The sequence below is a fragment of the Cetorhinus maximus genome, chromosome 32, assembly GCF_964194155.1.
Source record: "Cetorhinus maximus chromosome 32, sCetMax3.hap1.1, whole genome shotgun sequence".
NCBI lineage: Eukaryota > Metazoa > Chordata > Chondrichthyes > Lamniformes > Cetorhinidae > Cetorhinus > Cetorhinus maximus.
In genome coordinates, this window is record NC_135910.1 from 12,734,317 (window position 1) to 13,022,674 (window position 288,358).

Consider the following 288,358-nt stretch of genomic DNA (forward strand, 5'->3'; position numbering starts at 1 on the left):
ACTGATCTGTATTGCACTTTATATCACGCCAAATTGTCATGTAGTTTTACAAATTGTATTAATAAAGTCTAATTAAAGTTTAATTAAAAAATAGGGTAGCCAACCCCTCCAGGATTGACCTGGAGCCTCCAGGAACTGCAGAATAATCTCCAGCACACGGGTGTGGACAAGGGGAAAAAAAGCACAAAGAAAGGGAATTTTTCCCCATTTTCTTTCTACACTTTTCTTTAATATTTGTAAACATAATGGAGAGTTTGGAAAAAGTTTGTTTGACTGGGGAGGGGGTGGAGGGGCTGGCAGCAGGCGTTTGTGTGACAAAACCACCATATGTCGGAACCCGAGTCCTGAATGAGCCATATTCATGGAGTACAGTAGAGACACTTCTCTCTGCACCCAACTGGGTCGTTCCCAATATTGCTATTAGTGGAATCGGGCTGTGCTCAACTTGACTGGCACTTTTCTTACACTACAACAGCGATTCCTCCTCCTCCAGCTACCAGGCCCTGAGACGGTGTTGGTGACCATGGACTTCCATTGGATTGGTCCATGATTACTCTCGGCAAAGTACGGCAGTGGTTTGCCGTGGCCTTCTGCAGTGCGGCTGACCGGGAAACTCTCCCGCTCTTACTGCCTGCCGTCAGGTGCGTTGGAAGGATTTACAGGCTGATAATCGACCTGTTTGGCCACATTAGGAACACACCTTCCGTGATCATCCAGTCCTGAAGTGGGACTTAAACCTGGAACTTCTGAGCCCAGAGGTAGGGGCATTACCAACAAGAGTGACTACACTTCAACAAGCACCTCATTGGCTGTAAAGCGCTTTGGGGCACCCTGAGTTCATGAAAGGTGCTATCTAAATGCAAGTTCTTTTTATTTGAACAATGAGCTATCCTGAATATACATGAATCACAGAAAGTTGGCGTGCAGGTACAGCAAGCAATTAAGAAGGCAGATGGTACGCTGGCCTTCATTACATTGGGCTTGGAGTAGGAGAGAAGAGAAGTCTTATATAGGGCCTTGGTGAGAACTTGGAGTGCTCCGTATAGATTGATTTCCTTACCTAAGGAAGGTCAGACTTGCCCCAGAGGGAGTGTGACAAAGGCTTGATTCCTGACTTGAGGAGATTGTCCCAAGAGGAGAGATTGAGTAGACTAGGCCTGTATTCCTTAGAATTTAGGAGAATGAGAGGTGAACCCGTGGTAACATATAGGGCGTAATTTTTACTGCCCCTCCTGCCGGTGGGATTTTCCGGTCCCGCCAGGGTCAATGGGCTTTTGAACCGCCCGCCGCATTTTACAGCCCCACCCCCGCCGTGACGGGGCCGTAAAATTCCGCCCATAAAATTCCCAAGGGGCTCGCGAGGGCAGATGCCGGAAGGATGTTTTCCTCGGAGCTGAGGTGCCTAGAACTAGAGGTCGCAGTCTCAGGCCGGGATTTTCCGGCCCTGTCCTGGGTGGGAAACCCTCCGCGGGGCGAGGCGGCGCCCCCAGCCTGAAGTCCATGACCTGCGGCGGGGACCGGAAGATCACGGCAGCGGGCGGGCGCGGGAAATCCTGCCCTTTAAAATAAGGGGTCGGCCATTTTGGACTGAGACGAGGAGAAATTTCTTCCCTCAGGGGGGTTGTGAATCTTGGGAATTCTCCACCCCAGAGAGCCGCGGATGGTCAGTCTTTGCGTACATTCAGGGCTGAGGTTTTTGGACACTGAGGGAGTCGAGGAATCTGGGGATAACGTGGGAAGGGGTACCTGAGAGAGAAGACCAGCCATGATCTTATTGAATGGCGGACCAGGCTCAAAGGGCCTACTCCTGCTCCTATTCCTTAAGCCCTTGGCCGGAATTTTCCCGCCTCTCACGCTGGCTGGATCCTCCAGTCCTGCCAACAGAAATTTCAATGGTTCACCGGGCCCTCGCCGCGGGGAGACCCACCGTGGGAGGGGCTGGAAAATTCCAGCCCTTAGGTTCTTATCCAAAGTCAAGATTAAGAGAGGAGTAGGAGTCGTTACTTCGAGACGGGACGAGAAAAAAAAAATTTGGAAGCATTTTTCAACAGGAAAAAAAAAAATTAGGTTTCGACCCAACGAGACTCCTCTCATTGTAGAACGGCTGGAATCTCAGTGGTTGTATTATATTAAAACGCATTCAGAAACGGAACAAATTGATGGAGATTAGGTTACAGGCACCACTTGAGGTTGTTTTATAAGGAACCCACCTAATTTTCCCAACCTCACACAGAACCTCGATCTAATTGTAACGACCAGTGTCAGGTACAACCCCAGCTGGGAAACAAATTAAAACGTAAGCGCGGGATTAAAATGAATTAACGATAGGCATTTTCTGTGTAGCACCAGTTTGTCGCAATCAATATTTCATGGAATGCCATGAAGACTTTATAAAATATCATAAATACTTCATATGCACCGTGACAGCCAGTATTGATGATCTCTTCCGTCTGAGAGAGAAGGATTATTGCTTCTTTTTCTGCTCCTTGGAGACTTTTCCACTTATGACTTTTTATGATTCTTCCACTTTCTGAAGACGTTTCCCCCTTCAGATTTTTTTTTTTTTTGAGTCTTTGCGCATCGCACCGTAGCAGAACGGTGACACAATCTAACCCACTCCCCACTGGCTGCTCCTTCTCTTGGCTTAGTTAGTGGGTGGATGACCCATACAGATGAGTGGGACGTCAGGGAGCAGTTATGTTACGAGACTTGTAATCTGGAGACACAGGCTAATGCGTTGGAGGCATGAGGTCAAATCTCAGCAGAAGGGGGGGGAAGCTAAATTCAATTAATTACATTTTTTTTGTTGTTCGTTCATGGGATGTGGGCTTCGTTGGCTGGGCCAGCATTTATTGTCCATCCCTAGTTGCCCCTTGAGAAGGTGGTGGTGAGCCGCCTTCTTGAACCGCTGCAGTCCGTGTGGTGTAGGTACATCCACAGTGCTGTTCGGGAGGGAGTTCCAGGATTTTGACCCAGTGACGGTGAAGGAACGGCCGATATATTTCCAAGTCAGGATGGTGAGTGGCTTGGAGGGGAACTTGCAGGTTGGTGGTGTTCCCATCTATCTGCTGCCCTTGTCCTTCTAGATGGTAGTGGTCGTGGGTTTGGAAGGTGCTACCTAAGTAGCCTTGGTGAATTCCTGCAGTGCATCTAAACCTGAAATGATAATTAAAAACCCACCTGGTTCACGAATGCCCCTTTAGGGAAGGAAATCTGCCGTCCTCACCTGGTCTGGCCTACATGTGAGTCCAGACCCACAATAATGTGGTTGACTCCTAACTGCCCTCTGAAGTGGCCTAGCAAGACTTTCAACCTGCTCAAGGGCGATTAGGGATGGGGAATATGTGCCAGCCTTTCCAACAACACCCACATCCTAAGAATTAATAAAACAGGAGGTCCAAGTTCAGTCCCCAATTCCCTTTTGTGAAGGACAAGATGGTTGCTGTCTCCTCCGAAACTATATTCCAGTGAGGATCCAAGCCTTCCGGAAAGAAGAAGGCAGTCATTGGAAAAGAGCTCTACCATTGCCTGTCCAAAACACGTGGTCAGGCTAGGGTACCCTTCTTCCAAACTCGGGTTGCCGACTCTGCTTGGACATATTCCTGGAGGCTTTGTGGCCTCCTGCTACCAACCAGCTCCTCTAAGTCAAACAACCTTTCTTCCCACATCTCCATTATTTTCACATCAAATTAAGTAGTGTTGAAAGATAGTGAAAAAGAACATTTCTTTAATGTCCCATCTTCCGGGTTTGCTTGCTGTTCCTGAAGGCTTGGCAACACTGTGGTTGGTTCTCTATCTGACCTTCCTTCCTTCTCCCAAAGGAATTGCTTGGCCTGTGTACAGCAACCTGCTGCCCTCAGGACCTTAGCACCATGGAGGATGGTGAGGCATGTGTACACAGAATCTGAGCACTTTTGAGGATAGTGCTATGAGACACACACACACACACACACACACGGTCCTGTGACACAGCAAGGCCCAGTTTCAAACTATAATGGCCTTTATCTCCCCAGGTTCTCCTCCTCTTTCCCTCTTGAAGGACCAACTCACTTGCTGGGAGCAGGCCCACGAAGGGGTGGGCGGAAGGTGGCGGGGGAAGGGTCTTTGCACCTTGCCTCAGCACCCATTCTCTAACTGCGCAATACGTTTCTGTAACTCCGACCTCAATTTGCCCCACCACAATGGGCAGCATTGGCACAGAACGTTGACTGGGTAAAGATGTTCCAACCCAGTTTCCTAGCAGAGGAGCACCAGCACTATAACAACAACTTACATTTGTATAGCGCATCTTAACACCGTAAAACATCCCAAGCCGCTGAACAAGAGCGACATTGATAAAAGCACCAATTTTGTTTTGATGCTATAGAGGGAGAAAGCTGACCAAAAGCTTGATCAAAGAGATAGGTTTTCAGGAACATGTTCAGAGAGAGGTAGCGAGGCGGCGAGGTTTAGGGAGGGAATTCCAGGGCTTGGGGCCCAGAAAGCTGAAAGTACGGCCGCCAATGGTGGAGCGATTAGAATCACGGATGTGCAGAAGGCCAGAATTGGAGGGGCGCAGAGATCTCAAAGGTTAGGCTTATTCTTCCCCACATGTGTGTCTACTCGATCAAAGCCTTTCTTAATTTTAAAGGCCTCTATTAGGTCATCCCTCAGCCTCCTCTTCTCACAAGGAAAGAGACCTAGGCTGTTCATCATTTCCTGATAGGTATAGCCTCACATTTCGATTATCATCCATGCAAATCTTTTTTGACCCCATTTTCCAGTGCCTCTATGTCCATTCCTGTGATATGATAACCAGAACGGTACACAGCATTCCAAGTGTGAGCTAACCGAGGTTCGGCACAAGTTTAGCATAATGCCCTGCTTTACCTGGGACTCAATTCAATCCTTGCACTTGAGTTGCTTTTGCTCTGGCCTTATCATTGGCCTGAACCAAACTTTAGTGATTTGCGTCAGAGGAGTAATCAACATGAGATCAACGCGCAAACAGGTATTAAAGACTTGGCTGGAAGTATCCCATCTTCTTGGGATGAGATGTTAAACAGAGTCCTCCGTTTACCCTCACGGCTGGATGCAAAAGATCCCCGCAGTACTACTTTGAAAAGAGCAGGGGGTACTCTCACCCTGCTGTCGTGTTCTATTAAAGGAAAGCAAGGCCTTCTCCCAGCATTTGAGTCACACCATTCTCCCTTAACCGACACCATCGAGAGCAGGCTGACCAACTGCCTCTATCACAGCTGTTTCGTGGGATCTTGCTGTGTGCAAAATGGCTACCACTGAAATGCTATGACTTGCGTTTGAGGCCCGGCGTGGTGCTGAAGAAACGCAAAATATTTCAGCGCTTACCTTTCCACGCACTGTAATCGTGGTTCTAACATGGAGGATGGTTTAAAGGTGGAGTAGATCAACCTGAGTGGAAAAACACAACAGCTCGACAACGAAATGAACAGGTTAATCAGTGAAATGAAAATCCCTGTTAGTTCTGACTGGCATTTTACATATTGCTGCACTCGGAGACTTATATTAGCCAGGATTTAATCTACAAAATGGAGAGGAAATGAGATTTTGTGGTAGGAAGCAGTTATGAAATCACTGTGCGTACTGTAATGTTAAGCAGCCTGAATAGTTCAACATGCAACTAATAACCAGGCTGGCCAACAAAATGCCACGGTCTGATCCTCCATAAACTCCCCCTTTGGTCTAAAGGCCATTCTAAAAATTGCTTTTAATCCCATCAAAAATGAAAGCCAATTTTATCCCATCCCCTCTCCTCTCAATTTTCCCCCCATCTCTCCAGGAGGTGTTGATCCTGGATGGGGTATGGCTCCACGGTTACCAGGTACCCGGCCCTGATCCTTTCTCTGGTTATTTATCCAGGGAGAGCATCAAAGCCTCACCCAATCCTTGGCGTCACTCAATGGTCATGCCTGAGCAGTGAACCCATGGGTGATTTTTTTTACCCCCTTTCACTTGTAGGTCAATTGTAGTGCCCCAACTAGCTCTTAGACTGCGAGCAGCCAACTCAGGACAGACCAAATGGCCAAATAGGGGTGCCCATTCATACGTCTCTTTCCCTGTATTCATATATTCTCGTCAAAATTTGATATAACATGTCTGGGTTCCGCAATGGACAGAAGACAGGAGATTATGCTATTCTATAAATCATCCTATAGCTTCACTCTATCTGATCTCCGCGACTGCCTCCAACCCCATGTCCCTCCTTGCTACCCAGGTTCTGCCAACTCTGGTCTGCCGTACAACTCCCACTGCACTACACCCTCCTCCCGAACTCTAACGTCAGTGGAGAGCCCTTCAGCTATCCTGTCCCAACCTGCTGAAGCCCAATATCTTGCTATGTTCCCCACACGTCTTCATGAAACCTTTAACCCTGCCTTCAGGTTGTGCTCATGTTCTGAGACCTAACTTTGAAACACCGTTAGACAGTGTGCTACGTTACAGGTGCTATACCAATGTAATTTATAGCTGTTGGTGCTGTTGACATAAGATCTGACAAAAAATGCCACAAAAACTGGAGCAGGGATAGAGCTCGCAATTCTTAAAGAGCGGTGAAGATTGAAGAATAAATATTGGTCAAAGCACTGGGGAGAATTCCCCCGCTCCTCTTAGTGTCATGGTACATTTATGATCACTGAGATGGCAGACAGGGCTATAGTTTAACAACTCATCCAGAGGCTGACGCCTCCAATTGTGTAGCAATCCCTGAGTACTGCACTGGGAGTACCAGCCTGGATTATGTGCTCAGGTCTCTGGCTTGGGACTTAAACCCATGACTTTTGGGCTTAGAGGTAAACAGGCTATCCACCAATCCACAGCTGACACCCACCTAGGACCACAATGTGAAAGTACAAAGCCTGTTTTAAAATCCTGTCACTGGATGTGGGCATCACTGACTAGGCCAGTGTTTATTGCCCGTCCCTAATTGCCCCTTGAATAAGGTGAGCCACCTTATTGAACCGCTGCAGTCCATGTGGTGTAGGTACACCCACAGTGCAGTTAGGGCGGGAGTTCCAGGACTTTGACCCAGTGACAGTGAAGGAACGGCCGATATATTTCCAAGTCAGGATGGTGTGTGTCTTGGAGGGGAACTTGCAGGTGGTGGTGTTCCCATGTGTCTGCTGCCCTTGTCCTTCTTGGTGGTAGAGGTTGCGGGCTCACAGTTAAACTTTGATGTTAAATATTCTGAGGCACCAAAATTGCCCAAAGCTGTCTACCCTTTGAGCTGGGAGGGCACAATTTTCTGGGTGCCAAGCACGGGCACTATAGAACCCCTTGACTCAAAAGTGCCTACCTGAAAAGATGCTGTGCAATAATATCGCACAAACACTCAATACCATTTTAATGGAGAGGTCCGTGTGTTTAAAATAGATGTAAATGGATTAACACCCTTCATTAAACAAAGGATGTAGCTTCACACGCAAGAGTTCACGCAATAACAATTTTAAGGTTTATTCTTGGGTTGTGGGCCTCGCTGGCAAGGCTAGCATTTATTTCCTAGTTACCCTCAAAAAAGTGGCAATGTGTGCCTCATTCTTGTTCCGATGCAGTCCATATGAGGAACCAGAAAATCTCTGCTACCTGTAGCTTAACTTGAAGCAAGTCCAATTCACCCATCACCTCTGCGCTTGCTGACCTTACACTGGCTCCTGGTCCAGTAATGCCATGAATTTAAAATTCTTAAGCTTGGTGTTCAAAGTTCCTTCTTGGCCTCACCCCTCCCTATCTCTCTAATCTCCTCCAGGCTTTCAGCTGGCTGGGAACTTTGCGTCTCTCCAATTCTGGCCTATTTAAGCTCGAATATGTTCAGAAACGAGCACTGAGACTGATCTGAGGTAACGCGTACCAAAGCTACTCCAGCACAATCAGACGACTGGATATACGCTCCTTGGCTGAAAGGCGGGGATAGCTGTGTCAGGACTTTGCTGGAAAACTCTCAAATCCCACTTCCCATTGCCACTATCTCTCGCCGGCAACCACAGGAAAGTAAACGTGCGATGGAATTAAGGAGAAAAGACACCATTCCACAAATAAGATACAGAACAAATAGACTTCGAGGCAGCTCAATCCCCTACTTTATAAAACTCATAAATAGTGTGTAAATGATTGAAAATTCAATGAATTCAACCTGGTAGTTTACAAACTGTGGACTTCAATATGAAATGCAGAGTTCGATAGATCTTTTATTTCTATTCTGTAAATTAAGGAGACCTGCATTTTGCCATGTATTGTAATTATTTGTATACTGAATTTACTATAATTGTGCAATTCTTTTATTATTTTATACTTAATTTCTATTTTTTAATGATTGTAACAATGTGATGAATTACGATTATTATGTTGCACTTGTATTATCATCACATTCGGTATCTGTGCCATGATGATGATGTCTGTCTATCTCTCTATCTATCTATCTATCTCCATTGCCTCACCTTTGGTGCCCATGCCTTCAGCTGCCTAGGCCCTGAGCTCTGAAATTACATCCCTAAACCTTTCTGCATCTCTATCTTCCTTTAGGGCCCTCTCCAAAAACATACTTCTTTGACCAAGCTTTTGTCCACCTGATCTAATATCTCCTTATGCTGCATCTGATAATTGCTCTTATGAAGCATCTTGGGACATTTTTCCTACATTAAAGGTGTTATGGAACTGTATACTGTTCACTCTAATGTAACGTACAGACTTCCAGGATTGTGAACTTTGGTTTGAACATTATGCGCTGTGAGATTCATGTATCCATTAGGTTAAGGTGCAATCTCCAGTAATTTAAGTTTTGGGCAGTCAGATTTGTTTCCTCGATTCTGTTCACCATTGGAGCTTTGTCAATCAATCTGTCTGCCTGACAGCAACCTGTGGGCAACTTACACCCACATGATTGAGTGCCTGACACTTCCGAACACAAACATATGGAACATAGTTTAGATTATTGTTGTAATATGCCTTTAAGGGATATCAGCATGACATGACTGGAAGGGAAATGTGTCATGTGATTCAGTCTTAGTTTCACTTTTGCTTTGAGCAGAGCACACACACACAGCTCTGACTTCAATCTTTATACCTATGTATAACTGTTCTCAAGTACCTAGTCTTAATTAATGAGCCCACAATGCGTTTATCCAATCCCTTATCAGCAATTGGTGCCTTGTGTCTTGTATAATGAATAAGTCCGAGTTATTGTATCATTATAAGAGCATGGCATGGTGATCAGCGGTGGTGAGGCATGTGGGCACCAAGATTAAGTATGGGTACAACATGGTGAACAGCCTTAGATTGTACTACGTGGCACAAGGAGACCCCTGACATTTTGGTCAGACTGCAAGTCGCAGCACTGGAGAGTGTTGAAAACTCCGCATCATGACTGTGAAGAAAAGCCGTGAAGACACAGCACTGAGCTAGTGCTCAAGTGTGTTGAGAGGACCAGCACCCGGTTAACTCGCTTGGGAAAGGCGAGTGACCAGGGTGTGGGCCAGATCGATAGCGAGAGTCAAACAAACAAACAAAATAAAAAAGTCATAAAAATCGGGCCAGAGAGGGTTGCAATTATAATGGGCGGCTTCAGGCGTTGCTGAACAATAAATTGAATAAAAAGCAAAGACGCCATTACTCCATGGTGCATTCCCGCCACAATTCGTCTTCATGGGCAGAGGTTTGGAAAAGCTCACAAAAGCGGCTACAGCGACACTCAGCCCAGGTACTACAGAAGAAGGAAGGTCAAAGGGATATGATCAGAATGTCCACAAAATTCCCCATTTTGAATTGAATGCAGCTGACCTACTATCCAATCCAAAATGTTTAAACAGCGTACAGATCTATGGTGTACAGATTCAGGTGTGTCTGAACCAGACGAGCAAGCCATAAAAATTTGCCTAGCAATTGAAAATGAAGGTCTACACAGGCTTTCACATCAGGATTAACAGCAGAAGACCATAAGACATAGGAGCAGAAATTAGGCCATTCGGCCCATCGAGTCTGCTCCACCATTCAATCATGGCTGATAAGTTTCTCAACCCCATTCTCCCGCCTTCTCCCTGTAACCTTTGAAGAACTAATGGACCCCCAAAAGATATGGACTACATTAGAAGACTGGTTCAGAATCAAGTTAAACTTCAGTATTCATCGATTAGAGTTCATGTAATTTTTGACAACAGTCTATGGAATCCATAGACCACTTCATGAGCAGATGCAGAGGAAAGGGCACGTACAGTGATTTTTCAAATGCAGCAGAGAGAATTGTTGAGTTGGTGATCCTATCCACTCCCATGGAAGCAATCCAGAAAGATCTGTGAGATAAACCCAAAACCTATAGCATCAAAGTGCTCCTCAAGATGGACGTAATTACGAAGCAACCTCACAGGCTGACAGAGCTTACAGGTTCTAAGTACAACCCCAATTGTTGACGCACTCACTAGTACACCCAAACCTAGCACGCCATGTGGAAGGTGTGGCCTTCTGCAGGCACCAAGGAAATGCCCAGCTCTTCACCAATTCTGCAAGGCTTGTGGCTCAAAGGACCATTGGCAGTGGCACTGGACTAGAGCAAAGGCTGATGCAACTATAGAGAGCTGTGCACTCATATAAACAGACTGTACACAACCGGTACCTTAAAGCAATAAGAATGACCATCGGGTATCGCGTCAGAAACATATACATGAGGTGATTGACAAACTAGAAAATGACAATGACGTGCATGATGCAATGAAGATTGGTGAACACGGGTTTCACACCATCAATCTCATGGATAACATAAATGCCGTCACACAGTCCAAAATGTTTGCCAAGATTCAAATTGCCCTAAGAAAGTTGGTAACTATTTGTTATTGACCAAGTTTGACACAGGGGCAAGTGCCTACATACTACCTCTGTAAATTCTGAAAGACATGTATCCACAGATGTGGAAGGCCATGGTGAAATCTACTACTGTGAAACTTTCAGTGTACAATAGTTGACTAATTCCATATGCAGGATCCATAGTCCTGGAATGTAAGTACAATAAATCCTCTTGGGTTTCACAGATGTGCTACATCGTGGAAACATCGTCAGTTCATCTCACGGAGAAGTCCCGAGAGTTTACTACATTTCATATCCCATTCGGACAGTTATGTTTTCAATGGCTTCCTTTTGGGCTATCCGTGAGCCAAGATCTCTTTCAAACTCAGGCCCCCTCCCACAACTCTGTCTCCAGTACATCGATGACTGTTTCATGCTCTTGTCTGGACCTGGAATAATTTTTTAATTTTGCTTTCAATTTCCACCCTTCCATCACCTTCACATGGTCCATCACTGACACTTCCCTTCCCTTCCTTGACCTCTCTGTCTCAATTTCTGGTGAAAGACTGTCCACCAATATTCATTACAAGCCTACCGACTCCCACAGCTACCTCGACTACAGCTCCTCACACCCCGCTTCCTGTAAGGACTCCATCCCATTCTCTCAGTTCCTTCGCCTCTGTTGCATCTATTCCAATGATACCACTTCCCAAAACAGTGCTTCTGACATGTCTTCCTTCTTCCTTAACCGAGGTTTCCTATCCACAGCGGTTGACAGGGCCCTCAACCATTTCCAACCCAACTCCCGCGCCTCTGCCCTCACACCTTCCTCTTCCTCCCAGAATCATGATAGGATCCACCTTGTCGTCACTTTTCACCCCACCAGCCTCCGCATTCAAAGGATCATCCTCCGCTATTTCCATCACCACCAAACACATCTTCCCTTCACCCCTCACCCCCCGTCGGCATTCCGTAGAAGGACCATTCCTTCCGGGACACCCTGGTCCACTCCTCCATCACCCCCTATACCTCAACCCCCTCCCACAGCACCTTCCCATGCAACCGCAGAAGGTGCAAGACCTGCCCCTTTACTTCCCCTCTGCTCACCGTCCAAGGGCCCAAACGCTCCTTTCAAGTGAAGCAGCATTTCACTTGCACTTCCCTCAATTTAGTCTACTGCATTCGCTGCCCCCAATGCGGTTTCCTCTACATTGGAGAGACCAAACGCAGACTGGGTGACCACTTTGTGGAACACCTTCGGTCTGTCCGCAAGCATGACCCAGACCTCCCTGTCGCTTGCCATTTCAACACTCCACCCTGCTCTCATGCCCACATGTCCGTCCTTGGCCTGCTGCATTGCTCCAGTGAAGCTCAACGCAAACTGGAGGAACAGCACCTCATCTTCTGACTAGGCACTTTACAGCCTTCCGGACTGAATATAGAGTTCAACAACTTCTGATCATGAACTCTCTCCTCCATCCTCACCCCTTTTTGATCCCCTTTTTAAAAATGTTTATTTTTTAATTTTTATATATATATATTTTTCCCACACATTTCTAGTATTATTTTTTAAATTTATTTCCATTCATTGTTTTATCCCCACCTTTCAGCCTATTTCAATCTTTTCTCCCACACCCTCCCTTCCCCCCACCCCACCCCCACTAGGGCCATCTGTCACTTGCTCGTCCTGCTTTCTACTCTTAATGTCACCATCAGCACCTCCTTTAGCCAGTATCACCACCATCAACACCCCTTTGACCATTTGTTTATGACATCTTTTGCAATGTCTCCTTTGCCTCCACCTATCACTGGCCTTCTATCCAGCTTCACCTGTCCCACTCCCCCTTAAACAGTGTATATTTCACCACATTTCTACTTCTTTTTATTTCTGAAGAAGAGTCATTCGGACTCGAAACGTTAACTCTGTCTTTCTCTCCACAGATGCTGTCAGACCTGCTGAGTTTTTCCAGCAATTTTTCGTTTTTGTCTCTTTCAAACTCAACTGGACGACATTACATGCACTGTACCAGGATGCATCTGTATAGCAGATGATATCGCTGTTGCAGGAAGAACACAATAAGAACATGACCATAATCTGCACTTATTGATGCAAGTGGCAGGTAATGAAGGGTTGGTGTTCAACAGTCTGAAATGCGACATCAACATGCAGCAGATCAATCTCTTCAGTTCTGTTCATTCCAATGCTGGCATATGTACTGATCCAAGTGAAACAGAGGATATTAAAGCCTTGCCAACTCCTCAAGATATGGACAATCTTCAAAGATGTCTCGGTCTCTTCAATTTCTTAAATCTTCATTGCTAAGGGGATTATTGACAAAGGATGTGCCTTTCCTGTGATACAAAGACTATCAATACCTCTTTGAAGCATTGAAACAGTCATTATCAGAAGCATTGACATGGCAATTTTATGATCCTAGGGAGACAACTGCCCTGGAGATAGATGCCTCACAGAAAGGGCTGGGAGCATGCATACTACAAAAAGGGAAATCGATTGCATTTGCTTTGAAATCTCTGTCCATTACACAATCCAACGACTCCAACATTGAATGGAATCGTGCGTTTTCATACCTATCCATTTGGTAAAAGATTTGTGGCAGATACCGACCACAAGCCACTGGAGATGACTTGGCAAAAACCAGTGACCTGTGCACTGCCAGAATCATAACGTCTCTTGATCAAGATTCAAGGTTGCGACTGTGAGATTCGGTACAAGGCAGGTAACTTAATGGTCATGCCGGATACACTTAGCAGGTTGCCTAACCCAGCGAAAACAGAAGATATATCCTTAGATCTACAAGTTGACTTCATTGACATTGTGCCTGATCAATTTGGAGAACATCTTCAAGTTCATTTTGTGCAATGCAAATGCCAGCAGCTGCAAGAAGAAACGATGAAAGATTTTACATTACAGAAACTGTGGAAAACCATCATTGACGGACGGCCTGATTCAATTCAGCATGTCTACCAGCACGTGAGACCATTTTGGCCTGATCGGGATGAGTTAGGCATTTCCCGGGGAGTCATTTTTAATGGCAGGCAGGAATATTTGAGACCTGATATTCTTCAACAACTTCACTCACAGGTGGGCTTAGATTGGACAAGACAACTCGCAAGAGAGACAGTCAATTGGCTGGGTATGAACAATGACATTGAAGTCGTTGTCAAGAAGCGCGAGGCATGTCAAGAGCATATGCCAAGTCAGCACAAGCCATTGATTCCACATGGAGTTCCTACCCAACCCTGGTCCGAAATCACATACGACCTCTTTCATGTCCATGGCTCTGACTTCATCGTCATTGTTGATTACTTTACCAAGTAGCCCATTATTCAGAATTGCACAATATGTCCAGCACAACTGTTGTGCGTGCTCTAAATGCTATTTTCAGTTTATTTAGTGTGCCTAGAGGACCATTATGGATAACAGTCCACAATTTATTGGTAAGCCATTTCAGGATATGAAGTGGAATATTGATCACACTACTTCTTCTCCTCAATTACCCTACATCCAACAGCCTAGCTGAATGAATGGTTCACACGGTGAAATCCCTAATTCTCAAATATAGACAGACCAAGCAAGATATACAAATTACAATGTTATATCTGAGAGCGACACCTTTAAGTGCAACTATTCCATCACTGGCAGAGCTCATGAGCGTATAACAACTTACATACTCTTTCCCATTCTACCGTCTCTCAGAAACTGGAGAGCAACTTTTAAAACTACAAGAGAAGATGACCAAAATGCATGATAAATATGCAGGTACAGAATTGCCAAGTTTACAGTTGGGACAACATGTTCGCATCCAGGATCCCACAGAAGGTACATGGCAACCACCCCAGGTGACAAGGATTTGTTCAGAACCAAGGTCGTATGAAGCCATTACACACAAAGGCACAAGGGTGAGGCATAACTGAGGACAAATCAGATCCATTCCAGCTCCTCAACTACCTATTGCATCTAGGACAAGATCCCAAACACAACCAGGAACAACATCCAAGAATGACAATCCCACAGATCACTGTGAGCAATTAAAAAAACCTCCAGACAAAGTTATCATCACAAAGTCTGGGCGTACCAGCAGATTACGTCTATGCTTTAGAATCTCATAGATTCATCAGTTCTATGCACTTATTTAATGATAACTAAGCATGAACATGCTTCTTTGGAAGGGGGCAAAGTATCTTTAAAAAGAAAGGGGATGTTGCAATATGCCTGTAAGGAGTATCAGCATGACATCACTTGAAAGGAAATGTGTCATGTGATCTAGTCTTAATTTCACTTTTGCTTTGAGCAGAGCACACACACACAACTCTGATATCTTCAAGCTTTATACCTATGTATAACTGTTCTCATGTGCCTAGTCTTAATAAATGAACCCACAACTTGTTTACCCAATTTCTTATGAATTGGTGCCTTGTGTCTTGTACAGTAAATGAGCCCAAGGTATTAGGTCATTATAATAACAGGACAATTGTTACACCTGGAAAGATTATTTATTGTTTTTAAAGCAGCTCTTTTCTACAGCAAATTGGGAAGTCTACAGATTAAAAACATTGCGTCACAACTTGTTTGTCGAGTTAGTTCCCTGATTTTTAAGTCCAAGCTAGTTTATGGCTGGTAGATATTTGGTTTCATTAGAAACTGGCACACTGCAAAACACAGCCAGATCCAAGAAAAAGCACAGGTATTTTAATCTCACTGGTTGACTCGACCCAGCTGGCCATCCACTGGCACTTATAGTGGGAATTGCTCCTCTAAATGCAAAGTTTAATTCCCTTGAGCTCGCAGTCCTTGACTGAACTCAAGGCAGACTTGGCATGTCCAGACCTGCAGAATCTAGGACTGAGGCTGTGCTCTACTCAGGCCGCACCTTAAAGACCACAGATGGAGCACTGTGCATAGTTCCAGCTCTATACACTTTGGTCAGACCACACTTGGAGGACTGTGCGCAGTTCTGGCCTCGACATACTTTGGTCAGACCGCACTTGAGAGCACAGTGCACAGGTCTGGTCTCCGTATTATTAAAAATGGATACCAAAGATTTACAAGGACCATACGAAAAGTGAGAGGTTACACTTATTTTAAAAAAGGATACTGAAGTAGGTGCAAAGATGATTTACAGCCAGAAGCGAGAGATTATACTTATCAGGATAGACTGAACTTCTCTATAGAGAGTGAGGGGTGACATGATTGAGGTCTTTAAGATTATGTAAGTGTTAGATAGGGTAGACGTAGAGAAGACGTTTCCACTTGTGGGGAGTCCAGAACTAGGGACCATCAAAATAGGTTATTCACGAACAAATCTGAGTGTTTTCAGGCGAAACTTCTTTTCTGAGAATGGTTGCGATATGGAACTCGCTACCGACTAGGAAAGATGCATTTAAAGGAAAGTTGGATCAACAGCAGATGGTGAATAGAGATGTTGGCATAGTGATAACATCACTGGATTAGTAATCCAGAGGCCCAGGCTAATGCTTTTTGGGAGGCAGGTTCAAATCCCACCACAGCAGCTAGTAGAACTTAAATTCAATTAGTAAAATCTGGAATTCAAAACAAGTCTCAGTAATGGTGACCATGGAACTATCATTGAGTGATGTAAGAACCCATCTGGTTCACTAATGCCCCTTTAGGGAAAGAAATCTACCGTCCTTACCCGGTCTGGTCTACATGTGACTCCAGGCCCACAGCAATGTGGTTGACTCTTAACTGCCCCCTGAAATACCCTAGCAAGCCATTCAGTTCAAGGGCAATTAGGGATGGGCAACAAATGCTGGTCTTGCCAGTTATGTCCACATTCCTTGTAAGAATAAAAAAAGAAAGACATATTGATGGAGGTAGGTGGTGAGGTGGGAGGAGAATACTGTGGAGCATAAACACCAGCATGAACTAGTAGGGCCGAGTGGCCTGTTTTGTGCTAAATGTCCCATCTAATTCCATGTAATGAACTCCTTCTGGATAGGAAAAAGCTCTGGAATCTTTCAGAAGCTGTTCAATGCTTTGACGCCAGGGACTATGGAGGATTGGGCTAGATGGGCCAAATGGCCCACCTTGAATATACTTGTGAAGGCAAATGGTGAGAATTCAGCTGATGTCGCTATCTGCTCGACTGACATCTACTCAGCAATGACACTTTTGATCAATGATTAAAGTTTGAGGCTGAGTCGTGGGAAAGAATGATTTTTGATTTTATGGTCTCAGTTCTTCGCAACACCCACGCTACTAGCCCACTCTCCCCTTCCCTCCGACTCTCCTCTTTTCCCCACTCTCCCCTTGCCCCCCACTCTCCCCTTCCCCCACACTCTCCCCTTTCCCCCCCACTGTCTCCTTGCCCCCCACTCTCCCCTTCCCCCCCAACTCTTCCCTTCCCCCCCCACTCTCCCCTTTCCCCCCCACTCTCCCCTTGCCCTCCACTCTCCCCTTGCCCCCCACTCTCCCCTTGCCCCCCACTCTCCCCTTCCCCCCCCACTCTTCCCTTTCCCCTCACTCTCTCCTTCCCCTCCACTCTCCCCTTGACCCCCACTCTCCCCTTTCCCCCCCACTCTCCCCTTCCCCCAACTCTCCCCTTGCCACCCCACTCTCCCTTTGCCCCCCCACTCTCCCCTTTCCCCCCCACTCTCCCCTTTCCCCCACTCTCCCCTTCATCCCCACACTCCCCTTAACCCCACTCTCTCCTTACCCACCACACTCCCCTTCCCCCAACTCTCCCCTTACTCCCCACTCTCCCCTTCCCCCAACTTTCCCCTTCCCTCCGACTCTCCCCTCCCCTCCACTCTCCCCTTACTCCCCACTCTCCCCTTCCCCCAACTCTCCCCTTCCCTCTGACTCTCCCCTCCCCTCCACTCTCCACTTCCCCCCTCTCTACCCTTCCCCTCCAACTCGCCCCTTACCTCCCATTCTCCCCTTCCCCCAACTCACCCCTTACCCACCCATTCTCCCCTTACCCCCACTCTCCCCTTCCCCCAACTTTCCCCTTCCCTCCGACTCTCCCCTCCCCTCCACTCTCCCCTTCCCCCCACTCTCCCCTTCCCCCAACTCACCCCTTACCCACCCACTCTCCCCTTAACCCCACTCTCCCCTTACTCCCCACACTCCCCTTCCTCATTCTCCTCTTCCCCCGACTCTCCCCTTCCCCTCCACTCTCCCCTCCCCTCCTTCCGATCCACCGCCTAGTTGGACTTTTCAGCTTATTAGGACCCACGGGCTCTATGTTACGGCCCCTTTTAAAACAAATCACTGCTCTGCCTCAACACGTTTCAGCCACTGGCCCATCTAGAAGCCAAATCAATGGGTTAAAACCACCACTTTGAGGCCGAGTCCGAGTCGTTTAAAGGAGGAGACTTGAATTCTGATGTTGGTGGGGCATTAATTTTAACTCAACCACCCCCACCCACCCCCTCTGCTCCTGATCAGTGAATGACTGGCTCCTGATTTGTCTGCCAAAATGCTAAGGGAAAATGATGAAAGGACTCACTTCACCCCAGAGAGAGAGACGAAGAGAAAAAAAAAAAGCTTTTTCTTTCTTCTCAATACATTAAGAACAAAAGGGAGCTGAATAGTTTTACAGACTCCCAACTTCCTCTCAATTCCAAATTTCATCCTGCATCCTAAGCCTCCGACTGATGAAATCTTTTCAAAACAGAAAAAAAAAGATAAAATTAGGCTCTTGATTAAGGGACAGTAAAAAGGCTGACTGCGTGCTGTGGATTGCGTCTTCTCTCCCTCTCTTTCTCTCCCTCTATCATCTCTCCTTTCCTAGCTAAAGGAGTAAAAACACGCATTATCCCACCGCGTTGAGGAATGCATAGCCGTAACCATGGCGACCAGGAGAATACGACAACTCTCCACTTGCACAAAAGCGCTTACTTTGGCCGACTTGGATGTTGAACACCCCCGCCTCCCTTGTCCAAGTGAAGGAAAGGAGAAAAAGAAGGGAATGGGAAAGAGAGAGAAAGAATACGAGCGAGGGAACGAGGCAGAGCAGGGATAAGAGGGAAGAGAAAGAAAGGGGGGTGACGGGGAGGCGAAGCAGCCAAGAGCAAGATAGAGAAAGGGATGAATGAAGGGCAGACGAGAGGTGCGGAGGAGTGACCAGAAAGAAGGGGTAAAAGAAAAGGAAACGGGAGAGGAGAAAGGAAAAAGCAGAACAAAGAAAGAGAGAGAGAAAGCAAAGAGAAAGAAGAAAAAGCGAGACAACAGAATAAGAGAACAGAGGAAGAACAAGAAAGTCTGAGAGGGAAGAGAAAGAAGGGGTGAGAAGGAGTTAGGAAGGGACAGAAAGAGGGATAGTGACAGACAGAGAGAAGAGCAGAAGGAGAACATTTTTTAAAAAATTTATTCTTTCTTGGGATGTGGGTGTCACTGGCTAGGCCAGCATTTGTTGCCCATCCCTAATTGCATCTTGAGAAGGTGGCGGTGAGCTGCCTTCTTGAACCGCTGCAGTCCCTGCGGTGTAGGTACACCCACAGTGCTGTTAGGGAGGGAGCTCCAGGATTTTAACCCAGCGACAGTGAAGTTGATCATAATTAACTGAGGAAGACAACAAGGGCTTTGGCCCCAGTTTCTCTTCAGGGGCTCTGCCCAACATGTCCAAGAATTGGCAATTCTTTCCAAACAATGATCGCACCTTGCTCCCTGACCACCAGGGGCCAATAGACCCCGTTTTACACAGCAACACATGAGAGAGGAAGGAACATCCAGAAGATTAATCAATGGAACAGCGAGGAACAGGAAAGGATTAGAAGGGATGAGAGAGAAAAATTGAGAAACATCAAAGGGTAAGAAAGGAAATGAGAAAGAAATGAAGAGAACAGATGGGAGAAAGAGGGAGCAAGATTGGATTAAAGTCTTGAGCCAAGTAATGAAGTAAAGGCCACAAGTTTCCATCTTCTATCAATTTCCCGTTCCACTATCACCCTTTGATCTGCAACAACTTGTATTTATATAGAGCCCTTAATGTAGCAAAACATCCCAAGGTGTTTCGTAGGAGCCAAATCTGACTCTAAGCTAAGAAAGGAGGGTCACCTCGAGGGATGAGGAGGAGACTCCTCTGGTTCTTCCTGACCGTACCTCTTGGAGTACTGACGAGGCATAACCATAGCTGGTCATCGTCTCACCTGACAATGACGCCCTCTCTCTCAAGGCCCTTAATCCAAACTCTAATGTCCCTGTGCAAATGTGGCACTGTCTGGTTCGCTGCCTTTTGCTGGGGGTGGAAGCCTGCTTCTGCCTGTAGGACGGTCCTCTGTCCTGGGCGCTTTGGTACCCTTTGGCTGCCAACCCTGGTATTAGCTTCTATGACAGGATGTGCACGGAGTTTTCTGCCCATCAGGAGTTTAGATGGGGCTAAGCTGCGTTGTAGTGGGGTGGACCTGTGGGTCAACAGCACTGTTGGGAAGTCGTCCTTCTTCCCCAGGAGAACTTTCATGGTGCAGACCCCATCTTCTGCCTCTCCGTTTGACTGTGGGTATCTTGGGGAGCTGGGTATGAGGTGTCAGGAAGCACTAAGTGAAGGCAAATTAGGTGAAGTATTTGTTTGCAAATCGTGGGCCATTATCCAACACTATCTGGTCTGGGATGACGCCCCTCTTGAACATCTTCAACACTCTCACCACCGCCTCTGAGGTTATCGTTTACAATTGCTTCACCTCAATCCATCGGGAGAAGTAGTCCATCACAATGAGGAAGGATCTGCCATTGAAGACAAAGAAATCAATTCCCAAACGCTCCCACAGCCTTGTTGGGAACTATGTGGGGATAAGGGGCTCCCTCTGATCCTGCTTGTGCACTGCACATGCCTGGCCGTTTGCCATCATGTTCTCAGTTGCCCTTTGACATGCCTGGCCACTGCGCTGTGGGTTGGCGCAGTGCCCTGCATTTGGTAATGCCCTGGTGTCCCTGGAGGATCTCTGGCTGAAGGGAGGCTGGAAGGATCAGTCGCTCGATGTATGCCAGCAAACTGTCAATGACGGTGAAGCGTTTCTGCTGTTTGTGCCCAGTCCTCACGGTACCACCGCTCAGCCACCCTTGTTGACAGTTATCGGCGGGTGCGGGCACACTCCTCATCTCACATTTGTCCCTGGTGGATTTGCTGGAATTTTCCTGTAGTCACCGGCAGGTGTGTCTCCTCACTAGTTGGAAGTACGGTACAAGATCCTCGATCAGGTTGACCTCATGTTTCATTGGAAGGTCCACTGTAGCCCTGGAAAGTGTGGCTGCCATTGTTTGGTTTTTTCAACGGTGACCTTCAGACCAACAATGCAGTCCGAAAATTTCTCATGTGCCCACGTGACTGTGAGTGCTTCTTTCTCGATCATGGTGTGCCTTACCTCCACGTCCTCTGGATGCGTAATACACTGGCCAGCATCTGCTGCTACGGTGCTGGGTAGGGATGGGTCACATTGGGCCAGGATGTCGGTGGACAGCAGCAAGGCTTTGATGCAACCGAATGCTTGCTCTTGGTGCGTGCCCCAGCACCATCCCTGGTCTTTCTGGAGAAGGTGCCGCTAGGGTTTTGTGACCTGTGCCAGCTTGGGTAAAAGTTTCGCCAACTGTTTCACTATCCCCAGGAATCTCTGGAAGTCTGGAATCGAGGATGGGGTTGAGAACTCGCTGATAGCTTTTGTTTTCTGTGGGACCGCTGTGATGTCTTTGTTGCTGATGATGTGCCCTTAGAACCCAATAGCAGTCCTGCAGAATTCCCATTCCTTATTCGGCGTCAGCCCTGCTTCCTGCAGAGCATTCCAGAGCTGCTGTGAGCCTGTTGTCATGTCATCCCCCTGTCGTGCCATGGACCGAAACGTCACCCACATGGCAGGTGACGCCCTCTGGGCCTCACAAAATGGCCGACACCTTTGCGTTGAAAGATTTCCGGCGCTGAGGTGATTCCGAACGGTAAGCGGTTGAAGCAGAATCTGCCAAAGGATGTGGTGGATGTGGTCAGAGATCAGGGCTTTTAACATAGAAACTAGGAGGAGTAGGCCATTCGGCCCTTCGAGCCTGCACCGCCATTTATGACAATCAAGGTTGATCATCCAACTCAATAGCCTGCTCACGCTTTCTCCCCATATCCTTTGATCCCTTTTGCCCCAAGAGCTATATCTAACTCCTTCTTGAAAACATACAATGTTTTGGCCTCAGCTACTTTCTGTGGTAGCGAATTCCACAGGCTCCCCACTCTCTGGGTGAAGAAATTTCTCCTCCTCTCAGTCCTAAATGGTCTACCCCGTATCCTCAGACTGTGATCCCTGGTTCTGGACTCCCCCACCATCGGGAACATCCTTCCCGCATCTACCCTGTCTAGTCCTGTTAGAATTTTAAGGGTTTCTGAATTCTGGAATTTCATCCAGTGGAAGTTGCCAAAAGCCGCTGTTAGCATCAAGCTTTGAAAACACTGTGCTTCTGGGGAGCTTGGTCAGTCTGTCGTCCACCAAGGACATTGGGTGGGCTTTTTCTGCCATAGCTTTATTGAGCTGTGTCAAGTCGACGCAGATATGCATGGATCTGTCCAGTTTTGGGACTGGGATCATCCTGGAACAGCTGGAAGTTTGTGTGTACTTCTGGTCACCACATTACAGGAAGGACATATTTGCTCTGGAGAGAGTACAGAGGAGATTTACAAGAATGTTGCCAGGGCTGGAAAATTGCAGGAAAGATAGGCTGGGGTTGTTTTCCTCAGAGCAGAGGAGGCTGAGGAGTGACTTGACTGAGGTGTACAAAATTATGAGGGGCCTAGATCGAGTAGACAGGGAAGACTTGTTCCCCCTAGCGGAGAGGTCAGTTACCAAGGGGCACAGATTGAAGGTGATCAGTAGAAGGGTTAGAGGGGATGTGAGGAAAAACCTTTCCACCCAGAGGGTGGTAGGTGTCTGGAATTCGCTGCCCAGATTGGTGGCTGAGGCACTGAGGCAGGAACCCTCAACTCATTTAAAAAGTTACCTGGACCTGCAGCTGAAGTGCTGTGACCTGCAAGGCTGCCGACCAGGTGCCGGAAGATGGCATTCGAATGGGTGGCTAGCTTTTTCAGCCCGGCGTAGACACGATGGGCTGAATGGCCTCTCTCTGCGCCGTAACTTTCCTACGGTTCTAACACCCATCCCATTTTAGTCATCCCATCCAGCTGTTGCTGCACTTGCTCCATGAGTGGGTGGGGTATTTTTTTGTGGCATGAGCAGGCACACGAGTTTAACATCCTCCCTCAGCCTAATCCCGTGTGTGGCTCCAATCCGGTAAAGAGTTGCGGGAACTCCTTTTTAAATTTGGAACCAGGCCCTTGCTGGTTAACCTTGCCCATTTTCTGTAGGAGGCTGAGGTCGGCACAGGCTTTTCGGCTTGAAAGGCAGCATTCTTGGTTGTGGGCCACGAACGGGGTCTCTCGTATTCTTTTGTCTTGGGTCACCAGCCATGGCTCCTTGTTCGAGAGGACTGTAACAGGTAATGTTTGCGAGGTGACCGTTAACTGAGATCTTGTTCCAGAACGAAAATCCCTGACCTTTGACCTCACCCAAGAAGCACGGTTGAGTTTGTCTTGTGCATCTGGTTGTTTTAGCTTTGCATAGCTTTCCAAAGTATCCTTTGGGGCTGCACTGAAAACGCTATGCTGAGACTGCCAGACATTGCTCACTATCCTGTGGAGTTGCTTGGTTCCATGGTCACCCACCCTCTGGTGGTCAATTAGGACATTGCTTCCCTTGGCCTGGAGTGTCCCAGCTCTGCTGCAGCTTTACTCGCTGGACAGTGGGGGTTGATCTGTACCATGGCTTGCTTTCAACCCTTAACATGGATCTGTGCTCTAAACGGATTTCGGATTGCCTGACAATCTGAATGACCTTTTCAAGGGTCAAATCTTCATTTGTTTGAAACATGTCTGAGAGTGCATCGTCTGCCACTCTGACAATAGTTCCGTCCCTGATTAGCTCTGATTTCAGGTCACTATAGCCACAGTCTTCAGCCATTCTATACAGCTCATTAATGAAGGAGTCAACAGGTTCACCTGGCTGTTGGACACGTTTGTCAAACTATGCTCTTTCAATGATCTTGTTACGGCTCAAATTAAAGTATGTGTCAAATGGTTTTAAAACTTTGTCAAATTTTTCTGAGGATTCATTGATTCCTTGACTTATATCATTGGCTATTGGACCTACCAAATATAGCAGTGTGTTAACCTGTTCAGCTTCTGTCTTTTCGTTTAGGCCTGAAGCAATCATGTATCTAAGGAATCTTTTTCTCCGAAGTCTCCAATTTTGTGACTGATCTGGGCTTCGGATGAGTCCAAAATGGTCTGATCAGGTAGATTTTTGAGCCATGGCCATTAAATTTTAAATCTGTGTACAGCTTTAAACGCTGTCAGGAAATCCAAGACTGCAGTAATGGCAGCTGCGATTTCTGTGTTTGCAATTTTCAGCGTCTCCCTGGATTGACCTTTCTGGATCTTCCTCGCGCTGAGGGTTCTTGGGTCTTGAAACCGTTGATTCCCGGCTTTTGCTGGGGTTTTAGACGCTGATTTTTAAAAACTTTAATTTAATTCTTTTCTCGTTCGGAGCGAGCTCGGCCGCCACGTGGTCAGGTGCCAACTCAGGACTGGGACTGTTCGCGGTGCCTTTTAAAATAGCAATTCTGGCCGACTTAAAAGCCTTTTAAAACTCATTCTGGCCAAGAACACAAGCCTTTTAGCTCACCTCTGCTAGGTCTTCTGACTCTGCACCCTTTGGGTATTGAAGTTGGACATCCACAGGATTCAATGGAGTCTTCTGTGGCAGCGTGGGGTTTTACTTCTGCCCCCTGCTTCCAATTCCACTTTGGAGCTTTTCTCTCACCACCTCCTTCTGCACTTTTGCCTCTGGTGCTTTTCGTCAGGTCATTTTTCAATCGTCCAGGTTTTAAATTTCTTCTCCAGTTTCGGTGAGGTTCTGGGTTGTTCCGATAGCTGCCACCATGTTGTAAGATGTTGTGTGTGATTCGGTCGGTCTCTCGAAGAGGTTCTGACTTTTATATAGTTTAACACAAAGTGTTTATTAACTGCTAGTAACTATGTACACGTATACAGTATAAGGTCTAAGCTAGGAGCTGTCTCCATGCTTAACTCTACACATGTCTCTGTCCAGCCCAAGGCTGCCCCCTAGACTCGGGTCATGTGCAATGCCTCAGGGCATATTTATCCATAAAAGGCAATTATGAATCCACAGTAGGAGGTCGTTTGATGCAGTAGGTAGCATCCCTGCCTCTAAGTCAGAAGCTCTGGGTTCCAGTCCCACTCCAGGACTTGATGGCCAAGAAATGTGCGTGCATACCGTGGCCAAACAGGTTGTGCGCTAATCTCCAAATCCTTCCAACACACGCCAATGGCAGGCAGTAAGAGTGGGGTAGATCCCTGGTCAGCCGTGTGATGGAATGAAAGCTGGAGCCTCTACAACATGCATGTAAAAGTGCGTGTTGCCACGGTAACTTGGACTCCTTGAGTGAACTGTAACACACCACCATACGTCGACAATATTGTTGTTTGTGTGATCCATCTGTAGATAATTTAAATAGCATTGCACTTTCTGTAATGACCATTTTGAAATGTCTGTAACGTTCTTTTTATTGCATCGTAGCACCTCAGAGCGCAACATGATCTATGTAGATAATTTGGATATCATGGCAATTTCAGTGATGGCCGGTTTGAAATGTTGTGTAATGTTCTTTGAGATATTTTATGAATAAAGTATACTTTTACGAAAAAAAAGTTAGTCCATCATCAGGGATACCGCACACAGCAAGCTTGATCCCAACAGGGATGGTGGCATAATGGTAAAATTATTGGACTAGTGTTTCAGAGGCCTGGACCAATGCTCAGGGGATGTGAGTTCAAATCCCCCCCATGACATCTGGGGAAATTTAAGTCTGATTAATCTGGAATAAAATTCCAGTCTCATTAATAATAAACCCAAAACTACTGGATTGTTCTAAAAACCAATCTGAGACTGTCTGATGGTGCAAGAAACCGTATAACTACAGCCAAAACGTTTTTAATTGCATGAGCCACATTCTGTGGCAAACCAAGAGCGATATACTTCACAGGATTCAACACACCAACCTGGAACCTCATGCACCCGAATCCATTTTGCTCACTGTTCTCAAGGTGTGGACAGTTTCTGTTTAATGTGAGGCAGCCCGTGTGTGCCTGTAACACAGAGAGCAACACAGCAACTCTCCAAGAACCCCACGATCATTTTATTTTATAATTTGTGAAATATCTTTGTTCTTTTTTATTGTATTGAAGCACCTCAGAGCACAACATGATCTGTGTGGACAACTTGAATCCCATTGCACTTTCTCTAGTGACCATTTTGAAAGCTTCTTTTAGATATTTGACAAATAAAGCCTATTTTTGTATAAAAAAAATTGTGGAAGGGCAGATAGTGGTTTAAGGGTTGTCCCACTCCATCCTGTGACACCACTACTGCCTATATTTTGGCCCAATAAACCATCACAAGGACAGGAGGCATCAAGCGAGGCAAGCTGAAGTGGGTTTCCCGGCTCCACAGTGGCATTAACCACTTCATCAGCATAAACCCATTCTGCAGGTACTGAGGGTGTCCTGGGGATAATCCTTTAACTTTAATTAAACATAAATTTCAGCTCATTCCTGTGCTCAGCATGCTGAGGGGGATGCGCGTGAGACTGGGACAGTGCTGTCAGTATTGGATCGCTTCAGATCAGCTACGGCCCGGGTCAGATCCTGTCACAGAAACCACAGCACAGAAACTGGCCATTCAACTCAACCAGTCCCCCCCATGCTCGTGTCTGTGTTCCACACAAGCCTGCTCCTGCCCTATTTCATTTAGTTCCATTAACCGTATCCTTCTCCTCCTTTTTCCCTCAAAATTGAGCACAAAATCTTGGTTGACACTCACAGCGCAGGGCTGAGGGAGTGCTGCACTGTCAGGGGTGCCCTCTTTTGGATAAGATGTTAAACCAAGGTCTGCCCTCTCAGGTGGACGTGAACAATCCCGAAGCACTATTTCAAAGAAACGGAAGTACGGACTTCCCACTGCCTAATCCCCCTTGGAATTTTGGAAAGGTTGGTGGCCTTCGGAATAGGATGGTTTGCATTAGAATCAGCAGAGAGTGCTCCACCGATAGTTCAAGACTTCATCCCTCCTCCTCCTGGTTCACAGACCTGGGAACCGATAAGCTACTGTCAAAGACATTCAGAAAGAAAGTCCCCGTCAGCCCTCTCAGGTGGATGGAGAAGATCCCACGGCCTTTTTGGAAGAAGAGCAAGGGAGTTCTCCCTGCTGCCCTGGCCCAATATTTATCCCTCGATCAACACTGCTATACCAGGTGATCTGACTATTATCACATTGCCGCGTGTGGGAGCTTGCTGTGCGCAAATTGGCTGCCACTTTTCCTACTGTGGCTACGCTTCAAAAGGTACTTCACTGGCTGCAAAATGCTTTAGGATGGCTTAAGGTCACAGCAGGCGCTATGGAAATGCAAACTTTCTTCCTCTCTCATATATTTATCTGGCTTCGGACGGTTAATAAAGCAGACAGGCCTTTGGGCTTTATATGTAGGGGCATAGAGTACAAAATTAAGGAAGTTATTACGAATCTGTATAAAACACTGGTTCATAAGACTATAAGACGTGGGAGCAGTAGTAGGCCATTCGGCCCATCGAGTCTACTCCACCATTCAGATGAAATCATGGCTGATCTGATAATCCTCACCTCACTTTCCTGCCTTTCCCCATAACCCTTGATTCCCTTACTAAATAAAAATCTGTCTATCTCAGCCTTGAATATACTTAACGACCCAGCCTCTACAGCCCCCTGCAGTAAAGAATTCCATAGATTCACTACCCTCTGAGAGAAGAAATTCCTCCTCATCTCTGTCTTAAATGGGTGACCCCTTACTCTGAGATTATACCCTCTGGTCCTAGACTCCCCCACAAGGGGACACAACCTCTCAGCATCGACCCTGTCAAGCCCCCTACAAATCTTATATGTTTCAAAGTGAGTATTACAGAGTGAGCTTTATCAGACAGTCCTAAGCAAATCAGTCTCAACTGAAGTATTGGGTCCAATTCTGGGTGCCGCACTTGAGGAAGGATGTGAAGGCTTTAGAGAGAGTGCAGAAGAAGATTCAAGTGATTGGCTCCAGAGTTGAGGAACTACAGTTACGTGGATAGATTGGAGAAGTTGGGGCTATTTCTCTTGGAGAAGAGAAGGTTGAGAGGAGATTCGATAGAGGTGTTGAAAATCATGAGCAGTTTGGATAGAGTCCGTAGGGAGAAACTGTTCCCATTGGCTGAAGGGTCAAAAAGCAGAGTGCACCAGTTTAAGGTGAAGCAATGGCGACATGAGGAAAATATTTTTTTTACACAGCAAGAGGGTAGGATCTGGATTGCACTGCCTGGGAGTGTGGTGGGAGCAGGTTAAATCGGGGCTTTCAAAAGGGAATCGGTGATTACCTGAGGGCTGTGGGAAAAGCGAAGGGGTTCATGGTGGTGGGGGGGGGTCAACGTGCGGGTGGAACTAGATAGGCTGCTCTTGCACGGACACAATGGGCCAAATGGCCTCCTTCCGCACTGTAGCCATTCTTTGATTCCTCTTAAATACATCTATGCTATTCGTCTCAATCACTCCTTGCGGTAGCGAGTTTGGCACTGTCACCACCCTCTGGGTAAAAAAGGTTTCTCCTAAATAATCTATTGGACTTACTAGTGACTGCGCTATTCTGCTGGCCCTGGTTTTGGAACTCGCGGACCACAGGAATAACATGAAATGAGAAATGTGCCAAACACATCAACCACTTTATACCTGAAACCAACCCCCTCCCCCTTCCCTCCTCCACCTCCTCATCCTCAGAGAGAAACCCACGCAGCCCAGGCAGGAAGGTGAGTGCTTAATCCAGGTGTCAATGAATCCTTGATTCCTGGAAGATGTGTGGGACAGCAGTGTCGTTTGAAATCACAAAGTGTCAGAGGATTAATCACATTGGCTTTCTTCCCCTGATTGAACCATTTCCAGCCATTGAGAATTCCATTATGCAGCCCATGCATTGTTAATTGGACATCGATTGCAAGAAGCAATCTCTTTTAAATATCTTTCTGTCTAATAATTGAATTGAAATTGCATGTCATTAGAAGGTCCATGCGGGACCTTGATGTCTTATTCGCCAGTGTTCTGTTCGAGCTGTGTTTAGGGGTACTGCCTTCTTTCACAGAAACGAATATTTTTTCCTTTCTCCATTCTGAGGAATGTGTAAAGTTTAAGTGAAACTGCTGCTGAGCTGGGCAAATGATTCGAGATGATTGCAATTTATTAACCACTGTTTCTGAAATGGCAGATTCCTCCTATAAAGCAAGTCTCGTACACACGCTGCAGACATCTTTAGTACTGAGGGTCCCTGATTACACACAGCTCTGCCCTTCTAGTCACCTTCATAGTCCATGCAGTATTTGTTTAGTCAGGAGCCTATTTTTTTTCACCTCCTCGCCCTTGCAAACCACAAATTCTGACAACAGATGCTGGTCAACTCCTTATTTTTCATGCCACCCACCCTCCCACCCCTTCTCTGGCACTCCAGTGCAGTACTGAGGGAGTGCTGCATTGCCAGAGGTGCTGTCTTTTAGATGAGACATTAAATCAAAGCCCTGTCTATGCTCTCCGCTGGTGGTAAAAGGACCCACGGTTACTATTTCGAAGAAAAGCCAAGTTCTCCCTGGTTTCCAGAGCTCATGTTTATCCGTCAAATTAATGTCACTGAAACAGATGATCCGGTCATTATCACATCGCTGTTTGTGGGAGCTTGCTGTGCACAGTTTGGTTGCTGTAGTTCCTACTTTGCAAGTGCAACCACATTTCAATTAAAGCACTTTGGGACACCCTGAGGCTATGAAAGTCACTACATAAATGCAAGTTCTTTCTTTCCAAGTAGTGTATTCATTGTGAAACCTTTTCAGACATTTCGGAGAGATGTGATTGCAAATTATACCATCTTTAATTTTGACACAGCCGGTTGCGGTGATGGGTGAATTAGGGAAGTGGAGGTTTGGGATTCGATGGATAAAGGATTAGAGTACCAGCAGGAAGGATTATAATTGGCTGCAAGTTAAATCAGAAGGATGAACTCTGATTGGCCAGGAGTTTGGGTATGAAGAGATGGGTTCCAATGATGAGGGCGTTAGGGTACTAGAGAAATTAGTTAAGAGTTAGGATTCTACACAGTGCTGGATGGTTTGTGATGGACGTGTGACTACAGGATACTAAAGTAATGGATTGGTAGTTAGAGTATTCCAGGAGTGGATTGAGAGTTAGGATAGGTTGTTAGGGTGATGTAATGGGGAAGACTAAACATTTCAGATCCAACTAGCACTACCCTTTCGAATGGCTGAATCAGGCAGAAAGAAAAATCTCATGAAACTCAGCAAGTATCTTAATTTGACTAAACTGGACCAGCCCATATAAATATAGCGGCTACAAGAGCAGGTAATTCTGGGAATTATGCAGAGAGTAGCTCACCTCCTGACTCCCCAAAGCCTGTCCACCATCTATAAGGCACAAGTCAGGAGTGTGATGGAATACTCCCCACTTGTCTGGGCAGGTGCGACTCCAAAAACATTTAAGAAGCTCACCACCATCCAGGCCAAAGCAGCCCGCTTGATTGGCACCCCATCCACCACCTTAAACATTCACTTCCACCACCACTGGCTCACAGTAGCAGCAGTGTTTACCATCTACAAAATGCACTGCAGCAATGCACCAAGGCTCCTTTGCTAGCACCTTCCAAACATTCAACTTCTACCACCTAGAAGGACGAGGGCAGCAGGAGCATGGGGAACACCACCACCTGCAAATTCCCCTCCAAGCCGCTCACCATCCTGGCTTGGAACTATATCGCCGTTCCTTCACTGTCGCTGGGTCAAAATCCTTGACTTAATGCCTCATCTGAAAGATGGCACCTCCAACAATGCAACACTCCCTCAGTGCTACACTGAAGTCTCAGCCTAGATTTTTGTGCTCCAGTCAAAGGGGTGGGTCTTGAACCCACAACCTTCTGATTTCAGCTTCATTTTTTCTCCTGTGTTTCCTTTCCCAGCCCCTCTCTCTCAGCACCCGCCTCCCAGTTTTCCAAGCCTAGATATCCCCCCCAAGTCTCTGTTGTTCACAAGAACAGTTTGTGGTGGAAGAATTAATCCAGGCTGGTCTTTGGTTTAAACTGGTTTATTTTCAAGATAACTCCTCAGTGCTAATGACTTCCAAGTAACTTCCACACAAAGTGTTCCAGCTGTGTCTTTTGATTATATTTAGATGGATAATGAATGCCCATCACCTGTTTGACTAGCAATTGGTTTTAACAAGGTGATTTCCATATTAACAATCTCACCCAATCTCCTGGACTCAACCTCCCTTCAACAAAAGCACATGACCTTAATTGACTCCCAGGAAGGGTAGGGTATATGTCCTTCTCAAACAACAGTTGGCGATCACCTAAGAAAAAGTTTCATTTATTTGTTCTTGGGATACTGGCTGGGCCAACATTTATTGCCCATCCTTAATTGCCCCTGGGGAAGGTGGGGGTGAGCCACCTTCTTGAACCACTGCAGTCCATGTGGTGTAGGTACAACCACAGTGCTGTAAGAAAGGGATTTTGATCCAACCACAACAAACGAATGGCGATACAGTTCCAAGTCAAGATGGTGAGTGACTTGGAGGGGAACTTAAAGGTGGTGGTGTTCCCATGTATCAACAGCCCTTGTCCTTCTAGATGGTAGAGGTCGTGGGTTTGAGAGGTGCTGCAAAAGCAGCCTTGGAGAGTGGCTGCAGTGCATCTTTGGAATGATACACACTGCTGCCACTGTGTGATTGTAATGCGGGAAACCGAATGCTTAAATCTGACTGAAGATGTTCTCTCAAACCATCATCCCAGAGCCAGGCTGTGAAGACAATGTTGCTCTAAAAGTGAATTAAGGTGCAGGGAATGGGAAGGTCCCTTTAAAAGCAACAGCTAGCTTTGTGCTGCAGTACGAGGATCCAGGTCTGGAACACACAGCGCAGATTAAAGTGTAGACACCAGAATCCCAATAGAGTATTATCTGATTGTTGGTGTAATATTGGGTTGACACTTCATATTGCTTTCACTGGCATTACTCCTAGGTAGCTGCAACTCTGTTTACCAGGTGCCCTCAGAGTGATTGGCTAGGCCCGGTGGTCTCGCCTTTATCACGACAATTTACATTGACCCTGACACCCACTTCATTAGAATAGAGATTGTCTGCTGTTTACAGACACAATGGCACTATTCATAACCGCGCTTTAATGCAAATCTCAGCACGGATTGAATGCTCTAAGACTATCAAGACTATTTAGCATAAACTGCTCCCGAGTAGCTTTTCTCTCCTCCCCCGTTATTCAATCCCCTGGGTGCGGAATTAAACAATTTTTCAACCAGGTTGGCACTCAACCACTTGGGGACAGACTAACGTTCGCCGAGGTTTCAACCTCTGGAAGGCCCTTTACTTCTTAACAAATTATACTTGCCAAAAGACTTCAAGTGGAGTGCTCCATTTGCAATTCCTTCATTAGAATAAGTGCCTTATATCAGACAATAAAACAGATAAGAAAGGTTTTGAACATAAATCATAACAGGGAAAGGAGGCCATTCAGCCCTTCAAGCCTGTTCCACCATTCAGTCAGATCATGGCTGACCTGTGACCTAACTCCACATCCCTGCCTTTTCCCCATATCCCTTAATATAATTGGTTAACAGAAGCCTATTAATCTCAGTTTTAAAATTAACAATTGGTCCAGCACCAATTTGCGGAAGAGAATTCATAAACGTCTATATGTTGAGAAGTGTTTTCTAATTTCACCTGTGAAAAGTCTGGCTCTAATTTTTAGATTATACCCCCTAGTCCCTGACCCCCCCCAACCAACAGGAATAACCTCTCTCTATCTCTATCTACCCTATCTGTTTCCCTTAATATCTTGAAAAATTCAATCAAATCACACCTTCACCGTTTAAATTCCAGGGAATACAACCCGGGTTTGTTTCATCTTTCCCTGTAATGAAGACATTCTGGTAAATCTGCATTGCACTCCCTCCACGGCTGATTTATCCTTCCAAAGTTGTCGGGCAAATCCCAGGCTGTTGTGGGCCCCCACCTTGACTTCATAACTATATTTTTAAAAAAATTCAACACAGAGATAAAAGCAAAGAACTGCGGATGCTGGAAATCCAAAACAAAAACAAAAACGGAAATACCTGGAAAAACTCAGCAGGTCTGGCAGCATTGGTGGAGAAGAGTACAGTTGACGTTTCGAGTCCTCATGACCCTTCAACAGAACAGTTTTTTTTTAATTTGTTGTGGGATGTGGGCATTACTAGTTAGGCCAACATTCCTCATTCAGGGGGCATTTAAGAGTCAACCACATTGCTGTATCACATGTAGACCTAGACCAGGTCCACAGCACAGCAGATTTCCTCCCTTAAAGGGGCATTAGATGGGTTTTTATGACAATCAGCAATGGTTTCCATTGGACTTTTAGTTCCAGACTTTTTATTGAATTCAAATTTCACCATCTGCTGTGGTGGGATTTGAACCCAGGCCCCCAGGGTATTACCCCAGGTCTCTAGAATACTAGTCAGTACCGCTATGCCACTGCTTCCCCCAGGGGCATTTGTTCAATGGAGAGGTGGTGTTGGTGGTGGGGGGTGGGGGGCTGATGGTGCTTTGATACGTTTCAGCTCATCCCTTGGAATTAATTTCGGATGGGTGCAGTCTCACTCAACATTTATGATCTCTTTATTTTAATCGGAGTGTTTAAAACGACGAAATGTTTTGACTTGTCAGTCACGGTGGAGAGACTGGAAGAGCTGGGATTGTTCTCCTCAGCGCAGAGAGATTTAAGGGGTGATTTAATGGAGGTGCGAGGGTTTTTGACCAAGTAAATGAAGTAGAGGGTGTTGGTAACCAATTGGCAAAAGAACCAGAGGGGGAGAATGAGGCATTAAATCTTTATGCAGCAAGTTGTGCTCTCGATGGCGCTGTCCGAAAGGGCGGTGGAAGCAGATTCAAGAGTAACTTTCAAAAGGGACTTGGATAAATACTTGAAGGAGACAAATTTGCAGAGCTGTGGGGAAAGGGCAGTGGGGCAAATTGGAAAGAGCCGACACAGACACAATGGGCCAAAAGGCCTCCTTTCATGCTGCAAGAGTCCAATCCTGATCTCTCAATGGAATTGGGGAGCAAAGAATCACCAAATGATCTCCCCTCGCTCTCACTGCTTACTAACTCATGAACAAATGATTGGGGGGTTCAACTTCCAGACGTCATCAGCTGAGCTCCTGAAGATGCTGAGTCTTCACTGGATCTCAGTACCTCAGGTCCTGTCGTCACTCTTCATGTGTGAGTCCGGAGAGTGCTCTTAATCACCATCTAGTGGTCAACTCCGGAAAATGCATGTTTACGGTGATGCCTCTGCCTCAAATGTGATTCCCTCACCAGTCGAATAAATGAAGAAGGGGTGCTTGGATGAGGACAGTCAGAGATCATGAAACTGTACCTCAGTGAGAGTCAGTGTGTATCTGTGTGAGAGTCGGTGTGCGTGGAACTGCACCCCAGTGAGAGTCAGTACAAGTGGAACTGTACCCCAGTGAGAACCAGAGTCTGTGGAATTGTATCCCAGTGAGAGACAGTGCCAGTGGAACTGTATCCCACTGAGAGTCAGTGCCGGGTGGAACTGTGTCCCAGTGAGAGTCAGTGCCACTGGAACCGTACCCCAGTGAGAGTCAGTGGCGGTGGAACTGTACCCTAGTGAAGGCCAGTGTGTATGTGGACCTTTGCCCCACTGAGAGACAGTGGTGGTGGAACTGTATCCCAGTGAGAGTCAATGTAATGTGGAACTGTATCCCAGTGAGTCTGTGCCAGTGGAACTGTACCCCAGTGAGAGTCAGTGTGTGTGGAACTGTACCCCAGTGAGGGTCAGTGTATGTGTGGAACTGTGTCCCAGTGAGATCAGTGTATTTGTGGAACCGTGTCCCAGTGAGAGTCAGTGTGTGTGAATCTGTACCCCAGAGAGAGTCAGTGTGTGTGGGGAACTGGATCCCAGTGAGAGTCAGTGTGTGTGGAACCCGTACCCCAGTGAGAGTCAGTGTGTGTGGATCTGTACCCCAATGAGAGTCAGTGTGTGTGTGGATCTGTACCCCAGAGAGAGTCACTGTGTGTGGGGAACTGGATCCCAGTGAGAGTCAGTGTGTGTGGAACTGTGTCCCATGAGAGTCAGTGTGTGTGGAACTGTGTCCCAGTGAGAGTCAGTGTGTGTGTGGAGCTGTACCCCAGTGTGAGTCAGTGTATGTGTGGAACTGTGTCCCAGTGAGATCAGTGTGTGTGGATCTGTACCCCAGTGAGAGTCAGTGTGTGTGGGGAACTGTGTCCCAGTGAGAGTCAGTGTGTGTGGGGAACTGTGTCCCAGTGAGAGTCAGTGTGTGTGTGGAACTGTGTCCCAGTGAGAGTCAGTGTGTGTGGAACTGTGTCCCAGTGAGAGTCAGTGTGTGTGGAACTGTATCCCAGTGAGTCTGTGCCAGTGGAACTGTACCCCAGTGAGAGTCAATGTGTGTGTGGAACTGTACCCCAGTGAGAGTCAGTGTGTTAGGATCTGTACCCCAGTGAGAGTCAGTGTCTGTGTGTGGAACTGTGTCCCAGTGAGAGTCAGTGTGTGTGGAACTGTGTCCCAGTGAGAGTCAGTGTGTATTTGGAACTGTGTCCCAGTGAGAGTCAGTGTGTGTGGAGCAGTTTTCCAGTGAGAGTCAGTCCTGTGGAACTGTACCCCAGTGAGGGTCAGTGTGTGTGAGAAACTGTGTCCCAGTGAGATTCAGTGTGTTAGGATCTGTACCCCAGTGAGAGTCAGTGTCTGTGTGTGGAACTGTGTCCCAGTGAGAGTCAGTGTGTGTGTGGAACTGTACCCCAGTGAGAGTCAGTGTGTGTGGAACTGTGTCCCAGTGAGAGTCAGTGTGTATTTGGAACTGTGTCCCAGTGAGAGTCAGTGTGTGTGGAGCAGTTTTCCAGTGAGAGTCAGTCCTGTGGAACTGTACCCCAGTGAGGGTCAGTGTGTGTGAGAAACTGTGTCCCAGTGAGATTCAGTGTGTTAGGATCTGTACCCCAGTGAGAGTCAGTGTGTGTGTGGAACTGTGTCCCAGTGAGAGTCAGTGTGTGTGTGGAACTGTGTCCCAGTGAGAGTCAGTGTGTTAGGATCTGTACCCCAGTGAGAGTCAGTGTCTTCAGGGGTAGATGGAGAAATGAATGGAAAACTAAAGCCCATAAAAACCATATATACTCCGACACCAGAAGCAAGGGGATTGGCGGACACTGTAATGTATTAATATCCTTACCTAGGGAGACCCATCAAAAGTTGTCCCTCAGTCTGAGCTGCCAAAGGGGGGAATCACTGCTGTTTTAGATTTACATCAGTGGCATGGATTGAACAAGTTGCATCTATGTAGCACCTTTAGCTTAATGAAACATGCCCAGGCACTTCACAGGAGCATTACAGGACAACATTTGACAGCAAGCCACAAGAGGGGGCGTTAGGCGAGGTGATGGGAAGCTTGGTCAAAGAGGCAGGTTTTAAGAGGCATCTTTGAGGAGAGGAAGGCAGAGAGGTGGAGAGCTTTAGGGAGCTAATTCCAGAGCTTAGTCCTCGACAACTGAAGGCACATTCACCGATAATGAGGTAAATGTGGGGTGTGCAAGAGGCCAGAGTTGGATCTTTTTTTCAGATCTGGCCCCTTCAGGCGTAAACCTTGCTGAGGGTGGGCCGGTTTTCTTGGGCAGCAGCGCAGCCTGGGTGTTGGGGCAGGACCCCACCCTGGGCTATGGCGACCCCTCCCAGCAGCTCGTTGAGCTCCTCTTCGCTGCGGACGGCGAGCTGCGGGTGGTGGGAGGGGTGGGTGGGGGATGGTGCGGGTCTTCTGGTCATCTCGGGCCGTGTTGCCGGCCAGCTGGAGGATCTCGGGCCGCTGGTCACTTGAGGGTGGTGGCCAGGTAGACAGGGGGGGTCACTCCGGCCCCGGTACCCTCGGTATTGTGACCCTCACCCAGCAGCTGGTGGATACGGCCGACGGGGAACTGGAGACCGGCTCTGGAGGAGCGAGTCTTGGCCTTGGCACGACCCCCTTTTGCCTCTGGTTTTACCGTGACCGGATATCTTTCAGGGTTAGCTCCCATTCAAAACTCAGGGTCTTCAGCTGTCACGGGGGCTCTGTGAACCCGCTGTGACCTCAACATGGAGCCTTCTGATCTGGAGCCAGATGCGCCACCACTTTATCCCGGCCAGAGGCCACAGTTGGAGGAGGGGGCGCAGTGATTTCGGAGGTTTGTGGGGCTGGAGGAGGTTACATGGATAGGGAGGGGAGGGGGGCGAGGCCACGCAGAGATTTGAAAACAAAGACTGAGGGTTTTAAAACTGATGCATCGCCGAACCGGGAGCCAATGTCGGTCAGCGAGCGCAGTCAGAACCAAGCTGTGCAGGATCCCAGTCAGCTCACACCTTCCGGTTGTGTTCGTTGAGGCACAAGGGTGGACAGTCAAGCGGATGGGGACAGCGCAGAGAAGAACCCCAAGGATCAGGGTTCGAGTTACCAGGGAAGACTGACGGGAGTTGGGCTTTTTGACTGGAGAAGGAAGAGGGGTAATCATACCCAGTCATACAGGAAAGCAAATGGCTCAGATAAATTCAATCCAAAATATTACTTTAACATAAAGAGCGGGAGTAGGACAAAAGGACATCGCTTCAACTTAGCAAAAGGTAAGGATCAGGAGGTTTTATCTGCAGGGATCAATAATAGACTTTGGGAGGTGGTGGGAAACCACCTGTAATTATTCAAGAAACAATTAGGAGTTACTAAGGGGTGAATTAAGACACTGAACACGCTTCCTCATCTGTAAGTGTCCTGTTCAGAATTGTTAAAATCAGCCAGGGCTTCCGCTCATGTTCACCAGTGAGTGACCCGAGTGGGAGTTGCCAGGCGGTAGCACGTTTGGGGTTGGCTGTGATGCCTCAACAGTCGAATTGCCCGGCGATCCAAGACTGATAATCCCACAGTGGCATTATCTAAATCAAACAACGGACCCCGAGGGTAAAGGGAAGGAGCTGTGAGGAAAGAATAAAGGCAAGTGACATACTAAAGCCAAGTTAAATCGAGGTACAGGGGGTATATAAAATATTTACCACTATAAGGGGTCTGGTAAATTTAGGTGGCAATTGAACTCAGAGACTTTAGAAACCTGCTCCAGCGAGCCACCTGGTGGCTGGAGTTCAAATCTACATTGCGGCAGCAAAATTGAATGAGAAATGATAATAGAGCAATTGGCCATGGTGAACATATCTACACAAACGCATATGAATTAGGAGCAGGAGTAGGCCACTTGGCCCCTCGAGCCTGCTCCTCCACTCAATAAGGTCGTGGCTGATCTGATTGTAACCTCAAGCCCACATTCCCGCCCACCCCCGATAGCCTTTCGCCCCCTTGTTAATCGAGAATCTATCCAACTCCACCTTAAAAATATTCAAAGGCTCTACTCTTCCACCGCCTTTCGAGGAAGAGAGTTCCAAAGACTCACGACCCTCCCAGAGAAAAGATTTCTCCTCATGTGTGTCGTAAACGAGCGACTCATTTTTAAAACAGTGAACCCTGGTTCTAGAGTCCCCCCCAACAAGAGGAAATGTCCTCTCCACATCCACCCTGTCAAGACCCCTCAGGATCTTGAAGGTTTCGGTCAAGTCGCCTCTCACTCTGGTGACTCGAACGAGTGACAGAGAATCATGGCAACATGAAGCGAGATTTGTGGGTAGGAAGTGCAGGATGTTTAAAAACAAATAGATATTTAACTGAGATTTTCTCCCGTCCTACCCAATGTTTACATTTCACCGCCTCGCCACCTCCAGATGCGCCAACTGCAGTCCGGAGCAGGCAACCAAACTGACTTTCCTCACCTCAGCCCCCTAACTGTGAATCTCTTGTTTTCCGTTTTTTTTTAGAAACCAGCTGAAAATGTTTCTCTTTACCTGGCTTCCTTCTGTCGTCTCACGCCAAGCACCTGAGAGCTGCCAGGAAGTATTGGAGAGACCGGCTCCTGAGGGGCTCCGTAGGCTGTCGCCTCGGTCAATCAAAGTGTAAAGCGTCAAATACTCCTGTCACCGCCTCTGGCAAAGTCTGGATCAATTACAGCGCGTCAACAACAACCTGCATTTATATAACACCCTGTCAAGTTGCCCCACGGCGCTCCAGGGGCACGGTTTGCAAACACAAAATTGAAACCGGGCCACGCAAGCCGATGTTGAGGTGGGCCGGGTTTTAAGGAGCATCTTAAAGGGGGGAGAGGGAAGCAGAGAGATTTAGGGCAGGAATTGCAGAGCTGAGGTGCTCTGGCAGGTGCCAACGGTGGTTGGGGGGGGTGTAAAATTGAGGATGCTCGAGAGGACAGAATTGGAGGGGGCACAGGGACCCTGTAGGGGTGGAGCAGGGAGTGGCGAGGTCATGGAGGGATTTGAACACTAGGATGCGATTAAATTAAAGTCAATTTTAAAAAGTTAATGAAATACTAGGATGAGGTAACCACGATAGTTTAATGAGGTTACACTAAGGGCTCCGGCAAACTCTCTGTGCAAGGGTTTTGCACAATGTTGGAGAGAACACAGTATGACTGTTTCCAAGTGTGAGAGAAACGTTCTTTGAGTTTATATAAGTTTTGCACAGGGCAGCCAGAGAGGCTGGTCAATAGGAGAGCTTATTGAAGTCTACATAAAATTGAAAAGCTTAACTTAGAATCGAACCATAGAATGGTTGCTGCATAGGAGGTCACTCAGCCCCCCTGAGCCTATGCCAGCTCTCTGCAACAGCAATTCAGCTAGTCCCGCTCCCCCAGCACCTTTCCCCATAGACCTGCAATCTTTCTCTCTTCAGGTATTTATCCAATTCCCCTTTGAAAGCCACGAGTGAATCTGCCTCCACTATACACTCAGGCAGTCCATTCCAGACCCCTAAACACTCACTGTGTTAAAAAAGGAAAAGGTTTTCCTTATGCTGCCTCTGGTCCTTTTGCCAATCACCTTATAAATATTAAAGTAAAATCCTAGATAGCACTTTAAAATTTTAAGAAGTGATAATAGGGCCAGAGATCATATCTGTAAACTGTTGAGGAGTGCATTCATCAGGTGCCTAGCAGAATGTGAAAAATACCTGCACTAATTTGTCAATCAGGGTCATGAGGATGTTAGGAGTGGGGTAGGGGGGTGGGGGTGAGGGACAGTGGTGGCAAGGGTGCATTAAAAATGCAGGTCAGAAGAGTGAGGATACTGGAAGGATTAGCTTCAATGAGTGGAGAGGCCATTATTAATCGTCCTTGACTTGTCCTGGTGTTTATGAAGAGACGTTCCTTTAAATTCTAGTCTTGCAATGTTGACTGCAATTTTGTCGTTTTAACTGGCTAGGGACCGGAGACAAGGAGCCTGTGTAATTACGACACCATCTCCTGCCTGCCCCTGTGCGAGCGACTGTGCCTGTAGCAGCCGTCTCACGCGCCTCTTTAAAATTGCCAGCGTGGTTCAGGAGTTGTCACCTGGACTCAGCAGCCCTCCTGCTTCACTCGATCGGTCGGGTCTGCAGCTCCCAGGGGGTGGCTGTGCAGAGCAGGGCTCCTGCTGCTCGTGCTGTCAATCATGCTGTGCAGTGACATGTCAAGTCCCATGTCAGCTCCCATCAGTGAAGGATGCAGCTGATATCGGAGAGCCTGTGTCTCCAACACTGCGCCAGCTCCGACCAGGCGATCAGACTTCTCCTGCAGTTTGAGAAGCAGCACCCTCTCAGTTAAAAAAAAAAACACGCAATCCTCCCCCTCAGACCGCCTGACTTATGTTGGGGGCATAGTTCCATATCTCACCCAAATGCCTGCCCTTCACATGCCAGCCTTAACAATGCACCAGATATTCAACTGTGGGGGGCATCACAGTGGGAGGTTCAGCCTGGTCTTTGCCAGCAGCAGTCACTAAATGGTGATCAGCAGTGGCACCCTCACCTGATTTCCCCCCTCCCCATCCTTAACCCACCTTTAAACCTTCATCCTCCTTTAACGGAGAGAATTTAACATAATGTTCATTTTGACAGTGTCATCTTCTCAAGTAGGGTTGCCAACTGTGATTAAACGTAGTCCTGGGGGTTTCATCACTTGATTTGCCCCCACGCTTCCGCCATTAGTCGGTCAACACGTCCATCCTTGTGACGTACAGCCTTCCTACGCCAATTGGAAAGCAAAAAGACTCATTACCCAATTGGATGATGCTTGACTGTCAATCAAACAGCCTTTCCCTCCCCCCCCCACTATTTTCAAGAACTTTATTTCTAGTTCAAAGTTCAAAAGATGTAGAAATGTTCAAAGAAAGTGACAAACAAACATCTTTTTTAATGTCCCAATGACTCTTCCCCAGGATTCCACACAGCAGTGTCCTGGAGATTGATCTCCAATTCTTGGAGACTCCAGGCCAGTCCCGGAGGGTCGGCGAGCCTCGTCTCGAAGATGTGTGACGCAAAGGTTAAGAGACAACTCTGTCTCTGTTATGATACTCTTTGTTTCTTCACTCTCCGCTTTCTCCCACTTGTGCTAAAGGACTATGAAACTTTGGGAGACACAATTCAAAATTAAAGGAAGAACTTGCATTTATATAGCGCCTTTCTCAACCTCAGGACACTTCACAGCCAATGAAACTTTTGAAGTGTAGTCGCCGTGGTATTGTAGGGGGAATGGGGCAGCCAATTGCACACTGCAAGATCCCAACAAACAGTCGAGATAAATGATCACGTCATCACTTACTCTGGTAATTTTGGCTGCAGGGATAATATTGGCCAGGAAGAACTTGACAGCTCTCCTCAAAGAGAAGGCCATGAGATCTTTAACGTCCTCATGAAGGGACCTTGGTTTAACGCCACATGTGAAAGGAGGCTTACCATACAGTGCAGCACTCCCTTGGCACTGCACTGAAGCGTCAACCTGCAATATGTACTCAACCCTCTGCACTGGCTTCTTCTGACTTAGAGAAAGAATGTTACCATGGTTGGCAGCTTAAATACTTTTCCTTCCTACAGGACTGAGAGGTGTCAAAGAAGAAATTGCAAAACCGATAATACCTCCGTCAAATAGTAAAATCTAAACTATCTACACCTTAAGCTTTAGTCCATGTCCTCTGGTTCCTGACATTGTGGCAGCCTTCAGCACATTTTAATGCCTTTCCACCTTTTATTTACCCTGCATAAAATATTTCACTCTTTTTGGTTTTGCTGTAGCGAAACCAATAATTTTTAAAAACCGTACATTTATACGCTTTAGTAATAGTGTGACGTGTTTACATTAGGTTTTGGTGGCAGTGGAGCGCCTTCACTGGCAGGAAACTGTAATTGCAGTGTGACTTGTTTACATGGGTTTTGATAGCACTGCAGCCCCTACACTGGCAGGAGGGTGGAATTACAGCATGATCTGTGTTCATAGGTTTTTATGGGGCTGGAGCGCCTTCACTGGCAGGAGGGTAGAATTACAGTGTGATTTGTTTACATAGGTTTTTAATAGGGCTGGAGTGCCTTCACTGGCAGGAGGGTAGAATTACACCGTGATTTGTTTACATAGGTTTTTAATAGGGCTGGAGCGCCTTCACTGGCAGGAGGGTAGAATTACAGCGTGACCTGTTCACATAGGTTTTTATGGAGCTGGAGTGCCTTCACTGGCAGGAGGGTGGAATTACAGCGTGATTTGTTTACATAGGTTTTTAATGGGGCTGGAGCATCTTCACTGGCAGGAGGGTAGAATTGCAGCATGACCTGTTCACATAGGGGGGCTGGAGGGCCTTCACTGGCAGGAGGGAGGAATTACAGTGTGATATATTTATATAAGCAGTTTCCATTGATGAATAAGTTTTCAGGAGGCACAGTTAGATGTAAGATTATTAACATATTATATAGAAGTATTTAGTTGTAGGACAGGGGCAGCATATATGTGCTATACAACGATACACCCATTTTACTTGTGATTAAACTAGCTGTGTCACAGAGTAACAGGACGCAGACCGACATCCTTAAATTTCCAAGCAATGTAAGACCATTTGGTCCATCGTGGGTATTCTGTGCATGACTGCAACAAAATCCACCCTAAACCATCCAACATAAACAGACTTCTTTTCTCAACCCCTTTCCAAATCAAACAGGTCTATTTAATTTTCAGTGAATCCCGATTCCTCCTTTCCCAACAGATGCAATTATAACAGAAGCTACACTTGCATGGATTTTAAAGTGCTTTGGAAGGTCCATAGGTTATGAAAGGCGCTATATAAATGCACATCCTTCTTTCAACATGTTCTGATCCAATTCAACTGATCTAGAATTGACTACGCGTTCTCTGCTGGTCAGTTCCAATCGTATTGGAAATTCTTCCAGTCTCTAATTCTGCCCCAGTTCTGATGAAGGGAGGGTGGAAAGGAGAAAGGGAGAATGATGGAGAGAGGAGGGGTTGAGGAAGAGAGCGAGGGAAAGAGAAAAAGTGAGATGAAGGGTGGGAGAGGAAGAGAGGGTAAGGGAGAGAGTGAGGGACAGACAGGGAAAGAGGGGGGGGGAGGGAAAGAGATGAGGAAGGAGAGAGGGAGAGAGGTATAAAATGGTTGGGAGAGTGGGAGGAAGAGGGAGAGGGGGAAGGTGAGAGCAAGGGAGAGGAGAGACAGAAGGAGGGATAGTGAGGTTGTAAGAGTGGGAGGGTGGGAAAGAGAGAGAGAGAGGTAGGGAGGAAGGTGGAGAGAGGAAATAGGAAGGGGGATCAAGAGAGAGAGAGAGAGACATGAAGGGAGAGAGAGGTAGGGGGTGGCAGGAGGGAGAGAGAGAGAGAGGGATTGAGGGAAGGATGGCAGAAAGGAGGGAGAAAGAGGGAAGGAAGGAGGGATGGAAAGAGGGAGAGAGTGAGAGAATGTCAGGAGGGAGGGGAGAGAGTGAGAGAGGGAGGGAGGGGAAGAGAGGGGGAAGGAAGGAAGGAGGGATGGAAAGAGGGAGGGAGTGAGAGAATGTCAGGAGGGAGGGGAGAGAGTGAGAGAGGGAGGGAGGGGAAGAGAGGGGGAAGGAAGGAAGGAGGGATGGAAAGAGGGAGAGAGTGAGAGAATGTCAGGAGGGAGGGGAGAGAGTGAGAGAGGGAGGGAGGGGAAGAGAGGGGGAAGGAAGGAAGGAGGGGTGGATGGAGGGTGAGAGGGAGGCTTTCAGCAGAAGTTTGTGCAACCCGGTTGTGCAAGAAAGTGAGCGTCAAACCCCCCCTGCTTTCTCCTGGCCGAACAAGGGTAACAGAAACAGAGTGTGCGGGAGCAATTACCCCGTGACTGTTCCTTGCTCTGCTCGTGCACTGGGGGAGATGGGGGAACGGATCAGGGAATTTGACATGGGGAAACAGATTCCCATCAACACAAGCCATGCGGTGGGGGGTGCAGGCTTTAAGGAGGATGAGTCTCGATCGCCATAAAGGCTCGCTCGAAAAATAATTTCTGAAGACTTTTCGCGGGGACAGAGTGAAGCGGTTTACAGGATTAGTCTCAACATATTTAATCATTCATTTGCCAAACTGAATTGAAATTAAAAACACACGCAAAAAGATTGACTACTATAATTAATTAAACTGAAATTATCTTTTACAAGGTGTTAATTTGGAAAATGATTAGATTTCCAACATGCGGCTGCCTGGGCTAGATTGATAACATGTAGGCGAGGCCTGGTGAGGGATGTGGAGGTGTTTGGAGCAGGGGGTTTGCAGTTTACAGGCCGACCGATCATTTGAAAAGGCTGAAAGCCCCTCAGCCTAAATCCTTCCTTCCTTCCTTCTCTCGATGTCCTTCTCTCTTCCCTCACTCCCTCTCTTTCTCTCTCCTGCCATCCCTCCCCCTCTCCTTTTCACTTCCTCTCTCCATCTCTCCCCCTCCTCCTCTCTTGTTTTTCCTTCCTCCCATCCACCCTCCCTTTTCCTCCTTCCATTTCACCCTCTCTTCTGCCCTCTCTTTATCTCACACTATCCCTCCCTCCCTCTTTGCGCCTGGATTATGGTTCTAGCAGGTGCTCAGTAGCACACCCAATTGGCCGTTCAGATGCAAGCCTGAGGGACAGTGAGGGCTGCCAGCTATTCAACTGAAGAGGCCATCACAGTTGGTGTCCTCATCTCACATTCCATGCACATGGGGATAGCGACATGGCCAGGAGCAGGAAGCCCTGGGCTAGATCTTCCCCTTTTTTTATGGCCCAGATAAGGCCACTTATAGCCAGCGTAGATAGGGCAATGTTTTCCCTGCCTCTGACCGCTATCTGCCAGCCCCAGCCCCACCGTAAAGTATGGGCTCTGCCAGCAAACCCCCAAACGTGGACAACCTATCTGCTGACGCTCTCTCTCAAAAGAGACTATTTATCACCCCTGATCATTGTTAATTCCTGTCAGTAACCCCTGCTGGATGGGGTAGGCATCTTTTTTTTTCATTCATTCATTCATGGGATGTGGGTGTCACTGGCTGGGTCAGCATTTATTGCCCATCCCCAATTACCTTTGTTCAGGGGGCATTTAAGAGTCAACCACATTGCTGTGGGTCTGGAGTCACATGTAGGCCTGACCGGGTAAGGATGGCAGATTTCCCTCCCTAAAGGGTCATGAGGGAACCAGATGGGTATTTACAACAATCGATAATGGTCTCATGGTCATTGATCCCAGGTTTTTATTGAATTCAAATTTCGCCATCTGCTATGATGGGATTTGAACCCAGAGCGTTACCCTGGGTCTCTGGAATACTAGTCAGTGACAATACCACTAAGCCACTGCCTCCCACTGCGGAGGTCAAGCTGAGGGGTGAGGCAGGGGGAGAGCATTCGGCCCTACCCTCCCCCCTCCACCCCACCCCCTCCGTCCCCTGCCGCTACTCAAGGTCAAGGGTCAAACTGGATAGATACCCGTTCCAGTGGCTGTGAATCCCATACCTCCACAACCTCAATCCAGAGGCCTGAGTCCCCATTCATGACCGAGGGAGTTCTGCACTATTGTGGAATCATAGAACGATACAGCACAGGAGGTGCTGCCGTTCAGCCCATCATGGCCGTGCCGGCTCGTCGAAGGAGCCATCCAATTGGTTCCACTCACCTGCTTTTTCCCCCCAACAGTCCTGCAATACTTTCTCGCCCAGGCCTAGTGTTTTTCCTGAGATAATGAACCGAGGCCCTGTTTTGCCCCCTCAGGTGGACGCAAAAGATCCAAGGGCACCATTTTCAAACCAGAGCAGGAGGCCAATGTTTTATCCCTCAGCCCACATCGCTACAGGAAAAAAAAAGGCAGATTAACCGGTCACTTGTCTCACCGACACTTGTGGGACAGGGCTTCAGGAGTTGGAAGGGTGACAGTGATGGAAGAACAACAAAAAAAAAAAGAATTATTGGTGGTTGAGAGAGAGAGAGAGGGGTAAACTCAAGGAACAAACTGTTCTTCAGTGATTTAATTGGAGAATTTTTGAACATTATCTACTTTACTCACTGCACTGAGACCCAGCTCATGACATTAGATTAATCATTTCAAAAAGGCACAATTATTGTCATCATAATTCACAATTATGCAAAACTCCAAACCCTGTCACTTGACCTTTAGTTCCTAATCTAGAGGAGACGCGCTGATAATTACGATCATTTTGCTCTCAGCTGAATACAAGAGGATGCAAATAAGGGGTTGGAAGGAGCAGAGAATTCTGACTGGGCCGCGGTGATTCAGTCGCAGAGTGACAGTGGGCCAGGCGAGAAGTCACCAGCCTGCCCGGGATCTGCGCGTGGGGACTAGGCCACGTCTTGACCCCGAGACTGAGGGGCTGCCCCTTTGACATCATCAAGTTGTAGCTGTCAATCATCAGGCAGCCGAACTGCAAGCTAGATCCCAGAGCCCCTCGGCGAGCTGCATCCATAATGCACAGCCACATCTAAATCAACTGATTTATTTTATCCCCCCTTTTCCCTCGACGGCTAACAGCAGGATTTGTGCACTCTACCTGACACATAACAAAGTAGGATCTTGTGTTAACTCTCAAAAGCCCAAAATAAAAGCATTTCTCCTGCCCAGGCCCTTTATTTCTCTTATCCGCTTCCCCTACAGGAGCCCACAACAACGGCTTGCATTTATATAGCACCTTCAACATAACCGAGCCACCCAAGGTGCTTCCCAGGAGCATTATAAATTAGACACCAACCCACGTAAGGCAATATTAGTCCAGATAGCCAAGAATTTGGTCAAAGAGGTGGGTTTTAAGGAGCGTCTTAAAATTGGAAAGAGAGATAGGGAGGTGGAGAGGTTTAAGGGAGGGACATACGAACATGCAAACATACATATGAGTTTGGAGCAGGAGTAGGCCATTCGAGCCTGCTCCGTCATTCAACAAGATCATAGCTGATCTGACTGTAGCCTCAACTCCACATTCCTGTCTACCCCCAATTACCTTTCACCGCCTCCCCCCCTTGCTTATCAAGAACCTTCAAGGGAATTCCAGAACTTCTAGCCTGGGCGACTGAAGACAAGGGCGCCAATCATGCACGTCGGGTGCAGAGTTCAGAGGCGTTGGCGTCCCATTTGCCCGTGTAAGCTAATGCAGGAGCTTGGAGGGTGAGTATGGGCAGGGCAATTTATCATGAGGGGCATCACAGTTGGGGTGATTCTGTCCTCATCCGATGTCCACCCCCATGGATTTTGAAGCAGGAGTCATTAGCTAATATTTTAGACGTTGGGAGAACCCCGGGCTATTCTCCGCTTAGCTCTTCTGGGGAACTCTTCTACCACCACAACCAAGGCCTGGATGGTGGGATTGAATTCTGCACAAGAGAATTACATAGAATCCAAAGCACAGAGAACAGGCCATTCAGCCCAACTGGTTTATGCCAGCGTTTAAGCTGCGTACCAGCCTCCACCCACCCTACTTCACCCAACCCAAAGGGGGAAGTGATTAAATTTTGAAGACTGAGGGCGACAGAGTTCTGTTGGGAAAGGGTATCAAGAGATACGGGGTCAAAAGCGGTTAAGTGGAGTTGAGGTATAAATCAGCCATGATCTAATTGAATGAACATTGCCCTAGGGGCTGGAGGGCCTCCTCCTGTTTCTTGGAATCTGTCACCATGTTGGGTCTTGTGGCCATTTCAAATGAAGCATTTAAACCGCGTCCAGGTGTTGCACCTAATCTCAAAATAAATCAAGCCGAATTGTGGGTGGGGATTTCGATTTGACAATACAGCCCTGTGCCTGAGGGAGTGGTCCAGAAATCTCTAAAACATGAACCGTGCGCTAACAGTCTGACTTTTAAGGCAAGAATCCTTTTGTCTCCATTTATTTCTGTGAATGTATATCAGAATGCATCAGAAGTAAGAAATAGGGAGTTGGATCAGAGCTTGGATTCTGAGGTTCGATTTACCACCAATTATAATTTGCTGAAACTGTCAATAACTAAAGCCTGCACAATTTTTTATTCTTTCAGGTATGGGCGCTGCACTAGTGTTTATTGCCCACTTGTTGCCTAACCCCTGTTTCAGAAGCAGCGTGTGGTTATGTTACTGAACTAGTAATCCAGAGGCAAAGACTAATGATCCTGAGTGCATAAGTTCAAATCCCACCACAGCAGCTCGGGGAATTTAAATTCAATTAATTAAAAGTGGGATATAAAGCCAGTGCTAGTAACAGTAACCATGCAACTACCGAGACTGTCATTAAAAATCCAACTGGTTCACTAGTGCCCTTTTGCGAGGGAAATCTGCTGTCCTTCCCCGGTCTGGCCTACATGCGATTCCAGACACAAAGCAATGTGGTTGACTCTTCCAACAGGACACTCAGTTGCTTCAAGGGCAGTTAGGGGCGGGCAATAAATGCTGGTGCAATGCTCATCTGTGAAAGAATAAAAAGCTGCGCAGGCTTTAGTTATTGACAATTTCAAAAAAATTATAATTGGCGGTAAATCGAATTTCAGGATCCAAGCTCTGATCCAACTCACTATTCCAAGAATTTGACCATAAGTCCCGATTCCAAAAAAAGGTTTCTATTTATAGAACGCCTTATCAAGACCCACAGGATTTCCATATATTCTCAAAGCTGAGGACTATTGTTACATCGGCGAATGTGACAGTCCTTTCAGACGCAGCATTGGCCTTTCTTTCTAGGGCAGCCAGCCCACCAGGATTTCCCTGGATTGTCCAGGAATTTAAGATTAATCCCCAGAATAATATAGGAGAAATATCCTCGGGGAACTACAAATGTTTGTGTGGAGTTTTCACTTTCCTCTATCGGTTACAAAAAGATTGGAGAAGGATCTTGCAAAACTGCTCTCTTCAACTGGGTGGGGAGGTTGGCGGCCAGAGGTCATGTGATGAAACCACCAGGAATTTGTCCTCCAAGAGTTGGCAACCCCTACTGGTGATGGTGGAAGAGGGATGAATGCTGGCTGGAATCCCTTGTTCTTTGTCAAAAGTCCCAATAATAACTTGCACTCATCTCTTGCAGGGAGCGATCTCAGAGCACCTTACAATCAAGGAGAAAGGTTCGTTGTAAACATAGGGTGACACCGGGGACTGCTGAGAGTGAGGAAATGGTTGAAGAGGAACGTGTTGAAGAGGCTTTTGAAAGGGGGGTGCGTTGAGGGGGGACAGACAGCTCAGGAGGCTGGGAGTGCAATGACTTGAACTTCCAACTGAGCAGGATACTACATCCCCCTTGATCAGGTTGAGATGGCAGACAGAAAGGCTGATTGACTCAAGGCCAGAGGCTGAGAAGGAGCTCAGTTTAAAATCTCATCCAAAGGATGGCATCGCTGAGTGTGCAGCTCCCCTTCAGTCCTGCACTGGGGTTTCAACCTGGTTTATGCATCCCCTAGATTAAGCCTCGCACCTCTTAATTCTGAGTTATTATGCTAGCAACTAGGAAATGCCTCAAATACTGAAGCAGTTCATCCCTGTATGCAGCAAGGCTTGGACAATATTCAGGTTTGGGCTGATAAGTGGCAAGTGACATTCGTGCCACACAAGTGCCAGGCAATGACCATCGCCAATAAGAGAGAATTTAACCAACTCTCCTTGACATTCAACACCATCATCATCGCTTAATCCCCCACCATCAATGTTCTGGGGGGATCACTATTGACCAGAGCGTTAACGAGACCAGCCATATAAATTCTAGGGCTACAAGAGCAGGTCACTGGATGGGAACTCCTCAGTAATTAGCTCACCTCCTGACTTCCCAGATCCTTTCTGACACCCATAAGGCACAAGTCAGGAGTGTGATGGAATTCTCTCCACTTGCCTGGATGAGTGCAGCTCCCACTACGTTCAAGAATCTCAACAACGTCTAGGAGAAAGCAGCCTACGTGATTGGTAGCGCATCCACCACCTTAAACATTCACTCCCTCTGCCCACAGGTACTCAGTGGCAGCAGTGTGTACCAGCTACAAGATGCGCTGCAGGTACTCACCAAGGTTCCTTCAACAGCATCTACTAAACCAGAGAACTCTATTGCATGGTCACAACAGGCCAAATGATTGTCTACTCTCCCATCATGACTCTATGGTAGCGGGCACATGGGAACACCACCATCTGCAAGATCCCCTCCAAGCCAAACACCATCCTGACTTGGGAATATATCAGCCGTTCCTTCACTGTCGCTGGGTCAAAATCCTGGAACACCCTCCCTAACAGCACTGTGAGTGTACCTACACCACATGGACTGCAGCGGTTCAAGAAGGCAGCTCACCACCACCTTCTCAAGGGGGCAACTAGGGATGACCTAGCCAGTGACGCTCTCATCCCATGAACGAATAAAGAACAGATAGAGCAACAGAGGGATATAGAGTTAGAGGGAGATAGAGAGATGGTTAGAGGGAGATAGAGACATATGGAGGCAGAGAGATAGACTTCAACAGATTGAGTTACAGAGAAATAAAGCAACATCAACATAGAGATGGAGAGAGAAGGGTTCAGATAAAAGAAATAAAGACTTGCATTTATATAGCACCTTTCATGACTGCAGGGTGTCTCAAAGTGTTTTAAAGCCAATGGAACACTTTTGACGTCATTGCCCATTTGTGCACAGCAAGCTCCCATAAACATCAATGTGATGATGACCAGATAATCTGTTTCTTTCAGTTTGTTTGTTTTTTCTCTCTGAGGGTTTTGAGTCTTTGGAACTCTCTTCGTCAAAAGGCGGTGGAAGCAGAGTCTTTGAATATTTTAAAGGCAGAGCTAGATGGATTCTTGATTAACAAGGTGGTGAAAGGTTATCAAGGGTCAGCAGGAATATGGGGTTAAGGTTACAATCAGATCAGCCATGATCCTATTGAATGGTGGAGCAGGCTCGAGGGGCCGAGTGGCCTACTCCTGCTCCTAATTCGTTTGTTTGTATGTTGTTGATTGAGGGATAATATTGCCCTAGACACAAGGGAGAATTCCCCTGGTTTTCTTCGAAATGGGGCCATGGAATCTTTTATGTCCACCTGACAGGAGTGACATGGCCTCAGTTCAACGTCTCATTGGGAAGGCTGCACCATCGACAATGCAGCATTCCCTCAGTACCGCACTGCAGTGTCAGATCCAGCAAACAAGACAAAGATATAAACAGAGATAGAGTCTTGAGTTGTTTATAAAGAGAGATACAGTTGTATGGGAATGAAGAAAGACAAAGATATATACACCCAGATAGCGACTTAGATAGTGTTAATAAACACAGATGTACAGAAAGATACAGAGAGATGGAGCAAGAGATACCAGGAGATGTAGATATGTAGAGAGAGAGAGAGAGAGAGTCAGAGATAGTGAGAGAACAGAAGGAGACACATAGACACACACATACAAATCCAAACACACACACACACATACAAACCCAAACACACACACACAAATACACAGAGAGATGCACGCAAACACATATACAGAGAATAAAGGAGAGACCAGAGAAACTCAGAGACAGACAGGGTGACACATAAGTGACAAACACACAGATTGTGATTTCTGCCCCTGCAGTCAATTCCCTCCGCCGACCCACCCAGCTCCTCCACTAGAAAGTCAAACACAAAGATTCTTCAGTCTGAATAACATAATGAAATGAGAATCATTCCGTTTAGAAATTGTATTTAAGGAACAACAATTAGACCAAGCAAAAGGGACGTCACATTTATTCATGCAGGGTGCTAGATCAGGAGGAGTGTCGACGGGAAAAGGGCGGATTTGAAAGGATGGTGTTGGACTCACTCGCCTGGTGTGGCTGTATTTTGGCAGCTGGGTTCATTATAAAGTAATTAACAATGTCTTTACAGAGAGTATTTCATTGAGACAACGACGTTATCAGTGAGAGGCAGCTGCTGAGCTAAAGGCAAATACAATTTAACTGCACTGCGTCAGATGCTGGGCAACCACAAGTGTGTCACAGCCTCCGAGGCATCTTCTCACCAACCCGAAATGCCCATGATCTCCATTCAATTGAGATATCCCTGGGTCAGCAAAGCATCTCAACATCGAGGAAATAACTTGCATTTATATAACGCCCTTCACAACCTCCCCAAAAGGGCTTCACAGCCAATGAATTATTTTTGAAGTGTAGTTCACCATTGTGAAGCATGAAACTCCGCAGCCAATTTGCTCACAGCAAGCTCCTACAGGCAGCAATGTGATTGTCCACCAGATAATCCGTTTTGTAATTGATATTAGTCGCAAGGTAACTTTTGGGCAGGACAAGAGGGAGAACTCCCCTTTAAAATAATGCCGTGGGATCTATTATTTCCATGTGGGAGGGCAGCCAGGGTGTCAGTTTTAACGGCACTCCAACTGTGCAGCACTCCCTCAGTGCTGCATTGGGTTATGCATTCAAGTCTCTGGAGTGGGACTTGAGCCCACAACCTTCTGACTCAGAAGCTAGCCACTAGGCCATGGCTGGCACCCAAAGCAACTGAGAACATATTGCTTTTGTTTCCAATACGCATCCTGCCTTCGTCTTGCTGGGGCCACTGATCCACGGGTACCGTCTGCATATCGCAAATTCTTGGTGCGCAGTTCCAACAGAGTGCGCATCAGTCGACTATCCAGTCTTGAGGAGGGCAACAAGAAAGAGAAAAAAGGAATGATTTGCATTTATATAGCGCCTTTCACAATGACAGGACGTCTCAAAGTGCTTTGCAGCCAATGAAATCATTTTTGAAGTGTAGTCACTGTTGTAACGTAGGAAACACGGCAGCCGATTTGTGCACAGCAAGATCCCACAAACAGCAATGTGACAATGACCCAGGTAATCTGTTTTTTTATTATTCTGATTGAGGGATGAACATTGGCCGGGACGCTGGGGATAACTCCCCTGCTCTTCTTCGAAATAGTGTCTTTCACATCCACCCAAGCAGGCAGATGGGGCCTCAGTTTAATATCTCATCCAAAAGATAGCACCTTCACCAGTGCAGCATTCCTTCAGCACTGCACCAGAATATCACCTTTGATTTTTGTGCTCAAGTTGGATTTGAACCCAGAATCTTGCGATTACAGAAGGAAGAGTGCTACCAACTAAGCCATGGCTGACTGACAAAAAAAAACACCCTCACTTTCCAGTTATGGGGGTGGGGTCAGGGGAGGGGGTGCATTGGATGGTAATCTGAGGTGGAATTCCTGACTGATTCTCCCCCTACCTAGTGCAGGGATGCTGAAGTTAACCCCAGACACCCCAAATACTGCATGAAGTGTGAGGGAAACTTGGAGAAACTCAAAACTCTGCAGTTGAGGAATGAATGGGAGTCAATGAAAGAACCTCATCAAGGAACAGCATAGATAAAGTGAACCCAGAAAATTATTGAATAGATCTCAAAGCCTTGGAGAGGGAGCAGAGGACATTTACGAGAATGGTTCCAGGGATGAGGGACTTCAGTTATGTGCAGGGGTTGCCAACCCTCCATGATTGGCCTGGATTCTCCAGGAATTGGAGTTCCATCTCCAGACACCGCTATGTGCAACCCTGGAGAAAAATCGAGACATTAAAAGAGATTGTTTTTTTTTTAATTTTCATTGGACATTTCTCTTTGCCAGATATAAAAATATTGAAAATGGAGGAACATAAGTCTGTTTGGCTGACAGTCAAGCATCATCCAATTGGGTAATGAGTCTTTTTGCTTTCCAATTGACGTACGTACGTCACAAGGATGGACGTGTTGGCCGACTAATGGCTGGAGCGTGGGGGCGAGTCATGAGATGAAACCTCCAGGACTACATTTAATCACAGTTGACAACTCTAGTCATGTGGCGAGACTGGAGAAGCTGGGGCTGTTCTCCCTAGAGCAGAGAAGATTAAGGGGGGAATTTAATAGAGGTGTTCAAAACTATAAAGGGTTTCAGGGAATAAAGAGGGAGAAACTGTTTCCAGTGGCGGGAGGGTCGGTAACCAGAGGACACGACTTTAAAATAAATGGCAAAAGGACCAGAGGGAGAGATGAGAAGAAATTTTTTGATCTGGAGTTGTTATGATCTGGAATGTGCTGCCTAAAAGATGGTGGAAGCAGGTTTAGCAGTAATAGTCGGACTTGGTGGTACAGAACTTGAGTATTGCTGAAAAAAGAGACATGTTGAAGCTTTCCATATTGCACTCATCAGGACTTGGTATTCTTGAGAATTGTCCTGATGAGTGCAAGAGGAAAAACTTCGACACATCTCTTTTTACAGCAACACTCAACAGGAACTTTCAAAGTACCTGAGAAGGAAAAGTTTATGGTGAAAGATAGAGTGGGAATAATTGGGTGGCTCTTTCAAAGAGCTAGCACAGGCACGATGGGCTGAACGGCCTCCTTCCGTGATGTGTGATTAAGAAAAGGGAAGTCGGGCCAGAAACCGTTGTTTTTTTTTTAATGACCTGCATTTTCTTTGCTCGATTTCGAGTCTGTGGAACTCACTACCTCAGAGCGCAGTGGATGCCGGGACGCTGAATAAATTTAAGGGAGGAGATAGACCGGTTTTTAATTAGTAAGGGGTTGAAAGGTTATGGGGAGAGGGCGGGAAATTGGAGTTGAGGCCGAAATGAGATCAGCCCTGATCGTATTGAATGGCGGGGCAGGCTCGAGGGGCTGAATGGCCTACTCCCTGCTCCTCGTTCTTATGTTCTAAATTACAAACAAGACAATAATCAACAGAGATATGAGCCGGCAGCCAGCTCAACATGAACGTAGGCATGAAGATAGGAAAAAGGACAGGTAAAAAACTAGCTGACCTATCGAGCCTGTCTCATATTGTCACAGTGCAATGGCCACAAACCACCTCCAACCCTTCCACGTGCATAAATCTCTAGCCAAGGCAAAAGTCGAGAAACAGCAAATTGCAGGCGCTCATGCTGATTGGATGGGACGTCCTGCGAACTCACAGACATTTAAACTACTTCAGTGCCGGCGTAACTTAAACTCCTGGAACCAAAGAGCCATACAAAAGTTACAGCGCAGAAAGAGGCCATTCAGCCCATCAAGTCTGGGCTGGCCAAAAAAAAGAAGAAACTAGCTGCTCATTTTAATCCCGCTTTCCAGCACCTGGTCCATAGCCCTTGCAGGTTACAGCACTTCAGATGCAAATCCAGGTACCTTTTTAAATGAGTTGAGCGTTTCAGCCAATTTAGGCAGCGGATTCCAGACACCCACCACCCTCTGGGTGAAAAAGATTTTCGTCATGTCCCCTCTAATCCTTCTACCAATCGCCTTAAATCTATGCCCCCTGGGAGAACCAGCGGGGTAGAAATAGAAGTTAAATATCACCATCCAGAAACGTGTTGCAAATATTCCGATGAGTTCTGATGACACCTTTTCTAATTAAACCAGATCCAGAGAAATGACAAAGAGGGAAAATAAGTATCGCCAGGTGTTCCGGCAATCCCAGGGCTTAAATTTAAATTAGTGAAGTTAATTTTAAACAAAGAGCAGGAGGCATTTCTTCCTTCAAAGGCAGAGAAGTGTTTTGAATAATCTCCCAGGGGGGAGACAAGGAAGCATTTGGAACTTTCAAAACGCGGCTGTACGTGGGGGTAAGAGTGCGGGAGGGATGGGCTTTGATTGGAGAGCGAGGGTACGGGGAGAGGTGGGATTGGTTAGAGAGTGAAGGTATGGAGAGGGATGGGCTTTCACAGGAGAGTGAGGGTATGGAGATTTAATTTGATTAAAGAGTGAGAGTACGAGAGGGGTGGGTTGAATTGGAAAGTGAGGTCCTGAGGGGGATGTACTGCGATTAGATAGTGAGGGTACATCTGGAATAATGTTTACAGTTTTGGTCTCCTTATTTGAAAAAACATAGAGTTGCGTTGGAAGCAGTTCAGAAAAGATTCACTCAACTCGGGTCTGGGATGAGGGGCACATCTTATGAAGAAAGGTTGAACAGGCTGGACCTATACCCATTAGACTTTAGAAGAATGAGAGGTGATCCTATTGAAACATATAAGATCCCAAGGGGATTTGATAGGGTGGATACCAGGAGGATATTTCCACTTGTGGGAGAGGCTAGAACCAGGGACACAGTTTAAGAATAAGAAATCTACCATGTAAGATGGAGGTGAGGAGAATTTGTTTTTCTCTCGAGTATGTGGCATTCTCTTCCCCAGAAAGTAGTGGAGGCTGGGTCATTGAATTTATTCGAGGTAGAGTTAGACAGATTTTTGATAGACAAGGGAGTCAAGGGTTATGGGGGAAAGATGGCAAGGTGGAGTTGAAACCATAACCAGGTCAGCCATGATCTTCCTGAATGGCAGAGCAGGCTCATAGGCCTGAATGGCCTCCTCCTGCTCCTAAGTCCTATGTTCCTGCAAGAGGTATGGAGGACTGAGGGAACAAACTAAATGGACTTCAGTGGGGGAATGAGGTTCTGAGAGAGATGGACTTCAACGAGAGAGTGAGGGAATAGAGAGGGATGGTTTTTGATGGGAGAGTGAGGGTTGACGGGTGAGTATGATTTGTAAGGGTGACAGGCTTCAATGGTCTAACGTTCACACCCATTTTTTATCTCAATACTAACCTAACAGTGACCTGATATTCTACATTACAGAGAAGGTCCGAGCTTGTTCAGCATTGATAGAAATTCTCATTAACCTAGGGGAGAGCTTTAATGATCTTTTGATTTCAACTGTCCTCTGTTACCTCAGTTGGGAGGACCAGCACCACCAGACACTATCGCCAGCCAGTGGCCTTGATAAATCATCAACTATTACATAACTAAATACCTCAATTTAACCATTGTAATACACCCAAATTTGCCTCAGGAGTGGATAAGTGGCTACACTACTGGACTAATAATCCATGAATGTGAACTCAAATCCTACAATAAAGTTTGAGAATTTTAATAGTTTGTGTTCCAATCTCCGTAGAGACCAATAACTTTTGAAAAGAGATTCAAACTTTCAGTTACTAGTAACTGAAAGTTTGAATCTCTTTTCAAAAGTTATTGGTCTCTACGGAGATTGGAACACAAACTATTAAAATTGGAATGACACAGCAAGATTTCACATTTTGAAACTTATACTGTAACAAGTGACGAAAAGCACTATTGACGAAACACTATTTTCTTTTCGTAGTCAACTTATACTTTAAACTACAGAGATGAACATTCACCTTTTATACTTATCACACATTACAATCCCCACAGAATTGCAGTCCTTATAGCAAACAGTCCACAGTTGCTCCCAGCTTCCAGTGGGTTCCTCTACCCCTGTTTCGCCAAGTAGTAACTTCGAGTGATCAATTCTAGGTGCTTTCCTCAGTTTCCAGAGAGCTCCTTAAATCCACCACCAGCAGCAAAGCCTGTTCCAATTATACTTCTTCCCCTGGCCATGCCAGGATGAATCTCCCAGAATTCTTAGGTGACTGCAGGATGCGTCTCTTTAACTAGAGACTGTCGCACTCCCGCATCTGGCTGTGGCAGTTTGCAAAGCCAAGCAGCCTTTTCTCTCTGCTGACCACGCAAAAAGCTGCTGTCTGTCTGTGATATTCATTGATTTGTAAGGAAGCCTGCAACCTGATCTCAAAAATGGTTCCCTCTGCCTCCTTCCCAGTGGCAACGTGAAACCCATTAACCTTGTATCCAGTTAGAAATGCTAATTAGTTATCCTTATTCTCAATTCCCTATCATCCTAGAAGTAAATGGACAGTTTGCAGCACAACTGTTTACAAGCTGATACCAACAACGCCTTTCTGGGACTTTGGGAGACTCGGAGTCTACTCATTGTAAACTCAAGAGACTGCTGCCATTGTCTCCAAGCATAAATACCTTGCACCTTCTTCTTAGTAAAACAATCCAAGCCTTCCTTTGATCTCTAACAATCAAATCTTACTGTCAGGTGGACTTCAGAACAGGTCACATGACCCCTTCATTCACCTTACATTTAAAGATACAGTTCCAAAATATATTAATCTTTTAAACCTCACAATTGTAACAGTTTAAAAAGTCTGGAAGTGAAAGAAAACAGTAAAAGTGAGCATGGCATAGTTCAACTTAAAACCTGTTGTCCTTACCTCGTCTGGGCCTATACCTGTCTCCAGTCTCAAACCAAAGTGGTTGACTCTTAACTATTCTCTGAAATGGTCGAGTGAGACCCTCAGTTATATCAAACCTTCCCACCACCACTTTCTCGGGGCAATTAGGAACGGGCAGTGAACATTGGCTTTACCAAAGAGGCTGATATCCTGAGTATGAATGAAAAAAGAGTTGGTATTAATGATACAATTAATTTATATTGCTCTCATTTTTTGCTTAAATTTATTATTTCAGAATTAGCTGTTAGCATATTGAGGTCAGTGTGTGAATGGTGCGGAAAGACATGATCAGCCATGATTGCATTGAATGGGCGGAACAGACCCAAAAGGGCCGAATGGCCTCCTCCTGCTCTTGTATCTTATGTTCTTGTGATTGTTTTTCTGAGGATTATCAGTAGAACTATCAAAGGTTGCAAAAGCAACATGCTGTGGACGTTGAAAATCTAGGGGGAAAAAGGGACACAGAAAATATTGGAAATAATCAGCAAGTCAGGCAGCATCCGCAGAGGGACAGAGTTAAATCACTGGCCTTTTGTCAGAACGGGTAAAGGTTAGCGATGTACCAGGTTTTAAGCTAGTACAGAGTCAGGGAAGTGGGATGCTGGTGGTGGACTGGAGAACAAAACGAAACGTCCGTGATGGAGTGGACGGCTGGAGAGATTAAACAGCAAGAGAGATGATGGTGGAAGGCAAAAGGAGGTGATAATGAGAAGAGTAAAGAAACAATAGACGAATCTAGAGGAAGTCTAAATAGGAACAGCAGAATCATCACCAAGAGCTGCTGTCCAAAAACAAGGCTGCAAAGGGTATGACCTGAAACTGTTCAACTCAAGTGTTTCTGAAGGCGCCTTGCTGAACTTTGTTGGGAGGCCGAGGATAGAGAGGTCAGAGTGAGAGCGGGATATGGAATTGGCAGCTTGCTTGCGGACTGAACAGAGGTGTTCATCAACGCCATCACCCAATCTGGCTTTAATCTGGCCAACGAAGTGGAGGCCGCACAATGTGGCTGAAAAACCATTTTGGATGGTTTTCGGGGGCTGGTGAGTCAAGGTCAACAATTATCAGGGAGCCTCCATCTCTTGGAACTCGATTGTCTTGCAGGGTCAGTGGTGGAATTTCAGTAATTTTCCTTGCCCTCCGCAGACGTCAGTGTCACTAAAGTCTGGGGCAGCATTGCAATGAGGTCGCACTGACCCCAGTAAAAATGTGAGGGACATCTCATATTCTCTGCTTTCACATATTTGGAATGTTTTCTAAACCTTTGGGGTTTGGGTTCGATCTGTGGGGTGCCTTTTCTCCATCGTTTGCATTGACCTATCTAGGAGCAGAAAGAGACAAAGTTCAGGAAAGCGGTCAGGTTGCCAACCCTCCAGGATTGCCCTGGAGTCTCCAGGAGCTAAAGATTAACCTCGTGGTTGCAAACAAATCCCAGGAGAAAGAAAAATTATGGGGGTGTTAACGAGTGGAGTGTCCTTTTTATTCTCTTTGAACATTTTCTGTCATTTATTCTAAAAATATTGGAGATGGGAGGGGTGGGAAAAGGGCTGTTTGGACAGTGAGTCTAGAGGGGTGATGGGACCTAACAGCAATGCGTCTAACCACAGTTGGCAACCCTAGGAAAGGGGTTTATTGGGAAAGGAGAAAGGGGGTCAAGAAGAGAAAGGAATGGGGAACAGGGGGTGTTAATTGCAGGACAGTTGAGGCACATTGAGGTGCACTCAGGGCTGAACTGCCCCATCTCCTGATTGAGAATGGCTGCGTGGGTGGGGACGGAGATGATGAGGTGCAGAGAGGCCCCTTTGAGTGGAAATTTACTAATAATTAATAGTGAATCATACCAACCCAGATTCCACCCCCTGCTCTATCCGAAGTTGGCTGACTGGAACGGGGGTACTACAATTGACCTCAGTAGCCCCATGTGGTAGTGTGGGTGGGTTCGGAAGAGAAATCTAGCCAGAGGACTTCCTCCTCGTAGAGTCACTATGGAGTCATTACAACACAGAGGTAGGCCATTCAGCCCATTGAGTCCATGCCAGCTCTCTTGATTCCTACTGCAGTGTGCAGGCATAGATACAAGTGAGTCCCACTGTGATGGCCCTCACGCTCAAATTGCACAGTAGCATTGCCATGGAGAACTGCAACGCTCAGTCAAAGCACTAAGAGGCACCCATGAAATCTTACTCTAGCAGAGTCGACTCTGTCAAGAGAGGAGTATAAAGGAGGGGAGAAAACTGAGCAACTGTTGAGTAGGGCATATGTTTTAGAAGCCAGAACCTTGACTTAGGTGTCAGCCGTGGCTCAGTGAGCAGCACTCACACCGGAGTCAGAAGGTTGTGGGTTCAAACCCCACTGTAGAGGCTTGTGAACAAAATCCAGGCTGTACCGTACTGTACTGCAGGAGTGCTGCACTGTCAGCGCTGCCGTCTTTTAGCTGAGATGCTAAATACTCTCGGGTGAACGTATAAAATCCCACAGCTACTATTTTGAAGAGTAGCCAGGGAGATCTCTCCGCATCCTGGCCAATATTTACCCTTCGACCGACACCTAAAAACAGGACGCACGTACATTATCACGTTGCTGTGTTGTGGGAGCTTGCTGTGCACAAATTGGCTTTTCCCTACACCACGCCGGTGACCACTCTTCAAAAACGCGGAGCGCTTGATTGGTCTTTAAAGTGCTCCGGGGAGCCCCGAGGTTGTGAAAGACACTATAGAAATGAAAGTCTTTTTTTACAAAACATCAAAACAATTTACAGATATGTGATAAAGAAAAATAGTTGAAACTCTTCCCTCACACAAAACAAATTGCTTCTACTAGCATTCGCCACGATCCTAATTGAGCCTTCAGAGCTCGTGACATCTTCCACTGATATTCCACACAAAACTCAATTTAACCTTCTGTGCCTTTGAACCACTCCATAAGTTAAAACAGAGATTTCAAAAAAAAAGAATCTTTTCAAATGCAAAGCACCCATGCCATCTCACGCTAATTAATTCAAGCAGTTTTGACAGGAGGGATTTCTGGAAAAATTATCACTCAGGGACTCAATCGATTGCTGCTATCTGAACTCCATCACTCTCCTCGGTATTAATCCAAATATTAGCCCAATTTTATCACAGAAAGAAAACAGTATAGGGGAGGTCGAAAATAAACAGAACACAGTAATCAGACCTGTTAGGGATTTTTATTCTAATACCTTTCACTGAAATGAATAGTGTGTGTGCGTCTGGGGTTTTTTTTTTTGTCGTATAAATTCTATTTTGTCAAAGCAGGAAATTGCTGTGATTCTTGCCGGTTGCTTCAGATGCAGCTCCGTCTCGATCTCTGCCCGAGATTAAATATAAATAAGAACCAGCTTCTTTGGAGAGGAAATCACAGAAATTATATTTGCTGGATTTTATTAGATGATCTCGGAATGATGCAGAGAGCGTGGAGAAATGATCTTGCATGTTTACGCTGTGCCCATCCTGGCGACCTGTGGGTCCAGAGCTCCCCCCGAAGGCTCAGTGGAGAACTGTGCCACCTGGCACGGCACTGAGTCAACACTCGGCCAACGTGGTCCCAATTTCAATCCCCAGTCTTCGCCGAGATCTAAAAGGTGGAAGGAAGCAGGCCTTTCTTTCATGATCTCAGGGAAGGATGGCCCCAGGCCAAGGGTGGTCCTCGACATTGACTCTAGGCCCCATAAAGTCTCATGGCTTCAGATCAAACCTGGGCTACTGTGTTTTGAACCTTGGAGAGATGCAGAGATAAATAACTCTCCATCAGGTTGTGTGTGAGAGAGAACAGGAGCTTCCATACAAATGCTTTTAAAATGTTTGCAGCCGCAAGCTAACAGCTTGGTTTCGGTTCCTTTGTAACCGCACCCGCAGGCTCGACTAACAGCACACAGCACATTGAGCAGCCAACAGGCAAACAATCAAGCATGGAACAATCAAACACAACATAGGCAACAAGGAGAATGCAATGAAATGTCCCAAGGTACTTCACAGGTGCATTATTATTTAAAGTATGACACTAAGCCACCTAAGGTGATATCAGGGCAGATGACCTAAAGCTTGGTCAAAGAGGTAGGTTCCAAAGAGCATTTTAAAAGAGGGAAAGTGAGGTAAAGAGGCGGAGAGGTTTAGGGAGGGAATTCCAGAGGTTGGGGCCCAGGCTGCCGATGGAGGAGCGATTAAAATGGGGGAATGGCGCAAGAGGCCAGAATTGGTGGAGCGCAGATATTTCGGAGGGTTGTGCGGCCAGAGGGAATTACAGAGATAGGGAGGGGGTGAGGACATGGAGGGATGCAAAAGCCAGGATGAGAATTTTAAAACCAGGATGTTGCTTGACCGGGAGCCGAATTAGATCAGCGAGCACAGGGAGTGATAGGGAAACGGGACTGTCACAGGGGTAAAAGGGGAAAGATACAGGCAGAAGGGTTTTGGATGACCTCAAGTTTACGGAGTGTGGGATGTGGGAGACCAATGAGGAGAGCATTGGAATAGTCAAGTCTAGAGGTGACAGAGGCATGAATGAGGCAAGGAAACCTCCTGCTTACTATCTCCTACCAGCCTCCAAAGGCTGTTGAATCAATACTTCTCCACATTGAGCAGCATTTGGAGAAAGCACTGGGAGTAGCAAGGGCAGAGGATGTACTCTGGATGGGGGACTTCAATGTCTATCACCAAGATTGACTCAGTGGCACCACTACTGACCGAGCTGGCCGAGTCCTGAGGGACATAGCTGCTAGACGGAGCATACAGCAGTTGGTCAAAGAGCCAACACAAAGGAATAACGCATCAGACCTCGTCCTCACCAGTGTACGTGCCACAGATGCATCTTTCATGAAATGATGACTGCACAGTCCTTATGGAGATGAAATCCAATCTTCACACTGAGGGCACCCTCCACCATGTTATGTGGCACTGCCACCATGCTAAATGGGTTGGATTAATAATAGGCCTTGGGATAGGACTGGTACTGGTCCGAACTGGTCTTGTATACCTTTAAATGGAATGCCAGTTTGGACCAGTACCAAGTTTGACTGGTTTTTCATCTGGTTCCCTAAACCTCTCCGCCTCCCTCCCCATCTCCTCTCCTTTCAAGACACTCAAGAGCCACCTCTTTGACCGAGCTTCCAGTTATCTGCCCCTACGTTTTCTTCTGTGACCTGGTGTCGAATTTTATCCGATGGCACTCCTGTTTCACTCGGTCGGAGGTGCTATACAAATGCCAGTTGCCGTTGTTGCGCTTATAATATCACAAACCGAGCTGTGCGCAGTGCTGTAATATCGCAACAAACTCAGCAGCAGGGCAAAGAGAAACAGAGAAAGGGGGGGGTAGAGAAAGGAGAAAGGTGAGGGCCGGCCCATAATTCTCATGCAGCAGCAAATGAAACCCAAATGGTTTGAATGTGTTCACTCAGCCCCTCTTCTGTGGCAGACGCAGAAACAATAAAACTAAGGAGGTTTATCCATTGCCTACTGTCAGCAAAGTAATCCTGCTGCCTCCCTGGACAGCTGTTACCGCTTGACATTCATGAGCTGTCCAGATTGCTGTGCAACCTGTTAAACTGGCGGCCCTCCGGCAGGTATCTTTATTTTCCCTTCCTTTTATTTCCTCTGTTGCCTCTCCTTACGCAACTAAATTGAAAACAATTTTTTGCCCACAGACGTCCCCTTGAAGATGGCTCGACCACATCAGTGGCCGCCCGCTGCATTTTAAAGCTGCAGTCAATTTATTGTATATTGGTTGGCAGGGTGGAGGGAAGCAGGAAATATTAATGACGTGACTGAGTCCAACAGGGCTTCCTGACGAGGTGCAGTGAGAACAAGAGTCCTGGTCTGTCGGCACTGAGGGTTCGAAGGGCTCTGTTGATTGCCACGTCACATCTGGTGCCCGACCACACCTGAGTGCTGGGTATATGTGGTTAGCTAAGCGTACAGGTTAACGGTGGCAAATTCCATGTACCCACACATCCCTCACAGCGAAAAGCAGGCTGTACTTGGCATTAAAATCCTCTCGGTTGTTTTGCACTCTTGCCTAAGAGTCAGGAGGTCATGGGTTCAAGTCTCACCCTAGAGACTGTAGGGGAGACAGCGGCATGTAACCCAGAGGCCCAGGCTAATGCTCTGGGGGACATGGGTTCAAATCCCACCACAGCAGCTAAATTCAGTGAAAAAAAAATCTGGAATTGAAAGCTAGACTCAGTAAGAGTTAAAAACCCATCTGGTTCATGATCCTCTTTAGGAAAGAATATCGGGCGTCCTTACCTGCTGTTCTGGACTATAATGTGACTCCAGACCCACAGCAAGGTGGCTGAATCTTAACTGCCCTCTGAAATGGCCTAGCGAGCCACTCAGTTCAAGGGCAATTAGGGGTGGGCAACAAATGCCAGCCTTGCCAGTGACATCCCACGAAATAATAAAATAACTTGGGAACATAATCTACACTGATGCTTCAGTGCAGCCCTGAGGGAGTGCTGCACCATTGGAGATGCCACCTTTTAGATCAGATATTAGATCTGATCGAACCTCTCAGACAGATATTAAAAGTCCCACAGCACTATTCAAAGAAGGTCAAGGGGTGATTCGATCAAAGATTTCAAGATATTAATCAGAATGGAGAGAGAGAAACTATTTCTACTAGTTGGAGAATCCGGGGGGCTAATATCTAAAAATTAGAACTAGACCTTTCAGGGGTGAAATTAGGAAACATTTATACACACAAAAGGGCGGGAGAAATTTGGAGCTCTCGTCCACAAATGACAATTGATGCTCGGTCAGTTGCTAACTTTATATCTGAGGTTGATAGGTTTTCGTTATCCAAAGGTATTGAGGGGTACAGAGGAAAGGGTCAGTCTGCAGGTCAACATGATCTCGATGAATGATGGAATGTTGGAACTATGTGGAAATTCTCTCCAGTGTCCAGTCCAATATTTTTCATTCAATCGACATTGCTCGACTAGATTATCTGGTCGTTCTCACACTCCGTGCAAATTGGCTGCCACGTTTCCGATGTTACACCAGTGACTACACTTCAAAAAGTACATCATTGGCTGTAAAGCGCTTTGGGACATCCTGGGGGTCATGAAAGGTGCTATAGAAATGCAAGTCTTTCTTTTGCACAACTGACCAGCTATGCTTCCAATTATAGTGATCCAGTAAGAGTTTTAAAAAAAAACACAGTAAAATCTATGGGACATGTACTTTGTCTCTTTCTTTTACTGTAGTTTGGTAATTGGAATAAGGTGGCTTGTCGTGTCTGCGCTGCACTATGCGAGGCAAGAGGTATATGAGAGAGAGAGAGAGAGAGAGAGAAAAAAGCAAAAGAATGTTAAGAGTGTGTGTGTGTGAGTGTACATGTGTGCCTGGAGTGAGCGTGCATGTTTGTAGGAGTGAGAGCATCCCCACATGTCTCTGTCTGCACATGTGTTTGTGAATGTGCATCTGTCTGGCAACCTAGGCTCCTGTTTGACCTGGCTCAGTATTGTCATGATTAATGAGATTGTCCTCATCATCTGCAAAGGCCTCCAGGCTATGGAGCTCAGTCCAGAGAGTTCCATTCAGCTCGTCTGCCCCTCTGGACAGCATGCCAGGTTTCACTGCTTGATGTTTGACTTCACATCATTCCCTTACGGAGTACAAAGAACAGGAGACAGCCAGGAGCGAGTTACAGGCTGGAATCTTGCCAAGAGCTTCAGATGATGCATAGCTGGATGAACAGACACCCAGGAATGAGCTACAGACTGAAATCTAATCAAGGGGTTCGGGAATTTTATATATAGGATAATAGATACCCGGGGAGCGGGTTACAGACTAGGATCTCATTGGGTCGTTTATATGTAGAATAACGGTACGCAGAAGTGAGTTACAGGCTGGAAACCAATCAAGGTGCTCAGGTGGTTTGTATGTAAAATAACAAATAACCGGGAGCGAGGTAGAGGCTGGAATTTAATTGAGGGGTTCTGGAATTTTATATATGGAATAACAGACAGCCCGGGAGTGAGTTACAGATTGGAACGAATCGAGAAGTTTGGGTGGTTTATATGTAGAATAACTGCACCTGGGAGTGAGTTACTGGCTGGAATCTAATCGAGGGGTTTAAGTGGGGTTTATACATAGAATAGCAGGTACCCAGGTGTCAGTTACAGGCTAGAATCTAATTGAGGGGTTCGGGTGGTTTATGGATCAACTGCTTCAAACTGAAATCAGACCCCTACTCTGTAATCACTGTCAAGTGTTAATCACTCTGTAATGTCGCCGTGAGGCTGCAGGAAACCCTGGTTTATTTTCTCTGTTCATTCCGGGATGAAAGCTATCAGTAGCCTGGGCACTGCCAAGCGCTCACCAACATTGTCACATTCAATAATGGTGAAACTGCTGTGGACCAGCCAGTTCTTTCCCAGGCCAGATGTTGCATCCCAGGAAGTGGGGGTGGAGAGGGCCAGTGGAACCACCAGGCAAACTAGGTAAACCGAAACTACATAAAACTTTAAAATGATAGCAGCAACTTTCCACAAGTGCTGAAAGTTTCCACACATGAATCCGACACTCTGGAACTTTCCGAAGCAGCTCTTTCCTGGCCCTGCCCAACTCTGCCCACGCCATCAAACCCTCTAATGACAGCAACCTCAACTCCTAGGTGCTCGTTGATCCACCAATCACAGCCCCCTCTTCCCCTCTGTGTTCGCTGATCCAATCACAGCCCCCTCTTCCCCTCTGTGCTCGCTGATCCACCAATCACAGCCCCCTCTTCCCCTCTGTGCTCGCTGATCCAATCACAGCCCCCTCTTCCCCTCTGTGCTCGCTGATCCAATCACAGCCCCCTCTTCCCCTCTGTGCTCGCTGATCCAATCACAGCCCCCACTTCCCCTCTGTGCTCGCTGATCCAATCACAGCTCCCTATTCCCCTCTGTGTTCGCTGATCCAATCACAGCCCCCTCTTCCCCTCTGTGCTCGCTGATCCAATCACAGCTCCCTCTTCCCCTCTGTGTTCGCTGATCCAATCACAGCCCCCACTTCCCCTCTGTGCTCGCTGATCCAATCACAGCTCCCTATTCCCCTCTGTGCTCACTGATCCAATCACAGCCCCCTCTTCCACTCTGTGTTCGCTGATCCAATCACAGCCCCCTCTTCCCCTCTGTGCTCGCTGATCCACCAATCACAGCCCCCTCTTCCCCTCTGTGCTCGCTGATCCAATCACAGCCCCCCTTCCCCTCTGTGCTCGCTGATCCAATCACAGCCCCCTCTTCCCCTCTGTGCTCGCTGATCCACCAATCACAGCCCCCCTTCCCCTCTGTGCTCGCTGATCCAATCACAGCCCCCTCTTCCCCTCTGTGCTCGCTGATCCACCAATCACAGCCCCCTCTTCCCCTCTGTGCTCGCTGATCCACCAATCACAGCCACCCTTCCCCTCTGTGCTCGCTGATCCAATCACAGCCCCCTCTTCCCCTCTGTGCTCGCTGATCCAATCACAGCCCCCCCTTCCCCTCTGTGCTCGCTGATCCAATCACAGCCCCCCCTTCCCCTCTGTGCTCGCTGGTCCAATCACAGCCCCCTCTTCCACTCTGTGCTCGCTGATCCAATCACAGCCCCCTCTTCCCCTCTGTGCTCGCTGATCCACCAATCACAGCCCCCTCTTCCCCTCTGTGCTCGCTGATCCAATCACAGCCGCCCCCTTCCCCTCTGTGCTCGCTGGTCCAATCACAGCCCCCTCTTCCACTCTGTGCTCGCTGATCCAATCACAGCCCCCTCTTTCTCTCCGTGCTCGCTGATCCACCAATCACAGCCCCCTCTTCCCCTCTGTGCTCGCTGATCCAATCACAGCCCCCTCTTCCCCTCTGTGCTCGCTGATCCACCAATCACAGCCCCCTCTTCCCCTCTGTGCTCACTGATCCACCAATCACAGCCCCCTCTTTCCCTCTGTGCTCGCTGATCCAATCACAGCCCCCTCTTCCCCTCTGTGCTCGCTGATCCACCAATCACAGCCCCCTCTTCCCCTCTGTGCTCGCTGATCCACCAATCACAGCCCCCCTTCCCCTCTGTGCTCGCTGATCCACCAATGACAGCCCCCTCTTCCCCTCTGTGCTCGCTGATCCACCAATCACAGCCCCCTCTTCCCCCCTGTGCTCGCTGATCCACCAATCACAGCATCTCGTTTCCCTCCACACACTCACTGAGTGCAAAGCGATACCTTTATTCAAGAAAGGGTGTGAGGACAGTCCTAGGAATGAAAGGCCAGTTAGTTTAACATCAGTGGTGGGTGAGACTTTAGAAACAATAATCAGGGGTTAAAAAAAAACAACTGTGGTTGCAGACAAATATAGATCCTGATGAATTCCCACTGTCAGCAGATAAGGGGGCAAAATAAGGTGACTTGAGGGCAAATAAAAGCAGCTGAGGAATTCCCCCCAGGGAAAGAGCTGTGTTCTGTCTGCGGGGCCAGCTCTTACTGGTTAAATAGTTAATGTGACTTTCTTTTTGAAAGACAGATTAATTTTTAATAACTGTTTAATGAGACCCTTCCCTAACCCTTCTCCAGAATGAGGGATGATGTGTGAACAGAGGCTGCCATTGTGCTTCTTCCAGCTCTCTGCAGAGATCGGGAAATGCAGCAAGCAGGCTGCAGGTGACAGTCTAGCATGTGGTGCATGCAGCAACCCCCCCTCCCTCCCTCTCTCTCTCCAAACCCTCGGCAGGAAGCACAAAGATAACAGCCGTCCGCAAGTCCATACCTGACTGATGTAGGTTGCTTGCTCATGAGGGAATACACCCCTCACCACCTGTTCCCTGATGGTGAATGAAGGATCAGCAAGCAAGGCTTTGATCTTTAAGTAGCGCCTCTCGGGAAACAACTCAATGCACGTAGCGGTAATGTCACTGAGCTAGCAATCCAGAGGCCAAGGCTAATGCTCTGTGACATTAGGTGAATTGCTCTTGTAGGGAGCTAGTACAGACGCGGGCTGAATGGCCTCCTTTGTTGCTGTAGCGTTCTGTGTTTGACTCTATAAGAGTCACTTCACTTCACAAAGTAACTTTTTTTTTTCAAAAGGATGCGTTTCAAGGTATTTGTCACCCATCCCTAATTGCCCTTGAATTGAGTGGCTTGGGTTCAAATCCTACCAGAGCAACTGGTATAATTTAAATTCAATTAATAAAGCTGGAATGGAAAGCTAGTCTCAGTAACGGTGACCATTAATGAAACTATCATCAATTGCCGTAAAAACCCATCTGGTTCACTAATGCCCCTTTAGGGAAGGAAATCTGCCGCCCTTACCCGGTCTGGCCTACATGTGACTCCAGATCTAAATAATGTGGTTGACTCTTAACTGTCCCTGAAATGGCCGAGCAAGACACTCAGTTCAAGGGCAATTAGGGATGGGCAACAAATACCTTGAAACGCATCTTTAAAAATTTTTTTTTAAAATAAGTAAGAATAATACAACAATAAAGGAGGCCATTCAGCCTGTCATGTCTGTACTAGCTCTCTACAAGAACAACGCACCTAATGTCACACGTGCCTTTTCCCTATGGCCTGCAGTTTTTTCCCTCTTCAGATAATTATCCAATTCTCTTTTGAAAGCCACGATTGAATCTGCCTCCACCCCATACTCAGGCAGCGCATTCCAGATCCTAACCACTCGCTGTGAAAAGAACATTCTCATGTCATCACTGCTTCTTTTGTCAATCGTCTTAAGTCGGTACCCTCTGGTTCTCGACCCTCCCGCCAACGGGAACAGTTTCTCCCTATCTGCTCCTGCTCAGCCCCCTCCCGATTCTGAGCACCTCTATCAATTCTCCTCGCAGCCTTCCCTTCTCCAAGGAAAGCTTCTCCAAACTGTGTAATTGGAAGTTTCTCATCCCTGACTCATTCTCACAAATCTTCACTGCACCCTCTCTGACGCCTTCAAATCCTTCCGAAAAAGTGTGGCGCTCGGAACGAGAAGCGGCGCCCCAGTTGAGGACAAACCCATATTTTACACAAACTTATCTGGGTGGGCGAAATGGCCAGTTCACATGCACAAGGGGCATCCACAGGGCACCACCAGACCCATACATCCAGAGCAGGGAGACCAGGCTTTCAATAACCACAATTTGCCCTCGGCCTTTGACACGGAGATACCCGGCGCTTTATTACAGGCAGGGTGGCCAGGTTGTCAGGTTTGTGCATCGGAACTGTCCAGATTTTCATGGCGTGGGGGCCTGCTCTGGTACCGACGACCTTTGGGCCCGGTATTCCAGAGGCCTGCAGCCGCGCCAGTTCACAGGGCCCGCGGGGGGTGGGGGCCCAGCCCGAGGGAGAGGCCCGTCCACCCCGCGGGCACGCGCCAAACCGGTGAGCGCCGAACGACGGCAAGACCGGCTCACGAGACAAGGCTCCAAAGGCCGCGGTACCAGCTAAATGCCAGCTCGTACGCCTGCACCCAAGAGCAAAGGTCCCATCCGAGCTGTCCGGCATCTGAATGGTGCCCTCCTCCAAGTGATCCCGCAGGCCTCACTGGCTCATATTGACATCAGTCGGTCAAAACCATTTCCAGGTTGGCAAGTGCCGAGGAAATAAGATTCCTCATAGCCAATTTTGCGTCTGCGAACACATGGGAGTTGGCAGGCTACAACAACACAGTTTAAAAAGCAAGATTTAAGTTACATCTATGTTAATCAGCAAAATCAACAAGTATTAGTTTCTCAGAAGATTACAGTGACGATTTTATATTAGAATGGTTCAGATAAATGCGTTCTCTTGTAGCACTAATGTTTATAATATGAAAAACGTCTACACTTCTGTTTCTGGTATGAATTAACAATTTACTTAGATATTTAATTTTCGTTTCTTAACAACGCACATAAATTTGTTACAATTAATAGCAAAAAACCAAAATATTTATAGTTTCCATGGGCCCCCATTAATTCTGATGAGTCTTTTTTGGCAGTAACAAGGGAAAGCGGGTGGGGTAGGACTGGTAGGTAGGTGGTCCATCAGGTCATCAGCCCAGCCTAAGTCCACGGCTGAAAAAACTCGAGACCGAATGCTTTGCTCCATCATAACCACAGTGCAACAGTTCCCCCCAGTGTATATAAAAGGAAGTGCGCCACTTCCTGCAACTGAAGAAATGCAACAATAACTTGCATTTATACAGCACCTTTAGCACGGTAAAATGGCCCAAAGCACTTCACAGGATTGTTATCAGTCCAAGTTTGACACTGATCCTCACAAGGAGGATATTAGGTTCCCAGAAGCTTGGTCAAAAGCATTGGTTTTAGAGAGAGGTTTAGGGAGAAAATTCTAGAACTTAGGGTCCAGGCAGCTGAAGGCATAGCTGCCAATGGTGGAGCGATGAAAATTAAGGATGTGCAAAGAGGTCAGAATTGGAGATCTGGGAGTGCTGCTGGGCTGGAGATAGTTACAGTGATAGGGGGGAGTGAGGCCATGGAGAGAACTGAACACAAGAACTTTAAGACCAAGGTGATGCTGACTGGGAGGGTCAGTGAAAACTGGGGAGAAGGGAGAGTGGGACTTGTTGCGAGTTAGGATACGGGTGTTAGAATTTGGGTCGAGCTGAAGGTTACCAAGGATGGAAGCCGGGAGAAGGGTGTTGCTTCCTGGAATAGTGGCGGAAAATTAAAAGGATTTGCATTAAACTGCTCGTCAGCAGGTTTCCTGCTTTTTTGCTCAGGATTCCTATCAGCCTCCCAATAAAAATTAACCAGTGATAGACCACTACTCTGTATTCCAGGAATAACAACAACTTTCATTTATATACCATCTTTTAAGGTTGAGAAACGTTCCAAAGCGCTTCACAGATATGAGGAAAGGTGACTAAAAGCTAGGTGGGTTTTTAAGGAAAGGGGGGAAGGCGGAGATGTTTAAAGAGGGAACTTAAAACATGGGAGCCGGAACACCAACGGAGGCGAAAAGGGAGGGAAGGATACACAAGAGACAAGTTATAGTGTTCACAAATGGGTGTAGAGCTGGAGAAGAATTACAGAAATAGGGAGGGGTGAAGATATGCAGGGAGTTAATTTTAATTTAGCCAGGTCGGGTGCCAATGTAGGTCGGTGGGTATGAGGGTGATGAGTGGACAGAGCTTCGTAATGGGTAGGGTATGGGCAGTGGAAGGTTGAATGATTTGCAGGTCAGAAGGAGAGCATTGGGTGGTAGGATCGGAGGCAGGAGTAGGCAGCTTCATGATGGAGAGGATATGGGGTTGAAAGTTCATCACAGGGGTCGGTTAGGACGTCAAGACTGCAAATGGACTGCTCAGAAAGAGGTCTGGAATCAACAGTGACGGTACGGATTCTGCAATGGAGGCTGAAAACAATAGCTTTGATCTTCCCAATGTTTAACCAGTGGAAATTGTGGCTCACCCAAGGCTGTATGTTGGACAAGGTATCTGAATACAAGAGCAGTGGAGGGGTCAAGAAAGGTTGTGGAGGAGTTGTCAGAAAACATGTGAAGGCTGGTCATGTCTTCAGATTTCATCGCCAAGTGCCAGCAGGTAAATGAGGAAGAGGAGAGGGGCTCATGGATAGTCCGTTGGAGGATTCCAGGGGTAGTCGTGCAGGAGCAGGAAGAGTCACAGAGATAATATGGCAACAGGCAGCGGCCATTTGGTCCATGCCGTCTCTCTGTAGAAAGCCACCCATTACCATTTGTGATGGCACGCTGGCTGCAATCGATTAGGGAAACGTGGAGGCAGGTCACATGGACCAGATGAGTTTGGAGAGGGCACGATGGGAGATGGGAAACTACAGAAGGTCGTGGATCAGGCCGAGGGAAAAGGGAGAGCTTGTGGGGAGGTACGGCATGCTGGGCAAGGGAAAGATGCAGGCAGCTGAACAGATGTTCTCAGTCTTAGCTGCAAAGATTGTCACACAGAGTCCTCACACCTCTTTTTGGAAATGAGGATGGAAGGTGCAGGGGAGAAGGGCTTATGGACACCAGTTGGCAGTGGAAAAAAGAAGCTGGGTTATTTCTGCTCTCCAGGATATTGTAGCAAGTGGTTTTGACGTCAGTGAAGGCAGATCTGCAACAGTTCACTAAACTAGGTACAATCAGGGCTGCATCCCTAGATTTGAGGGAGGGAAAATGGGGGCTGGACCAGAAGAACGAAACAGGATGTGATTGTCCCAAGAAAAGTTCCAAGGACATTAAAAAACGTGGATGAGGGTTGAAGGAATTCAGATATGTGGAGACTGGAGAAGCTGGGGTTGTTCATCTTACAGCAGAGAATGTTAAGAGAATGATAGAGGTGCTCTCAATCATGAACGATTTTGAAAAATAAATAAAGAAAACTTAGTTCCAGTGACAGAGGAGTCAGTAGCCAGAGGACAAGGACTTAGGTTATTAACAAAAGAACCAGAGGCGATGTAGAGAAACGTTTTTTTACACAGCAAGTTACAATGTTCTGGAATGCAATACCCGAATGGGCGGTGGAAGCAGATTCAATAGTAACTTTCAAAAGGGAGTTAGATAAATTCTTGAAAGGAAAAATAGTACAAGGTTTTGAGAAACTGAAATAATTTGGCTACCTCTACCAGAGAGCATGCACAGGCATGATGGGCTGAATGGCCTCTTTCTGTGCTGGGCCATCCTAGGATACTATGAGGGAGTGTCTGAACAGATCGACAGCTACAGAAGTAACGTGGTGAATAGTAAGAGAAGTCTAGACAGTTCAGCACTTGAAAGTGTAGTTTTTAAAATTTATTCACAGGACACTGGCTTCGCTGGCTGGGCCAGCATTTATTGCCCATCCCTAGTTGCCCTTGAGAAAGTGATGGTGAGCTGCCTTCTTGAACCGCTGCAGTCCATGTGGTGTAGGTACACCCATAGTGCTATTAGGGAGGGAGTTCCAGGATTTTGACCCAGCGACAGTGAAGGAACGGCGATATATTTCCAAGTCAAGATGGTGAGTGGCTTGGAGGGGAATTTCCAGGTGGTGGTGTTCCCATCCATCTGCGGCCCTTGTCCTTCTAGATGGTAGTGGCTGTGGGTTTGGAAGGAGCTGTCGAAGGAGCCTTGGTGAATTTCTGCAGTGCATCTTGAAGATGGTACACACACTGCCGCTACTGTGTATCGGTGGTGGAGTGAGTGAATGTTTGTGGATGGGGTGCCAATCAAGCGGACTGCTTTGGCCTGGATGATGTTGAGCTTCTTGAATGTTGTGGGAGCTGCACTCGTCCAGGCGAGTGGGGAGTATTCCATCACACTCCTGATTTGTGCTTTGCAGTTGGTGGGCAGGCTTCGGGGAGTCAGGTGGTGAGTTACTTGTCGCAGGATTTCTAGCCTCTGACCTGCTCTTGTAGCCACAGTATTTATATGGCTAGTCCAGTTCAGTTTTGGGTCAATGGTAACCCCCAGGATGTTGATAGTGGGGGATTCAGTGATGGTGATGCCATTGAACGTCAAAGGGTGATGGTTAGATTCTCTCTTTTTGGAGATGGTCATTGCCTGGCACTTGTGTGGCGCGAATGTTACTTGCCACTTGTCAGCCCAAGCCTGGATATTGTCCGGGTCTTGCTGAATTTGGACATGGACTGCTTCAGTGTCTAAGTTGCCATGAATTGTGCTGAACATTGTGCAATCGAACATCCCGACTTCTGACCTTATGACGGAAAGAAGGTCATTGATGAAGCAGCTGAAGATGATTGGGCCGAGGACACTGCCCTGAAAAACTCCTGCAATGATGTCCTGGAGCTGAGATGACTGACCTCCAACAACCACAACCATCTTCCTTTGTGCTAGGTATGACTCTAGCCAGCAGAGAGTTTTCCCCGATTCCCATCGACTCCAGTTTTGATCGGGCTCCTCGATGCCACACTCAGTCAAATGCGGCCTTGATGTCAAGGGTAGTGACTCTCACCTCATTTTGGGGGTTCAGCTCTTTTGTCCATGTTTGAACCAAGGCTGTAATAAGATCAGGAGATGAGTGGCCCTGGTGGAACCCAAACTGGGCGTCAGTGAGCAGGTCCTTGCTAAGCAAGTACTGGTGATAGCACTGTTGATGACTCCTTCCATTACTTTATTGATGACCGAGAGTAGACTGATGGGGTGATAATTAGCTGGGTTGGATTTGCCCTGCTTTGTGTACAGGACATACCTGGGCAATTTTTCACCAAGTGTTGTAGCTATACTGGAACAGCTTGGGTAGGGGCGCGGCAAATTCTGGGGCACAAGTCTTCAGTATTATTGCCAGAATATTTTCAGGGCCCATAGCCTTTGCATTATCCAGTGCCTTCAGCCGTTTCTTGATATCATGTGAAATGCATCGAATTGGCTGAAGACTGGCATCTGTGATGGAGGCTGTCCTCAATGTGAAGACGGGACTTCGCCTCCACAATGACTGTGCGGTGGTCACTCCTACCAATACTGCCATGGACAGATGCATCTGCGGAAGACAGGTTGGCGAGGATGAGGTCAAGTATGATTTTCCCTCTTGTTGGTTCCCTCGCTATTTGCTGCAGATCCAGTCTAGCAGCTATGTCCTTTAGGAATCAGGCAGTTTGGTCAGTAGTGCAGAGTACATTCTGCGCTCTGGTCACCCTCAGTGCTTCCTCCAAGTGGTGTTCAACATGGGGGAGCATGGGTTCATCGGCTGAAGGAGGGCTGTACGTGGTAATCAGCAGGTGGTTTCCTTGCCTGTATTTGACCTGATGCCATGAGACTTCATGGGGTCCGAAGTTGATGTTGAGGACTCCCAGGGCAACTCCCTCCCGAGTGTATACTACTGTGCCGCCGCCTCTGCTGAGTCTGTCCTGCTTGTGGGACAGGACATATCCAGGGATGGTGCTGGTGGTGTCTGGGACATTGGCTGTAAGGTATGATTCTGCGAGGATGACTGTGTCGGGTCGCAGCTTGACTAGTCTGTGAGACAGCTCTCCCAATTTTGGCACTAGCCCCCAGATAGTAATAAGGAGGACTGAGTTTGCCGTTGCTGTTTCTGGTGCCTACATCAATGCAGGGTGGTCCGTCTGGTTTCATTCCGTCTTTGAGACTCTGTAATGGTTTGATACAACCGAGTGGCTTGCTAGGCCATTTCAGAGGGCATTTAAGAGTTAACCAGTGAGTTAAGTGGGTTTTTTCTAGGAACAGACAGAGGAATGTAGATGGTGAGCGATACAAGCTGATCAACACATGGGGGTAGAGGGACCTTGGGAGATAGCACGCTTGACAGGGTGGCTGAGAATGTGTACAGGAGCGTTTTCAAGGTTGAGAGGTCAGGTGTTGTGAATTCAGAGGTTGGAAGGCAAAGGGAGCCAAATTGACAGAAAGGGTATGGGGTGAGCTGAATAGGGCATCAAGTCAGCTCAGAAGGGCAGAAAGCAATGGTGGCAAGTGCTGAAGACAATGACTTCAGTCTTAATGTTCAGTTGGAGGAATTTTCTATCCAAGACTGGAATTCAGACAAGAAATGTGACGACAATGAGGCAATGGAGAAATGGGTGATGGTGGAAAGGGAGGGCAGAAGGTTATTTGTACACGTGCAAAACTGACCCAATGTCCTTAGATGATCTCGTCACCAACGTGAGAGAAGATGAGAAAAAGGCAGGTAACCTCCGATAGATCCTTGGGGGGACTCTAGGTGTAATGATATGGGAGCAGAAATAGAAGTAATTTTTAAAATTATTCTTTCACAGGATGTGTACATCGCCAGCTAGGCCAGCATTAATTACCCATGCCTAATTTCCCCTCGAAAGGGTGATGGTACGCTGCCTTCTTGAACTGCTGCAGTCTATGTAGTGGAGGTACACCCACAGTGCTGTTAGGAAGGGGGCGCCAGGATTCTGACCCAGCAGCAGTGAAGAGGAACGGCGAAATAATTCCAAGTCAGGATGATGTGTGCTTAGAGGGGAACTTGCACGCGGTGGTGTTCCCATGTGTCTGCTGCCCTTGTCCTTCTAAGTGGTCGAGGTCATGGGTTTGGAAGGTGCTTTCAAAGGAGCCTTGGCGAGCTCCTGCAGGGCATCTTGTAGATGGTACACACTGCTAGCACTGTATTTCAGTGGTTGAGGGAGTGAATGTTAAAGGTGGTGGATGGGGTGCCAATCAAGCTGACTGCTTTGTCCTGTATGGTGTCAAGCTTCTCGAGTGTTGTTGGAGCTGCACTCATCCTGGCAAGTGGAGTGTATTCCATCACACTCCTGACTTGTGCCTTGTAGATGTTGGGCAGGCTTTGGAAAATCAGGTGGTGAGTTACTCACTGCGGAATTCCTAGCCTCTGACCTGCTTTTGCAGCCACAGTACTTCTATGGCTGGTCCAGGTCAGTTTCTAGTTAATGGTAACCCCCCAGGATGTTGATAGTGAAGGGTTTGGTGATGGTATTTGAATGTCATGGGGAGATGGTTAGACTCTCTGTTGGAGATGGCCATTGCTTAGCACTTAAGCAGCAAGTATGTTGTCCAGGTCTTGCTGCATATGGACATGGACTGCTTCAGTATCGGAGGAGTTGGAAAGGTGAACATTAAACAAAATGTTTAGAAATCTTTGACTATGATTAGATAGGTAAGATTGGAACCAAACAATGGCAGTTCCACTGAGCTAGAAACAGAGACTTGCATTTCTATAGCACCTTTCGCAACCTCAATGTGCCGAAGCAGTTTATAGCCAACTTTTGTGTAGTTATTGTTGCAATGTAGGAAACATAGCAGGCAATTTGCACACAGCAAGCTTCCACAAACAGCAACATGCTAATGCCTAGATCATTTGCTTTAGTGACAATGGTTGGAAAATAAAAAGTTTATAATGAGTTGGGGGGGAAATCTCCTTGCTCTTCTTTGTAGTGCCATGGAATCTTTTATGTCTTTTTGAGAGGAGAGATAGGCCTTAGCTTAATGCCTTATTTGAAAGATACCACCTCCAACAGTGCAGCACTCCCTCAGTATTACATTAGAAAGTCATCCTAGATTTCTGGGTAGTGGGAGAGGTGGATCTCTCCCAAGAAAAAGTCTTTGCTATGCAGTAGAAAAGCAGACAGGGAGAAGGAAAAATCTCTCTGCTGAGGGCAGTTTTAGTAGAGTTGTCTGGACTGCTTGAGAGTTTATCCGAGGGTTCAGAGAAAGGAGTCTCTGGATATCTGTGATGCCAGAACGGAGGTGACCAAAGAGAGAGAGAGAGAGAGAGAGAGAGAGGGTTCATTGAAGTGTGCCTTGATGATAATTGTATTCAGAAGGCTTGGACTGAATGGAGTGGTTGGCAAAGGTTCTTGGGGAAATTCAACCTGGGATGACGAGGAGTAGTGAAACTCTGCCAGAGAGATGGGAGAAACTTTGGAACTACTCAATGCTACATATGTGGTATCAGTTTAAAGTGAAACTTACCTGTTTGAAGTGTCATTTGCCTGTTAATTGATGTTTGAATTATGTTAATTTTGGTTTTGTTACAGTAAAAATTTTAAAACGTAAAATCTTGTTCATTGGTTTCTTCTATTTGCTAATTTTTTTTTAAGTTATTGGTTTCTACAGGGATCATAATCCCTTTTGTCATTTAATCTCTCCTGCCTGCCACTCTATCACAGACTTTCCCTCTTGTTCTTCCTCTAACCCACCACCCTTTCTCTGCCTCTGCACTTCTGTAAAACCTATTGCATCCCATTTTCCAGTCCTGACGAAAGATCACCGACCTGAAACGTTGATCTGGTTCTCTCTCCGCAGGTGCTGCCTGATCTGCTGCATATTTCCAGAATTCTCGGTTTTTATTTCAGATTTCCAGTATCTGCACGATTTTGCTTTTGTACTGACAGTTTGACCCTGGCTTAAAAGCAATGACTCCTTCCTGCATGCAAATGCATCCACCTGCTTGATGACACTTCACATCCCTTGCTCTGTCAAAATCAGTGTAGAGGTGATGCAACTTTCTCTGCTTTCACCTTTGCTTCTCCCTCCCACTCCTTTGAAACCTTCTCCTCCTTTGAGCATCACAGCCTCTTCCATCCTGTTCTGCCTCTCACTTAAAATCCACATGGTACATGGTCGTCCTCCCAAGCCTCGTGTCAAACTCCTTATTGGGATCTTCTCCCTTAATCTCTGCATTGAGTGACATCCCAACCGCAGGGAGTTTGAGCATCCCTGGACACTCTACTTTCCTTCGTCTTTGCACAGTCCAACTGCGTGACCAAGGTTTTGGTCATCTCTCCTAAATGTCCCACCATCCTTTCAGTATTGAGATATATTTATACGTTAATGATACTATACAAATGAAAGCTGTTATGATCACAGCAGGATTCCCATTATACACTACTGATTTCCTTTCACATCATTTCCGACAACCCACTGGACCCAAGTTGAATGCACAAGTGACATGGACAAACACTGGCTTTCCTTGTGTCTGCTGACCTAGGTTGGCTCCTGGGTCTAGCAATGCCTCAGATTTAAAATTCTCATCCTTATTTTGCAATCGGTCTATGGCCTCTCGTCACTATCTCCAACATCCTCCAACCCCAGACCCGAGTTCTCTATATTCCTCCAATTCTGGCCTCTTGAGCATCCCCGGTTTCCACTGTCCCACAATTAACGGCCTACATCTGCCAAAGCTCTGGGACTCCCTCCCTAAACCTCACTTTCCTCCTTTTAAGGCGTTCCTTAAGATCTACCTCTTCAACAAAGCAATTGGCCAGTTACCCCAATGTCACCTCATGTGGCTCGGTGTCAAACTTTTGTTTTGTAATGTTCCTGTGAACATGAAGGGGTGCTTGATTGCAATAAAGGCGCTACATAAATACAAGTTGCTCTTGTTGTCCTTCTCTCTGTTAATCATAGTTGAGAGCCAACTGCAATTTTCCAAATGGCCAAAAGATGTCACCTGAAGCATAGACGTGCAGTTATGGTACAGCCCTGATTTGTCTCACACTGGAGCTGGTCCAGTGCAAAGACCCATCTGTTGTCTGTCTGATTGCCTGCAAAAAGAAAATAGATTTTCGGTGCTTATGCAAGATATGTAGCATGGGACTGGCTGTGATTGCACAATGAACAAAATCTTCCACCTAAATGGAACAGTATTCCCAGGATGGTCGCCCTTAGGAGTAGACTGTCTGTATTTTTTTTTGTAAACTGCTTACCTTGTGCTTATTTTTTAAAAACAGGGTTCCATTAATATACATCTTTATTTCTTTATCTCATGTAGCAGCAAAATTATTGAATCTTCAGCAGCAGCAGCAGAGCACAAATTCTGATCCAACTCCCTGCCCCACCTTTATAACTGTGGATGGGTTAAGAATTCCATCATGAATGGCATCGCGATTCTCAATTCTAAAATTGTGACCTCAACAAATATAGGTTTAAGGAGCATTACCAAAACTCAGAGTCACTCCCTTCTTTCTTAGCATTTTGTCATTAATATGCACAAGTATGACTCGAGTACACAAGCTGAGTGAGAAGGATTTGGGTTGAATTCCCAGGAGAGACTTGGGCATAAAATCTAGCCTGACACTCCAGTGCACTATTGGGGGAGAACTGCACTGTTGAAGGTGCTGTCTTTTGGATGAACTAGAGGACAGAGATTTAAAGGTGATGGGAAAACATTTTTTTAAAAAAAAAATGCAGCGGGTGATTAGGAACTGGAATGCACTGCGCAGTGGAAGCTAATTTAATTGTGGCTTTGGAAAAGGAGTTGGGCCAGAACCAGAAAATTTTTTTAAAAGCAGTGTTATAGGGGAAGTGGGGGAATGGGACTAGCTGGAATTGCTCTGCCAGAGAGCCGGTACTGGTTAAATGGCTTCCTCCTGTGCTGTGGCCATTCCATGATGTTAAAGCTGTTTGCCCCCTTCAGTGGATTTGAAAGATCCCATGGCACTGTTTCAAAGAGGAACCAGGGAGTTATCCCCGGTGTCTTGGACAATATTTATTCTTCAAGCAACGTCACTAAAAACATTTGGTCATTATCACATTGCTGTTTTGTGGGAACTCTGTATCAACTAGCTGCTGCTTTTCCTACATTACAACAATGATGACACTTCAAGAAGTACTTAATTGCCTCCAAAACTCTCTGGTGCGGCCTGAGGCTGTGAAAGGAGAACTTCTCTATTCTTTGTTTGGAGAGGGCAAGAGAGGAGACTCAAGCAGTGGACTAAGGCAATGCTGCCCCTTTTTAAAGAAGCTTAGCAAAGTTCAATCTGTTGCTCACAATCAAGAACCAGAGGGCACAGATTTAAGGTAATTAGTACAAGCAGCAAAAAAGTGATATGAGGAGAAACACAACGAGCGGCTAGGATTCGGAACGCACTGCTTGACAGCATGGTGGAGGCAGGTTCAGTTGAAGCATTCAATAGGGAATTAGACTGTTATCTGAAAAGGAAGGTGGCAAGGGGACGATACTAGGTGAGTCGCTTATTCGGAGAGCCGGTACAGACACAATGGACCAAATCGCCTCCTTCTGCACCATAATAATTGAGATTCTGTTCCTGGCCACGCACAAACTGCCCTGTGGAGATCATTGAAGAGCAGTCAGTCACGGGAGCCTGCGCTTGCAATCACACCTCCCTAAGACCAGGGTATCGAGGTGCACTCCTACTGCTGTCTAAATAATGATCGGCCTAGTATAGATCAGCGATGGGATGGAAGTGAGGAAGCTCCCTGCTGTGTACAGCGCCAACCCTCCCCTTGCCCACCAAAAAAACCATCAGGTCACTAAGAGCAGACAGTGTTCGTAAATCATTACTGGTGACAGGCACAATGCGGCATTAACGGCAGCATTTGCTGTTTTGCAGCAACGAGAATAAATATCAAAAGGTGGAGTTACAGAGCAACATGGAACTGGGTGTTGCTACATGGGTTAATAGATTCTCAAGCAATGAGTCTGTAACCGTCACTGCAACTGCAATTAGAGATGCTGAGCAAAGGTCAGCCACCGCCTAAAGGGATGGCCAAAAACATATCAGTTTCCCCAAACTTGGACACACCCTACAAGTGGTTACGCAGCAATACAGGCAGGGATGTCTATACAAACTCAACTTAACTTAGAAGGGGGAGGAAACAAGAGCCTGAGAAACAGGTCAACCCAGGCTGCTTTCGTGAAATCTCCGACTGAACGGCCAAATTGGCGTAGGCTGGAAGCTGGAGACTCACCCATCCTTCTCTGGTTTGTAGATGATTAATGACGTTGAGATGGGGAGGCAGTGTAAGGGAATGGGGCGGGGGGAAAAACACCAAATAGAAAAGGGAGAAGCAAATCACATTTGAACAACAGAATCAGAAAAGCTTTTTATCCACGGTCGCAACATTTATGGAACCAATACTGTACACTTTGTACACTAGGGGAGTTAGTTGTCACCCGTTTTCTGGTCAAGACACAACTTTAAATACAAAGCATTTTCACACAGTTCTCTAGGCAAAAGGAAATTTTAATGTGCACTGACCATCTCGCCTACCGTCATGCAGAGATGGAGTAGCAGTCCAATGATGGGGGAAACAAGGGAAACCGGATCCTGGGAGGCAGACAGCCAGAACATAAACAGGCGGTGGCCATTTAGCCCCTCAAACCTGCTCTGTGACTGAACTGTACCTCAATTCCATTTACTCATCTTTGCTCCATATTCCCTGATACACTTACCTAACAAAAACTCAGTTCCAACTGACCCCACAGCATCCACAGCCTTTTGGGGGGTGGGGGGTGGGCTGAGAAAAGAGAACTCCAAATTTCCTCTACCCTTTGATTGAAGGTATGCTTCCTGATTTTGCTCCTGAACTGACAAGCTCTTATTTTGTTAATTTTTCAACCAGAGGGAAAAAAAAAAATCAACATAATCAAATCCTCTTGATACTTTAGACACCCCGATTAGATCATCCATCAATCTCCTGCACTCAAGGGAGTACAAGTTTATGCAATGGTATAAAGTAGCATGGTGGTTACATAACTGGACTAGTAATCCAAATGCCAGGGCTAATGATTCAAAGTCATGAGTTCAAATTGCACCACAACAGCCAGGGAATTTAAATTCAGTTAAATACAGAATAAAAAGCCAGTATCGTTAGTGATGATCATGAAGCTACAGGATTGACTAACGTCCTTTAGGGAAGGAAATTTGCCGTTCTTATGCTGTCTGGCCTGTATATGACTCTGGACCCACATCAATGTGGTTGACTCTTAACAGGCCTCTGAAAATGGCTGAGCAAGCCACTGTTGTACTCAAGGGAGTGGCTCACCAACAACTGCTCAAGGGCAATAAATGTTGGCCTTACCAATAACGTCCACATACTACAAGGGAATAAAAACAAACCTGCCCTGATAACTGAGTCCTCTTAACTATAGTATCAATCTGGCAAATCTGCACTCCAGCTCCTTCCAAGGCCAAAATATCTTGCCTGAGGTGAGGTGCCCAAAACTGAATGCAGTACTCCAAGGATGCCAGAAGCCAGAGAGAAAGCATTAGTACAACAGTAGTACACAGGAAAGTACTTCATTGGATACTGATTTGGGGTATTTAATTTGTTCTTAGTGCTGGAGCCAGGGAGCCAGTAGCAAGGGAGCGTATCTCCCAGAGCAAGCTACAGTATCATCCACCTCAGAATCCAGACAAGCCTCCTTCAATTAGTTACTCAAATTTCCAACCTTGAGTGAAGAGATTAGTTTGTATAGGAAAGAGGGGGGACAGAAAGTGCATCTAACACTTTGAATAAATTGGCTTATAAAATTCAGGCGTATGGTTATTTTTAATCAGTTATATTGCCAATTGTAAACAAACTTGAGTTGCAAAGTCCCCCGCAAAATGAACAAGTAACAGGTGGAAAAATGTCATTACAATACCTAACTGCTTTAATCATGAGGGTTGGTCTGCAGAAACATTAACAAAGCTTTGGAGACATCAGAGTTATTCACAAATCACAGAACAAATTACATTTCCTTTTGTTCCTTTATCATACTGGATTGAAAATGCTGCTCCAACAGGCACACTATTCTGGGAGGGGCAAGGTGAGGGTGGCAGAGACAGCAAGAGATGTGGATGGAAATTTCCCCTTCCTCATGTTTGGCATTGTGACTGGGATTTTGGTGGGTGATCCTTTTTGTTGAAGGTCTAAGGTAGCGAGCGAAATTCAGTCTGCTACAAGTGTCTCAGAAGTGATCTTAGATAGAGATAGATAGATATATATATATATATATATATATAAAGGATATAGATGGTGCCAAATCCTGAATATACAGCTAAAATTAACTGTGTATGGATGACACCAATTTCAGAACTAATTTCAGGGAGTTCTGCATGCCAAGAGTAATTAATTAACACATGGGAATAGAATTCCAAATGGACTACTGCAGGCAAAAACCTTGGAATAATTTAAGAAACAACTGGATGCTGCAATGGAAGGTTACTTTCTGAATTAATTAATTAATTAAAACAGCCTGAATAGCCTCCTTCATGCATATTTGTGCCAATTCTTTTTATACTGTGCACGCTTGAATTCCCCAAAACATCTAGCATTACAATTAGACTCCTTCCAAAATTGAGTTGTAACAAGAGAATTTTGAACTTAGCAAGACTGGGTACAATATTGGTAGGTACAGGTCTGTCATTTGTATAACAACATTGATGGGTAGAAGTAAAAATGTTTGCATTTACACTGCGGCATTCACAACCTCAGGATGTCCTGCTCCCACAAACAGCAAAGTGATGACCAGGTAGTCTGCTTTTAGTGATGTTAAGTGATATTGCTGAGACACTGGGATAACTCCTGTGCTTCTTCAAAATAGTTCCACGGGATCTTTTAGCTTTTTCAGAACACCAATGGGTTAGTCTCATCTGAAAGACAGCACCTCTGACAGTGCAGCTCTCTTTCAGTAATGCAGTGGATTTTTGTACTCAAGTGTTTGAAGTGGGACTTGAACCCTCAACCTTCTGACTCAAGGGGTGAGGGTGCTACCAACTGAGCCAACGCTGACACAGTACATGGTCATTATATTAACACCAGGGTACAGGTCTATCACAACAGTGGAGTACAGAAATAATGGGCACATGTCTATTAATTCCAGATAGGGCAATGCATATATGACACATCAGGTTTAGTGTGATTTAGTACAAGTACTAAACCAGGACAGAATGGAACAATACTTTGCTTAAAGTCTCAATCTCCTTATCTATGTTACACCACTTGAACCATTTTTATCACGTTTATCTTCACTCTACACTACTTCTTCCAAGTAGGATAAGTACCCCGCTATCCAGCTAACTAAACTGCATTGTTTATTTCACTGTTCCACAAAAACTTCCTCTTCCTGGTGTCAACATTCAAGCACACTGTTCCCTACTCAACTCATTTGCTCCTCAGGACCTCAAAACATTTGGCACTAACCACCTCCCTCAGGTCTTCTGTGATCTGCAAACTTTTAAAAACCAAATATCGTGCTACTTAACCCACAATCTACATTCTCAAAGGCAATTAGGGATGGGCAATAAATTCTGGCCTTGCCAGTGATGCTCACTTCCTAAGAATGAATCAAAAAAAAACTTCCACATCTCCTGCTCTTAACCTTTGCAACATCCTGCTCTACAGAACCTAGAGCCTTCCAAGTTTCTTGAAAAGAAAAAGTAGTGTATACTTCAGTTAAGAAACTAAGCCAAGGCTGTACAAAAAGGAGAGAAGTAATAATTTCAATGAAGACATTTTTCTTTAAAAGAATGATTTATTAACTATGATACATAGCACATATGGCTGTAAAGTTTTTACAACATTCCCATTAAGACAAATTACTTCAGCAAATACATGATTTTATGCAGGAGAGGAGACACTAGCTCACCCTCATAGCTTAATCACATGCACTCTGGGTTGAATTGGTCCTGACCACCATTCACAAACTGTTTTGTAAAAGAAAAAAACTTTAGTTTTAAAAATATTTGTTCCATTTTCTCTAAAATGATTTTAGCCCATCATAAGTTCTAAGTCTCTACTGGAAAGGAGAAAGCATTTCTCTGAATCAATCCTGCTTGAATAATTTTTTTTTAGTGTTTTATATATGTATATATTGTGTGTAATATATATATATATAAAATGACCTCCACTTCAAAGCTCCTCACTGCGCACAGTCTGGAAATAAAGGTTCAGTGGCTGCGGTGTAGGGGGAGTGAGAGAGATGTTTCAATCTAAGGGTCTCAATCCCCCAACATCTTCAATGAAGTCCGCCAGCATGCCCTTTGAAAAAGTGTACAAATGTAAATGCCAAAATGGCCATCACACAATACATTAAGACTGATTAAACCAACTTCAGCCCTCTTCCAGATCATGATTCATATTCACATGCATACGTGAGCATACCTGCAATGCTCCCAAATTTCTAAGTCTGTGGCAGTCTGAAGAGAGGGTGGAGGGAAATCACAGGTCAGTGGCTTGAGAATTGCTGATTTTTAATTGCAGGGTTGTACTTCTTTCTTCATTTGGCTGCTAGAGGTTGTTGTGTTTGGAATGAAGTGCCAGTCTCCGCAGTCGACATTGACAAAGCCCTAAAACACTGGGAATGTTTGAAGCTCGGTGTGTCTATGTTAGAGGACAAGGCCAACAAGTAGCACAGTGTTCATATGGCCCCTTTACTTCATCCATCAACACGGCTTGAGCTTCCATATGTCAGTCGTGTAGTGCTGTGGGGTTGAAGCTGTCAAAAATCTTCCAGGGCAACTGAAAGCCGAGGAAGTACTGTGACGCGGAGGAGGAAGAGGCTGTACATTGCAAGTTTCCAAAAGGAACAAAGTTTTCTGGCGCAGGACTCAACACAGTTAAAACAACCATTTAACTTTTAATAAAATGAGGACTTGTAGTACAAATCGATCCAAATGGGAACTATTTTAATAAATGCAACAAAAAGAGGTTCTAGACACCAGTAATAAAGGATGCGAACCATTAGCCTCTTAAGAATACAACCAACCATTCTTTACATACACAGTTACTATTTTTGTAAAAAGTAACACCTACCCAAATTGTCAGACCAATATCACATTATATATTCAATACTCGGTTTATTTTTAATTCAAATAAGTGTTAATTATCATATTGAAAACATTTTACAAGTGTAACGTACCAAATAAGGAGTCAGGGTTGCAGCATTGTTCCCATTTTTTCCAGCTTACTCAGTACAAACGTCAAGGAGTAACTCATTAGAGTTTGAGATAGGGGATAAGCCTTGTACAGCATTGATTGTACAAATGCCTTTCAAACTTAAACTTCAGCAACAAGCTCTCTGCTTTAGAGTTCTAGGTTACACATTTAAACAGGCTTTAAAAGAAAAATACACAGAGCAGCGATACAAATGAAACCAGGATAAATTTATGGCGAGAACACTGCGGTAAAAGTGTGAAGTTATGTTATGAAGCAGTCTGCTTGGCAATATCACCAGGTACACGTCATTACTGCATTTTAATGCAAATAAGCCCACATCTTTTATAAATTAATAAAATTGACCGTTTCAGTATATTTATAAACTGATGTCAAATACATTTGAGTTTGGAGGAGGATGAAAAAATGTTAAAATACTGAATTGAGTCAATTTGTACATAATTTGATGTTTAAAAAAACTACTGTGGTGCTTTTGAGACAGCAGTCCATCACCACATTCCCATCCTTGCCCTGCTCACTTGTACACCCACTACTGCTCACAGGCTGGAAGCAGCTTTGGCAAATCTGGTGAAGTTCACAAGACCTCTAGCCACAGTTTATTGGATCTACGCCAAGAAATAGTATCGTCACGGCAAATCACTGCACTCAGCAGCCCGACAGAAACTAACATTAGGAAGAACTGATGTATTCAACAAGCTAATTGGTACTTCGGGACAGATAGTACGACTCGAGTTTGTTGCAAGTTTTTAAATCTAATTGTGGCAAGTGATAGGAAAATAAAAAAAGGATGCATATTTGCATACTGTAGAGGGCACGAATCCAGAGGAGGGTGATGGGTCATTCATATACTTCAGTATGCTCATTACCTCCTTGTGCTCTACCTACAGAAAAATTTAAGAAATCTTGACAAGGCAGTCAGGGATTCAACAGCCGATGGACTTCTCCATTCAAATCCAATGAACACAAGGAGCAATAACTAAGGTATACATTCAATAGTCCATCGTTCCAGTTCAAATTACAATTGGAGATGGTAGGGGAGGGGAGATTACCAGCATAAAACACAGATTAAAGGATAATAACTTTACATTGGGCAGGGGAGGGGCCTTTTTTAAAAAAAGGAAAGGTTTGAAATATTCTGCTCAAAGGTTCAAATTCAATCTTCGGAGTTGGAACTACTACGCTTTTTAAAAAAATACATGGGTGATTAACTTACGCTAGTGCATGCATTACCTTAAAACACATGCACTGTTTATTTAAATTTTCTCTATAGCCATCAGTGCTACATAGAAAGCAAAGATGAAATATGAAGCAGCTTACAGGCCTCATGCTAGATTGTAGGGTGGAGTTGGTGATGCTGATTTCATCTGAATGGACCAGTTCAACGAACAGTAAAAAGGTTGGAATTATAGTGCGACTGGAAAGAGGGAGAGAAGAGAGAGCAAAAGACAGAGGGACAGAGACACAGAGGCAATGGACGGAATTTTACGGCCTCGTCACGGAGGGGGGCAGAGCCGTAAAACATGGCGAGCCTTTCAAAAGTCCATAGACTTCGGCAAGACTGGAAAATCCCGCCGGTGGGAGGTGCTGTGAAATTCTGCCCTTTGTAAGTGGAACTCAAGTAGGAATGTGAACTACCTGCAGAGAAATGGAATGGACAACAATTGACCGCATGCATTAAATTTAAAACAACCAATTTGCTTGGGGGGGCAGAAGCAAGTCTGGATAGTGAATGGAGTGTCCAATTTCTATTTTTAGAAAACTCTGCTGAAAAACCAAACACCGCAGTTCTGCTTTATTTTCTTCCTCAAACACCTCATTACAGCCCTGGTGACGACAACTACCACATTATAGCTTTACCACATAGACACAAGGCAGTTTATTTCAGGCCATGACTAAACATAGGAAGAAACTAATTTCCCCACCAACCACATCTGCTTTGGTTATTTAATACATGGTGGAGGACATGAGATTTCATCCAATTGGGTATGCACTTGGGAAGGGTTCAAACAAAATAAAACAAAACTTAGGCAGAACATCTTTCACACTTTCCCGGAGGCATTACAAGCTCTGCAAATTTTTGATTTGAGGAATTAATTAACTTGCTATTTAAATAAACATATTCCTTTGATAAATGAAGTAATTTAGATTTTTGCTCACTCTCCTCTCCTGAATCTTGCTGCACTCGAGTCCTAAGGCATCAGTTGTCCCTGGTACTCCACCCAAATGGCACACACTTTGCAAGTGAGCAGATAAATGAATGTTGACAGGCTATATGCCATGAGTGGTATTACAGCTGATCTTGTTTCTGTCCTTCTCCCACTAGTTACACATGCAGCTTCCAGCTAGGGAAAGGGGTAGAGATGTTTCTTTACCCTAACCTCTGGGGTGCTTGATTTCAGCACCCATTGTATCACCTCGATTGAATCAGTTCATGCCTTGGTCTACGTGGATCAGGACGTTCACACTCGATGACCAATTTATCAACTGAGCCATTTGGTGAGGTTTCATTTAATTGCCTTTGCCAGAAAGGGACAACACTCTTAGTCTGTCACCAAGTATTAAACTCCCTTTTCCTCGATCCTAATGCAGCACCATTGCTATAGCTATGCTCTGCGCACTCATTTCCTAATCATTAAAGTACACCAAATCAACATCCAAAGAAAGAATCATTTTGGGGAATAGCTGGATCTTAAAGCTGCACCAAGTAAAGGGCAAACTGCAGCAGTGTGAACAAATTCCCAGAACAAACTGGGTCACAAACTGGCTCAAATAAATCCTCCAGGCACACAGATCAAGATGAGAAATTGATATTTTTCGTGCATGACCTGCTTTCAAGGAGAGGTGAGATGAAGAAATTAAAATTAGACTGTATTTCCCAAGTGCAAATGAAGAACCAGAGGTACCACAAAGAAGATGGGGGGGTTTCCATTGGTCTTGCTAACATCGCTTCTTACCAAATGTGGACCGACTGGTCCAGAGGCTTGGTGCAAGTTGCATGTGTCTCTGGGTAAGTAACAAGCAAAGGCTGAAAGGCTGCAAGACAGTCCCAACACAAAGCCACAGAATAGGAAGATACATTTTCTATTTCCCCTAATCCTTCTGGCTTCCCAAAAAGTGAGATTACCAATTTAGTACATAATTGGAAGTAGTGTTCTATTGTAGGCTCATGAAACCAGAAACTGGGTTGAAACTATCCTAAAGTGAGATTCTTAGGGCCTGGATAGGCACTGCCATCAATCTGGCCTGGCAAAACCACATAACAGATGAGAGGGCAGTGTGCAATCCATCGCACCACCTAGCTCTCCACACATATTTATATTAACTTCTGTAGTGACAGCAAACAGAACTTACTCATACAAGAGGCAAAATACTGTGAATGCTGGAAAATCTTTTATGGAACTTACTTCATCTTTTCTGTTGGTAAGGGTTTGAGGATGAAGGAGTTTGATAATGTACCATTCCTGATGTTTAGACAGAGGAAATGAACACAAAATTTGGAGAACGGATGGAGAAGAGACAGATATTGTCCAAAGTCTGCATGCCCTTAAAACTTCCATTAAAAGGAAGCAAGACATTTTTGTGTCTCTCAGGTAATAAAGTGAACATGATATGCATTTTACAATTGCATGCGCTGGGTTCCAAGTTATCTTCATATTTACACAAAACATGGTCGACAAGCCATACAAACGTCCCAGCGCAATACAATGCATTGAGGTACTTTCTAAGACCAATAGTCTGCATTTAAATGAGGCAGAGCTCTCTTTCCCCATGTCCCTCCCAAAGATAAACACTTGCTAATTTGGCGTAAGCTTCACTTCCCATTCACAATCTTTTAGGCTCATATCTTGGAATCATTTGCCTTCAAGTTATGGTGTCAGCACATTGGTATGAAATTCCTCTGCCTGCACTTCCTTTCTAACATCAACCCAGTTAAAATCAAATGGTTTAATGCCTCGGTAATGTAACAAGCAAAGGAATTTTGGATAAATTCGCTGAGCATTTGTACACAAAAACAGTAATTTTAAGATCATTAAATGCTGACTTTTAAAGAGGGGAGGGAACAATTAAAAACATTAAGTTACTTTAGTAATTAGCCACATTTGTCATCATTTTGAACAACAGCCTTCAGGAGGGGCTAACACCACCACAAACTGAGGTTAAAGTGCAAACTGACGGAACAGGAAATTGTGCAAAATCCCCCAACTGAAGTTTAAAACAGCTCAGATATGATTTATTTTGACAATTACTGCAGAAAGCTGAATGCATTGATAAACAAGGCATTGGGTGTACCTTTTGCAACTGCAAACTAAGCTTGTTTGCTCAGAAAGGTAGTCTTAATCTAAAATTGCCATGATCGTACAAATCTAGGCTCTGTTTGAATTTCAATTTATGCCTTTCCACGAAGTCCAGTGGTTTACAACATCCTGGACATATCTGTAAAAACTGACTTGGTTTGCCTTGACCTTCCTCCTAGAAAAAGTCTCAAAGCTGCACACATCACGTTCTGTCTTCTCATCTATCCAAATGGCATCAGGTAAACTCAGGAAACTCGCTATGTTGTAAAGCCCAGGTTTATTCCACAATTCAGGACACAAGAACATGAGCTACCTCACAACAGCAGAGAGAGAGAAATTTCTATAGTGCGACTAATTTAGGATGAGGAAAAACAGGCACGATGATTATCATAGCTTTTAACATGGTGCCAGAATACTGGCACCGTCACAAAGTGATTTCATCATGTCTATATAGCACAAGTTAGTAAGATGCAGGTCACTGGCCAAGCAATGCTCCATATAAATGGATGTTTGCAGCATTTTGGCAAGAAGTGAGAGAGACACCGATAATGTTAGCAGCTCTCCTCAGAGCAAGTATCTGCTGAGGACCAGAGATTCCCATCTCCAAGAGGCTCTTTCTCCATAATGATCCATTTCTGAAGTTGCAGCAAGGTGAGAGGTGGCTGGAGCATATTTAGGATTCAGTTTAAAGGGCAATTTCCCATTCCCACTTGAAGACAGATCTGTAAAAGAATCCTGCACCACCAGAGGCCTTCTAATTTTTGGGTCGAAATTGGATTAATCCTAATTATTTTTTGGGTACAGTTAACTGATAAAACCCAGTAATGCCAATGTGTTTTTAGTTCTGGTTTGACACTTACAACTGTTTCCTTGTGCTTTGCACACAGACACGGCACCATTTCTCTAGGCGGAAAGGTGGGCGGGTGGGGGGAGAAAGTTAATGATACAGCAAACCATCAGCCTTTTTCTTCACTGATGTACAGGTGAGTGAATTGCTATGTGGGCAAAAGGAGAAAGAGACAAGGAACCAGAGACTGCACGTGAGCTCCTTCTGGTGTGATTTGAATTCTGAAGACAGTTGCAACAGTTCACTGCATATTCTGTTTTTGCCTTCCAAACTGATTTGACTGGCAAAATCCTCAGATTATAAAATTGGTTTAACATTCGACCCACAGAAGCACAATTCTGCTTGGAGCAGGTTTCACCCAATTTCTGATCCAAATTCAGAAGGAGCTAAACATGGAACATTAGATGGGCTGATCACCCTCAGAAGATAGCTTGTACTTCCTTTCTACTTTAAGGACCACCCACCTAGAAAAGGAATTAATGTCAAGTGTTGCCTAAAAAGATGCAATACAAGACTGGCCAGCTCTTCAACAGGAATTCAAATTTGTCAAAAAAAAAAATCAATTTTCAGCAGGTACTTCTCCACCTAATGGTGTACATCAGCTGGCCTGGTTTCTGCTGCTAAAGAATTTGCCGGTTGTCAGTTATGTGAAGTGCTGCAATTTTAGATATGACTGACCCAATTGATTTTATTAGTAGCCCATAGTTAACAAACATTAGGCTGCAGCCCCTGTTATTCATCTGCGACCCAAGCTTCTAATTCAGAAATGGATGAGTTAGGGATAGAGACTCTCATGTGAACAATTACCGCCTTTTTTAAAAGCATGATTTCAAAGCTAAGCCAGGCCTTACTGATGAAACTGTATTTCATTAACTTGGAAAATCTGGGATCGTTAATCAATCAGCAAGTCTCGATGGCTATACGACTCAACCCTCCCCGATATCCACCAGCCATAACGATCATGCCTGGGAGACAAGGACTGTGCCAACACATTGTAAAAGTTTTTGACATTGAATCAGAACAATCTATTCTCAAACATTCAGAGATATACATTTTCAAAAAAAAAAATCTAAAGTTGAATGATAGATCAGCATCTCATACGGAAACAATGGATCACTGGGTTTCCACTTCACATTTTGCCCAGTCAATACGCACAACACTGACTCGTTACACAAAGAATCACACACACAAACACGTAACATTTTAGTGTTTGCTCAGTCATTGGAGAGATCATAATTGTACGTACCATACCCAAACTGGTAGAGCTCGATACTTAGATCGACTAAGTGTTTTAAAATAGATTCGCTGGCACAGCCCTATGGGGGAAAACAGAGATGCTGAGAACACACTGGCCAGGTAATGAAGAATTTGCCTCCTGACCTTAAAGCACATGATTTGCTACTAACTCTAGACAGGTGCTTAACAGTTCAAAGAACAAATGACTAAAAATTATGGTAGTGCTAACGATCAATGGCATACTTGATAACTACTGCTGTTCAGTTCATTAAATTATGAATTTTTTGCATTTGCAGTGTCATGTGTAGTGTAGGTTCTAGCACACGAAGCTGTGGAATTTGAATTTTAGAATTAAAAAAACCTCAAAATATATCTATATTTTTGACCCCCTTATGCAGCCTTCACACTGAGCCTTGAAAAGTGAACTGGTTCAGGACTGGCATTGCTCAGGCATCTAGTTGCACATGTTCATGTTTTTGATTCTCTTGCAGCCCCTGCTCCCCCTCCTTTAGGCACTGACTGGTGCTGAGGTATGATTTCATGGGCAGTGGCCACCCTCCAATATCTCACCAAATTGGCCAGACTTCAAGTTTCAGCCCAGTGAGGCTTTTCAAGCACAGGGGTTATCACAGCCATGCCCAATGGAGTCCATGTATACTTCCTTTTCAGGGGTCAGTGGGTAGATGTGGCTTTGTGACACCACATCAAAAGTGCCACGCCTAGGATGGTGATAAAACATTAAGTAAAAACCATGCATGTGCTAACATGCCTCACAAGCATTTTGATTATTTTATTAAAAGCCATTTAAGAGGAAGCCACATCCTAAACCACCTTAACTATTCCCAGGACGGATGTGAGGCACCAGCCAAGATATGTTTATTTGCTGTGCAACTTCACCGTGGGGGGGGAGGGGGTGTGTGGCAGACATGACACTCCAAGCATTTAAAGTGACGGGGAAGTTTGACATGAAGTTGACTGACATTTTTAATTGGCAACAGGCTTTCCTTGTGCGTCAAGAGGTTCCCACTTGGCACTATGCACCAAAGAGCAAGTCTGGACAGTAAGTCATGAAGAGTAAGGGGGCAGGGTGGGGGGCAATAAATGTGGTCCTGAAGACAGGACAGGCATAGAAGGAAAATGAATGTTCCTCCTCTCCGTCCAGCCCCACCCCACCCCACAAAAAAAGGGCATAATGATCCAGAACAGCTTCAATCAGGTTCTGAAGGGGACTGAATTAGGCATTTGCTAAACAGAACAGATCAAGCTAGTGAGAACGAAACAAAAGAGGCTCAAAAGTTCCACAGACGTCAGCCACAGAAGCTGCATCGATATTGGGAAAACCAGCATTAAATCTCCTTTTGCACAAAGTATTTCCATGCAGCTGCTCACATCATTGTTATACAGACAAACCTCTTTACTACAAGCTCTACAGAACCTTAGGACACACAGATTTTATCATAACATATTCATTTAGTGTTTTCCTTAAACAAAAGCCCCATGGTTAGAATGGCTTCCCAATGAACCATCTTTACAGATGCACATCTACATGCTGGGCTTGGTCATTCCACCTAGGATAACTGTTTGTGCTCACATCCCGCATTCACAAATATTGGTGCGAGGCTGTGCCCACTCTGAATTCACACAGTCTGCGTGAAATTTGTGTTTATTTTTAATAAAGGTTAAAATAGCAGCACGTGACCTCAAAAACAATTTTCTAAGCAAGAGTTGGCACTGCCCAAAAATAAAACAGCAACTTTCTATATTGGCTTAGAAGGGAATAAGGTTTAAATTAAATAAGCGGCAGAGTTTGTCTGTATAATTAATTGTTTAAACGTTGTGCATTTTGAGAAACCACTTTGTTGCGGAACCTGTGCTATTTGTGTGTTCACAGAGCCCACTGTGAAGTCATGAGCTGCTTCTTTTGCAGTCAGTATTTTCTTTTAAACTGCAGCGTTTGGTATATAACCAATTTCCTTAGTGCCATGTCATCTGTTATAACTATGATTACACTGCTCTGTACAACAGAAAGGGGTTCCATAACCCAAGGCAGTTTTGAAAGGAACCTAGTTACGATATCTGGCATGTTTATAACCCAATTCACAGTTTACTTGGCTGTTCCGTCTGCAGCTATGTTCACAGATGTTGCTGAAGTGGCCTCTAAGGTGTCGGGGGAGGCGACTGTGGCGGTGAGGGGATCATTGTTACTGGCGACGGGCACTGAAAGGCAGTGTTCGACGTGGGGGAGCTGGGAACGGCACTGATCAGTTCCACGATTGGTTTGTCATAAAAGAAGAAAGGGCACTGCTGGATGAAGAGCTCGATGATAGTCTGGTACGTCCTGGTAGCTGTCAGCGCATCCATGGTCTGAAAGTCGGGCCTCATAAGCGTGGGCCAGAAACAGATGGAGAGGTTCTCACTGTTCATCAGATTCAACTTGCAGTTCTGACTGACTCTGAAATGAAATAGAATCCGGTTATCTAGACAATACTTTGAGTACAGATAGCAGAAAAATAAATCTTCAAAATGTTTAGCTGCTCCCCGAAAGCAGCTTTCCTCTCGTGTCACAACCTGCTTTTTAAAAAATATTCTTTCATGGGATGCGGGCATCGCAAGGCCAGCATTTATTGCCCATCCCTACCTGCCCTTGAACTGAGGGTAGTTAAGAATCAACCACATCGTTGTGGGTCTGGAGTCACATGTAGGCCAGACCAGGTAAGGATGGCAGATTTACTAGCGAGAACTTAGTGAACCAAGATGCGTTTTTACACAATGATAGTTTCATGGTCACCATTACTGAGACTGGCCTGCAATTCCAGATTATTTTTATTAATCAAGTGAATGTATTACTTAATTGAATTCGAATTCCACCAGCTGCCATGGCGGGATTTGAACCCATATGCCCAGAGTTTTAGCCTGGGCCTCTGTCCAGTGACGTTACCACAATGCCATTGTCTCCCCTTAATGGTGAAGGAGGGCTCTCCCCCCTCCAACATCTCATCTCTTGCTGCTAAAAACATACGTCTCCCATCTCCCAAGACCATTTGGAACAGAAATGCACCCATCCACACCACTAGAAATTTAACACGAAATGTTAAAAATATGCAGCAGGTTAACCAGCATCTAAAACATATGGGTTAACATTTCAGGGTAAGCCTTCATCAGAGAATGAAAAGCAAGCCTGTACCCTTTCATCACTGGCTGGTCAGCATTGCCGAGCAGTTATGACATTTCCTTCTCTTTCAAAAAAAAAACAAAATCACCTCTGTAACAAAAAGGCTCTCTTTATCCTCCCTACTGAAAACTGCCAATTAAAATAAATATTGCTGTGCTGTGATTAAGGCAGAAATCACAGCCCAACCTTTATCATGCCAAGGTTCACACAAACTGATTTGTTTTTAGAATGCAGCCACTTGCTGTACCAATGTGAAACTATAGTCCTGTCACCCTGAAAGTAGGCTGGGGAGGGGGGGAAAAGGGTAGATGATAGACAAAATCCAGCCTGGATCCCACTCTTGATTGCTATGTAGTGACCCTGGGGGAAAGTGCATGCACCTGGGCACAGGTCAGCGAAAGTAATAAGTGTTTGAACAGAAGGGTCCTAGTGGGCGATTCCTCTCGAGTGAATTTATTGCTTGAAAAATTCTTGGAGTGACACTGCAAACCTTATTGTCAGAAAAATAACTACATTTCCCAGCTATGCATTCAGCTAAATGGGTATTTTAAAGCAACAAACACCAAATAAAGGAAGAGAGAATGATTCTACATACCTGGTTTGTTGTGTGTGGTTATAATCAAACTTTTTCCCAAAACTTTCACACAATGGAATCTCCATTATGGAGGGTGTGGTTGCCTGGTGTTTTTGCTCCTAATTGATTGCGAGTTGAAGCCATACAATGGCAAATTATCTGAAGTGAATTCAACAAATCTAGCACCAAAAGAAATGGCCACTAAAGCTGCCAGATTGTTGTAAGAACCTAACTGGTTCATTAACATCCTGCAGAACAGGGAACCTGCCGGCCCTACCCCGGCCTACACATGATGGCTTGGCATTTGCCAAAACAGCACGGCCAAGGAATTATCTGACCACCTTAACTAGGGCAGAATAACATGGCGTTTCCAGCATCACCCACATCCCACGAACAAAATCACCTCTTTCCATCTCAGAAACCAAGGGTCCTCAGATTTTGGGTCCACACAAATTATACAGTAATACTTTGGCACAGAAATGAGGACAAAGATGATTCAAAATATCAAGACAAATTTAATTTTTCTTGGACCATTAGGTTGGCTTACATCAGTCATGAGAATGTGCTGCTGTATCGCTGTATCAGGTGGTATCATACCAGGTTTTATCCTGCAAAAATTCTGATTGATAATCAAGAGCACACTTATTTGTAGTGCAGATAATGGGGGTTCCACTGAGTTTAAGCATATGTAAGATTTAAAACAAAGCTTTAACAAAGGTTCAACCCCTTTGGACAGCTCATGCTACACAGCAGCGCAGGGATCTCAGGACAAATGCTGTTTCTGTCCTGGTGCTTAATTAATAAATTCCTATGTGCATGCTGTCAATGCATTAATACTTATTTTTAAAGAGGTTAATGCCTGCATTGAAGTGAAGGGATTTATTCCGACCTTGTTAAGAACATACAGAGTACAGGAATAGCATGTTAGGAAGGCATATCCTGATAACTCCAGGAGGAATATCAAAAACAGTGTCTTTAATTTCATCTCTGCTGTGCTTTAGCTGTGTTAGGTTGGAGTGGCAGCACAGGCAAGCCTATGCAGTAAGGGTGATTTTACATCACATATGTGAGGGGTCAAATGCTTTAAATTCCTACAGAGATCTATTATTTTCTTTGCCTTAAAATGATTGATTGGAGACAAACCATGCCTCACAGCTATTTGAGGTACTGGTTTATGATATTTTCTGCACGATTAATTAGCCAGGCCAATTAATAATCATAATCTTAATGTATAATGGTCTGACTGCATGCACCAAGCAATTACTTACCTGTTTAAGTGGGTGATGACATATTTGAAGACCTCATAATTCTCTTTAGGAAACTTCTTCAACACATCCTTAAGTGCATTCAGCTTCAGCTCCTTATCAGGCTGTTCTGAAGGAAGAAAAATGAGTAATTTAATGCAGACAGCATGCAGCTCATCACACTGATTCAGTAATGTGCTGCATCAGAGTGGCAGCAGCTGAATTCATGCCCACCGCACAACAGAGATGCCAGTCCCTACAGCAGAGTGGTAGCACATAAAGGCCAGCTTATTTTCCATATAAGGGTGTAAGGATGAAAGGCAGAGGGAGAAATGAAACAGTGAAGTTTTGAGGAGAATCTTATCTCACCCAATTTTTCATGGGTTAAAGACCACCACCTGATACAGTACAAGTTACAGGGAACAGATGATATTAAGTTAGATTCCTGGTGTGAGTTGAATTGGTGGTTTTCAACGGAATAGTGATTGGTGCTTGAAAAGCTGTCCTTCAGCATATATGTGCGGTGGCAGGGGTGGGGTGGGGTGGGGGGTTGTGGAGTGGAGCAGAAGCACACTGAGAAGCAGCATTAGCAAGGTTTTCCACTCCTCTATGCCATCCAGTGACTCTGCTGGAAAATAGATGTGGGCAGATATCAGCTGGCGGTAGGAATGGATCAAAAAAGGTGACTGACCCTGGGTACCATCTCACAGGATAAATGCACATTTCAGTGAGGTACTGGAGGGTTGCCAAAACTGCATCAGCTGCGCAAGCTCAGCCTTCTACAAATCACAGCAGCATGCGTTTGGCAACAGAGACCTCTGCAAGTCAAAAGTTCTAGTCTACACAACAGTTGTCATCACCACACTCCTGTCACATTGCAGTGCAAGAGAAATTCCATCAGCAATGCCTCCAACACATACTCTGGATTCAACGGGAGGACCGTCAAACAAACGCTAGTGTCCTACTTGAAGCCAGCACCAGAAGCATTCAGGCAAAATTGGTGCAAAATCCACTTCAATGGACTGAACACTGTTTGGATGGCTGAAAAGCATCTCTCCACCACCACCACTGCATCCCCCTCATCCCCAAACAATCAGATCCCGTTTTCTCAACTCTCAGCGTTCTGGGAGAACAAAGAAAATACTTCAAACACACTCTAAAGCTCTTTTTGAATTGTGGTAGCAATTACATTAATGACAAAATGGCAACAACTTGTCCATCAAGCTGCATCATGCTTTGAATCATAACGTCTTAATGATAAGGCAATGAAGGAAAGAAAAAGAAATAAATCCGGCACTCCAGATCGTACTACTTTATGGAGCATCTTGCTCCATACGCCCAAGATTTATGGGAAGAGAATTGGCCTATTCAGTCACATGAAGACCTATGGCAGTCCTAAAAAGATGTCATCCTCGAATTGAGGGACAGCTGACAATGACTACGGAGGTTGCCAATGGCTGCAGGACATCTAGTTTGCTTTATGGGATGCTGCGTGTGAAAATTGGTGGTCATATTTGCTTACTTAACAATAGCGACTGCTGTTCAAAAATAACCCATTAGCTGGATCTTTGGAATGTTCTGAAAGATGCTTATATAAAGACATTTTCTTTCCCCCATAGATTTCACTCTAGTCTGGTACTTACTGCTAACATCCACCAGTTCAACTTGGGTAATGTACGGGACCAGTGGCTCAGGAAGTTCCGAGAAGAAGCTTTTCATTGCTCCAGCTATAGTATTAACTGCAAAATCCTTCTCCTGTAGAATAATGCTGTGGTCTGTAAATAGAAACAAGATATTTCAATCAGAAAATGAGGACGATATGCTTAATATGGCCCTGATATATGAAACTTTCAAACAAAAGTCCCCCTACAATCTGAATCAATAACTCATGGGGACTGATAATGGCAGCCCACTTTTACTCAAAAACAAAACCCAACTCAGTCTTCCAGATTTGCTGAGCCTGTGCACCTTAATCAAAAAGCCAAGCTAGGCTTGGGTTTAACCTTGCTCATTGCTGAGCGAACTGTCATCCAGGGCAGCAATTGGAAAGACACAAGGAAAGCATCAAAGAAAGTGGCCATTTGAACTTCAGGCATGGACAGTATTGAGCTTGGTTGTGTATCCCCGCCATCCCCAACACCATCATCATCATCATCATCATCAAGCTCAGAAAGCCTGCCAACAAGGACTCAACGGTCCTGGCAAATGCATGAATAGCTACATGGAACAGATTTCAGAGGGCTAGTAGCATCTATGTACCCATCAGCCACCAGAAGAGGGGGTGAAATGGGGCTGCAGGAGTGCGGTTTACTATAAATAATTTTGATCCGGCACATAAACACCCACACCCTCCTCACCGATCTTCAGAAAGGGATGATGCACAACTATGTCCCATATCTCTCAATCACCTGGAGACAGACAATGGCCCCCTCCCCCCTCCAAAACAGAGTAACACACGCGCGCACCCCAAGACAGCTTGATAAGCAATTATAGTATTAACTAATAACAGTCAATAGTTCACCCAACATTCTTTTCCCCCTTCTGCTTACCTTGATCAAATTGCCTCTGGAGACTTTCCATCTCAGACTTGTTCCCACTAACACGATAAATTCCCTCTGTGCCCAGACCTTGAAAGAGAGAGTGAGAAGTTTATTCTTTCTGCTCAGGCTCCAGATACTGAATTCATTGCACAGATTCTACAATCTCCTCTAAGGGGAGCAAACCACAGATATCTAATTAAAATCTTGAATCTGGTCAACGATTTAAATAGAAACACTGAATAATCACAGGGACTAGGTCTCAACTGCTCAAGTCAGTATTTCTGCTTCTGTACTCAGAGACCTTGCTTTTCGGGGCAAAAATTTGGCAGATGGCATATAATCTGGGAAAGTGAGAGGTTGTCCAGTTTGGCAGAAAGCATAGAAAAGCAGAATAATATTTAAATGGAGAGACACTGCAGAATGCTCTGGTACAGAGGGATCTGGATGCCCTTGAACATGAATCACAAGTTATCATGCAGGTACAGCAAGTAATTGGGAAGGCAAGTGGATGTTGGCCTTTATTGCAAGGGGGATGGAGAAGTAGGGAAGTCTTGCTACAGCTGTACGGGGCAATGGTAAGACCACATCAAGGACTACATAGAGTTTTGGTCCCCTTCCTTCAGGAAGGATATATCTGGATTGGAGGCAGTTCAGAGAAGATTAGTTCCTGAGACAAAGGGACAATGTTATGAGGAAGGGTCAAGCAGGCTGGGCCTATATTCAATCGAGTTAAGAATGACAGGTGATCTTATTTAAATATATAAGATTCTGAGCGGGTTTGACAGGGTAAATGCGGAGAGGATATTTCCCCTCATGGGGGAATCTAGAACTAGGGGGCACAGTTTAAAGATAAGGGGTCTCCCATTTAAGATGGGGATGAGGAGGAATTTCTCCTGAGGATCATTAATCATTGGAATTCTCTACTGCAGAGAGCAGTGGAGGGTGGGTCATTAAATATATTCAAGGCTGAGTTGGACAGGTTTTTTAATCAACATGAGTCAACGGTTATGTGGGGCAGGCTGGAACGTAGAGTTATGGCCACAATCAGATCAGCCATGATCTTAGTGAAATTCGAAGCAGGCTCGAGGGTCCAAATGGCCTACCCCTGCTCCTATTTTTTGTGTTTTCACATTGCTGGAAATTGCACATGTATATGGATAGAAGTGACAGCAGAATCAGATTTGCTGGTAGTGGCACCCTGCCTGTCAATGCTCACAGGTGGCGAGGAATGGGCTGAAGTATTAGGCAACACCTGATGTCCAGGAGGAAAGAAAAATTAATAAAAATAAATCTCCAGCTCAAATTAACAGCCGGCAGAAAAGGATGCTTAGTAGAAAGGTTCATAAACTTAATTCAGTACTAGATAGATATATTCATTTTATTAGCCATTTGAGAAATTACAACAGTTGAAACCACTGTCTGCTGAAAGAATGGAAAGTGCACAATTTTGAAAATATATTCAGGTCTTATTTTAGTGCACATTAAAAAGAGACAAAGATTAGTGCTGGGAAAGTAAAACATGTTTTTACTAATGAAATTGTAGATTTGCTATTAATCCACACACAAAATAATGAATATCCATCTCCCAATCAACACCAGTGTTCCATCAGGTGCAGAACAGCTTTAAACAGACAGCAAATTCTTCTATACCAGTAGTACTCATTAGAGTCCATAGGAAATAGCCGCAATAGGTTCCCTCTTCAGCTGCTGCTCCAACTCTCCATGTTTCTATTCATGCTATGCCCAGCTCTGAGACAGCACCAGAACACAATTCAGCACTGCTCGACCTTTCCAAAGAAATAAAACGGGGAACTCTCATCACATGGGGCTATTCCTGTACCCAGGCAAAATGTAAATGACTATTAAGACTACAGGACCCATTGTCCAAATGATTCAGTAGCCCACTTCTTCTTAGCTGAAGTGTCTGATTGCTCCATTATAGGATTCTTGACTGTGGTCTCAAGCAAAACACTGTTTTGCTTCAACAAGTTAGTGAACTAACTTTTGTTCTACAATGTTCCATAAAGCACTCCCAAAGCCTGGTACAGAAGAAACTGCTTTAACACTGTTATGCTAATTTGAACTTGAAACTTAAATCAGCCTTCTGGGAGCCTCTGCAGGGAAGGTGGGCGGGGGGTGGCATGGGTGCAGGCTAGGTCTATGGTAAATGGAATTAACGCCAGCTCGGTCCAAGAAGCCAGGCTTCCAAAATCCTAACTAGATTATAAAAGCGGTTTGACACCAACTGAATCTACACTGAACAGCAATGTGCAATAGCCCCTTTACCTCAAAAGATCTGTTAGGGCAATTCTATCTCCCACACTAGACATCTGGTGGCCTCTGCAAGAGACTGCCAATTTAGTAAACAATTACGTGTAATTTTGTGCTCGAGGATCCCACCCATGAGGTACTATGGTTGAATGTACCTCAAACTCATTATATGTAGGACCATTACCGCTAAGCATTTTTTAAAACATCAGACTGAGTTTAACGAAAAGATCCCACAATTACATTGGTACATAAAAAATGCAGTTAGGCTAACTTTATTATCCTGGAAATCAGGTCAGGCTTTGGTTCACTTGAGGCTATTAGCTCCAGAAGTGCATTCCTAGTCCCACTTGTTTTGCAACCTTGGGTCATCTTGATCGGTCATTTCTGAAAGCTCACGCAGCTTTGATGGGAGGCACTTGCAAAGCCCAAGGATGATAAATGGCTCCTTTCGGAAGGCCTGTACCAAACAGCACTAACAAGTATGCAGTTCATAAAATAGAAGAAATTTGTATTTCTTCAGAACAAATTATTTCACTTAGAATGCATTTCTCAAGAAGTGAATTAGGATACAGGAGGGTAAAACTAAATAAAGGGATCTTGGAGTTTAAGGTGTTTAAGAGTTTAAGTATGTACTGGTCAGGGTACAAATTTGCACTAAATTGAGAAGCAAATACAGGTTTTAGTTTTTTGTATTTTAAATCTTGATCTTGAAACTGAGTACTTAGCAGTACAGTGCTGGCAATTTACAGATCAAGCAAGTATACAAAAACAGAAATACCCTGGTGTAATTAATTGCAAGCTAGTGTCCTAGGTCCAACTATCTTTAGCTGCTTCATCAATGACCTTCCTTCCATCATAAGGTAAGAAGTGGGGATGTTTGCTGATGATTACATGATGTGCGGCACCATTCACGATTCCTCAGGCATTGAAGCAGTCCATGTCCAAATACAGTAAGACCTGGACAACATCCAGGCTTGGGCTGACAAGTGGCAAGTAACATTCGTGCCACACAAGTGCCAGGGAATGACCATTTCCAACAAGAGAGAACCCAACCACCCCTTGACATCCAATGGCATTACCAGTGCTGAATCCCCCACTATCAACATCCTGGAGGTTACAGTTGACCTGAAGCTAAACTGGACAAGCCACATAAATACTGTGGCTACAAGAGCAGGTCAGAGGCTAGGAATCCTGTGACAAGTAACTCACCACCCGATTCCCCAAAGCCTGTCCACCATCTACAAGGCACAAGTCAGGACTGTGATGGAATACTCTCTCTCTATCTCAAGGAGTGCAGCTCCAACAAGGCAGCATGCTTGATTGGCACCACATCCACAAACATTCACTCCCTCCACCATCGATGCACAGTGGCAGCAGTGTGTACCATCTACAAGATGCACTACAGCAACTCACCAAGGCTCCTTCGACAGCACCTTTCAAACCCACGACTACTACCATCTAGAAGGACAAGGGCAGCAGATAGATGGGAACACCACCACCTGCAAATTCTCCTCCAAACCACTTATCATCCTGATTTGGAAATATATCGCCGTTCCTTCACTGTCGCTGGGTGAAAATCCCAGAACTCCTTTGCTTAAAAGCACTGTGGGTGTAGCTACACCACATGGACAGCAGCAGTTCAAGGCAGGTGCTCAACACCAACTTCTTATGGGCAATTAGGGATGGGCAACAAACGCTGGCCTAGCCAGCACTACCCACATCCCATGAGTAAATTTTTTTAAAAACTGATTGCAAACCTGGGCTGAAAATTACTTAACTGAGCTGAATTCTTATTTAAGAGAAGATGAAAAGGAGAGCAAGATAAGAAACAAATTTCTAAGACATGACAAATAGCTCCTTCATTAGAAAGGTTACTTCTGTAGCCTTCTTCAATGACTCAGATGCCAAGTCCAGCATGCTAGTAAGCCATAAAAACCGAAGGTCCCAAATTTCATCCCTGGTATCTGAGATTTCTTCTTCATAGGCAGTCCCTAGCGATCAGGGATAATTAGCTTCCACTTTGGTTTGATGAGTTCAGAGATGGCCGACGGAGTCCAACGTGCAATCTGCAGACTCAACAACATATGGGGCAGGAAGCGCTTGAAGGGATGGGTAGATAGGTTGTTTGGAGGTTTGTATGCTCCCTCCCGATGCCTCGGCATTGCCTCTGCACCTTCCTGATGAAATCTCTTGACGGGTTTGGTGCCTTCCTGGATGAGACTTCTCCATTTTGATCTAATCTCAAGGTGGACAACAGAAGGGGCACAACAATTCAACCCTCTGACCTAGAGAACCCAAGGAGAATGCCAGTTCTAACTTCTGTTACTGATCATTTACCAGTGCATTTATAGGCTTGGCAGAATTGGGTTAATTTTCTCCATGATCAAATAATCTGCTGACATTGTATGGCTCACAGAACAAGTGACCACTAGGGTATGATATTGATAGGCTACAGACATCTGGAGAACTTTATCCTAATAAATCATTACCTTTGGGAGCAGAATGCAGAAAGTCAGAAGAGCAATTTCCCCCTGACAATCACCAAAAAAAAATTAAACCCCTGCATATATGTTACCCAAACTAGATGCAGGTAAAGAAAGAATTCAACATAAACAGACTAGCGCATTACAAAGCTGCAACACAATCGAAGGCTTTATATCAAGGAGGTCATAAACAGAGAAACACTCAAGCTCTGAAGATCATATTACAGCCTCCAAACGCTATCCAAACTAGCTATTACTTTTTTCCCTAATGATGCAAATGAACAAACTTCTCGGGCTGGTTTCCTTCAGCGCAGCTGCCAAGTAGTGCAGTTGTTCTGCAGGGGCTGCGACATAAACACTCGCAGTGGGACAACATCACATGGCATGGGGAAAAAGGGACATTACCCCCTCCCCCATCCCTGAATTATGTTCCCAGGATATTTTTCTGCATCAAAATCAGCTTGTAGCAGGATTAAAAACAGAAATGTGACTGTATGACGGATTTGCTTCTCTGTTGTGATTGCAACAAAACTAGAAATGCTTCTCTGACCCACATCTCCCACTTTGCATAAGTGAAAACATACTTTTTACTTGGCTTCTGGCCACAACAGGAAGAGATGGAAAAAAACCCAACCACAAGTTGGCCGGTTAGATTTTACATAACAAAGTAGAAGCCTGTACAATACAAACCTCAAGACGCATTTCACATTTCAAATATCTATGCAGCATAAAATTTACAAAACCAACACCCAGCTAAAAGTTGTGATTCAGAAAAAAAAAGCTGAAGCAGAATGGTATTTTCTCTATGTCCCTATTCCCCAAGATAATGCAGGGAGTTCTTTCATCAGTGTTGAACACTTCTGATCAGCTTTCAGATACACTGGAAAAGAGAAACATTTGGATTTTTTCTTTTAACATGTTGTTGCCTCCAAACCCATGCATCTTTCCTGCAATTCCACGGTTAAATCTCGGCATTCAGGTTTCTATCCTTACCACTAAAACTAATCAAAGTCATAAATGGAATCCTCTTCTGACTGAAATGCATCATTTCCCCATCCCCAATTCCTCTGTAATCTGTTAACTGGTAAACAACATGATCCTCCTCAAATGCCCTTTCCCCATTGGCCAGTTCAATGGAATTGTCCTCACTGATTAATTACCTAACTAATTGTTAATAGAGCATTCCCAGCAATGGTTTCTGCTCTTGCCCCTGCATCTTTACTTTGAGGAATTAAGGATTTGCAGAGACCTTTCTCATCTTCGCTGTTGACAAAATTTGAAGACATGGGTCAGCTTTGACATTACACACTGAACACCCAGCAGCTGTAGGTACTGCTACTAATAGTGGAGCCATGGATGGAGGAGGGAAGGCATGAGACCAAGCCAAGAAACAGGAGATGAGAATCAAAGCTGGAGAAGATCGCAGATGTTGAGCACATTGCTGCTGTTGAGGGATTTGTTGATAGGGACAAGCATTGTGAAACTGTTGGAAAAATAAAGTCAATGCAGTTCAGTGGGGTTTCATGTGAGTCTGCATGCAGGTGGCAGAATGAGGGATAATTTGGTGTACATGAATGGTGGTGTTCAGGTGTATAGCAAGGAGGATGTTTGAAGTAAAGTCTGAGGTGACAACATCAATAATGGTTCCAGTCACATGTAGAGTTGAAGGCAGGTAATGTTCCTAAGGTGGAAACAAGTAGCCTTGTGATGGATAAAATATGGGATTTGAAGCTCAGCTCTGGGTCAAACAAAACATTGAGAGGTACAGCTTACTTCTGTTGAGACAAGCAGCCAAAGATGGAGACAGTGGCAGAACTGCAGAAAATTTTGGCAGGGGTGAAAGACAATGGCCTTGGTCTTTCCGAAGGAAATTCTGACTCACCCATAACTTGTCAGACAGACAGTCTGCTAGAACAGAAACACTGGTGGCGTCAGGGGAAGTCAAAGAGGCAAATCCGGCACTCATGTCTGTACGCTATATCATTAAGGGGCAGTACATAGATAAGGAGGAGGAGAAGGTCAAACATGGAAAAGAAGCTATTGAAGTCACTGGAAAAGGCAGGAGTGCAAACATAGATATCATAGTTGGCTGTATCAAACTCCACGAAGGAGTTATGAAAGGATAATGTCTCTGAGTCACAGAGAATGTCACTGGTATCTGGCTTTCCTCATTGGGCCTTTGGATAGTCAAGAACACTTGCATCTCTCTAAGTAGCATTCTGAGGTCACTTAAAGAGAGGCAGGAAATAATGGACATTGGTGAGTCACTGTAATGCAGTACGAGATATTAAACTTACAGGGCTGGATTCAGTAAGTCATATTGTTGGAATGAATTTTTATTCCAACTCACTCGGAGACTGGATGGTGCAATGAATTGGCACAGCGGTCAGTTATTACTCAGCTCAGGGACCCGAGTTTGAAACAAGCCGATAGAGAAGAGTAGAATGTCTCAGTGGTGACTTAAGGGTCCCACATGAAAGGAGTTAGCTTCAGTGCAATGCCCTGTTGGCTTGGATCTACAACACCAAACTTACAATAGTTAACATCAATCTTACTCAGAGTCCACAAGGATAGCAAAGAGAAAAGTGGGCATTGATGCAACAGGCTGTTTGGGCAAGGTTGAAGAAACTTAATTCTGTATCTAACCCCATTATACCTGATCTAGCTGAGAACCGATACCAAGTACATTGTAATTTAAATCGCCAAGCATATTTCACCTCAAAATTCAGGACACAAACATACTGGCTGTCATCTGTATTTAAGGATAATGCTCGAAAGGGCAGGATTATCAAAATGCAATCCTCTAAAAACAAGGTTTTCTTTGTAACGGTGATGACTACAAACAAATGCTCATAAATACAACTGTTGTTTAAAAGGTAAAGGCATATTTAACAATACATCCAAAAGTGAGAGACTTTTTTTGAAAAAAAATGTACTATTTAGTACATTTTAGTACTGCTCCATCATAAGGGTATCCAAACAACGTCCATGGGCCACATATACTAAAGTCCCAGCAATCTGGCCTTCAGAACTATCCTATTTGTTCTGATAATTCTTATTTGCTGATTTATTCCTTTTGAATGTCAGAGACCTGATATTTGGAAAGCACAGTTCTTAGCACTGCTATCCCTGGGGAACAATATCTCAATCCACCAGAGGAAGGAGACGGTGAGGTAGTGGTAGTGTCAATGGACGAGTAATCCAGAGGCCTAGGCTAATGATCTGGAGACATAGGTTCGATTCCCACCATGGCAGATGGTAGAATTTAAATTCAATTAATAAAAACCGGAATTGAAAGCTGGTCTCAATAATGGTGACCATGAAACTATCATTGTTGTAAAGAAAAATCCATCTGGTTCATTAATATCTTTCAGGGAAGGAAATCTGTCATCCTTACCTGATCTGGCCTACATGTGACTCCAGACCCACAGCAATGTGGTTGACTCTTAACTGCCCTCTGAAATGGTCTAGCAAGCCATTCAGTTCAAGGGTAATTAGAAATGGGTAACAAATACTGGCCTTTCCAGTGGCGCCCACTTCCCTTGAAAGAATAAATTTTAAAAATCAGAACATCAAGATATATTAGTATCAGGAACATGAGACATATGGGAACGAATGAAAACAGATCTTTAAATTGACACACCACAGGTATGTATTTTTGAGCAAAAATAAAAATACCTGGAAAAACTCAGGTCTGGCAGCATCTGCGGAGAGGAACACAGTTAACGTTTCGAGTCCGTATGGCTCTTCAACAGAACTAAGTAAAAATAGAAGAGAGGTGAAATATAAGCTGGTTAAAGGGAGGTTGGGACAAGTAGAGCTGGATAGAGGGCGAGTGATAGGTGGAGATAGCCAAAAGAAGTCATAGACAAAAGGACAAAGAGGTGTTGAAGGTGGTGATATGATCTAAGGAATGTGCTAATTAAGGGTAGAAAGCAGGACAAGCAAGGTACAGATAGCCCTGGTGGGGGTGGGGTGAAGGAATCGAAATAGGCTAAAAGGTAGAGATAAAACATTGGACGGAAATACATTTAAAAATAATGGAAATAGGTGGGAAAAGAAAAATCTATATAAATTATTGGAATAAAAAAAGGGAGGGGGATCGGAAAGGGGGTGGGGATGGAGGAGAGAGTTCATGATCTAAAATTGTTGAACTCAATATTCAGTCCGGAAGGCTGTAAAGTGCCTAGTCGGAAGATGAGGTGCTGTTCTTCCAGTTTGCGTTGAGCTTCACTAGAGCAATGCAGCAGGCCAAGGACAGAAATGTGGGCATGAGAGCAGGGTGGTGTTGAAAAGGCAAGCGACAGGGAGGTCTGGGTCATGCTTGCTGACAGACCGAAGGTGTTCTGCAAAGCAGTCACCTAGTCTGCGTTTGGTCTCTCCAATGTAGAGGAAACCGCATTGGGAGCAACGAATGCAGTAGACTAAATTGAGGGAAGTGCAAATGAAATGCTGCTTCACTTGAAAGGAGTGTTTGGGCCCTTGGACGGTGAGGAGAGGGGAAGTAAAGGGGCAGGTGTTGCACCTTCTGCGGTTGCATAGGAAGGTGCCGTGGGAGGGGGTTGAGGTGTAGGGGGTGATGGAGGAGTGGACCAGGGTGTCCCGGAGGGAACGATCCCTGCAGAATGCCGCCGAGGGGGGGGTGAAGGGAAGATATGTTTGGTGGTGGCATCATGCAGGAGTTGGCGGAAGTGGCAGAGGATGATCCTCTGAATGCGGAGGCTGGTGGGGTGATAAGTGAGGACAAGGGGGACCCTATCATGTTTCTGGGAGGGAGAGGAAGGTGTGAGGGCAGATGCGGGGGAGATGGGCCGGACACGGTTGAGGGCCCTGTCAACCACCGTGGGTGGAAAACCTCGGTTAAGGAAGACATGTCAGAGGAACTGTTTTTGAAAGTGGCATCATCAGAACAGATGCGACGGAGGCGAAGGAACTGAGAGAATGGGATGGAGTCCTTACAGGAAGCGGGGTGTGAGGAGCTGTAGTCGAGGTAGCTGTGGGAGTCGGTAGGCTTGTAATGGATATTGGTGGACAGTCCGTCACCAGAAATTGAGACAGAGAGGTCAAGGAAGGGAAGTGTCAGAGTTGGACCATGTGAAAATGATGGAGGGGTGGAAATTGGAAGCAAAATTAATAAATTTTTCCAGATCCAGACGAGAGGATGAAGCAGCACCGAAGCAATCATCGATGTACTGGAGAAAGAGTTGTGGGAGGGGGCCGGAGTAGACTGGAACAAGGAATGTTCCACATACCCCATAAAGAGACAGGCATAACTGGGGCCCATGCGGGTACCCATAGCCACACCTTTTATTTGGAGGAAGTGAAAGGAGTTTAAGGAGAAATTGTTCAGTGTGAGAACAAGTTCAGCCAGATGGAGGAGAGTAGTGGTGGATGGGGATTGTTCGGGCCTCTGTCCGAGGAAGAAGCGGAGAGGGATGGTCTGATGGCTCTCTTCTTCTTCCTCGAACAGAGGCCCGTACAATCCCCATCCACCACTACTCACCTCCATCTGGCTGAACTTGTTCTCTCACTTAACAATTTCTCCTCAAACTTCTCTCACTTCCTCCAAATAAAAGGTGTGGCTATGGGTACCAGCATGGGCCCCAGTTATGCCTGTCTCTTTATGGGGTATGTGGAACATTCCTTGTTCCAGTCTACTCCGGCCCCCTCCCACAACTCTTTCTCCGGTACATCGATGATTGCTTCGGTGCTGCTTCATCCTCTCGTCTGGACCTGGAAAAATTTATTAATTTTGCTTCCAATTTCCACCCCTCCATCATTTTCACATGGTCCAACTCTGACACTTCCCTTCCTTGACCTCTCTGTCTCAATTTCTGGTGACAGACTGTCCACCAATATCCATTACAAGCCTACCGACTCCCACAGCTACCTCGACTACAGCTCCTCACACTCCGCTTCCTGTAAGGACTCCATCCCATTCTCTCAGTTCCTTCGCCTCCGTCGCATCTGTTCTGATGATGCCACTTTCAAAAACAGTTCCTCTGACATGTCCTCCTTCTTCCTTAACCGAGGTTTTCCACCCACGGTGGTTTACAGGGCCCTCAACCGTATCAGGCCCATCTCCCGCGCATCCGCCCTCACACCTTCCTCTCCCTCCCAGAAACATAACAGGGTCCCCCTTGTCCTCACTTATCACCCCACCAGCCTCCGCATTCAGAGGATCATCCTCCGCCATTTCCGCCAACTCCAGCATGATGCCACCACCAAACACATCTTCCCTTCACCCCCTCTGGCGGCATTCCGCAGGGATCGTTCCCTCCGGGACACCCTGGTCCACTCCTCCATCACCCCCTACACCTCAACCCCCTCCCACGGCACCTTCCTATGCAACTGCAGAAGGTGCAACACCTGCTCCTTTACTTCCCCTCTCCTCACCGTCCAAGGGCCCAAACACTCCTTTCAAGTGAAGCAGCATTTCATTTGCACTTCCCTCAATTTAGTCTACTGTATTCGTTGCTCCCAATGCGGTTTCCTCTACACTGGAGACCAAACGCAGACTGGGTGACTGCTTTGCAGAACACCTTCAGTCTGTCAGCAAGCATGACCCAGACCTCCCTGTCGCTTGCCATTTCAACACTCCACTCTGCTCTCATGCCCACATGTCCGTCCTTGGCCTGCTGCATTGCTCCAGTGAAGCTCAACGCAAACTGGAAGAACAGCACCTCATCTTCCGACAAGGCACTTTACAGCCTTCCGGACTGAATATTAAGTTCAACAATTTTAGATCATGAACTCTCTCCTCCATCCCCACCCCCTTTCCGATCCCCCTCCCTTTTTTTTCCAATAATTTATATAGATTTTTCTTTTCCCACCTATTTCCATTATTTTTAAATGTATTTCCATCCATTGTTTTATCTCTTACCTTTTAGCCTATTTCGATTCCTTCATCCCACCCCTGTCAGGGCTATCTGTACCTTGCTTGTGCTGCTTTCTACCCTTAATTAGCACATTCCTCTTTGTCCTTTTGTCTATGACATCTTTTGGCTATCTCCACCTATCACTTGCCCTCTATCCAGCTCTACTTGTCCCACCCCCCCTTAAACCAGCTTATATTTCACCTCTCTTCCATTTTTACTTAGTTCTGTTGAAGTCATACGGACTCGAAACATTAACTGTGTTCCTCTCCACAGATGCTGCCAGACCTGCTGAGTTTTTCCAGGTATTTTTATTTTTGTTTTGGATTTCCCGCATCCACAGTTTTTTGCTTTTATCTATGTATTTTTGGGGCTTGGATGAACCAATTTTATTAAACATCTAACTTATCTTGCACTACCCCAGTCCATTGTTGTTGGATGATATGCAGAACTAACAGACTCAACAATGTTGTCTACTTAGTCTTTCACATTGGTCTCACTAATGACCTGGAAAATAGAAGGCAACTGCAGATGAACAAGTGACTGAATCTGAAAAGTAAGAGTTGAGGCAGGACAATCGGCACATTGGTGCAAGACAACATTTTTAATTACTAGGAAGGAGTGCTCCTGACACGGGTTAACCTAGGTTGTTGAATAAAGCTACTCTTCTATTGCACTTAGGGTGTCAGAGGTACCAGTTCTTGGCTTATGGATCTAGAGCGCCCAGTTGCAACTCAAGTAAACATGCTAGATTGACCGTAGAACAATTTGAGAAAGTTTGAGAAAAAAAACTAGTCTTCTCTGTAGCTAGTAAATTTAGCAAGTTTACTTTATGTTTAGTGTTAGCTGAGACCCCCGCATCAGGAACTGGCAGCCGTAGGATCCCCAGTACAAAAGAACAGAAAGGAAGTATACCAATGTAACCGGGAATCTCCAGCTTCAAGAGCCTTGAAGATGTATAGCATTGTGTAAAGTATTATCCAGCACATTCTACATATTTTAATTGTCTTTTCTTTTGTTGGTGAGACAACGTCAGCTTCAATTTATCTGAAATCACTTAGTCTGTTAAACACAAGCTATTTACAGAAGGCATCAAGGGAGATTACAGGGAAAAATAATATTCACCTAACCCTAATTGCTTGCATGCTGTGACTGAAATCACAACTTTGCAATGGTAACTGTATTCAATCTCCTTAATTAATTCAAGGTAAGAGCTATTCAGGCTATTTCTTTTAATTTCATGCGCTAAACAAATGTCAGAGGGTCATTAAAATTAACCTCTCAAACAGCTGGACTGTAATATGTAAATTCTCACAACCCAAGTGTTTAAAAATCAAACCACATGTCTTCTTACCCGAGGTTGCTGAATCATGCTGGGATATTGCTAAAGAGGCACCAACAGCACTCTGCGGCCTCAACCAAGTAGTCATCCTTCATCAAAACTCCATGGACGCTCAACACAGATGCACTTTACAGCAGGGGTCACTGGACAGGAGTGGAAATTAGACTGAATCCCATCACTCCTTCATTCACACACCCCAGCTCAATTTTCTCCCAACAGACATCAGCTAACTCAATACAGATAGAAGGCTGAACCTTGAACCTTCTGGTTGGCACAACTGAATAGCATGCAATGCCACTCGCTTACCAAGTTCATTGCAGAGTCCAAGGATTTTTTTTGATATATTTCTAAACCTCTTCATCCGCTTCCAGGATGATCCCTGTTTTCCAATTGAGCATTTTTTCCAGGTTCTGTCAACACCTTAGGAACAAAGCTTTCCTCTGTGCTGCAAACCCCTTTTAAGGGAGCAAGCCTAAATGGAGCAGGCGGGAATTGCTTTGAAGAAATGCCTCAGCCCAACCATCTGACAGGATTAGACTAACATCAGTGGAAAGATAGAGAACAAGGAAAAGTGCGGGCTGGGAGGAGTCACTGAGTTTGACAGTGTAATGGGCCTGGATTAATAATCAGCAGTATTTTGGTTACTTTCAGTTGTGCAATGCAAATGATCTTACTTGCACCGTCAAGATTAATTACTTTTCTGTTCCAGTTCTTTCTTCCCGTACTATTCAAACAAACAGACAAAGAAACCAAAAGAATGCAGCCAATCTTCAGTAAATACAATTGGACAGATTGTCTCAACGTGACTGTCACTCTCCTCCAAGGTTCCTCCTCTGGGCAACTGCTGCATAAGTAAAGTATGCCTCTTCAGAAGCTTCACTAACTCCTGAGATTCTTCACGCACAAATCCAAAGAATAAAAGCACTTCCAAGAAATGATCAGGACCTAATGAATGGAGGTACAGAAGTGGAATCACAATCAAGGTCAGGGTTTGAACTTGCAAACTGTGGCTGAGAGTTCATCCCTCGACCACTGTAGCTACTTGGCTGCCTTACAAGAGCTGCAATCGTCCCTCATAACTTCTCCTCCACTAAAAGAACAAATCGTTCAGACAAAACACAAGATTCTTATTTCACAATAGTGATTGTCAAGCCTGGAAAGCTATTCGAGTCCTGACATCTGTACTGGGGCTTGGATGGAACATGCAGGAAATTAAAGTGGTCTATATCTGCCGACCTAATCATTTCTGCACTAATGCTTCTCAAAAAAAGTAGAAACCTTTTTATGGTCTGACTGCATATTTATTTACATACTGCAGTCCATCTCCGAAGCTAAGGGCTGTGTAAACAGCAACGTTTATAGATGGGGTGAATGATTAAACTCTGCCAAAAGCCTGGGCTTCCTGCAGGACCGTCTCAAAAAAAACAGCTGGGGTGAACAATTTACATCTACAAGCTTGGAAAGGGTCACAAAAAAAAAAATAGGCAACTGGGATTTCTTCTAAAGTATCTGTGCCAATCAGGTTTTCACATTAAAATTATTTTCTAAAAGGAAGTTAAATGGGAAATATTTTTATGGCAATAAGCTCACCTAGATCATTTCTCTTTCCAGAGACTGGAGAGCATGATTAAAGCCTGATGCTTTCACAGAATATCAAGACTCAAAAGTGGCTGAGGATCAATGGATGGATCACCAAAAGTCACTCATCTCGTTTGCATTTCACTGAACGTCTGCATGCACAGGTTAGCTCAGAAATCCATTGGAAACACATCATGCAAGTCACGCTTGATATAAATTAATTGCCCCACCCCTTTATACTAATTATCGGAGCTTTGGGTAGTTTAAAGCACTTCTTGAAGGTGTGAACTCAGTGCAGAGCTCCCTTTAATTCTTGTACTCTCAATGAGTAAGGTCTCAAGGACAGCTGGGAAGGAAACGTACTTCAGCAGGAAGTTCTCGTTTTGAGTGGTGTCAAAGGACAAAGTAGAGACACCTTTGTACCTCGTATCCAACACAGGCTGAATCTGGCATGACACAGGCTGGTACCAAAAAAGAAAGCATTCCTGATCAATATCCAGCAACTGCTGTTTTAATTCGATATTATCAGCTGGTAGCACTCTCACCTCAAATCTCAAGATTATAAATTCATGAAAATCAGCTCCTAGTCTGAGTGCAACATTGCGAGACTACTTCAACTGGACATCCCAATCCACGCATTGCAGTCCCTTGATTGCATTCCTGTGTACCATCCTCTTTCAGCGTTCCTCATTTTCTGTCAGGTATTTGTTTCTGGCCTCACCTACCAGGAATCCTTTCCCAAGTCTCTTTGCCTTGTAACTTTCTCTGCCACCAATATTATAGCCCACCTTATGATCATGAACATAACAGGAGCATGAGTCAGCCATTTGGCCCTTTGAGCTTGCTCCACCACTCAAGATCTAGGTTGATCTTCTACCTCAACTGCACCCTCCAGCACTATCCCATTTCCTTTAATTTCCTTAGATTTTTGGGTGCTCTCGATCTTGAATATGCTTAACAGCTGAGCATCTAAATTCAAGCACCACATCCTCTACTGCTTGGTCTGTTGCAGTCCAGTGAGAAGCGCCTTGCAATGTTTTGTCATGTTTTAAGACACTATATGCAAATTCATCTCTAATTCAATTAAATATGGTTACACTCAAACTTTTCCTAAATATAAAGAATACTTTTTTGCTGGGAATTCAGTAATGGATATCCAGATTACTGCTGAGCCAGAATTAGCCTATACTAATGCATCTCAAATAAATGAAAGTCTACATCCTTATTTTCATGCCACAACTGAAACTGAGCATATCAGAAGTCGATTGAGCAGCCATAAAGATGCTTGGGAAGCCATCAGGTGAAACCATTTGAACACTTTCTGGATAGGAATTGGAATTTGAAATGAATGTGCTCAACCATACAAGCTGAACAGTGAAGAAATTAAAGCTGTAACTACTTTAGACATTGCTGTACAATTCCTCACTAAAGGCTGCTTTATGGCCTCAAAGATGCATAGTGTAATGTAGGTTTTTTGTGTTATCTTGCAACTGGTAAAGTTCAGATGGAAAGGGACACTGGCAATTACCACTATGAGTATTACCAAATGGGCTGAGTTCAGGACCTCGTGTCTTTACGAAGTTGTTGAAACCACCATTTGTAACGGTGAAGAGCAAAGGCCACTGTAGTGGTATGTATAGACAATACCTTACTGGCTCCCAAAATGAAACAGGGAACAATGGCTGCAATCATAGAAACTGCCCAAATACTATCTGAATATGGTTTTGCCATGCGATCATGTAAACTGCACTTTCACAGTGCCAAACAATGAAGAAAACTCAATTTTTAAATCAGATTTCAGCTTCCGATCATCTACAATACACTGGGAAGCTGAACTGCACATGCTGTTCTTCAAACCCAGAGTCTCACTGGTGGATTGTATCAGGAGATCAGCTCTGCACACAAAAAAAATTAGAAAAAACCTCTTTCCTTGTCCTCCCTCAACTTCAAGAGAGCAATTCTTGTTTTGCTAGACACAGAACAATTCAGGAAAACCTTAACAACAAAAGTCTCAAAATGGAAGCTGTGAAGAGAGGAGCTAAGCAATGTGCCACTTCAGGGAAGGAATGCAGAAGTTCTATGTACGACACACTACTCATTTATGGATGCAATAAAATTGGGCCAAACTAATTTCAGTCTGCAATGTGATTTTTTATGAACTCTATTGGTGAAGGGTTTTCAGCCAAAATTTTAAAATGTTAAATTAATAAAAATTTAATTAATGCAACAACTTGAATGGACTGATTATTGCACTTAAAAATTTTGCAGGATTCTGTTTTATCAAAATGTAGTGAAATATGATACTAGAAAAATGCACATACAAATCATTATGCTTCAACACTGTGCTCATATACTTCTGGCATGATCTTGCTAATTTGCCACATCAAATTAATCCTATTGCTATCATCAGTGGCAAACGTGTAACCATCAAAACTTCAAAGGAAGGGCTGTGTAAGGCCAGTGAACAACACAAATTTAGAAGAACGAGAGATTAAAAAGAACAAAAGAGAACTGCCCATGCTGTCAATATCTGCAAAATGACAGTTTAACACTTCAGGTGTACCCTTATCCAGTCCAAAATTGTATTGCTGGGTGCTTAAGTTAGAAAGGTTTAAGTGGACAAGGTTTAAAAACTTCAGAGTGTAAGGGTGACGACATTGCAGGAAGACATATTTCATGCATATTAGAGAATCACATTCATACGTAGAGGACACACAAGATACCTCTGGCAATGACATGTGCTCATATATACCTATGGGCCTACAGAATAAAGATTGAGGCAAAGGATGGGTTGCAAGTCCAAGAATTCAAAGCAGCTCTTCTGTGATCTACATAAATTCATTCATAATGTGCTTATCAACACATCTTACTGATTACTTTGCACAGCCAGTGGTCTGACTGCGACTAAAATAATACCTGCTTATCAGACACTTAGCATTTCAAGTATGGCCCATCATCAGAATCACCACTGTTTCAATGTGAAAAATAAATGAATGTTTCTCTTTCAGATATGGACTGATCAACTATGCATTCTTTCAGCTCAAAATTCATGATTTTTTTCCTGTTGCTCTTTCGAAGTCAAGAATAGCATGTAAAATGACTTTAGAATGAACTGATCAACAGAAGCAAAGGGGAAGGGGGCAAGGGGAAGGAAACCAGCTTGGGATGTTCTATTTACGATGCTTAATTTCAGGCTTGAGAAGTATTTATTGATTTAATGGTGATGATTTAAAATGTGAGATGTGTACCCTGTATACCTTCAGGCTGCAAGCTGGGGGAAAAGAATCCAGTATAGAGCATAGTATAAAAGTGTTAAGCAGGTTCTAAGTGTTTAATTAACCTGGTGTCAGAAATTTCCAGCTTCCATGGGCCTTATTTCAGAAAATGTTAAACATGCATCAGAATCCGATGGCAACTCTGGGATTCTCCAATCTACTGGATTTGTAAGCAAAAAAACAGAAGAGATGAAGAGGAGTAACTAACACAAGAGATAGTTTAATAAGCAATTTCACCTGTCCCACAAGCTGAAGATCCTTCAAGATTCAACAATTCTAGATATTGCATGTTTTATTCCTTCCTTTTCTGATCGTGCCAACTCTGCTTGGTGTACAGTTTCTCAAGTGCCGGTAACCCTCTGGCTTCTTAACCAATGGCAATTTTTCATGTGTTGAACGTACTTAAGAGTATTGGTATACTATTTGACTTAGGGGGCTTCACAGCCAAGGTGAGTCCATTCACTCAACACCTTTATAGGGAACTTTCCAGCAGAGGATACTGATTAAAAGTACAAACATTGATTTTCTCCCTTAACTAGCCCAGACAGCAACAGTTCCATCCTACCTGCTGCCTCAGAGAGGTCTTCTGGAGCACAGCTTGGTGGTGTTGAATATGGGACCAATCTTTATGACTTAGTGCTATGTGACACAGGGGATTTTCTGCTAAGCCACCAAGGGGATGGCAGAATCGCTTTTGAACATGCTTTACAAAGAGGTGTGCACTCTCCCTCACGCATCAGTGCTGATAGGGCTCATTTCCAGAAGAATTCTGAATTTCAATTTCACAGCCGTTGTTCAGGTTTGGTGTCAACCATTGTGAGCAGCAGGAAAAACCAGTTTACTTGACACTAACAAACAAGACGACTGAGAGAAAAATATAAGCACAAGCCCTATACTGATGGAATTTGATTCTAGAACAGATTTTATGTTCATAAAATGAACAATAAGTCCCTAACTGCCTGCATGCTGCTGACCATGCTTCATGCCTCAGGTGCAGCAGACTTTAAGTGCAGCATACTCGAACTATAAGCAATATTTTCAAATAACTCATTTGAACCTCATGCAACTTGGGCACAAAACAGCTTATTACATTACATGAACACTATTATTTTGCAATTCATGCTGCAATTGCAATAATGAAGAGGTGCAAGTTTGTTGTGAGCAGCGGCCAATTAACCAGAGACGAGGGGGAGCAGTTGGGTGTCATGCAATTGATAGTTCTAAGTATAAGTACAAGTGAGAAGGCAAGTCGCCAGCCTGAGTTTCAGGAGAACAGGTAATACAGTATTTTAGCAACGGAGCTGGAAAAGCAGAGGTTAGTTGGTCTTGCTGTATTAACATGGCGGCTGGGCAATTTGAAGCAGTGAAGAAATATAATCAAGCTCACAATGTGCCAGTGCCTGCAACCAGAAAACATTTAGCGTGGCAAACTGGCACTCATTTCATGCAGGGTTGACCTACTTTACAAGAATTCCCTGGATAACTTTTTGGAACAAGATCTTCCTTTTCTCCTCAGCCCCTCCCCTACTGCCCATTATTTTTTTCTCATCCTCTCTCAAAGCTGGTATTTGTTCCAAGAGTGCTGAGCACATCTAGCACCATGCTTCAAGTATCATTCCTACAGAATAACATTCTCCGATTTATTACTCTTCTCTCTCCTCCCAAATATCTATCCTTTCTCATGTCAGCTTGGCTAAGTTAGTTGGACACTCACCTCCAAGTCAAAAGGATTCAGCCCCACTCCAGGACTTGAACTCAAAATCTAAGGTGACAGTCTTGAGTGGCATTGAAGGAATGCTGCATTATTGGAGAGATGATGGTTTCAATCATGGATATAACATTCTGGTTCTGACAAGGATTCCAGCTGCAGTATCATATTAAAACTGTGGAACTAATTGGTCCAACATACTGGTAACTTTGGTTGTCATGATATCACGCCATTGCAGCAGAAACATACACATTTCTTTACACATGACTGCTAAACGTTGGTGAAGACGACATTACTCTCTAACCAAACCCAAACTAAGTCTAGTCTACCCCACTCCCTAAAGCAAGCACAGCCATGTAATTGTTACATACAGCACTCTACACCTTCAGAATGGTGGACAGAGTGACAATTCACTCAGGGCTAGGTTGCAAGTGGGAACTCAGAGTGCACACATCAGAAATGTAACCAAAGCACAGGTAATCTTTAATTACAACCACTTTTTGGATTTAAAATGTAGAACAGGCCATTGTTGTGGCAACATGTAATGGATGAAGACATTTGCAACTGCAGTTCATGTAACGCCTTCACTAGGGTGCTCAACAAGATTTCAGCTGCAAGCCATTATGCAAACAATAGCAATTGGACTCCAGTATCAGGATCACAGTGAAGGTCCTGGTCGCTCTAGCTCCAATGTAAGCAAGCTTTTTCTTGTTACCAACCCACTCTGCACCACCCCCCCCACCCCACCCCAGTACTGTTACTTTACAAAACAGGCAATGTTCAAGAATGTACAGCTTTTAATCAAAGGTTACATCAGCATTTCTGTCCAACTGGAATGTAAATCAGGTCCACATTCCTCAATTTCACAACAGTATCATATACCAGTAGAACAAAGTCCAATCCTGCTCTATATTCACAACTCTATTGCAAAGCATTTTAAATGCAGCTATACCCAATAAATCTGGAGCTAGTCTGACATGGTTCAATGTTACCTTTACTCACCACATAAATGCATTTGGGGAAGTGCTCAAACCCTATAACTATACAACTGGGTGTTTCCCTACAGTTCAAGTGGGCATAGTATGAAATTATACACCCAACACTGTTGAAACACTAGTGACAAGAAAGCAATATTGTTAGAGCTTGAAGAACCTTCATTTTGGTGGGAATAGGAGAAGGGAAGAAACAACTAGAAAATAAAAGGGGGCAATAGAGAAGTGGTCAGCAAGGCCCTAGTACAAATCAGACATGGAACTAAAAACTCAGGAGGAAGGAGAAAGCATTAACACCCAAATTAATCCTGTAACATTCAGTATGTTACAATTTTAATTTGTAAACTTACATAACGAATGATGAATGATGGACTGAAACAGACATGTAAACTTGTTTTACAGGCAACTGCTTGTCCAAGGCGGAAATCACAAAAAGGTAGCAAAATTAACATACTATACACACTCGCTCTGCAGGAGGTGGGAGGGATGACAGACAAACAAGAACTCTCATGTACTGGTGACTGTTCAAGCCTAAAGCAAGTACAGGTTGCAGAGTGAGGACAATGACCCAACTCAACACTGCTGCACAACTGCAAGTTGTTTCACGTATCAACAGTTCACTTCCTCTCAGCCATCAACGACAGCAGTGGCATCTTTGTTAGAGGCAAGGAGTGTTTTGGGGCACAAACGAAAGAGATAAATGTGTTTATTACATGTTTATTCATCATTTAGAAAGCAACTTCTAAGCAATCACTACATGTCATAAAGGCATTATATAAATGCAAGTTGTTAACCTAATAAATTGTCCCAAACAACATTTGACATCGAGGTATTGGGACAGATAACCAACAGATTAAGAGGTAGTTTTTAAAGGGTGTCTTAAAGGTGGAGACATGTATTGGGCTTCAGAGCTTAAGGCATAGGCAGGAGACATTACAGCTCAATTTTGTAAAATAAAGTTTTTTTTAAGCTTAAAATATATTAAGACTCATGCACAGTCATATTCCACAGTTTAAAAAAAAACTTACTCTAAAGTCATAACAAATCCCAGCGCAAACAAAAGGTTTGGGGAAAATCCAAAAGTGTTGCATTCATACAAACCTCTTTTTGTTCTGCTCTGAAATCACCTAGAGAAGTGTAACATTAGAACTGGAGAACGCATAATAACAAAGCAAGTGAATATTTTTAATGTACGTGCAGGAATATGAAACAATAGCATTAGATTGCAAAGAAGAAAATTTTTATGCAACAATATAGGCTGGTGTTATTGCAAGTTTGAATTAAATTTGGGCTACAGTATGTAGCACTATAGCATGGGAAAGAGACACGGATAATAGATAGCATCAACAAGAGGGGCAGTCGGAGGAGGCAGCCCAGCAAACAATAGTTGGACAAAATATATATAAAATAGAGAACACAGTGCGTACATGAAATTAAATATGGACATATGTAAAAAGGGGCAATACATGTACCCCACAAATGGTGAAATAGCACGGATGAAACTAAAAGGAATCTAGGAGTCTGTAGTACACAAACATATGACGGGACACATAGAGAAAGACAGGTTGGCTCAAGTCTGTCCCATCCTGTAACTTAGGCACACAATCTCCCCATTCATCCATCCCTCCACCAGTCAGGCATGTAATCCGAGGCAAGCAAGGAAAATTCCTCGGCCAGTCTAGGAGGCAAAATCTCTACAACTTCCTCTCTAACCCTTTAGGCAATCACACAAGTTCCAGAAGACCACAGTAACAGTGACAGGCATATTCACCAATACCTGCACCTAGCCTTGCTCACACATTATGTCAGTGGTGGCCATAGTTGAAAACTCCCTCAGCTACTTTTGAACGGTTGCAGCCAATCTGCATTCACTGCACAAGCCAGAAACTTGTTCCATTGGTCAATGACACTGTGAAAAGAACCTCCTGACGTTTAACCAGTTCGATGCTTATCTAACTTGTGCTCATGTCCCTACATCCTCCACAATAACTCAATTAGTCTTTCGTACATGGACTGAATTTAACCTTCATTACCTTAAAGCTCTGTGTATGCTTGACCTGTCCAATTGTTGCTTTGTTGATGCCATCTCTGCAAACCCAGTGCTGAGCAATATAGTCAACACAGTACAGCACAATCCTTTGCTGGTCAAACCCCAATTTGAATACACATAATAAACGTTTCATTTTTGTTACTTAGCAGGTTAATAATGAGGAATTTTTAAGCTCTATCCATCATTCAGTTTACTCTCCTCTCCTGAAAATACCAGCTCTCAGGTCCAACTGTTCAGCTGAGCCATTAGGGAGCTCCAGTTCTTAAACTGTGATATATGTTGCGTTGTATATAATGTCAACTCTCACCCAGAATTGCAAAGATTGGCTGTTCCTTTTACACATGAACATCTACACTCTAAGGTAAAATGAGTGTACAGTCTAGGCACTTTCTCGGAGACTGTCCATATCACTCTACTTGGTAACCTGAAGGCAATGGAGGCGTAGCAGATATGTCAAAGGCTAAATAACTCACTGAAGTCACGCATCTGAATCTTAACATGGGGGCCAGACCAAACTGCATCATATGAACGTATGATAGCTCACTGTAGTCACGTATCTGAAAGCTACAATAACTGAAGAGTTCCTGCTAATAAGTGGTCATCTTAGCTGGTAGCGACATTACTAAAACCACTGATACTGTCATACTAAGTCATTAAACACTGGCAAGGTGGAAACTCTAACCTCAATCATCTCCGTGCCAAAATAAAACTGACCAAAGATAAACACGATCTACAGCTAGCAAATGGTTGTAGCGTTGTTGCCTACTCTGCACTAGATCTGCAAGTCAGTCTCGATCTCTTTAATTCTGCATACAAGAAACTCAGCCTGTCCTTGAATGTTGGTAAAACAAAACTCATAACAACACAGACCTGGTCAGCCAAAACATTCCACCTGCCATTTATGTTGGAGACAACACTCTGGAGTATGTTTAGAACTTCCTGTGCTTTGGCAGCCAACCTTCTCAAAAGGACATCATGGCAAAGAGATCCAACACCAGATCAACTGCGCCAGTTCAGCCTTCTACAAACTATGAGTGTGTTTGAAAACAAAAACCTCTGCAAGCCAATAAAAGTCCTAATGTACAGAGCAGCTGTCGTCACCACACTCCTGGTACTGCAGTGAGGCATAGACTGTGCATCAGTGACACATAAGAGCGCTAAATTCCATCAGCAATGCCTCCACTGCATTCTCCAGGTTCAACAGAAGGAACATCGAACTAATGATAGTGTCTTTCTTGAAGCCAGCTCCACATGCTTTCAAGCAAAACTCGTGCAAAATCAACTTCAATGGACTGGGCACACTGTCTAGATGGCTGTAAAGGGTCACCTGAACCAGGTCCTGTTTTCTCAACTCTCAAATGGCAACGTTCCAGGGAAGGGCAAGGAAAATGCTTCAAAGACACTCTGAAGTTTTCCTTGAAGCGCAGCAACATTGACATTAATGGCTGGGAGGAGCTTTCCACCCATTGTTCAAAATAGCAACAACTTGTCCATCAAGCTGCATCATGCTTTGAGTCACAACATCTTCATGATGAGGCAGAGTGGCAGTAGAGGAGGAAAGAAACGGAATTAAATCCTGCACTCCGGATCCCACTACCTCCTTTCCTCCACACCCAAAGATCTATAGGTTGAGAACCAGCATGTTCAGTCACAAAGACCCATGACGGAAACTTGCGAACGAGTAGCTGTCATCCTCGAATCGAAGGACTACCGGTTATCAAATATAGGAAATGATCTGAACTTAGTATGCTTTAATGTTGTGCAAATTCACACGATGATGCTCTTAATAAAATCTCCAACTGCTTTCGTTATCAACCTGTAACAAACAGTAACTCGTCTTAAATACCCTGCAGTTCAAAATGACCTTTCCAGGCAGAAGCCAAGTTTGGAAGAAAAGAATCAATAATTATAGCGCCGGGTATTTTTCCCCAGTTCAACTGGACATTGCACAGAAGTTTCACATGCTCATTCGCAGTGCTTCTCTAAAATCATGGTGACATACTGCCGAAGTACACTGCGCTGTTGGGGGAGGGGAGCAGATAATTGGTGGGGGGGAGAAACAGGCTAAACAGCAACATGACTACTAGGGGAATAAAGGCAAAAGGGAGGAGGAATAGCAGAGTTTAAACTTCAGCTATTAGATTTCACTAAATTCCATTCCAACTCTCATACGGAAACATCATCACCCTGACTAAGGTTTTCAAAAAACAAAACCCTGGAGTCCCAACACTGCAACAGTCCTACATAGGTTTACTTTTTAAAAACAACATGCTTGTGAATTATTGCGTTTTAGCTTCCTTTGCCATTTGCACATTCATAGTGAACTCCTTCACTGGTGACATATGGTAATGTCATAGTTAAAAACAGCCACTGAACGCAAAAGAGAAGGGGCTTCATAAAGACAGAACTTGGATCTCATAAATCAAACTAATAGAAAGAATTCATTGTTTCCATCCTGGTATCTTCAATCTGCCCGAGTGATAAAAAGCCCCATGACACTTCGAGTACATTCCCAAACCAATCATCTTCACCTCTACTATATAATTTCAGCTAATATGCAAGGAACATTGTGCTTCTCCTTAATTACCAGACTGTTAACGGAATTCAAGAACTACTCTAGGGGCTTGAACACAGATCTAGGCTGACACTCCAGTGCAGTAATGAGGGAGTGCTGCATCGTCAGAGGTGCCATCTTTTGGATGAGATGTGAAACTGAGGCCTCAGTTGCTCTCAGATGAACGCAAAAGATTCCATGGTACTATTTCAAAGAACAGCAGGGGAGTTATTTCCAATGTCCTGGTCAGTATTAATTCCCCCAGTCAACATCACAAAAAACAGATGATCAGGCCATTATCACGCTGCTTTGATGGGAGCCTGAAGTGTGCAAATTGGCTGCCTTGTTTCTTACCACTGTGACATTTCAAAAGTACTTCTTAGGCTGTGAAGTGTTTTTGGGATATCTCGAGGTCATGAAAGGTGTCATATAAATGCAAGTCTGTCTTTAATACCGTTTTATGTAAACTCAAGTCAGTCTTTTCCAAAGCTAAGTTAGCAATTTGTCTTTAAGGATGATTCTCATTATTAGCAATTTAAGTAACACAGGGATATGGAACAGTAATTAGTCAGCGTAGCAGCAAGTGTGGCATAATAGAGTAAAGCATTCTTACTCTACCATGTTTGTGCCTTAACCCAGAACTCAGAAAAACATCCCTACTTGATATTAGGTATATACAAGGTCTTCAGTTTTTGCCGTTTCAGATATATTTTGTTCAAACTTAACAAGCAGGGCAGTGGGTTTCATTCACAATCTGTTCTCACCCCTAATCTTAGTACTGGGGGTTCCAGCCAGATAATTATCAAAAGGCAATTACACAGTCCGACAGGGCAAAGTACATTCACAGAGTGAGTATGGATCTTACGACTTAAAAAAGCTCATTAGGTGCTGTTGTTTCATTTTCACTACGTTCTATTTGGCAGCAAGGCAGATGTGGAAATTTCATAATTTTTATATTAAAAAAACTCAACTCCCAGCACTCTGCCAAAGTTGACTTCAGACTAAGAAAATTTAATGAGATTTGGCTCAGGCTTTTCTTTATTTTTTTCCTGTTTTAGCCATCAACAATAATGTTAAGGTATGCTGTTTTGGATGGAATGCATTAGAGGCCAGTACATGTTACAGACTGGAGATGAGCTTCTACGTAGCTCCTATAGTTTGTTCAGCCTAAAGGTTACACTCTTAAAAGGAACAATCTTACACATGTTGGGGATGGGAAGAGGAGGAAAATAAGAAAACAGGTCATTTCTATGGATGAACGCATAGCATTCAACTTGCCCTGATGATTCAGACATGGTAAATTGCTGTGCAGACCTGATAACCAAGATTTGATTCCTGGCTGAGTAAACTTGCTGATCTGTCAGGACAGATATTCTGTTACTATTAGCCTCAGCATCATTAAGCTAGCAAGAGGGCAAAAATCAAATAGGGTTCCTGATCACTATCCAATGACTTCTGTTCAACACAGCACGAGCGCACAAGAGGACTACAGTGTGGTGCCCTCAATGGCCGAATAGGCTGCCAGCATTCACTGCATACGAAAAGAAGACCTCTGAGCACGGGACTGTGAAGTTAATAATGCACGCAGTACTGTACCCCAGCAAGAATTGATACCTATGGAAAGCTGAAAACAGAACAATGGGCTCTCTCAGCAATGCACTTAAACGTCATACCATTGTTTGTGCATTCTACAAGAACCTAGTACACTACATTAAGGCTGCACTTTTACTTTCAGATTTGCCTTGATACAAGGTAGCTTTGGGTAAGAACTGAGGAAAAGCTGGCAGCACAACTCAAAATTGTAAAGCACACTATAGCTCCGAGATGGAGATTTCTTGCAGGAGACTGCCTCACCCCAAAGCAGGGAAGGTACTATGCCCCAAGCCTTGTTCACTGGCATGTCAGAAATGTTAGAATAAGCATGGGTTATTTTTTCCCTCACGCAATGGGAACAACCTGATTTCTGAGACTACAGCTTAGGAATTTGCCATGTAGACAACTGTGTATAAATACTAATCACTTTTCTTAAACTCTGGGCTAATGGGGGTAATTAAAAAAACATACAGCACCTACTTGTATATCAAATATAGAGTGCAGGTGTAGTGAGTGAAAACAATGTTAGCATTCCACATGCAAAATGTGTAAATCTTGGCCAACTCATTAGATGTGGAAAGGTATTTGCAGCTCAAGTAATTTGCTGTTCTTGTCCCTTTCAGTGACTGGTTAGGAAACCGCCTTGACAGAAACAGAGGAGCAGCTTGCTTGGCTGCCTTTTTCAGTCAGAGGTAGAGGACTAAATAAAACAAATGGTTGGACTCTTCGGCCAACCATATTTCACGCATGGTTCTTTATGATATTGGAATTTTTCCCAAGAAAATTGCTGCCAGCAATATTAATGTGTTCATTACAGACGCAGTAAGTGTATGAGCAGACCTTGCAGTTCATCATTAAGTACTGCCGCTCAACCATATGGTTAATCCTGACAGACCTGGTGCAACAGACATAGGGTGAATAAGCAATTCCCTACAGGGCCATCGTGCGTGGTTTGTGGGGGCTGTGGTTGGACAGATTATGAAGTACTTGAATTTTTCTTACACTGTCAAAGTACTGTATGAGTAAGATTTAGAAACAACATTTTTGTTCCCCAAAAAAACATTTATTGGGAACTGATGTGTTGCAGAAAAGTAGTCTGTGAACAGAAACCTCTTTTACCGTGTTTTACTTACAATCTGAGCAAAAGTGTCAAATTTTGAATGTATTGGCGTATATCCTGATATTTAATTGGTGGTGACTATAATATTGTGATTGAGTGGGGGATTTAGTGACACAGAGCAGAAAAAGGAAAAAACGCAGTGCACACAAACATCCAGGCATTGGCCCTGTCAGTCTCAGTCTCTCAACAGAACAAGTAAGCTGAAGAACCACGGATTAACACACATCAGAACAAAGAGAATTTTAGTTTAATAGAAGCTTTCCTTATTCATACACTTTAAAACTGAGGGAATTAAGGACTTGAATGGGAAATAAATCCCTGCAGTGAAGTCACTCCAGTCATTCTTCTCTAAATTTTGTATTTGAGCCTCTTTAAAATTCCTGTAATCACAGTATTTTGTGCTCAAAAAGCAAATGAGTGCCATTAATTATAGGTAACACTATTCAACTCCTATCTCCTGCATAAAACCCCGCGCTCCTCCACTTCCAATGAAAGGTATCCTCTGATAAAGCCATGGGCTGGTGGGTGGGAATTAAAAGATTAAAAGGTGCTTTTCAAATCAAATCATCATAGTGAACACACAGATTAATTATATAGTTTACACAGAATAAAACTGTTTGTTTGTCAGACCCACAATCTCAAAATTGCAAAATAATATGCTGCCATTCAAGACCACATCCACCCAGATGGGTAGTAAAGTATGCTTTCAAAGTGCAATAAATCATTGGTTTTAACTGCTGCATAATCATGAATACAGCACTTTAAACAACTACAAAACCAAGATTCCACTTGCACTGAATTAAGGGTGGAGCCCCTTTCACTCTTCGTTTGACAAGATAGGCTTGTCCATCACATCCTAGAAATGCCTGGTGCGCAAGGTACAGCACCAGGGTGTAATTCATGTAGAGGCCAATAGTCCACACCATCAGGCTCCTGAAAACCATGTCTAGCCAACCTAACCAACGAACTGGGAGCGTAGTAGATCTGTTTAAATTGAAGACACCACCATGAGACTTTTGGGAGAAACAAATTGTTAGAAATCATACAAAGAATTATAATCTCCTCCAACAGCCTTTTGCTTTATCCCTGTGTGATACATTTAAATCACAGACAGCAAGTGCAAATTCAGCCTGTGGGATAAATAAAAGAAAAGGTCAATGGGGAACATGCTTTATTTCAAAGGGCTCCACCATCCATTTAGAAATATACCCATCTACAAGCATCGTCCTGGACTCTATTTTTTTTTTTAAAAAGTCCTCCAATAACATAACTTTGGACCTGCTGAGGAGTAGATTTGGAGTTTCTCATCCTAAAGAATCATGAACCTCTATGGATATGGTCAACAAAAATTGCATGAAATATCATGGTTATTTTTATTGATTTTCCATGCCTTTCCCACTCTCTTGAAGGTCGTAACTTTTATGTGAGTTCCAAGAGGTCACCCCCTCCAATCCCTCACCTAAGTGAACATTCTTCAAATATGGTTTGAACATAGTGATTCTTGATAAGCTATTCCATCTTGGATAGCATCACAGTAAGACCCAATCCGGTCTTTACCAGATGGCTATATATGGGCGCACACTTGCCAGAAACAGTCATTGGACTATTATCAAAATCAACACACTGGCTTGATATTTTTTCCCTTCGTCAGCCCAGCGAGGCCAACTGCGGCATCCTAAACTGCAGATCGAAACTTCCTGGTGCAAGTGACTCAGCCACTCACTGCAATAACTGGTCGAGGCATCAAGGGAGCTTCAAAAAAACAGGAAGGGGTGGTTTTGGTGTGACTTGGGAAAAAAATAATGCTCCCTCTGGGTTTCCTATTCCCATTCAAGTACTTTGTTTGAAATAGTGAGTTTATTGATCAGGATTTGAACTCAATTCACGAGTCAAAAATCTAGGAACACGAATACAAGATACTGTTCTAATCATCACAACATAGTAAAGAGTGAGTGTAAGAGTCCTGTAAATCACAGGTGCCACAGGGACCAGTGACTTACATCGCTTTGCTGCCCAAGCAAAAGAATCTTTATGAATATAAAAGTTTTCATTAAATTACACTGACAATATGTCAATATTACTCAGGAATTATTAGAAATATACTCTGGAATGCCATGCAGTTACAGTCATTAAGTGATAAATGCCTGCAGTTAGATATCAATTTTTATCACTGCTGTTTAAGCAATTCCTTGATAGTGAAATGGGTTGGGGTTGCTGGAGCTGGGTAAAGGGAACAGATAGCTAGATACTACATTTCAGATGTAACTGCTGTATTTAGTCAATGCCTCATTAAATGTGAAATAACATAAGAAATTAGGAGGAGTACGCCATTTGGCCCCCTCAAGCCTACTCTACCACTCAATAAGATCACAGCTGATGTGATTGCGGCCTTTACTCCGCTTTCCTGGCTGCCCTCCATAACCTTGAATTCCCTTATACATCAAAAATCTAACTCAGCCTTGAATACATTCAATGACATAACTTCCACTGCTCTCTGGGGAAGAGAATTCCAAAGATTAACCACTCAGAAGAAATTCCTCCTCGTCTCCATCTTAAATAGGAAATCCTGATTTTGAAACTGTGCCCCCTAGTTCTAGATTCCCGCACAAGGGAAATTATCCTTTCCATCCAACTTATTAAGAAAGGTATCAGATGGCAACCAGTACAAGGTTTTAAAATGTTTGATTGGCAGGAACTTAAAACAAAGTAGCAAAGAGAAAACATCAATGCGATTTCCTTTCCAACCTCATACCATTAAAGAGAAAATACAAAGCTTATAATATATTTTTCTTAGCCGAACACAGTCAATGCTATAAATATGAAACTCAATATCAATTAACGAAACTGAATAGAATGCAGAATGATGTGGGCTATGCACAATGTTTAGCTTAATTCAAAAACTGGATGCTAGTTGGTCAAATAGCTCAATCATATCAAACAATCACTTCTAATGGAGGCTTGACCCAGTTCATGCTGCAACACTTCCAGAAAATTTATAGTATGGGGCAGATTTGGTAACATCAAAACAATTACAGATGTACAACACTTTTACTATGAGGACATCTGTGCACCATTGATGAGTTAGCCATGAATTTGCCCAGCTAGTTAAGGCTCGCACAGGTAGTGACCCATTTTTGGTCTGTCCAGCTGGCTGAGTACTTAAGCTAGAAGTCAACACCAGTAAAATACTCAAATCAAACGCCTGACTGCAATTTTTAGCGGAGCGTACACAGCACTTTGAATGAAATAACGATTAATGATACCACCTGAACAGACAGCCCAACAATTGAAAACAAGACGTGACCCAATACCATTACTCCCATTGGTCTAGTTCATAGATAATCATAAATGTGGATAATAGCAGTTGGAATAATGATGACTTTACAGTTTAATTTCTTTTTTTCAATCAAGGTAAAAAACTTTAAATAATGCTAAGAACTTGAAAACTAATCATAATACTGTCTAAATTATTCTTTTCTCAGGGAGTTGCCATTTTGAAATTAAGGATCGCTTTCAAAAGCTGTGATGCTTAATGTTTAATTTAAAATGCCTAAATGAGAGAAATGAAAGCCAGTATGTTTCAACTCTTATTTTACTGTACTAACTACCATTCCTCAGTACCTTAGTTTAATTGAAAAGGAGGAAAATTAACAGAATTGTAGCTGGAGTCAAAGGCCCTCCTGAAGTGAAGGTTTCAGGTTACCCAGGTTAAGCAAATTGTAAATAGAGATTTCCTTTCTAATCCATCACTTCCTGCATCAAGCAAGGACTGGATCAGATTTCATTCATGTTTCTCAATGGAGTTTAATACCAACTGATTTTGAGCCATAACAAGGGAAAAATAAAATTTGCAGTGAATGAAGTCAAAACAGCCCAACAGACAGAGCTGGATAGGGAGGCAGGCGCACACACAAAAACCAACGGTTCGATATGCCATTCTAAGAATACTACGCAGGAGAACGGTTATAAAAATGAAGTGCAAGACTCTTCCATCAGGAAGAAACAAATCAATTGAGAGATGGGAAGTACCCAATGCCAGCTTGGAAGATTTTTGAATGAGGCTTTCCAGCAAGATGGAACAAAAAGAATGCCAGCCGGGAGGCAACATCCTCCTGTGCTATTAGATCGAAAAGATTAGATGGTTTAACAGAAAATGCCAGAGAGGAGCAAGCCCTCGAGCATTTTACTTCTGGCTGATCTATCTTGCCTGTAGCTGGTGGAGAATATCAGACAAAATGCTTTTGTTAAATATAAACCGAAAATGCTAATTTGAAATAGCATAGACTGCAATTTGACTGAATACTGTCCTAACTTATAATAAAATTCCCTGGAAATAACTATCAATTTTTCTTATTTCTTCAACACTAGTGATTTCAACCGAGTCGAGTATCATCGTGCATCAACGCCAACCAAACAGAGAGTTGGTAGCCTGTACAACCATCGATTCCTGACACAGAAAACCCAACTCTCAAATAGGGAAACAGCACACACTGCAAGCCAATAACAATGCAGAAAATCTTACCTCAGAGCCAAGAGAATTCGGATCCTCTAGCTTTGCTTTTAGAACTAATGAGATCACCTGAATTCCCAATTAGGTGAAGGCCTTGTTATCACACCCAAAGAGTAATTTACTCTGTGCACAATACATCGCACATAACAAAGACTTCGGATTTCATTTTTCTTTTTCCCACCTCTCCCCAAAAGTGAAGCTTTATTTTTGCCCAAATTTGTTTTTTTTAAAAAACAATTTTGCTGAGTAAGGATTGAAACAATTAGCATATTACATGGAGTTTGCAGTTATTTTTATTAAATATTAAAAGATGCTGTTGTTAACTTGTTTATACAACCTTTCATTGCACGATTCATGTCTTATAAGCCAGATCACGCACTAATTTACGACAAATGGTATTCAAAACACCTTAGGCAATTTAAGACATTTTGCTTAGTGGGGGAATAGGGAGAAGCAGGGGTGGGGTGGGGGGCCATGCCAGGGTGGCACAAGGAAGAGCACACCAGGGAGAGGAGAGCAAGAGAGAGAAAGTGAGATGAGTTAAAAAGACTGACACCCTGTTAATTGGTGTAGGATTGAAAAATAAAAAGAGCAGGAAACACTGTTTTGGATGTCAGGCAAGGATGTCTGGCTCTGGTGAAAGTGGGAAGAAATTGCTGTTTTTGGGATTAGTACATTGTGGAACACGGCACTTAGCCTCTGATTTACCATCACCAACTGGCATCACAGGAGATCCACCACTACAGATCTAAAAACCAGGTGACTCTACAGCAAGATTCTCTTCTGTAATTCATGACAGCACTCAAACCCCTTGATGGGATTACCAGGTTTTAATCACTCCCCAGTATCCATTATTGCCTATCCATTGCATTGAATGTCATCTAGTAGTGTTGTTGTTAATTCAATTCAACATAATGGCAGACATGCTCAAAATATTTATGCTACATCCACTTAATTGTGGAAAATTTCCCATAATACAACCGCAGAGGTTTTTGCCAAATTTGAGGCACATCTGGTGATACCATTTAAGCCACACACAGCAGAGAACAGCTGTTTATGGATCTATAACTAACCTGGCAGCAACTTGTGACGAATTAAGCATCATACTGCACAGTATTAAAAAGCGGCAAATTTATTGCAACATGTATAGTTATAACATTGATCTCATACATATAAATTAATACCAAAATTCAGACCAGAGGCCAAAATTCAGAAATTTGCATTATCTAATAGCAAAAGCCAACCCAAAATTCTGCACAAACTATTTCCTGAAGGATTAACCTCTCCACCAGCAGAAACCTATTAGGTTTTAACAAAATAAACTCAAAGGCAGTAAGCCACATTTCAGTTTGTATTGCTACTTTAATCTTTTTAAATTTATGGGTGAAACAATCCACAATGAAGCATCATTCTAAGAGATGAATGGATACTTTCCAATAAGAATATTAGCTGAAGGAAAATATTCTCTGTCAGCGTCCCTGGTGGTTTGGTTGGCAGTGTGTAAAGAAGCTATATGAGCAGTGAGGTGCCAGGTTCAATACATGATCTGTTTTGGTCTGTTACATTTGGAATGTTATAACTGGCCTCAGCACCCGGAGGCCGTCTTCACTAAGATGTGACTTGGACAAGGAACATGAGCAAACTTGCACGATTGTAATCTGAGCAAAAGTCAATATATTTGGGGAGAACAAAAAGAAAGGAAAATAAGGAGCAAAAATCCAAACTATTAGCAAAGAATGCAAATATAAGGGCTTATACAACGCTAAGAACACTTAAATGATCTGAACTGGTCAGTGAAACATGCCAATTGCAATCACAGCTTTTATACGTCAACACCTTCCAGGCTGATCAGGACATGTACAGACAATGAACAAAAAGATTGAAAGCAATCTGTACTATGCAGCCATTTCTCCCGTAATTACCCTAACAACTCCTCCATTAGAAAGATGCAACGCTAATGCCAATCCTTCTCTTACCTTAATTGTACAGGAAATAAAAATTGCCATTTTCTCAAAAGGAAAGAGTATGCAAAGCGAAGCAGGCTGGTCAAAGGCTGTAGCAAGAGAAGCCAAACCAGCATGTCCAACACTGGATGACGGTTACTTCCATTACAAGAAGTGTATGCCGTAGTGTCAAAAATAGGTCAAGTGTGAAAAGCTTCTTGGGCAAATGAAAGCAGTTACGCTTGTAACCACCCAAAAAGTACTAAAAACTACTTTCACCCTTCTCATTAGTGTCAATGGTTTTCCAATAAGTTGCGACAAAGAATAATTTTCTTTCAGATTGCTGCTTTACCTTAAGACAGGTTGTCAGTGGTCAATCTTGGGAAACACATCTAGAAACAACATCCTCAAAGTTCAGAAAATTCTCCCCAAAAACTCAGTTTTCAACCCAAACAATACTTTATTAAAAATTAACAGAATTTATGGAACAGCAGCCTAATTTGTATTAGTCTAAAGCTTACAGCATGTGTGAAATAACAGCAGCTGGATTTCACAATTATGGAGTGACCCAGCAGGATAAAATAATTCACAAATTGACATTTTACAAGTTCATAGTCCTTTTCTTGTATCTGGCAGTGTAATTTAATGCAGATTAGAGACATCACTCATACAGGAGGTGCAGGCACTAATATGCAGAATTGAAACAGTAGGTGTGTAGCATGGCTCACATCCATCTACCTACCCCCTCAAATATCACTGCACCTAGCATATCTGGTAATATTCAACTCTTAAGCAAATGATAAGCATCAAATAAAAGCTGAGATACTCAAAACTGCAGAAATAAATCCTTATTTTTATTATCTGCCTCACAATTGCTGGTTCCAGTTTACAAAACAAGTTATACCTGCTTAAATCCTACCTTCTCTGATCAGTTTTGCATGTTCCATTTAAGATTCTGTGACAAGCTGCACAGTAGGGCACTTGGCTGCTTTCAATCCAGTGGACTCTATTGTGGATCCTCTAATTACAGACCTCATTGTGTAGACTCATTAAATAAATAACCACTGCTCCGTTATTCTCTCCCAAAGCCCTGAGTTCACAGTGCTGCTTACATAGAACAGAGTACTTATGGACTAAATGCAGGGATCGTTTTAAAAACAGGAAAGTCTTTCATTCTCTGCCACCCAGCCCCCCACATTTCCTCCAGTTCCTTTCTCTACCACCACCCCACTCCTAGCCTTATTGCCTTGCTGTCTGAGAATGAAAACTGGCACCTTACAGTTGAGGCCTTTGCCAATGTTGCTCAGGATCCAGCTGCTTGTGTCTAGGGATGAGGCAAGAACACAAAGCTCACCCTCTAATCTACTAATCCCTCCCTTTGGGGGAAGTTCATGTTTACTTGCTTTCTGTCGCAACAGCACAACCAAGATAATTGGTCTAACACCTGTATCCTACTACCGTTGCATAGCACCAGCATCCCACAGGGAAAGGATGGCTTATAATAAAACAAATACTAAATCCAAGAGTTTACACAAATAAATTTATACCACTAATGCTCCAACAGCAGTCAAGTGCTGGTAAGGCTTCTCCTATTGGGTGTTGGAGTCCACAGGTATACCGCGAAGGTGGTGAAGAAATCTTTACAGTCAACGTTTTGAAAGAATTAGTGAAGAAATTAGGATTCTTGTTGCATCAAATGAACCACCTGTACATTCCATTCCTAACTAATCTGATTTAACCTCAAAGCAAAAGTGGGAACTATATGTCATTTTACTCCAGATGCCTCTGTTGAAACAATGCAGGTCTTTTGCAGTTCTTTAAAAACATACTCTGCAGACTTTGCTTTTTTCAAGTGCTTATTTTTATATCCCTTGAGATTTAACTTGCAAAATTTGCTAAGAATCAAGAGAATGAATTCAGTTATGGTGCACAAAAGCAGTTTTTGATTCATGAGCAAAACTTGTCCCGACAAAGTCGATCAGATACAAGATTGGTGCATGTGCTGACACCCACATGTTACATTAGTTGAAGGAATCAGATGCATGATATCATCAGAAATGTGGTCTTACCATTAGAATCAATAAATTCTATGCATTTCTCGATGAAGACAGGAATAGGCTTCTCCACTGTCACTACAGAAGTCAGAGGCACTCCAAAATAATTGCTTTCCCAAGTACTCTTTGAAATGGAAGGTCGAGATCTGGGCTTGGGCTTCTGTGAATGAAGGAAATATGCAAAAGATTTAATAACATAAGAATCTACATTCATAGCACATTTAACAAAAACAGTGTTGATAAATTCTCAGATTAAACTTCAGGGATATGATAGTGGAACAGGACAACATTACGCTTGCTCTCATGCTCAAGATCCATCATAGCTCTCTGCTATCATGTGAAATGAATTGCTCATATTTAGGATTTCAGTCAATAATGGCAGTTTGCATTAGAACATTGACTATAGTTCAAAAAGTATTTCACTGGCTGTAAAATGCTTTGAGACAGACCCAGGTTGTGAAAAGCACAATGTAAATGCAAGTCTTGTTTTTACATTTAGCAAATAAAGCATTAACTGCAATGCAGCATATTTTTTCTTCAGGTCCACCTCACGCACCATTGTTAAAAAGGTAACACTTCCACAAACTGACTCAAGAGACCTTCTCACTACACCACTGCAAATTAAACATGACTCATGTATAATTAGCTGGGTGGTAACAATTGCCAAATGCAAAGACAAACTAAACATAGCAAAATAAATCCAAGTTTATAGACAAGCTCTGGTTAGGCCACAATTTAAGTATTGCTCCAGTTCTAGTCACCACACTTCAGGAAGGATGCAAAGGTCTTTGAGAGGGAGGAAAGATTTACCAGACTAGTTTCAGGGATGAGGAATTTTAGTTACAAGGTTAGGTTGAACAAGCTGGAATTGTTCTTGAAGTGAAGGAGGTTGAGGGGAAATCAAAGAGGTCTACAAGATTATGACAGGTTTAGATAAGATAGACGAAGAAAAGCTTTTTCCATTTGCTGATTGGGACATAGGTTTAAGGTTTTGGGCAAGAGATACAGGAGGATGCAAGGAAAAACTTTTTTTTAAACACATAGCAAGTGGTCATGGCCTGGAACTTGCTGAGGGAGGTGGTAGAAGTGGAGATAATTAATGATGTCGAAAGGAAACGCATGGGCACTTGTGGGAAGTAAACCTGCAGAGCTACAGGGATAGAGTGGGAGAATGGGGCTGACTGGATTGCATTAGAGTGAGTTAGCATGGCCTTGATGGGCCAAATTGCCTCCTTCAGTGCTGTAATGACTCTAGGGCTCTGTAGAATCCGAGTTTAGACAATGGCAACATGTATCACACTAACATAAATCTATGAACACCAAGAATGGTTCAGAAACAGATGAAACTTCCAACTGAAAACAAGAGATTTCTAAAACAGCAGCCTTAGATTTTTTTTCTTCCATTCTGACACCACATCACTTCAGAGGAGAAAATTAATTCTGGTTAACAGGACTTAGCATGGGAATGCTACTCCAGCCTGCACAGAATTTTGAGGAATTCAAGATGGAATCTAATAGTTAAAGAGGAGGGAAAGTTGCTGCAGTAATGCTGATGTTTTTCACATGTTTTGCAAGCATAGTATTGGCTAACATGGCACTGAACAGTCCTTCCAATTCAGACAGCTTGTGTCCATAAAAGTCTGAGCAACAAATGTCAACTGGATTGTAGCACATAGCCTTCAATTGAATTTTGGGCTTGAAGCAAAAGAAACAGCAAACAACATTGGCGTAACCTGACAAACAGCACCATTTTACAGGCCAAAGGAATGCTAAACATATATGAAGGTTTCAAGTGCTAAGAGCAATATGTAAATTTGTAGAGATGCAATTTTGCAAATGTCGACTCAAGATTATTTTGAAAAGAAACAAATCCATTAGAACCATAACTTAATAGGAGATCCATCTGAACAGCCTATGACAAAGCTGTGATTGATCATGTCAATAACTTTTGTTATTGGCTGCTGAACAACACAGCACTCTGCTTATATCAGAGAAGCACCAAGATATTTGTCTAAAAAAAAACTGTAACTACAATTTGGTTTGAGGCCAATGTTGTACATTACACTTAACAGCACACAAGATCGAGTGCAACTGTTAAGTATTTTCAAAGTGGCCTGGAGACTGGTGCTGGAATTATGATGTTGGTTATGTGCATTGCTATGATTATTCACTTAAGGGACATTTTTTCTTCATTCATGGGATGTGGGCTTCGCTGGCTGGGCCAGCATTTATTGCCCATCCCTCTTTGCCCTTGAGGTAGTGATGGCGAGCTGCCTTCTTGAAACTTATTGAACATTAGATGTATAGCATTACATCAGCGAAAAGAGTAAAATTAGCACAAAAAAACAAAAATTGCCTCCTTTCCACTTCAGCTCACATTAAACCAATCTCCCTCTCCCTGGTCTGTAAAATTAAAAATGTTAGTCTAATTATAAAGAAAATCCAGCATTCATCTTCCTCAATGTCTAAAGAATACATAGCTGTATTCTCAGAGTCAAATTCTTACAGCATACCATTTAAGAATATAACTTTATTAGACTTCCAAGCCAATCTCCTGTGACACAGCGCATGAGGAATCACGGCCAAGCATAGCCTTTAAGTGAAGTAGGCTTAATGGTTAGGGATAATTAGACTACCGTTGTATAGTACACAGAGGAAAATAAAAGTGTTGGTAGCAAGACTTTGTCAGGATTTTTCAACTTTCACTTTTAAAGACGTGTAATTTAAAAACTTGTGTTTCTATAGCACCTTTAACTTAATAAACGCTTACCAGGAGCATTATCAAACCAACTTTGACACTGAGTCACATCCCGAGCTACCAGGACAGAAGATGCTTGGTCAAAGAGGTAGGTTTTAAGGTACGTTTTGAAGGAGGGAGAGGTTTAGAGAAGGAATTCCAGAGCTCAAGGCCTTGGTTGATGGGGCCACAGCTGCCAATGGTAGAGTGAAGGAAATCTTGTTCAAGCGGTTAGAATTGTAGGAGCATAGCCATCTTGTAGGTTTGTAGGGCCGGTGGAGATGAGAGAGATAGATAAGAAGGGGTGACAGCATGGAATTTTAGAATTCAGGCATTGCTTAACTGGAAGCCAACTTAAGTCAATGAGCACAGGGGTGACATGCTAACCGGTCTGGGTGAATTAGGGTATGGAGAACAGTTTTAGGTGACTTCAAGGTTACAGAGTGTAGAAATGGGTGGCCAGCCAAGCGTATGCTGGAATAGTTAAGTATTGTCTAATGCAAAGAGAGGTGAAGCTACTCATTTTTACATAAAGTTTTTTGCTAGATTACTTCAACAACCAGCAATGATTTCCTCTGTGCAACTGTAGAAAAATATCAAACCAATATTCTTTATATAAAAAGTGCCTATGGTTTCACTACAAAAGGCACACTGAAGTAGCATTCCTTGCCTTTGCCATTTTTGTCTTTCTGCAACTGAGGTGAAAAGGGCCAAGTGGCCTACTCTTGCTCCTAGTTTGTTTGTTTGAATGTATGCAAGTTGAATAGTAAGAATAAATATTTTGGATTTAGTTTAATTACCTTTCAAGCTTAGGAGATATTTTACAGGACTTTGTCTTAGGTGATGAAATAACTAGGGTAAATTCCACAAGAGTGTACATGACCTGTGGAAGGAGTGGGGTTTACAGACTGAAAGGCCTTTTCTCATTTCACAATTTATATTTTTTCTTAAAAGGTTACGTGGATGAATTCACATGGAAAGTGAAGCAACCCCAATAAAGTCAAGGATTTGAGAAATTTTCAAACAGTCTCATAATCAATGCTTCTTAGAAGAGCGGAAAACATATTCTAACCAAAATTAATTATCTTTGCACAAAGTGAAATTGCTAGGAAACTAGCTCAGAAGAGCTACTGAATTAGACACTAATACACACCATTAAAACAAGTAATGACTATATGCTAAATTCATCTAAATACTAAATTCATCTCCCTCATTATTAGGAACTCTTCCAGTCAATGCACAATGAGGCCACTATTTACCAGAATACTCAATAATCCTTTGACAGAAACAGACATGAATGGATGCTAAATTTGAACATAAACACCACTACCATAATTGGATATTACCACTTAACATCTGAAGTATGCAAGGTGATGCTCTCTCATTAACATTTCAGTTTGATAAATTTACATCCCTGAAAGATATTTCAGAACTATACACCAATCAGCTCAGTGAATCCTGCCTCAATGTGATGTCACATGGAGGTGAACTTATGCCTCATCCATCTCAAATATACCATTACCCCTCAAGGAGCTTTAAAATACAGTAATATTTAACACAGTTTTTACTTTTCAGAATTCCTCTCTATTCTCCATGTAGCATATCTTCCACAAAGTAGAAATAAGACATTTCCACACCTCACCCTCCAAAAAAATGGTCTAGTTCAGTGATTCCTTTCATACATTTTAAGGGAAGAAGAATGGATAGCAATGGAAGTAGTGATAAAAACCTTTGCCTGCCAGTTGACCTACAGCCAAATATACCATTACCCCAAGGAGTTTAAATACAGTAATATTTATTAAATATGAAGGCTTAAATATAAAATTTAAATAAAACACTCCTAGAAAACCACAACTGCAATCATCATCATGAAATATGGCTTAACCTTTTACTTCTGAAACTCTCAAAATTGTTACTTGATCAAAAAAGTACTTCTAAGATAATTTGAGATAATTCCTGCAAAAATCCATTTCCAACAGCAAAATACTCCGTCTTGACTTGCCTTTCAAAAGCGAGTCAGATAAGATCACTTTCCTCCAAAGTCAACTTTTTCCTTTGCAATTTCAAACCATGTTTATCATGGTTGAGTTTTATGAGAAATGACAAGGCCTGGTTAACATTACTGCCATGATAATTTATTACTACAGAAATTGTGACTTGCCAATACAAAACTATGTTAACCCACCATAAAGCTGGAATCTGTAGATTTTTGAGCATAATTGGCCTGCAAAGAATGCAGGGACAGTGAAGAGAGTTCAAGAAACAGAAAGAGAAAAACAACAATTTGCATACGGTGGGTCTGTCGAGCGCTCCTTGTGGCAGTCAAGCAGGGTACTAAGTTTTGCAATGAGGCATCAGCCAAATGACTTTCACAGTCTGCTCAGGGAAGTATGACAGGATTCATCTCCTCCTTTTCATGCAGGGCCTTGGGGGCATTATATGTGGACCACTGGCTGATAGGCTTATGGTCAAAGGTGCTCCTCTGCACAAACTTTTCCACAAGAAACAGGTGGTGCAGCACTATCCAACTGAATGGAGCTTTCCTCAGCATCACGGCCAGCACTATCCTTCGCAATCATGCAGCGACACTTGGCATATGCACATCAAGGATCTATGCACAGCTTAATGCAGCACACACAAAGGATGAGGGTGACGTTGGATATATTTCTCTCCCCATGTCTAGAGATTTGAATGCAACATCCCTGTAGACACATTTTCAACCGGCAAACAAAGCAGAAGATGGCTCAGAGACCACCACGGCACAGGAGTAGGGTACAGGCCAGACTTGCGCCATATAGATCAATCTGGAGTACCTTGCATCTCAGGTTCTCACCTACAATGAAGAGAGAGCATTGCTTCCATATGTCCAAGCTGTTGTGCCATGGCAACATGCTCCTTTCAGTTTTTGGTGCAAACCCTGGCCCCTCAACCACATTCTCAGTACTTCAGCTAGTCTGGCCTGACGAAGGGGACGAAGGATCAGTTGGCCCAGTTCTCAAAGAATACGGCCTCGCTCTTGAAGTGATTTACTTTGGCTTGCAAGGCTAGTTTGAACTGGTCACAGATGCTCATCATTCTGCAAGCCAACGTGTTGTCAATGTTTTTTTTTAATTCATTCACGGGATGTGGGCATTGCTGGCTAGGCCAGCAATCTTTTAATTGCCCATCCCTAATTGCCCTTGAGAAGGTGGTGAGCTGCCTTCTTGCACTTCTGTCGTCCAGATGGTGTAGGTACACCCAGAGTGCTGTTAGGGAGGACGTTCCAAGATTTTAACTGTGGAGGAACGGCAATATAGTTCAAATCAGGATGGTGCGTGGCTTAGAGGGGAACTTGCAGGTAATGGTGTTCCCATGCATCTGTTGCCCTTATTCTTCTAGGTGGTAGAGGTTGTGAGTGCTGTTGAAGGAGCCTTGGTGAGTTGCTACTGTGCACTCTGTAGATCGTACATACTGCTGCCACTGGCGCCAGTGGTGGATGAAATGGATGTTGAAAGTCATGGATGGATTGCCAACCTCCATTGCTTTGTTCTGGATGATGTCCTTCTAGGTGGTAGAGATCATGAGTGCTGTTGAAGGAGCCTTGATGAGTTGCTGCAGTGCATTCTATAGACCGTACATACTGCTGCCACTGGCGCCGGTGGTGGATGCAATGGATGTTGAAGGTGATGGATGGGGTGCCAACCTCCACTGCTCTATTCTGGATGATGTCAAGCTTCTTGAGTGTTGTTGCAGCTGCACTCATCCAGCCAAATGGAGGGTATTTCCATCGCACTCCTGACTTGTGCCTTGTAGATAGTGGACAGGCTTTGGGAAATCAGCATGAGACTTACTCTTGGCAAAATTCCCACCCTCTGACCTGCTCTTGTAGCCAAAGCATTTATATGGCTAGTCTCGTTCAGTTTATGATCGATGGTAGCCCCCAGGATGTTGATAATTAGGGATTCACCAATGGTAACGCCCTTGAAATGTCATGGGGAGATTGTTAGATTCTAAAACAAAAACAAAAATACCTGGAAAAACTCAGCAGGTCTGGCAGCATCTGTGGAGAGGAGCACAGTTAACGTTTCGAGTCCGAATGACCCTTCAACAGAACTAAGTAAAAATAGAGGAGAGATGAAATATAAGCTGGTTTGGGGGTGGAGGGGGGGGGGGCACAAGTAGAGCTGGATAGAGGGCCAGTGATAGGTGGAGAAAACCAAAAGATGTCACAGACACAAGGCCAAAGAGGTGTTGAAGGTGGTGATATTATCTAAGGAATGTGCTAATTAAGGGTAGAAAGCAGGACAAGCAAGGTACAGAGAGCCCTAGTGGGGGTGGGGTGGGGTGAAGGAATCAAAAAAGGTTAAAAGGTAGAGATAAAACAATGGATGGAAATACATTGAAAAATAATGGAAATAGGTGGGAAAAGAAAAATCTATATAAATTATTGGGAAAAAAAATTTCAGATCATGAACTCTCTCCTCCATCCCCACCCCCTTTCCGATCCCTCCCCCTCCTTTTTTTCCAATAATTTATATAGATTTTTCTTTTCCCATCTATTTCCATTATTTTTAAATGTATTTCCATCCATTGTTTTAACTCTACCTTTTAGCCCTTTTTTGATTCCTTCACCCCACCCCACCCCCACTAGGGCTATGTGTACCTTGCTTGTCCTGCTTTCTACCCTTAATTAGCACATTCTTTAGATAATATCACCACCTTCAACACCTCTTTGGCCTTGTGTCTGTGACATCTTTTGGTTTTCTCCACCTATCACTGGCCCTCTATCCAGCTCTACTTGTCCCAACACCCCCCCCCCCCACCCCAACCAGCTTATATTTCATCTCTCTTCTATTTTTACTTAGTTCTGTTGAAGGGTCATTCGGACTCGAAACGTTAACTGTGTTCCTCTCCACAGATGCTGCCAGACCTGCTGAGTTTTTCCAGGTATTTTTGTTTTTGTTTTGGATTTCCAGCATCCGCAGTTTTTTGCTTTTATTTTTGTTAGATTCTACCTTGTTGTAGATGATCATTGACTGGCACTTATGTGGCACGAATGTTACTTATCACTTATCAGCCCAAGCCTGAGAATTGTCCAGGTCTTGCTGCATATGGGCACACACTACTTCAGTATCAGGGGAATTGCAAATGGTGAAATTTGTGCAATCATGAGCAAACATCCCCATTTCTGGCCTTATGGTGGAAGGAAGATTAATGATGAAGCAGCTGAAGATGGTTGTGCTGAGAACACTACCCTGAGGAACTCCTGCAGTGATGTCCTGGGACTGAAATGATTGACTGCCCACAACCCTTTTCTTTAGTACTAGGTATGACTCCAACTAGAGGAGAGTTTTCCCCCAGAATACAAGAATGATTCCAGGGATAAACAATTGTAGCTATGAGGATAGATTGGAGGGGTTGGGACTGTTTTCCTTGGAGAAAAGAAGGCTGAGAGGAGACTGGGGAGAAATATTCAAGACCCTGAGGGGTTTGGACAGGGTAAATAGTGAGAACAAAAACAGAATTACCTGGAAAAACTCAGCAGGTCTGGCAGCATCGGCGGAGAAGAAAAGAGTCTTCTCCGCCGATGCTGCCAGACCTGCTGAGTTTTTCCAGGTAATTCTGTTTTTGTTTTGGATTTCCAGCATCCACAGTAGTTTTTTGTTTTTATTAAATAGTGAGAAACTGTCCCCACTCAAGAGAGCGTCAAGAACTAGAGGACACATTCAAAATAACGGGCAAAAGGAGCAAGTGATGAGGAAAAAAATTTTTACCCAGAGGGTGGTTGGAGTCTGGAAAGACTTCCTGAAAGGGTGCTGGAGACAGGTTCAATTGAGGTACTGAAAAGGGAATTGGATTGCTATCTGAAAGGAAAGAATGTGAAAAGTTACAGGGATAAAGCAGGGGAGTGAGATTAGGTAGAATGCTCTTTCAGAGAGCCAGTACAGGCTCGATGGGCCGAATGGCCTCCTCCTGCATGGTAACGATTGCGATTCTGGGAGTTTGAGATTCCCAGTGACTCCAGTTTTGCTCGGGCTCCCTGATGCCACAAGGGCACTCCCCCTCAGATCCTTCTTGCCTGTCCGGAGTCTCATTGCCTCTGCACTCTGCCCTCAACCCTCAAGGTGGGGAAGAGACTGGTCACCTACCTCCTGCAGGAGTGTGCCTCTGCAAAACAGGTCTGCAAAGAGTTGCGGTAGTTTCTGCCAAGTTTCATGCTGAGCAATCCAGGACTCTGGTCTATAGCCTCATCCCTGGAGGACAGACAGATGAGCATAAACTGCTGGAGGAGCATCAACTTGGTGTAAGATGCTCTTTGGTCTGTCCAAAACTTGCTGGTCTTCCAATGCAAAGAGTTGTCGTTGGCTAAATGTTGTAGACTGGCGCATTCCACATTGCATTTTGAGGGACACGCGAAAGCTTGTGTAGCTGCTGGAAAGGCTCAATGGGGGAAAGACCATTATCCTGACACAATAAACCAACGTGTTGAAAACGGTGTAAAACCCCTTGGACGGTATGTTCGACATGAAATAACTATAAATATAACATGTAATTATAAGTGTAAGGCATCTGAGTACCACATACAGTATTCAAAGAAACTGATCTGGTTTGCATTGTGCAACGTCCAATATGAACTGTTACATAATGTACCTTTATAAATCTGATGAAGTATATTTTTGGAAAAGAAACACCAAGTTTTGCATTACAGTAGGAGCATTAAAATCTAAAAGAAATCTAGCATAGCATTCTTCTAGATATTGTTAAACATTCAGCACAGTCATCTCCTCAAAGAATTAACAACTCTGATAATTCACCTCACACATCATAGCATAACTACATTTATGCAGTATCGATAGCATAGTAATATGTCCCGAGGCTCTTCAGAGGAGCACATGCAAAACAACTCTGATGCCATGCCACAAAGGGAGGTATTAGGGCAGGTGACAAACATCTTTGATCAAATATGCATGTTTTCAAGGATTCCCTTAAAAGGGGAGTCAGAGGTATAGAATAGAGAGGAGAGGTTTAGGGAGGGTATTCCAGAGTTTATGGTGGGTAACGACAGAGCAATGAAAACTGGGGATGTGCACGAGGCTCAAAATTGGAGAAACGCAGTGACTGGAGGGTTGTAAGGTTGGAAGAGGTTAACTAGAACATACAACAGAAAAACAGGCAAGACTTAGGGATGGGCGAGGTGGTGGAAGGGTTTGTGAGCAAGGATAAGGAATGTTTTAAATCATGGATTTGCCAGACCAGAAGCCAATGTAGGTAAACAAGCACAGGAGTGATGGGTGATACGGGCAGATTTTTAAATAAGCCGAATTTTCAGAGGGTGCCAGAGGCTGGCTCGGAAAGCACTGGAGAAACAGATAAAACGTCAAAAAGATTTATCAGTTATCACTTTCTATTTTTGTTTTATTTTATTTCCTTCCAATGAATCTCTTTCTTCCTCACTGGATTCTGCTGATTCATAATGCTGGGGATACATCCCCATGGACCAGGAAACCCACCACTACCTCATTCAAGTGGCGCAGGTGTCAGTCTAGACAGAGTGTGTTGCCAGCCTTTCGAAAACAACCAATCCAAATTCAACATGTGCCCAATATCCACACAGTTGCTAATAAAGTACAATTGTCATCTGCCTCCTTCCAGCTAATCAAAGAATATCTATCCTGACCTAGAAGGATCATGTAAGCAGCCGTTTATTTTTAAGACCCAATTGTGACAACATTCAACGTAAGTTTAGGTATGATTTTAAGTCCTCCAAACTAGTAAATTCAGTGGAATGCTGTGTCTAAATTTTCCAGAAAGCAATTTAATCAATTTAGAGGTTGCAAATGAAGTACTTCACCATCAAATTACTGAAGCTGTAATGATTTTAGTAATACTGCAGCTTCATTAAGATACTAAATGCATTCTGCAGTAGAATACACAAACCTCATTTAATGGCATTCAATCACTCTGTCGACAGTATGTAGAGGTAGCCAGATTCCTCAGTATACCAGGCAGATAACCAACAAAACCAATAACTGCGCACTGTAGAATCTGAGTGCCCAAAGCAGACCACAGAATTATTGCATTGATTTCCACAAGGTCTCAAAGCCCTAACTACGTGACACCTCCTGATCCTTTTAATTAATGCCAATGGGCAAATACTTTGTTTAAAGTAGTCTAAATTGTTATTCTTCAATGTGAAATTTAAAAATCTCAAACCTTGTTATAGACAAGCAGAAGGGAGCATGAGAGCAGGAATACACACGAGGAAGACAAAGGGAAGGTGAGCATGCGATACATATAAATGAGCTGGGTCACATTTTGGGGAACAAGATGGAAGACACTGTAACCTATGTCTAAATAAAGATGGGCAATATTTTTCTGGCGCAGAAAACAATAACAACAGGTTCATCATCAAACCTTCTTCACTTCCCCTACGCCATCTTCCCATTACATACACTACTCGTCAAAAGGCGACATGGAATTAACCTCAAGGTTATTCGGCACCTTACTTTAACATAAAACATTCTCCAGAAGGAAGACTAATCATTCAACTATCCAGAATCTAGTGACAACAAAAATGGCCATGAATCGAAAGTTCCGTCTGGTCTTTGGAATTCTCTACCCTAGGGGGCTATGAATGCTCAGCCGTTGAATATATTCAAGGCTGAGATCAATAGATTTTTGGATACTTAAGGGATATGGGGACAGGGTGGGAAAGTGGAGCTGAGGTCGAGGATCAGCCATGATTTTACTAAATGGCAGAGTAAGCTCAAGGGGCCATATGGCCACTCCTGCCCCTACTCCTTTTGATATGGTGATTGCATTTAAAAACAAGATTTTTGATGCCTCTCTCTAAATGAAGATAACTCCCACAAACATGTAGTCAAAGAGTAATATGATCTTGAGGTCATGTCACTGGATGAAAGGATCTTGTTCTAAATTTTCCTGACAGTTAGTGTTTTGTAAGTAATTTCTTTGCTACAGACCATCATTTTTGGGGAAAGATTCCACAGATGTCATGCAGCCTCCAGTAGCTCACCAAAGGTAGTCACTTTTCACATATAATCCCAGATGAACATTTAACTGTGGAAGGTGTGGATGCCCATGGTTTACTTTAGCATTCACACACACGTACCTTTTAGCACGTGTCATTGAATTTCCCCATTACTACCCAGGATTATTATGGACAATTGCCACACCCATATTGTTGTTCCAGTTATAAAGCAGTAACTGATTTTGAATTAAAGCAATTATTCTGAACTGAGTGGAAAAACTAACTCGTGTACTCTTGTTCACCCATAAATCTAGATATTACTGCATAATTAGGTGCAGTTAAAGTCTGAGCTATGCGAAACCTAAAATCTGATCGCAAACAGATTTGGTTAATGAGACTCCTTAATTTCCACATATTGGCAAAATGAACGACAAGGTGCAAAAATGAGGAAAAGACTTAATGTACAAACTACTGTAGCTGCCTGGTTTAGAAGTCCTCTATTTATTCGTATATTGCCTTTAAGAATAGATGGGTGTTGTCACAGACTTCCCATTTCTTCCCCTCTCTGGGTTAAACACTGTGGTCACCCGTTGGAATTGATCAGCATGCTCCCATTTCCGAAGAAAATAATTCACTCCTCCACAAACCTGGTTTATCAAATTCTACCCCAGCTGTCTAATCTGCAGCTGTCTTGACAAAGCCGCATGAAACTCATTAAAGCACCATTAGGATTTCACTCATTAAAGTAATGCAATTCAAGCCTCTGTCCCCAACAGTTAATAGGGATACAAAACTTAAAAATTTTCCTTCTGCTTTGTTTGGTGATCATTTTGTTTTTCTCCTCAATTTTTCTCCTCCCAAGTACACACAATCAGGAAGTCCGGCAGAAAGCTGACCCGCATGCAGGTCAAATAGCAAAGTCAAACATCAGTTGGTGCAATGTGCAACATTGTCATCAGAAGTAACTGAAGGCAGTCAAGACCGTAATGGATTTCAAATTAGATTACCCGTACGAAGTGGTCTAAAAACTAGTCACCATTAGCAATTACAGCACTCCTGTGATCTCATCTTTTAATAAAATCGTCTCTAATTTTCTATCTCTGTTCTGAAAGCACTTACTAATGGTGAGGTTAAGTTCCTCAGGCACTGGCCATCCTTCACTCCTGGACACGTGGTCTTGGCTCCATGTTGAGGGGATTAATGTACTCAAATTCAATGTTGCTCACACCTAAGTAAAACCTGGCCAATTCTTCTATCGCCACAAAATCCTTCTTAAAAGGCAAAGGGGACTAAGACCAACACCAGCAACCTGCTGGCGCAGGGTTTGAGATCATCAAAATCAGCACAGGCTAAGGATTAAACTCGGGACCAAGTAATTATGACTCAGCACCAGAAGAGGAAAAGGAGCAGACTCCTATTCTGCAGAAAGCCACTGTATAAATAAAGATGTAGAGGGTCAAAATTTCACCAATAAAGCTTGTGAAAATGAAACAGATTAAATAAATTACTTTTATAATTAGCCTCATTTCTTTTGTCAAATTAAACAATACTTTTATGCAAACAGTGAGTGATGACATTAGGGAGATGGGGAAATTAATTTAGTTAGATGAATCTAAGAACCACCTCATCGATAATGACGATTGATTCAGTTCGGCTGCACTCAGTAATTCTTCCCAATCAGGTCGTTACGCCTGAACAATACTTCAGTAATCACACCATTCCCCCACGCGCACATGATTTTTTTAAAAAAAGAGATGAAACCTTTCCAGCCAATCAAGAGAAACAGACCAAGCAAGTAATAAAGTAACCACTGAGATCTGAATTACTTTGCTTTTTACTAAAGAAACAGCAGTTATGGAGAGTCCACTCCTTTAAGAGTAGGCTTTGGGGCGGTGGGGCGGTGGGGGGGGGTGGGTGGAGGAGAGAAGAGAGAGAGAGAGAGAGAGAGACAGGCTGAGACAGAGAGAAGGGGGCAGACAGAGACACACAGATGGACAGAGAGGTAGAGAGACAGCATCTAACCCCAAAGACAGTATATAGGGTTCTCATTACACAGCCACGCTATTCTCTGTATACACACTGAAGTGTATTTACACTGTTTGCACACCATGGACATTAGATTGCACCTAGGCTCATTTTACAAATTTATGGTACATTAGTGCAAAGCCTCTGCACATATCATGTTAAAAGGCATAAGAAAACTATTTTATAAGCATAGGTGCACTCTACCAAATGCCACATCATACACTATTCTGCATCTGTAATTCAATGTGTCCTTTTAATTCTGAAAGGCGCAATTGATGTGCCTTCCTAGGTCAGTTAGAGGGTAATTATTCCTAAGCAGATTCATGCAGGTTAGAGATCATGCTGGCATTTTATAGAGAAACACAAGTGCATAGAGAAATTTCATCCCTCATGCTAAGTCAGAAGATTCATCGTCTTATTCCATGCAACATGTCAGCGTCACCAATTTACATTAACTGTGTAATTGAAACAGTTTTTAGAAAATTGTAGGAGTGTCAGTAATATGATCAGGTTCAAACTCCAAAACTGTGTACATATTTGCACATATTGCATTTGATCTCACCCCAGAACCACACAAACGTAATCTAGGTTGAGGGAGTGTTACACTGTTGGAAGTACCATCTTTTAGGTGAGACTTGATACAGATGCGAAAAATCTCAGGTCACTATTTTAAAAAGGAGAGCTCTCCTTAGTGTCCTGAACAGTAGTCATCCCTCAACAATTCATCACAAACAGATTACTCGATCAGTTTCCCCTGGTTGGGGAGTCTAGAACCAAGGGCCACAGTCTCAGGATACGGGGCAGGCCATTTAGGACTGAGTAGAGGAAAGATTTCTTCACTGAGAGGGTGGTCAACCTGTGGAATTCTCTACCACAGAAGGCTATGGAGGCTGGTTCACTGAGTATATTCAAGAAAGAAATTGATAAATTTTTGGATATTAGGGGCATCAAGGTGAGAAAGCGGGAAAATGGCGTTGAGATAGAGGATCGGCCATGATCATATTGAATGGGAGAACAGCCTCTAAGGGCTGAATGGCCTACTCCTGCTCCTAGTTTCTATTGCTGTTCATGGGAACTTGCTGCATGCAAATTGACTTCCAACATTTCCTACGTTATCACACCAGTGACGACATTTCAAAAGTGCTTCATTGGCTGTAAACTGCAATCGAAGGTCATGAAGTCACGGCAAGGGTTTTCTTTGAAAAGCAGTGGAGGATCAGGTAATATCGGTTTTGTCGGGAATAAAAGAATTGCTGCTTAAAAGTAAATTTGGAGGTGGGACGGCTGAACCCAACACTGAACATCAAGTACCATTGAGAAAACTGGGAAGCTGCAACGGAAGGCAAGTTTAAAAAGACAAAAAAGAATTGGAAAGAACAGAAAAAGCATGATAACCAGACATGATGAAAATAACATGACAGAAGAGCATGTTATGCACAGTGGGCTGCAGCGCCACACCAGTCTCCAAGATAATGGCCCAGATCTGCTGCTCAGCATTGGAACAGAGTGTGCCAGCCACTGTTTGCGATTTAAATTGTCAGTTTGCCACTTTACATTGGAACCTTTGCTCCTTCTGGTCTTGGCTCAACCTCTTCCCTCACCCGACAGTGCTCACTCCGCACCCCTCCCCCTGACAGTGCTCACCCACTTCCCACCAAGAAATGCAAAATGCTCATTTCCCTCCCCACACACTCCCCTACAATGCTGACTCTCCTGACATCAGCTGAACAGGAGATTCGAGATAAAAACAAAAAACTACTGCGGATGCTGGAAATCCAAAACAAAAACAGAATTACCTGGAAAAACTCAGCAGGTCTGGCAGCATTGGCAGAGAAGAAAAGAGTTGACGTTTCGAGTCCTCATGACCCTTCAGCAGAACTGAGTAAAGTTAGGAGAGGGGTGAAATATAAGCTGGTTTAAGGTGGGGGGTGGGGTGGGGTGGGGGGAGAGAAGTTGGAGGGGGGTGGTTGTAGGGACAAGCAAGCAGTGATAGGAGCAGATAACCAAAAGATGTCACAGACAAAAGAACAAAGAGGTATTGAAGGTGGTGATATTATCTAAGAGAATGTGCTAATTAAGAATGGATGGCAGGATACTCAAGGTACAGCTCTAGTGGGGGTGGGGTGGAAAGACTGACAGGGCATTACATTTATAGATTTAAAAATAATGGAAATAGGTGGGAAAAGAAAAATCTATATAAATTATTAGAAAAAACAAAAGGGGGGGGGAAGAAACAGAAAGGGGGTGGGGATAGGGGAGGGAGTTCAAGATCTAAAGTTGTTGAATTCAATATTCAGTCCGGAAGGCTGTAAAGTGCCTAATTGGAAGATGAGGTGCTGTTCCTCCAGTTTGCGTTGGGCTTCGCTGGAACAATGCAGCAAGCCAAGGACGGACATGTGGGCAAGAGAGCAGGGTGGAGTGTTAAAATGGCAAGCGACAGGGAGGTTTGGGTCTTTCTTGCGGACAGACCGCAGGTGTTCTGCAAAGCGGTCGCCCAGTTTGCGTTTGGTCTCTCCAATGTAGAGGAGACCGCATTGGGAGCAACGAATGCAGTAGACTAAGTTAGGGGAAATGCAAGTGAAATGCTGCTTCACTTGAAAGGAGTGTTTGGGCCCTTGGACGGTGAGGAGAGAGGAAATGAAGGGGCAGGTGTTGCATCTTCTGCGTGGGCATGGGGAGGTACCATAGGTGGGGGTTGAGGAGTAGGGGGTGCTTCCTTGACCTCTCTGTCTCAATTTCTGGTGATAGACTGCCCACCAATATCCATTACAAGCCTACCGACTCCCACAGCTACTTCGACTACAGCTCCTCACACCCCACTTCCTGTAAGGACTCCATCCCATTCTCTCAGTTCCTTCGCCTCCGTCGCATCTGTTCTGATGATGCTACCTTCAAAAACAGGTCCTCTGACATGTCCTCCTTCTTCCTTAACCGAGGTTTTCCACCCACGGTCGTTGACAGGGCCCTCAACCGTGTCCGGCCCATCTCCCGCGCATCCGCCCTCACGCCTTCTCCTCCCTCCCAGAAACATGATAGGGTCCCCCTTGTCCTCACTTATCACCCCATCAGCCTCCGCATTCAAAGGATCATCCTCCGCCATTTCCGCCAACTCCAGCATGATGCCACCACCAAACACATCTTCCCTTCACCCCCCCTGGCGGCATTCCGTAGGGATCGTTCCTTCCGGGACACCCTGGTCCACTCCTCCATCACCCCCTACTCCTCAACCACCCCACTAGAGCTGTACCTTGAGTGCCCTGCCATCCATTCTTAATTAGCACATTCTCTTAGATAATATCACCACCTTCAACACCTCTTTGTTCGTTTGTCTGTGACATCTTTTGATTATCTGCTCCTATCACTGCTTGCTTGTCCCTGCAACCACACCCCCCCCGCCCACCTTAAACCAGCTTATATTTCACCCCTCTCCTAACTTTACTCAGTTCTGCTGAAGGGTCACGAGGACTCGAAACGTCAACTCTTTTCTTCTCCGCCGATGCTGCCAGACCTGCTGAGTTTTTCCAGGTAATTCTGTTTTTGTTTTGGAGATTCAAGAGCTGAGTCCAGAGAGAGGGTGAGAATTGCCAGAAGGCAGGGGGAGGGGAGGGATTGAGCATTGCTGGGCTTGTTACTGTGTTGGAGTGCTTTGACACTCCAGTTGATTTACTTTGAGCTGTACTCCTCAGCAAGCTTTACACCTGCTAGGAAAAGCTCTAAGTAAATTTGAGTAAAAACAGGTTAAATATAGTGCAAATAGCCAGACTCTATAGCCCACTGTCATCGGGAATCAAGGAACAATCTGGGGAGGATAAAACCAGCAATTGCAAGTTTAAACTCCCCACGTAGGTACCACGCATGAGCACGCATCAGGACTTCCTCAGGGTCCTGAGGCACATCAGCAAGTTGAGTGGGGTCATTCACCATTCTCCATATTGGAAGATTCAGGCCAATGTCTGACAAGGTTCCCATTTTAAAGAGAATATTAATATTCTAAAATTGAGTTTTAAAAATGCTCAGTTAAGTCCCAAATTTGACTGCCAATCATTAGCATGTACCATGTCCAGTTTCATAATGGCGCACAACACGTTCCAAATAATAGAAGGCCATCTAAATCTGACTGGGACTATTGGCCAGTTGTGGCAAAACTGCACCAGGCACTGCACATTAGAAAGCAATATAAAATAGAATCCTAAATGGAACAATTTATTATTCCTAGGAATGTGGAGCTTTGAAACTTGAGAGCTATTGCATCATACGCAGGTTTAATCATTACCCACTAGAGAACTGGGACACAGTTGTTGACGACACTGGCCTTCGACCTTTGGGACCTAGGTTTAAAACAAGCCCAGGCTAATTGAATCAGAATCTCCTCTTAGCACAGCTGCAATGTCTTAACTAGAATGGGTTTGAGCTACTTCAATCTTGTGTGCAATGGGTACATGTCCACACTATAAAATGGCATAAACTTGGCAGTTATGTTCAGACACAAGCGTATGTCCAGCGTCACCCAGTATCAGGAATGGGAAGTTAACCTGAAATTCAAGATCACAGCATTAATGGGGAAAGGGTGCCAAAAACTTAACTCTGTATCTACCCTCTACTACACTGGAACTAGGAGTGTTTGATTCTCTCAAAGTGGAAAATATTCACTCTTCTTGAATATCTTTCAGAGGACAAAAATTAAAACAAAATTACATTAAAACAAAGACCTCACACCACACCATTGCATCGCATCTGTTAGTTCTTAAAAGCTTATAGTAAATTTTGAATAACCCACTGCTTATAGCCTGGTCTGTCAAAAAATGATTGAGTGCAAGTGTCAACTGACTCGAAAAAGAAAGCTTTAAATGCCAAACAGATGCTTGGAATGTTCCTGTAATCACAGCACCAGCATTAATTCACTCTTATTTCCAGCGTTTTTGATTTCTACACGGAGAACAACAAAACAGAATCCTACCATGTGATGAGATACAGCTTGATGTCTGCTGAAGCTTCTTACCTCACCCAGGGGCAGGATAGCCACTAACCCAAGATATCACCAGCTTGTCAATACGTGAATCGTGGGTACCACCAGATGATAGCATTAGGCTCCATGCAGGAGTAACATCCAAATACTCACTATCTTGATTTATAAATGAAGAATGACTAGTCGTGCCTAGTGCTGCTAGGAGTCACCAAACCATTATCTTGAGAGGAGAGAATGGGATAATTTGATGGCAGAAGAGGGAAATTTCTTTTATATTTTCTTTCTTACATGGGAGTCTCTGCACCTCATTCCCTTCTGAATCAAAGTAACCAATAACTTCATTCAAAATCCCACTATGACCTGCTAGTAATACTGATGAGGGAAAGCTAGCGTGCATTCCAGCATAATTTTTTGCTCCCTCTAATCCGTGCCCCAGTCCAATTTCCATCCCCAGAGACTGATATAACTGAGAAAGCTGTGTGGAACCTCGAGCAGAAACTTGTATAACTGCTGTTAAAAAGTAGACCAAGTAATTTTTGGGGGGAACTTAGAGCCTGCAAGGAAGTCATAGACCCATAATCAATGTGTTCCAATTTAAGCAATGATGCTTTTCAAAGGGAAACTAACTTCAGTCTCATGTTCAAAATGGAGTTTCCTTTCAATCATTCCTGTATTATTCCTGCACCCAAGTACAGGTTGCTGCTCAGCATTAATGGAATCTGGTAAACGACTGCCAACTTGGTTGGAAATAGGACTCACTAAATCATGAGACTCTGTGGATTGTGCTCCAAAGATTTGGGTGCCCGAGAAACTTCTTCACAATCCTGCAACCATTTTATGATATGACTTCAACTGTCTTGATTGAGAGATCTGAAATAGATGTCTTCAAAATCTCCACTGGGGTCAAGCAAGGCTGTATGATAGCCCTCATACTACTTACAATCTACCTGACAGCAGCTAATGACCTCAAAGATCAACTGCCCTCTGGTGTCAGTGCTAAATACCACCTATATGAAAAACTCTATCAATCACCCCTGTGCCTAAACTAAACTGACCGGCGACACACATTATCTAGTTTGCAGATGAGTGCAGTGTTGTTGCTCATTCTGCACCAGATTTGCAAGCCACTCTCTCTCAGACTCCGACGTCTACAACACAGGAGGCCACTCAGCCCATTGTGTCCGCACTGGTCAAAGGTCTGACTGCACTAATCCCATTTTCCATCACTTGGCCCATAGCCCTGGAGGCTATGGCAACACAAGTAAATATCTAAATACTTCTTAAATATTACGAGTGTGTGTGATTCAATCACCCTTTTAGGCAGAGTGTTCCAGACTCCTACCACCCTCTGGGAGAAAAAAAACTCTCAACTCCTCTTAGCCTTCTACCTCTTACCTTAAATCTATGCCCCCTGGTTATTGACCCCTCCACTAATGGGAAAAGTGCCTTCCTATCCACCCTATGCCCCTCAATCTTATACACCTCTATCAGGTTCCCTCTTAACCTTTGTTGCTCCAAGGAAAACAACCCCAGCCTATCCAATCTTTCCTCATAGCTCAAACCCTCCAGCCCAGGCAGCATCCTGGTAAATCTCCTCCGCGCCCTCTCCAGTGCAATCACATCCTTCCTATAATGTGGTGACCAGAACTGCACTCCGTACTCCAGTTGTGGCCTAACCAGCATTTAATACAGTTCCAGCAAAACCTCCCTGCTCTTACATTCTTTGCCTCGGCTAATAAAGACAAGTATCCCATGTGACTTCTTAACAACCTTATCTACCTGCACTGCTACCTTCAGGGATCTATGGATATGTACACCAAGGTCTCTCTGTTCAATTCTGCACACAAAAACTCAGCCTGTCCTTGAATGTTGTCAAAACAAAAACTATATCTACCCACACCTGGTCAGCCAATAATCTACCTCACATGTATGTAGGAGACACTCCGGAATTGAGCACTTCCGATACCTTGGCAGCCACCTCCCTCAAAGGCCACCATTAACCAAGATGGCAATCAGAGCATGTGCTGCCTATGATTACAGGGCCAGAAACAGCAAACTAAGTCAGGCAGAGAACATCAAAAAATGGAGTATATAATTTAAAATTTTCTTTAATTGGCTAGGATGCCAAAACTAAAAGTTTACTCAATGCTTTTGTAAAACTACTCATGCACCACTCAAGTGAAATTCAAAATCTTCTGAAGAAGTCTTTTGTACCTTCAAGTTGGGCTATTATTCTATTTGTGCAGTATCTTTTCAAAGTTGAAGCTTAGTATTAAGCAGTTGGCAATCACAGAAGAACTTTCAAATTTTCTTTCAACAAAAGCAGCTGTTACTAAACACTTGAGATGTTGTTGAGCACAGCAGATCTCAGATGGTGTACAAATATAACTGAATATTAGCTTAGCTCAACAGACAGCACTCCTGCCTCCAAATTAAAAGGTCGAGAGTTTCACCATCACATCAGGACTTCAACACAATCTCGGCTTTGTGCAATACTGAGAGATGAGATGCTAAACTGAAGATCCATCTGCCTCTGCTGCTGGATAGTAAACTCCATGGTAATACTCACAAAACAGCAGGGTGTCCTTCCAATGTGCTGGCTAACAGCCCTTCCCTCAAACCAGGGCAAAAAGGAAAACTGACTGCTTTTGAAACACTGGTGCTCTTCAAGCAATTCATCACATGAAGACGACATTTTACCAAATACATTACTCAACAGCATGTGCTATTCACCACAGTTGGGATTTGAGAGCAATTAAACCAGAATTGCTGGAAAATTAAATTCTCATCCTCATGCTAAAATCCCTCTATGGCCTTGCTCCTCCCAATCTCCAAACAACCCTCCAAGAATTCTGTTCCTCCAACTCTGGCCTCTTGTGCATCCCTTACTCCTTTTTGCTCTACCCATTTGTGGCAGTTCCTTCAGCCATCTCTCCATAAACTGCTCCATCCCCCTATTCTTTTAAGACCCTCTTTAAAACCTCTCTCTTCAACCAAGCTTTTAGTCATCCATCCCAACATCCCATTATCTACTCCATTGGCTCGGTCAACGTTTGTCCGATTGCGGAATGCCTTGGGGCTTTTTCCGACGTTAGTGGTGCTGAGAAATGTAAGTTGGCATCCTACTGTATCCATTTTCTACAAGAGATATAGCACTTAAGCTAATAAGTTCTATTGTATTTACAGATCTCCCCTTGGGTGATATTCAATTAATTGCCATAAACTATTCCTGCCAACAGCAAGATTTGTCGCCACCAGTATTTGAGCTAGTTATGCAGCACAAAACATTCTCCAGGTACCCATGATAATGTCGGAATTGTATGACAGAGTCTGTACAGGTCAAATGTACATCGGACAAAAAAATTCATGTGCAAAATCACATTTTACTGAAAGTCTTTGAAAACACTAAACCAACATCATACTTTTTGTTCATTTATGGGAAGTGGGTAATGCTGGCAAGCAAGAATTTACAGCCCATCCCTAATTATTCTTAAGATGGTGCTGAGCTGTCTTCTTCACAATTGAGTTGCTTGCTGGGTCATTGGAAGGGAAGTTAAGAGTCAACTACATGGCTGGTGGGTCTGAAGTCACATTTAGGCAAGACAGGGCAAGGACAGTAGATTTCCTTTACTAAAATTGCCATCTGGTTCACAGATCTTATGACAGCTATGGTCACTATTACTGGCACAGTACTAACTTTTTGTAATTGCAGATTTATTGAAGTTAAATTTCCCACATGTCACAGTGGGGCTTGAAGTTGTTTCCAGGCCTCTGGAATACTGGTCCCATAATATGACATTTTGGTGAACAGTAGCATAGTGGTTATGCCCAGTATATTTTACAAAAAGCAACATGCTAATTATTCAAAGAGTTCAAATTTTATTTCTACCAATCAATTTCTGATGTTTTAAATGATAACAGGGGAGCGCAGTGTATTTTGGCTCACAATTACTGTTAGGAAGAATTCTGTAATGGAGTCTAGACTCTTACCCTTGATGCTGGCCTTCTCAAGCTACGTAGAAGCTTCCCTCGCTTTGACTCATCTCCATCTGGTTCATACGTATTGGTGGTATTATCTCCCTTAGGGAATGAAGAATCAGCCTCTGCTTTTTTCTGTGATGATAGAGACCCAAGTTCATCATCACTGCCAACACTGAAACTTGTTCGATAACTTGCAAACTTGCCTAGCCTTTTGGATCGATCTCTATACAACGCTGGTTTGCTGACAGAGGAAAGTTTCCTCTGGCGCTCCAAAGAACTGATGTCCATTTCACTGTCTGACCCATTACCACTTCCATTCGACTGGGATTTTGCAGAAATAGAATTCCGAATTGTGATAATTTTGCCCTGGGTGCTGTCATGTGGTACTGAGTAGATATTCTCTTCATCCCCTCTTGGTCTCACCAAGGTGTCTACTGGTTCTGCGTAATCAGAGGTGTATGATCCATCGTCAGAAGGTGCCCAACTTACAGTTGAAGGCTTTCTTGGCATTTCTTTGTTCGCTGGTTCTTTCTCAGAGGGATCCATTTTCTTCATCAGTTTGTCAAAATGTACCATTGGCTTTGGTTTTACAGGAGGAGGTACTTTGTTATTTAGCCTCTCAAAAGAGCTGAATGTGCTGTACAGTGAGTAGTTGTCATTCCCTTCAAGGTCCATTAAGAGCTTGGATTGCTCTTTAGTCACTGGAGTCCCGGAGGTTTCATCTCGAAGTGCAACATAGGGTGGTGGGCCTTCAATATCCTCATCATAGTCAAAGCAGTTCGAATTGTTGAGGGGTGAGCTAGGCCTGGGAGAAAAGTTAAACACTTCTTCTGGGTTGCTGCATGCTTCTGCTGCATTGTCATACATGTGTGAAGCTTCAACGAAGATTTTCTTTTCAGCCGCATCTCTGAAAAATGGAGCAAAAATCTCCACATTGTGCTGAAACAGCTGTCCGCTAGGTATTACAGTAAACCTGCCAGAGATCTCGTGAGCAATTTCCCGGCCTTCTTCAAGCTGGTCCCGTGAGACATCACTCTCTGACACTTCAGCTCCTTCAGTGATTGCTACTAACTGAATCGGTATGATGTCTTGCACATCTGACAAAAAGGCACGGAGCATTGCTAAAGAAGCCTTGCGCCTAGCCAAATAAAAAACAATGTATCCATGGACTAACTGGTTTTTCCTTATGTTGAAAGAGGAATGGTAGGAAAGAATTGATAGTTCAACACTCTTACGCACTGCTCCAATTGCTAATTCAAGCATTACCGAATTGCTGTTCCCAGGCTGCAATGAGCTACAAAAATGAGGTTGAATGATGGAGAAGAGAACTTCATCCACGCTAAATAAATCACCACACATCAAACACATTACTATTCGAAGATCTGCATCAGTTAAGTCTTTAATGCTGGGGGATGCGCTTACTAGGTTCAAATTGCGTTTCATGGTATCCAACAAGCCTTTCAAAGCCTGATTGATTTGCAATTCACTAAAGTTTCGCCCTGAACCTACACTGAGAGAAGTTACATCAACAAAAGGACACTGCAATTTGTTGGCAAGTTGTTGGCCATGGTTCCTCAAAGTCTGTAGTGTTTCTCCACCGCTCTCCCTTTTGTTTGCTAGAACTAGTGTTAGAGGCAACTGTGCTAAATGATTGTCCCTTCGGTCTAAAGTAGACTCTTTCAGTTTCTCTAAGCTCTCCTTTATGTAGTACAGCGATTCTTTGGAGTTGTAGAGGCAAAGGCAACCATGAGGTTGAAAGGTCGGTGTCTGAAAAGAATTAACCCGGTGTTTCACATTTCCTTCTATCGGTCTCAATGATAGCTCATACATTTTGCCTTCAAGCACATACTTGTCATCAGTACATAGCACTCGAATCTCATTAGCTAGTTCATGTGCAAGTCCATCCTTGCCAAGAAGTACAAGGTTGAGTTTGTCAGCACTGGAGTCCAAATGAGAATTCACATGGCTCCGGTCAGAAGATCGATAAAATCTAGCAGCCAACGACTGTTCAACTTTACTGTCCATACATTTCTGACTGTTTGGACAAGTCTCTTTTGTCGGATGGTATACAAAATGAATGTGCTTCAAGACAAGAGCATCCCGCTCAGCTTGCAGCTTTTGAAGTGCCTTAAATCGTTGTTCTTCTCCCAAAACATCCTGGATGAGACCCATTTTCTTATTGCTGGGCTTCGCATCCAACTCCAATTCATAAAACAACTCGGAATACTCTAAAAGCAATTCCTGAAACTGATCCTTGGCCTTATCTATGATCTCACGTTGGTGTCTACTGTAAATATCTTGGTATTCATGCTCTTGGAGCCACTGATAGAATTCCTCATTCATAACAAAACTTCTAGCCTCTTCCCATGGTTTTCCAGGGGTTATAAAAGGTGAAGATGCCAGGTTTTCCTTAAAAGCTTTCCTCATCTCAGCTTTCTTTCTTTCATTCTTCAATTTCTCCAAATGCTTTTTGAATTGATCTTCTGCACATTTCCCAGCCAACAAGTCAAATGGAATCCTGTCGTCGTCCACTTTGTCAATATGATCAGTTTTATCCCATGGTGTCTCACTAAGGACAACAAACCAGGCTAAGAAATCCTGCTTGGTCTTCAATCTCTGCTGTGCTGTGGGCCAATTCAAGTTTTCAATCTCATTCAGATCTGGAAAAAGGGCATCAAGGGCGAGCACAAGTCTATTGAGGTACTTGTTCTTTAAGTGGTCAATGTGCTTGTCCTTGAGCATCAGGACATGCTGAGAGAACAGTTTTTTGGCCTTCAGAGTTCCTTCTAGATACACATACTCCTGGAATTCAGGTTTCATCTGCATTTTCCTAGTGGCATTCATCCAACTTTCATTATGATGTGTGACACAGTGGCTAATGATAAATTCATACTTATCTTTTCCATGAGCTATTAGTTGACTTTGTTGTTTCAACGCTTCATAGTATGGAGTTATTTTGGGTCTTGCCCTGCTTTTATCTATTAGCTGTGCTAAAGTACTAAAGGCCAGTTCCACATTGACATTTGATCGAGCTGATGTCTCCACCACTTGGAGGTTCTTTCTCGTCATGGCGAAGGAGTGTGCCTCACGTATGTACCGTTCCACGCCTTCGTCACATTTTGTCAGCACCACCACAATAGGTTTTTTTGTTTTTATTATTTGGTTATACAGATTTGTGACAAACTTAAGCTGCTCCTCAAAATTCCTGTTCATACCCCGGCTGACATCTACGCAGAGAAGGAAACCATCGATCAGTAGTTTCCCTTCTGGCATCTGCTTCTGTTCAAAGTCTTGTTCCAGACCCAACTGGTCAGTGCAAATATACATCAGCTTTTCAGCGGATGCCAATTTGGTTGCTGCAGCACGTTTAATATAGGGTTGCAGGGCAGTGCTCCGATGTGGCTGAAAAGTCTGATCATCAATGAACTCAGTTTGTTCCACCACATGAATTCGACATTCCACTCCTTCCTCCACTGTTCTACCAACCTCACCCCAATACAAAAAATGGTCATTGTTAACAACACGGCCCCCAAAGTCACTGGTGCTGAGGACAGACGTGTGGTCAAGATGAAATTCATCGGCTTTAGGGCGCACAAATCGATTGCAGAAACATGACTTCCCAACTCCGCACTGGCCCTTCTCTTTTTCCGTCCCAGATAATCCCACGACACTGATACTGTAGTTTGGGATCCGCACATCCTGTTTCTTTGCCATCATAATTATCCGATCATCCTGACAGGGTCAATAGCAGTACCACCATAGAACTCGGATTGCTCGCAGTACAATTATAGACTGACACCTTTTGCAGCACGAGCTTCAGATCCCATGTTTTTGTGGTCCTCAGTATTACTATCCTTCTGTCCCAGGCAGCTAAAAGTCGACGGTCCCAGTAACTCCCTGTAAAAGAAGAAAATGAAAAATTAATTAGGGTTGGAAAATGAAACTGCAACAGTGACGGTATCCTACGTCCAATTGAACTTTTAACAAAAATCTGCAAATGTACATTGTCTTTTCAAAATTGTTGCTCTCAACATTGAAGGTGAAGGTTATAGGGCTGTTGCCAGTGATGGCAGCAATGGGAGGTGATGAACTAACACAAGATTGAAATGTAATTTTTAGTTAACATTTAGTATTTCCAACAGTGCATTTGATTACTTCAAACAAGCCAAAAAAAACAACTGTGCAACCTAATCTCAAATCAACTGAACAGCACCCAAACTTGAAAGTGAAACAAGATAATAAGTCTCCAAAGCTACAACAGTAATTTTATCTGCTGAGTGATGCTGCCATGCAAATAATGGTGGGCTATGGGACAAAGAACTATCTAAAGTGTTTGCCACTCTTCTTTTTATCGCCAAAACATCGCATACCTAAGTTAGCTGCAGGTCCAAAATTCAAGTTTCAAATTTATCATTTTGCTCACCAAGTGCAGCATATACTTGAGGAAAAGCCTCCTTCAGTAATTCCTTCCATTCCTTTCCATATTGGTGCTAACTCATGGTTGTAGACACTGGCCAGTTCTACACTACTTCACCCAAATGACCATGACTAATGTCTCAACCCTAATTGTCAGCAGGATATTTGACCGCAGCAGATAACACAATCAAGTCAAAATCAGTCAACTTAATACACGCACACTTACAGTAAGAGTCACGAGATAGCAATCAGGAGCAGGAAATCCTGGACAATTTTCCTTTCCTTAATCCAGAGGCACTGATACCAACTGCAGGAACAGTAGTGTGCCCAAAGGCTAATGCACAAATCACAGACTGAATTTGGGATCTTCCTGGTCTGTATGGCTTAGCAACTCACTGATTAAATCGGAGACAATGGAAATATTTTGCACTGAAATCTCTATCAAAATCAATTATTTCTTACTGCTGACTTAATGAGAGTTTGTGTTGATACAAACCATTAGTTTTATTTAATCTACGACAACCTTGCTGTGCTATATTAGTTGAGTAAAATAACTTCTGAGAATGCTGCAGTATCACATAACCACCATTGAGGAATTGAGCACAATGTTATGGTCATTCAACAATGTAAAATTATTCCATTGAATACACACACACTTAGGGTATTTACCTCCACTTTCAACTTGTGGGTGAGCTTTTGTCTCAATATCACTTCCATTCACCAATTATTCTCTGCTCATTCCAGTGAATTTCATGCTGGGGAAAAAAAAAGAGAAAGATGATTAAAGTAGAGATAAAACTCTAAGTTTCCTACCTCACCATTACAGAATTAATTTTTTTTAGTGACATGAATTTGATGTACAGATTCAAAAAGCATCAGAAATAGCTTAACGTTCAAGTTTCTGGATATGATATAAATCCTAAGATTTAAAATTATATTTTTATTTAATCTCTGCCTCTTAAATTTATTCTTTATTGTTTCATATTGAAATCACATTGAAGAATTAGAAAAGGCTGCAGGATCACGACAGGAAAATACATTGAGAAGCCTGAGGTATAATGTATATCGTGCACTCAGTAAACTGAATGGCCTGTTTCTGTGCTGGAATATCGAGAGTTCTGATTCTTCATTCATCTCATATTGCTCCATCCCTAATCCACCAGCACTACCTATTGTTACATAGCTTAAAACATGGATCAGGCAAGCTTGAAAGGACAAAATCTATAACCTAATTGTACTGCTTGGTACTTTTCATACAGAGTTCATAGAATTACTGGAATTTTACAGCACAGACAGGTAATTTGGCCCAACTGCTCAACACGAACATCCTCCCATTTTTCTTCATGTAACTCCATAAAAATATCCTTTTTATTCACTTTTCCTGCATTACTTAGCTAATTTCCCCTTAAATGCATCTACCCTATTCATCTTGATCACTTCTTGTAGTAGCAAGTCCCGCATTCTCACCACTCTCGGATTAAAGAAGTTTCACCAGAATTTCTTATTTGATTTTTGGTGGTTATATTTATTATGCCTAGCTTTGGTCTTCCCCACAAGTGGAAGCATCTTCTCTATGTCAACTCTGACAAACCTATTCAGAATTTTAAGGCCTGTATCAGGTCAGCCCTCTACTCTGGAAAAAATAGCCCTAGCCAGTTCAGCCTTTCCTGTTAGCTGCACCCTCTCAGATCTGGTATCATCTTTTTCAATTATTTTTGCAACTTCTCCAATGCCTCCATATCATTTTTATAATGGGGAGGTCAACAGTTGGTTACAGTCTAACCAAGGTTCTATTTAAGTCAACATAACTCCTACTTTTGAATGGTATTTCTCTAGGAATGAACCCAGTGCTTCGCTAACCTACATTGTGCATCTATACCAATCGTTCCCGTTGCACATCTATCCCAACTAGCCTATTATATATCTCCTGCAGTAAGGATACCACTAGCCTCTGCTCTATGCCATTGCCGCTGCCGCGAGAAAGGCAACTCAGGTGGAGTTTTGATTTGCTATCACTAAAAAAAAACTGGGACAAATAAATAGTGATTGTTACCCCAAATCAATGAGCTGCCACTTGTCAAGCGGTCACATAGCCAATGGGTCAGAACAAGGCTCTGTCAAGTCCTGCCACATCCAGTTGCGAATGGTGGTGGATAATTAAATAACTATCTACAGGTGGCGGCTCCACCCATCCCAGTGATGGGGGAGCCAGTACATCAGTGCAAAAGACACCACAGAAGCATTTGCAACCATCTTCAGCGTTAAGTGCAGAGTGGATGATCAATCTCTACGTCCTTCTGAGGTCTGCAGCATCACAGATGCCAGTCTTCAGCCAAATCTTGATATCACGTGGAGTGAACAGAAACAGTTGAAGGCATGGGATACACCACTCTCAAGATCCTGACATGCTCCAGAACTAACCATGTCCCTATCCAAGCTGTTGCAGTATAGCTACAACACCGGCATCTACCTGAATGTTGGAAGTTGCCCAGGTCCACAAAAAGGACAAACCCGACCCATCCAATTATTTCCCCATCAGCCTATTCTCAATCATAAGCAATGGAAGGAGTCAACAACAGTGCCATCAAGCAGCACTTACACAGAATAACCTGTTCAACAATGCTCAGTTTGGTTTCTGCCAGAGCCACTTGGCTCCTGACCTCATCACAGCCTTGGACCAAGCATAGCCAAAAGAGCTGAAATCAAGAGGCAAGAGGAGAGTGACTGCCCTTGACATTAAGGCAGCATTTGAACAAGTGTGGCATCAAGGAGCTCAAGAAAATTGAAGTCAATGGGAAGCAGAGGGATAATTCTCCACTGGTCGGAGTCATGCCAAGCACAAAGGAAGATGGCTGCAGTTGTTCGAGGTCAATCATCTCAGGCCCAGGACCCCCCTGTAAGAATTCCTCAGGGTAGTGTCCTAGGCCCAACCATCTTCAACAACCTCATAAATGAACTTCACTCCATCATAAGGTGGGGATGTTCACTGATGATTGCAGTGTTCAGTACCATGCGCAAGTCCTCAGACACTGAAGCACTCAGTGTCCAAATGCTGCAAAACCTTGACAACTTTCAGAGTTGGACTGAAAAGTGGCAAGTAACAATTGCACCACACAATTTCTGAGCAATGAACATTTCCAACAAGAGAGTCTAACCATCTTACCTTAACATTCAACAACATGACTACCGCTGAATCACAACTATCAAAATACTGTGGGTTACCACTGACTAGAAACTTAACTGGACCAGCCATATAAATACGGTGGCTACCAGAACAGGTCAGAGGCCGGGAATCCTGTGGTGAGTAACTCACCTCCTGACACACCAAAGCTGGTCCACCATCTACAAGGAACAAGTCAGGAGAGTGATGGAATACTCTCCACTTGCCTGGGTGAGTGCAGCTTCAACAATACTCAAGAACCTTCACACCATCTAGGACAAAGCAGTCTGTTTCATCAGCACCCCATCCATCACCTTAAACATTCCCTCTCCCCACAGTGGCATCAGTGTGTACCATCTACAAAATGCACTGCAGCAACTCAACAAGCTCTTTCGACAGCATCTTCCAACGTGTACCTCCTGGAAGGACAAGGGCAGCAGACAGATGGAAACATCACCACCAGCAAGTTTTTTTTCTCCAAGCCACACACCACCTGACTTAAAATTCTATTGCCATTTCCTCACTGTTAATGGGTCAAAATCATGAACCACCTTCCCAGCAGCACTATGGGTGTACCAATGACACAGATGACACCAAAAAGTCTACAGAGGTATTATAGAGAGGTAAAAGTGAGTGGGCAACAACTTGGCAGATGGACTGTAATGTGGGAAAATGTGAAGATATGCATTTTGGCAGGAAGAATAGAGGAGCTGAATATTATTTACAAGGAGAAAGGCTGTAGAAAGCTACAGCACAGAGGGATTTGGGAGTCCTCGTACATGAATCCCAAAAAGCTAACATACAAGTTCAGCAGGTAATAGGGAAGGCAAATGAATGTTGGCCTTTATTTCAAAAGGAAGAGTATAAAAATAGGGAAGCCTTGCTAAAACTATACAAGACACTAGCTAGACCACACCTAGAATATTGTGAACACTTTTGGTCCCCTTATCTAAGGAAAGATATACAGGCATTGGAGGCAGTCCAGAGAAGGTTCACTAGGTTGATCCAGGGTATGGAGGGATTTTCTTATGAGAAGTTGAGTAGATTGGGCCTGTACTCATTGGGAGTTTAGAAGAATGAGGTTACCTTATTGAAACATATAAGATTCTTAGGGGGCTCAACAGGGTAGATGCTGAGAGGTTGTTTCCCCTTGGGGGAGAGTCTATGACCAGAGGGCATAATCTCAAAGTAAGGGGGCTCCCATTTAAAACAGAGATGAAGAAGAATTTCTTCTCTGAGGGTAGTGAATCTGTGAAACTATTTACCACAGAGGGCTGTAGAGGCTGGGTTGTTAAGTGTATTCAAGGCTGAGATAGACAGATTTTAATCAGTAAGAGAATCAAAGGTTATGGGGAGAAGACAGGAAAGTGGAGTTGAGGATTATCAGATCAGCCATGATCTCATTGAATGGCAGAGCAGACTCGATGGGCCGAATGACTTATTTCTTCAGGTCTTAAAGCCAGATGGATTACAGTAATTCAAGGCGATGTCTCAAAAACAACTTCTCAAGGGCAATCAGGGATAGGTAACAAGTGCTAGCTCATATCCCATGAAAGAATATTTTAAAAGATTCTCTGCACCGAAGGGCTTCTCCATCAAAGCGCCATGACCTTGCTGTTCAATCAGCACAAGATTTTATTGGTTCCTACTGCTCTTGCAAATGAAATTGCTTTTACAGAGATCTGTCTGAAACAGACCAAAACATGATAAACTAAGATGTCTGAGACTAGAGAAAGCAATATTTTAAACTCTACTGTTCCACATGGCTCTGATCAGACATGAGTTACATTTGGGATGGGCATTCTGTTGAATGCCATGTTTATAAGGAGAACAGTCTGCAATAGAACAACTGGCAATTTGTATTTGGTTTGAAAATTGCTCTTCCCTTATTGGGATCAATACCATTCATTCTATCACAGTATCTGCAAAAGGGGCAGCACAGCAACTCTGGAGCTGGTTGCTTAAAGATATGTGCTTTATGCGCTCATGGGATGTGGGTGTCTCTGTCAAGGCCAGCATTTATTACCCATTTCTAACTGCCTTTAAGAGCAGGGAAGAGTCAACCATATTGCTTGAATCTGGAGTCACATGTAGGCCAGACCAGGTATGGATGGCAAATTTCCTTCCCTAAAGGACATTAGTGAACCAGATGGGTTTTTACAACAATTGATAATTGCATCATGGTCACCATTACTGAGTCTAACTTTCAATTAGATTTTTTCTTAATTAATTGAATTTAAATTCCACCCTCGACTGGGATTTGAACCCATGAAAATTAACTGAGTCCCTGGTTTATTAGTCCAGTGATAATGCGAATATGCCACCATCTCCATGCACCAGTAATGTGGACCTGATGTGATGTTAATTGTAGCACCACCACAAACTGCTGGCAGAGGCCAGATTTCTCAGCACACACTACCAGTTCAACCAAGGATCTCTTTGCCTGCATGGTTTATTACACAGGACAATGCCTTTTATTATCATCCAATCTGAGGATAGGGGAACCGAGTTTAATTTTGGCAATTTCAGGAAATTCATTCAACAGACCAGCAATCAAGCAGCATGTACAGAGTACATGTAACATAAATATTAAATATTTCAGTAATACAAAGACTAATTACGGTCAGATTAATCCTGTGGGCCTTATTGCCTCTAAGAGAAAACACCACTGCTAACAATGGGAGGTTACTTGCAAAAAAGCTAATGCACCATCAAGGCCATCACCAACCATCACAGCAGAAAAATTACATCAGAGTAGCATTAATTCTTTCAGGGATCAATATAAAGAACTCAATTATGCCATGCAAGTGTTCAAACAGCCTGTATACATGATAAATTACTACTGGCTACACAGTCTCATAACCGACAGGGGAACTGCACTTACTCCAATTCCAGGGAATGAAACAGCTTGATATTGCAAACAGCAGCTAGACAACAAAAAAAACTTGCAAAAAATTTTAAATAGCAAAAAATAAACTAGATAAGATAATGCACTCAGAATTACTAAGGATTACTGAGCTCCAGCTTAATGCAAGTGGAAGAGGTATCGAGTACATTTTTTTTTAAATGGGAAAAGCAGGACAAGAGACAAAACTGTTTTTATGCACTTCCCAATGACTGCAGTTAGGCAGAACAGGATAGTCCAAAATTCTTTTTTTTTTAAAAAATGTATTTAAACTTTGGAGCATGGAAGCAAGGGAAAGAAAATTTGACAGAACCATAGCTCCTACTGATAATATTATGCTGTGTACATATGATCATAAGCAGAGCAGCTGACCTGTGTAAAAAAAGGCATGTTAACCAAAAGGTCTCAACTCCAGACCTAATGCAGTGCTTTAATAAAAGAATTTTTAAAAGGATTTAATAATGTCGAATTCAACTTAACTAATTGATCCTGTGGCAATCCTACTTCTTGCTCAAGCAGATCAGCTGATCATGTATTTAATATAACCGTAGGTCCATTTAAATATTCAGCAATCACCGTTACTGGATAAAATCCATTTGTAGGCTTTTAAAACCTCTAGATAGATATCTATAGGAGCTAAACTCTGGTCATTTAGTTTTATTTTTGGAAATTTATACAGAGCGTCTAGTAGGATATTGTGTTATATTTTTACAGTTCTACTGACAGATCCACAATCAAGGAAACGACGCTTCCCTTCAGTCCAGAACAGTGGTAACAACTGACATATCACACAATGCCTTAGAATTAAGGTCAGCTGCAGAGGACAAAAACAATTGGAAAAGATAAGTCCACAAGTAAAAACAACTAAGAAAAAGCCATTTATTCCAGACAAAGTTCAACCTTACAGTGCTTTCCCATGATAATTTCCAATTGTACTTTCAACAACCTGCAGAATCCCTGAAACAAAAACAGAAAATACTGGACATTCTCAGCAAGACAGGTGGCATCTATAAAGAGAAAATCAACGGTAATGTTTCAGGTCAATAAACCTTCATCAGATCCTGGCAAAAAAAAAAATCATCAAATAGAGGAGGGGAAGAAAGACACGGCCCCTTAAAGGAGTAGAGGGGTCAGGCTGGCAGCCCGGTAGTTGCAGGGGGGGTAAACGAGCCAGCCGGCGCAGGGGGAACGAGCCAGCCGTCTCGAGGAGAGTAGTAAGCGAGTGAACGCGAGAAAAAGAATGTGTGGGTGAGTGAAATTCATGTTTAGCGTTTGCCAAACTTTATCTTTCTGAAATTTGTTCATCAGTCCTGGAGTGAAAAACAAATTTGTGAAGTGGCCCCTCCACACAAATAGGTTGGGCAACCCGAGTATAAATGCATTTTTGGGGAGGCTAGGCAAGCAAATGATGGAAAAGAAAATGGAGAGCTGACAGAGTTAGATGGGTAAAGACAGGAGGCTTGCATGGAGCACAAATACTGGCGTGCCGAATGGCTTGTTTCTGTATTTTAAATTTTCTTGTAGGAAGAATAGAAAAGCAGTATATTATTTAAATGGAGAACGAGTGCAGAATAGGTGGTACAGAAGGATCTGGGTGTCCTGGTACATGGATCAAAGTTAGTATGCAGGTACAGCGAGTGATTAGGAAGCCAAATGGAATCTTGGGATTTACTGCAAGAGGAATGGAATATAAGAGTAGGGAAATTTTACTGCAACTGTACAGGGCCTTGGTGAGAACACATTTGGAGTACTCTGTACAGTCTTGGTCTCCTTATTTGAAAAAAAGATATAACTGTTCAAGCAGTTCAAGGAAGGTTTTTTCAACTCATTCCTGGGATGAAGGGTTTATCCTATGAGGAAAGGTTGAATGGGTTGGGCCTATGCTCATTGGAGTTTAGAAGAATGAGAGGTTATCTTATTGGAACATAAGCACTTGAGGGGATTTGATAGGGTCCAGAGGATGTTTCCTCTGGTAGGGGAGACTTAAACTAGGGGTTTATAGTTTAAGAGTAAGAGGTCTACCTCTTGAGACAGAGATGAGGATAATTTTTTTCTGATGGTTGTTAGCCTGTGGAAATCTCACCCCCAGAAAGTAGAGAAAGCTGGGTCTTTAAATTTATTCAAGGCTGAGTTAGACAGATTTTTGCTAGACAAGGGAGTCAAGGGTTATGGGATGCGGACAGAAAGTGGAGCTGAGACCACAACCAGATCAGCTGTGATCATGTTGAATGGCAGAGCAGGCTCAAAGGGCCAAATGGCCTACTCCTGCTCCAGGTTCTATGTTTCCATGTTCCTATATCCCACGTAAATTTACCTTTAACTGATCTGTTTTTTTTGTTCCCTGGTCCCATTTCCTCACCTTCCTTTGAAGCGGAAATAATGAATACTCAGTAGCCCCAACCAACAAACACAAATGAATAAATTACTGAAATTTGTTGATGTCTCAATGAGTAGATGGGTGGTACTGAGTCAAACTGACTACAAGTGTGCTTGGTTTGACTCTAGCCTATGATAAGTCAGGTAATTTAGTTGGAACATCAGTGGTGCAATCTAACTGACTTCACTGTCACTAGAATGGGTGAAGAGGCAAAATGTCAGCCAGACCTTATTTTTTTCTGCAATCTTTCTGGAAAGTGTACACTATTCAAGGTACTCGACCCGCAAGCCAGAGGCTGCAAGTTAAAATGCCACCATGGCAAGTTGCAAGACAGAGTTCAATAAACCTGATAACTTGCAGCTATCATAAAAATTGCTGGATTGTCATTAAAAACCTAAGTAACTTTTAATGCCCTCTGAAGCATCTTGGCAGGCTATTCAGTTGTAAAACAATTGCTACAAAAGGAAAATCAAGGGCGAGCAGTGAGTGGGACCTTCCCAGCATTGCCCACATTCCAAGAACAAACTAAAGCAAAAATGGATGTGAGCCAAGAACAAGGTCAGGCTCCCCACAGTAAAATAACCTGCTGACACTGTCAAAATTCCCAAATGAGAAACTGCCTTTTGGTAAATTGGCAGAGGTGTTGGGTTGGCTGGGGGCAGAGGCGGTAAAGGACTCTAGCCAGATGAGTCATACACATTCCAAACTCATGGATAAAGTAAAACAGCACACAAGTACTGTGACAAGTTGCAGTACTTTAACATATTAGCACTAGGGCACACATTCGTGCGCACAATTCCCCACATGACAAGTGCGGTATAACAAAAAGATGGAACAAGGTTTTGAGAAATGTCTAACAACATTACCACTAATCAATTCAAGAACTGCACATAAAGGTGCTGGAACCAGGTTGCAAACTTGACCTTTCAGTCAAGGGCCAAAAGGTGGTTTGATAAGGAATGGCATGTAAGCCTTGAATCAATGACAAATAAAGTCATAGTGCAGAATATGGAATATAACTGACGGTACGACAGTTCTTTGGTACCTTGTTAAGCAGAAAGGGTCAAACAGCTGTATTCACACTGTGAATGCACGCTGCTGACTTGAGTATTTGGAGGTCTTTCAGATGATCAATCACAAGGTACTCAGGTGGTAAAACAATCCATAGAGGCATTATCCATGACATTAAAATGCTGGCCTGATGGGTAGTTTGAGTAAGTGTGCTTCTCAATTGAAATCTAACAGCCTTGGCTGCCCTCTGGATTGATCTTCTTGATGTCTTCATTGAGGGCGCTAAATACTGCCAGAGACACCGGAACAGCCCCACGGCAGCAGAAGTACACATCGAGAGGCCACATTTTAGCTTTGCTCATGTTCAAAATAAAGATTCATTTGGAGGTCTTTGTTTTGTTCAGTGTGATGTGACAGAATATAGACTCTCAAGGTTTTATCAGCAAATCCACAGAATTGGCACATGCTCTTTTTTAAAAAGTGGGTAACTTACCTTGTACTTTCCAACATTTGAGAGTTACAGTACTCAGACTCTTAGGGTCTACTTGAGAATAAAGAAAATATGATCAAGTACACGCCCCTTTCCAGTTAATAGTGCAACGACCCAATCCCCAATTTTAGCAGATTGCATCAGCCTGGTTCAGTTGAAAGCACTCTTGCTATGAGAGATTATAGATTTAAGCCTCCATGCAGTCGTTCAGATGAGACATCGAGGCCCTGTTCACAGCTCCTATGATTCAAATGGATGCTCAAAGCAGGCATAGTGCTATGTAAAACATAGATAGCTCCCAATTTCTAGCTTTTTGCACCAAGATAGATAATTAGGAAACATGGAACTTTGAATTAAGAGTAGACTTTCATAAAATACAAGAATGTTGTTCCTTGAAAATATATTTTTAAAAAATGAACATGGCACTGTTGCATGAGGAGCACAAGTTCCACTTACGCTGGGGTCTTGCTGTGTGTAAGCTGGCTACCACATTTGCTTAAATAAAATCGGAATACGTCAAGGTGATCCAATTCATGGAATACAGTTTGGGAAATTAGCAACGAGATAAGACCTTAAAGAAATCCAAGCCATTCCTTCATGCCCATAAGTTAGACAGACAGAAGGGGAATGACAAGAAGCAACAGAAGGGTTCAAATCATTGATAGGTGTCACGATAGCCATAACTAGAACCTTTTGTTCTGGAAAAGGGACTTGAACAATGGAATAAGCAGGCCAAAAGCATTCAATTCAATGACATATCAGATGACCTCCAAAGAGCAAGCCTAACAAATTGGTACAATGGAATGCACCACAGTATAACAAAACACAAAACAAAAAGCCTCAACTTCTTTACTTGAAGCAAATAAACCATCCAAGTGTTGAGTTTTCACATTGTGGTTAACAGCTTAGAACTACCCCAATCACACCCAAGAGTAGCTGCTATACCTCGCACAACAGTGGACTGCAAACCTTTTCAACAGTCCCAATGAAACAATTTCATTATTGGGTCAGGTGGAAAATGGCAAGTGCAGCATTTTAATAATGACCCATGCTGCACCTTTGCACAATTTATTTTGGCAAAATATGGAATGAAGTAAAGACAACATGGGAACATCACCACCTACAAGTTCCCCAAGTCTCACACCATCCTGGCTTGGAACTACATTGCTGCTCCTTCAATGCCACTGCGTTAAAATCCTGGACCTCCCTCCCAAACAGCACAGAATGCATCTACACCACATGGATTCAAGGCAGTGGCTCAACACCAACTTCTCAAAGGTAATTAGGGATAAGTAACAAATGCTGGCTGGCCTTGTCAATGATTCTCACAATAAAAACAGTTCAGCCTATCCTGCATGTTTATTGATATCTCCAGAGGAACTATCTTAGATTTCCTGCTGTTTCCCAGTACCTAATAATATTTTCGTCAAGCATTGAATTCCCACTGATTAATCAGCTTTTGGTGACTTCCGTATTCTAATAACTTTGCATCGAAAAATCCTAAATCTCCCAATATAGGTTTTTCTTTAGTATTAAGCCTGAAGTTATTCCCTTTTGCTACTGATCCACTAACAATTTGAAATTAAAACGTACAACCGTTTACCTTCTCAAACTTACATAATTTGAAAACTTCTAATAATAGCCCATCATGCTCCGCTGAATACAGCCCTAGCTTTACCCACATTTCTCATCATAACTCTATTCCTTCCCTGGTATCACCCGAGTATATCTAAGCTGCATGATTTCTGTTTTTAATAAGTTTCCCAAAACTGCGTACACGCCATATCCTAACCAATACCTTTTATAGGTTCAACACCATTCTTCCTTTTATATTTAATGCCATGATTAAAAAATGGAAAACCTGCATTTTGTGTATCCCCACCTAGAATCCTGCTTATAAAGATCAGTGTAACCATACTCCCAGTAAGACAGCTTTCTAATGTTATCCTCATGTATTACCAGTGTTACTCATTACTAATTTCAGATTAATTACCTACAGTTAACTAAATTAACCCTTTCCTTTATTAAATGATGTAACCTCTGCCATTCCTTTAAGCCCAACTTTATGTTTTAAATTACCTGTGCTTATACATACAAGGGCTGTGCCAAACAGTTTCTAAACAACTGAATGGTTCCTGAGATGACTAGTCAGGGACTGGACTTTCAATACCCTTCAAGACATTATCTTTACATCAAAGCAGGAGACTGTATGAGTTCAATCCTAATCTTGTGCTACAATTTATCACCCACTGCATCTTGGTCAATCACCATCAAAAGAAAACCACTCCATACGTGTGGTTTGGAAAAGGGTAGTTTCATTTGTCTGCATGGGCAATTTTAACCAAGTTCAAGCAGCACAAATATAATAGCTAGGCTCATTTTGGCTTAAATTAAGAGCACAATTGTATTAACTGTCACCAAATGAATGCAGCACCTGTCGAGAATGACCTGAAATTTGAAGACTTTAAATACTATAAATGCATTTATATAGCACCATTAAAATAGAAGCGATTTCAATGAGCAGAGTTACAGAAACATGGGGAGAAAATATGCCAAGTCATGAAAGAAATTAGGAGAAATGGTCAAAAACTTGTTGGAAAAAGGTTTTGAGAAGGTTTCTCAAGTTGAAGTGAAGAATAAACAAAAAGGATATTTATGAGGCAGTTCCAGAGAGTACACTCTAGGCAACCAAAGGCTCTACCACCAATACAGGACAAAGGAAGAAGTGTGCATGAATAAATAAATAGAGCCTGAGTTCCTATGTGTATGTTCTTCACACATTCTGACAAGTCCCAATATTGTGTAGATCAGGAACTAAATTAAATTCTCCGCGCAGTGCACAATCTCCATAATTTGGAAAAACTATTTTTTTAAAAATCAGTTCACTGGAACTAAGTTTAATGTTCACATTTTTAAAACTATTAGTGTTTTGTAAGACTTATGAAATAAAATTAACAAAACAATTACCATCACTGTCTCAAATTTATTGCTCACAATGAGGACATGCTGACCACAAAGGCGGACAGGTAGTTCTCAACCCAGATGAGCTCAAAAAGCCGGTTCCTCACTCTGATTTTACCAGCTTTCTGGGTTTGAGAGAAGAAAATTTGCCCACATTTGGTGCATCTTCAAGATGACAAAGCTAAGCTGGAATGACCTCATGAAGGGCAGCAGCAGCAAAGCTGTGTGCTGTGTCATTCTTGCCTAAAGCAGTTACACAGAAGTTATTTGGCAATTTCTGTTCAAGTTTTTAGGCAGGTGAACTTTGCGGTTTTTAAAAGCAGTTCCAAACAAAAGCCAAAAACACTGGGATGTTTACATAGGCACAATGACTTAAATTACAATCTCTAAATTTTTGATATTATCTATCAGCGTTGCAGAATAGTTCCCACCAAAATGCCATCATGCTGCTCAATTTAACTTTCTGTAATCAAGGAAATGAGTTCTTAAAAATATTTATAGCTATACTTCCAAATCATTAGTCAAACATAGGGCAGGAAACAGTAGAGAAAGTATTAAACAAGGCCACACTGCTGTAGTTCCAAAGCGTGTGCAAGAAACTGGGGTTTCCTCACACAGGCTGGATCTAGACCACGACCAGTCCTCCTCCTCTTTCTATAAGCTGCAAGTGAAGTTAGACTATATTCTCCACATAGAAAATAAATATTGATCCGTTTCACAAGTATTGCATGTTCAAAGCAAAGACTGATTTTTCCCCCTCCTTTCCAGTTCTTTGCCCCTATTCTGAAGTTTCAATGACACCTTTAACCAAAGCACCTCATCCAAATTAGTACATTTTTACTTGTAGTTCTACATAGTGGCTGTTAGCAGACCATTTACCCAATAGGAAGGGGGAATGAAAATGATGTTTTCCACCATAAATCCCAAGGTGCACATTTGTAGTGCAGTGAACAGTTGAGGAAGTCGAAGGTACAAATAAAGTCAGAGTCAATTACAATGCAAAGTTCTTTGTAGAAATAATTCTACATTTATAATGATCCTACATGTTTTGGTAAATATAAATGGTATGTACTAAAATTGAATTCAGAACAATACAAAATTATTTAAATACTTGTGTAGTACACGTGCAGTCTCCTGAGTATTGTGATAAAAAAGGGCCAGAACTGGAAATAGTGTCAACTGCAGCGGTTGCATGAGCTTAATTGTCCACACTATAGGCAAAGTCTCAACACTAACTACCCACTTAAAAGTGTATCCCATACAAAATTATATTTTTTCCTATTCATTAAGTATTTGTTTGGTCAGCAAAAGTGACTTTGAAAGGCCACACATCAACACATACAACTTGCTAAGTTTGCCTTAGGCTTATGATTGGATGTGTCAATTCAACTCCCTCTAACTGTTCAATCAAAGAATTCATCAGCAATTTACACATCCATCTGTTTTAATTTTTAAAATGCTGAAGAGTGAGGATGTCAATCATATTACTATTAACTTTTTTAAAATTGTAGCTCAAGAGTGACTATCCCTCTTCAACACTCAAACAGAAAAACCCATTCAAGCCAATGGAACACCAGAAAAAACGTTCTGTTTGATTATACAGTAACCCAGCTCATCCAACTTTTTTCTTCACTGCTGCCAACCAAGGCCTCATTTGATATTCTTCATTATCCACCATAGAGTCATAGAGGTTTACAGCACAGAAAAAGGCCCTTCAGCCCATCAGGTCTGCACCAGTCAAACAAATACCTAACTATTCTAATCCCATTTTCCAGCACTAGGCCCATAGCCTTGTATGCCATGGCATTGCAAGTGCACATCCAAATACTTCTTAAATGTTATGAGGGTTTCTGCCTCTACCACCCTTTCAGGCAGGGAGTTCCAGATTCCCACCATCCTCTGGGTGAAAAAATTCTTCCTCACATCCCCTCTTAAGCCTCCTGCCTCTTACCTTAAATCTATGCCCCCTGGTTATTGATCCCTCCACCAAGGGGAAAAGTTCCTTCTTGTCTACCCTATCTATGTCCCTCAATTTCATATACCTCAATCATGTCCCCCCTCTATCCGACTACCATCATGTGTCTATAGATGATTAGTCCATGGTCGTCAATTTGGAATCCTTTAGTGAGATCATCAAACTGTTTGGTGACTGGCATTAAAACCTGTTTAAAATAAATGCCACTTTACTACAGTTCCCGCTCACAAAAGGCACCGTCCATTAAAAACAGTACTGTTTCATTGGTGCCTCTTATGGCAATCACCTAAACGACCCTAATGTGTGGAGTGGTCAAAGGCTACTCGACCACAGAGAATATTGTAGCGAACCCAATCTGGCCCTCAACCAATGTCTATATCAACCAATGTCTATACACACATATATATTCAACTGGAAGTAACGAGACAAGTAGGATCACAAACTATACCTAGTTTTTTCACAGCCTGAGGGGTTGCAGATACCAATTGTACCACCTCATCTCCAGCTTCAATTGAAACCAACCAACTCAGCTTAGTCTAGGAATCAAACTCAAGGCCTGCGTTTCTGGCTTGCTGGTGCGTCACTAGGCAAACCAATTCACAGTTTATACACCAGTTATGGCATGGCTCACAGCAAGTTGGTAAATACACCAATTTAAAACTGGTCTGTACAAATAAGGAATTGTCTCATCCCTGGAAAAACCCATTAGCAGAAATAGCCGGTCTGTTGCTGGGTAATGCTCGGTCCATAATGACCAGTTGAAAGGGTAGTGAACGCTGATTCCAGAACAAATTCACAAAAGCACATGGCTTGTAATAATAGATTGTGTTTTGCGCAAGGTTTGCCAGTAAATAATTAAAATGTGCCCCTTTCAAGTAGGCAAGTTTGTCTCATGCTATTGAGCTTTAAAACATGTAAGGATATGAATAAGTTATTAAATAAGCTTCGTACCCAGCCAAGGGAATGAAAGTGACCCTGTGCTTGTACTTCATTACAAAGGATACAGTGCTTTTCTGAAATTACACATTTGCAGTTGGCCAAATGGGGAATTTTTAATCACATGTTGACTTCTAAACCATTTAAATATAAAATCAGTAACGTTTCTTCCAGCCAAAAACATGACACTGAAAAATAATTCCCTTCTTTTCATATTTCCTCATTTCACACCTAAGCCTAGAGACATCACTGCTGCCAATAGTGATACATTACTTAGTAAAGATGATTAGGAAACAAAGAGAGAGAACTGGCTCTAAAAAGACAGGCTTAGAATACAAAACAAGGAAGTTATGCTAAACCTTTATAAATCTCCAATTTGGCCTCAGCTAGAGCAGAGTAATGTCCCCAACTCTGGGCACCACATTTCAGAAAGGAAGAAATCAAGGCCTTTAGAGAAGATTTACCAGATCTATGCCAGAGAGGAGAGACTTCAGTTAGTTGAAGAGCTGAGAGAACACAGAGGGAAGATTTAACAGCAGTATTAAAATTAAAGAATGGTTTTGATACAATAAATAAGGAAAAGCTGATTCCACCAGAATGTTGGTAACCAGAGAAAACAAATTTAAGATAGTTGGCCAAAGAATCACAGGGGAATTGAGGAAAAGTGCATACTTTCAAAAACACATTATCTGAAATGCACTGCCTGAAAAAGGTGCTGGGTGCAGATTCAACAACAACTTCTAACAGGGAATTGTAAACATATGGGATTTTCAGGGTGATTGGGTAAAGAACAGGGACAAATTGAATAGCTGTTTCCAAGATGAGCCAGATGGCATCCTTCTCTGCTGTATGATTCTGTGAACTGCTCAAAATCACAACATTTCTTGCAAGTAAAATGCCTAGGCTCCCATCAACTAAGCCTAGCTGCTAACCTCTCCAAATTCAGGACTTCTGAAATTTTAGTATTAAGATTTTTAAAATTTAGTTTGATGACAAACTGGAGAGATGATGTAACAACACCCATCGGGTCATTTGATCCACTGCTCAGTTCTGTTCCAAAGGAGCTTTAAATGTTATCTTGAAACGTCTCTGAATTGGATGTTATATTAAATTCACATGTGTATCAGCCTCAAATTACTGTCCCTGTGCAAGGTCTGGGGCACAAATTTAAACACTTTGGCTCGATATAAAATAAAATATTCTGCTATATAGTCAAAACGCAGAGCTTCAATTCTGTGCAAACTATATTTATGTGACTGCTTCGATTAACTGTCCACCAAACTGCCATACATTTCATCATCAGCAGACTGGCTAATTACTAAATGGGTCAGAATGAACTGCCTCAGTGACTTTGTGGGTACATACAATGTTGGATGTGGTACTGGATTATGCAGACCACAAGTGCCAGATTCCTTGGCCTGCACTTAAGTCAGCTCTTCTGTGCCAGGTTAGGGGGAAGAGTCCGACAAACTGGCCTCAGTACTCGGAGTTATTGAGCAGTCACAGCTGAAAAACGTTTGAGTGGGCATCCGATAAGGATAGGTCTCCATTGTGCCAATTTTCATTATGGAATAACCTGCAGATACTCACCAAGTCTGTAGTGTGAAAAATAGTTGACACAAGTCTAAACCTACCCCAAGACAATTCAGTAACTTCAGAAAGGGAGAGAAAGGGGATTAAAAATTGACACAGGGTAGTGGAAGATTGGACAAAAGGAACAGTCATGTTAAAAAAAAACAACACTGTCATAAAAGAAATTTGCAATGAAGAATTTCAACCAAAAACATCTGCCCGGTTTTGTTGCTTCAGAAACAAATCCAGCAGTTCCTAAGACTTTACAACCACCCGGGCTGCTTTCTCATAGCTTCCATCATCAGAAACTCTCAAGTTTTCTGGCCTCATAATAGACTTTGACTGATAAAAACAGATGCTAGACAAAAAAAGAAACATTCTAATGTTGTTCCTGTTGTCTCGCGGTTTGTTTGTAATGGACTCTGGTATAATAGTTTAAATTGCTCTCACTCCTACCACCAGTGAGACATACAGCCAGCAATAAATCATTTTGGAATTACAGCTCAAGATGGTCTCACTAGATACAATGCAAATGAAAGCAACCATCTATAATTTTATTGCTAGGTGTGCTGCACAGTTTATGTAGATTTATACGTGACTCAAAAAATGACAATAACTTCCTTGATGGCCATAAGTTCCAACCTATATGAACTTCAATGCAACCAGAAGTCAGTCAGCTACATCACATCCCATGAAAAGTCCTGCTCACCTATTATACCTGTCCTCACCAACCTCAAGGGGCTTTCCATTCCTCAATGTGTCAACTTCAAAACTTCATTTATAAATCCATCTTAAGGCAACCCTTTGTCCCAACTCTGCAACCTCCTCTTCCAGCCTAATATCCCTGACCACATCCTTTCGTCTTCCAACTTCATCTACAATTCATTCCTTCTTTTTCCCTATACTCCACAACTAATAGTAGTGCCTTAATATTTTCTCTCTCACTCTGATTCTAAGTCTAAGTCTTTCTGCTTTGCTGTACCTCTCCTCACCTTCAAAAGATTCTTTAAAGATTCTGTCCCCAGTTTCTCTCCCAACCCTGCCTTGGTTTAGTCTCCAACTACGAAGTCCCTTGCTACATTAAATGCACTCTGTAAAGCAGCTCAGATCCTGAGAGTCCAGTCTGCACATACCAATTCCTCACACTTACGTTATTAAATAATTTCAATAGAATGGCTGCAGACCATCAGGTTTTCTAGCAGTGTACAAAAAACATACTTGACAATATCAGCTCCAGACACCAGGATTTCAGACTTAAGAAGCATCTTTAAATGTGAGGAGTAATTGTTGAAATCTTACTGACAAAACAAATTATTATAATATGGATAAAACTAATCACAATATAAGATAATGTACTACAATATGCTGGAAAGGTACCAATCCCATTTCTTCTCCTACCACACAAGTTATTAAATCACAATGTCTTCTAGGGCACAAATATCCCACTTTCACCCAGAGCAAGACATCAATAATAGCAGAAAAAAAGCAGGAAGAAAAATGCTGTTAGATGCAAATATTAAGCAGATCATTTACTTGAATTGCTTCAGCCTTGTAACGCGTCATCTCAAGGTTCGACTGGAGCAGAAATTGTGTTAGCACCTAGCACGCTACAGGATGACAGAAGTATAAAAAAGTAGTTGCATTTTCATTAACAGCATACTGCCTCCATCCCCCCTCAAACTTGCAAGATCAATTCCATGGGCAATATCCACTCTCAAATACCTCACCTATGGTTATTCTCAATAAGTGAGCCTAAAAAGTGACAGTTTGTCCAGAAGGGTGATCTAAGCCAAACTTGTTCTTGACTGTCCATAATGCACACTTTCCAGCAGCAACAATATGCAAGAAGTCTATTAGACATTAAAATTACACTAGCTATATAATCTGGCGATACTGTTACTGGCGATAAAAGCAATTAGAGAAACTGAACTACAACTACAGGAGGCCTATGGGGAGGGCACCAGCCCAGGTCAAAGAAACAAGATTTATCATGGTTCCTGCTACTGATGGCCATCTGATGTTCCATGGAAATGGATATGTGTGTGCGCATCAGCAAAGGACAGGATTATACTCCAGCAGCATGCACCACTGTTGAAGAGCACATGTTATCTAGGTGAACACTGTCTAGATGAACACATGAATAATGGTCACTTGGACAAGGTTCAGCATGATATTCAGTCTCTTATGATACCATGCCACAGACAGAAGTCAACATCTTGAAGATAACTGGGGACAGGAATAAAACAGAATATTGGCTGGAACATAATTTTCAATAGCACATTAAATACTTCTTGTGACAACACCTTGATTTAAACTGATTTACTTCTTCCACTACTGAAGACACCAACTGGCATCATTTCCTCGTTCAGAAATACCCTGACAGAGATACCAACTGTTAACTGCTGTATAATCCCTGAATGATCATTATTACTTTTCTTATAATTTATACCTCTAAGGCAAGCAATGTAAAAAAAAAGTTTGTTTCAGGATAATCCCCGCCTTTAAAAACAACGTTTTGAAGCTATCTTCTCAAACCTTGGCTTGGAAGTCAGTGCATGCAAGGTGATCTTTCTTTTTAAGAGGACAGTAATTTTATGGATAATGGGGAGGTGAGGATATTTGCCTTCAACATGTCCCATGCCGAAACATTAAATAGTCATTATTGCATCAGCTTCTTCAATGAACAAACAACTCTGGTGACATCAGCAAATAGGGCTTGCACACTGCATCATCGTATCTTCAAACATTAAGTCAATTGCTAGGCTGATGGGGAGAGGAAAGGTGATGCCCAATTTAACCTTGCCACATCAAGGCAGTGTTATTGCATTGGTTATATCTAATCTTGAAGATTTGCGTAACAAAGTCAAGAGTTACTGCAACAAGAATGGTTTTGCCATGACTTTGTCCTGCAATGTAGCCTGGTCAAATCAAAATAGAGATTTTACAGTATTTAATACTTATAGATGTAACAACTTAAACCTCATGTCAGGTCATATCTTCCTTTCTTAAAAAGGTTCCCACAACTAATGGAACAGCAAGAAGAGTAGACACAGGACAGAAATTAAAACAGAAAATGCTGAAATACAATATGGGCCAATCAACATCTGAAAAAGAGCACATACCAATTCTGATGTCTCAGATATATACCCTCAACACACACCAAAACTTAAGCCGTAAAGCAATAAGGAACTAACTCAATTTGTCATCTTGTATTTAAATTCATTTACATACATGTCACACATCCGTTCACGTAGGTATCCACTGAAGGCAATTAATAAAGGCTTGAACAGGAACCAAGGGAAGGATCAGCAACATACCAATAAATTCACAGACCTATTCCAACAGTTATAGTTCAGCTTTTGTCAATCTACTGGTAAAGGCATTGTCAGTCCAGCCGATTAAAGTTAATTTCATTCCAGTGATTCGTGAAAACAATTTCCAGATCAAAATGGTTTAGGAAGTGAACACATCATCTGTTGTGGTACTGAGCCAGAAACACAAGATTCAATTGTAAGTCTACATGAGGTTAGCTTATCTTTCTGCTTGGCATTTGAAATGCAATAATTAATTTACTGCCCAGGGCAAGGTGGCAGGAGTTTAAATAGTCAGGACTGTTATCAGTCACAAGTGGCCTGGAGAGTGCGGCTGGCCCTCACTGAAGTATAACTTCAGAAGAGATGGGAACTTTTTCTATGTTTTCTAAATATCTGAAAACAAAAGGAGTGTGCAGGGGATGTGGGGAGAGGCAGTATGTGAAAGCAATGCAGCAAGCACAGGCATGGGCCGAATGGCCATCTTCTGTGCTCTAACGGTTCTAACGAATAATAAAATGGAAAGTTCACAATAAGCCCCATCCATCATGAAGTAACTGTGCTACCCATCTCATCCACAATGTTGGGAGGCAGGGGAAACAAAAGTTTGAAATCATCACCGGATACATTCAATAGACCTTTCAATGAGCAGCTCCACTCCTACCTCTTCGACCTTCCAGTGCATAGAAGGCCTTACAAGACAGGGGGCGGTCCTGGGCTTAATTTTAGGGAATGAAACCAGGCAAGTGGTAGAGGTGTCAGTGGGGGAGCATTTTGCAGATAGTGATCATAACTCCGTTAGATTCAAGGTCGTTATGGAAAAGGACAAGGACGGGCCAGTAATCAGAGTTCCATATTGGGGGAAGGCCGATTTTAATAAGATCAGATATGGTTTGGCCAGAGTGGGCTGGGAGCAGCTACTTTTAGGTTAATCTGCATCAGAGCAGTGGGACTCATTCAAGGACGAAATAGAGAGAGTACAGCCAACATATTCCAATAAAGACAAAGGGCGGGACCAACAAATCCAGGGAACCCTGGACATCGACGGATATACAGGATTGGATAAAGAAAAAAAGGGAGGCTAATGGCAGATACCGAGGGCTCAAAACAAGCGGAAGCCCTAGAGGAGTATAGAATGTGTAGGGGGGAAACTTAAAAAGGAAATTAGGAGAGCAAAAAGGGAACATTAAAAAACATTGGCAGGTTAAAATAAAGGAAAATCCAAAGTTGTTTTACAGGTACATTAAGAGTAAGAGGATAACTTGGGAAAGAATAGGGCCCATCAAGGACCATAGTGGTAATATGAGTGTGGAGCCAGAAGACGTAGGGAGGGTTCTAAATGAATACTTTGTGTCGGTGTTCACAAGTGAGAGGGATGACGTGGTATGGAAATCAGGCAGCAGAAGGGCTGTGATATAATTAAAGAAATTAGCATAGAAAGGGAGGATATTCTAAGTGGTCTGGCAGGCTTAAAAGTAGATAAATCTCCAGGCCCGGATGAAGTGTATCCCAGGCTGTTGAGTGAGGCAAGGGAAGAGATAGCAGGGGCACTGGCAATAATTTTCAATATCTCTCTGACCACAGGAGAGGTGCGAGAGGACTGGAGGACAGCCAATGTGGTACCGTTATTCAAGAAGGGAGGAAGGGGTAAACCAGGGAACTACAGGCCACTCAGTCTGATCTCAGTGGTGGGGAAACTATTGGAAGCAATTCTGAGGGACAGAATTAATCTACACTTGGAGAGGCAGGGATTAATCAAAGACAGTCAGCAGGGCTTTGTTAAGGGGAGGTCATGTCTGACCAATTTGATTGAATTTTTTGAAGAGGTGACCAGGTGTGTAGATGAGGGCAATCAATGTGACGTAGTCTACTTGGACTTCAGCAAGGCTTTTGATAAGGTCCCGCATGAGAGACTGATAATGAAGGTAAGAACTCATGGGATCCAAAGCAATTTGGCAAATTGGATCCAGAATTGGCTGAGTGGCAGGAAGCAGAGGGTGATGGTCAATTGGTGCTTTTGTGACTGGATACCTGTGTCCAATGAGGTTCCACAGGGATCGGTGTTGGGTCCCTTGCTGTTTGTGGTGTATATAAACGATTTAGACTTGAATATATAAACGATTTAGACTTGAATGTAGGAGGGTTGATCAGTAAGTTCACAGATGACACAAAAATTGGTGGGGTGGTAAATAGTGAGGAGGATATAGACGGGCTGGTCAGATGGGCTGATCAGTGGCAAATGGAATTTAATCCGGATAAGTGTGAGGTGATGTTCTTGGGCAGGACAAACAAGGACCGGGAATACACGATGAATGGTAGGACTCTGGGAAGTGCCGAGGATCAGAGGGACCTTGGTGTGCATATCCACCGGTCCCTTAAGGTAGTGGGACAGGTAGATAAGGTGATTAAGAAGGCATATGGGATACTTGCCTTTATTAACCGAGACATAGAATATAAGAGCAGGGAGGTTATGCTGGAACTGTATAAAACACTGGTTAGGCCACAGCTAGAGTATTGCATGCAGTTCTGGAATCCGCATTATAGGAAGGATGTGATTTCACTAGAGTGCAGAGATTTACCAGGATGTTGCCTGGGCTGGAGAGTTTTAGTTATGAGGAGAGATTGGATAGACTGGGGTTATTTTCCCTGGAGCAGAAGAGATTGAGGGGGGTCATGTTTGAGGTGTATAAAATTGAGGGGTATAGATAGGGTAGACAGAAGGAACTTTTCCCCTTGGTGGAGGGATCAATAATCAGGGGGCATAGATTTAAGGTAAGGGGCAGGAGGCTTAGAGGGGATGTGAGGAAGAATTTTTTCACCCAGAGGGTTTTGTGAATCTAGAACTCCCTGCCTGAATGAGTGGTAGAGGTAGAAATCCTCATAACATTTAAGAAGGATTTGGATGTGCACTTGCGATGCCATGGCATACAAGGCAATGGGCCTAATGCTGGAAAATGGGATTAGAATAGTTAGGTACTTATTTGACAGGCGCAGACTCGATGGGCTGAAGGGCCTTTTTCTGGACTCTATGACTCTGCAAAATTAAAACTATGGAGCCCTACAACTTCTCTGCATTCGTTTAAATTAGCAGCTGCTATTCAATATTTGATAATTATTTTAATACAATTCAGTCAAACCAGATCCAATAATATTCTTTTCTCTAACGACAGAGAAATCCCGATGTGTCGAATTCCAGGGAGTCTGCTGAGAAACGTGTTGCGCGGAGCTTCACAATAGCCGAGGAGGCCCCATTCCCACATGACTGTCTATATGTAACCCGATCTGCCCATAAACACAATCTATGTCAAAAACAACTGATTCATATGCCAAATGAAAACACAATAAAGCAGTAAATGTAAGAGTCTTTATTCAATTCACTCACACTTTACGATGGCCTGACCTTGTAAAACACCAGAGCTTTGCATTGAAGAATGTCAGGAATTAGCCTGGAAAAACTGATTTTTTTTTCTGCTCAGGTGAGTGGGTGAGCATTCATCAAGCCCTTCAGGGACAACCACCTCCTCAGGCTCCTGAACTGGAGAACGTACCACATCTACGATTGCATCATCTGTTGGTTCCATCATGCAGCGTACAGCACCGTCCACCTCCATGGTCGACTCTGCTGGAACTTCCATGCCAACCTCCCACAGGCGAGCCAAAAGTGCCTCCTCCTGCTCCTCGTTCTTGATGTCTTGTGCAGTCATAGCCTGTTTGAACACTTTGAATTTTCTCTCAGGTTTAGCCATACTCTCAGGTTTTACATATCCTTTCACAGGCAGACCTCAATGTCAAATGATGGCTTGCCCAGTGTTCCATGATTTCACACTCTTATGTGGTCTAACTCTGCTCTGATTAGTTGGCACAGTCATTTTTCTAATTCCTTCATGGGATGTTGGCATCGCTGGCTAGGCCAGCAATTATTGCCCATCCCTAACTGCCCTTGTTCAGAGTGCATTTTTAAGAATCAACCACATTGCTGTGGGTCTGGAGTCACATGTGGGCCAGACCAGGTAATGGTGGCAGATTTCCTTCCCTAAAGGACATTAGTGAACCACATGGGTCAGACAAGTTTGGCTAATCCGGACCTGTGACCGGTGTGGAATTCTGGCTTATCACAGGCATCATTCCTTGGGGTTTGCCATTCTGCTGGCATGAATGGTTGACGACTTGGACATAACCAGAATTGCGTGTCGTTCGATTTGACCCATCGTGATTTGGCTATCTCATTTCATTCTCTTAAAAGTGTGACTAGTTCTGGGATTGTGATAGCTCAGCCAAACAGTCAGCCGCACGACATTGAGTGTCTAAACATTAAGCATCTGCCAAGACCAAGGTGGAGGGGCATTATAACCAAACCCAAACCTCATTTACCTCATGTCCACATCTGCTCATTTTCCAGCAGGACTCTCAGATTCACAAGCAGTAGCAAGAACACAGGGGAATTTCCTGAGCCCAAGGGTGCTGAAACTCTTTGCAGCACCCCTTCATTATCCGGTACAGAGCAGGAATGGAGCCTAGTATGCATCTTGGTCAGTGTACTACACTGCCCAGCCACTGAAACATCAGGTCCTAAAATCAATAGCCGAAGATGCAATACTTTCTGGAACTGCATAAATTAGTGTTCCAGATTCAAATAGATGAATTGGTAGAAGATAACTTTTAAGATAATAAAACCTATTTTCCACACACACTGAAAATGGGGAAAAAAAATCTACACTCTAATTTACTTCTTGCCTATCCAAACAATAAAACACTGTTGCAGTAGAGCAATTACTACTCACTCATGGAGAAACTTTCCAAGTATAAATCTTGCATTCATTTACCAATAATTTCCAAGACACATACATTACAGATCAATGAAAATGCTGTGTCTCTCATAAAACACCCAATTAATCTGTCTGCTCTTAATAAACTACAATTAATCAAAGCGCTGATTTTAACCAGGGGAGGGGAAGGAGACCAGGGTTTAGAATTTTTAAATGCACCTCTCGTCACCTTGCCCATAAAAGATTTGAAATATTTGAGTCTATTATATCTCTGTTTTTAAAATAAAATGACTTGTTATGCAAGCCATTTTGTCCTTAAGAAAACCCGACATGCAGCTTTGAGACAATTGGCACTACATCCATATTGGTGGTGCAATGATTAGTGGACCACCATTCAGGAGGACACACCAAAGAGCTCCTTGCTCCTCTTCAAATAGTGTCTTCGATGTCAGTGCTGACAGGGAGTGGTTACTATACCAATAGTTAAACACCAGACCTGTGAAACTTTCGGTGTGTTTTTGACTATATATGGATATACTGATGATTATGGATACAAAGTTGGCTGATTGACAGGAAACAGCAGTGGTGAACTACTTTTTCAGATTGGAAGAATAAACACAGTGAGGTTCCCCAGGAGTCAGTGTTAGGACCACTGCTTTTCTTGATCTATATTAACAACCTAGACTTAGGTGCACAGGGCACAATTTCAAAAATTGTGGGTGCCACAAAAGTTGGAAGTATTGTGAACAAGTGATAAACTTCAAGAGAGCTCAAGATAGGCTGGCGGAATGGGCGGGCAAGTCACAGATGAAATTTAATGCACAAAAGTGTGAAGTGATTTATTTTGGTAGGAAGAACAAGGAGAAGCAATATAAAATAAAGGGTACAACTCGAAAGGGGTGAAGGAACAAACAGGTCTGGCGTCATATGTGCACAAAGTGGCAAGGCAGGTGGAGAAAGTGGCTAATAAAGCATATGGGATCCTGGGCTTTAAAAATAGCAGCATAGAGCACAAAAGCAAGGGAGTTATGATGAGCCAGTATAAAATACTGCTATGGACTCGAATGGAGCACTACCTAATTCTGACCAACACACTTTAAGAAGGATGTGCAGGCAGTAGGGAGGATGCAAAAAAGATTCATGAGAATGATTCCAGGAATGAGAAACTTCAGTTACATAGGTAGATTGGAAAAGCTGAGGTTGTTCTCCTTCGACAAGTGAAGTTGAAAGACGATCAAAATCATGGGGGCTCTGGACAGGTCAGCAAAGATCGAGAACCAGAGGGCAAAGAATTAAATGTGATCGGCAAATGCAACTGTGACATGAGGAATAACCTTTTTATGCAAGGTATCAGTGCTCTAACTGATAGTAGGTAGGTTCAATTCTCTTGAAAGTCTCAATTGGATAATTATCTGAAGCAAAACAATTTGCAAGGCTCTGCAGAAAAGGCAGGGGAGAGAGATTAGGTGAGTTGCTATTTTTAATTCATTCACAGGATGCAGGTCAGTGGTGAGCCGCCTTCTTGAACCACTGCAGTCCGTGTGGTGCAGGTACACGCATAATGCTGTTAGGAAGGAAGTTCCAGGATTTTGACCCAGCAAGAGTTAAGGAACAACGACATAGTTCCAGGTCAGGATGATGTGTGGCTTGGAGGGGAACTTGCAGGTGGTGGTGTTCCCATGCATCTCCTGCCCTTGCTCTTCTAGGCGGTAGAGGTTGTGCACTTGGATGCTGTGCCTAAGGAGTCTTGGCGAGTTCCTGCAGTGCAGCTTGTAGATGGTGCACACTGCTGCCACTGTGCATTGGTGGTGATGGTGGAAGTGAATGGTGTGGATCGGGTGCCAATCAAGCAGGCTGATTTGTCCTGGATGGTGTTGAGCTCCTTGAGTGTTACTGGAGCTGCACTCATCCAGGCAAGTGGAGAGTATTCCATCACACTCCTGACTTGTAGATGGTGGACAGGCTTTGGGAGTCATGGGGTGAGTTAGTCGCCGCAGAATTCCGAGCCTCTGACTTGCACTAACCACAATATTTATATGGCTGGTCCAGTTCAATTTCTGCTCAATATAAACTCCAAGGTGTTGACAGTGGGGGGTTCAGCAATGGTCATGCCATTGAACTTAAATGAAAATGGTTATATTCTCTCTTGCTGGAGATGGCACTTGTGTGGCATGAACGTTACTTGCCACTTATCCGCCCAAGTCTGAATGTTGTCCAGATGTTGCTGTTCATGGACACGGACTGCTTCAGTGTCTGAGGAGTCATGAATGGCGCTGAACATTGTGCAATCAGCAAACACCCCCATTCCTAACCTCATGAAGGGAAGGTCACTGATGGAACAGCTGAAGATGGTTGGACCTAGGGCACTACCCTTGAGGAACTTCTGCAGCCATGTCCTGGGACAAAAGGATAGGTTGAAGAAGCTGGGCGTTCTCCTCCTTGGACCAAAGAAGACTAAGGGGAGATTTGTTAGCAGTGTATAAGGTTATGATAGATTTGGCTAAGGTAGACAAAAAAAACTGTTCCCATTTGCTGATGGTATAAAGGATAAGGGGACACAGATTTGAGGTTCCGGGCAAGTGATGCAGGGGGAATGCGAGGAAGAACTCATTCACACAGCAAATGGTAATTACCTGGAACTCGGTTCCTACGAGGGTGGTGGAAGCAGAAATAATCAATGGATTCAAAAGGAAATTGGATGAGTTCTTGAGGGAAATAAACCTACAGGACTATAGTGATAGAGTAGGGGAAAGGGACTGACTGGATTGCTCCATGGGGAGCCAGCAGGGACTCAATGGGCCAAATGACCTCCTGCACTGTAAATGACACTGACTCTTATGACTGAGATGACTGACCTCCAAACAACCACAACCATCTTCCTTTGTGCTAGATATGACTCCAACCAGTGGAGAGTTTTCCCCCTGATTCCCATTAACTCCAGTTTTGGTGCGGCTCCATGATGCCACACTCGGTCAAATACTGCCTTGATGTCAACGGCAGTCACTTTCACCTTTGGAGTTCAGCTCTTTTGTCCATGATTGGACCAAGGCTGTAATGAGGTCAGGAGCCAGGTGGCCCTGGCAGAACTCATACTGAGTGTCAATGAGCAGGATATTGTTGAGTACACTGACAGCACTGTCAACAGCTCCTTACATCACTCTGCTGATGATCGAGAGTAGACTGATGGGGCAGTAATTGGCCACGCTGGATTTGTCCTGCTTTTTGTAGACAGGACATACCTGGGCAATTTTCCCCATTGCCGAGTAAATGCCAATTTTGGAGCTCTACTGGAACAGCTTGGCTTGGGGCGCGGATAGTTCTGGAACACAAGTCTTCAGTACTATTGTTGAATGTTGTCAGGGTTCATAGCCTTCACAATATCCAGTGCCTTCAGCTGTTTCTTGATATCACGTGGAGTGAATTGAATTGGCTGAAGACTGGCAACTGTGATGCTGGGGGCCTCAAGTGGAAGCCAAGATGGATCATCCACTTGGTACTTCTGGCTGAAGACGTTTGCAAATCTGAAGCCTCTTGCACTGATATGCTAGGCTCCCCCATCATTGAGGATGGGGATATTTGTGGAGCCTTCTCCTCCAGTTAGTTGTTTATTGGCTACCACCATTCACAACTCAATGTGGCAGAACTTAGATCTGATCCACTGGCTGTGGGATCGCTTAGCTGTCTACTAAATGCTACTTGGCATGCAAGCTGCCCCATGTTGTAGCTTCAACAGGTTGACGCCTCATGTTTAAGTATGCCTGGTGCTGCTCCTGGCATGCCCTCCTGCACTCTTTATTGTACCTTGATTCAACAGAGAGAGATCTGGCATTGACACGACAGGTCAAATAGCCTCCATCTGTGCTGTAACCATTCAATAATTAAATAGGTACTCAAATTCCCTTTTGCCTGATAACTTTCTATTCAGAAGCTGCCCTTCCTAACTCAATGCATTGTGTGTTGCAATCTAGTCATGAAAATTCAAAGGGACAATCTAGAGTAGGCCTAGAGTGATATATTCATCATTTCAAAATGGTTACCAGTCCTGGGGAGGAGTGCATACATTGTTTCAACAAGTTCTCTGTTTCTGTGACAACTGCAACAGGTTGTAAAACCTAGCCATTGCTATGCACCATTTCAGTTCTTAGACATCATCACTTAAGATTCCTTCCTCTTGCCATATAGTTCCCCTCCCCAGCCTGCCCCCATCAAGTCTGATTCAAGAATAAGATCTCCAATGGATTAAATATTATAGGAATTAAAAAAAAGTGACTTACACATGGCACTAAGTCAGCATTTTATATAATATTGTTTATATCAAACTGCAATTGCAAGAAGGTTGTTACTTCAGGTACATCGCCTGTGCAAACAAAGTGGCCTTTTGGTGCACCTCAGTCAATTTGAAGAAAAAGCATTTGAAATTATATGGCTCCTTCCAAGGAACTCAACATCCCAAAGCACTTTACAGCCATGAGAACTTTGGAAGTGAATGCATTGTTGTAATGCATGAAAGAATGGACTTAGCTACAAGTTTTGATAAAGCTTGGGGTTTCCAGCTATTATCTAAAAGTCTGGGGCTGGTGCATAGATGAGAAAAACTCCATAGTGAACAGATGCAGAATAAAGTGATAATTCACAAGGTTCAGCAATATTTTTCTGGAGAGCATGGACATTATGTACCTTTTCACCTCAGGTACACTAAGTACAAGTTTACAACACAGCAAGAAAGTTTAAAGCACCAGAGTAAAGACTGTTACTCATAAATGGTTTTATTAAATAGTTCAGGGGGAATTTCTTGCAATGTAGAGTACATTGGCATGCAGGGCCAAATTCCACACCCTGAAATTTTTGTATTTTGCAACCCAAGGTGGTAATGACAACTGCAGCCTGGGAAAAACAAAAGCTTGAATTCAACGACTGAAAACAAAACTCACTTAAATCAGTCCTCCGAATACCACTTCAATGTCAATTTCTGCTCTCTCTACTGGTCTCAGCATACAAGGAAAAATCCTCAACACCCCTCCCACCAATATCTGGGTGAGATTCATGCAGGGACCAATTTTGAGGCAGTACAGTTGATCCTGTCAAGGGAACTCACCACATGAATGAAGGAATTTTCTGTGTAGCAAGCTCGAAAGGGGCGGGAAGGTACAGAAAGAATCAGGGGGGGTTTAAAAAAAGAGCATGCAGTGTCAATTAGGGACATAAAATTCTCCAGGGGAAAGAATTAAGCTGTACAAATTCCAGCCATCACTTTGAGCACTACCCAAAAAGCCAAAGGGAGGCAGAAATGGTTTTTAAAACAATAAACATGAAGCCACAAAATTGCTTTAATGGTGCCCCACTAAGAGGTTTTGGTAAAACAGGCAGTTGCAGCCTGGTCAGCAATGAAACCAAGATTTTGAGTCTGGAGCTGAATATAAAAGGAGTTTATTTTTATTTAGTTTGATGGTTGGGGAAGCAGTTATGGTTCAACGTCAAGGTTAACAATCCATCTAATGGCTTTAGCTACACAGTGTGAATGGCTGCGATACCGTCAGGAATGGATCTCTCAGGCAGAAGTTCAATATGTGGGTGATGGTCTGACTTGGTTGGCCACAGTCACAATTTGAGCTGTCCCTCATTTTCCACTTGTGGAGCAAGCGGCCACATCATGAAGAAGCAATGCATTCACTTTGGCAAGATCACAAACCACCACCTCAAACATAATCATGCAAATATTAACAAGCAATGAATTTTCTGTTGAGAGAAATGTCACAATCTCCGTTGAGACCAATAGCTTGTAAAAAGATATTCAATCTTCCAACGACTGACTGAATGAATCACCCAAGATTTGAAGATTTTTACCATAACAAATTAAAAGCAACATTAAACACTATTTTCACAGGCAGCCTATACTTTAAACTACAGAAAAGAACTTTCCCTTTTTACTTCCAACAAAATCAAAAATCCCACACTGTTACACATTTTGCGCATTTTCCTCTGAATGGACAGTCCTTACAACAAACAATCCACAGTTGCTCCCAGCTTCCAATGGGCTCACATTTCCCCCCAAGTATTAACTTTGAGTGACCAGACCAACTGCAGTCCTTTTCCTCTTGCTCTCTCTTTTCTGCCCAAAAGCAGGGAAACAGAAAATCTGTTCACTGTCAGTACAGCTGCCCTTCCCTTTTGTGTTACTTATATGGACTTCCAGGATATCCACACATTGACAAAAATAAATGCACACAGAATTGGAGGTAATCTTGTGACACGAGTTGCGAGGCAGGAGATGGAGAGTAGGGATAAAAAGAATTTACTCCAATTGGCTGCATATTGTGTTCCCCAAGAATCTGCACTGGTGGCTTAGCTTTTCACCATACATATCAACGGCTTGGATGAAAGAGACCTGTATTTCCAGGTTTGCAGATGAAACCCAAGTTAGGAGGCACAGTAAATTGTGCAGATGGGAACAGGCATTACAAAGCGCCAAACAGGCATTACAAAGCGCCAAACAGGCATTACAAAGCGCCAAACAAATTAAGTGAGAAAAACTGCAGCACATGGATTTCAATGTGGAAAAGTGAGAAGTCACCCACTTTGGATCCTAAAGAGTCAAATTGGAATATTTTCATAATAGGGAAAGATTAGGAACTGTGAAAAGTGAAAAGGATTGAAGTGAGCTTTGGTCAGGTCCCATCATATCTCTACATTTAGTTTTGGACACTGCACCTCAATATGGATATAATGGCCCTTGAAGAGGACTAGCAGATTCAACAGAATGACATCGTGCTTATAGGGTTAAATTTCAAGTTCACGTCTTGTGGCTTGTATTTCAGAGTTTAGAAGGTGAAGGATCATCCAATTGCAGCCTTTAAAGGGATTTTGTAGGGTAGGTATAGAAAAACGATTTCCTCAGGTTGTGGAATTCAGCACAAGAGCTAGGTTATTTATCTGAAATTAAGAAGCAATTTTCTTCCCCAAAAGAATAGTGGAAATTTGAAATCCTCTTTCCTCAAAAGCCAATATTATAACCAGATAATTGAAATTTCCAAAACTGAGATTAATAGATTTTTTTTAAACTATGGAGAACAAGGAATATAGAACAAAGGCAAGTAAATGGAATTGAGGTATATGTCTGACATTAAATGGTGGAACAGGCCGAAGGGCCTACTCCTTTTCCTGTTTTTTTTTGAGAAAAAGATGTTCACTTCCACCAACTAACCGGAAAGAGGGCATGTCATTGTCAAATGCAAGATTTGGATAAAGTCATCAATATCTTAAACATTGTTTAGCCTTAAAAAGGGCATAATTTAAATTTCAGTGGATTACATTCCAGGCTATGGAATTAGAAATCAGTGGTGACTGTATGGGTAGGAACACATGGCTGCATGAAACGGTTATTAGCACCAGTCAACTACCAGATTACAAAACTGGGATCACAAATACAGACAAGTGGATCAACATCTGCTGTGAAATTGCTATCCTAAAGCCTCATGCATGAAAAAATAGCTAACTGGGCAAAATCCTTAAGTTTTCACTGCCAATGGAAACATGCCCCAGCAAATGTCAGCTCAAGGGAAAGGGGGAATTAAAAAAAAGTTAGCGGTTACAGATATTCAGAATTCTGGCCCAAATTTCTTTTGGGAAGATACTAAATTGTTGATTCCCCTGTTCACAGACAAAGGAAATAGCATCCTGCTGAAAACTCATTAACAATTCAATTGCTACAGCTCCTGTTAGAGATCACATTTATTCACGAACAGTAAGGAAATTCAGAGCTCTGTTGATGTTTCATATATATAATCTATTAAGCGGCTGAGAATATACGGATTCCAACAATTCAATTGTCGACTACCACCCAGTATGAAAAAGGAAATTGAAGTGATGCAAGCAACTGAATCCAATTTGTTTGGCAAATATTTTCAAAAATCAAAACAATTGTTAAGTATTCTTTTCAGAAATCCAAATATTTATGGCTTTCTTTTAAAACAGCAAATGCTGTTGTTTAGCAAAAATAGTACTGCCATAAGGCTGAAGAGAATTCGCACAAATCTTGCACAATGCGCTCATTTATTATGTACACCAGCAAGCTGATTTTTGGACATGTTCTTCCCTTGACACTTCATGCCATTTTCAAACCAAGAAAGCACTTTAATGCCACTCAATAACTTGCTGTTGGGAGATAGGACTGGCCAGAGGACACTGTCTTCTAACAATAACGATGCAGCTTGGGGGTTCAGGTGGGGTGGAGGGAGGAACTGTTGGAGAACGTATAAATCCAGAGATCAGGAAAATATGTGGCAGAAACAATGCCTTTTTAAAAATTTGTTCACGTAATATAGGCAGTATTTACTGCCGATCCCTAATTGCCCTTGAGAAGGCAGAGGTGAGCTTTCTTGAATTGTTGCAGTTCATGTGGTGCAGGTGCACCTACAGTGCTGTTAATGAAGGAGTTCCCACGAGATGAAGTGAACTGCCAGGGAAGGAAAAGCAATACATCTCCAAGTAGGGTGGCATGTGACTTGGAGGGGAACTTGCAGATTGTTCTTCAAAGCAGTAGAGATCATAGGTTTGGAAGGTGCTGTCGAGGAAGCCTTGGCGAGTTGCTGCAACACATCTTTTAGATGGTACACACTGCTGCTATGGTGCGTTTGTGGTGGAGGAAATTAATGTTTAGGTAGTGAATGGGTGCCAATCAAGCAAGCTGCTTTGCCTTGGACAGCATCGAGCTGTGTTCTTGGAGCTGCAGTCATGTAGGCAAACTGAAAAGTATCAGGTTGTGTGTGTGTTTGGGACATCAGCAAAGCTCTGAATTTGCCTATATTTATTTGTGAATAAATATAATCTGTTACAGAAGCTATGACAATTGGATTGTTGATGAGTTTGCAACAGGATATCTATCACCTTTGTGTCTGTAAACAGGAGCCTCACTCATCAAGGCAAGCGGAGAGCATTGCATCACACTCCTGACTTGTGCCCTTTAGATGGTGGGCAGGCTCTGGGAAGTCAGAAGGTGAATCACTCACCGCAGAACTCCCAACTTCTGATCTGCTCTTATAGCCAGTATTTGTATGGCTGGTCCAGTTAGGTTTCCGACCATGGTGACCCCAGGATGTTGATAGTGGGGATTCAGTGACAGTAAAACTGGTGAATGTCACAAGATGCTCGTTAGATTCTCTCTCATTGGGGATAGTCATTGCCTGGCACTATATAGGCAATTGTTACTTGTCACTTATCAGCCCAATCCTGAATGTTGTCCAGATCTTGTTGCATGCTGGCACTGACTGCTTCATTATCTGAGGATGTGTTATCATCCTAGATCACATAGACTGGGAGAAGCAAAACAGCTCTAGTAGTAAAAGCGTCAATTTTCTAAAATATATTTGTTTTCTGGAACAATATATTTTAGAGTTGACAAGGGGACAGGTCACACTCAATTTGATGAGTGTGGAACCAAAAGTGATTAACAATCTGACAGTAAGGGAACATCTCACAACTAGTAACTGTCATACGAAATTCCAATCTCACTCAGTGGCAACATTCTCAACCCTTGAGCAGAAGGTTGTGGGTTCAACGTTCACTCCAGATATCAGAGCACAAAATCTAGTCTGACTGGAGATTCCAACGCAGTATGGACCTGGGGGGGGGGTGGGGGGGGGGAGCTACTACACTGTCAGAGATACCATCTTGTGGATGAGACACTAAACCTGTCCTGTTAAGTGGATGTCTACACAATCCATGGCACTATTTCGAAGAACAGGTGTTCTCCCAGTGTCCTAGCCAATATTTATTCTTCAAATAACACTCAACAAAATGATCTGATCAGAGCTCCCAATTACCACCAGGCAGCAGGGGGTGAAGCCAAACCAAGATAAAAGCACTTTCCTACAATAATTAGTAGCTAAAGCAAATAAGTTGTTTTGTAAATAGACATAAAGTAGAGAAGAAATATAGCAAAACCACCAAGATGGGTCGAAAAGTAAATGGTCAAGAGGAGGCAAGTTAAGTGAGTGGGCAAAAATTCGGCAGATGGAGTATAATATGGGAAAATGTGAATTTGTCTACTTTGGCAGGAAGAACAGAAAAGCAGAATATTGTTTAAAGAGAGAAATTGCAGAACTCGATGGTACAGAGGGATCTTGGTGTCCTAGTACATGAATTACAAAGCTAGTATACAGGTTCAGCAAGCGATTAAGGTGGCAAATGGAATGTTGATGTTTATTGCAAGGGGAATGGAATATAAAAGTAGGACTGTTTTGCTACAACTGTACAGGGCGCTGGTGAGGCCACATCTGGTGTTCACATTTGATCTCATTTGAAAAAGGATATAATTGCATTAGCAGTTCAGTGAAGGTTCATTTGACTCATTCCTGGGATGAAGGGCTTATCTTATGATGAAAGATTGAACAGGTTGGGCCGATACCTACTGGAGTTTAGACGAATGAGAGGTGATCTTATTGAAACATAAAAGATCCCGAGGGGGCTTGATAGGGTGGATACTATGCAGATGTTTCACCTAGGGGACAAAGTTCAAAAATAAGAGGTCTCCCATTTAAGACGGAGATGAGATTTTTTTTTTCTCAGATGGTTGATAGTATGTGGAATTCTCTTCCCCAGAAAACAGTGGAGGTGGGGTCATTGAATTTATTCAAGGCTGAGTTAGACAGATTTTTGATAGACAAAGGAGTGAAGGATTTTGGGGAACAGGCAGGAAAGGAGTTAAGGCTACAATTAGATCAGCCAATATCTTATCAAATGGCAGAGGAGGTCCAAAGAGTCAAATGGCCTACTCCTGCTCCTAAGTCTTATATTCCTATTACCACATTCTTGAATTGCTGGAGCCTCTGTGCATGCTGTTGTGTTTCTGACATTACAACAGTGCTACGCTTTTAAAAACCTTGTAGTATGTAAATCACTTTGGGTACATCCAGAGGTTGTGAAACGAACAAAGGAAGAGGAATGGACCAGTCAGCTTCTTCAGCCTGTACCACTATTCGATCAGATCATTTCTGATCTGTATTTCAATTTCATCTAACTGCCTTAGTTCCGTATCTCTTAAATACTCTTGCTGGGAGAAAAACCTTGTGGTCTCAATTTTGACATTTCCAATTGACCTCAGCCTTTTTGGGAGATAGAGTTCCAAATTTCCAATACCCTTTGCATGAAGATGTCCTTTCTGACATCATCGTAGCTCTAATTTTAAGGTTATGCCTCTGTGTTCTGGACTGTTGTACCAGAAGAACTAGTTTCCCTCTATCTACCCCATCAAATCCTTTAATTGTTTAAACACTTCTACTTGATCACCCAGTAAAAGCACTATATCAATGCAAGTCCTTGCTTAATTAATTAATTTGATGCTGAGTTTGGGAGGGAAGGAGATGGGAGCAACATAAATCAAGGTTTTAAATTTAAGTAAGGCGACTTTGAAGCAGTGAAAAATAAATTGACCAAAGTAAAGTGAGCTGAGCGATTAATAATTATACCTTCAAACAGTGGGAAGAATTCAATATCTGGTACAAAACCGGCACATATCCCTGAAAGGCAGAGGCTCTGCTTTTGCAGTTACGTGACTACGGTCAACAAATGAGGCAAGAGACAGCATCAGCCTAAAGGAAAAGGCTTAGACAAATGAGAGAAAAAATATGAAATCAAGCAGAACTGGGTGAGCCGAGAGCAACCAGAGACACAAAGCAGCAAGAGGTGCAAAATGGGTATATTAAAAACACTTGCAAAGGATATCAAATTTAATAGTAAAAGTTTTCATAAGTATATTGACAAAGAGGGGTAAGGAAGACCACAGGTCCAATAGAAGCAAAGACAGGTGAGAGGATAAATAGAAAATAAAGAAATGGCAGACTTGTTAAATGAATAATTAATATTTGCCCTCACAGCAAAGGAAGAGAACAAAATGCCATTAGTACAAAGGGAGGAACATATTGCACTTGAGTAAAGAAAGGGCATGAAGAACCTAATAGGGCTCAAGATAGATAAATCTCCAGGGCCTAATGGTTTCCATCTTAAGGAAAAAAATTGGAGGGGAAAAAAGCAGATACATGAGTCGTAATTTTCCAAAGCCACTAGATTAGAGATTGTGCTTTCTGGTTTAAAAATTGCAAATGTCACTATTATTTAAGAAGGGAGAGAAGGAGAGACCAGAAAACTGGAGAGCTGTCAATTTAAACATCATTTGTGGAGAAGTTAATGGGATCCACAGTCAAGGAGAGAGTGGGTGAGCACTTTGTCAAGTTTAATCAAAGAGATAAAACATGGAACAAGGGCAATTCATGTCTGACTAATCTAGTGAATGTCTGAGAAGCTCACAGTAGATGAAGGAGCATCCATGGGGGTAGGCAGGAATGTGGAGTTGAGGCCACGATCAGGTCAGCCATGATTTTATTAAATGGTGGAGCAGGCTTGAAGGGGCTGAATGGCCTACTCTTGCTCCTAATTCGTATGTTTATATGTCCAGAAGTCATTTAATACTGCTCTGCATAAGATATTAGCAAAAAAGAACAGAATTGAGATAGCCTCATAACGTGTGCTGATAATTAGTTGAGAAATGAGAGAGAGCAGGGATAAAGGGAATATACTCTAATTGGCATGTGATGGATAGTGTCCTCGAAGGATCTGTGCTGTCGCCTCACTTTTCACCATGTATATCAATAACTTAGATGAGGAAACAAGAGTGTAATTTGTAAACTCTGATGTGCAACTAAGTTATGAGGCACAATAGGTTGCGTAAGTGAGACCTGAAGTTACTAGACATTATGCAAGTAGTCAAAACAGTGGCAGATGGAGTTCAATTTGGGGAAGTGCAAGGTCACCCACTTTGGGTCCAAGAAAGACAAATCAGAACATTTGTGTAATGGTAACATGAAGCACTGTGCAGGAAGAAAGTGATTTGTGTAATAGTGAGCGCATAGGTACAAAAAGTAATCGATAAGGCTCATGGAATGTTGGGCTTCATTGCAAGGGGGCTGGAATACAAAGGGAAGGAAGTTATGCTTCAGTTGTACAAAGCTTTCCTCAGACCCTAGCTGGAGTACTGTATTCAGTTTTTTGACACCACATCTCAGGAAGGCAGCGGATCAGCATGGATTGACAAGAATGCCAGGGTTCAAAGGATAGGTCATTAAAAGGGAATAGAACCTAAGTTTATAAGACAGTTAAGGGATGATCTAATTGAGTTCTTTAAGAATGATAAAGGGATTCAATAGGGTGGTTAGAGAGAAGCTATAACACCTAGTGGGGGAATTCAGAACGAAAGGGCATAAATGTTAAAATTAGAGCTTGGCCATTTAGGACTGAATTCAACAAGTAGTGGGTACTGGAAGCCACAAACTCTACCCCAGGAGACTGTGGATGCAGAGTCAACTGAAATTTTCAAGACCGTAATCGATAAATTTTTTTTAAATTAGGTAAGGGATGTGGATCAACAGCAGGTAAACGGAGTGGAGATGCAGATTAATCATGATTGTACTGAATGGCTGAACAAGTTGGAGGTACTGAATGGCCTTACTTCTGCCCCTATATTCCAAAGAGAAAAACTACCTATTGTGCTTTTGAAAGAGGGGCAGGAATGAGAAAAATTAAGGATGGAAAGCCATGCTGCAGAACATGCAAAAGCATCGACAGGTTCTAACAACAGGTCATCTACCAAAAATGTTAGCTGTTTCTCCACAAATGCTGCCTGACCTGCTGAGTATTCCCAGAATTTTCTCCTCTTACTGCACAGCATTTCCAAAGCTAAAGAGTTTAGCACTCAAGACAAATAAATCAATGAATTGCTATGTTCAGCAAGCTCAAGTTTTGGGGGCAGGGAACAGTGAAATAAATAAGTGATGAATTAAACAGTCTAAGCCAACATCTAAGCATGTAAACACCCTTGTGATTGATTTGACTGAACTGATCTATGGCACAAGAAGGTCTGAACAAAAATTGTGAAGCCATTAACATTCATTTTTCTTTTTAAGGAACTTTGGAAAGAAAGAGTTCCAATAATAAGGATCAACCTGAACTAAAGCTGCTTTTCTATTGATTTAGGGGTGCACCAGAATCACAAGTTCAAGTGGCATCAAGAGCTGGCAGCACTAACACACCAAAAACCAATGACAAATTAAGTGCAGTTGCTAAATGATCTAAAAACAATGATTCAAAAATCTATCAACTGATGTATTCAATTCCCCATTTTATTTCCTATTAACTCAATGACTCAGAGTGATGCCCAAAGAATCGATGCTGCATTCAGCTCATCCTGCCAATGTCAGCCAGGTACTGAAACAGTCAGTATCCATATGTAGTAAGACCTGGATAATACCCAGGCTTGGGTTGACAAGTGCAAGAAATGTTCATGCCAAGCAATGAATACTTCCAGCAAAGGAGAATCTAACCACCTCCCCTTGACATTTAATGGGATCACCATTGCTGAATCACCCACTATCAACATCCTGGGGGTTACCATTGACCAGAAATTGAAATGGACCAACTATATAAATACTGTGGCTGTATGAGCAGATCAGAGACTGGAAATTCTGTGGTGAGTAACTCACTTCCTGACTCCCCAAAGCCTGTCCACCATCTACAAGGCACAAATACTCTCCACTTGCCTGGATGAGTGCAGCTCCAACAACACTTAAGGGGCCTGGTACCACATAGGGCAAAGCAGCCCACTTGATTGGCACCCCATCCACCATCTTAAACATTCACTCCCTCCACCACCAACACACAGTGGTAGCAGCATCACCTACAAGATGCACCACAGCAACTCACCAAGGATCCTTTGACAGCACATTCCAAACCCATGACCTCTACTACTCAGGAGGACAAGGGCATCCGATACACAGGAACACCACCACCTGGAGGTTCCCTTCCACGCCACACACCATCTTCCCTTCACTGTCACTGTCAAAATGCAGGAATTCCCTTCCTAACAGCACTATGGATGTAGCTACACCACAAGGACTGCAATGGCTCAAGGCAGCAGCTCATCACAACCTTCTCAAGCGTAATTAGGGATGGGCAACAAATGCTGTCACAGCCAGTAACACCCACATCCCATGAAGGGATATGTAAAAAAAAACTGATGATTATTTCCTCCTCAGGAGTTTTCCCACACTAACTGTCCTTCCTCCTGCTGCCTCTATTTCTGCACCATACTATATACACCCATTAGCCAATGCAGAAGTCTAGAATTAGGTTAGTAACAAAAATTAGGTACAGGCAACGAATCAATCAGATCAGAACTCCTTCAGTACAGTCTACATGATGTAACAAACATCTAAAATACCACGCTCACCAAGAATTTGCACATGGACAATGACACACTTAAAGCACTGACATTTCAAATGATATTACAGTCTATTTCAAGTATTAAACTCCAAATTAAGATTGAAAGCACTAGCCCATTTGTCAATTCACTAGTCGAAGCTTCAACAATACATGGAGATTTAACCCCGCACTCTTTCCCTGTCAACGTTTCCATCATAAATGGAAACTTTCTCTGAACTTGTTGAACACGAATACAACACGCTCTCTAGGCAGAGGTGTTGCATCACGAATGAGGACTTGGACTGCGGCATTCTGAATCAGTAACTGTTTGTGAAGAGTATTGAAAATCTGGCTTAAGGTGAGGATTGGAGGATTTTGGATACAGCAGGAGACAGGTGAAGCTTGAGGTGATGCAAGTGTAGATCAGGGGATTAGGCAGCAATGCATAAAAGGTGGGTAGTGGGTGGGAAGGAAGCAGAGGCAGATACAGACAATTTTTGGAGCTAGAAGTAAGTAGTTTTGGTGATTGATCAGATGCAGGGGCAGAAGCTGAGCACAAGGTCACCAACATGCCAAAGTTCAGTCACATTCATTCACAAACATTGAAGGCAAGGAAGCAACCTCCCCCATCCCACCGGGATCCATTCTGAGCAGATGGGAGAGTTCAAGACCACAGTATGATAGACGTCTGATTCCTGCACCCCAGCCCTCCTCCAAGCCCATGGGTAATACTCTATCTTTCAAATAGCAATCCCTCCTGATTACATGGCAAAGATCAAGAAATCACTATGGAGAAAATTACACATGTCACAATGCACAGTGGGCTGATCCAACCCACCACCAGCATCACTAATTCCTTATTTTAAATTCACCCACTGATTAAAATTACTGATGATATTTTTTAGCATTAGCAATTCATAGGACTTCAAACATCAATTCATTTTAATATTCTTTAAAATATGATATAAACACTTTGCAGCAGTGAGGTTTATTTGGCCTAATAGATTTGTAATAATAAAATTATGATCTCCAAGAATTTAAATTAAAAAGGACAAAGATCAAGAATAAATCTTTACATAAATCAGCAGCAAGTGCCAAGATTGATCTTTGAAGATTACAAATGATCTATAATTTCAGAATAGAATGGAGCCTGTGATTGGAGAATGGCTTCTGTCTGCAACTCCTGCTGCATAAACATTCATTAGTGCATTTTTTGAGGTGGGACGGGGTGGGAGGAAGAAGAAAGGAAAAGAAGGGAAGTTTAAAAAATGATGAAAAATGGGGCCCAGGGACATCAGTGAACAGAAACAAAAGTATCTGCAAATACATTTTTTTTAAAAATGAAACTGCTTTCCTCCTTAGATTGAAAGTTTCAATTCTTACAGGGCACGGTTCTATGGCTGCTAACAAGGTCATTCCAGATGCACGAGGCCCGCCAGGGAACTTCTGCAGCCTATTCATTCACGTCAGTCATCACAATCGAGCCATGGATCTCTCCTCACCCGAGTCTGCACACACCCATGTTTCACTGGATAGCAAAGGCAATGGAAATGCTACCTGAATTACCCTCTGCTTCACCAAAAGGACATCTGCTGTCGTGACTAAGGTAGATCACTCAGCATGGACCACTAATCAAACCTGGGCCTACTTGTTTATATTAATCACCACCAAGAAAAATTACGACTAAGGTTGGGAGTAAATTTCACACAAAATATTACACTTTATTAAATCTAACTGGCAACACTACCTTAAAATAATGAGATAAATGGGCAAATTCAAGCAAAACTCAATTTATGATATCATCTCATCCCTTTGACCCCTTAATGCCTTGTATCACATTCCAGAGTATCCTTTCTCTCTACAATACTTTGCCAAATCACATGAACACAAACAGTTCCCCTCATCCCACCCACCCCATAACACTATACTTTGACATAATAAACCAGAAACCGGCCGTTTAGATGTACACCACGCACATGTGCCTAATGCAATGGATATCAAACATGTCTTGACATATTCCATTTATATTCAAAAGGAGGAGGAGAAGGGTTCAGATAGAGTTTGTAGACTTGAAGTCACTGCTTAAATACAGAGTGCACCATGCTCATTAAAAGCAGAAAGCACTACATCCGTGACTGTACTATGTTTAATGTCAAAATATACATGCTATTTAGATGGCGAAGAGGAAGAAAAAAAGCCCACCCATTTTTAAGCCAAAACAATATTTTCCCGTTTCAAGTGTCTAATCTCTCTAGGTTTTTAGAGAACAGTCGAGTAAATTGCCCAAGAACTTCACATCCAAGATAATCAATAATGCATTATTCAGAAGAGTAATATAATTGAGTTTTAGAAATTCCTTCTTAATGCTGGAGTGCCCTGAAACAGCAAACACCACATTCTGTAAAATGCATTTTTAAACCTTTCTATATGCTATGTCGCAGATGTCTGCAGTACAGTCATATATTATAAAGATATCCAGAAGCATACATTTTAAATCAAAATCTGTAAAACAGTAAAAAGGATGCAAATGTTCAAAACTGATCAGCCTGTTTTAAAAAAACTTTCCTTACAGAATCCTACCAAGTGTTAAAATCAATCCTGGCAATTCTGCCCTTCGTGGCTTTATTTTTTTAACAAAGAGAAAACAAACAAAATTATATCTTCAACATGTTTTGACACATGGCTCGCTCAACCACGTCAAGAAGTCCACAAAATTTTATTCTCCTCGTCTGCTCTGAAGTCCATGTCACAAACCCAATCTCTCCCCACCCTCCATCCCAAAACCAAAAAAATAGAAATCAAAATTCTCCTGAAATATTTCCAAGAAAATAAATGTTGGGGAAGCCAAAAACAACAGAGAGAGAGAGAGAGAGGGAGAAAAAAAGAGCAGGTTTGGAATGCAAATTAAGGCTCCAGTAATGAGAGGAAAAAGATTGAGGGTGGAAGCAAAGAGAGAGAGAGGGAGAGAGAGAGAGAGAGAGAGAAAAAAATCTACCTACCTTTGCTTTCGTCCCACAAGGGATAAGAGACAAATAATAATATTTTTTTTTCCTGGGGATTTTTTTTAAAAAAAATTTAATGGTCAGCAGACATCTTGTTTTCCTCAGGTTAGATTTGGAGGAAGGGGAGGAGAGGGAATGTTGTGTGGATTAAAGTGATATGATTTTTGCTTCCTCTTTTGCCTTCCCTTTGCTTCTCTTCTCCTGAAAGTCTACGACTGGTCAGAAATGGCGGATATTTCTCCCGTACTCTTCCCCTTCACCAACTTTTTTTCTCTGCTGCTGCTGCTGCTGTTGCTGCTTCCCCCCCAGGAGTAGACATCGCCCATGATGCTTCTCACGCCGCCATGGAGGCGCTCTGGCTCGGCGGGTCAGGTGATTCCTCCTCTCTCTCTCTCTCCTTAAATTATTATTCAAACATCAATAAAATCCACCTCCGCACGCACCATTCGCTAGGCCGCGCCCGAATTTCACTCAAAAATGTCGACCGACAGCCGCTACCGCTTCAACTTTTCCTCAAAAAAAAAATGCCTTTCAAAAAAAAATCGCTTCACGACAATAAGGAGATTTTTTTTTCGCCCCCTCCTCCCTCACCCGCCCACCGAACTTGATCAGTTTTTTTTTCCCTTCCCCACCCGCCCCTCCGCCCTATTCTTTGCCTTCAATTGGCCGGTGGCTTCAGAGAGGCCCAACCGATTGGTGGCCCCATCACGTCAATCAAAACTTCCAGCACTTTTGGTTGCGGTCTCCGAGGCGTGGTTGCGGTTCAAGGCAGGAAGTGGTTTCCAGCGCTGCCGGACCGGAAGTGAAGGGATACCAGAGGGCGCTGGGAGTTGTAGTCCTCTGCCTGATCATCTTAGCAACCTTTCTGTATATGTAATCCATTCAAGATAACAATTATTTTAATGCAATTTGTTTTCTTGGTATGCAACATCCAAATATTTAAGGTTCATTGATTGCTTTAGCATAGCTTGAATTAAAAAAAAGGGACTTAAGAGGCCTTTTTAATTATCTGGGGTTGCATCTGTTTTTTTATATATCTTCCAGTGGAAATCTCCTGAGATTCGTCTTCTTCTGTGCCCAAAGGAGGTCTATTATAATGGGCTCAATTGCGTCGTGCCTAGGAGAAAGGGGGGAGGGGGCTGAAAGGAAAGGACTACATTTCCCAGAGTGCCCTGGGAGGGCAGGACTGCGCAGGCGCAGTGAGGGGCTGCGGGTTCTGACAGCGGCGTCTGAAGGAGGAAAAAAAAAAGCGTCGCCTTTGAAATAAAACATCATATGTCCAAAAAAAAACACCCCTAAAACGTCCGATTTTACAAAAAAAAGAATCACATACTAATCCCCAAAGTAGCGTCATAATGGTAAGTGTTGATTCTTGTACGTTTTGAAAGAAATTGAATGCAGGATGAGGCCTAAACTGAGCCCAACCACTGAAGGTTTTTTTTTTAAAGATATCTAACTAAATAAGAACTTCAGACCCTGGGGCATCTTAATCCTTCAGGAAGCAAAGCTTAACATCTTTTTCTCAACGATTGCTGGGTTTCTTCCAGCAATGGAGGTTAAAGGAGGCCTTTCCTCATCCTTCTCTTGCCATAAGCACCCGCTGAGAAGGCTTTTATTTTATTTTTTTTATATATATTGTGAATTATTTAAGTCACCTTTCGAAGGAGAAATAAGTGTGATCGCGCATTTTCAAAACAGCTAATTTTTTTTTTAGGCGAGATAACCATAACTGAGAGGTTATAACTATCAGGAAAGATTTGGAGCTCTTTTTCTCTAGATGAGAGAAGGTTGTGTGGTGACCTGATAGAGGTCTTCAAGATTATCAAAGAGTCTGATAAAGGTAGATGCAGAAAAGATGTGTCCACTTGTGGCTGAGAGCAGATCAAACGGGCATGTAGAGCATAAACCCTAGCATGGTGCATTGTTAACTGTGTAAACCCAAAAATGATTGCAAAATGCTGGAAATACACAGCAGGTTAGTCACTTTCCAGGGAATAGGTTATCCAATAGGCCCACAGTAGCCTTATGGTTAATTCTTATAAGCTCCCTTTTGGTTCTGTTCTTTTGATTGTGCCTCCTTAAAATAAAGGGGCACATGCAAAGTTGTTTCTCGATTGAGCTCAGTCTCATCTTTATGGTTCAATTTAAAAAGGGCACCCAAAAAAGACAATATTTCAGGTATGGACTGTACCCAGAACTTTAGGCCCAATAAGTTAGCTTGTCTTTTCCTTAGGACTTGTATATTTTCAGCATTTTCTGCCAGGTAGAAAATAAGTTAATGTTTTGGGAGTAGATTCTTCATCAGAACCGTCACTTGAATGTGATGTTTGAGATATGTCTCAGAAAAAGTGGAGGGGAGCACAGTGATGAGACATGATAAGTTCTGATCTGATCATTATTTTCACAAAGAAGCAACTAATGGATTTAATTGCCAATTAACAGGTTTGAAAACAATGTAAAGATATGTAACTTGCTTTACAGCACAGGGAAGGATAGCTTAGTTCAGGAGGTAGATGCACAGAATTCAAAAGATAAAGGAGTGAGTCGAAACAGGGCTGCAAAATGGAAATTTAAACAAAATGAGAATGACCTCTCACTGGATTGCATAGAATATGGACTGCTCACCACCACCTTCTCAAGGGCAGTTAGGGATGGGCAATAAATGCTGGTCTAGCTCTCTCCCCCCGCCCCCCACCTTAGACCAGCTTATATTTCACCTCTCTCCTAACTATACTTCAGTTCTGCCGAAGGGTCATGAGGACTCGAAACGTCAACTGTTTTCTTCTCCACCGATGCTGCCAGACCTGCTGAGTTTTTCCAGGTAATTCTGTTTTTGTTTTGGATTTCCAGCATCCGCAGTAGCTTTTAGCTTTTTGTTTTTATCTCAAAGTTAATTCTAGTACTCCTATTGCCAGAATGCCTGAGATCAGCAAAGGCAAAACAAACTGGGGATTAAATACAGTGCTTTACTGGTCTGTATTGCTCAGCTAACCGCTAAGTAAACCCAACAGGAACTTAAAAGTTTGTAATTCTAGAGCAGAAACTTTTGACCACCCAAAGTAAGAATCTAATGGCTTATTAAGCAGTCATGTGGAGATGTGCGCTGCTAAAGGTAACTGGTACCATAACCACAAGCATTAGCTGCAGTCTGTTTAATCAGCAGCATGCTTGTTTGACACTGCAGGAATCTTAGCTTGCTTCTCCTGTAAATACACGTTTACCTTTATTTCAGGAACTGTTTCATTTTCCTTCCTAGTACTATTTCTAAACTGAAAATAGTATTTTTTTTCTCTTCCCGCCTACGTGAATTTTCAAACTGATGGAGCATATGGGCAGCCTGCATCTCCCTCTGCTGCGCGGCCGGCTGTGGAAATTGTGCAAGTAACTCTTTTGGATTCAGTAAAAATTTGATTTTCCTCTATCCATGAGGGGAAACATCTCTGATGGATTACCTGGGATCAGGAGGCTACGTCTGGGGAGTTAGTTGTCAGACCTCCTACCTTCGCAACACTTATTAATTTGTTGCAAAGGCGCAGTAGTCATTATTGTCATATTCACTATTCGTTGCCAGCATGATAAGACCTCAGCAAAGAGTCTTCGTAATGTGACTTTCAGTTACTGAAATTTGCATTTAACCTGAGTGTAGGCCAAAAATGTTGTGGAGTGATGATGGAGAATGCCTAAGTGGCAAGCCACTTGGAGATTTGGAGGGGGGGTGGTGACATATATAAGCTAATATATAAGTTACTCATTAGGAAGACTGCACCATAACCACGGTATACAACAAAGAAATCATCTGTTGTTTCCTATCTCCAGTTTGATGATGATATGGTTATGGGAATTTGCAAATGCAAACTTCAGAACAGTATTACATATTCTTCATGGGCACAATGAAACTGCATAATCAGTGTGTATACCTCTTCCTTCTCCTACAATGCGTACACCCACAGCTAGAGTATGTGCATTGTCTTCAAGTGATTTGCCCTACAATTTCTTTAAGATCCTGTGGGGTCTTGACAGGGTGGATGTGGAAAGGATGTTTCCTCTTATGGGAGAATCTAGAACTAGAGGTCACTGTTTAAAAATAAGGGGTCGCTCATATAAGGCAGAGATGAGGAGAAATTTTTTGAGGGTTGTGAGTTTTTGGAACTCTTTTCCTCAAAAGGTGGTGGAAGCAGATTCTTTGAATATTTTTAAGGCAGAGCTAGATAGATTCTTGATTAACAAGGGGGTGAAAGGTTATCGGGGGTAGGCCGGAATGTGGAGTTGAGGTTACGATCATATCAGCCACGATTTTATTAAATGGCGGAGCAGGCTCGAGGGGCCGAGTGGCCTACTCCTCCTAATTCATATGTTTGCGTGTTCTTTTTGTTTGCAGGAAAGCATTTTACTCCTCTGATTACATAAGTTGGGAGTAAATCAGGCTGCATCCTTTCCCACCACTCCCTCCCCCCATCCCCAATAGGGCCATCTGTCACTTGTTCTATGTTGTTCTTTCACAGAGTGCTGACCCTTGTTCTGCTATTAACACATTCTGTTTTCTTACCTTTATGCCACTATCAGCATCTTCTTTAGTCTTCACCACTGCCATTAACACTCCCTTTGTCTTGTGTCCATGACATCTTTGTAAATCTCTCCTTAGCTGCCACCTATCGCTGACCTTCTACCCTGCCTGACCTACTCCACCCCCCTTAAACAGTGTAAATTCCATCACATTTCTACTACTCTTCAGCTCTGAAGAAGAGTCATACCAACTCGAAATGTTAACTCTGTTTCTCTCTCCACAGATGCTGTCAGGCTTGCTGAGTTTTTCCAGCATTTTCTGTTTTTATTGCATCCTTTCCCAGTTTGTCTTCAAGTGGGTGTGGCAATCCAGTACTTGACATGCCCAATTCCTGGGATGAGGTGATGTCCGATATGGAACACCTTCGGTCTGTCCGCAAGCATGACCCAGACCTTCCTGTCGCTTGCCATTTCAACACACCACCCTGCTCTCATGTCCACATGTCCGTCCTTGGCCTACTGCAATATTCCAGTGAAGCTCAACGCAAACTGGAGGAACAGCACCTCATCTACCAACTAGGCACTTTACAGCCTTCCAGACTCAACATTGAGTTCAACAACTTCAGCTCATGAACTCTCTCCTCCATCCTCACCCCCTTTTTAATCCCCTTTTTTCTAAATTATTATTATTTTTTTCTTTTCCAACCTATTTCTATTATTATTTTAAAAATTTATTTCCGTCCATTGTTTTATCTCTACCTTTTAGCCTATTTCGATCCCTTCCCCCCACCCCATCCCCACTAGGGCTATCTGTCACTTGCTTGTCCTGCTTTCTACCCTTAATGTCACCTATTAGCACATTCCTTAGATAATATCACCACCGTCAACACCTCTTTGTCCTTTTGTCTATGACATCTTTGGCAATCTCTTCTTTGCCTCCACCTATCACTGGCCCTCTATCCAGCTCCACCTGTCCCACCCCCTTCTAACAGCTTTTATTTCACCGCATTTCTATTTTCTTTAGTTCTGATCAAGAGTCATACAGACTTGAAACATTAACTCTGTCTTTCTCTCCACAGATGCTGTCAGACCTGCTGAGTTTTTCCAGCAATTTTTGTTTTTGTTTCCGATAAGGAGCAACTGAGTAGACTAGACCTATATTCCTTAAAGTTTAGAGGTGAACTCATTGAAACATATAAAATTCTTAAGGGACTTATCGTTTTAGATGCTGGATGGATGTTTCCCCTGGCTGGGGAGTCTGGAGCTTGGGGTCATAAACTCCGAATAAGCAGACAACCATTTAGGACAAAGATGAGGAGAAATTTCTTCACTCAAAGGTTGTAAATCTTTGGAATTCTCTTCCTCAGGGAGCTGTGGATGCTCAGTTCTTGAGCACATTTAAGACCGAGATAGATACATTTTTGGATATGAGAGGGCCGTGAGGGAAAATGGAAGATCAGCCACGATCTTTTTGCACCATCACCACATGGAGTGCAACAGTTCAACGAGGTGGTCACTATTACCTGGGGGGCGGGTGGGGGGGAAGGGTGTGATTAGGGGATGGACAATAAATGCTGGCCTTGTCACAAATGCCCCATAAATGAATTTTTAAAAACAGATTTCATAGTCCATTTCTAAAGGGAATTGAGTTGAAAAGGAAACATGCAAGCCTATAGGGGACAAAAAGGGCTAAAGAATTGCTCTTTCAAACAGCTGGCACTGGCAGAATGGCCTCCTCCTGTGCTGTATGATTCAATTAAATGCTGTCATTTATACGTATGGTGGTGGATAAACCTGGATTGCCTAGGGCATTGGTGCCATATATTGGAAACTACCACAAAAGTGTTTACCAGACCCTTTCTTTTTGCTATCTCTATCTCTGCAGACCCTCCTCTCTGCCACACCCTCATCTGACTCTAAAATTTTTCCTTCCTCCCTCAACTATTTCTTAATTCGCCTTACTACTTTCATCTTTGCTGTTGCATGGCCTTTAAACCATGTCCCTTCAAACTGAATTGAACAGAGCAATGGTATTTTGTTTACTACCAAACCTGCTGTGGGGCTGCTCGTGATGTTAAATTGGAAAACTTTTTTGGGTATGGACTATGGATGTTTATTTGTATAGTTGAAGTCATTTAGAGTAAATTGGTTTGTTGTGCTTAGATTTCTTTTTAAATTTTAAGTGTGGGAAACTTGAAAATTTTGAAAATGGGTGCCCATTTCACCATATACTTCAATAGCTTGCTCAAATCCACATGCTTGTAGTAATTTGAGATTATCACTAATGTGTGGAGCTGCATTACCACAATGTATTTCACCTCTAGAAATGGGTTCAAGTCTTGCTCAGTCTAATAAGATGAAAGTGTTTTTGTTCCAGGCTAGAACGGTGAGTTCCAACCTTGTACCCAAAGGGTGAGAGCCACAAAGCTGACTGCCAATCGATAAGGCATTGGGAGATAGTGTCGTAGTGGTAATGTCGCTGACTAATAATGCAGAGGCTTATGCTCTAAGGACGCAGGTTCAAATCCCACCATGGCAACTGGTTGGATTTAAATTCAGTTAATAAATCTGGAACTGAAAGCCAGCCTCAGTGGCGACGACTATGAAACTATCATCGATTGTCTGGTTTACTATTGTCCTTTAGGGAAGGAAATCTGCTGCCCTTATCCGGTCTGGCCTGCAATGTGGTTGACTCTTAACTGTCCTCTGAAATGGTCCAGCGAACCATTCAGTTCAAGGGCAATTAGAGATGGACAATAAATGCTGGCCTTGCCAGCGATGCCCACATCCCACATGAAAGAATAAATTAAAAATTGTGAAAAGGGGATACCGTAGAGAAACCCAACTGAGCTCACAGCCGATGGAGAGATCATCTGGGATTCTTGATGCTGACACTGATGCTGGGTTTTAAAAGTGAAAGAGTGTTACATTCACATCTCTTACTTTGCTGGTACAAAATGTTCACTAAATAAATCATCTACCCTTTTCTGAAGCCCAGAAATTGTCCTGAATCTTTTGGAATGTTAACTTTCAATTTAATTCCAACGGTGGGTATAAATTATTTTAAAAGTTTTAACTGAAAGGGGATCCATTTCCAGGGCAGTTTCTTAGGCTGTTTTTTTAAGGATATTGTTGCTTTTCCTGAGGATTTCCTAGTTTTAAACAGAATTCTCCCACCCTACATTACCAACCACCAGTCTAATTAGAGACTCCATCAGCGTTGTGTCCTGGGCCCCTGAGTTAGCAGACAGGACTTCCTGACCAGTGCCAACACTTCATAGAAACACTTGAATGGAAAGAAGAGCTGGCTTATGCTTTTTCTTGAGAGTTTTAAGCTATTATCCTATATTCGCAGTGCAAATGTACAAACATTTTTGCAGCATATCCGAAACTCGATGTCCGGCTGTGTTCGATTTAAAAATTCAGGATAATCAAATATTGTACTTGATGACAGCTGCACAATTATTCTTTAAATGGATGCCATAGATGTTAGTATGCTGTTACTCTCAGCCCAAATAGAGATTTTTGCAGTTTGCTGAGACCAATATATTTAGCAGAAAAATTAATGTGGCCGAGATCTGAAATCACGTGGTGGGAATGGGGCTGATTGCAATCTAAAAGTGAAGGGATATTTATCAGGTTGGACTTTGAGAATGGATATGTGTAATTCATTGTACTCGAATCATGTTGAAAAGAGAGACATGTTGTTGAAGCTTTTTGTCTTGCGCTCATCAGGACAAACACAAGAATGCCGAATTTCAAACAATCGCAACAATTTAAACTACAGGAGAAAAGGGTGCTGATTGGTTGGCAAGTCAACTCCAATTAATCCTTTAATTAATCGGCAACACGTCTCTTTTTAGCAGTATTCGAGTTCTGTATTATCAAGTGAGTAATTCATAGTACTAAGCAATGGGGTAGATGGAGCAGTATTGGTCACTGGAAGTAGAGTGCCTAAATCTGAATTGTAATAAAGAGAGTGCAAGAAGTAAACAAGCATTCACTGCAATAGGAGAGAACAACCAATCTAGTGAAAGAAATGGCTCCGCTGAAAGAGATAGGAGCCCAGAGATCAGAGTAGAATATTCGGATGTGGGACGTAGAGGTACTTAATCCACAAACTGGCATATCAAGCTAAACAATTACTCTCCAGCCCAGACAGCTCTTATATAATTGATTTGGATATTGTAGACAGTAGAAGCTTAAGGTACAGATAATTATCAAAAAAGCTAACTGCATACTGGCCTTTATAACCGGAGTAGTAGAGCACAAGGGGGTAGAATTCATGCTCCAGCAATACAAAGTCCCAGTAAGATCACACCTGGGGTACTATGTTCAGTTCTGAGCACCAACCTTAGGAATGGTATTAAGCCCCTTGGAGAGCGTGCAATGTATGTTTACCAGAATGACATCTGGACTCCAAGAGTTAAATTACAGGAAGAGATTGCACAAATTAGGGTTGTATTCCCAGAATTTAGAAGGATAAGAGGAGATTTTATCAAAGTTTTCACAATATTAAGGGGAACAAATGGGTTTCCAATGGTCAGGGAGTTTAGCAGTAGGGGGCGTAGCCCAAGAATTAGAGCCAGCAAGACTGAAATTAGGAAATGCCTCTACACACAAAGGGTAGTAAAAATTTGGAACAAAAACAGAAAATGCTGGAAAAACTCAGCAGGTCTAACAACATCTGTGGAGAGAAAAACATAGTTAACAGCATCTGTGGAGAGAAAAAACAGAGTTAACGTTTTGTGTCCCTATGACTCTGAAGAAGAGTCAGCAAGTGACTCTGACGAAGAGTCATAGGGACTTGAAACGTTAACTCTGTTTTTCCCTCCACAGGTGCTGTTAACTCTGTTTTTCTCTCTGCAGTTGCTGTTAGACCTGCTGAATTTTTCCAGCGTTTTCTGTTTTTGTTTCAGATTTCCAGCACCCGCAGTATTTTGCTTTTATCTTAGTAAAAATTTGGAGCTGTCTTCTGCCAACAGCAATTGATGCAAGATCAATTGTTAACTTCAAATCTGAAATTGATAGATTTTTGTTCGCCAAAGGTATTAAGGGATATGGGGCAAAGTTAGGCCACAGATCAGCCACGATGATCTCATTGAATGGCAAAACAAGCTCGAGGGGCTAAAAGGCTTACTTCAGTTTCTACGTTCCGAAGAAAATGAATCAATTGTGTTTTTAAAAATAAGATTTTAAATGCTACGACATAAATGTTTCTAACACTGTGAATGAACCGCCCAGTCACATAATTATTATAATTAGAGGTAGGCAAATTAGGTGCACTTGGGCTAAGACAAAGTGACATCTTAAATGATGAACTAAAATCTAATCCATTGAAAAATGTTTAAGTAATGACAGTGTTCAGGCATGTATTATCTTAATCTGTAGAATGTTGCACTTAATTAGACACTAAAGCCTGAACACCCACAAAGTATTTCACCTGAGGGATTCAAAGGAATAGGGTGTGTGTGTGCATATGTATGGGTATGTATATGTATTTTGTTTGGGGAGGAGGGTGGGGATTGTGTCATGTTCAATTAAATTTTTCTTTTGAACATGTGGTATTTTTCACTCAAACTTGTCACAAATGTCCTTTGTCAGAGGAATAGCCATCAGGTCCAAGAGATGCAAAATGTAACTCCTCACGGTAAAAGAAATGGAAGTTGCAATTTTATCTAATTTCTGTTGGATAAGGGCATCAAGGGATTTGAACCAAAGGTAGATAAATGGAGATTAGCATTCATTTTTTAATTATTATTCATTCACGGGATATTGGCTTCGCTGTCTAGGCCAGCATTTATTGCCCATGCCTAGTTGCCCTTGAGAAAGAGGTAGTGAGCTCCCTTCTTGAGCCGCTGCAGTCCATGTGGTGTAGGTACACCTACAGTGCTGTCAGGTAGGGAGTTCCAAGATTTTGACCCAGCGACAGTGAAGGGACGGTGATATATTTCCAAGTCAGGATGGTAAGCGACTTGGAGGGGAACTTCTAGGTGGTGGTGTTCCCATCTATCTGCTGCCCTTGTCCTTCTAAATGATAGTGGTTGTGGGTTTGGAAGGTACTGTCGTAGGAGCCTTGGTGAATTCCTGCAGCGCATCTTGTAGATGTTCCTGTGTCCCCCAGTACATGGCCTTTTCTAATGTGAACTTGGAGAGTGATTCTCGGTGATCTGCTGAATCACAGTTGACCTCATAGCCAAGGTCAATCCTATTCACACCTGTTAGCAACAATTTTTTTTTTCATATTCTTTCATGGGAAGTGGGTGTCCCTGGCAAGGCCAGCATTTGTTGCCTATCTAATTGTCCTTAAGTGGCTTGCTAGGCCATTTCAGAGGGCAGTTAAGAGTTAACCACATTGCTGTAGGTCTGGAGTCACATGTAGGCCAGACCAGGTAAGGATGACAGATTTCCTTCCCTAAAGGGCATTAGTGAACCAGATGGATTTTTACAACAATCGATGATAGTTTCATGGTCATCGTTACTGAGACTAGCTTTCAATTCCAGGTTTTATTAATTGAATTTAAATTCCACCATCTGCCATAGTGGGATTTGAACCCAAGTCTCCAGGACACTAGCCTGGGCCTCTGGATTACTAGTCCAGTGACATTACCACGACACCACTATCGCCTCCTCCCTCAGACTTGCAGAAGGCTCAAAAGGATTAAGATCAGAAGTAGGAATCCTGGCTGATTTCTTCCCCCTCCTTGGCCAAGGGTGCTGCAGCCAGCTGGTGCAATCTTACTGCTGCCAAGACACCAGCGATCAGCAATTCAGTGTGAAATTTTGGACATTATATTCATATGATTGGAATGAGGCTAGCTATGGTACAATCTTGGAGCTTCCACATTAACTGCTTGTGTGTGGAGGATATCGGAACCCCGTGAGCATGTTGCTTAATGAATTACATAGCCAAGGTATGTTCAGAGCAAGGATGATGTTGAAAGCCACTGTGTTGCAAAACTGAAAACAGTTTATACAGTCCAGATCTCAAGAATGTGTTGGCTTTTGAACATCTTCAACCTGCCCTCCCTTTATAAATCTCCTGTTAAAATGTGTTGGTTCTGTAAATTATGAGCATCGCTTTATCAACCTGCCATGAACGTCATGGGTAAATTCACCATCCGTTCTGCAACTGCACCATCCAGATCACAAGGCCCTAGTTCATTTCTTGGTCTGTGTTGCTGATTTGGTACTGTGGCCGTGATCAACCTGGGGCAAAAACAAAAATTGCCTGGGGTTTCCATTTCAGAGCAATTTCCATTGGGCCCAACTGGAAAATTTTCCTGCATTGAAGTTGAGGGAAAAGGGTGAGGTTGGCCCCTAACTCCCCTACTCTGCCATCGGTGAAACAGTCCAGGCTTATTGAGAGTGGCGAAGATTTGGAGGACAGCCAGTGTCTGTGAAGCTATCCCCCAATCACAACTCAGAACCTGCAGTAGGAGAGGAAAACAGGATGGAAACGCGCGCCTGATTAATTAACCTCGCTTTCTCTTTCTAAGAGTTGTTTGAAATTTTACTCAATGATAATTGATAGCAAGCAGCGGATTGAAGTCCATATTCTAAAATTGGGGAATTTGGGGTTCAGACAGAGGTTATAAACTATTTGCAGTTCACTGTGTCACTTTAATCCCTCAGTATGATTAAAGCCTTGAGCTCACTCTGTTATTGAACACCCCCGTCTTATAATCATTTCCAGATACCCATTGGTTTCTATGTAACACGTTCCAGCCCAACTTGTTCTTCATGATTAAAAGGGTGGAGTGCACTTAATGCTGCAGGCACAAATAGTTTGCTGATGTAACCCTTTCTCTAACAGCAGAATACCAGAGAGTCAACAGATGGACTTGGGGTGAGGGAGAAGACATAAGCAACTGAGATATATATATGAGAGCAAGTCTTTCAGTGTTTTAGCAACCAAAAAGGAACACAGATTTTCATTCTAAGTTGGATCATCGTCAGCATCCTTCCATCTCTGTAGGATGATGTTGGGTTGGGATAGCTTCATATGGTACGCTTCAGCTGATGGCTGAAGAGGCCAGTCTGAGAGAGACAGGTTCTGCTACAAGTGCCGCATATGGTGTGGTTATCAGGTGTTGTTGTGGGTTGTTGTTTTCAGTGCTGGCGCCTGTTGCCAAGCTGTTGTAGCCACTGATTGTCATGGCACTGGCCCACAGGTGATGTTCCCATTTCCCCCTGTCATTGGTTAGTGTCTCCCAGGTATGAAAATCAATATTTAAGGCCTTCATATCACGCTTGCAAGATCATTGTAAGCGGAGCTTTGGGCATCCTACTGGCTTTCTCATTCCCACTATCCCGCCATACAGAAAATCTTTGAGTTCTAAATTGGATGTGTATTTGAATTGTGTAGGGAAAATGATACTGAAAGCTTGTGTTGGTTGAGTAAGAGAAGGCTGGGTGTCACTCTTTGAAACCTGTAATCCCTGATAGGCAGGTCAATCCTCCACACACCCCCGCCACTGCCCTCACTCCACTATCAGGAAATGGCTAAGGTTTTTATTCATTACGTGGAAAACAGCTCTTAAGGTAGACTGAAGACAAGTTGACATCACAGTAATAATATCTGGAGATATACAAGGAAATTTTGCAGTCAGTGTGATGGGCCATCAGTTGTGTGCTCTACTGTGATTTTGCTGATCTGAGTCATGTTGGCATTTTGAGGCCATTATTGGCCTCAACAAGGTGAAAGGCCATCCAGGATTACAGGTCCTGATCACCATCCTTGCCTGCTCCTGGCCACTGGGCATCAGGGGAGGGCAGGTTTCAACTTATTTTTGATTGAACGGCTTTCTGTCTCTGCTCACATTGCCACGTAGATGTACTGGAGGACCAGTGTAAAACTGTTAACTTGTCATACAAATATATGAGTTATATTTATAACAGCAGCTTGTATTTACACAGTGCCTTAAGCATCATAAAACATCCTAAGGTCCTTCACAGATGTGCTATCGATGAGAATTTAAGAACTGAGCCACATGGGATATATTGATCAAAGGGATAGGTTTTAAGGAGTGTGTTAAAGGAGCAAAAGAGGTGGAGAGGTTCAGGGAGGGAATTCGAGAGCTTAAGGCCCTGGCAGCTGAAGGTGCAGCTACCAGTGGTGGCACAATTAAAATTGGAGATGCTTAAGAGGCCAGAAATGGAGGAATGCAGCCTTGATTTTTGACTTTGAGAACAGAGGCGATGCAGAAATTCCCTTATCTTGTCTGAGTGTGAAAACATATTTCAAGATTAGTCTGTTACACTGGTGGCGTTCATCAATTTCAAACTTGAACTTTGTTTGTACCTGGCACCCAAGTATGCAAGAGCAAGTTGTCCAACGCAGGGCCTCCTGATTAAATGTTGTTTAATTACCAAAGTTGATGGTAGGTTAAGCCCCATATTATAAGATATCGACAAGGTTAAGAGTCAAAAGTCGAGGTTGCAAATAAAGTGGTAAGTGGGTAACTACAGGTTTTGGTTTTGCTTACAGGGAGCAAAGAAAATTATGAAAGGTAAAGAGTCCCCCAGTTTTCGAATTCTGCAAAACAATAGCACTGAAGCCCTGTGTGCCAGGGTTAGCCACTCCTTTTGCTAAGCAGTTCTGGTGTAGCTAAGATGCTGGCAATATGGAAGATTGCCCAGCTATGTTGTATCTACAAAAACCAGGATAAATCTAACCCAATCTTTTACCAGCTTCCTCCCAATCACTAGAAAAATGATGGAAGGAGTCAAAAATAGTTCCATCAGGCAACACCAGTTGCTCCTTTTGGGTTTCGCCAGAACCACATGGCTCCGAACATTATCACAGCTTTGATCCAGACATGGACACAAAGGCTCAATGCCAGAGGAGAGGTAAGAGTAGCTGCCCCCAACATCAAGACAGCATTTGACAGGGTATAGCGATGTGGAAGCCGAACAAAACCAGTCAATGGGCAGCAAAGGTAAAAAGATCCACTGGAGGATCCTGATACAACCTGATACAAAGGGAAATGGCCATGTTGTCAAAGGCTAGTCATCGCAGCACTGGGACATCATCGTAAGTGTTTCTCTGGGAAGTGTCCTCAGCCCCATCACCTTCAGCTGCTGTATTAATGACTTTTTCTTTGTCATAAAGTCAGGAGGGGGTTATTCACAGACAATTCCATAATATTCAGCTCTAACAACAACTCCTAATAATGAGGTAGGGCATGCCAGCCTACCTCAGGACCTGGATAATATGAGAAGTAGCAAGTGCCCTTCTCACCACATAAATGCCAGGTCATAATGATTTCAAACAGGAAAGAACCCAGCCACCTCCCGATGATCTTTAACGGCATCGCCAGCATTGAATCCTCCACCATCAACATGCTCGGGGTTACCATTAACTAAATTCTAAACTAGATCTGGCATATTAACACCATTTTTACAAGAATAGATCAGAGGCTGGTTACTCTGCGATGAATAGTTCACATCCTAATCCCTCAAACCACATCAGAAGAACATTTTTTTTTAAGTTAGCTAGAATAAGAGACAGGGCAGTAAATCTTGATACTAACACAGTCAAGATTTGAGCAGAAGGAGGCGCACATAGGATGGCAGCTTAGGGTGAACAAGAGAAAAGACCAGATGTGTGCTGGTTGTTGGTATTGTATTGACAAAAAGAGGAAGAGATGAGCAAAAGGTCTGCTTTTCTTTGTATCCTATCCAGTGGTGGAGAATTGCTGGAAGAGCCTTCTTAAAGTGTGCGCACGTATATGTGGCATGTCCACTTGATGCTGACTTCCTTTTAATGTGAGGAACCCTCTCAGTTTTTAATCATATGGATCCAAGCCACTTCAAAATTCAATTCTTCCATAGTTCCAGAGACCAGCTTGAAAGAATGGGTCAACCAATTGTCAGCACTGTAACATCCATCCCGGTTGTCGAAAACCAATTTGAGAGGCATGTTGCTAATTTATAGAAACCATTAAACATTGGCTGGCTACTTTACAATGCTTAAACATTTGTTAGGAATGTTCTTTTTGAGTAGATTCAGCACAATCTCCTGCTGTTAGTTTATATTAAACCATCTCAATAGAACAGTTTTATTCCTGTTTATCTAAAGAAAACCCATTAGACATGTTTTGAAGATATTAGTGGTTAGATGTTGCCCACTTGCGATTTGTTTATCTACTTTCTTACTGCTTTTCTTCAAAAGCAATGAGGATTTTACTGGGCCATAAAGACCAAAAAAATTCCAGGTTTGATCCCTGGTCTGTGCTGTTATGGTTAATCTCATCCTGTGGGTGTTGCTTCATTTCATCCTGGCACTCCTGGGTGAGGGATGGAAGCGTCCTTTCCATGCTTGAATGCTTTCCAGTCACATCAGGGACAGATAAGATCAGACTCCGTTGCAATGCACCCCAAGATTGAATAGCCTAATTACACTCTTAGTCTAGATGCTCACAAAGGCACTTGGGCAGAGTATCAGAGGGTCATTGGCACCCATGGAATGAGACGCCAGAATGTGTTGGCAGCTGCTGGATGGGGGTAAAAGAATGAACAGGTATGACAGGATAGTGAGACGTGGGTTCTATTGCCCCTACTCTGTTGAGTTACCAACATAGCAGCCCTGCTGTGAGGCTGGTTCAGCTGAGCGCTGGTAGAGGCCTGGAGAAAAATTTGCAGCCCCATGTGTAGCACGGACAAATTGGAGGGGAACGTACTTTGCAAAATGCGCAAGGGATACAAGGAGTGCTTCACTTGTCACATTGGTACTCCCTCTAAGAGGTTGCTACTAAGTTTCCCCATGCTACTAATTCAGTCAAAAAGATGATACCACAGCCAGTTTATCAGTTTACTCTTCTCTCTTCAGATCCGTTTCATCCTTATTCAAAACCGTGCTGGGAAAACCCGCTTGGCTAAGTGGTATATGCAGTTTGACGATGATGAAAAGCAGAAGCTCATTGAGGAGGTTCATGCAGTGGTGACCGTCCGTGATGCCAAACACACCAACTTTGTGGAGGTACAGTGTGGCTGCAGGATTTTTGAGACTGCCTCGGTCAAGTATATGGTTCTCCGTCTGTAACGTTGATGCTTTGCTTTGCTTGTGTACATTCTTTCACACCCCCTCAACACTTTGAAGCCCTGCATTATCAAACACATGCACATTAGTACTTAAATTACCTGCATTCTACAACTGCCGTTAGCACATCTGAACTAAGAAAGGATAAATCAGCTTAAGGGTCTTTCTGCTGATTTCTGGCAGGGACTATTGTTGGAAAACACATGAGTATTGGATAAGGAGGGGATTAGGTTCCTTTGTGATGCCTCTCACAATTGAATAGCTTACTGATAACCAAATTTTATGCTCACACATAAAGTATGGCCACTTGATCCAGTGATTATTTTTCTCCTACCTTCCCTCTAGTGGTTACTCCCTATGAAATAGTACCCATTGTAATTAAGTGCCTTGGGAGGGGCAATCAGAGAAGAAAATGCAATATAAAGGGATGCACTGTGTAGTTGAGTTGGGGATGCAGGGATGGTGGGGGCAGTTGATTGCTTTCTTTCCAACGAGCCAAGTCATAAGAACATAAGAAATAGGAACAGGCGTAGACCATTCGGCCCCTCGAGCCTGCTCCGCCATTCAATAAGATCATGGCTGATCTTGTGTTTCAATTCCCACGTTCCCATCTAACCCCGATAACCTTTGATTCCCTTGCCTAACAAGAATCTATCTACCTCTACCTTGAAAATATTCAATGACCCTGCCTCCAGCACCTTTTGAGGCAGAGAGTTCCAAAGTCGCACAGCCCTCGGAGAGAAAAAAATTTCTCCTCATCTCTGTCCTAAAAGGGCGACCCCTAATTTTAAAACGGCGCCCCCTAGTTCCTGTTTTTGGCTATCCAGTTGAAAGCTGAATCCCCAACAGGAAAGGAGGTAAAAATATTCTCCACAGATTACTCACAATTGCATCAGGCCACATTAGCAAGACTTTAAAAACATCATGCGTTTCTATAGCGCCTTTCACAATCTCTGGACATTCCAAAGCTCTTTACAGCTGGTGAACTAATTTTGAGGTGTAGTTATTGTTGGAGTGTTGAAAATGTGATAGTCAACGTGGAATGAAGGCTAATCTACCCAACCTGTTGGTATTAAGCAATGCATCATGACTTAAAGATGTGGTAAAATAAGAGAAATAATAATTCATACAGATCATCACATTGGCATTTGGGTAATCAGTATATCTAGAGCAAAGTGCAAACTCTGAATGTTTTTGCTGGAGGAACGATTGAGGCTCTTAGTCACACGGTTTGTGATTTGTGTAGGTTTTATTTTTTAAAAATTGAGTTATACACGAGGTATGTCTCACCAGAGTCAGTCCAGCATTGTTCATATATCAGTGACACTTTGAAGTGCTACCTATGAAGACTACATTTGTGCAGATGTTACTGTCTGAAGGGTGTTTCTTCTGTTAGCTCAGTCAGATGTTAGTCCCCACTTTAATTGAGAAACTATCAGCCTTGACCAATTGAGAATCCTTAAATAAGAAGCTGAAGTTAAAGCTCCCTAAAGTCGTGCATGTTGAAGCACACTGAAGGTCGCTGTTCAGTATCTAAAATCTCTTCCCTGGAGGGAAAGTAATGCTCTTAACGCTGATTGTTGGCTCCAGCTTTGAACAGTCCAGTTTTTTCATTTTGCTCCACTCCTCTCCTGCAGGCCTCATCCTTAGGCAGCTTATCCCATTAGTTATTCTTTGCGTCTAAGGGGATTATTGACGGGATATTCGATCGAAGTGGGCAGCTGAGCCTGGCTCACCCAATGCCCAGCAGGGTGGGGTGGTGGTGGTGCTGGTGCAGTATGGCTTGTAGCAATCTGGAGCAAGATGCCCAGATCTGCAGGCTCTCAAACCAATTGTAACACTGCCCTCCCCCCCACCCCTCCACCCCAGCTGAGATCCACCAATTTATCATAAACTGAGGGTTAAACCTTCTGGTGTTGTTCTCTGGAGTTACTTTGTACCAAGCAATGAGCTGACCAACTGAAGGGGAAAAGAAACTCACTGCTCAATTGGCAAATGGTACTGAACATTTCACCAGAAAAAAATCACTGATTCATGCCCTGATATGTAATGAGTTAATTCATCTCCACTGGGCCAACAGTTGGAGTGCTACAATTAAAATTCCAGTTTTTATTGTGGGATTCTCAAAACTGATGCCTTTGACACATTCTATTTATAATAGAAATAGGTGTCCAAACACCACAGCTAAATCTGATTGTTTGTCACTAAAAGTGGATACTAACATCTGGCAGAGTCAACAGAAGAATTATCTCTCAGATGGTAACATTTGCACATGTAGCCTTGGTAGATGTTTCATGGTAGTGACACTCATGTATTAACAATGCTAGCATGACTCTGGTGAGACATACCTAATATGTAACTTGACTGCCTTTGAGTCATTAGTTTCACACACTGCTCCAATTAGTCCTGTGCTGTGTTGCTGTTAGTTCACTGGTTTGTTTGTTCCTTAGGCGTTATGAGAGTTGTATTAATCCTCTGAGTACTGACATTTTTTTTATAAGCTCATACAGCATGACTTGTAGTGAACTCAGCACAGCACCAGTGGAGCAGTGGGACTTGAGTTATTTTTGAAAAATAATTCTCTCTTCTCCCCTCTTCAGAAGGCACTGATTTATACTGAGGCACCAGGAGCTCACAGATACCAGGCCCACGGGGCTGTTCCTCAGTGATAGACAGTATACCCGTCACAGACTAGAAATAAGTAGCCTTTCTATTCTATGGAGCTGAATGCCACCCATGTGTTATGTTTAACCACCAAACCAAGATTGTCCAAGCATTTTGTCTTCAGGAGCCTCCATGATTGCATACCATGAAGCCTCTGATTCTGAACTCAAATTTTAAACCATGTTCCCATTAACTTGCATGAATCTCAAATAGCTGATAATAACAGAATTCAGTTTTCTGATTTAGGATGTGAGTATCAAAGATGTAACAATGCTAACAGCAGCCTTACATAAACCTCCAGTATAGTGATTTATAGACAGGTTTGTCTTATTGTCACTGCCAGCTACTGCCACTGCCTTCAACCCTTGACCTGGGTGGGTTTTTTTCTTTTTCTGTCCTTTTCCACATGCATGATCATTTAGCCAATCAACACAGAGCTTTGACAGACTCCATATCTGTCATTAACATATGACTGAGCGAAGAGAATAGAGTGAGGAACGGAGCGTGGTTAATGCCAAGGCAGGGACTTGGCAATGACTGACTGTTAATGAGTCGTGAAAGAAATATTAATGCTATTTAGACCCCAGAAACTGATTCAGCAAAAAGAAACGCTCCAGATGGGAAGGAATGCCAGGGATGGTGGACGTGACCTGGTTTGTCTGTCACCTATTGTGATCTGTTATACAAGGAGAAAGCTCAGCTGCTCCCATGGCTCAGTAGAAAAATGCACCATCTGGTACAATACTGAGCCATGCAGACTCCTGAAGTCAATTCCCTGTCTGGCTGATCTTACCCAGGCTGAGAGCTGAGAGACCTCAGTTGGCCTCTGTATCTCTCGGCTGGAGAGGAGAAAAAAAAAAATCAACTGAGATTCTCTCCTGATCGGTGCTGAAAAGTGAATGCACTTATGAAGGACAGGATCCAGCGTCAGCCGTGATGCTTTCCATAACCTGTTCTGCTGACATGCTTCAAGACTGACCAGCTTGAGTCACCATTTTCAGCCAGAGAGAAGAGCAGGCATAACGCTTCTGGTACCTGCTGCTTTTTCTCCCCTCTCCTCTGCAGAACACTTCACCTCTCCTTCTACACACCTTTACGAGACACTAACAGAAGAGTAAATTGCAGGGATGAGTTTGATGCAAACGGCTGTATTCCCCTGCAGTACTGCATCCATACTCTGCCACACTATACTGCCCGCCACTTATACATTTATATCGCTTTAAATTTTTTTCTTGACTCTACATTTAATCGTTTCTTCTGCTTTGTAAAGGGAAGAGACACTGAACCTACATTGCTGCATGTGCTGGCTTCTAAAAAATTAAGCTTGTGTTCACATTTTAAAACAAAAAAATAAAAAGTTACATTTATCTAGCAACTTTCGTGACCTAAGTGCTTTAATTATTTTAGAAGTGTAGTCAGATTTGTAATCCAGGATAGGTAAATAGGGGAGAAAAATCTTGATGTGTTTAAATTTTCAGCAATAGTTACTAAAATGAGCTGTGCAGTTCCTTTTAAACAAACGGCAACCTGCCTGCTTTCATCCAAGCCCCGGGCATAAAAGTAAAGATTGGTGTTTGTCAGGAATTTAAAACAATCAAACACACTATCCCCAATGTCTGAGCTGGTTGTTGGCTAAATGGCAGCCAGGACACCAGAAGAAATCCCCCTTCTCTTCTCCGAATGCTGTCATGGGATCTTTCACATCCACCTGACAGGGTAGACAGAGTCTCAGTTTAACGTTTTGTCTGAAAGTCGACACCGCCAACATTGTAGCACTCGCTCAGTACTGCACTGAACTGCTAGACTAGATTATGTGTCCAAGCCTCTGGTGTAACACTGGAGCCCTTGACCTTGTAGCTTGGATGCAAGAGCGCTCCCATTGACCCAAGGCGGATGGCTGTGGTTCCATAGAAGCCAAATGCCTTCCAGTGCAACTTGCCTAAATGAGCATTCTTGTATAAGATGGTAAAGTGGGTGTCAGCAGGCTAATCAACTGTAAAGGTGGCACGGGTGGGGTGGTGGCGGCTGGGGTGAGCTCTGGGGAATGCATCAGGATCACATCTAACCCAAACTTCACATCATATTCACAGATAGGTTAAGTAAACTGGGAAATGTAGTGGGGGTGTACTGGGTATGAGGTGACTGTTGTGGAATGAGTGACCAGGATACATTCAGCTGGAGTCTAGGACCAATATTGAATAGTGGAGCTGTAGGATCATGAGCAAATTGGGAAAGGAAATGGGGGACAATGGAGGTGGAAGGATGAAGTGGCATAGAGCAGCAAAGTGGAAGGAAATAGTCATGGCTGGGGTGTGGATAAGGCCGAATGAGGAGGTGAGTGAATTATACAGGCAGTAGAAGAAAGGACAAACTCTGTTTACTGGGTTTTTTTTTGGTCTTAAAAATCCTTTAGGCAGCAAAACCTGCAATCCCTAACTGGTCTGGTCTACATGTGACCCTATGTGGCTGACTTATTGCCATGAGGATTTGAACGCTCAACCTCTGGATTGCTAGTCCAGTAGCATTGCTACTGTGTTACTGGGATATTGTTAACATAAATTTGATTTAGGATTAAAAATGACTAAAAAAAAAGTAGGAACTAACAGGGATAGATAGGCACAAGACTGTGAGTATATTAAGCTTTAAGGTATTTACTGCCAATAGAGCTGCTTCACCAGCGATCAAGATTGTTTCACAAGTTCTTCTGTTCCCTTTGCAGTTTCGAAACTTCAAGATAATTTATCGGCGTTATGCTGGCCTCTACTTCTGTATTTGTGTGGATGTCAATGATAATAACCTGGTCTACCTGGAAGCTATCCACAATTTTGTGGAGGTAAGAGGCAACTGTAAGCTGGAACACATTGATGTAACCTCCATGTTTTTAATTTTGGCTCTAAACCATTTTTGGCAATCTTTTATAAGGCCTTCAGTGTCAAGTTATTTGTGTGGTTCACTCACTGAAAGATTACCAATCTTAAAGGAAAAGAATACTGTGGGCGTTGAGCTATCAAGAACAGGAATGTCACTGGAGCGAACCTATTCATTAGCTGATGTGAACTGGAGCACCTTTGGGAGCCCTACCCCTGGACCTAGTGAAAGCAGATGGAGGAGGGAGAGCCAGGTTTCCTGTCCCTGGTTGCCTACTTTGAAGTGTGCGCGAGTGTATGTTGGGCGAGAAAAGTATTCAGGTGAATTTTGATGCCTTCCACCTGCCTGCCTAGGTTCGCCGTTCAGTTTATTAAATGAAGAATGGGCATTTAGATAAGGAGCCAAGGCAGGAAATCGGCGCAAACTGAGTTTGTGTAGGCACGTTCTAGTCTCCTAAGAAGTTTGTCATTGCTTGCTTCCTCCTTTTTCAGTGGAGATATTTAAAGGTGATTGTGTTGTCCTTCCAGTAATGGAAAGGGATGTCACCAGGGTTGAGCTTTAGACAGAAGTCTGCAGGACATCAGTTGTGTAAATGAATCATTGTTAAGTGACGACCCCCCCCCCCCCCCCCCCCACCCCCCCCCCACCCCACCGAGTGTTTTAATCTGAGGGGCAAAATCTTTTTTAATCTTAAAAACCTCCACCCCTCCCCCAAAGGTGCTGACTCCTGATTGAGTTTTTTCAAAGATGCTGGTACTTAACATAAGTATCCATTCTTTCTGTTATGTTCTGGGTGTCGATAGACAATTCAACCACAAGAATATCAAGAGTAATCCTGATCCTGTTTTCACCCGATATTCATGCAATTTCCAGTGCGGTTCAGTTGGCTGACAGTTAGGAGCAGGAACCCTGTTGTTTCCCTCCTTCCTAGCCCAGAGAGGGTCAATTGTATTAGCTCAGCCAGTACCCTGGTTGAGAGCAGCAGTACAGACCCTGATAACTGAAACCGGGATCTCCTGTGCTGCAATAATCGATGGTGGGTGAGGCCTTTATCCATTAAGTCTAATGGGATAACTCTTTCAAAGAGCTAGCACATGCACGATGGGCTGAATAACCTATATCTGTGCTGCTTCATTCTATCATTCTAAGCCCTTGACTTAGTTAAAAGCGGGAACTGACGAAAGGGGTTACTTTGCTATTTGGGATTCAGTCCTTTAGAAAACCCATCCTAAGTGTCAGTTTGTGAAAATGGTATTGAAAAGTTTATTTTATCTCTTTGTTATCTGTTTATAAGCAAAACTGACTTGGATCATGCTCCACTATTTACAAATCTGTGAGGGGAGCAAACCTTTGACACAGTGTCGATATAAGTCACAAATTTCTAATTTATTTAGCGGGACTAAGTGTACTCAGTGCCAAGAGTGCCAAAAATCTTTTGAACATTATGGAAGCCATTTGTGAAACATTGCAACCTGATATAAGTCTGTACCTGCAATCTCTGGATTTGATAAGTGTTGGGGTCCAGAAACCTGTGCTTTGAAATCTAGTGGAGGTGTAAGTTCTGAAAATGTTCGTACCAAGTCTTGATATTTCTCGTATATGCTCATCAATTTGCTGTAGTGTTGAAACCTCATAATTAGAGGACAGAGGATAGTTGCGTCACGATGCACGGGTGTAATTCGATCTCCATTTAAAGGTCATATATTTTGGTTATTATGAAGTCCTCCATGCCCACATGAAACTGTCAATGTAAATTTGTCGCTAGAATTACAAATGGGGGCATAGAGTACAAGAGCAAGGAAGTTGTGATGAATCTGTTTAGAACACTGCTTTGGCCCCAACTGGAGTATTATGTCCATTTTAACAAGGATGTGAAGGCTTTAGAGAGGGTGCGAATAAGATTCAGGAGAATGGCTCTAGGGATGAGGTACTTTAGTTACATGGATTGGTTGGAGAAGCTGGGGCTCCTCAGAGAAGATTGAGATGAGATGGTTTTCAAAATCATGAGGGGCCTGGACAGAGTAGATCGGGAAAAACTGTGGGCAGAAGGGCTGAGAACCAGAGGACACCGATTTAAGATGGTTATAAAGATGGCTTAAAACAGAAGGAACAGCATGAGGAAAGACTTTTTTTTTTATGCAGCGAGTCATTAGGATTTGGAATGCGCTGCCTGAGAGTGGTGGAGGCAGATTTAATTGTGGCTTTCAAAAGAGAATTAAATAATTATCTGAAGAGAAATGATTTGCAGGGCTAGGGGGGAAAGGCAAAGGAATAGGATTAGGTGAGTTGCTCCTACAGAGAGCTGGCACAAAGACAATGGGTCGAATGGCCTTCTGTGCTGTAATCATTCTGATTCTGTGATAATGAGTCCCTCCTGCCAGCTGTGACAGTGTAGCACCTCCACTGGCAGAATGGTGCAATTACAGCTTGGCAATTTAACATAGACGGTTTCCATTTTAAATGGTAGACATAGGGGCAAAATCTCGTCAGAAAATGTATGCAGATGTAAATTCCTTATTTTAGATATTGAGAAACCCAGGTGAAGTGTCAAGGCTTATGGTTGACAAGTGATTGAAAGATGAATTAAATTCATTACTAATAGATAATGCTGGCAATACTGAGCAGGTCAGGTAGCCTCTGTGGACAGAGAGACAATGTTCCAGGTCGATGACCTTCCATCAGAACTAAATTCCTAAATTCATGATTTATTTCAATAGTGGTTAAACGACACCCGGCTTGGAGCTTAAAAACTTATAGACGATAGGTGGAAAGGAAGACTGGGGAAAGTAAAGCTTGTGTTAAGAATAAGTGGCAGTGTGACAGGTCCTGATTTCATGTTGGAAGGCAGAGGCATACAATAGGCAAGAGGATTTAAAGTGTAGGAGGAATGGAAGAAAATCATGCAGAGGAGCAAACACTAAGCAGTATCCGTAAAACATTTAAGAGAGGCTGGGGATGAGAGAAGGGTTGGCCGTTCAGCAGCTATTAGTTGAATGATAGATGGAACCGTGAAAGGTTCTCAGGGAACCTCCCGGTTATTGGATCAGCCTTCAGACCCAGGACTTCAAATGTTGAATGTTAATGATATTGGCCAAACCGTTCCACCAAAATGTGCGGTACAGTAATATGCAGGAACTATTTCTGCTCTTGATAGGAAAATAAAACACCATAGAATGACACAACCTTTTGAGTGCCTGTACTTCCTGGTCCTGATCTATCAGTCTTTTTGTTAACAGAGTAACCACTGTTTGTTTCCTTGTCTGGTATAAAATTGAACTGCCCCAACTCAAGCAGGACCTCATGTTTATAAAAGAAGGTATGAATAAAGATTTATTAACATTGCTTTGCATGTTGTCTCCTTCTTATTGTGCAGGTTTTGAATGAATATTTCCATAATGTCTGTGAATTAGATCTTGTCTTCAACTTCTACAAGGTAAGTTATTGTGCTGCTTTGTTCCTTCCCATCCCCCATTTTATTGTTTTCCCCTCCTACCAATCCACTTTGAAGCTCACTGCTCAGAGTGAGAAAGAGGTCAGAGATGACTTGGCCTCTAATATTTTAATTTCCCCCTCTGTGTGGGGTAAGTGCTTGGGTTTGTCCATTGTGTCCCAGGGTTGAACTCAGCAACTCAGATCAGAGCAAGTGTGGCTCACTTAAGCATTCGATGTGGGTGTCGCTGGCAAGACCAGCGTTTATTGCCCATCTCTAATTGCCCTTGAGAAGGTGGTGATGAGCTGCCTCCTTGGGTACAACTGATTGGATCGTTAGACCATTTCAGAGGCCTGTTAAGAGTCAACCATACTGCAGTGGGTCCAGGGCCACATAGGCCAGACTGGGTAAGGGCAACAAATTTCCTTCCCCCTCAGTGAACTGGGTGAGTTTTTATGACAATCTAGTAGTCTCATGGTTACAATTACTGATACTAGCTTTTTGTTTCAAATTTATTTAATAAATTGAATTTAAATTCCTTAGCCCGAACTGAATTTGTGTCTTTGGATTAGTCCGGGCCTTTGGATTGTTAGCCCAGTAATATAACCACTATGCTACCGTACACCATGGCAATTAACATAGCAAAATTGGGAAATGTTGACAACAATGACAGAAAAGACTCATCAAAAATTATGGCAACAAGTAATGAGATTTGTGTGCAGTAAATGCATGTCCTTTGTGAGATTTTTAATAGATAAATATAGCTCAGCTATATAAACCTGCTTGACCTGTTTGTTGTCACGCTTCTGTTAAATATATGTTGGATGTATGTTGTGATTTCTTGATACTAATAACAGATAGGAAAAAAGCCCCATTTAACCAACAGTCTTTAATGTTGTGCCAATATGTTTCTTGTTTGGTATCCTAGTTCATCCCCTCAAATTATTCTCATTACTACCAGGCATGTCTGTAACTACCAAAGTTTCATGCCAGTGTCAGAAAATATTTCCTCCAAATATAAATCCATTTTGGAAGCGCATATCTATTATTAATATACAGCTTAATTTTTGTAAGCAAATTTCATTCACCTACCTTTCTTGAATTCTCCCATGTAACACTGAATCTTGAATAGAGCTAGATTGATGAGCAACATAATTGTATCCCAAAGGGTTCAATTTTTCTCTTGCTGTAACTATGTCACAATCTTACCAGTTATCACTTATGCAATCCTTGTAAATGCTGTCCCACCCTTTGTTTGAGCAAGGTTCAACACTATCCAGTCATCGAATTTTCATTATACCTGTTATGGACAGGAGGGAGGTTAATTTAAACAGTACTACTTTCTCCTCTGACCACCTGTCCGTAAACACAAAGGTTTGATTTGTTTCCCTCTTTATAAGTGATGGTGTATTTCCAAACCCCTCAGTTTTGGTGCATCCAATTTTCTATTAATAACCCCACACAAACTCTAGATAGGATGAACTCAAAGGGTTAGTTTATCTACACACACTCAAAACACAAAAGAAGGTTTGCAATGTGCCCCTCATATTCAGATAGTAAAGAGAGGGATAGAGAAAAGAAAGATTTACAGTACAGAGACCACCGACAAAATAAATATTGTTTCGTATTTGGTGGGCTAAAAACCAATGCTGGATAGTTCATTTTTCCATTGGTGTTGACTTCACACAATGAGGTAAGCATGCAGAGATGAATCAGTCTTGTAGGCGATGGGAATTCCAGCAGAAGCAGGGTAGATGGGGCCAGGTGTCCAACCTGGGCCAGAGCTCCTTCAGTGTGGCCTGCTAGTCAGATGTTAAACAACAGACTGAGACTAGTCAGTTCAGCAAGGCAATATTGTTCCACAAGCCAGAGGCCCATGTCACATGACTCCTACCTCTCCACCATCTTTGACAAAGGATGTGTATCCATCACCTGGATTCCAACGACTGGTAAATGACTCAGCCGTTAGGAATCAAAAGGAAAGTTACGGAGCCTTTGTCTTAGAAGACGACCCATCTCCTTCTGGCCAACCTGGGTTATTAAATGCAGATTTCCTTTGTATAGTTCTCTTTGAAGTTGGGCTGTATAGATCACAGGTGGTCGTTGGTGGCTCCTAAGAGATAACAAGGTGTAAGTATTTCATAAAACAGCCAAGTGGTTGGTTTTGTTCAGGGGTCACAGATAGACAGTTTCAGCCATTTTAAAGGTCTTTGTTCAGTTTTTAAAATTTTACAAATAGTGATGAGCATATCTACACATATTTTATAAAAAATATACAGTGTGAGGTCTTAGTCCCTCATATAACAGGTTAATTTTGGTCGGTTGGGAGATAGAGGGAACGTTATCAGAAAATTGAGCTCTCTTGCCTATATTGATCACTATTTCTGCCTTGCTTCATATTATTGTTAGTTGAGAATGAAGAACTATATTGTCCAGAGCTTTAAAGTAAAAAAAAATTGTAGAAAATTGCTGCCTTCAATGCATAGGTGTCTCACCTAGTCTCTCAAGGGCTATTAGGGATCAGTAATAAACGTTGGCCTTGCCACCGATGCTCACATCCCAAGAACGAATAACAAAAACTTGCCGTGATATTAGATCACCCACAGAGACCCCAGGTTAGTTGATCTAATCTTAGTTAGCTGATGTCAGGGCAGAAGTGGGAATACAACAGTAAGTTTGCTTCATCGTATCTAGGCACTGAGAAGAAAATTGACCAGGATACCTAAAGAACGTACACGTAGAGCAGATATTTCCACTTACGGCCGAGGCCAGAACGAGGAGCCATAAATATAAGCTAGTCACTTAAATCCAATAGTGAAACTTTCTCCCAGGCAGTCGTTAGTATGTGAAACGCGCTACCACATTCTGTAGTTGAGAAAAGATGTATTCAAGGGGAAGCTAGATAAGCGCAAGAAGAAAGGAATAAAAGCATGTGTTGATGGGTTTAGATGACGAGGGATGGGAGGAGGCTCGTGGAGAGCATAAACTACATGGATCTGTTGGAGAAAATGGCCGTCTGTGTTGTAAATACTTTGATCCAGAAATGAATTTGAAGTGCTGAAAATACACAGCAAGTAAGTAACTTTCTGGGGAATAGATTGTCTGATAGACACACAATAACACTATGAATTCTTCTTAAGTTTCCTTTGAATTCTGCTGAAGAGCCTTGTGTGAACCTGTTAAGTAGAATGTACCATTTCTGTGCTGCAAATACTTCTCTATACTTTATAAATATGTCTTTTCTTCACCCAGTGACTCAGTATGCTAGCGATGTGAATACTTCTGGATTTCTATGTAATGACACACCTTCTGTCTCTTTTTTATGCTTGCAGGTGTACACAGTGGTGGATGAGATGTTCCTAGCAGGAGAGATCAGGGAGACAAGCCAGACCAAGGTGCTAAAGCAGCTCCTCATGCTACAATCCTTGGAGTAAAAACTTTGGTCCCAGATCGAAAGGATGTTTAAACAGCAGCACTCTCCTCTCATATTCCATTGGTGCAAGTGTGTGTGTGTGTGTTTGTATGTGTATGTCTGTGTGTATGAGAGAGGAGAGAGGAAGACAGGAAACAGTGAATGTTAACCCAATTACTACAGGAGAATGACCATTTAATCTGTCAAAACCCACTGAAATATCCTGTAATGCTTCAGCATCTCTGTAATGAGTTAATCTGATTGTATGGGGACCTCTATGCCTCTGGTTATCTGGCTGTTGATTAATCAGTATCCATATAAAGCCCTGGATTTTGTTGAATGCACTGTCAAATTAGCCCCGGCACTAGGCAAATACTTACTTTGGAGCGAGCCAATTTGATTTTGGTTAAAGAGCGAGCGCATTCACACTGCAAAACTACTAAGGTAATCTGAACGCAAGATTGAGCTTTCAGCAGTGGAACGCCAGTATTGTCACTAGAAGATCAAATAAAAGCAACAGTGGGCCTGTGAAATTTTCACTGGGTCCATTGACACAATTGTACATTTTGCTGGTCCTGCAGAGAGCCATGTACATCAGAAATATTGGTGGTGGGACCAAACTTCAGACAGGTATCACACAAGAAACACATTTAAAGTATTTTGTTTTGTGCATCCCTTGGGTGTAGTGCATGGGTGCCAGTGTGGTGGTTAAGACCACCAGTGACAACACTACAAGGCCAGTGTGCTTTTGCCTTTTTGCCAATTGCGCTGCCTTCAGTTTAGTTTTCAAGAAGCCAAGTTATTTGGCCCCAGCATCATTGTTACTTTGGGATGGTGCCCCATCTAAATTTATTACCAAATACTCTGGGAGTATTGTTTTAATTAGGCCTGTTGGAGCTAAGTAAGTGGAGCCCTATTCCAGGTGTATTCTGCATTTCGTAATGCTCCTCACTCCCAGGGACCAAAATGTAATAGTTGGTTTATACTAAAGGGGAGGGAACTATCTGGAGTTTCTGATTCAGAACTTTTTGAGGATGAGCGATTTCGCAGACGCATCTAGATGCCATTTTCTTCAGCAGGTAAGCATAATGGAAGCTGTCAAGAAAATCACCAGTCAAATAGCCAGAATTCAGTATCCCGTATTCATAGTTTACAGAGAACAGTATTTTCTTTACAATTTTTTATCATTTTTTTCGAGTAGAAAGTGGACTTTGTGATAATTAAAGCTTGTAATTAAACTGCCTTCAGGAATGTGGAGAAAATATTGTAGAAACGTTTTACTTTATTCCATTGACCAGGTCTCTGAACAATAGTGGCACAGCTGCCTGCGGCCTTGTTCCACATAATTGTTAATTAGCAGCAGAATTTCTGGATTTATAAATGTCTAGAGCTTGGAAAGCTATTGAGATTATCTGATTTAAAGAATAAATGTGAATGTTGACTGAACACCAGGGGTTGCTAGTCACTGTTCACTTTGTATTGTTGCAGGGCTGTAGGTCTGTGATTGGCACAGACCTGTATTTGGGATAAAGCAAAATGCTTTCCAAACAGTGTTTTTTTTAAAAAAAAAACATTTGCCTAGTCCTCTTTTTTTTTTGTGTGGGTGTTTGAATGAAGTACATGTGTATGGAAAATCTTGGTTTCACTTAGTGCGAGAACATGTTTGTAATTGTCGCTAGATTTGCGCTGCTGTGTTGAGACAGCAACGTGTCACAATAAATGCTAGAAATGATCGTTCTGCATTTGCAAAAACAATTAGACAGATATGCAACGGCTTGGGGGACACACACATCGAGCTCTCCCTGTCCACTGAGAGACTCCAGCGCACGTACTCTAGGCTGTCACTCCCAATGCAATTCAACAACAACAATTTGTATTTATATAGCATCCTTACCATCATAAAACAACCAAAGGTGCTTCACTGGAGCACTGTTCAACAAAACTTGACACCGAGCTACACAAGATATTAAGGCAGATGATCAAAAGGTTGGTCAAAGTTAGATTTTGAAGCAGTTTCCTAAAGAGGGATACAGTGGCAGGCAGGTTTAGGGAGGGAATTCGACATAGGGAGCTGAAGGCACAGCCACCAATCGGGGATACTCAAGAATTAGATGAGCGCAGTTATCTCAGTGTTCTGAGACTGGAAGAGGTTACAGAGATAGAGAGGGGGTGAGGCCATGGAGGGATTTGTAATCAAAGGTGAGAATTTTAAAGTAAAGGCGTTGCTTAACCAGGATCTTAGGAAACTCTGTTCTGTTGGAGCTGTTGTCTTTCAGATAAGACATTAAACTGAAGCCTTGTCTGCCATCCATTGGATGTAAAAGATTGGAGATAATGGATCAAAATAAATTCATGTTTATTTTTCTTGTTTAGTCCAAATAGTCAAAGAAGAGCAAGGGAGCTCTCTGTGGTCAATATTTATCCCTTAACCAATATCATGAAAATAAATTACCTAGTCATTATTGCATTGCTGTTTATGGGCTGCCATGTTTCCTAAATTACCAGAGTGACTACACTTCAAAAGTACTTAATTGGCTGTAAAGTCCTTTGGGATATCCTGAGATCATGAAAGGTGCTATATAAATGCTTCTTGTTCTTTATTTAAATACACCTCTCATTTGTCCTTCCTCCCTTTTCACATGCCCCCCTTCCCCTCCAGACTGTTACTGAGCCATACAGACCATGAAGGCCCCAAGTTCAGTTCCTACTCTAGCGCTGACTTAACAAATCTCAACGGTTGGTTGCGGGGGGTGGGTTACAGTCAGCCTTGAGTGCCCCTGATCGGACAAAGTTCCCACTCATTATAGACTTTCAGTGACTATTGGAAAATGATGCCTATATGGAGACTGGATGAGGACAGATTTGCTCAGCTGCAGTGCAGAAGAGCCTGCCAACGTCCAGAGTAGGCCTGGGTACCAGGAGAGCAAAACCAAACAACCTCCCAACATGGGCCTTTTTTCTCACTTGACATCTGCTGCTAATTTGAAGATCGATCGGAGGAGAGAGTTCCAAGGGCTGGTGTGGCAATCCAAGCCTCCCCGGATCTCCACTTTCACCAGAACAAGGTAGGTCAGGCAATTTAAACTGGGTGGTGCCACTGCCCATGTAAAGCACAGAGCAATCACTTGTCTAAGGTATCACAAATACACCCTTATATACTGGGAATATGCTGGCAGAGTCCTAGTGAGACAGCACCCAGAGTATTGTGTGAAGTTTTGGTGTCCTTACCTAAGGAAAGATATACTTCCCATAGAGGGAGTACAACAAAGGTTCACCAGATTAATTCCTGGGATGGAGAGATTGTCCTATGAGGAAAGATTAAGTAGACTGGGCCCTTATTCTCTGGAGTTTAGAAGAACGAGAGGTGATCTCATTCAACCAATCAAAATTCTTACAGGGCTCGACGGGGTAGATGCAGAAAAGATGTTTCCCCTAGCTGGGGGCAGGCTAGAACCAGGAGACACAGTCTCAGCATAAGGAGCAGGCTATTTAGAACTGAGTTGAGGAAGTATTTCTTCACTCCGAAGGCGGTGAATTCTCTGCCCCACAGGGCTATGGAGGATTAGTCGTTGAGTATGTTCAAGACTGAGATAAGTTTCTACATATTAAAAACATCAAGAGAAACAGGGGGGAAAATTGTGTTGAAGTACAAGATCAGCCATGATCTCATTGAATGGTGGAGCAGGCTCGAGAGGCTGAATGGCCTACTCCTGCTCCTATGTTCTTAACTTGATTTTTTTTTGATACTGACTTTATAAGCTGAAGCTGGAAGCATTTTGCATGCAGGAAGAACCCACAAGCACTATGAACATTAGTTTAAGGGAAGAATACTGTTAATATTCCCGCCTACCCCGCTCCAATCTTTGAATGAAAGCTAAACAGGAAGACAGGCCCACAGTTTGTATTCCATCCAAGAACAAGCACCTCTGGCAGTACATAATTCAATTCTGCACCAAAGTTTCCCCTAGGTTATGTGTTCATGTTCAGCTAGGACTTAAACTTTCTACCAGAGGCAATAATGTTCCTTCTGAGCCAAGCTGGTGTTTTTTTTAATTCATTCTTGGAACATGGGCAAGTCCCATCCTCAGCTGCCCTTGAGAAGGTGATGGTGAACAGCTTTCTTAAACCACTTTAGTCCGTGCGGTGATGGTACTCCCACAATTCTGTTAGGGAATTCTAGGATTTTGACCCAGGGACGATGAAGGAACAGGCCGATATATCTCCAAGTTGGGAGGCAGTGGTGTTCCCGTGCACATGTTGCCCTTGTCCTTTTAGAGGATGGAGGTGTCAAGTTTGGGATATGCTGCTTAAGCTTTGCTTTAAATTTTTTATACTATGGTGCGAGATTCTCTGAAAACATAAAAGTAAATCAGATCTAGCCTATCAATTTGAGCAAGCTGGAAACTTTGGAATTGCTAAACTGAGAAAAGACCAAGGTTTGCCTAGTTCACCTTCCACCGCCCTGATAGTTGCATGACATAATGCTAGTGGAATGGTTGACTAATCATAGCAACCACTTAATTAGTCTATGATAGATCCAGACAATACATGAGGAAATCCCCAATGGTGGACAGCTTTGGGGTCAGAGGGCCAAAGTGACCTCTTTGTTCCCACACTGCTACACTTACCACATTTCATGTCTCAAATTACTCAGATATTGTTACTGCAATGTATTTTACCATTCAAACCACACCCCTGTCACTGTCCCTCACCACCATCCCATTTTTCAAATCCACCAGCTCTTGGGTTATTGAGACAATCCAATCAGCTGCCTCTGCTGTGTCCCACCTCTCCACTTACCCACTTGGCTAAACCTCCTTGGCCCTCCCCCTTCCCTAGCCCTGAACTCGCATCTTTGTCTCGTTTCTCGTTTAATTTCCCTCATGCTCTCTGAGCCCATTTTGTCCATGAGACCCGTCTCCTGTTCCCTTGATCCTATTCCTATACTAAACTGCTGATAATTTCCCCTCCTGCGCACCACCCCCCACCATAAGCCAATATTGTAAATGGTTCTCTCCCTTCAGGTGTTGTCCCTCTCTGCTTTAAATCTGCTGTTCACCCCCAGGTCTTCTAAAATCCAACCTTTGATCCCCACCATCCTTGCAAACTACCCTCCCATCTCCAAACTCCCTTTCTCTCCAAAGTCCTTGAACATTCTGTCGACTCCCAAATCTGTTCCCATCTTTCCCGGAACTTCATATTTGAACCCCTCCGATTAAGTCTCCACCCGTCACAGTCCCGAAACAGATCTTCACAAATTACATTCTAAGTGACAATGACAAAGATAAACTTTCCCCCCTCATCCTTCCAGACTTGCCTGCAGCCTTTGACACAGTTGACCACACCATTCTCCTCCGACGCCTCTCCGCTGTTGTCCAGGTGGACTGTTCTCACGTGGTTTCATTCTTATCTATCTAATTGTAGCTAGAGAATCACTTGCAATGGCTTCCCTTCCTGCTCCTGCACTGTTGCCTCTAGGGTCCCCCATGGATCTATCCTTTGCCTCCTACTTCTCATCTACATGCTGCCCCTTTGCAACATCATCCGAAGACACAGTGTTAAGTTTTCACACACAGACTAACGACACCTAGCTCTACCTCACCAGCACCTCTCTCAACTCCTCCATTGTTGCTGCATTACCAGACAGCTTATCCAATAGCCAGTACTGGCAGTTGCTTTGTAGTACAGAACTTGAATATTGTTGAAAAAAGAGACGTTGCTGAGGCTTTTTGTCTTGCACTCATCCAGACAATCATAAGAACACCAAATTTCAAACAATCACAACAACTTATACTACTGGAGAAAGGGGTGCTAATTGGTTGGTAACTCGACTCTTGTTGAGGTATTGCCAAAGAGAAAGCAACTGGGAACTATAGGTTCCCTATGCTTCCAGTTAATTCAAAAAAAGATGCAAGGCTTGAACATATTCCTTTTGCTTGCAGAGAACAGGTCCCTGTTTATGAATGTATGTCACTTCTAGCAAGCATAAATGAGCCACATTATGAGCTCAACCGATTATCTTAAATTGGTTGTTAGTGTAGCTGTTAACGCACTTGGGGTTGTTCAGAAAGTGCTGCCCAATTGCAGAATCACATCTAACAGCAGATGTTTTGTTTTGGGTTCAACAAGTATGGGTTGGTTGAGTACAGTCTGTATTCTTCCTATTACATACAGCTGGAGGAACATGCTGTGTGATTTGATCAACAATTTTCGAGACATACAGCCTATGTACTTGGCATCGCACTGGCACTGAAATTCATACACAACATGTGTGGTAGGCAGAACATCTTTCTGGACTGACGGCAGCATCCTGTTCCTGGCAAATACCACTCGTGTAGCCACTGCATAGTAGCAGCGTGAAAGGCCTTGCTTAATCTGTTGTTCAAATTTTTTAGATACTTTGCTTTTTCAGGGTAATTTGACCTGGAATTTTTCAGGCCCATTTGCAAGCTCGTGTGATACACAGCAAACAATGACCTGATCAGGATAGCCAATGTCCAGAGGATAGCTTTGATGCCCTCTATTTCTGCATTGAACCTGCAAAGTGGGCAAATAGCTAGAGCCCTATTTACAAGATTGCTGACAAGGCTAATCTTATAATGTGTGGAGCCATATGACCATTGGCTGGTCCCCAAGCTCTGGAATTCCCTCCCTACCCCACTTTCCTCCTTTAAGCTGCCCCTTAAAACCTACCTCTGACCAAGCTTTTGATCCTCTGGCCTGATATCTCCTAATGTGGCTTGGTCTCATACTTTATTTTATAACGCTCCTGTGAATTAGGCAACTTGAGACATTTCATTATGCAAAAGGCCGCTATATGGTTGTTATGAACCGTCTAATACTTCAACCAAGTGGTCACTCTTCAGATCTGAGCAAGAGGTGTCAGCTGTGGCTCAGTTCATAGCACCCTCGCCTTTGAATCAGAGGGTTGTGGGTTCATGTCCCACTCCCGGAAAACCAAGAACTGTGATTGTACTCGAAAGAGTTGCAATCTGTGACTGTTGATAACTCGAAAGAGTTTCAGATCTGAGCAGGTGTTCAACTTTAGAGAGAGGCAGAACCAAGCTTGACACTTACAAATGCACTTTCCGGAGCAGGGAGGTTAATGTATATTGTTCAGGTGTGGGAATCTAAACCAGGAAGGCTGCGCTAAGCAGGAAGGCCCCAGAGTTGACATGGGCAGTAGATGAGGATGTGATCAAGCCGAACTGTGAAGATGCCAGCAGCCGAAGTGCCAGCCAGTGCTCGCTGTTTGGGCCCACACTGGAAGGAGAGCCTGGGCTGCTGGTTCTTGCTGAACTTGACCTCAAGAGCAGTCAGGACCCTTCACAGTGGGGTGAAGTGTTGGAGGAACGTAGAAACAAAAACCATAATTTATAAAGATGTTGGGGTTGAAATGAATTGTGCTGCTGAAAAATCCTACAGGTTCACAGGTCACTGGCACATCTATTGTCCCCAGTACACTCATTTGCAACTTTCAGACTGTAACAAAGGTGCACAGATAGGGAGGAGGGGAATTTTTAGATTTATTTTTAGCAGAATTCAGCCTTTTCTTCTCTGAAAATTCTCCCATCCACCTTCCCCCCTCCCCCCCCCACCACCACCACCAGCGATGCATTTTCCAATGTCATTAATATCAGTGACAGTGTTGGTAGCTTCTCAGCAAGAGGCACGATGCTGCAATCAGTTATCACCATGGAAACCAGGTCCCATAACTGCAAAGCAGCTGCCGTGATTGCACACTGCTTCACTCAAGCAGTAAGCGTCGGTGACTTTGGTTGTGGAGTGAGCTTGGAGGAGGTATTTGACCCCACAGTGGTGTTAGGGGAGCTGAGCTGGCAAGTGTTAAATCCAACTAACACCCCTGTCCACCTTGGCCTAATGCATCCGAGCTCCCCCGTGTGTCACAGTTACCTTTTGATACACGATCATGTGTTCAAGTCCCACTCCATTGAGACTTGAACACATAATTGAGAATGACACTCGGTGCAGCGCTGGGGAACCCTGCAGTATCAGAGGTTCTGTCTTTCAGATGATGCAATCGGAGGCCCTGTCTGCTTGTTAAAGTGGCAATGAAAATCGTACGGCACTATTTGTAAAAGAGCATTTAATCCCTCAACCAACACCAGTCGTTTTTGTTTTTGTTTTTGTTTCTGTTTTTGTTTTTAATCATTTACCTTGTTGTTTGGGTCACTGTTTGTGTAGAAGAATTGACAACACTTCAAAAGTAGTTCATTGGCAATAAACTGTTTTAGGTATCAGTTGTGACTTTTTAGTGACACCCTCTCTACCAGAAGGTTGTGAGTTCAAGTCCCACTCAAGATACTTAAGTACATAATCTAGGCCAATGTTCCCAGCGCAGTACTGAAGGGGTGCTGCGCCGTCGGAGGATCTGTCTTTTAGACAAGGCCTTAAACAGGTGAACATTTAACTAACACTTGGACATTACCGGTGAACATAAAATATCCCATGGCACTGTTCAAAGTAGAACAGGTGAGTTCTCCCCGGCATCCTGACCAACATTTATCTCTTAACCAACACCACTGACAAAACAGATCATCTAGTCATTGCTACATTGCTGTGTGTGGGATCTTGCTGTGTGCAAATTGGCTGCCACGCTTCCTACATTACAACACTTTAAAAGCCTCATTGGCTGTAAGTTTCAGCACATCCTGAGGTCGTGAAAGATGCCACCCAAGTGTAACTGGTTTCAAGCCTTCACTGTCAAAAAATACACAGTTTAGACATTTGTTTCCCTGCGTTGTTTATATTCCATGTGTTCATTATTTAAACTGGTGAACAAATGTGTACAAGAATCCCTTGCTTGTATCGTGTTAAAGGCAGCACTTTTTTGATAGCTTAAAGGTGAAACGCACAGAGCAGAAATATCCTGAGTTCCATCTTTGATCACTGCTTTAAGTCCACAAAGGTGAAACTCTTGACAGAGGCTGCCTGATCACACAATCAAACATAGAACTGTTACAGCACCGAAGATGGCCATTTGGCCCATCATGTCCATCGTGCTGGCTCTCTGCAAGAGCAACTGACCTAGTCCCACTCACCCATTCCACTCCCTCCCCCCCACCCCCACCTTTTATCCGTAGGGTTGCCAACCCTCCAGAATTGGCCTGGAGTCTCCAGGAATTGAAAAAGGGGCCAATGGTACGGTAGCTAAATTTGCTAATGGCACAAAGATAGGTAGGAAAGTAAGTTGTGAAGAGGATATAAGGAGGCTACAAAGGGATATGGGCAGATTAAGTAAACGGGCAAAGATCTGGCAAATGGAATATAAAGAGGGAAGATGTGAAGTTGTCCATTTTGGCAGGAAGAATAAAAAAAGCATATTATCAAAATGGTGAGATGTTGCAGAGCTGAGAATGCAGAGGGATCTGAGTGTCCCAGTGTATGAATTGTAAAACATTAGTATGCAGGTGCAGCAAGTAATTAGGAAAGCGAATCGATTATGCTTGTTTATGGTGAGGGGAATTGAATACAAGAATAGAGAGGCACGTTTCAGCTATCAAGGGCATTTGTGAGACCATATATGAAGGACTGAGTACAATATTGGCCTCCTTAAATGCTGCTCTGAGGAGGATTAAAATTCATTCCCAAAATCGGGACACCGCAATCAAATCACGACGGCAGGAACCTTGATGGGTAGGACCGTAACTAGAGACCTTTGACTGTTGTTCTTGAGTGCTATATCGAGACTCTGCAACTGTGTCTGGTCAGGGCAGGGAAAGCCTCTGAGACCTCTGCTGGAAAGAATGAGGACTGCAGGCGAGGACTCAACTGGAACACCCTATATCTGCCAACACTCACTGTGCTCATGCATGCAGCTTAGATGTGGCTATGGAGAGTCACAGCCTGGAATGAATTGGTGGTGGTGGTGGTGGTGGAAAACTGGAGAAACAAAAGTCAGAAATCCCACGGGGTTAGACTGAAGTGAAAATGTTTAATTATTTAATCATTTAACTTTCTTTGGAGCCGGTATTTGAATAAAATAAGGTAAAAAGCAACTGGATATCCAGCTGTGTTAGAGAGAGTGCAGTCAAGATTCACAAGAATGGATCCAGGGATAGGAAATTCCATTACGTGGAGAAGCTGAGGCAGTTTTCCTTGGAGAAGAGAAGGTTGAGAGGGGATTTGATCGAGCTGTTCAAATTCATGAGGGGTCTGGACAGAGAGAGTAGAGAGAAACTGTTCCCATTGGTGGAAGGATCAAGAAGCAGAGGACACAGATTTAAGCTGATTGGCAAAAGAAACAAAGGCAGCCAGAGGAAAGTCTTTTTTTTAAACACACCGAGTGGTTAGGATCAGGAATGGTGAAGGTGGATTCAATCGTGGCTTTCAAAAGAGAACTGGATCATTATCTGAAGGAAAAAGAATGCAGGTCAATGGGGAATAGGCAAGGGAGTGACACTAGGTGCATTGCTCTTATAAAGAGCTGGCACTGACACGACAGGCCAAATGGCCTTCTGTGCTGTAATTATTCTATGATTCTATGAGGAGGAAGGGTTCCACATACCACCTAGTCCCTGATTTGAGACACGCCATGATGAACTGCTGCTGGGAAGAGGACAGTAAATCACCTCCTCGTGGCAATTAGGCACTAGTGATGGAGCAAGGTTGTAGAGGTATTTAGACAACCTTGCAGATCATTGCACCCAATGCTGACTGCTTGGGCTATCTGTTCCAAAGCGCTAATGTTCCTTCACCTCCAGGAACACAGAATCCATCGTAGGGTGACCTACGCTGGCTCCCTGACCCAGCAATGCATCGAATTTGTAATTCTTACCCTCGTGTTCAAATTACTCCATAGCCTCGGCTCTTCCCTATGTCTGTAACCTCCTCCAGCCCTAGAGCCCTCAATTTCTCTGAGTTCCTTCAATTCTGATCTCTTGTGCTTCCCGGCATCCTGCGCCCCAGCATTGGTGGCTGTGCCTTCTGCTACCTAGGCCCTAAGCTCTGGAATTCCCTTCCCTCAACCTCTCTCTCGATCCTCCCTTTAAGATGCTCTTTAAAACCTACCTCACCTGCTCTAATATCTCCTTACGTGGCTCAGCGTCTAATCTTGTCTGATAACACTCCTGTGAAGCTCCTTGAGGAGTTTGACCATGGTACGGCGCTACATAAATGCAAGGTGGTTATTGTACCAACACGAGCTGAAGCCAAGGGGAAGGCGAAGACCTTAAAAACAAAGTGGGGAAACACACAGGATTTTGAAAGCTCTCAGCTAACGCTGACTGTGAGGGTTGTAGGGCTGAGAGCCTAGAATGGTGCAGGAATTTGTTGGCGTTAGGCAGCATAAGCCAGGCCTTACCTTTGCTGACTGCACCAGCTATGAGCACAGCCCACAGGCCACACTGGTTGCTGATCACATTTGTTTCTAATTACCTAATTACTGCAGAGCCAGTCAGCAGCCGCCCGCTCTCAGTTCCTTATTTCCTGTCACATGAACCGGGCTCATCGGAGAGCACCAGATGATTTCAATCAGAATAATTTTGGCCTCCCGGCTTCAAATGTATTTTTTTGTTTTCTTCCTTTTACTTAAAGCAGTGGTGTGTGTCAGTTTTTTTTGGAAAGCTCTTTTTTAAAATGGAATTATTGCTGTTGTGTGTGCGTGCGTGTGTGTGCGTGTGTGAGGGAGAAATCAGTGTGCTTCCTGAATTCCCTCGCCTCTGTCTATCTTGGCTTGTGTGTCCCTGATCTTCTTCACCCCAACGTTGGCAGAGCGCCTTCAGCTAACTAGGTCCTAAGCTTCAGAATTCCCACCCTAAACCTCTCTGCCCCTTACTCCTCCTTTTAAGTCGCTCCCTCAAAATTCACCCCTCTGGCCAGGCTCTTGACCTCTTGCCCTGATAGCTCCTTATGTGGCCTGGTGCCAAGTTTTGCCTGACAACACTCCTGTGAAGGACCCTGGGACATTTCACTATGTCCAAGGTGCTGCACCTCTGAACATGAAGGTGAAGGTCCGAATCAGGGCTGGTGAAGTACCCCTACCTACCAAACCTCACCCCCCCCCCGCCTCAACCCCGAAGGACCCAGAATGCCTCCTTTCACTGCTGCACTGCGAGAATCTCGGACACGATGCATTAGCGATTAGCTCCTGCGCCAGTTTAATCAGGACCCCAAAACTGAGAGTTTCAATCCTGCCCCAATTCCCTGGAATCAAAGAATGATCATGCAGCGCAGAAGGAGGCCATTCAGCCCTTTGTAAGAGCGGCTTGCCGAGTTCCATTCCCCGCCCTTTCCCCGCAGCCCTACAACATCTTTCCCTTGAGATAATAATCCAATTCCCTTCTGAGTGCTTCGATTGGACCTGCCCCCACCGCACTCCTCAGGCAGTGCAGTCCAGATCCTAACCACTTGCTGCCCGAAAAAGTTTCTCCTCACGTCTCCATTGCTTCATTAACCAACCATCTTAAATCAGTGTCCTGACCCTTCTCCCTGTCTACTCTGTCGGCGCTCAAATCTGCACTCAACCTTCTCCGGCAAGAACAGCCCCAGATTCTCCAATTTCTCCACATAACTGAAGTTCCTCATCCCTGGAACCATTCTCATGAATCTTTTGCCCTGGTGCTGTCTCAAATGTTCAAATCTCCTCATGCCAAAAACCTGCCGAAAATTTAGGCTTTTTCAAAGTTAAGTAAGAGAAACAGCAAAACTGGCACTTGATCTGGCCGATATCTCCTTGCTGTGTGTGGGGGCTATAATGGGTGTTCCCATCAGCCTCAACGCCCCTTCTGTGTGGGGAAAGGGCAAAAGTCAGCCGGGGTTCTCATTCCTCATCTACTGTCTACTGACTCCTCCCTTTCTGTGGGCAGGTGTGGAAACTGGGTGGGGACGGGACGGGTTGAGAGGACTGAGGGAGTGCTGCACTGTCGGATGAGCTGTTAAACCGAGGCCCTGTCTGCCTGCTCGGGTGAGGTAAAAGATCCCGAGGCACTATTTCGGAGAACAGCAGGGGAGTTGTCCCTGGTGTCCTGGTCAATATTTATCCCTCAGCCAACATCGCGCAAAACAAGATTATCTGGGGATTATCTCATTGTTGTTTATGGGATCTTGCTGTGTGCCAATTGGCTGCCGCGTTTCCTACATTACAACAATGACTACACTACAAAAGTATTTCATTGGCTGTAAAGTGCTTTAAGACGCCCACTGGTCGTGCAAAAAATATAAATACAAGTATTTCCATCTTTCTTTCCGCCTGTCTTTTCGCCTGCCTTTCTGCCTGTCTGTTCGCCTGCCTTTCCGCCTGTCTGTTTGCCTGTCTTTCCGCCTGTCTTTTTTCCTGCCTTTCTGCCTGTCTGTTCGCCTGTCTTTCCGCCTGCCTTTATGCCTATCTTTCTGCCTGTCTTTCCGCCTGTCTTTCTTTTATGAGTTTGCCTCTGATTAAGCTCAAACATGAAGAATGGCCGCTGGGCGAGATAACCGAGGGCTGTGCATTGAGCCCTCCCCCAGCAAGACTCAGGGCCTCTATGGTAAAATTGTGCAGTGGGGGGTGACTATCCCTTTAAGACCAAATCCCCTACCCCTGTTTTGAACAGAGGATTGTTTGGCATCTGACTCCTCTTTGCACAACACTATGGGATTTTATTTTTCTCTTCTTCTCCTAAATAAACACGATCCAGCAGCTCAACCGCAAACATTCCTGGAGCTCCTTGATGCCATTGTGAGAGTGGCAACCTTCCAGAAGCCTAACTAAAACCAGAGTTGCAATTCCCAGCCTCACACAATGAATGGCAGTAAACACCTGGAGGGAGAGGAGAAACTGAAATTTGTCAGCGCTCTCTCCCTTCCTCTCCAGCAGACACTGCTTCTTAGCCAAGCGTGGGTCCACGGGCTCCCCAGCCTCATATACTGTGCCCTTCTTTCACAGTTGGGTTGACAGGGACCCAGTCTTCACCCCCCTACAAGCATGTGCACTCACACTCACTCTCACTAGCTCAGACATTTCAAACACACACTCTCAGACACATCCATTCACAGGCACACAGAAAGGGGCAGACATTCTCGAACATGTTTCGAGGCCACCAAACACACTCACAGTCAACGACACACACACACACACACACATACAATCATACTCTGATTATATTTCCTGGAATTTTAAAAAATTATTATTCATTCACGGGATGTGGGATTCGTTGGCTAGGCCAGCACTTATTGCCCAACCCTAGTTGCCCCTTGAGAAGGTGGTGGTGAGCTGCCTTCTCGAACCGCTGCAGTCCATGTGGTGTAGGTACACCCACAGTGCTGTTAGGGAGGGAGTTCCAGGATTTTGACCCAGTGACAGTGAAGGAACGGCCGATATATTTCCAAGTCAGGATGGTTAGTGACTTGGAGAGGAACTTCCAGGCGGTGGTGTTCCCATCTATCGGCTGCCCTTGTCCTTCTAGATGGTAGTGGTCGTGGGTTTGGAAGGCGCTGTCGGAGGAGCCTTGATGAATTCCTGCAGTGCATCTTGTAGATGGTACACACTGCTGCTACTGTGCTTCGGTGGTGGAGGGAGTGAATGTTTGTGGATGGGGTGCCAATTAAGTGGACTGCTTTGTCCTGGATGGTGTCAAGCTTCTTGAGTGTTGTAGGAGCTACACTCATCCAGGCAAGTGAGGAATATTCCATCACACTCCTGACTTGTGCCTTGTAGATGGTGGACAGGCTTTGGGGAGTCAGGAGGTGAGTTACTCTTGTAGAATTCCTAGCCTCTGACCTGCTCTGGTAGCCACAGTATTTATATGGCTGGTCCATTTCAGTTTCTGGTCAATAACCCCCAGGATGTTGATAGTAAAGAATTCAGTGATGGTAATGCCATTGAACACCAGGGGGCGATGGTTGGCGATTTAAGAGGAGATTTAATTGAATATTTTAAGGTGTTAAGGGAACAGAGAGAGAGAAACTATTTCGCTGGTCAGAGAGTCTAGGACTTGGAGTCATGGTCTAAAAATTAGAGCCAGACCTTTCAGAAGTGAAACTAGGAAACATTTCTACACACAGTGGGTGGTAGATGTTTGAATTTCTCTTCTGCAAATGATGCGGGATGATTTGTCAATTTTAAACCTGAGATTGATAGATTTTTCTTATCCAAAGGTATTTTGTTTACGTCTACCAGTACGGGCAGACAGGGCCTTGCTCTTTGTTTAACATCTCATCCAAAGGACAGGACCTCCAACAGTGTCGGCCTAGATTTTTGTGTTCATATCTGTGGAGAGGGACTTTCAGGGCAAACGTGACACCCACTGAACCATGGTTGATATTTAAGGTGATGCTAAATTTGGTGAGAGTTGGCCTCAGTTGTGCTGTAACTCCCTCCCCACCGCCACATGACCCGTCAATTACCCCACCAACATTCGGATCACAGGGTTAGTGTTAGTGTCAAGTGACCGCTTAGCCAAAGAAGCCTGTGGAACCTGCACCTCCTGCAAGGAGGCAGCGCACTCAGAATGTGCAGGGGACGGGAGGCAAGGCAGGGAAAAGCACAGGTCTCCCTACACGAGCAAAGCATCAAAGTGGCTCGATAGCTGCCTGAGTCAGCGCAAACTCGGTGGGCCGAGGGCCCATTCTACCCTCCCACATTCTACTATCTGTAAACCTGGGGTCATCCAGAACTCTGCTGCCCGTGTCTTAACATGCACAAAGTCCCATTCCCCAATCACCCCTGTGCTCCCTGACCTCCATCGGCTCCCAGTCAAGTCATGGTCTTGATTTTAAAATTCTCATCCTCGTTTTCAAATCCCTCCGTTGCCTCACCCCTCCCTCTCTTGATAATCCCCTCGAACCCCAGACTCTCCGAGATATCTAAACTCCTCCAACTCAGGCCTCTTGTGCCTCCCCAGTTTTAATCGCTCCACCATGGGCGGCTGTGCCTTCAGTTGCCTGGACCCTAAGCTCCAATACCCTCCCTACACCTCTCCGCCTCTCTACCTTGCTTTCCTCCCTTAAGACACTACTTAAGCTTTTGGTGACCTGAACTGACAGCTCCTTATGTGGCTCAGTGTCATACTTTGGAGAGCGCCTTGGGATGTTTCATTACATTAAAGGCGCAATATATATTTAGGTTGATATTGCCGTAAGATTTTACGCTGGTCTCCTGATGAAGTAACCCTACCTTTGACCTAGAGATGGCGCTAAAGGCTGCTGAAAGGAGCAAGCAGACAGATTGTGTCTCAACATCGCCCACACCAGCATCGGAAAAATAATTTCATATTGTCCTGGAATTTGGGGCCAGCATTGAAGCAATGGGGATCGACACTGGCCCCGAAGAAAGCTACCCACAAAGATCTGGTGGTATCTGTGGTGTGGATTTCCCCTTTCCCGATGACAGTTTAAATCCATCACCAAGTCAAGCACCAATGTCGTGCAGTATCAATGATGTTAGCAATTAGATAAGCGGCTTATGCATTGAAACATTCACACACACACACAACAAGCCCAGCAGGATAAAAGCACTTAAAATCCTTGATTTTTAATTTAAGTTTTCACATAACAGAATAAATGACTGTGAGTGTATTAAGATACAAGCTAAAATAAAAGCATCTAAAACAAGAAATAAAAGGTATGTTGCTAAAAAGGGCAACATGTTGCCAAAGCTTTTTGTCTTGCACTCATCAGGACAAACACAAGAATACCAAATTTCAAACTATCACAACAATTTATACTACAGGAGAAAAGGGTGCTGATTGGCTGGCAGGTTGACTCTGATTGGCCGAGGCATTGCCATATGCCAACTGCAAGCAGCACCAGCAACTTTTTTTGAATTAACCAAGAGCTTGGGAAGCCTGTTGCTTTCTCCATAGCAAAGCCTCGGCCAATCAGAGTCTGACTGCCAACTGATCAGCACAGTTTTCTCCTGTAGTTTAAATTGCTGTGATTGTTTGAAATTTGGCATTCTTGCATTTGTCCTCATGAATGCAAGACGAGAAACTTTTTAAAAGTGTTTTATTTTTAATTTATGGATTTTTTTCTATCCTTTTGGAGAAAATTGACGTTGAACAAATATGACATTAGCTTTTTGGGGTCAGTGAGGGTGTTTGGTCGTAATTCTGAAGTTATTGTGCAGTTCAACACCCAGTTACACCCCATTCAACAACGTTCAACTTTTTACAGGGTCCTTACAGAGAGGCTAGCAACGATAGAGTTCTCATCAATTCATGAATGCAATGGTGATTGCAGCCTGGAGAGTGTGCCTTCGCCAGCATACCCTACAGAGGAGTGCTGACCTTTTATAGACACTCCTGAATTCCCTTGTTATTCTGCAGACGTGCAGATTCTGGAAGTTGCTGTCCGTTTCAGTGGTTTTAATGAGAATAAGCGCTAGCAGTTTCACTGTCATTACCATCACAAAACCTGTGTCATTGTTTCAGATAAGTGAGTGAAATTAGGCAGTGATATGTTCTGCTGATATATATTCATTCTATTTTATATTTGAAATCTGCAGGGTGACAAAAATCAACTGGTGATAAGGCTTGGTGCAAGTTGGCATTTCTTTTGCATTTGTTCACGGGATGTGGGCGTCGCTGGCTAGGTCAGCATTTATTGCCCATCCCTAAATGCCCTTGAGCAACTGGGGATGAATCACCTTCTTAACCCGCTGCAGTCCCGTGTGGCGGAGGTACACCCACAGTGCTGTTAGGGAGGGAGTTCCAGGACTTCGACCCAGCGACAGCGAAGGAACGGCCGATATATTTCCCAAGTCAGGGTGGTGTGTGGCTCGCAGGGGAACTTCCAGGTGGCGGTGTTCCCCGCGCATGCACTGGATTTGGAAGGTGCTGCGGTAGGGAGCCTGCCCAAGTCCCACTAGCTCCTGCTGCCTCCTGCTGTGCGCAACCTTGTCCTGCAAGAGAGTGGAGTGTGTCAGTAGGATGTCAGGCAACCTGTTTGGCTGATATGGCCGTCACGCTTGAATAGCTGGTGGTTTGCACAAGCTGTGTGAGGAGGGTTGCAGAAGTGCTAAGCATGTGATTATGTGTACGGTGGAGCGTATGAAAGTCAGATCTGGGTCCTGATTGATGGAGAATTTTGGTAGGTGATGGGCTGCAGTGAATTGAGGGGTCTCTGAGGTAGTGGTTCAGTTGGTAGGGGGATGCATTCGCTGACCTTTACCACTTGTGTGAGATCATTGAACTCCTCGTGGCACTGCAGCCAGGTCCCTGGGGTGTGACTCTTGGCATTGGGTGCCATGGATATCTGGTTCCCCTGCCTTTTGACTGTGTGCCTGAGGGCCTCCCGCCTTCTGCAGATACAGGACATCTCTCCTCGTTTCCACGTCCTCCGCCATGGAATCCAGTGAGGCAACTGGAAACCCCAGAGCCCATTCTCTCCCGTGTTGTGCCATTCTTCACTCTTTCCTAGGTCAGATTCACTTCCTGTGTGACTGTCAGCACCTGGTCAAGCCACAGTGCAGTTACCCTTTTAAGGAGTGTAGGTCAGCTTTAAATGGTGCTATGAGATTGAGATGGTGGTGTAGTGGTAATGTCATTGGGCTAATAATCCCAAACCCAGGTTAATTCTGTGGGTTCAAATCCCACCACAGCAGCTGGTGGAATTTAAATTCAATTAATAAAATCTGGAATTGAAAGCTAGTCTCAGTCATGGTGACCATGAAACTGCTCTGAAGAAGAGCCATACAGACTCAAAATGTTAACTCTGTTTCTTTCTCTCTCTCCACAGATGCTGTTAGACCTGCTGAGTTTTTCCAGCGCTTTTCTGTTTTTGTTTCAGGTTTCCAGCATCTGCAGTATTTTGCTTTTATGAAACCATCATCGCTTGTTGTAAAAACCCATCTGGTTCACTTTTGCCCCCTCTGGGGAAGGAAACCTGCCGTCCTTACCTGGTCCACCCTACATGTGACTCCAGACCCACAGCCATGTAGTTGAAATGACCGAGCAAACCACACAGCTCAGTTCAGGGGCAATTAGGGATGGGCAACAAATGCTGGCCTTGCCAGTGACACCCACATTCTCATGAACAAACTTTTTTTTTTTAAAACTCAATTGAGTGTGAAGTACAAAGTTGTCGCGCTGTTACAGTGAACAGGCATGGGTTAATCGTGCATTGTGATCCCTGTTTTCAGGGCTGATCCAATTTTAGCCCCCAGTTCCTCTCCGCGTTCACATATGACACTTCCTTGGGACCACAATCTGGGATAGAGCAGTGTGGCCTATGACTAGGACATCGGGCTGTGGGTGGCTGGAACGCCACTGACTTTGAGGAACAGAAAAGGTCAGAAAGGACACAGTATTTCGCAAGCAGACTGTCCTGTGGTTCTCCGATCCTGTCTCATCCCATGTTAAAAGCTAGGTTCAAAGCTAGGAGGCTGGAGTTCAGAAATAGGGAAGTCTTGTTACAACTGTACAGGGTGTTGGTGAGGCTGCACCTGCAGTACTGTGTACAGTTTGGGTCCCCGTATTTAAAAAAGGATATACTCAAGGCAATTCAAATAGAGATTCACTAGGTTGATTCCTGGGATGAAGGGGTTGACTTATCAAGAATGGCTAAACAGGTTGGGCCTTTATTCGTTAGAGGTTAGAAGACTGAGGGGTGATCTTATTGAAACCTACAAGATTATGAGGGGGCTTGACAGGGCAGATGTTGAGAAGATGTTTCCACTAGTGGGGGAATCTCGAACTGGGGGACATAGTTACAGAATAAGGGGGCACTCATTTAAAACTGAGATGCGAAGGAATTTCTTCTCTCAGAGGGTAGTGGAAGGAACCCTTAGGAGGAAGTGACCATAATATGATAGAATTTACCCTGCAATTTGAGAGGAAAAAGCTGGAATCAGATATAACGGTATTACAGTTGAATAAAGGCAACTACAGAGGCATGAGGGAGGAGCTGGCCAGAATTGACTGGGAGATGAGCCTAGCAGGAAAGACAGTGGAACAGCAATGGCAGGAGTTTCTGGGATTAATTTGGGAGACACAGCAAAAATTCATCCTTAGGAAGAAGAAGCATACTAAAGGGAGGACGAGGCAACCATGGCTGACAAGGGAAGTCAGGGACAGCATAAAAGCTAAAGAGAAAGTATACAATGCGGTGAAGAGCAGTGGGAAACCAGGGGATTGGGAAGCCTACAAAGACCAACAGAGGACAACTAAAAAATAAATAAGGAGGGAGAAGATTAAATATGAGGGTAAACTAGCCAGTAATATAAAAGAAGATTGCAAGAGATTTTTTAGATATATGAAGGGTAAGAGAGAGGCAAAAGTGGACATTGGGCCGCTGGAAAATGACGCTGGAGAAGTAGTAGTGGGGAACAAAGAAATGGCGGAGGAACTGAATAGGTTCTTTGCATCAGTCTTCACAGTGGAAGACACGAGTGACATCCCCAAAGTTCAAGAGAGTCGGGAGGCAGAGGTGAGTATGGTGGCCTTACCAAGGAGAAGTTGCTAGGAAAACTGAAAGGTCTGAAGGTGGATAAATCACCTGGACCAGATGGATTACACCCCAGAGTTCTGAAGGAGATAGCTGAAGAGATAGTGGAGGCATTAGTGGCAATCTTTCAGGAATCACTGGAGTCAGGGAGGGTCAGAGGACTGGAAAATCGCTAATGTAACCCCCCCTGTTTAAGAAGGGAGTGAGGCAAAAGACGGGAAATTACAGGCCAATTAGCCTGACCTCGGTCGTTGGTAAGATTTTAGAGTCCATTATTAAGGATGAGATTTCAGAATACTTGGAAGTGCATGGTAAAATTGGGCAAAGTCAGCATGGTTTCATCAAGGGGAGGTCACGCCTGACAAATCTGTTAGAATTCTTTGAGGAGGTAACGAGTAGGTTAGACAAAGGAGCGCCAATGGATGTTATCTACTTGGACTTCCAGAAGGCCTTTGACAAGGTGCCGCACAGGAGGCTGCTCAGTAAGATAAGAGCCCATGGTGTTAGAGGCAAGGTACTAGCATGGATAGAAGATTGGCTGTCTGGCAGGAGGCAGAGAGTGGGGATAAGGGGGTCCTTCTCAGGATGGCGGCCAGTGACTAGTGGAGTTCCGCAGGGGTCAGTGTTGGGACCACAACTTTTCACTTTATACATTAATGATCTAGATAAAGGAACTGAGGGCATCCTGTCTAAGTTTTCAGATGATACAAAGATAGGTGGAGGGACAGGTAGTATTGAGGAGGCGGGGAGGCTGCAGAAGGATTTGGACAGGTTAGGAGAATGGGCAAAGAAGTGGCAGATGGAATACAACGTGGGCAAGTGTGAGGTCATGCACTTTGGTAGGAAGAATAGAGGCATAGACTATTTTCTAAATGGGGAGAGAATTCAGAAATCTGGAGTGCAAAGGGACTTGGGAATCCTAGTCCAGGATTCTCTTAAGGTTAACTTGCAGGTTGAGTCGGTAGTTAGGAAGGCAAATGCAATGTTGGCATTTATTTCAAGAGGACTAGAATATAAAAGCAGGGATGTGCTGCTGAGGCTTTATAAGGCTCTGGTCAGACCACATTTAGAATATTGCGAGCAATTTTGGGCCCCATATCTCAAGAAGGATGTGCTGGCCCTGGAGAGGGTCCAGAGGAAGTTCACGAGAACGATCCCAGGAATGAAAGGCTTAACATATGAGGAACGTTTGAGGACTCTGGGTCTATACTCGATGGAGTTTAAAAGGATGAGGGGGGATCTGATTAAAACTTACAGAATACTGAAAGGCCTGGATAGAGTGGACGTGGGGAAGATGTTTCCATTAGTAGGAGAGACTAGGACCCGAGGGCACAGCCTCAGAGTAAAGGGAAGACCTTTTAGAACAGAGATGAGGAGAAACTTCTTTAGCCAGAGAGTGGTGAATCTATGGAATTCGTTGCCACAGAAGGCTGTGGAGGCCAGGTCATTGAGTGTATTTAAGAATGAGATAGATAGGTTCTTGATTGGTAAGGGGATCAAAGGTTACGGGGAGAAGGCGGGAGAATGGGGTTGAGAAACTTATTAGCCATGTTTGAATGGCGGAGCAGACTCGATGGGCCGAATGGCCTAATTTCTGCTCCTCTGTCTTATGGTCTTATGTCTGGAATTTTCTACCTCAGGGAGCTGTGGAGGCTAGATCACTAGATAGATTTGTGAAACATCGGGGAGTTGAGGGCTATGGGGAGCTGGCACGAAAGAGGAGTTGAGGCCTGGGGCAGATCAGCCATGATCTTATTGAATGGCGGGGCAGGCTTGAGGGGCCAAATGGCCTACTCCTGCTCCTATTTCTTATGTTCTTATGTAACAACAGGAACAGAGAAATGTTACAGTAAAGGTGAACAAGATATTCAGGGGAACGGATAGAGTAGAGAGAAACTATTTCCATTGGTTGGGGAATGTATGACTAGGGCAATCAAACAATTACAGCCAGGCTGTTGTGGGTTTAGATAGAAAACCTTCTAAGAGTGGTAGAAGTTTGAAATGCTGTTCTGCAAACAGAGCTGATGCTTGATCAATAGTTCATGTTAAGTCTGAGATCGATAGATTCTGTTAACCGAAGCGATTAAGGGATATAGGGCAAGGGCAGGAGTTAGGTTGCAGGTCTGCCATGATCTCATTGATTGGGGTGCAATAGACTCAAGGGGCTAAATGGCCTCCTCCTGTTTCCTGAAAGGAAAACTTTCATTTCCATGGTGCCATTCACAACCGTAGGATGTCCCAGAGCACTCTGCAGCCAATGAAGTACTTTTTCAAGTGCAGTCACCTTTATAATGAAGGGAATGCGGTGGCCATTCTGTGCACAGCAGGATCCCACAAATAGCAACCCGGCAATTCTTTATTCTTTCACAGCATGTGGGCGTCGCTGGCAAGGCCTGCATTTTTTGCCCATCCCTAATTGCCCTTGAACTGAGTGTCTTTCTCGGCCATTTCAGAGGGCAGTTAAGAGTCAACCACATTGCTGTGGGTCTGGAGTCACATGTAGGCCAGACCAGGTAAGTTTGGCAGATTTCCTTCCCTAAAGGACATTAGTGAACCAGATGGGTATTTATGACAATTGATGCTAGTTTTATGGTCACCGTTACTGAGACTAGTTTTATATGCCAGATTTATTAACTGAATTCAAATTCCACCAGCTGCTGTGTTGGGATTTAAAGCCATGTCCCCAGTGCCTGGGTCTATTGGATTACTAGTCCAGCGACATTACCATTATGTCACCATCACCCCAGGTCAACTGCATTAGTGATGTTGGTAAAGGGATAAACCCTGGCTCTCTCTGTAGTATCTTCTTACAAAGCTTCTGTTTATTGAACAGTCATGAGAACGGATTAACCTCCAGACCAATTCATTTCTTGAGAATAAAAACATCGACTTCTACAGAAACACAATTCAAGGGGGGATGGTCAAAAAAAACCTGAACAGGACATGGAGGGGTCACAAGGAGAGCTCAGCCAGCAAATATCTAGTTAGATTTAGACAGGTAATTGAAATCAAATTTGAAATATGATTAAAAATATGTTTCAGTGATGTGAATATATATATGGGCAGAGGGAGATAGTGAGGCACAAAGCACGATCAGAGACAGGGGCAGAGAGAGAGAGAGAGAGAGCTAGATAAAATACAAGACTGGTTCTGGGAACTCTACCCTCAGGTTCCCTGAGCTGTCACATCCTCTCTGAATCTGGTGCAAAGCAGGACCAGCGTTGCATCATGTATACAATTTCTGTCCACCCATTAATTGTTTCCCTTTGCCAGCCCTCACCACTTTATTCCTTCCTCCCACAACCCATTTATTCCTAGAGTTGCAGACCACCCTCTACTTTCCCTGTTTTATTTTTGCACCCCAGGATGGTCTGACATTCCAATCTCACTCACCATTTCTCACCCATTCCTCTGGACTGAATGTTGACAATAACATTTTTTCTCTTTATTCATTCATGGGATGTGGGTGTTGCTGGCAAGGCCAGCATTTGTTGCCCATCCCTAATTGCCCTTGAACTGAGTGTCTTTCTCGGCCATTTCAGAGGGCAGTTAAGAGTCAACCACATTGCTGTGGGTCTGGAGTCACATGTAGGCCTGGCCAGGTAAGTTTGGCAGATTTCCTTCCCTAAAGGACATTAGTGAACCAGATGGATTTTTATGACAATTGATGCTAGTTTCATGGTCACCGTTACTGAGACTAGCTTTATATGCCAGATTTATTAACTGAATTCAAATTCCACCAGCTGCTGTGTTGGGATTTAAAGCCATGTCCCCAGTGCCTGGGTCTATTGGATTACTAGACCAGCGACATTACCATTATGTCACCATCACCCCAGGTCAACTGTATTAGTGATGTTGGTAAAGGGATAAACCCTGACTCTCTCTGTAGTATCTTCTTACAAAGCTTCTGTTTATTGAACAGTCATGAGAGCAGATTAACCTCCAGACCAATTCATTTCTTGAGAATAAAAACATCGACTTCTACAGAAACACAATTCAAGAGGGGATGGTCAAAAAAAACCTGAACAGGACATGGAGGGGTCACAAGGAGAGCTCAGCCAGCAAATATCTAGTTAGATTTAGACAGGTAATTGAAATCAAATTTGAAATATGATTAAAAATATGTTTCAGTGATGTGAATATATATATGGACAGAGGGAGATAGTGAGGCACAAAGCACGATCAGAGACAGGGGCAGAAAGAAAGAGAGAGAGAGAGCTAGAAAAAACCTAAGACTGGTTCTGGGTACGCCACCCACAGGTTCCCTGAGCTGTCACATCCTCTCTGAATCTGCTGCAAAGCAGGATCAGCGTTGCATCATGTATACGATTTCTGTCCACCCATTAATTGTTTCCCTTTGCCAAATATCACCACTTTATTCCATCCTCCCACAACCATTTATTCCTAGACTTGCAAACCACCCTCTACTTTCCCTGTTTTATTTTTGCACCCCAGGATGGTCTGACATTCCAATCTCACTCCTTGTTTCTCACCCATTCCTCTGGACTGAATGTTGACAATAACATTTTTTCTCTTTATTCATTCATGGGATGTGGGTGTCGCTGGCAAGGCTAGCATTTGTTGCCCATCCCTAATTGCCTTTGAACTGAGTGTCTTGCTCGGTCATTTCAGAGGGCAGTTAAGAGTCAGCCACATATGCTGTGGGTTTGGAGTCACATGTAGGCCAGACCGGGTAAGTTTGGCAGATTTCCTTCCCTAAAGGGCATTAGTGAACCAGATGGGTTTTTATGACAATTGATGCTAGTTTCATGGTCACCGTTACTGAGACTAGCTTTATATGCCAGAGTTATTAACTGAATTCAAATTCCACCAGCTGCTGTGTTGGGATTTAAAGCCATGTCCCCAGTGCCTGGGTCTATTGGATTACTAGTCCAGCGACATTACTATTCTGTCACCATCACCCCAGGTCAACTGCATTAGTGACGTTGGTAAAGGGATAAACCCTGACTCTCTCTGTAGTACCTTCTTACAAAGCTTCTGTTTATTGAACATCATGAGAGCAGATTAACTTACAGACCAATTCATTTCTTGAGAATAAAAACATCGACTTCTACAGAAACACAATTCAAGAGGGGATGGTCAAAAAAAACCTGAACAGGACATGGAGGGGTCACAAGGAGAGCTCAGCCAGCAAATATCTAGTTAGATTTAGACAGGTAATTGAAATCAAATTTGAAATATGATTAAAAATATGTTTCAGTGATGTGAATATATATATGGACAGAGGGAGATAGTGAGACACAAAGCACGATCAGAGACAGGGGCAGAAAGAGAGAGAGAGAGAGAGAGCTAGATAAAATACAAGACTGGTTCTGGGAACGCCACCCACAGGTTCCCTGAGGTCTCACATCCTCTCTGAATCTGGTGCAAAGCAGGACCAGCGTTGCATCATGTATACGATTTCTGTCCACCCATTAATTGTTTCCCTTTGCCAGCCCTCACCACTTTATTCCTTCCTCCCCACAACCCATTTATTCCTAGACTTGCAAACCACCCTCTACTTTCCCTGTTTTATTTTGCACCCCAGGATGGTCTGACATTCCAATCTCACTCCCCGTTTCTCACCCATTCCTCTGGACTGAATGTTGACAATAACATTTTTTCTCTTTATTCATTCATGGGATGTGGGTGTCGCCGGCAAGGCCGGCATTTGTTGCCCACCCCTAATTGCCTTTGAACTGAGTGTCTTGCTTGGCCATTTCAGAGGGCAGTTAAGAGTCAACCACATTGCTGTGGGTCTGGAGTCACATGTAGGCCTGGCCAGGTAAGTTTGGCAAATTTCCTTCCCTAAAGGACATTAGTGAACCAGATGGATTTTTATGACAATTGATGCTAGTTTCATGGTCACCGTTACTGAGACTAGCTTTATATGCCAGATTTATTAACTGAATTCAAATTCCACCAGCTGCTGTGTTGGGATTTAAAGCCATGTCCCCAGTGCCTGGGTCTATTGGATTACTAGACCAGCGACATTACCATTATGTCACCATCACCCCAGGTCAACTGCATTAGTGACGTTGGTAAAGAGATAAACCCTGACTCTCTGTAGTATCTTTTTACAAAGCTTCTGTTTATTGAACAGTCATGAGAGCAGATTAACCTCCAGACCAATTCATTCCTTGAGAATAAAAACATCGACTTCTACAGAAACACAATTCAAGGGGGGATGGTCAAAAAAAACCTGAACAGGACATGGAGGGGTCACAAGAAGAGCTCAGCCAGCAAATATCCAGTTAGATTTAGACAGGTAATTGAAATCAAATTTGAAATATGATTAAAAATATGTTTCAGTGATGTGAATATATATATGGACAGAGGGAGATAGTGAGGCACAAAGCACAATCAGAGACAGGGGCAGAGAGAGAGAGAGAGAGAGCTAGATAAAATACAAGACTGGTTCTGGGAACGCCACCCACAGGTTCCCTGAGGTCTCACATCCTCTCTGAATCTGGTGCAAAGCAGGACCAGCGTTGCATCATGTATACGATTTCTGTCCACCCATTAATTGTTTCCCTTTGCCAGCCCTCACCACTTTATTCCTTCCTACCACAACTCATTTATTCCTAGAGTTGCAGACCACCCTCTACTTTCCCTGTTTTATTTTGCACCCCAGGATGGTCTGACATTCCAATCTCACTCTCCATTTCTCACCCATTCCTCTGGACTGAATGTTGACAATAACATTTTTTCTCTTTATTCATTCATGGGATGTGGGTGTTGCTGGCAAGGCCAAGATTTGTTGCCCATCCCTAATCGCCCTTGAACTGAGTGTCTTGCTTGGCCATTTCAGAGGGCAGTTAAGAGTCAACCACATTGCTGTGGGTCTGGAGTCACATGTAGGCCTGGCCAGGTAAGTTTGGCAGATTTCCTTCCCTAAAGGGCATTAATGAACCAGTTGGGTTTTTATGACAATTGATGCTAGTTTTATGGTCACCGTTACTGAGACTAGCATTATATGCCAGATTTATTAACTGAATTCAAATTCCACCAGCTGCTGTGTTGGGATTTAAAGCCATGTCCCCAGTGCCTGGGTCTATTGGATTACTACTCCAGCGACATTACCATTCTGTCACCATCACCCCAGGTCAACTGCATTAGTGACGTTGGTAAAGGGATAAACCCTGACTCTCTCTGTAGTATCCTTTTCGAAAGCTTCTGTTTATTGAACAGTCATGAGAGCAGATTAACCTCCAGACCAATTCATTTCTTGAGAATAAAAACATCGACTTTTACAGAAACACAATTCAAGAGGGGATGGTCAAAAAAAACCTGAACAGGACGTGGAGGGTTCACAAGGAGAGCTCAGCCAGCAAATATCTAGTTAGATTTAGACAGGTAATTGAAATCAAATTTGTAAGATGTATAAAAATATGTTTCAGTGATGTGAATATATATATGGGCAGAGGGAGATAGTGAGGCACAAAGCACAATCAGAGACAGGGGCAGAAAGAGAGAGAGAGAGAGAGAGCTAGATAAAATACAAGACTGGTTCTGGGAACGCCACCCACAGGTTCCCTGAGGTCTCACATCCTCTCTGAATCTGGTGCAAAGCAGGACCAGCGTTGCATCATGTATACGATTTCTGTCCACCCATTAATTGTTTCCCTTTGCCAGCCCTCACCACTTTATTCCTTCCTCCCACAACCCATTTATTCCTAGACTTGCAAACCACCCTCTACTTTCCCTGTTTTATTTTGCATCCCAGGATGGTCTGACATTCCAATCTCACTCCCCGTTTCTCACCCATTCCTCTGGACTGAATGTTGACAATAACATTTTTTCTCTTTATTCATTCATGGGATGTGGGTGTCGCTGGCAAGGCCAGCATTTGTTGCCCATCCCTAATTGCCCTTGCACTGAGTGTCTTGCTCGGCCATTTCAGAGGGGCAGTTAAGAGTCAACCACATTGCTGTGGGTCTGGAGTCACATGTAGGACAGACTGAGTGAGGATGGCAGCTTTCCTTCCCTAAAGGGCATTAGTGAACCGGATGGGTTTTTACGACAATCGATGATAGTTTCATGGTCACCATTAGACTGGGCTCAGTGATTACCGGGACAGTGACCTTATTATTAAGGTAGAGATTCTCAAAGGAGGTGAGAGAGACAGAGAGAGGGACTTAGAGGAAATGCCCATGTAGGAGGCCCAGATAATTGTGGGCTCACCTGCCAATGGTGAGACATGGGGAATTGATGGTGTAGCGACAAGATCACTGGACCAGCAATCCAGCATCCCAGGCTAATGTTCTGGGGTCACAGGTTCAAATCCCACCACAGCAACTGGTGGAATTTGAATTCAATTCAAAAATCTAGAATTGAAAACTTGTCTCAGTGATGGTAACTGTGAAACTCTCATTTTTTGCTGTAAAAAACCCACCTGGTTCACTAATGCCCTTTAGGAAAGGAAATCTGCCATCCTTACCTGGGCCTGGCCTCCATGTGACTACACGCCCCCAGCAATGTGGTTGACTCTTAACTATCCTCTATAAAGGACCTTGCAAGCCACTCAGTTCAAGGGCAGTTGGGGATGGGCAACAAATGCTGGCCTTGCCTTGGAAGAAAAAATGGGCTGGGGTGTTTAGCGAGAGGATCACAGAGGTCAGACTCAGGGGAATGGAGAGTTCGGAGATTGGGTGGTCGGACTGGAGGAGGTTACAATGTTTGAGAGGAACATGGTAATGAAGGATTAACATGAAGGTGAGACAGTCATTGTTAACAAGCTATTTAGTCTTGGGGTCCGAGACCATCACTCGATATAGGCACTTTCCATCAGGGGTCACTGGATAGTTCGATCAGTCACGGGAAACCTGGATTATTCTCCTTTCCAAAACCAGAGGGTGCTGAGGCCAAAATCTACACGCTGCATCCAAACCCAACCACCTCCTGACGGATCGATGCTTGCTGAAGTTCAATGAATGCCACCTACCCTCCGCTAAGGTAATTATCAAGGTAATTGTCCTTCAAAGGTCAGCCAGGACAGATGGTTACCAAGGAGACTTAATCAAAGTGGGCATCATAACTCATGCCCAATCTAACCCTTCACACACACACACACACACACACCAACAGAACGGACTGTAGTGAGTGCACAGGAGCAGGTGAGGGACAATAAGACCAGATTGAGTTGTGATGCCCTCTTTAGTCAAATAGTCTGTGACATGGGCTGTCTGGGCTCAAATGTGGTGAGCGGCGGCTTGGGCGGGCACTGGAGGGCAACCTAGTAAAACTGGAGCCCCGGCATCAGTCAGAGGGAGTGTTGCGGAGTGGGAGGAGGAGGAGGGGGAGGGACAAAACTAGTTGATTGGCTTGCCAAACCCCTCTTTTTATCGAGGATGCTGTCTGCTTTAACTGGCAGAGTTGTACACTCTATACATCTGTCCTGATTGATCCCATGGTAGCTATGGCAACCAGCTGATGTTATTTGCAGTTTGCAAGTGTGGAATGTTAAGAAGGATGTTCATGTTTTCAAACCCAATCTATTTGAATACAAAGCAGCCTCTGAGTGACAAAGGAAATTCGTCGCACCATTGCACACAGGAGGGTGAATGTTCTTTAATGAGGGCACCGAGCAAATGAACGTGTGGTCGATCTTCAAGTGTAAGAGGCCGTTCAACTACATGAGGCATCACAAGGCGGGGCTGCCAACCTCAAAAGCCATTTCCTGCTGATATTTTCCTGTTCAGTTCCCTCATCCCCTCCTCCACTCACCATCCCACACCAGCGCACCCCAGCTCCCAACACCTCCCGATTGCCTCGCCCCCTTCCACCCCCACACCCCCACACCAAACTCTCGATACGACCTCGGTCTGTACCCAAGTGGGCGATTTCTCTGCTGGCGCTCCCGGGCACCGGGTGAGCTGCCTGTGAGGCGGCGACCGCTCGCTCATCATGCCCAGCCGACTGATTTGGCACCGGGTCTCATCGTGGGCGCCCGTGGGGTGCCAACATGTGCTACACCCAGGATCAGGTCCCCGATTCCCCCGCGAACCAATTTCCGGACCACAATCTCTCCATAAGCGAGCAGAGCCAAGCCTGACCCCGATTTCAATATGACAGCTGCTCACCTACAATCGCCTAGCAACCAGATTGTCGTCAATGAACAGGGGACCCTAACTAGGCAACCAAACTGGTCCCTGTGGATGCAGCCATGGCAACCAGGATAAAATCAATGACTATATTTTCTGGCTGTGATAAAATGTCATGGTTTCGCAATTGGCTACACTGCCTTCTGCACTGTCTCAATTTTATTTATATTTATTTCTATTTTTCTCCGTCACTCAGCCCCACCAACTTACCCCCCCCCCTGTAAATTAGTGTTGGACACTCCATGCCTGCTCGGGCAATAGGTATAAATGGCTAAGCCACCATGAAGGGCTTCACTGTCACATCTGATTGAATCCTTATTTGGTGTCAGCCAAGGCACAGTGGGTCGCTCCCTTGCCTCTGATCCAGAGGGCTGCGAGGTTCAAGTCACACGTCAGACTTGAGCCTTGAATCTCGATTTGTGCTTCAGGGGGAGTGCTGCACTCTCAGAGGTGCTGCCCTTTGGATGAGACTTGCATTCACTTGGTGCTTTTCGAAACCACCCCATGTCACGAAGGCAATGAAATACTTTGGAAGTGTAGTCGCCTTTGTCATGTAGGAAATGTGGCAGCCCAGTTAGCGCACAGCAAGATCCCATAAAACAGCAATGCGAATAGTGGACAAGATTATCTGCTTTTGTGATGTTGATGGAGGGATAAATATTGGCCAGGACACTGGAGACAACCGCCCCACTCTTCTTCGAAATAGTGGTCACGGGGTCTTTTACATCCCCCCGCCGAGCAGGCAGATGGGGCCTCGGTTTGAGATCTCATTCAAAAAAAAGCACCTCCAACAGTGCAGAATTCCCTCAGTACCGCAATGGGGCGTCAGTGTCAATTTTTCTACTCAATCCCTGGAGCAGGACTCCAGAAACCCAGGACCTTGCATCTCAAAGGCAAGAGTACTACCAACTGAGGGATGGCTGACACCCAGGGCTATGTCTGCTTTCTCAGGTGGATACAAAAGATCCCACAGCACTATTCTGAAACCGAGCAGCGGAGGTGTCCTGGCCAGTGGTTATCCCCCAACCAACACCAATAAAACTGATTATCTGGTCATTGTCATACTGCAGTTTGTGGGAGCTTGCTGCGCACAAATTGGCCGCTGTGTTTCCTACACTTGCCTACAGGTCAAAAATCACTTAATTGGCCGTAAAGCATTTTGGGATGCCCTGAGGTTGTATAAATGCGAGTGCTTTCTATCATTCAAGTGGGCTTGGTGGCAACCTGTATAAAACCAGCCATTAGTACGCAAACCGAGAGGAATGAGACCCTCTCAACAGCAATTATGCGTGGCTCTGGCATCGGCACATTAGCCTTGTACTACACTTGAGCTTGGTCTATTTGCCTCCAGCAACACTGTCATTTCCTCCCCCCGATGGCAAGATGCCAGGGTCAGCATCAATTATTGGTGGGGAGGGGGGGCATTACTGTCAGTGGCTACTCTCTGTCGTCACTGACTCATAAGATCCCACTCCATACCCCTTCCCACACCCAAACTTGAGAAAACACCACATCTTATTTCCCTTCTGGCTCTTTGCTAATTATGATAAAAGAACGCTGGGTGGCAGCTGCTATCCTAGTCAGTGCAACCCAGAGTGTTATCCCAGTAGCTCGTTGGTTTTCCATCTTATGTTCTAGTGTCGATTCCATCAGCATCTGCCAAGGAATCCATTAATGTGTTTGGCTATTAACTAAAAATTAAAAATTAAAATTACTTTCTGTCAGATTCTGGATTTCCACTTTTGGGCATCACTTGACCAACATAACACCCCAGTTGCTGCACTGGCAGAGGTGCCATCTTTCAGGTGGAGAATTAAGCCTAGATTCTGCCCACTCTCGCAGATGGATGGAAAAGCACTATTCAAGGATGATCAGGGATGATCTCCCCAGTGCCCTGGTCAATATATGCCCCTCAACCAACATCACAAAAAGACAAATTACCTAGTCATTGTCCCTCAACCAACATCACTAGATTACCTAGTCATTGTCAGGTGACTGGTTGTAGAAGCTTGCTGTGGGCAATTCCGCTACTGAGTTCCCTACATGGGGACAGTGACAATGCTTCATAAGTACTTCTTAAAAAATTATTTTGTGGGATGTGGGCATCGCCGCTTGTTGCCACCCCATCCCCTTGGGAAGGTGGTGGTGAGCCGCCTTCTTGAGCCGCTGCAGTCCATGTGGTGTAGGTACACCCACAGTGCTGTTAGTGAGGGAGTCCCAGGATTTTGACCCAGTGACAGTGAAGGAACGGCCGATATATTTTCAAGTCAGGATGGTGAGTGGCTTGGAGGGGAACTTGCTGGTGGTGGTGTTCTCATGCGTCTGCTGCCCTTGCCCTTCTGGATGGTAGAGGTCACGTGTTTGGAATGTGCTGTTGAAGGAGCCTTGGTGAATTGTTGCAGTGCATCTTGTAGGTGGTGCACACTGCTGCCATTGTGCGTCGGTGGAGGGAATGAATGTTTAAGGTGGTGAACCCCAAAATGGGCTGCTTTGTTTTGGACAATGTTGTGCTGCTTTGGGCGTAAAGAGCTTTGGGACGTCCTGTGGTGGTGAAAAATGCTATGTCACAATTTTTAAAATATCCTCCAGCTTTAACGAGAGCTCAATAGCTTGAAACATTAAATCTGTTCCTCTGTCCACAGACACTCCCAGATCCACTGAGTGGCATTTCCTGCTTTAATTTCGGGTTTCCTGCATCTGCGGTATTTTGCCCTTGTTCCAATTTTTGGAACAGTGGAAATTCTTTATTCTTTGGTACGATATTGATTCTGACTGGTCTGAGTCCCACACCGACACTTAACTTAGGTTGACACTACGAGGCAGTGCTGAGGGAATGCTGCATTACCTGCGATGTTGTCCTCTGGATGACAAGTTAAGCTGAGACTCCTCAGTTGTGTTACGGCAGATTGGATTTTGGAGATCCCACAGTACAGGAATGGGCTCAATGGGGCAAATGAGTTTCGCCGGCCCTTTAACATTCTGTTCCAACTCGTTATCAGTGTCAGAGTTAGGGCTAACGTGATAAGCTGATTTTGGATATCAGGAACAGAGAGTGCCTGTAAACTCAAACATTAGATCTTGATAAAGAATGGAACAAAGTTGTTCTTTGTTTTTCTAAGAGTTTGAATAAGTCACAAGCTGATCCCCGAGGCCAGATAACTAGGAATCAAATTTTGCCTTTGTTTCACAGTTAAGAAGAATCATTCTAAAATGGAAAACTAATACTCACACCGAATGCCACCTCTTTCTAATTGGACACTTTTACCTTTGTGACTATTCAAAAAAAGCTCTTGGCCAGACTCCCATCTTCCACTCCCCGCAAACACATCCAAAATTCTGCTGCCCATGTCTTAACTCATTCCAAGGCCCATTCACCCAACAGCCTTGTGCTCACTGATCTAATTGGATCCAAGTCAAACAACACCTCAACTTTAAAATACTCTTCCTTGTTCTCAAATCACTCTATGACCTCACCCTCTGTAACCACCTCCTGCCCTACAACCCTCCGAGATATCTGCACTTTTCTAATTTTGACCTCTTGAACATCCCCGATTTTAATCGCTCCACCATTGGCGGCTGTGCCTTCAGCTACCTGGGCCCTAAGCCCTGGAATTCCCTCCCTAAGCCTTTCTGCTTCTGTCTCCTTCATTAAGATGCTCCTTATCGAACTTACCTCTTTGACCAAGCTTTAAGTCACCTCTCCTCATGTCTCCTTATCTGGCTGGGTGCCAAGTTTTGTCTGATAATCACTGCTGTGAAGCTCCTTGGGATGTTTGACTGCAGTAAAGGCGCTATGTAAATACAAGTCTCCGTTGTTTTGTGGTGAATGAAGAGTTCTGAGGTACAAACAAGGATTAAGCACAAAATACAAAACTGAATTTCTAGGGGCAGGAATGATGAGACAATTGTGAGGGTTTGTTTGATGGCCTTTAATCTTTGGGTGGGTGTTCCTCACACCCACCCTGGGCTCTACCTGCCTCTCCTCCACTACAATCCTGTCTTGTGGAAGCCTTCTCTTTGCTAGGTTTCCCTTTCCCACTGCTATTCTGCTGTAACCATTGACACATCCCCTTCCAAACCCATGGCCTCTACCATCTAGAAGGACAAGGGCAGCAGATAGATGGGAACGCCATCACCTGCAAGTTCCCCTCCGAGCCACGCACCATCCTGACTTGGAAATATATCAGCCGTTCCTTCACTGTCGCTGAGTCAAAATCCTGGAACTCCCTCCCTAACAGCATTGTGGGTGTACCTACACCACATAGACTGCAGCGGTTCAAGAAGGCAGCTCACCACCACCTTCTCAAGGGCAATTAGGGATGGGCAACAAATGCTGGCCTAGCCAGTGACACCTGCATCCCGTGAACAGTTGAAAAAACATCTTTTGTTTCTTTCGTATTTTCCCTGTTCCATTTTCATTGGCCTGGCATTGTTTAAAAGTTGTTCATTTCAATGGATCTTGGCCCTGGTGTCAGCTCTGGCTCATTGGGTAGCAATCTTACCTCTAAATCAGAAAGTTGTGGATTCAAGTCCTGCTCTAGAGCCTGAAGCACAAAATCTGGGCTGACACTCTCTTGCAGTACTGAGGGAGTGCTGCGCTGTCAGAGGTGCTGTATTGTGGATGAGACATTAACCTGTCTGCCGTCTCAGGTGGATGTAACTGATCTCATGCCACTATTTCAAAGAGGAGTGGGGGAATTTTCCCCAGTATCCCAGACAATATGTGTTCTTCAATCATCATCACTAATTATCCGGCCATCACCACATTGGGAGCTTGATAATAAGGCCATTGGGGAAGTAATTCAGATAATTAACCTTAAGGTTGGCGGGCAGGCAAAGAGCCCAAACAGCCTTTGCGTTTTTCAGGAAACTTCACCCACGGGTGCCAAATGCTCTGAGACATCCTGAGGTTGTGAAAGGTGCTATATAAATGCGAGCCTTTCTTCTTTGACATCATCCAGTTGAGGTAAAAGCTCATCGACCTAAAACGTCAACTCTGTTTTCCTCTCTCCACAGAAACTTCCTCGCTGTTGGGTATCTCTAGCATCCTTTGTCTTTATTTCAGATTTCCAGCGTCTCACGTTTCAGATCAGACGAGTTAGTGAGTAAACCAGCTCTACTGTATCTGGAAGCGATGGCGTTGGAAATCTCTCACACGGTGTGGGAAAACTGAGCTCCAGGTCCCAATGTAACCCCTGCTCCAAATGGCTGCTGGTTATGGGAGCCTGAGTGTCGGCCTGATTAAACAGTCAACAGTGACATCCTGTCAAAACTGTTTCAGGCTCATTTATGGCAGACTGTGAGAGGAGATTAGGGGAGAGTAGAGTTCTAAACCCTTTAATCTCTCGTTAATAGTGGTCCAGTAACCCGACCTTTGAAAAGTAAGAACTGTTTTGAGAGCTGAATTAATTGCCTTGGATTCTGTTCAGGGTAAGAGATTAATGGAGCGCAGAATGATTGGCACATGACATGCCTCATTACCTTTCTGCTCTGTGGCTAGTCGTTTGAGACAGAGTTTAAACAAACTCCTTTCTTTTAAAATTTAAAGCCAAAGTGATAAATAGAGGGTCGGGTCTATTCAAGTATGAAAAGATTAGCTGAGCAAATGCTTACGGTGGTTTTCTGAGTTGTTACGATGTATCTCATCCGCTCACCGCTGACCCTCAGTTTCAACAACCCTGCTTGAATTCTTCCCATAGTCAATTCGCGGCCTTACACATCTCAAAGCACCTTACAGCAAACATAGTACTTTTGAAAGAAACCAAGTTAACATTTCACAGAAATACAGAATCACAGATTTGTTACAGTGCAGAAGAAGGCCATTTGGCCCATCGTGTCTGCACCAGCTCTCCGAAGGGGCATTGCGACTCCGTGTTATTCTCCTGCCTTTTCCGCCTAACCCTGCACATTGTTTATATTGAAATTATCACCCAATGCTCTCTTAAATGCCTCGATTGAACCTGCCTCCACCACACCTCCAGGCAGTGCATTCCAGACCCGCACCATTCGCTGTGTGAAAAAGTTTTTCTCACATCGCATGTGCTTCTTTTGCAAATCACTTTAAATCTGTGTCCCCTCGTTCTCGATTCTTTTACGAGCGGGAACAGTTTCTCCCTATCTACTCTATCCAGCCCCCTCATGATGTTGAAGACCTCAAACAAATCTCCTCTTAGCCTTCTCCCTTCCAAGGAAAACAGTCCCAACCTCTCCAACCTATTACAGAAGTTTGTCATCCCTGAAACCATTCCTGTAAACCTCTTCTGCACTCTCTCCAATGCGTTCACATCCTTTCTAAAGCGCCCACTACTGTACACAATACTCCAGCTAAGGTCTAACTAGTGTCCTAAACAAGTTCAGCATAACCTCCTTGCTCTTGTATTCTATGGCCCTATTAATAAAGCCTAGGAAACTGTTACGATTAACAGTGCCAATTACCTCTGGGCAATTTGAACGTTTTAGGGAAGATCTGTGTATTTTTTTTAAAAGAGATACAAGTAAAGACACTGAGCAAAAGGTGGCTGATAATGTAGACTGACCACCTCTGGAAAATTCCTATGTGGATTATACTGGCAGACCTGTCCTGAGAGGACATGGAAGAATGTCACATCTGAAAAGGTGTAATGGCCTACTTCAAGCAGAGACACTTGAAAGGGGGATAGGGAAAATGCAAAAATCTGAACTTTAATCTCCTGTGGCTGCAAAGACAAAGGACTGATTTGCACGTCTCAGCAGACATCCAAAATCCATCTCCTGTTGATTTATACTTCAGAATGTGTAAATGGTCTGAGATGAAAAGAAGATGAACTGTAGGTGCGTGTCAAAGACTTTTATCACTTCCAGAATACACAGGAAAAAAGTCATTTAAAAAGCCAGTGTGTGCTGGTGTGTGAATGTGTGTGGCAGCAAGCTAAAGATCAAGCTAGTCACCTCCCCTGCGGCGTGCAGGAGAATGATCTCTCTCTCTCTCTCTCTCTCGGTTGCTGGAGGCAAAGCTCAGCAGAAGCCACATCAAACAGCTTTCCAGCCACCCTGCAGATCCAAGCATCTCCAAATTAATTGCGAAACTGCTAAAGTCAGCTCTACGGGAATGATGAAACTTAACAGCCGCAACGTCCCACTATCTACACCTCATGGACAAACCAAAGGCTGATTTGTATATTCTTTGAACTCTTATTTGGACTCTTAACTTCTCATTTCGTGTGTGTGTGTGTGTGTTGCATTTTTATTATTTTTCTTGGGTTTTAGTAACTAATAAACCTACTGTTTCTTGAACTCAAGACTTTATGGTTAAATTGGCTCCTTCTAAAAAATAAATACATTTGGACTGGGAAAAGTATCCATGGGGGTGGGGGAAGGGAATCGCTTTTAAATTACCCCTGTTGCGACCAACCAAGGGGGTTGAATAAAGGAGAGGAGCCAATTCATTCCTCCTCAGTCAGAAGCATATCAAAATTTGGAAGATCCTATTCAGGAAGTTAATAAATTGGGGGAATCTCGCCTGGGGGTGGTCATAACAATACCATACGCTTTTAGCTGCTCTCTCCATCTATCCTGCCACCTTTAATGACTTACGCACATAAATACCCAGGTCCCTCTGCTCCTGCACACCCTTTAGAGTTGTACCCCTTAATTTATAATGTCTCTTCATGTTCTTCCTACCAAATGAATCATCTCTGCATTGAGCCTCATCTGCCACCTTCTGCCAACCCCACCACCTTGTCTATGTTCTTTTGAAGTTCCGCACTGTCCTCCTCACAGTTTACAATGCTTCCAAATTTTGTATCATCCGCAAACTTTGAAACTGTCCCCTGCACACCAAGGTCTAGATCTTTTGTAAAGTATTTTTGAACGGTGATCACCGTTAAAATGTAGTAAAAGCGCCAACCAATTCCCATATCCTTCTACCCTGCCTTCCCAGAAGCTTCATGTGGGGTCCCAGCACTATAGCTTCTAGGAGCCCTCAGATCCTCAGTCCATTCTTCACACAATGAGCTTGGCCAGAGAGTGTCAGCAGACAAAGGCACAGTAGGGGTGTACAGCAGGGTAACCCAGAATAGAGTGTGCTATGTTAAGTAAAATATATGTTTCACGTTACAAAGGCTAACACACAGATTGTAGAACATGTAGGTAAGTATATTGTCTGGGGAGTGTTACACACAGGATAGTGTACCACTTTTCACAGGAGCATGCCTATGAACCAGGATTGTAGTGTGAACCGTGTGTGTGTGTGAAATGGTTAGGGAGGAACCCAGTGTCAGAGAAGTGGAAGACGTGAGTGGGGCCTTGTGGGTGGAGGTGGTCTCGGAGGTAACACCGGAGGTAACTGCCCTGTGACAGTGAGGGAGCCATTTTCATGTTTTTATTCTGAAATTGGATCCACCATTTCTAGCTCTCAATGCCGCCAAAACTGTTGAAGAGTTTAATGGTAGGAATAGACTGTCTGATCCTTTTCTTTGACACTGAGCTGTATGACTGGCTCAGAAACTGGCTAGCACCACACAAAGAACAGGGATCACAATAGCTTCCTGTGTCAAACCTGAATATCCAATAGCCTGTGGGCACTAATTTTCAGGAATCACTGTGATTAATGGCCATTTGAATGAAATAGTCAGGGGGGAACTTCCTGGCATAAAATTGAATGGGAGAAGTAGCCCTCCTATCACTCCACTATTTTAAGGATTCCAATGTATTCCTGGCCATCCCCCACACTCTATACCCTCTGTAAACTTGATGCCACCTGAAACACTGTTGCCCTGTATCCCAACTCACACCGAGTCCCGTTCCCCCATCACCCTTACCATTGATGACCTTAAATAGCTTCCCTTTTAAGCCACGCCTCGAATTTAAAATTCTCATCCTTGTTTTCAAATCCTTCCATGGTCTCACCACTCCCTATCTCTGTAATCACCTCCAGCCCCACAACACTCCGAGGTCTCTGTGCTCTCTAATTCCAGACCCTTCAGCATCCCTGATTTAATAATTCCGCCATTGGTGGACTTGCCTTCAGCTGTCTAAGTCCCAAGTCAGTGCTTCCCAAAATATTTTCCAGTGTGACCTGAGTTTAACACTTTAAAATTAACATGACCCCAGACTTTGAGCGAAAACAATACAGCAATAAAGCATAGTAACATTCAGTATATAATTATTAAAGCTCACATATTATAGGTCAACACATAATTACACATCACATAAATATGCAAAGCTGTGTTTTTAAAGTACTTTGTAAAAATATTATTTTATGTTCTCCATCTCCCCTGGTGATAGAAGGCTCAGTGAAGCCCCTCTCTCTTTCAAACACATTGTAGTCATGTAATTACCCCTCTCCCCCCAACACAAACACCAGTCCCTCTTCCCAACCCCCTTCCCTCCATTCACTCATTCAGGAGCCCCTCTTCCCAACCCTTATCCCAACTCACTTACTCAGCTGCCTCTCTTCCCAACCCACGTTCCCCCACCCCGCCCCCTTGCACAGACAAACACTCTTCACTCCCTATCCCCTTCTCCTCCTCTTTGGGTCTAGTTTCCAGGGACTTGCTATCCCGGGTAAGGAGCCTGCACAACAGAAACAGAAACACAGTAAAGTTTGAAGCCGCCACTCGTCTTCCCGGCTCAGCCGGATGACTTCCCGGTTTTTCCCTCACTCCGGACACTGTCAGTTTCTGCCTGTCGCTAAGTCGGGCTCTCTCGGCACTCGGCGTTAAAAGCGTTATCTGAAGCTAAAGGCACACTGTGGGCTCGCCACCCTCCCTGTGCTGTTTGGTGGCACTGACCCAGTGAGTCAAGTCCAGGGCTGTCCTGCTAGCGCCTCCAGACTGGGTGGTCTTCCTCTCCACATACGCCATTGCTGCCCGGAGAAAAGGGAGCTCGTGACCCTAAATGTGACCCCATTGGGGGTCATGACCCACAGTTTTGGAACCATTCCCCAAAGCTCTCCAGCTCTCAAGCTCGTTTTCCTCCTTAAAACCTATGTCTTTGACTAAGATCGGTGTCACACTTTGTGCTATAACACTGCTGTGAAGTTCCTTGGGGCGTTTTATTATGTTAAAGGCGTCATATAGATATAATTTGTTCTTCCACCTAACTTCTGAAACTTAATCACTCCAACCTAGCTTTTCCTCTGACACGGCCTCCAGTCTATCAAACCTACCTCCTCCATTGGTGGCTCTGCCTTGACCCACCTTGGTCCCATTTTCTGGAATTCCCTTCCAAAACTCCTCCCGGACCCTCACCTCCTTTGAGGCCACCTTAAAGCTCGCCTCGCTGGGCTTGGTTTTTAGGCCCTGCCTGGGCCAGGAACGGTGGTGGTGCCGGATGCTGTGAGTAGCGCCACTGGCTAAAATGAAAATAACCTGCGGCTCAATCCTGCCCCTGGGCCATGTTCACGGAGATGGGATGGAGCTCCTGGCAGGGCTATCCGCCCGTGTGTGGAGGGTAGCCCAGTCCGAGCAAGTAATGGATTTTCCAGCCAGCCTCCAGGTTCCCGCAGGTGGCTGGGGCCTGTTTAACTGCCTGGAGGTGGCCTCCCGGCAGCAGTGCAGGGGGTGGGGGGTGGTGGACAGTGCTCTAGGCAGGCTTAAGGGCCCTCGCTGCCTGTATGGATGCAGAGGCAGCCACAGGGTGCCCTTTAGAAGGACTCCACCCTCCCCGCCTCCCCCGCACAATTGTGGCCTGGCTGCGATTGCCATTTTAGAGGTTAAATGGCTTTTTAAAGGTTGGAGAGAGGGCGCCTCCATTTTGAAGTGCCGTCTCTCTTATTTAGCTTCCATTGCAGCCTGCTTCTCATTTCAAGCTGGGAGACCTCTGATTGGCTCCCCAGCTTCAAGACCCCACCCGCCATCCTTATTCTGACAGTGAGCCCCTCCTCCGGCCATTGACTGACCGCTCCAGGGAAAATCCCATTGCGTGACTGTTTCCTTCACAGCGCAGGTTCCTGACCCCCCATTGGACCATGATGGTGGGATTCAGAAGCCCGCATGGAAAAGTCCCCCGTGCTTTATGCAAAAAATTACAAGCTGTTTCTCGTCACCCCCCTTCTTTGGTTTACCCTTCACCTTTATTAGAATGTTTCTGCCTTTTCAAAGTCTGACATAAATGCACGTTTTTGGTTGTTATCAGATTGGCAGCTGGAACCATTAAAAAGCCAAATACCAGTGAGAGCCCCCAAGGCAGTAATTGATGAGGACTGGAAAACACGTTTCAGCCTTCAGAAACGAACTTGTTTTTCTGACTTACTCTCCTGATTGAAAACAGACATGTAGAACTCATTGATGCCCTGTTATGGTAGGGACATCTCCATTAGCCTCCACACCCATGGATCAGTGAAGGAAAAAAAAAATCACCCAGGGTTCCTTGTCCCAACCACCATCCCCAGGACCCTGTGGTAATTGGGTGAGGTCAGTATGAGGGTCAGCTCTGAGGACCTTTCCTAGTCAAAGACCTTGGGCACTTATTCCCCATACGTAATACCATTGTAATCAAGAGATCTCTACCTCAGCCCTGTCATGAAGCTTATATCACACCCTTGTAGCTTCCCATTGCCTAGTTAAAAGAAAGACATAGCACCTATAGGATGTCGAAAAGTGTGTTTGACGTGTAGTCCCTGTTGTAATGTAGGAAATGCAGCAGCCAATTTGCGCACAGAAAGCTCTCACAAACAGCAGGTGACCAGGTAATCTAATTTTAGTGATGCATTCGTTTAGGTGGGATATTAAATGGGAATGAGGGGGAGAGTGGGATTGGACTGGGTGGGATATTATGTTTTAAATTATTTCACAGAATGCGGACATCGCGGGCAATGCCAGTATTTGTTGCCCATCCCTAATTGCCCTTGAACTGGGTGTCTGGATTACTAGTCCAGCGACAATACCCCTACTCCACGGGTGCATGAGTGAGGGGAAGAGTGGGGTTAGACTGGGTGGCATATTAAATGGTGCGGGGAGTGACCAGGAGAGTGGGATTAGACTGGGTGGCATATTAAAGGGTGTGGGGAGTGAACAGGAGAGTGGGATTGGATGGGTTGGCATATTAAATGGTGCAGGGAGTAAGGGGGAGAGTGGGATTAAGCTGGTTGGGACATTAAAGGGTGTGGGGAGTGAGCAGGAGAGTGGGATTAGACTGGGTGGGATATTAAAGGATGTGGGAAGTGGGCAGGAGAAAGGGATTGGACTGGGTGGGATAGTAAAGGGTGTGGGAAGTGAGCAGGAGAAAGGGATTGGGCTGGGTGTGATAGTAGAACGTGCAAGAGTGAGCAGGAGAGTGGGATCAGACTGGGTGGGATAGATTAGGCTAGGTGGGGTATTAATGGGTGTGGGGAGCGAGCAGGAGAAAAAGATTGGACTGGGTGGGATAATAACAGCTGTGGGGAGTGAGCAGGGGACTGGCATTAGACTAGGTGGGATATTAAAGGGTGAGGGGAGAGAGGGAGAAAGTGGGATAGGACTGGGTGGGATATTAAAGGGTGTGGGGAGTGCGAGAGAAAGTGGGATAGGACTGGGTGGGATATTAAAGGGTGTGGGGAGTGAGGGAGAAAGTGGGATAGGACTGGGTGGGATATTAAAGGGTGTGGGGAGTGAGTAGGAGGATGGGAATAGACTGGTTGGGATATCAGATCAGTGCCATAGGAGAGGGGGGGCTTACTGGTTACCAAGCAATCAGTGACCAGGGAACATTGCACAATTTCAACCCTGTGTCACATTTCAAGCAGGACTTTTCAAAAGCAAGAGGTCTGAAAACAGGCTAGGAAGTCACATTATTACCATAGTGATGTGACTGACGTCATTCCAAGGATAAAGAGATTGTGCAGAGGGCTCGGGGGTTTGTTGGAAAAGGCACGCACAATTCCTAAAATTATTTCATGATTCACTAAAGGCAGCTGGAATGTTGTGTGCGCACTGCAAGCTGTCTATTCTCCCAGGCTGTGGCCCACACAGGCTTCTTACTGAATGAACACCTATAGTCAAAAGTCAGAGTGAAAGGCTACAGCAGGAAACGTTTACATGGTCTACCTCATTGGACAAGCAGAGAGCTCACCATAAACCCTCAGCTTCTTCCCCACCCCCCCACCACCTGGCTTGGTAAAAACATTTTAGACATTCTCGTGCATGAACTTGCCCCAAAGTTATTGAATTTGATGCTCGCAAGCAATGAAATAAGGCAAGAAGCAATTGACACTTTATAGAGCACCTTTAACATAGCATATCGCACTCAGGCGCTTGGTGAACATCACTGGGGTGAGGGCCGTTACCATGGCTACCTGCTTCAGTTTCTTTGCCTTGCCTTCCTGATTAGTCTGGTTCACATCATAACCGGCCTCCAACTTCTTACCTCTGGTGTGATTCCCCCTAGGGGTATGGCAGCGTGCACAAGTAGTCCAGAGGCCTGGACTAAGAATCTGAGGCCCATGAGTTCAAATCCCACCCTGGCAGTTCGGGGATTTGAGTTAAATGAATGAAATAAAAACTAGAATTGAAAAGTGATGCGACTATGAAAGGACCAGATTGTCACAAAAGCCCTATCTGGTTCACTCATGCCCTTTAGGGAAGGAAATCTGCTGTCCTTCCCCAGCCTGGCCTACGTGTACCTAATCCGGCCTACATGTGAATAGTATTAATGGGCAGAGTTTTGCCCCGGTCGGAGTGCGGGCCCCACCGGCTCGGTGGCAGGCGGACAGCCGAAGCCTTCCACCGAAACAGGGCCCGCCGCCATTTTGTGTTTGGCCCGCCCAGTGGCCTGCCCGACAGGAAGCGCTTCCTGTGCCGGGGGGAAGGGATTCCCTAGCTGTCAAAGTGTGCTCTTTCGCGCATGTGCGCACTGGCCCCTGAGACTAAGTGGTGTCTCAGAGAGATTAGCGACAGTGCACAAAACTTAAAAAATAGAAAACTAAAAATATTATTAACATGTCCCCCTCATGTGACAATGTCGCACGAGATGGGACATGTTAATAAAAAGGACATAAACTTGATTAAACTTTTTAAAAACGGACATGAACCCTCATCCCGCCAGTGGATGAGGTTTCCTGTATTATCAGGAGCCCGCTGGATCTCCTGGCCTGCCCGCCAGCCTTAAGGTTGGATGGGCATGTCTTTAGTTATCTTAATTAGCCTGTCAATGGCCTCACATCCTGTGAGTGAATGAAAAAAAGGAAGGCAGCATTCCTGCTCCAATGCTCCCTGTATCGCCAGCCCGGGAGGTAGAGAGATGGAAAACGGGGGTGTGACACACTCCTCCCACAACCAAAGGCAAGTCCTGGCTGATTTTCCTATTTGATTTGGTTCCTCAACCAAGGCCGATGGGCGGAGTTAAGATACAGGGTCAGCCACAATCTAATTGAATGACAGAACTAGTTCAGGTCATTCGACAAAGCTTATTTATATTCAAAAGACCCATCTTTTGTTTCTTTATTCACTCAAGTATTTTTTTGCCTTGCGCCAGAATCCCTTTTATCTTTTAATCACTCCTGCCTTCCGCCGTATCACTGAGCTTCTCTTTAGCTCTTCCCTCCCTTTCCTTCTTTCCCAGCCTCTGGATTCGCTTAACACCCTGTTACATCTCAAACATATTTCAGTTTTGATGGAGGGTCACAGACCAAAGGTTAACTTTGGTTCTCTCTCCACAGATGCTGTCTGACCCACTGAGTATTTTGTGGGGTAAAGAGTTAATGTTAAACATGTAAATAGGCATCATCAGTGATATAAGATCACATGACAGCAGAGTATGCTGAGAGATAGTTCTATGTAGACCCTCGTGCTAAGCCTTGTAATGTACATAGTTAGTAGAATATTCATTAAAAGGCAAACTTTATTAACAGCCTTGCCTCCAGCAGTATCTGTAAATCCAGACGATTGGCAGCCCCATCTAAGACCCACAACAATGACAACAGATGGCGACAGCAGAAAGCACAACAGAAAAAACATCAAGTAAAGAGCCCAGCAACTGGAAGAAGCAGCAAGGGAAAAAATTGCGGGACAAGGACAGTGCAGGAAAATTGTCAAGAGAACTCGAAGAAAGACTACAGTGAGGGAAAGGGGCATGGAGAAAATTCTACCTTTTCTAAGAGTGCTTCGACCATGTGGAAGGCCCGACTCAAGCCAAGAAGTGGCAAAACTGGCATTGTAGGTTTTCCAGGTAAAGAACAGCTTCGGGACTAGCAGAGAAGACTAGCAAGGAACAGGTCAGTACCCTTCTCTATGCCATAGGCAGCAGTGTAGATGATGCAATGGTCAGACAGGCGATAAACAAGGAGACGGCGAAATACGAAGAGGTTATCAAAGCCTTTGACACCTATTTTGGTCTTAGAAGGAACACCATTAGAGAAAGGGAAAAGTTCAATAGACGTACTTAAAAGACCAGTAGAGAGTGTTGATTCCTTCATTAACGATTTATATCGACTAGCTGAGAATTGCAAATATGGAGCTATGAACGATGAATTAATTCAGGACTGCATTGTTATCGAAGTCATAGATAAGACTTTATCAGATTTTTTGCAGTCGAGGGAAAATTTAACCCAGCTGAAAGCTGCACAGTTAACAAAGCAGGCAGAAGTGAGAAAGCAAAACCAGGTATTTACTCAAAGTGACAAATAAATCTCATGGAGGAAACTGGGTGTCACAATGCGGTTTGTAGAACACATGAGTAGTGGTGCACCTAATACGAAACAGGGGAAGAGTTAATAGGATGTAGTGGCTGCCATTATTCAGTGTTCTTTCGGTGGTGGGAAAAGGCTGCACCGGCACAAAGAATGCCCTGCCAAAGATGCAGAGTGCCATTCCTGTAAAGGGAGAGGACGTTTTAAATCAGTATGCTGCAGCAAAAAGCTCCTAACACAAAAATTAAAGGAGAAGCAACTTGACTTGGAAATATATCGCTGCTCCTTCACTGTCGCTGGGTCAAAATCCTGGAACTCCCTCCCTAACAGCACTGTGGGTGTACCTACACCACATGGACTGCAGCGGTTCAAGAAGGCAGCTCACCACCACCATCTCAAGGGCAACTAGCGATGGGCAATACATGCTGGCCCAGCCAGCAAAGCCCACATCTCATGAGTGAATTAAAAAAAAAGACCAGGTAGCATTCAAGAAATTGATGACAAAAAAGATAATGAAATGCCATTCTTGGGAGAAATTGCAGGATCAAATGGGAACTATTGGAACCCAGATATTATGCTCAACGGATATAAAACAAGCTTCAAATTAGATACTGGAGCAGGAGTTTCAATTCTTTCAGATACAGAACAGTGGCCAAGGCAAGATGTCCTCCAGTCATCAAACCATACAACTCCACAGTCCAGGAGGCATTCAACTGAAGGTCAAGGGTCAGTTGACTGCTAAACTTCAGTAAAAGGAAGAGAAATCACAGAAACTTTGTATGTGATCCGCAACCAAGGGTGTTCACTGTTAAGTCAAAAAGCTTGTACAGATCTACAACACATCTATAAAGTGGATGAATTGGGAAGCCAAGAGAAAAGAACGATGGAATTCAGGAAAGAATATCCAAAATTATTCAGAGGTCCTGAAAAAACTGAAACAAGTGCTGTGGAGTGGGAGCACCAAAACCTAATAGAACAAGGTGAAAGCCTAGGGAAAAACCAGCAGGAAGGTTTCCCTTGAACAGCAGGTAAAGGAACCACAAGCTCATTACCAGGAAGAACAGCTTGTATCAAGCAAGAAGCCGTTAGACAAACATGTCCAAGGTAAAACAGCAAACAACAGCAGACACATTGTCCCACATTCCTGTTCAAAAGGCTGGACAAGGGGGACATCAATTTCAATGAAGATGTCGAATCACAAGCGTCATTGACCGCAAAATTCCTGCCAGCAACAACACAGAGGCTGAATGAAATTCGAAAGGCACAAAAAGCAGATGAAGAATGTGCTAAAATTAGAGAATGCTGCATCACTGGATGGCTGGAATATGTTCCAAATGATCTCATCCTGAAACAATACTTTGAGTAATGACAACGTCGCTGATTTATGACGAGACACTGATCATGCCAAAAGTCCACAGACTCGTGACTCTTTAGAGAATACACCAGGGACACCTGCCTATTACAGTGTCGTGCTAGAATACAAAATTCTCTTTGGTGGCCAGGAATCTCAAAATCATTAGAGGAAATGATTTTGAGCTGCATTATCTGTGCAACCTATTGCCAGGAGCAAAGAGAACTACTGGGGTATCCTCATTTCCTTCCAGACCGTGGGAATGTCTCAGAATGGATCTCTTCAAGCTCCAAGAGAAGACATTTCTCATAGTTTTTTACTACTACTCCAGACGGATTGAGGTTAAACATCTTCATGGTCCAACTTTGGAAGCAGTCATTAAATTACTAAAATACATTTTTTGCCACACATTGCATTCCAGATCTAATTATTTCAGACAGTGGCCCACAGTTTGCAAATGAATGTTTTATGAAGTTGACAGAAGACTATGGATTTGTCTGCACAACTAGTTCACCCAGATGCCCACAAGCTAATGGGGAGGCCAAAAGAGGAGCGAGGACGGTAAAAGCTTTGTTGAAGAAAAGGGATGATATCTACTTAACACCGTTCCACAGCACTTCCAAATGGCATGGCTCTATCCCAACTTATGGTGGGAAGTTAACGACAAACTCAACATCCTGTTCTTCCACACACGCTTATGCCATGTATCAAAGCAGCAGATATAAGGAGAGTAAGGGAGGAGGAAGATGGGTATCATGCAAATCAAACCTGAAACTATGATCAACATCACAGAGTACAGGACTTACCAGAACTCCAACCAGATGGATCAATCTGGATTCATGACCAGAATTGAGAAGGCAAAATCTTGGAAAATAACACTAAATCTGCAATCTTATCTTGTAGACACTGAAAATGGAATAGTGACAGGAAACAGAAATGCACTGGTAGAAGAAGAAGACCATCAATGGAATGGACCAACTATCCAGACGATCAGGAAGGCAACCTGAACAGAGAGCCAATAGTCTCCAATGATTCATATACTACTGTACAGAGTTCAATAGAGAACGTGAAGGAGTGGAATCCTATACAACCTCTCAGAGACCTGAGATCAAGGTTGGGGAGATTGGTGAAACCACCACAATGCTTATCTTGGTGAACCAGGGATGAAGACAGAGGGCAGAATCATCCCAGATTTGCACTAAGTGTGGTAGCGGGCAGGTAAAACGACCTTTTACCCGTCAGCTGCAATGGTGGCTTCTCACGCCATATTGCCCCAATCCTGCCACATTAATTATGCATTCCCAGAAAACACGCCGTTGCAATGGGAGACAGGTTCCGATTCGCACGCCATGCTGTCACCTCGCTGCTTCATCGCGCCAGGTGCCACATTTAAAGTACACCCGTGCACACACCTCTCAGTGCTTCCAGCCCAGGAGTGTTGCAAAGAAAATGTGGCCCCAAAAGGCAAGAAGGCTGCAGCCCCAGGTTCAGTGACGCATCCCTCGAGTGCCTTTCGGATGCCTTGGAGGCCCGCTCTGGCCGCAGGAGGGGCAGCAACATCACCAATCCAGCTCGGTAGGTGATGGCAGTGGCGATCAGTGCCAATGCTGCACAGGAGAGGTTGGCCATCCAATGCAGATAGAGGACGAATGATCTGGCCTGTGCTGCCAGGGTAGGGCAATCATCTCAGCACTCTAAACTCTCACACTCAAGCCCATCACACATTCACTGGCACCTCACTCACTGCCAACTCAAGGGACGTCACCACTCACTCTCTCACACACACCCTCACATCTCCATCTGGCCTCATCTCCTCTGGAGACTGCCTCCTCAGCCCTCACCATTTTGAGGCCACATGCACAGATCAACAAGTGCCCCCACACACACCCTGGGATACCCTCCTTCTCCAATACAGCCCTCACCCTGCAACCTCTTCACATGCCTGAGGCCATTCCTCACCCTTCCCCAAACAGGCCCTAGCCCTGCAGCCATTGAAAAACCACCCACCCCTGCTAGGTAGAGACCTGCCGGGAACCCCCTTAAAAGCGATGTGCTGTTGTCTGTGAAGGCTGGCACTGATGACTGCAAGTGCTGCCTGAAGCAAGGTAGGCAAACAAACCTCAAAGTCCCTAGCCTAGTGCAGCCCGCCAAGTGCACGCCTTATATATGCTATTGTGAAACATTTCGGCATGTTTTCACACCAACGTGGGTAGATGATCCAGGGTGGGGGGATGATTATTGCAAGTCTCATAATGATATACAAATGTATTACAATGAAGTTCCCGACATCCGACAGCAGGAAACGCAACCCGCCATTGACAGGCAGAGAGGACGATTACAACTGGTCTCACGGTGTTGTGGAAAAAGATTTTTGACCTTCTCGCCATTTTGTCTGCTCAAGCCGCTTAACATGCCTGACGCCAGCGGGCATGGAAAATTCCACCCAGATACTTCAGGGGGAGATGTAGGATAACGTAAATAATGTATTTAATAGAATCAGAGACTCGGGGTGGGGTGGGGTGGGTGGTGGATGACAATGTAACATAAAGAGCTTATGTTATTTATGTAAATAGACAGTCAACATCATTAGTGATGTAGGGTCACATGACATCAGAGTATGCTGAGAGATAGTTCTATGTAGAGCCTCATGCTAAGCCTTACACTGTGCATAGTTAGTAGAATGTTCAATAAAAGGTAGAGTTTCCAACAGCCTTGCCCCCAGTAGCATCTGTGAATCCAGTTTATGGACAATCCAATCTAAGACCCACAATGATAATAACAGATATTTCCAGCAGTTTTGTTTTTATTTCTGATAGATTTTTGCTGGGCAAGTGTATTAAGGAACATTGAATCAAGGCAGATAGGTGGAGTTAAGTTGCAGATCAGCCACAATCTAATTGAATGATGGAACAGGTTCGGGGAATTTGACAAAACTTACTTTTATTCAAAAGGCCCATCTTCTGTTTCTTTATTTTCTCAAATACTTTTGCCTCACACCAGAATCCCTTTTATCTTTTAATCCTGCCTTCCACTCTATTACAGAACTTCTCTTTAGCTCTTTCCTCCCTTTCCCTCTTTCCCTGCCTCTGTATTTGCTTAAAACCCTGTTACATCTCAAATATACTTCAGTTTTGATTAAAGGCCACAGACCTGAAATGTCCACTCTGTTTCTCCCTCCATTGATGCTGCTGGACCCGCAAATGGTTTTCCAGCATTTTCTGTTCTCATTTCACGAAAACAGATTACCTGGTCATTATCACATTGCTGTTTGTGGGAGCTTGCTGTGCACAAATTGGCTGCTGTGTTTCCTATGTTACAACAGTGACCACACTTCAAAAGTATTTCATTGGCTGTAAAGCACTTTGGGATGTCCTGAGGACATGAAAGGCGCAAAGACAATTTTTTCATGGGATGTGGGCGTCTCTGGCAAGGCCAGAATTTGTTGCCCATCCCTAATTTCCCTTAAACTGAGTGGTTTGCCAGGCCATTTCAGAGGGCAGTTAAAAGTCTGGGGACATGTGTAGGCCAGACCAGCTGATCTCCTTCCATCAGAGAACCAGAATGATGATAGTGTCATTACTGAGACAAA

The 288,358-nt window shown here is 43.8% G+C and overlaps 2 protein-coding genes across 4 annotated transcripts; one reads left to right on the forward strand and one right to left on the reverse strand.

Moving 5' to 3' along the window:
- Positions 1–95,148: 95,148 nt before the first annotated feature.
- arhgap35a (Rho GTPase activating protein 35a) lies at positions 95,149–209,019 on the reverse strand. The gene is made up of 8 exons (XM_078533180.1): positions 208,431–209,019; positions 165,391–165,476; positions 160,315–164,202; positions 137,641–137,785; positions 101,287–101,364; positions 100,381–100,512; positions 98,762–98,867; positions 95,149–96,199 (listed from the first exon to the last, which is right to left on the reverse strand). Exons 3-8 carry the CDS (start codon positions 164,020–164,022, stop codon positions 95,905–95,907), a joined length of 4,464 nt encoding a protein of 1,487 aa, XP_078389306.1. The 5' UTR covers positions 164,023–164,202; positions 165,391–165,476; positions 208,431–209,019; the 3' UTR covers positions 95,149–95,904.
- A 594-nt stretch (positions 209,020–209,613) lies between these two features.
- On the forward strand, positions 209,614–239,086 carry ap2s1 (adaptor related protein complex 2 subunit sigma 1). Of its 3 annotated transcripts, none has more exons than XM_078533445.1 (5): positions 209,614–209,791; positions 224,770–224,919; positions 230,363–230,476; positions 233,885–233,944; positions 237,274–239,086. In XM_078533445.1, the coding sequence occupies exons 1-5, from the start codon at positions 209,789–209,791 to the stop codon at positions 237,373–237,375; spliced, it is 429 nt and encodes a 142-aa protein (XP_078389571.1). In that variant the 5' UTR covers positions 209,614–209,788; the 3' UTR covers positions 237,376–239,086. The 3 variants fall into 3 exon arrangements, with proteins under 3 accessions (XP_078389571.1, XP_078389574.1, XP_078389572.1); XM_078533446.1 differs by lacking the exon at positions 209,614–209,791 and adding an exon at positions 214,889–215,032; XM_078533448.1 differs by lacking the exon at positions 233,885–233,944.
- Positions 239,087–288,358: the final 49,272 nt, after the last annotated feature.

What these genes read in the sequence shown, in the direction of transcription:
- arhgap35a (XM_078533180.1), bottom strand. Translation starts at nt 164,022, where the DNA reads ATGATGGCAAAGAAACAGGATGTGCGGATCCCAAACTACAGTATCAGT. An exon ending in TGAGAAGGCCAGCATCAAGG is followed by an intron (nt 137,786 to 160,314) that starts GTAAGAGTCTAG and finishes CTTCATTCACAG; the next exon opens with AAGCCCAAGCCCAGATCTCG. An exon ending in CCAGAGGCAATTTGATCAAG is followed by an intron (nt 100,513 to 101,286) that starts GTAAGCAGAAGG and finishes TTCTATTTACAG; the next exon opens with ACCACAGCATTATTCTACAG.
- ap2s1 (XM_078533445.1), top strand. An exon ending in AACACACCAACTTTGTGGAG is followed by an intron (nt 224,920 to 230,362) that starts GTACAGTGTGGC and finishes TTCCCTTTGCAG; the next exon opens with TTTCGAAACTTCAAGATAAT. An exon ending in TTGTCTTCAACTTCTACAAG is followed by an intron (nt 233,945 to 237,273) that starts GTAAGTTATTGT and finishes TTATGCTTGCAG; the next exon opens with GTGTACACAGTGGTGGATGA.